Source organism: Cavia porcellus, unplaced genomic scaffold (genome assembly GCF_034190915.1).
Source record: "Cavia porcellus strain 051 isolate PalLab524CR breed Dunkin Hartley unplaced genomic scaffold, mCavPor4.1 scaffold_21, whole genome shotgun sequence".
In the NCBI taxonomy this organism is placed as follows: domain Eukaryota; kingdom Metazoa; phylum Chordata; class Mammalia; order Rodentia; family Caviidae; genus Cavia; species Cavia porcellus.
In genome coordinates, this window is record NW_026947504.1 from 64,968,035 (window position 1) to 65,256,392 (window position 288,358).

General features: G+C 39.4%; 4 protein-coding genes, 2 long non-coding RNA genes and 1 other non-coding gene across 9 annotated transcripts; 3 read left to right on the plus strand and 4 right to left on the minus strand.

The window, feature by feature from the left end:
* Positions 1–9,093: 9,093 nt before the first annotated feature.
* On the minus strand, positions 9,094–14,549 carry LOC106025127 (uncharacterized). The gene is made up of 4 exons (XR_001198693.3): positions 14,406–14,549; positions 13,351–13,500; positions 11,797–11,953; positions 9,094–10,500 (listed from the first exon to the last, which is right to left on the minus strand). It is a non-coding gene; the product is annotated as an uncharacterized LOC106025127 (long non-coding RNA).
* Positions 14,550–42,388: 27,839 nt separating this feature from the next.
* Positions 42,389–64,378, minus strand: Spryd7 (SPRY domain containing 7). The gene is made up of 5 exons (XM_063232809.1): positions 64,198–64,378; positions 59,537–59,653; positions 55,443–55,609; positions 48,625–48,727; positions 42,389–45,268 (listed from the first exon to the last, which is right to left on the minus strand). Exons 1-5 carry the CDS (start codon positions 64,301–64,303, stop codon positions 45,171–45,173), a joined length of 591 nt encoding a protein of 196 aa, XP_063088879.1. The 5' UTR covers positions 64,304–64,378; the 3' UTR covers positions 42,389–45,170.
* Positions 64,379–64,557: 179 nt separating this feature from the next.
* Positions 64,558–159,007, plus strand: Trim13 (tripartite motif containing 13). Its single transcript, XM_003477489.5, has 4 exons — positions 64,558–64,665; positions 123,474–123,582; positions 152,203–152,297; positions 157,770–159,007. The coding sequence occupies exons 2-4, from the start codon at positions 123,528–123,530 to the stop codon at positions 158,997–158,999; spliced, it is 1,380 nt and encodes a 459-aa protein (XP_003477537.3). The 5' UTR covers positions 64,558–64,665; positions 123,474–123,527; the 3' UTR covers positions 159,000–159,007.
* Positions 136,181–219,940, minus strand: LOC106025137 (uncharacterized). Of its 3 annotated transcripts, XR_010041841.1 has the most exons (8): positions 215,039–219,940; positions 209,412–209,502; positions 202,020–202,079; positions 191,616–191,707; positions 184,929–188,412; positions 173,412–173,627; positions 156,790–156,880; positions 152,292–156,061 (listed from the first exon to the last, which is right to left on the minus strand). It is a non-coding gene; the product is annotated as an uncharacterized LOC106025137 (long non-coding RNA). The 3 variants fall into 3 exon arrangements; XR_010041839.1 differs by lacking the exons at positions 152,292–156,061; positions 156,790–156,880 and adding an exon at positions 136,181–148,287; XR_010041840.1 differs by lacking the exons at positions 152,292–156,061; positions 156,790–156,880 and having other exon boundaries at positions 172,522–173,627.
* On the plus strand, positions 159,017–164,144 carry Kcnrg (potassium channel regulator). The gene is given in 6 exon segments (XM_005008537.4): positions 159,017–160,952; positions 160,954–161,069; positions 161,072–161,224; positions 161,227–161,327; positions 161,330–161,387; positions 161,390–164,144. Coding segments are annotated over 6 exon segments (567 nt in total). The 5' UTR covers positions 159,017–160,866; the 3' UTR covers positions 161,443–164,144.
* Positions 219,941–220,127: 187 nt separating the features above from the next.
* On the plus strand, positions 220,128–232,488 carry LOC134472011 (igE-binding protein-like). The gene is made up of 2 exons (XM_063232810.1): positions 220,128–231,806; positions 231,845–232,488. The coding sequence occupies exon 1, from the start codon at positions 230,169–230,171 to the stop codon at positions 231,402–231,404; it is 1,236 nt and encodes a 411-aa protein (XP_063088880.1). The 5' UTR covers positions 220,128–230,168; the 3' UTR covers positions 231,405–231,806; positions 231,845–232,488.
* LOC111753787 (U6 spliceosomal RNA) lies at positions 222,436–222,543 on the minus strand. The gene has a single exon (XR_002788572.1). It is a non-coding gene; the product is annotated as a U6 spliceosomal RNA (small nuclear RNA).
* Positions 232,489–288,358: the final 55,870 nt, after the last annotated feature.

Here is a 288,358-nt window from a genome sequence, read left to right on the forward strand (position 1 = left end):
AGTTCTCCTGGACATGGCCATCTCACTCTTCCTCAGTGTGTTTCAGGCAGGCTCTGTTACCTAGGGAGTGGCCCTAAGAACAGATCAGAGGACACACACACATCCTCTTGGCCAACGTCTGCTCATCCTCACCATGTCACCTCTGGAGGAAGCTGCCCAGGCTTCAGTGAAACGTAAGAGTTCAGCGGGTCAGATCAAAGAGACACCAGATGATAGCGGTTGTAGAGAAAGCAGGTGCTTGTGCTCTTTCATGGAAGAGCCCTGTCCAGTGAAGCACCTCCCAGAGTCCTGGGTTTTCTCTCTAATGGCCTATCTAACTGATAGGCACATGTCTCATGTTACTTTCTCATTGCTGGGACGAAATACCTGACACCCACAAGTTAAAGGAAGAAAAGTTTATTTTAGTTCCCAGTTTGTAGAGGTTTCAGCCAGTAGTCAGCTGATTCCATAGCAGAGGAGAAATAGTCCTTGGCAGGTAGGTAAAGCAGCAAGCAGTGAGGCTTTATTCTTTATTCTCTTTATTCTTGTAGTTCATCCAGACTACTAGCCTATTGGTTGGCACTGACCACAATCAGCGTGGGGCTTCCCACTGTCCATGCTCAGAAGCATACTAAGCCACGCAGTGGACTCATGCTGTTATCACACACCCTTAACCAAGTATCACACACCCCTGAGCCAACCACCTCCCCAAATCCCCATCTATGAGTGCATGAAGCTTTAGATATAAGCCATGACATCACAGTAGGCACAGTGCCTAGGATCTGTGCTATTTTTAGCAGCCCATGAAAATGTTCTAATTTTATTCAGAGCCATAAAGAGAAAATAAATATAAGAATAATGAGTACATATAAACAAATTCAGCTTGGATTATATTGACCATTATACCTGAAGTGAGTTTGTGAACAATATAGGAATCCAAGCAGCCAAATTGATAAATTTAGAATTTTATTAGCTGAGTTCAGCAACCACCCATGGACCCCTGTTTCAGAGTCCAAACGAGCGGCACTGACCTGGAAAGTTACAGAGCTTTTAAAACAGAAAACTACAAGAAGACATCCTGTTGGAAACAATTTAGCTAGACTCTTACATTAATTTTTGGCTGACACCTGTATCCTACTTCTTTTATTGAGCAGGTTAATTTGTCTCATGGGATTTGTACCCTGAGCAATCTTTCACTCTTCTGGATCAAATACAGGCACAAGGTGGCATTAGTTATGCCAAGCATCAACAATATCAATGTATAGTAAAATATAATTTTTAATTTTTGCAGCCCTGCCATCGTCCTGGGTTGCCCCCTCCCTTTTTCCACAGGGGCCAGTTTCATGCTGACCCAGTGGCACACTGGGGAAGGGAACATTAGGACACAATCAGGGATTTTCATGTTATTTTTCCTTGCAAGCCATTGTTCAACATTGAATCCCATGAGCTCCACCAGCTATCAGGAGGCTGAAAATACAGCTGTATTTGGAGTTTCCAGAGCCCACTGTAGTAACCATTATAACATGGGGAGAGAGCACTGTGAGGAAAACTCGCTCTCCAGCTCAGTGACCTTTCCAGGTTCTTCCGTGGATCTGCTGGACTGAGATCCAAGGCGACGAGAAGTCTGGGTAAGCTGGAGCAAGGCGGCTGTGTTCTCTGCTGTACCTGCAGCACTTCGTATAGAGTCAGACATACAGGTGGATGAGAAAGGTCTTGGCTCATTCTCTTCCTTGGTGCTGCCTACAGAAGTGGCAGTCATTCCAACTCAGCACCATGGCAGCCCTCAGACCCTTGTGAAGCCCAAGATCACCAAAAAGAGGAAGTTCATCTGGCACCAGTCAGACTGATATCTCAAAATTAAGCACAACTGGCAACAGCCCAGAGGCATCAACAACAGGATACAGAGAAAGTTCAAGGGCCGGCTCTTGATGCCCAACACAGGTTATGGGAGCAACAAAAAGACGAAGCACATGCTGCCCAGGGGCTTCTGGATGCTCCCGGTGCACAGTGTTAAGGAGCTGGAGGTGCGGCTGATGTGCAACGTCACACTGTGCAGAGATTGCTCACAATGTCTACTCCAAAAACCTCAAGGCCAGTGTGGAAAGGGCGGCTCAGCTAGCCATCCGAGTCGCCACCCCCGATGCCACGCTGTGCAGCAAAGAGAATCAGATGACTTGTGTGAATGTTTATTTGTGCTTAAACAAAACCATAAAAACTATGAAGAAGAAGAAGAAGGAGGAGGAGGAGGAGGAGGAGGAGGAGGAGGAGGAGGAGGAGGAGGAGGAGGAGGAGAAAGAGAAGGAGGAAAAGGAGGAGGAGGATGTTGAGACTTAGGTGGCTGCACAAGAAGGCAATTTGCCCGCCCTCTCAGTGAGCACCCCGGTGCCGGCTAGGATGGGAACCAGTCAGCTGCTCCCGTGAGCCTACCGGTGCAATCAAACATCTCCGCCACCCCCACCCCACCTCACCCCTATCAGCAACTGGAGACAGAGTTCTGAGCATCTCTTGGGAGGATGACCATATGCAATATAGCAAATAAGGGGGATTTCCTTCTATGTTCTATTTGAAGGCAAAGGTTATTCTCACTGTTGTGTTCTGTAATGATTGTTACGCTCCATTCAGTATTCTCCTTCAGTTGGTTTTACAATGGTCTGTTATTGGTTTGATTTCTTTATACCTAATTGACTGGACAACTATTGTGAAGATAACGAGATATACCATAGTACCTATTACACTATCCCAGTATCCTGCTGGGAAGTTCTGTACACAGTTTCACTGCATTGTCTCGACTGGCTTTGTTCTGTCTTGTTCTGTTATATTTTTACTACATTCTAAATAAAATAAAATTTTAAAAAATAAGAAGAAGAGGAAGAGGAAGAAGGAGAAAGAGAAGGAAAGAAGAAGGAGGAGGAGTAGGAGAAGAAGAAGGAGAAAACATTTGGGGTCGGCACATCTTCCTAGCATTAATTAGCACTTAAAAACATTCATTTTTAAACTTCAGCCCCAGTACCCATTTTTCAGAACCTATTTAGTCTGTAATGGCTTGATAATCAGAAGCCTAGATTTCTGCCCTTTCTTTGGGTTCTATGCCTTTTAGCCTATTTTCCTTGGTCCTGTTCTAATTTTCTTATATAATCAGATATAAAGGGTTCTAATATTTGATACCAAAGGATAAGCTATATTATACTGGAAAGTATACTACACTGATAGGTTTTTTTCTTATTTTGCCATACTGACTCATTTTTCACAATTTTTAAATTGTTGGTAAAATATACAATTAAATGAACATAGAACACAAAATTTTCAAATTAATCATTTTTAAGTGTACGTAGTTCAGTGGTATTTGTAACTTTATTTGTTGTCCAATTATCATCATTGTCTATCTCCCGATCTCTTTATGTCATCCAAAACTGAAATTCTACACATTAAGTATTAATTCTCTGTTGCTCTTTCTTCAGCCCCTGACCGCATCCATAAATATTCTGGCATGTGCCTCTGCACGTTACCCCAGCGCTACATAATAAACCACCCCAGACATCGTGGCTTACACTAGCAGCCATTTGTTTTCTCACCATTCTGCAGCCAAACTGGCTGGGCTGAGGCTCTTCTGATGGCCTCCTCAGCAGTGACTCCTGCAGCTGTACCGAGTAAGGCACAAGTGTCTTGCCTGGTGTCACTCCCGTGTTTAGGATGGCAGTGCTGATGCCAGCCGGAGCACTTTCCTACGTCAGTCTCATCATTCCATAGTCTCGCTTGGGCTTCTTAATATGGCAACAAGATTTTAGGCAATAGAAAGTAAAAACCACAAGGCCTCTTGCAGCTGGACTCCAGAATCCGCAGGGCTGGGGCCTTACACGGTAGGAGAACGGCAAGGCAGCTTTCGGGGGCTTCTGTTGGAGGGTACTAACCTCATCCCTGAGGGCAGCGCCCTCATAACCTAATCTCTAAGGCCCCGTCTCTTAGTGACACCATTGCGGGGCTAGAACTTCACCATATATACTTGGGGGAGGAGAGCCCAAGCGTTCAGATCGTAGCAGCCTCTTCTGAGAAATTGTGCATGCAATTGGCTACAATTTATTGAATAACAATGTAAATGGGCAATCACAATGTTTATTCATGTTGCAATTTCTAAAAATTAAGAGAAATGGAGAGAAACTAATTAGGGCTGAATCCCTGACATCCTGTACTATATGTACAATGACTCTAAAAGTGTGTTTGTGAAAAGTAAAGGCAGTTGCAGACTATTTTGACCATTTGTCTATAATTATGACCATAATCTGATGACCACAGAACGCAACAACCAGGAAGTTGCAAGGTTCTAGCCTATTAGCAGAGCTCCCTCCCTGTGCTTTCCCCCCCTTTCTTTTTTCATAATAATGTTTGAACCCAGGTCCTCACATGTACTAGGTAAGTGCTCCACACTATTTTTTTTCACTCCAAGTTCAATGTGAACTCTTTACTATTTTTAAGAGTAGAGAGACTTTATTAAATGTTGAAGTAATAAGTACATAACTAGCCTTATCAACAGCAAAATCTTTTCAGAAAGATATTTAAAACTAGAGGTAGAGGTAACTTACATATTTTTCTTTAATTTTAAGGAGGATAAAACATCAAAACAAACCAGTGTAAGAGATACAGCACTTCAAAACATTACTAAATCAACAATAGTTACCATGATGCCTCTTTGCGGGGGTAACCAGGGATCAAGCTCACCACCTCGAGCTTGCCAGGTAGGCACTTGTGCCACTGAGCTAAATCCCCAGCCCCATAATGCCTCTTGATGTCTTCAAAATAGCTATAGATAAGGGACATAGTAAAAGTCAAACAGAACAGGATAGAACAGAAGCAATAAAAACGAAACACTGAATGCAATAAAAGACTTCAAAACAAGCCACTAGTAAATCCAAAATGGCTACCATAAAATAGCTTGCTGTCTTTGAAATAGCTACTCGTGCCATTGGATTTGATATAATCAAACAAAACAAAAGAAAATAAAACACAACCAAACAAAACAACGGAAATTATGTAGGACTTCCAAAACAAGACCATAGGGAGTCAAAACTGGCTGCAACCCTCAGAAGGAGATCCCCCAGAATCACACTGCTTACCACTATCCTCTGAACCTGTGATCAGACCGCTGGCCCTAGCCCTGCAGGGTTAGTGGAGGCATCCAATCACATTTCCTCTCCATGGCTATCATCACAGCTGTGTTTCTCCAGATAAACTGGCCATTTATGGCAGGGAGGTGAGGTGTGAGGAAGAGGGGTTTGGTACTTCTTGTTTGCCAGCCTACAAACCAGAAGGGGCCAGGGTCTGACTGCTCTGGTCAGGCAGTGGCCCACACATGGCATTGACTCCCAGACTGGGCTTGCTTCCTGGTGTAGTAGAGAGAATTTATAAACAAAGTTGAAAGAGACTGTGAATTACTTTTCTCATTGCTGAGATGAAATACCTGACACCCAAAGATAAAAGGGTAAGTTGTATTTAGCACCTAGTTTGTAGAGGTTTCAGTTGACTTTTACCTGAGTTTAATCCCCAACACAAAAAACAAACAAACAAACAAACAACAACAAAAAACAGACATAATCATCTGGCTCCTAGGCAGCGTGGTTTGGACTGATTGCAGTAATCACCCACCCTCAATCCTAGCACTGAACCATAAATTAACCACAAACTCTAGATTCAACTACCTCTGAAAAAACCCCATCCAAAAGTACATGAGGTTTTGGGGGGGATATGTAGATGCACAGATGAACAGATTGGAGGTCAGAAATCCTCAGAGAAACTAGAAAGCAGAATTTCATAGAAGAATTCAGAGTTAAGAACTCTAACAGTAGAGTGGGCAGACTCACAGCTACAGAGTGATCTTAGCCAAGTTATTTACCCTCTCTGAAGTAGTTACCTCATAGTGTTATTGTAAGAGCTACATGAGATACTGTGTACAAAAATATTATGGCTAAGCCTGGTACATTTCAGCTATCATTAGGAATCATATAGCAGTTACCTTTATATTCCCGAGTTCTTGTCAAAATTAATTAGCATTAATGGACTATCAGACTGAATATGATGTGCCAAGGTGCATAGTGTCTTTTGACCAGTCACGTGTCTTTCTTGGAAAGTCTGTTCCTGTCCTTCCTGTACCTGTGTGGTCCCACTGATGCTGGTTTGCACCCAGCTGAGTCTATTAAGCATGGGCACAGACTAGGGCTTGGCCACTGGAAGGGGATCAGGCCCTGGGACCAGAGAGATCCAATAGACAGAGCCTGACCCCCTTCATCCAGATGCAGCCCATCTGCAGCCCCAGATTTTGTAAATAAGATATTATCAGAGCACCATCACTCCCATACAGTGAAGTGCCAGTCTGCTTTTGTGTCATACAGGTAGGGTCAAGTGGAAGAGTCACAGCAGAGATCGTAGGGCTCCAAAGCTCAGAATATTTACACCTGCTCCTGAGCAGAAAATGTTTGCCTACTCCTGTTGTAGACCAACACCTGGCAACTAGTTTTGGCCATTGCATATTAAAAAGTAAGCAGAGAAAGGAGATTCACAGAGAAGGGTAAGAGAATGGAGCACACAACAGAGCATTTGGGCACAGAAAGCAAGAGGAGAGAGGAAGGTGCCTGACTAAGGCTGGAGGATCCATTTCTGGGGGCCGTTCCCAGGCTCAGAGCGCGGGCGGGTTGGCAGAGGCCTCAGCTGTTTCTGCCACGGACTTCCCTGAGGGATCCCTGAGTGTCAGGAGACAGCTGGCTTCCCCAGAGCACCAAGATGTGCTTGACCCAAGAGGGAGCAAGGCGGAAACTGCGATGTTGTTGATGACCTAATTCTGAAAGCTACACTCTGATATTTCCTTGTCCTGCTGGTGACAGAGGTCACGCCCATTTTGTGTCAGCAGGCCCTGCTCCTGCCTGTGAAGAGGGGAACACCTAGGCGATCCAGCAACTTCCCGTGGCCTGTGAGGCACTTTGCACTTTCCGTGAAGCGTTCAGCAAAACTCTCCTTCCTCTTACGAGAAACAACCCCTCTCTTTTTCCTTGAGGTAACAAGTCAATTTCTGTGGGCTCCCAACAAGTGGACCCTGACTATGAAAGTGATGCGGGGAGAAAATGACACTATTGTTTGCCCCTCACTTGGGGTCAAATGCAGGCACCGCTGAGGTCCTGCCCTGCCAGGGGCCTACTTGAGGCCTCATGTCTCTCCCCAGCACGTGGCCTTTCACACAAGCCACAGCTCATCTGTGACTATCAGGCTCACAGAAGAGTGGACAAGGTCCCCACCCCAGGAGCTTACCGGGAGAGACTTCAAAGAAACACAGCCTACTGGGTGTTTATGCTGAGTAATGAAAGCTAAATACGGATAAGTGTGTGTGCTATTTTATTTTGATTTTCACTTTGTTAGTGGTGTTTACAACATACGATATTTACACTCCTTGTGTGGATTAGCCCATGACAGGATGCACCATAACGCCCTTTTTCAGTCTCCTTCTCCCTCCCTCCGTCCCTTGGTCCGCTTACTATTTGAGAAAGGTCTATATCCCTAGTTCTTTTCTTTTGCTTCTTATTTATATTTATTATCCTTAACAGTTATGGTCTCACGGTGCACTCACAGCCCCTCTGCAAAGATGACATTTGAGTCAAGACCTCAGTGACGAGAGGGAGTGGACAATGAGGACACCACAAAACAACTAAAACAGCTTGGCTTGAAGTTAAAACGCTGGCAGAAGGGGCAGGCTGTAGGATCAGAAGAGTCTTTGCTAGGCAAGGGTTCGACCACTGAGCTACATTCCTAAACCCAAGGAATATCCAGAGAGTTCAGGATGCAGGAGAATCAGGGATGTGCTCCGGAGGCTAAGAAAAAACAGCCATGGCTGTGGAGGGGCCCTGCTCCCTTGTGCCAGGAGAAGAGGGAAGAGGATTAGGGTAGAGAGGAAGCCCGTTAAAAAGATGGGGATGAGAGGATGGAAGAATCTCTGCGCCTGCTTCTGAATTCTCAACAGAGCGGGACCCTTGGAGTGACGGCCACCGGGGCTCAGAAAGCTTAGGAAAAGGATTATTCAGCTCATCTCTAAGGCAGTGCTCCTGAATGTGGATGTGGAAATGGGGACCTGGGGACCTTGTTACAGTGCAGACTCAGCAGTCCTAAGAGGCCTAGGTGTCTGTGTCTGTCACAAGCTTCCAGCCCTACTGGATCAGGTGGCATCTTTTAAATTAGAAGTGTACTCTGCAGGATTTAGGCCAATGGGTTGATAGCTTTGAAGTGTGTGGCCACCCATTTAAAAGTGAGCACTTTCAACCTAGCTGGTGTTTTTGCCTCATTGCTTGGGTACAGGGATAGAGTGGGGAATGGATGGGGTTAACCAGGGACGAAGTGAGACCCTAAGAGTTAGTGAACTTAGGAGGAAATAGTGTTAGTGAGGACCATTTAGCCTAATCTGACTGCTATTGTTTGGATCTCAGGGTCCCCAAAGGTCCAAGTGCTGAAGGCTTAGTCATCAGTGTGGTGCTATTGGATAGAGGCAGGGCCTCGTGGGCAGCCTGTGGTCACTGGGAACACGCCCGAAAGGGGATGGTGGGACCCTGGTCTCTTTCTCTTTCTCTGCCTTGTGTTCCAGCCATGAGGTGAAGAGGTGGCTTCACTACCTGCTCCGAGCAGTGGTGTGCTGTCCTTGCCACAGCACCAAAGCAACAGGACTGCAATCTCCAGAACGATGGGCAGAAATGAACCTTTTCTCCGCGAGCTGATCATCTCAAGTCTTTATGATAGTGGAGAAAGCTGACGAACACTTTGGGTCAGGAGACAAGTGAAATCCTAAAAGATGAGGAAAAATGACAGGGACAGTGCACGGCGAACAAAGTCTTGAGCAAGTCGGAGAATTGCTGGGGTAGAAATCTGAGAGCTGCTAACCTGTGGAAGAGGTGGTCAGGAAGTGTGGCCCTTGAAATTGAGATTTGGAGGGCTGGGGGTTTAGCTCAGTGGCATAAGCGCCTGCCTTACAAGCATGTATGTGGTCATGAGTTCGATTCCTGGTACTGGTAAAAAAAAAAATTGAGATTTGAGCAACTTTTCTGTTGCTGGGACATAATATAACACATACACAGTTTAAAGAAGGAAAGATTTATTTTGGTTCACTGTTTCAGAGATTTCAGTCAAGGGCATCATAGCAGAAGGGTCTGGAGAAAGCTGCCCACCTTATGGTAGGCAGGAAGCAAGCCCCAGAAGAGAGGATGGGGAACAAGACGGGCCCTTCAGAGGACGTCTCAGTGACTCCCTTCCTACAACTGGGACTTGCCTCCTCATGGCCCATTCGGCCAGTTAACTCATCAGTGGATTAGAACCTGCATGATCCATCGTCTCTCTAGGCCTCACCTCTGAGCATTGCTGTGTTGGGGATAAATTGCTCATTACTGAGTCTTTGGGGGACGTTTCATACTTAAACCTCAACAGAGGTGATGACATGATCAAGTCATGCAGAGTAGAGGACTAAAGACTATGTGAGGGAAGGTCAAGGAAGCAGACGCACAAGTATTAAACCCATCACTGCCCAAATAATTAAATAATCATTTAGTGAAAATGAGAAGCAAGATACTCAAGTACTTAAGAAACAGAAGTGACCAGAGCGCGGGCAGATGACATCAGCCAGGAGGTGTGGTAGAGTTTTAGTCTGCTGGCATGAATTCCAAAGGAGCTTTGTACCTGGATGTGGTGGTGCATCCTATAATCCCAGCAGTCAGGAGACTGAGGCAGGAGGATTTCCATGAGTTGGAGGCCAGCCTGACTTGTATAATGAATAGAACCTAAACTATATAGTGAGACCCTGTCTAAGAAAAGGAAGAAAAAGAAGCAGGAGAAGGAGGAGATTAAGAAGGAGGAGGAGAAGGAAGAGAGGAAAAAGAAGAACAAGAAGAGAAGGAGAAAGAGCTTTGTGCAGCATCCACAGGTACTGCGGATGGAGACAGCCTTTCTCCTAGTGCAGTGAAGAGCCAAGAAAACTTTTAGACATCTAACTGCAGGGAATTACACGGCCCAAGTGAAGTCTGAAAAGGTCTTCTGGACTAGGAGACTATTACAGATGTTTAGCTCAGGGACCACTGACGTGTGGACCCGAGACCAGCAGTGACAGTGTGGCTGAGAACTTGTCAGAAATGTGCATTCTCAGGCGACACTCAGATCTACCGAATCGGAACCTCTGAGGTGAAGCCCAGCAATCTGAGATTTAAAAAGCTTTTCCCACCAGTGGAGAGAGCTGATGTGATTCAGATGCCAGCCAAAGCCAGACAAAATGTAGTGGTCACGGGTGGAGCTCATCTGGGCGGGGGCAGGATGAGTTTGGGAGTGGGAGTGGAAGTGGAGGGTAGGAGGAGCCAGGTTTCTGGAGGTAGGAATGGACAGACAGGTGTACCCTGTCTGTGGGATGGGCACAGCAGTGGGTGGGGAAAATCTGGAGGAGGAGCCGTGCTGCAGGGCAAGGTCAAAGGTTCAGTCTGTCCGCGGCACAGAGCAGAGATGTCCCAGAGAAGGCAGCTGGAAAGTAAAGTTGTGGGTGAGAACTACACTCTGCCATAGTTCCTAGCTTGAAATCCAAGATGTGCCCCTGCAGGACAGCTGCATTGGCTACAGTGAGACAAACGGCTCCTGAGCAGCCTGACATACAGTGTAAGAGCTGGACCCGTGCTGCCATCAGACCAAAGAAAGAGGCAGCCAGATCCAGGATAGCGCAGAGCACAGTTTTTTGAGACTCTGACAGGCGTGATTCTGAGTGGTAGCAAAGCCAGTGGATCTCTGTGATCTGGATTAGAAGGAAGGAGTTTATCACAAGGTCAGGACAAAAATGACTTCCAAGCCCGAATGCATCTGGTTTATCTCAAGCTAACATCAAAGATGGCAGGCACATTCTTGATGCTGATAATGGTCTGGATGGTAAAGCTCCACATACCACTCTAATGGTTTTGTCTATTTATAGCTTGTTTGAAAACAATTGGGGGTGGTGGCCAGGGTTACTCAGGGATAATCATGACAGTTATGGCTCAAGGTGGCTGATGTCAGGCCAAGTTGTATCCCTTGACCATCAATGGCTCTCAACAGTCTTTTTAGCATGTTGGTATTTCACGTTTGTAGTTGGACATGTGGTAGAAAAATCATGGAAATTAGATTCCAGAGGATTCAAATTTGGGTTAAATCATTATCTTGCAAGTCGTTTCACCTCCGTAAGCTTGTTTCCTTTCTTTCTATCACATCTCTGGCATGGGGATCATGATATCTATTTTAACTGCCTAAAGAGACCATTCTTAATGTCAAATCAGCCAGCCAAATCAAAATGCATTGATAAATCAATAAAAGGCAGTAGTCTAAACATTCTATCAGTTATTCTAATATTTTAGTATCAAAACTGCTTTTTATTTTGGTAACTGCCCATTTGTCATGATACGATGGTGGTAGAAAAGCCCTCCAAACAAAGTCCCCTTCCTGGTTATGACTTGCAACTCCCTGCATGAGCTCCTTCTTTAACTGGACCTTGTGCATATAAAAATGCAAACACCTGAGTTTGATGCCCAGTCCTGCCCTAGAAAACAGCAACAACAAAACCCAGCAAGTATCCCTTGAAAGATAATCTTTACTTTTTGTTTTGATAGTGCTGGAGGAATTGAACCCAGGACTTGAGCGTGTTAAGCAAGTGCTGTACCACTGAGCCGTATCTCCAGGCCTTGTAGGTAACGCTCTTCACACAAAATCTTACCATTTATTTACCATATGCAACATTCCAGTGTTTAATTTTGCGTCTTTTGTGCATCATGAAGAAATCCTAATAAATAGTCCTACCTCCATTTTGCAGAGAATGCTGGGGTCAGGGATTCATCCACATTCACAGGGCTCCTGAGAGGCAGAGCCAGCCGCTGATGCTTGTTCTGTCTGTGTCTGAGGCTCTGGCCTCTGCTGCTGCAGGAGCTGTGGGTGGGTAAGGTCAGGATTCCAGGCACTGCGTGCAAAAGAGATCTCAACTAGGATGGAGACAAGAAAAAGCTACTAAAATCTGAGCCTGAGAATTGGCTTCTTCTGGCTCTATCAAGGCAAAGACATTGTTCAGCTGAACTTCTGGTATGACTTTATTCCCAACACATTTCCAATGTCTCAGCCTTCCGTAGTATAATATTTACCAAGACATTGCTGGTGCAATCTTCCGACAAAGACATCAGAAAAGGAAAGGGCTCGGGGAGGGCCCTGTGCAGGAAGAATCTGAGCCCTAACCTCACAGTAAATGTATGGTGGGAAGCCAGGGGAGGCTGAGTGGTCCTGGGGTGGGCCTGGGGTGGTCCTGGGGTGGGCCTGGGGTGGTCCTGGGGTGGTTCTAGGGTAGGCCTAGGGTGGTCCTAGGGTGGGCCTGGGGTGGTCCTGGGGTGGGCCTGGGGTGGTCCTAGGGTGGTCCTGGGGTGGTCCTGGGGTGGTCCTGGGGTGGTCCTGGGGTGGTCCTGGGGTGGTCCTAGGGTTGACCTGGGGTGGTCCTGGGGTGGTCCTGGGGTGGGCCTGGGGTGGACCTAGGGTGGTCCTGGGGTGGTCCTGGGGTGGTCCTGGGGTGGTCCTGGGCCTGCAGTGCTGCCGTTGTGCGAATGTACAGTGTTATGCCTGAGTGCTACAGTGTGTGTGTGCACGTGTGGCTATTAGAGTTTCAAGGCTATAGTAATCAATGACACAAGAGGCCAACAGAGCCAGAAAGGAGCTTGTGTTTCTTAGTCTACAACACAGAAGCCAGGGGCTGTGTTCATTGGCTTGGTTTGGTTTCTGCAGCAAAGAGAACCAGACTTCCCACCTCTGAGTGTGTTCCCTGAATCGTTCTAATCTATTTTTTTTTTTTTGTCTTTTTCATTTTTATCGGTACCGGGGATCGAACTCATGACCGTCTGCTTGCAAGGCAGATGCTTATGCCACTGAGCTAAATCCCCAGCCCCTTAATCCTTTTATAAGAATGGATCTCAGCACTCAGAAGGCTGAGGCAAGAGGTTCATGGCAAGTTTGAGACCAGCCTGAACTATAAAGTGAGCTCAAGGCCAGCTTGAACTGCACAGCTCGACCTTATCTCAAAAAAAAAAAAAGTCAAACAAAAGAAAGAAAGAAAGACCTAAAACCTGACATTGAAAACTCCAGAGAGCATGGGCATCTTCCCCAAGAGCTCAGGCTTTTTTTCCTCCCAATTATTGTTTTGTATCAGTACAGGTGTGTGGTGCGTAAAGATCACAATCCTTGCAGAGAGTTGGTACATGTGCACAGCACGTCTTAATTGCTTTTCATCCCTCTTCTTCTCCCCTCCCTGTCTTCTGATTCCCTTCCTATTGAGCATGGTCTTAATTAAGGGGTGATTTCTGAGTATGTGTCTGGTACCAGTTGTCCTGTGAGAGACACCCTGCGGGGGTGCACATGTCCTGTGGACGGCTGGAGTCAGGTCTGCCTTCCCAGAGCCACAGCACAGAGCTTCCTAGGGGTCCTGGAAGTGCTGGGCAGGATGAGGTTGGGGAATGTCACCCAGACAGCCTGCAAATACAAACCCAGAGACACAGAACACCAAATTACCATTGGGCAGTTTTTCCAGCACAAAAGGCTGTCTTCTAGCAGTGTGGGTATCAGTGATGTGTAGTTACCACTGTTGTTTTAATTTTTGTATTTTATATACAATATAATAATTGTCCATTTTATGGAATTCATTGTGGTGTTTTGATACATTATTCAATGCGTGGTGATCAGATCAGGGCAATTAGCATATTCTTCACCCCAATTAGTGCACACATCATCTCAAACCTTGTCATTGATTTATGTTGAGAACATCCCAAATTCTATTTTTTAGGTCTGGGAGTCTAATCCAGTAATCCAGTGGTAGAGCACTTGTCTAGCATGTCTAAGGCTCTGAGTTCAATCTCCAGTAAAGAAAAAAAAGGTGTTTTTTGTTTTTATCCCTTTCGTGTAGCTGTTTCGAACACGGTTGTTTTTGTGTCCTGACTCCTTCAGTAGACAGGCAATAAACACTTAGGACGCCCACCCCGAGCCCGCCTGAGCATCCCTTTGGGGTGGCTGTGAAAATCATAGGGCACTAAAGGGAGGAGAGGGGGAGAGGCTGAACAGGAATTAATCCTTATCCCTTTCATTTCCTCAATAAGAGGGCAGCAAAGCATTAATCACCAGCGCCAAATGCAAACAGTGGTGGAGTTGCGCAGGCCTGCGGTGGCCTCCGGAAGGGTATGGGGGAGAGAAAAGAAAATGTAAAAAGCTGTCTAGCTCTCCCTGCGCTGGGGTCTTTTCCTGATAACTAAGTCAGTCATCTGGCCCCTCTGAGGGGCTGAACACTTGGGGTCCCCTTCAGCCACAAAGGTGTTTGCAAAGTTAGGAAGCAGGCAAATCTGACTCAAAAGCCTACACTGTGTGACCCTGGAGCAGTGACTTACCCTCTCTGAGCCTCAGTTCACTCTTCTGGGCGAGGAGCGGGACTGTCAAAAGTAAGTAGCGGCACGCTGGGCATCGGGAGGCCATCAGCTTGGACCCTGAGCCTTGCCCAGCGAGGGAGGCAGGAAAGTGGAGACTGCAGGAGGCTGGAGGCCGCACCTCGGGCTTCCTGGTGCCCGCGAGGCCGAGTCCGGCTGCAGGCTCCGGAGTCTGCGCGCCCCCTAGTGGCAGAGTTCGGGAACAAGATTGCTTCCAGCACAAAACAGGAAGTTTGGGGGCGACCCAGGCCAGAGCATGGCCTGGAAAGAGGGGTTACCCAGAGCAGGCCGCGGGTTTACTTATTTTTCTGGCGCTTTACAGCAGGACCTGTGTTATTAGCAGCATTCGCAGGCTGTTGGAGGTGAACACCTTTGGCTTAGCTGAAAAGTTACTTGCTTGTTTAGTTTAGTATCATCTGCCAAGCACTTAGCATGGCCCAAGGGCCTGTGGCCAGCCAGTTCCTGCGCTTACACTTCCACGCTTAAACTTCTTGGAAACCAGGAAGGAGAGTTCCTACCTTGTTTTGTCAGATAAGCTCTTTGAAGTACCGTCAGGAAGTTATTTACACAAGCCAGAAAGATTGGTCTTAGCGGAGGATGCATCGAGGATGGTCTTAGCGAACGTCTCCAGTTCTGGAGGGTGCTGCGTTGGTTCCGTTTAAGAGCTGTGAGGTCCAGGTAGTCTGGGCCTCTGTCTGGCTTGCTGGTGGCTGCTTGGGCTCTTGGGGTATTCTCCCCAGGCACAGGAATGACTGCAAGTTTCCTAGGACAGAAGTGACTTTTCAGTTTAATTTACTCTGTAAAAGCTCTCACATCAACCAAGATCACACTGAGGCGGGGGTGGGGCGCTGGACTTTCAATATATGAATGGGGGCTTCCCGGCTCAACCCTTAGTAGGACTTAACCCGGAACCCTGATTGTGACCCTTGCAGTTCCAAATTTTGTATATGTACAGTTGGGTTCTAGCTCCAGAGATTATACTTTAGCTAGCGGAGGGTGTGTCTGGGCATTGTGGGCATTTTAAAAGGCTCCTTAGGTGATTCTAACAAGTCAAGGTTAGAACAGTTTCCGTTACTGTCTTGTGTGCTCCATCGCGGAAGGCTGGCCGTGCTCTTTTTGCTTTTCTAAGCAAGAGAAAAGAGAACCATTTGTCTTTGGTGCCTCAGCCTTGGCTCCATCTGTGTCCCCTTTTCTCGTCTTTTTTGCTGTGTTGGAGACCTAGTCCAGTGCTAGGCAAACACTCTACCTCTGAGTTACGTCCCTAGCCCTTTTTATTTTTTATTTTGTGAGGGGGCTTCCTAAATTATTCAAGCTGCCTCAAATTTGTGACCCTCCTTCCTCAGCTGGAATTGTAGGCATGTACCATCAGGTTTTTACTTAAGCACACATGCTTCCTGTGCACTTGTTCCAATCAAGACCTAGCACGGTGCCTGACATACACCAGGCCTGAATAAATGGAGGAAGAGACGTGCAAAGGGTTTGAATTTAGAATAGAAGAATCCTTCAAAAAGAGATGTCAAGGGAATTTCCTGGTACCCACAAAAGGAGAATGTTACCAAAGAGGGAGACTAAACCTAGTACTTACTATGGGAAATACGTGAAGATTACCAAGTATATTGATAAAATTTGTTTGACTAGAATGATAGCTAAGATTAAAGAAAAAAACAAATGTGATGATGAGGTTATGTGAAAACAGAGACAGACATTTGAGTCCTCACCTGCAAGCCAAGGGTGGCGATGATTGTCAGCAACCGTAAGAACTAGGAAAAAAGCTTGGAACAAAAAACAAAACAAAAAAAATCTGATTTTGCGGTACATACCTGTAATTCCAGCAGTTGGGAAGCCGAGGCAGAAGGATCACTGTAAGTTCAAGAGCAGTTTGAACTACACAATAAGACCCTATCGCAAACCAACAACCAAAAGGAGTTAATTCAACATGACGGTTATCTTGAGTGGGGAAATGCAAAGGTGGAATGGAGGCCAACACAGGGGGAGGGTATTGCCAAGAGGTCAGTTTTTGCGTTAGGTGGTGGGTTCATGAGTGCGTATCTGCACTGTATCCTTACTCCTATATCAGCATAGTTATATTTAATGGAAGAGGCCACTCATGGACCACTGAGAAAGCACACTGTAAGTAGAACCAGGACTAATCCTCCTCTAATCCCATGCACCTGAGGCTCCCTACGCTCCAGTAGGTGGGACTGTTTGGATTTGTTCATGATTCCAGAAACTGGTATTTCTAGCTCACTTTGGTTTTCACAGGGGGCTAGAAATTGGAACCACTTTTTTCTAAAACAAATTCTGTGGCTAACAGTGTGGCTCAGAGATCTAGACCAAGCAGCAAAATTGTGCGCTGTAGATTTCATGTGCCAATTTACTTGTGCTCAATTGATGAAAACAGAGAAATACAGGACAAAAAACTCACTGAGTTCAAATGAAATCATCTCTGTGGGCAGGAAAAAGAAACAAAAAGCCAAAGCCAGATCCCACTGAAAATGAGAGTTTATGCTGCTGGGAACCCCCCAGAGATGTGCAGATAGCAAACAGCATTGGCAGGAAATGCTAGCCAAAAATATGACCCACAATACCAACACAGAGAAAATAAGTGTTAATCAGGGATTACAGTGGGAATTTAAAACAGCAAACAGTAATCACAGCATTCAGAAAGCCGAGGCAGGAGGATAACTGTGAGTTCAAAGCCAGCCTGTACTACCGGGTAAGACCCTGCCTCAAAAACAGCAGCAATGGCAAAAATAAATAAAAACCAAACAAACAAAAACATGACAGCAACATAATAGAGAATAAACAAATCTGATTTTCATTGCCCGTGGTCAGAATGTAATAATTTTTTTTTTTTGGTCAACATTTCTACAATCTCCTTTTGAAATGGAAGGTTGCTTTTCAGTTTTAAAAACAATATATTTCAGGCATCTCAAGTACCTCACATTCCACTGGCTAAAATCGAGACAGAAGTGACCGAACACAAATCTATTTCACTTGACTGGGTTTAAGAGGTTTAAATTCTTCTTTCAAGGCTTTCTAGGGTGTTGTTGAGAAGTGGCACTGACACAGGGCCAAGCATGCCAGAAGGATGTGCATGTCAGAGAGAGGAGGGTGGCCAGTCTGAGGACACTGGGTCGCCAGGACGTGCGTGTGCTGGACTTTCAAGCTCTGGTGACACCTTGGTCTTAGATTCCAGTGCGCGAGGATTTTATTTTTTATGATAAGGGAAATTTATGAGAAAAGATAAGGTATTATAGGTAGGTTTCACATATTTCTTTCCTCTTTTACCCTGTGACTAAAAGGACAAAGATATTACTGAGCAAATGATCTTAAGAAAAATTTGATTTCTTGTCATGCTTAGAAATTTTGCTATAAGGATAGCCATGGTCACTGTTTGCAATAGACATTGCTACCCTGATAATTAAACTCTGAAGTATTTATTGTACTTAGGTAAATTATATATCTTTCCTCATGAGTACAACCTGTTCAGGTTTATACATACCATTGTGTAATTTCTGGAGAACATTTTCCAGTTTGAAAGCATGCTAGATGTACTTTTGTGCAAGTGGATATGAAAATTTTGTTGTTCCCTAGGTGTTGGAATCGAACCCAGAGCATTTACTATGTTCCTGATCCTTTTACTATAATTATTAATATTTTCATTTTGAGACAGGGTCTTGCTAAGTCATTAAGTTGCCCAGGCTGGGCTGGAACTTACAGTCCTCCTGTCTCAACCTCTCCTGTGCTAGGATTACAGGAATGTGCCACCATGCCCAGATGGGTTTTGCTCTTGAAAACACTTGCCAAACAGGGCAGCTAACAGTGTGGGGTTTGTCTTTGTTTGTTTTTGTTTTTACTGAGTTTGATTTTAATCAGTACAAGATCCAAGAATATTGATAAAACAGGAGAAAAAACAAATCAGGCCTTTTTACAAAAGAATTTGAATGGAAAGATCCAAGACTAAAAATGAGAAATTTGTCATACTAATAACATATCATAAAAAGATCATATACAAGTAAGTACAGCTGAGGAATCCAGACTTCCCTACTCCAACCCTTTTGAGGCTTCAATCCAGTAATACCATTCTGTCATGCTTCTAAATGTCTACAATATCTAAATAGGCCCTGCTATTAGTAAAAGCTACCCAATCACAAAGCGAACGCATTGTCATTATGCCAGTTTTTAGTCCAGCCCCTTCCTTGTCTCGCAAGCAGACGTGAAAGCTTCTCCTGCTCTGCACCATGAGCAGCGGGATGGAGAGCTCTGGCGTCTGCTCCATGCCAGCCACGTGGAAGATGCTGCTGTTGGCATGCTCTCCTTGTTGTACAGGTTGTGGGCTCTTGGGGTGGCAGAAGTGGTAGCAGCCGGAAATCGTCAAAGACGAGGTGAGTCATCCACTATCAAGGATGCCTTGGCCTGCAGAGACCTTCGATGGTGGTGAGGTTATCGTGCTGTTCCTAGCCGTGATCTTCTCCTTCCTAGAGGAGGATGCTAGAGTGTTGCTTGATCTGTATATGAGAAAAAAGTATTTTGGGATTTTTAGGCAGCCAAAAACTTGTTCTGAGTCAGTACAGTGGATTGTCAAGGTCTAAGCAGTTTCCAGACCTTCAAGCTTCCTGATTACAGGAGTCTGGTGCCCTTCGAGGAGGAGGAACCACGTCATTGTGCATATGACGAGACCTGAGTTCAGCATTCAGGGGCAGACATGGGAGCAGCTCTTCTCACTACTGTTGCCAGTAACCCACTTACAGCACATTTTCACTCTTACCCTGCTGATCTGAGAGTCTTAGTCCCAAAGAGGAAATCTTTCCTACACAGGGAGAAAACAATGGTTCAATTAAACAGGAAGTTGAGGCTTCTACTTAGTCATTTTGGGGGCTTTGCACTGTTGCACCAAGGCAGAAAAGGGTTACCTATTGGCTGTAATTGTTAATTTTAGTTACCTAAAGGAACGAGAGTTGTGCTATAAATGCAGACAACAAGGACTATGTTTTAAACCCAGAATATTTTCCGTGATACCTTTTAGTATTTTCTTGACTAAGGTTCAAGGTCAATAAAAACAATACAAACAAATGAACAAAAACCTCAATTGACGCCTAGGTCCTTTGCAAATCAAGGTTTGGGTTATTCCACTAAGCAAAGAACCAGCAGAAGTTCGGGCTGAGGGTGGGGGAAATACAGAGTGGGTAATCAAAGGAAGAAATCAGAGATATCAATAATGGCCTCATGACCACATAAAGAATTTAGGGCTGCTTAGCTCTGCAGACTTTCTCTTTGCTTCTTACATGTTTTTATGTATATGCTGACCATGTTCTCCTCCTCCCTTCTTGCCATTTTACATGGCACCTTTCTGTGCCCAGCTTTCTCAGGCATCCAAGATGCCTAGTGCATCTGGTATCATGGTTCACACCTCAAATATGCCCCCAAAGTCTCACATTCAGAGGTGTTGTGGCGAGGAAGGGGGGGTCCCTGGGGAGAGGCTGCAAAGGCACACTGTTCCCTGAGGCTCCTGCTTTCTTCTTCCTGGGCACTGGTGGGAAGAGTTTGCCTCCACCACATCCTCTGCCATGCTGGCTCTGCCTTGGAGCCAGTCAAATGTGTACCAAACCCACCGAAATTCTGAGCCAAAATAAATCTCTCCTCCTTTAAGTTGTGGAAGTTGAGTGTTTTTTTCCAGTGATGGGAAAGTGAGTAATACTAGGCGATTTCTGTGCCATCCAATTAGCCCTGGCTACGTCTGCTTTGCCTAAATCTCAACTCTGGTGGAGTGGGGTCTCTTCTGTGGTATATATATCAAAGCCCTAGGATATGTAGGGAATGGTCCCTATACCTAATAATTCTGTAGTCTGTAGAGGTTGTTTTTGCTGCTAACAAGCCTTTATTTCTCCATTTCCATTATAGCTAATAATTATTTAAATTAAAATTTTCCATATTAAATTTCCTGCCTGTTTTCTGTGTATTGGTTGGATGCTTAGTAATATAGAAATCCTTTTTAAATGAATACGGACCTTCTTATGGACTGAACTGTGTCCTCCTAAAAAAGATACGCTACACCCTACCTCCAGCTCCCCAGAATGTGATCTTGGAAGTAGGATCACTGCAGATGTAACTAGTTAAGAAGCCGTCATATTAGAGAAGGATTGACACCAACATGGTCCAGTATGATCGGTGTCCTTATAATAGGGAAGTTATGTAAAGACAAATGTAAAAAACAACATGGAGGAAAGAGTAGAGTGATGCATTTCAAGCTAAGGAAAACCCAGGGTTGCTGGAAACCTCTAGAAACTAGAAGAACACGGACCCTTCCTGATGGGCTTTGGGGAAGGCATGGTCCTCCCAAAACTTTGGTCTTGGACTTCCAGCCTCCAGAACTGTAAGAAAATGGATTTCTGTTATTTTAAGCTACCCAGTTCTTGGTATTTTGTTATGGCAGCCCTGAGAAATGAACATAGATCCTTCTCTCAGGCCATATACAAAAATTAGTCTAAAATAAAGCACAGGGCTTGTTGTTTAGTGATAGAGCACATGCTTAGCATGCTTGAAAGCCCACATTAAATGCCCACCACTGCCAACAAACAAACAAAAAGCAATGGATCCCAGATTTAAATATACAATCTAAACTTGTAAAATTTCTAGGAAAAATAAGAGAAAATCTCTGTGGAAGCAAAATTTTCTTAGTGAGAACACAAAAAAGAAACTATAAAAGAATGGTTGGTAAGTTGGACCTTGTCAAAATGTAAAACATTTGCCTTTTAAAAAGCACAGCTAAGAAAATTAAAAGGCAAATATTCACATAAATATTCACAATAAATCTATCAGGAAAAGAATATATGTAGAATACATGAAAGTGCTTTTATAAAAAAATAATAAAAAGTTGAACAATCCAATTAAAAATGGGCAAAATATTTGAACACTTTGTCCACACACCAGAAGCATAAAAGGGTGCTCAATATCAGTCACTAGGGAAATGCAAACTAAAATCACACTTAAATACCACCACATGCCATTAGAGTGGCCAAAATTAAAATGACAAATCATGACAAGTACTGGTGAGGAGATGAAGCCTGGTACCATGATAATGGGTAGAATCCTCACACACTTTCAGTAGAAATGTATAGTGGCACAGTCATTTTAGAAAACAGTTTGACAGTGTCTCAGACATTCAAATATACAATCCCTATAAACCAATCATTTCCCCCCTAGGTCTTTAAGAAAAAAATTGCTAGTCCATGTATAAACTCTTGTACAAAAATTTTGGAGCAGTTTTATTTGCAATGGATCCAAACTAATCAGAATTCACCACCAATAAGTGAAAAAAAATTGTATGACCACGTAATGGAATAATACTCAGGGGAAAAAAAGAAACAAATTACCCAAGTGTGGCAGCACCCAGCTAGAATCCCAGCAGGAAGACTGGAAGTTTGAGCCCAGCCTGTGGGAAGGGGGATTGGGAACATGGCTCAGTGAAAATGTCCTGGGCTCAATCCTTAGTCCTGAAAAAAAGAAGGAAGGAAGGAAGGAGAGGGAAGAAAGGAGAAAAGAAAAGAAGAAAAGCAAAAGCAAAAGCAAGCTGGTCGTGGTGGCTGGTGTGGTGCTGTAACGCCAGCATTCAGGAGCATCGGCGGGAATTTAAGAGTCACATAGTGAACTCAAGGTCAGTGTGGAGCACACAGCGAGATCGTGCTTCAAGAATAAAAAGATAAAGGTACAAGAAAGAGAGGATAGATTTACACACCAATATAGAAAACCTTAAAATACTTATGCTCATTGAAAGAAGACAATACATACTGCATTGTTCCATTGGTATAAAATCATAGAAAGTAAAAACTAATTTGTGTAGACAGAAGGCAGATTAGTGGTTGCTGAGGGACAGGCTGCTTAGAAACAGGCAGAAGAAGAGATGGGCCGCAAACAAAGCAGAAGAGCACTTTCTGGCCATTGGAAAGGTTCGGTATACTGCGTGTGCAAATGATTTCACAGCAGTATATGCTATCGAAAGTAGTCAAGGGCCAGGGATTTAGTTCAGCAGCATAAGTGCCTGCCTTCAAAGCACATGCTCATGAGTTTGATCCCCAGTACCGATAAACAAATAGTAATCAAAAGATGAATTTTAAATTTATGCAGTGCAGTGTGCAAAATTATGTATCAATAAAGTTGTTAGAATGGTAGAGAGGAAACAACAATTACTGGCACGCGTCATGGCATGTGCCATCTCACTGCTTCTCGTTTTCTAGAAGGACAATGATGTTTCTCAGTTGGACAAAATGGCCCTCCTGGACTCTGTGATGTGGGAGGACCTTCCCTGTCCATTGTCCTCCACGGTGCAGAGACGCTGAGGAGGACCCCGTGTGCATTTGCCTGGGCACTTCCTGTGCCATCAGGGGTTAGTGGGTCCATGAATTGTACAAACAGACTCCTTTTTGTCAGGCTCGCATTTTTTTTTTTACTGGCATTACAGTGCTTTTTAAATCCTGCTTGACTGCCTTTCATTTTCATTTTGAAGGGAGTTCATTAGGTAGCATTACTAGAATTATTACTAAGTCACGGATATTGAATCAGAATCCAGCTTTTGAGTCTTCTCGTTCATAGTGATACCTTGAACAGCATCAGTTTATATCACTTGCAGTAGACGTCACCTCAGACAGGATGGTACAGACCCTGATGCACCCACAGTGACATCTCACATGGGGCTGTTACTTTCACTGAAACAGGGAACGTAGCTGGGGACCAGCAGGCCCAGTCTCAGGCAGCTCTGCAGATTCTCTTTCCTTATGTGGCATTACTTATAATAAGGGACAGCATGAAAAAAAGATTTTTAAATGAAAATGTAGAAGTTGGGTGAAGAATTTCATATTTATAATCCCAGCTCCTCGGGAGGCTGAGGCAAGAGGATTGCAAGTTTAAGGCTAAGCCTGGGCTACATAACAAGACTCAGTGTTTAAAAAGTTTCTTAAAATATTAAAAAATAATATACAAGATGCTCAAAGATAAAAATAAAGGCACATTTGCTATTAAATCAAATGAGAGATTGTAGAAGAAATTAAACTGATAGAAAAAATAGAGAAGGGGAGATAAAGAAGAGACAGTGTGCACTGACATGTTTTAGAGAAGTTTTACTGTGAAGAGGAACAGAGACATGGGAAGTAGTTGGAAGGAAATGTGGCATCTTACAAGATAAGATGTGCTGGAGCCTTTCCACTGATAGAAGCGTACACCCCATGATCCGGCAGTTCTATTCCTAGGGATAAATCAACAAAAAGACGGCACACGTGCATGAAAAGGCATGAGCGAGGTTGTCCTCCACTGAATTATTTGTAATAGCTCCAACTGGAAACCATCCAGATATCTAGCAGCAGCAGGTGGTTATCTTATTCCATTTTGTGTCGCTGTAACAGAATTTCTGAGATTGTATAATTCATAAGAATAGAAACTTATCTTCACAGTTCTGAACACTGGACAGTTCAAGATCCAGACACTTGCGGGTGTCTCTGCTTCCTTGATGGCACCTGGAATGTTGCATTCCCAGAGGGAGGAAATATGTGCTCACCTGCAGAAGAGACAGGCAGCCCACTCTGGAAACGCCTCCTTTACCCGTGGTGCCATTAGTCCGTTCACAGAGGACTGAGTACCTCCCGCTAGGCCTCACCCCTCACTCATGTTCTGCTGGGGACTAAGTTTCCGGTACATGAATTTGGGGGCAGCAAAAAAAAATGCCTTTAAACCCAGAATCATTGCACTGAACTAGAGCCCCAGCTATTTTATTTTATTTTATTTTTTATTTTGTTCTTTTTATTTTGAGACGGGTCTTACTAAGCCACTAAATTGCCTGGGTTGGGCCCCAACTCCCTCAGCTTCCCAAAACGCTGAAATTACAGGCAAGTGCCACTGTGCCCAGCTGCCAAAAATATTTAAGCCGTAACAGATTAAAGTGTGAGACAATAAAAGTAAATGTACAAATAGAAAGATACATGCAACATTGAAATTACTGGGTGGATTGCAGTTCTATGCATAACGTGAATGGATCACATAAACGTATTAGGCAGAAGATGCCAGACATGAAATGACTGTCTTGGGAGGATACAGAGGTAGAAACTGGAGGTCAAGAGGCTCTCTGGGGTTCTGGTGTTTATTTTTTCAACTTATGGTAGTTAAATAGGTGTAAATACTTTGTGGTCATTTATCAGACTTCTTGAAAGTCATATACAATAAAGTGGACCACCAGACATTTTAATTTTACTATTAGTCAATTAATTAATAAATGCAGGGCCTTTGCACTGAGCTACACTCTAGCCCCTTCAGTGTTTTTGGAGACGGGGTCTCTGAGTTGTCCAGGTGCAGCAAGCATCTTGTTCAGGGCAATGATACACAGTGAGGAAGAATCACCCTTTTCTTCCTTGGAATAGAAAAGATAAACTTTTCCAAGATAAACAGGAGCGTCTCAGTCTAATGAGAGGGACATGTAAAGAGTTCCGGGATTACTTAGGCCCTGGTGAGTAGAGGCTGAACTCCCTCTCACACTGACACTCTCAGAGTCAGCAAATGTGGGCAGTGCATTCAGCTCAGTTTTGAATGCAGGTTCATTAAACACGAGATCTTTCCACGTGCTACACTGGAGATGCACAGCAGTTGAGTGAATCATTGCGTCAAATGTCAGGTATTTTTGTTCCAGCAACAGAGAGTCTGATAAACACAGTAAGTGCCTGTATACTTGCCCTCTGGATTCCACAGTCAATATCATTGTCTGCTTTATCACACGTTTACCCATCTACTTTGGACTATAATATATATATTCCCCTAATCTATGTCCCAAAGCCCTGAGAAATCATTAAAGTTGAATGAAGTCAGAAGGGTGGGTGAGGCTTGGATCTGACAGGACTGGTATCTTTGAGACATCAGAGTCACACTCTCTTCCTGTATGTGCACAAGGAAGAGGTTGTGTGACCACACAAGGACATGGTGGCCGTCAACCAGCCGAGAAAAACTCAACACAGTCCCCCTGCACCGCACCTGACCCGACACTGCTCAGTCTCCAGATCGGGGAGACAGAGGTTTCTGCTGTGTGAGCCACTGAGTCGGTACTGTTTTGCTGTGGCAGACCAAGCAGGCTAGACACTCTTCATCCGCATTCAAAGTCAGTTGCAAAATGGGTAACTTCACCCCTAAACATGTGAGCACGCATATTATTAACCAGAGACCAACATGGCTTTTTCTTGCACTATTAAAGATAAATGGGATCAGGTGTGGAGGCACATGTCTGTAATCCCAGCAGCAGGGTGGCTGAGGCAGGAGGATTGTTGCAAGTTCAATTCCTTCCCCGGGCTACTTACTGAGTTCAAGGCCACCCTGAACTCCATACTGAAAGCCTGACTCAAAAACATATAAATAAATAAATAGACTACGTAATAAATTTTAAATTATGACTTAATTTAACTTTAGAGTTATATTTAAACATATATATTTACTAACATAAAAATTATCTATATGTACATGTATACATTATATAATATACAATATATCTTAAGATACTACATTTAACATATTTTAAAATAATTATGTAATATATATCCACAAGAATGTATATGTACTTGTGTGTGCACATAATCTGAATTACCAATTAAACTCTGAAGAGAGGCATGAGGAACCGGGAAGCAGTAACACTTTCACCCTGTCTTACGTCAATGAGTTTTACGTAATGTTTTAGAGATAGTGGTGTTTACATGTATTATCTTTCATTTGACAATTTACTTTTCCCCTCATACATGTCCCTAAAAGACGAGGATTATAATTAAAGCAAACATAGCATTATCTCTCCTTTTAAACAATGACCCAGTCAGTGTTCACTTTCCGATTGTCTCAGACATCTCAGTGTTTACAGCTTTCACTTTTAGATCAGTGTTCCGCTGAAGTCTTAGTGCATCTTTAAATCCATGTTTCCCTCTTCAGCTCCCTTGTGCTTCTGTTTCTCAGCTTGTGCTGCGTGTGGTGACGGGTCCTGTCCGGTTTCCTGTGGGCCCAAGTTTGCAGGCGGCATCCCTCGTTCCTTTGATGTTGGTTGGCGTGAGCTTCTGCCCTCAGGTTTTCCTATAAATTGGTGGTTAAGCCTCGAAGGTTGACTAGATTCAGGTTCAGTTTTTTTGCAGGTAACTTCATAGGGGAAGCGTGTGTGTATTAGAGACGTGGGAGACGAAGGAGTAAATGTCACCATGAGGAGTGATGGTCACTGGTCTTTCCTCTCCCTGGACAGCATCAAAGTGGAAATGTGATTTTGTGACAGCACAGAGAAGTGGGGCCCGGCCTGGACCGGCCTGCTGCTCAGTCTGATCTTCAGGCCTCTTGGCCAGAGAGTTATGACCCTGAGCACGCTCCTTTATCCTTCCAGTTTTCAAACTCATTTATTCATTCCTTCAATTACTTAATTTGAGGCAGGATTTCGAAGCTTCTGGTCACCCCATTTATCTAAGGCTTTTCACATCTCTGGGCAAGAGCCTAGCCAAATATTCACAGGATGCTGTGTTTTTGTGAAGTTGACAAAAACAAGACATTGTAACTACAAGCAGCCAACAGTTGTGCCTCTTTCACGCCAGCCTCCCCTCTGTCCCGCTCCCCCTGGTGGTGGGTCGTGGTGAAGCAGTCACCAGCAATGCTGAGATCTGGCTAAGGGGAAGTTGCGTTGGGGACCATCTAGTGAAGCTGGGTGTACCTAAGGGGTCAGAGTCATCCCACACATAATTAAACGATCAGCTCTCCGGATACAGTAATGGTTTAAGGTGTTCTCCAGGTGTTCCCTGTGCCCGATTATCTGACATTGTGTCATGAAAAGGAGGATAAGAAGCCACGTGCCTTATGAACAAGTCCGCAGTGCCCAGCACCAGAAGTGAGGAGTACTAGAAGACAGGCAAGGTTTGAAATACAGAGCCAGAAGTTACTCTCTGGAACACTGCTCTGGTCATCGGAGGTGAAAACCATCATGGAGAATTTGCTTTTGCTTACTGGAAGGTCCTGCTCTGTTGGGAATATACCCTGAAGTCTCATGGATCACATGTGAAGAAGCCCAATATATACACGAGATATACCAGTTATTGGCTGTAAAGCTGCAGGAAACTTATCTATTTTATCAGTAATAAAAAAACAAATATCAGTCACGTCAAAGACTGAAGTATACTCTCTTTGTAAAAATGACAATGCACAGATGGTCATCATGGGGGCCAGGGGTGGCATGGTGCAGTGATAGGACACATATGTAGTGTGCACAAGGTCCTTGGTCCCACATTCAGCACTCCCCTCTCCCCCAAAAGGTCACCGTCTTACAAACAAGGTGATTAAAGATTATGAGCTAAAAAATGTGAAAAGAAAATTCCAGAGGTGATGCAGTCATTCATCAATAAAAATGTCATGTGCCGGATGTGGTGGTGCATACCTATAATCCAGCACGGAAGGAAGCTGAGACGGCATACTGCAAGTTCAAGTCTTGCCTGGGCAACTTAGCAAGATCCTGTCTTAGAAAATGAAGGGAGCTGAGGTTATAGCCTCATGGTTTTATCCCTAGAGCTGCAAACACAAATGAACACATGAGAAGTCATGTCATTTTCCTAGATGTCATGTTTGCGGTATTTGTAAACATCTTTAAACTTTGCTATTTGTTTTCCCTTCCCTCCTCCAGCCCCTCTTGATTGAACCCAGGACCTTGTGCGTGCTGGGAAGAGCTCTACCACTGAGTTACACCTCAGTTCTCTTTTCTCCTTCTTAATATTCACATTCACATCCACATCTAATGTGGTAGGTACTTATAGCTTCGTGTTTTCTTAATGAGGGTGCTCCAGGCTGACTAAGCTTAAGCTTTGGAAACCTGAATTTGCTCCAGTTTTCACCCAAAAAGTAAGAGAAAATCACTGCAGGGACAAGTAAAAATGATTTGATAAGAGCACAAGGATTCAAGAAAATGCAGGAAGAACTGTGAGATTTGAGACTCCCACTGGCATTAATATTATTAATGAATATTTATTTACATTTTGTTCCAAAACACATCCTTCTTAAAATCAGTGAAAGTATCTGTGCTCATTTCAGTTTGCCGAGTAGTTGGCTCCTTCTGACTTTGACTCATTACTTCTTATTGCCATTATTCTATTATTTGACACTGCTACATGACAAGCACTCAGCTAAAAATATTACACACAAATCTCAATTCCAGTTCTAGAACTCATGACTTGTGATTATCCAGCGCATCAGTTCCAGGAATACGATATTCCCTCTTGGGTTATGACTAGACACTCTGTTCCTCTCTCATTTCAAGGTTTATCCATGTAGTAGCATGTATCAGTGCTTGTTGTAGTCAGGGGTTGTGAGGAGAACAATTAGAATCAGGACACAGAATTTATAATATTTTTGATGGTCACCCAGAATTAACACAAGAAAGTTCAGGAAATCTATCCACAACACCAAAGACATAGGATATTCAGCCAAGGGCCAGGATCCCACAGCAATGTTGTGCATGAGTCCAGATGAAAATGGAGAGCCCATGACAGTGCCTCCCACGAGTCCACCTGGAGGTCCAGAGCCCACTAGAAGGACTCATGCCAGTCTGTTTTATGGGATCTGTGCTGGGTAGGCGAAAAGGTCAGTGGTGGAAGCCAGAAAGTCTATGCCAGCGGGGTGAAGGAGGTGTGCTGAAGCTGAGAAGTCATGTTCAAAATATGAACCAAGGCTGCCCTGAAAAATACCACAGTCATTCTCAGCAACACGGAGGTCCCGAGCCCCTCCGATAGTAAAAACAGTCGAGTACATGCCAGAAAGCCAGCATGAAGAGTTTCTCCTAGAGATTAAACAGCACAGGTCTTCCCCTCCGGAGCCAGGAAGCAATACTCCATGTAAGGACCAGAGCTCCCCCAAAGTGAACCACACACACTCTCACCAACAAAGTCCCGAGCTCCTCTTATAACAATGGTCCAACTCACACTGGGGAAGCCAGTCAAGGCGAGTTCCTCCAGGAGAACCAATGGCTCAAACAGCAACTCTTAGAGAACCCACAATGCCTCACTGGCCTTCTCCACATCTCCTTTAATGCTGGCAATTTTCTTCAGGTGGAATATCTACGCTCAGCACCAGGCTGATTTAATTCAGCTGGCGTTAAGTTGACCACCAGCTTTTAATTCATCACTGTGCTGCATTTCCTTTCATTGCCAATTAATATCCCCTTGTTTGATGTATCACATTCTGTTCACCCATTCACCAGTTTATGGATCTTTAGGTTGTTCCTGCTTTCTTGGCTGTTATGCACAATGTTGTTATGAACGTTTCTCTGCAAGTTTCTGTGTGAACATGCTCTGTCAGCACTTGGTATGTACCTAGAAGTGAAATTGAAAAGTCAACTTTTGGGGAGCGGCTGCCCTGTTTTTTAAAGCACTGGACCATTTTACATTCCCACTTGTGCATGAGGATTCTGTTTTTCTCATGTTCTCACCAACCTTTGCTTTCCAGCTTTTTTTTGTTGTTAATTATAGTCATCTCAGTAGGTGTGAAGTCATTTGTCATGGTGGTACTGTTTTATATTTCTCTTGTGGCTAACATCTTATCAACAGAACAAAGTAAGTTTTCTAAAAAGTATTAATAATGGTATTTTCTTTAAGTGTAGCATTATCTGTATCCGTCTTCTCTGACATTTTGTGATTCTACATTTCAAATGTATCTCCGTTCTTCTGAAATTGAGAATTTACTCTGAAAATTGTCAAGTATTTTTATTTTCTGTAACACCATTAACTTTTATAAAAAATTTTTATGCTTCAAATTCATCATAGAAATATGGCTTTCCCGTCCCCAGTTATGGGATTTCACTCTTCCCCTGTTAATGACAGACATGGTGCTCCAGATGTTAGAACAGCCGAAAGCAACACATCTGCTTTCAGGCCAACTCGACCTGCCCTTTGAGTGCCCAAGGAGGCTACTTACAGGCGATAGAGGCTATAAAATCCTTCTGAATTCCCTGTAGATGTGCAGAAAACCTGTATCAGGGTTCACTAGAGGAACAGACTTAATTATATATATGTGGTGTATGAATATAAGGATTTGCAAGGTCGGCAAACAGTGCCTGCAGAGTCGGCTGTGGGAGAGTGACAAGAGTGACAAAGGGCCATCAGCCTGCGGGGAGCCTGAGGACCAGTCAGAAGCCAAAGAGCTGGAGCTCACTGCAGAGTTCCAGGCGAGTCCCTGTCAGGGGTTGTAAGTCTGCCTGCCACGCATAACCCTTCGGAGCCTCCCCAGCCTTCTTGCTGGCTGCCCCCAGCCCTACTCACTACGCCCTGGCCCCTGCCAGCCCTGTGCCTCTGTACACGGCCTCTTCCATTTGCAGTGTCCCATTCTTTAGACCAAAACTCCCTGCTTGTCTCTGAAAAAACAGTCCATGTTAAATATGAATTTATTTTATTATTATTATTACAACTTCTGTTATTATTATTTGGTGGTGGTACTGTGATTGAACCTGAGGCCTTCACACTGAGCTACATCCACAGCCCTTTTTCATTTTGAGACAGGGTCTCACTAAGTCACTGAGTTGCGCTGGCTGGACTTGAACTTGTGATCCTTCTGCCTTAGCCTCCCAGAGTTCTGGGATTAGATGCCACAACCTCTAGCTTCTGTTTTTCCTTTATTCCAAGGGAAAAATAAATAGGGACTGGCCCCGCTATTGTGTGCTCCCATTGTGTGATCTTTGCACCACCACTCATGATCTCTTTATGAGACTCTTGCCCCAAGAACTCTGTGAGCCCCTCAGAGCAGAAAGCCCCTTGTCTTATCAAGCTGCAAACCCGGGATCTGCTTACAGGAACACAAAAGAGCACCGGAAGCTGATGGTTAGGAAAGCCAAAATGAATTCACAAAAGTATTCTTTCTAGCAATGGGCAGAATCATATTTATTTTTCTTAACTAGATTGAACTAAATACCAGCAGATTGGCTTGAGGATTTAAGAGACACCCAACATTCACTTATCCCCTCATGTGACCAGATTGGACCCTGGACGTTCAGTCAGGAGGCCACTGCAGGGGTCAGAGGGAGATAAGAGGATGACTCAGCCACTGGAACCAACCAGCAAGGACACAAGAATTTTAGTGACCTTCTGGTGATGCACCTGCAGCTTTGCCATTAGTAAAGATGCCATTTTTCCTCATTCTAGACAACAATGCCTTCTGAGCCATCAGTATAAACACTTTTTCCTAAGATTTACTGCCTCAATAATGTACACAAGGTTGCATACAGCGTGTCTCATAGGTATTACCATCCTGGATGAGGTTTATTTTAGGACTTTGGAAACAACCGGGACCACACTCTCCACTCTTCCCTGAAGACTGTGCTACTTAAGGAACTCACTTCCTGCATTGCCAGGCTCCGTGCCTGTGCTCTCCACAGACAGTAAAGTGATCACTGGTTTCCATCCACCCCGCATGGAACTCTGAGAAAAATAAGCAAGTAAGCAGTGGTACTGGTTGAGGAATCTTTTTTTTTTTTTTTTTTTTTTTTTTTGTCTTTTTCCTTTTTGCGCCTGCCTTGCAAGCTGGCAGTCGTGAGTTCAATCCGATAAAAAAGAGGACTCTTTTCTACTTTGCTTGTGAAAGGCCTGGAGGCATGCATTCCCTTTCATGGACTGCATCCAGAGCACAGGCTGAGAAAACTAGTTAGGAACTCTCTGTCAGAGCTCTTCCCACCTCTGTGCACCATGAAGGTCAGTGTTTGAAGGACAGGGCCACATGCCTCTTTCAACATCTCCTTGCAGTGCCTTTCCTACAGTGGGCACTCGGTAAAGGTCAGTCGGTGATTGTCCTCTAACAGATAGACGGACCTGACAGCCATCAAAGACTGCTGTTATCATTCTTTGTTCTATTTTGTTTTGACTATCCTTTTTCTAATTCAGTAGGTTAACAATCAAATGAGAGAAGAATTCTTCAGGAGAAAACCGAGATTCCACTGAATATGGATTGAACAGCTATCTCCAGAAATATTCTGAAACAATCAAATGAAACTATTTTTAAAGAGTATATAAAATATAAACCTCAAACCTTCAATTAAAACTATAATGTTCTGCTAATACACGAATGATTCGACAAATATTTCATCTCTTCTGGAGTCCTGTTGAGAGACAGTGCAGTTGGCTTTTTAAAACAATGCTTTAACTTTGTATTAGATACTGCCCAAATTTTGGGAAACGGACATCTTGTTTTAGCCACTTTGCCACCCATCATCCTCCCTGTTTTGCTAAAAGCAGCCCTGGGTCTGTGTGGGGAACGGATGAAGACGACTTGAGAACATGAAGGCTTTTTCACGGCAGAGAAGGATGAACACTGTTTGGGTTGTATGTAGATGGTCCCCCAAAGCTTCCTATGCTGCAGAGGGGCTTTTTGAAGAGAGCTGAATCTGTGTGATATGGGAGTAAGGGTGTGTGATAACTAACTGGGTGTGGATGATGGGAGTCCTGCCCTGGGGTGGGTAGCACAGATCGATAGGCTTGCAGCCTGGACAGAATATAAAGGCAGTGAGGGTAGGCGGGCTGCTGCTGCTGCTGACGTTTCCTGCCTCCTGCCTGCCCTACCAGGAATTCCTCTGCCGTGCCACTCTGCCGTGGGGCCAGCCGACTCTGGGCTAAAACCTCTACAAACTGGGAGTTAAAATAAACCTTTAATCTTGGGGCGGGGTATTCTGTCTCGATGATGACAAGAGTATCTAAGAGTTAAAGCATTGTTTTAAAAAGCCAATCGCACTGTCTCTGGATAGGACTTCAGAAGAGATGAAATATTTGTTGAGATTCTACCTGTGGTGCCAGGTACAGGTGGGGGTGCAGAGTTGTTTAGGAAACAGACCTTGTCTCGTGTGGTGAGAAGAGAAAGTGGCAGAGGACACCTCAAAGGGCATGGGCAGTGCCAGGATGTGGGTGAGGGAAGATTTAGCTAAGCCAAGCGGGGGTGAAGGGATGCCATCAAATGGGTGGGGGAGCAAAGGAGACGGCATCTGCTTTGGATGAAGTGTTGTCACACAGGTGAAGGGAAGGGGTGAAGGATTTCTGCCCACAGTAGCAATGGCAGAAATTCGTCTCCAGTATCAAGTAGTAGAATAAGGCTTCGTAAGTCTGTCAAGGGAAAGGAACAGCGGAGGGTGGGGACTGGAAGAGGGAGCCAGGCTGGGGCAGCATTGTAGAAGGAAGTGGGATAGCTTTGGAGCGACGTCCCTACCACAGAGAAAGTCTGAGCTGGTTAAAACGTACTTGAAGAAAATTATAGAACTACTCGAGGAATGAAAGAAGATTCATGATTAAAAGAAGCCTGAAAGGAGATTCTACTCCGGAATAGAATGATTTGGTATCATCAAACATCAAGTCAATCCATATGGACTCTGATTTTAAACATAATTGCAAAGGCCCAAGAGAATTTTTGTTATTTGTGGAATTTGATAAACTATTCTATGGGTTACCTGAAAGAACCAACAAATAAAAATAGCTACCAGAGGAGCATGAGGAGGGTGCCAAGCTCTAGGATGTGAAAACATTCCAGAAAGTGTGGATAATTAAATCAGCTGGCACCGGTGCAGCATTAAGAGGTGAGACCCAAGACAGATCCTAGAAGACATGCCTATGCGTGTTGCAGACCCCTTGAGTCGCATTCTTTTTTTTCCTTTTTGTTGGTACCAGGGATCGAGCTCACAACTGCCTGCTTGCAAGGCAGGCGCTTGTGCTGCTGAGCTAAATCCCCAGCCCCTTGTTCTGCTACTTCTCAGCTGCTGCGTGCACGCAAGTCTCCATGTTCCCAAGGTGGAGACAGTGAGCAGATGGAGAAAACAGGACAAGAGTCGGAATACAGAAACCTGAGGCCGTGTGGAGCCCTCTCTCCTGATGGGAAGGACGAGAGGAGGAGGGGGAGGAGGGGGAGCAGGTGGGGGAGCAGGAGGGGGAGCAGGAGGAGGAGGAGCAGGAGGAGGGGGAGGAGGAGGACCAGGAGGAGGAGGAGCAGGAGGAGGAGGAGCAGGAGGAGGAGCAGGAAGGGGAGCAGGAGGAGGAGGAGGACCAGGAGGAGGAGCAGGAGGAGGAGGAGCAGGAGGAGGAGGAGGAGGAGGGGGAGCAGGAAGAGGAGCAGGAGGAGGAGCAGGAGGAGGAGCAGGAGGAGGAGGAGCAGGAGGAGGAGGACCAGGAGGAGGAGCAGGAGGAGGAGGAGCAGGAGGAGCCAGTGCTCCAAAGGCTGCAGCAGGCGTATTCAGACGCTGGGGAGGTGGGCATCACATGAAACCTGTCCCTGGACAGACTATTCCCGTGAATAATCTATTCACCTGGCGTTCCGGGGCGGACCTTGCTCCAGCCCCACTCTTTACGGATGCTCAGCTTTGGCCGCTCCCCACACTCAGCTGTAAGAATTCGGACAATTTCTGTATCTATGGACTGAAGAGACCATATCCACCTTATAGAGTGTTTTGAATGTAAAATGAGCCAATGCCAAGTGCTTAGAACAATGCCTCGCACATAGTTCATGCTCAATCTATTTTATTTTCTTTTGTGGTCTTTCTGAAATGTAGAAGCAAGTTACAGTATTCACACCTACTACAAGCATGTTTATTCATGCATTGTCCTTTCTAAATTCGTTAAATATTTTTTTCCATTTAGCTAATTCTAATTTCTTTTTTCATCCTTTAAGTGATTTATGTTATTCATTTTAAATATAGATTCAGATTATTTTTAAAAATTTTTTAAATTTTATTTTAAAGAGAAAAAAAAAGAAAATTTCAAAACACAACCATGGGGCAACAATGGTACATATACTACGTATTAGCATCCTAAATCATTCACCTAGAGCACAAGACATCTGCATTCAATTGTCTGAACAGTAGCAACATGAATCTTTCTCTTCAATGAACTCTATCAGTAGTGTAACTATCATATATATATATATATACACACACACACATATGCCATTTATTTCAGCTTCTCACTCTAGTGAGATGAAACATGTTTACAAATGCATGTTTTTATTTCACTTATGACTATGATGTCAAGTTGCATCCATTTACCTATAAAAGTCTCCAGTTTATCCTTCTTTGTGACTGAGTAGTACACTATTGTATAAAATACCACATCTTTTTTATCCATTTCTCAGTCAATGAGCATTTAATTTGTTTCCAAGATCTAGCCATTATAAATTGTGCTGCTGTGAATGGCTGTGGTATGATGTTTTAAACTCTTTTGGGAAGATACCAGAAAGGGAATAGCTGGATTTAATGGGACTTCTAGTTCTAGTGTTTTAAGGAAACTCCACAGTAATTTCCACAGTGATTGTACTAGTCTATACTCCCACTAACAGTAGGAGCCCTTCCAGTGTTTGTTATTGATTTCTTGATAATAACCATTTTTCCTGGGGTAAGGTGGTTGTTTTAATTTGCATCTTTCAAATGACATCTTTCAACATCTTTCAAAATGTTGAACATTTTTTCACATATTTGCTCTTTGTATTTCTTCGCCTGAGAAGTGTGTATTCATCTCAGATGTCCATTTTTGAATTGGGTCTTTAAATTTGAAGAACTGATTTTTTGAGTTCTGTATATATTCCCAATAGTAATGCTTTGTCTGAGGTATAGCTGGCTAACATTTTTCTCCACACTGTGGGTTGTCTCTTCATTCTGTTGGTGGTTTCTCTTACTGTGAAAAAGCTTTTCAATAGAATGAGATCCTACTTGTTGATTTTTTGTGATAGTTCCTGTGCAATTAGGATTTTGTTCATAAACTCTTTGCCTACACCAATATCTTCACTTTTACCTACTTAAATATTTGCTTTTAAGTTGTAAATATACAGCACAATGTTTCTTAGAAAAGCATTCTTTTGTATGTTTACCAACCTAGTTTTCAGAGTCCTTTAGTAATAAACATAATATTTTTAAAACTACCTGTCCCTGCTGAGTGTATGGCGCAAGCCTGTATCCCAGCACTCAGGAGGCTGATGCAGCAAGATTGTCATGAGTTCGAGGCCAGCCTGAACTGTATCTATTTGGACTATACTAATGGACTATTTTTAAAGAGCCATTCAAATAGATTCAAGAACATTTGTATTAGCAGATGAGATCAATTATTTTTCTAAAACATATTTATCAGACCTAAATCAGTAGTCATTTTAAAATCATTAATGTTATGAAGACTGTAGCAATATTCAAGTAATTGAAACAAGAGTTTTAAAAACAATTACAAAGCTATTTTATTTATATACAGCTTCCCTCTGTGGAACTTAAATCTAATACCTCTGTTCCCATTTTTAAAGGGACAGACTTCTGAATCACTGCTTCCTTAAAATGTAATTGTGCAGAAAAAAAATTAAAGAGGACTTCAGAGTAAATGTTTCCTTGCCAATAAAACCAAGATGTGTAAAAGAAATCTCGAGGATTCCAGTCTGCTTTTACCATGAAATACTTTCACTGAGATGCTAGAAAAGATAAATCTACATCAATTTCCTTCACTTCGCTAATGGAGTGTCCCTGCTGCTGAGTCATGGGCATCGCCTTGTGCTTCTTTGAAGACAAAAACTAATCTTAACACTTTTTTGCAAATCTAGCCCACCCTTATCCATGGCACATAGCAGATACTTCAAAGAATTTAGTGAATATGCCATCTTTCCCAAAGAATTGAAAGGAAATTTTACTCTGTAATGTTGACATTTTAAGAGCTCTATGAAATATTTTTATGAAAATTAAGTATTATCTTTCAAGGTCCCTATCAAATTGTCAGAAGCAGCTTTGCAGTTGGTGTGGCCATAGTTTATAGAAAGACACATGCTTCCAAAATGTTGGAAAATTGTTTTTTTGATGGATCTTAACATTTTTCCTGTAATCTGATTCATATTATTGTATTTGTATTAAAGTGAACCCAGTACCTCATGCATGCTAGGTAAGTAACCTACAGCTGAACTCCATCCCCAGCCTTCATGACAAGCCTTTCATGGGAGGAAGAGTCCAGGGCAAATATTCAAGAATGCCAACTACGAATGTATTGTAGTAAACTACTGAAGTATTGAGAATTACAAGAATTTTCAGTGTAAATTCTAGTGTCATTGCAAGAATAGAATACAAGACCAAAAGCCATGTGTTCTCTCATTACCTGTCTTTGGACAACACTCCCTTGTCTGCAAACAACCCAGGGAGGTCAGCAAGTAAACAATTCACTGTTTTACTTGTGCGACAGAAAGCTGTCACACAATCCAAAAAGGTAGTTATTTATCTCATCATTCTTGGCACTGCTGCATATACCAACTACTAAATAAATGTGATCAAATGTGAATGTGTCTAATGGGCTTTTTAGCCTTTGTTCTGGCGCAGTTAGTTGTATAAGGATGTGTTTTGTAGTTCTGCAAAGCTGTGTTTCATGCTATCAATACTGAAAAGAATATATTCCTAAATTTCTAGCTTCTGTCAAAACTCTTTAGAAATTGTTAATGGATTTATCTGATTCCATAGCGACAGAATGAACTGTACACAATGCCTGACAGAGAAAGAATTTGTATTTAGTGAATGTTGAAAGACCTAGATTTTGCTGTCCCATTGGCCAAGACACCTCGAACTTTCCCTATTTGTGAAATGAGGATTTGGGTAAACGGTCTCTAGGGATCTTCTTGCTTCACAATTCAGTTCAAGCTTTGTGGTGCAGCGCTTGCCTATCATGCAGGGGGCCCTGGGGCTATAAACCAAAAATCAAAACAAAACAAAATCTGTCTTCTTAGGTCACCTTTGGGTGGGACAATTAACTCCTTACATAACATGAAAATAACAAAAAATTTGCAGCCAAATATTTCTAAGTTTCAAAGTTTTTTTATTAGTTTCAGGAATCTGGTAAGTCTAAGCTCATTCTACCCATTAAGACCCACCATGGTTTCACAGCTTCAATAAGCCCTTCACAGTCTTAACTTTCAGACTGAAAGGCTACTTCCATAAATGGCCTGTTCTGCTCTTCATCACTTCTGATACTGCTTTCTTTTATTTTTTCATATTAAGTGCAATGAGCAAACTTACCTTATGCAGGTAAGGAATGAAGTTTTATGTTTTGTTTTTTATAATGGTTTATAAGATTCTTGGCTTAATTTCCAAACCCTTCCTTAATAATATTTTGTAGATACTTTTGATGGACTGGTAGCCTAAAAGGTCTTTTTCTGAATGTAGATAGAGCATGAGACTATCATGCTCTTAGCTTTGATTGGTTGCCCCCAGAATATAATCTCAGAATTTCCTGTCCATCGTGTGTAGGTCACTTCTGTCTATTCACAAAACTGTGACGACTTACTTGGAATGGTGTCGCACCTGTAATCCCAGCATTCAAGAGGCTGAGGCAAAAGGATCACCTAAATTGGAGGCCTGTCTGAGCTACATAGTGAGTTCAAGACAAGCCTCAACTACATAGCAAGACCCTGTCTCAAAAGCACAACTAGTTTACCCTGTTCAGCTGCACTGCATTCCTAAGTAAGTATGTCATCCTTCGTGTCTAGGTTTACCATGCCTTTTAATATGACAAGCCCTAGAATAGATCACTGGGGAGCCTACATCTCCCATTTCTTTATTTTCAGTTTAAGGAGTTTTGGACTCAGCACCTACCTGAATGAATTCGAATTCCCAATTTTGGAAGTTACACAAACCATGGCACAGCTACATGATCTATGCACTAGCCTATGCATTCATGGTGATTTTCTTCTGTGTTCTTTGTGCTTTGGCATTTGGGGTCCCATGACCAAAAAGAGAATGCCCCTAGCAGCGTTAGCTAATTCCTAGAAGTAGTAAGTGGCTTTCTTTGCACTTCCTGCAAACCAGTCAACCCAGCCCCTCAGCTCCTGTATTAGGCTCTTATACTTCTGGCCAGTATTCTCCTATTCTGATCACCTTAGTACGATGTACCAGAAAACTACGGCCAGCTCCTGCTTCAGCACTCAGTAACATTATTTAGATTATCCAATCCTAGTCTTCTTAGTCTGCCTTGCCAATAGAAACCACAATAAAAATCTGTGCCTATGCTTTGGCTGGTTCTGCCTTCTGTCCAAACCTGGTGCATCTGTGTGGCCTGCATGATGTGCATTGGATCTGGTTGTTTCCTGCAGTGCTGGGAATCAAACCAAGGGCCTCACGCATGCTATGCAAACAATCTGTCACTGAGTTATACTCCCTAACCTTGCATTGTTTTTCTAGAATAACTAATATTTTACAATCCCTCTTGCGACTGTAATAGACTACTTCCCCCAATGGTGTCATTTCCTGATTTGTGGTCCTCACCATATGTAAGCTTGAATATGTCCCCCAATGTTCGGGTGTTAGTTTTGATCCCCTGTGTGGGGTGATGGGAGGTGGAGCCTAACAAGAAGTTCTGGAGTTACGAGGGTACTGCCCTCATAAGTGGACAAATGCTTTCATTGGGAGTGGATTCACCCCCTCTTGATCTCAGCCCTTCTGCTATGTGATGATGCAGAAATTCCTTGCCAGATGCTAACACTTTAATCTTGAATGTCCCATCTTCCAGACAGGTGAAAAAGATTTCTACTTGTCACAAATTATATAGTCTGCAGTATTTTGTTACAGATGGACTAACATGACATGCCTGAATGATAACACAACCTGTATTTTAAAAACATTCAGTTAGAACTACTCCAGGGGCCAAATGTTTATTACTTTGTAAGGGAAAAATTTCAGCAATGGACTAGGGAGCAAAGTTTTTTTTCCTATCATAAGCTGAAACCTGTTACTCTGCACCCCTCAATAATTGGTGCTATTTCTGCATCCAGGGCAACAGAGAATAAATCTTTTTCCACTAAGCAGTGAACCATGAGATACCTGGACATATTTACAATTGTTTTTGTTGAAATACCTTACGGAAATCTCATGAATCTATGGACCTCTTGGGGCTTTATTTCTATTCCCCTTCCTATGATTAGCATTTCGCAAATTATTCTAGCTTCAGTGGCCAGTGGATTGAGTATTTAACTAACATTTCTAGTTTTCTTAAGGGTCATTCACATTCATAGGTTAATAAGCAGGCAAAAAAAAAAAAATCAGCACTTGCTGCCCAGCCTGGGCAACTTAGTGACTGTTGGAAAAATAAAAAATAAGAAGTTGAAATGTAGCTCAACATCAGCCCCGGGCTCAATCCCCAGTCCTGAAAAAATTTAGTGGCCTAAATTTATAGAGTGCAGCATCTACGAGAAGCGGTCTGCTCCACGGGCCTCACTGGCACTGACTCCCTCCACCCGGAACCTGGGGGCACAGCTGCCTGGTACACCGTTAGCGGTTTGAATCCTTCTCAGTGAATCACTGTGAAACACACTGCGCCCTGTACCTACCTGAGTTGGTATTCTGCAGCCGTTTAGCTTTATAGTTATGGATGTAAATTTCATCACTATCCAGCATATAACCTTTTTTCCAGTTTGTCTATTTGTTAAAATTATTTTTAAAGCAGGCATGGTGGCACATGCCTGTAATTCCATCATTCTGGGAGGTAAAGGCCAGGAAGATCATAAGTTAAAGCCCGGCCTGGGCAACTTAGTGACTTAAGAAGAAACTGTCTGAAAATAAAAAAGTTCATGTAGCTCAACAACAGCCCCGGGCTCAATCCCCAGTCCTGAAAAACACAAAACATAAACAAAACACTACTAGCTTCCTATAATCTTATTCCCAAAATATATTTTGGTATATGTTAGATTTTTTTACTACGCATGAAGCTCCAGATTTTAAAAAATGAATCAGACTATACACAGAGATGTTTAACATCTTGTATTTTTCACTCATCAACATGTTTTAGAGTCATTCTAATTATCAAAGTTCTTTGAGGAAAGGTGATCTTTAAGTTTTTATGATACACAACACATAACAATTTGGTTCTCGAATGATTACATTGTAGTGATTCCTATGTAATTACAGATTACACATTTCAGCCAATAAGGCAACAATTTTGTCTTAAAATTTCTGTATTACTTTGGATGACATTTCTAGCTTCTTATAATTATATCTAACATTATTCTGTATACTATTTACTTTAGTAATTTTGGTCCCAGTTGTTTTAAAAGAGCAAGTTGGAAGGGACTCTTAGATAAATGAAAGGAAAACAGTTAATTGATTTTATTATCTCCTCACTCATTTACCTGAAAAGCCCAGTCAGCTCCCAACAGGACTCCCTGTCAGGCTGCATAACTAATGCAAACAAATGTCAGCAGTGGTTGGCCATATTCCATTCATGAGTACCATGCTTGGGTATATCTGTGTACAAGAAAATTCCAGTCAGATTATAGGTCCTCCATCTCACCACCATATTTAGTGTTTTTGTATTATGTAAGTTATTGATTTAATATCATTTGCTACTTTCAAGATTTCACATTACTAGCTATGTTTCTCATGTTTCTAGACTTACATAAGCAGCAAAGAGAGGTGAACAAAATGTCATGCATTTGTTGTTTTTGATATAGTAAAATTCAAATTATCATTTTATATCTTTTATAAATTAATAGTTTTTAATCCAAGTGGAAAACATTCCAATCTTATCTAATGTCAAAGGCAATAAAGTCAATTTTTCCCTTTCTGTTTTAAATAAAGTCAATATAAACTGATGATTCATATTTTCATTTTACATATTTAACATTCCATATCAACTGCAATGTTTAAAACACTTAAATACAGAAAACAAAACATTAATTTTCAGTTAAGTGTGTAAAGCTACACTAGGGTAGGCAACTAGACTATTACAATATTCAGAATCAGTGGACAGCCTGGGTGTGGTGGCACACACCTATAATCATAAAACTCTGGCTGGGTGATTCAGGAGGATCTAAAATTCAAGCCCAGTCTAGACGACTTAGTGACTTAGTAAGATTTTGTCTCAAAAGAATGAAGGACTAGAGATACAGTTCAGTGCACAGGCCCTGGGTTCTAAGCCCCAGTACTTTGACCCTTAAAAGAAAAAGCTAGAACAGGAAGATGAGAGTCAGTGGACAATGTTTATTCAGTCAGAAATAAATGGAAGTTGTTTGTGTGTCAAAATACAAGAATGTTTCCCATCCTATCTATTTATAGATAAGTACCATTTGATGTGTAAGTTCTAAGCATACCATACTATTTAAATGCTTCAATTTCTCCCACATTGATAAGCTCTTAAAAGTATTTTTTTTTTTTTAAGTTTGGATCTACAGAAAAAATGAAAAGATTCTCACTATGTCCTCTTCCAGTTTCTTGTTATTAACATCCTACACTGGTATACTATACTTGTTACAGTGAGTGAACACAAGCATCGGTACATTACTAACTGAAGTTCACGGTTTGTCCAGGCTTTAGTTTTTACCTAATGAGCTCTTGCTCTAGCTGGATTCCATCCAGGACACCATATCACACTGACCCTTCACACCCCTGTAAGCTCCCTGCCTGGGGTGTGCAGTTTCTCCGACTTTCCTTGTTTTTGATGATTCTGGCAGTTTTGAAGCACACCATCAAGCATTATGTAGGATGTTTCCCCTTATGGAATCTGTATGACGTTTACCTCATGATCAGACTAAAGTTCCAGTTCCAGCACTTTGGGAGGTTGAAGCAGTAGGATAATAAATTTAAGCCAAGCCTACAAAATTTAGTGACATGGTGAGACTGTCTCAAAATTTAAAGTACAAAAGAACTGGGGATGTAGCACACGGTGAAGGTCCTGCGTTTAACACCCAGGACTGCAAAAGAAACAAGTCGGCTTTTAAAAGCATAACTAAACTGGGGATGCAGCTAAGTGGTAAAAGTCCTGCCTAGTATGTATGTGTGTCTCTGGGTTTAAACCCCAGGGGTGGTGGTGAAGTCACAGGTGGGAGGTAAAAGAAGTTAAAAATGAGCGTGCTGTGGCAGAGCAGGCCTGTAATCCTAGCACTTGGGAGGCTGAGGATTGCTGCAAGTTCAAGACCAGCCTGGCTTCAAAGTGGGTTCAAGGGCAGCCTGAATTGCACGGTGAGAGTTTGACTAAAAAAGAAAAAAAATTTAAAAATGAGCAATTCCCTCAAACAAGCAGCATTAGTCTATATTATAAACATGCACTAAACAAAACAAAGAGGTAGATAACATCAAATCACTTTAATATACTTGCTCAAGAAAGTATGTTCTTTATGAATTAAAATTACTATGACATAAAGTCAGGTTTAAAAAATAAGTAACACTTAACTAGTTCAATTCCACATATCTTTACAGATAAAATGTGGTATTTTTTTTACATGTAAAGTAAACCTGTTACTCAAGGATATTTTCAAAACACATTGTCACATTTTATCTACCAAATAATAATTACTGTGCAAGATTTTTCTAGCTTATGACTAAAAATACTTAGAGCCTTAGAAAATTTTTATCAGGCAATCTTTCTGCAAGAATCCTCTCCTGAGCTGTAGTCTCAAACTGCAGTATGCAGCAGGTCTGCCTGAGTGCTCAAGCAGACTCCTGGTGCCAACCCCAGTAGTTCCTGATTTGGGGATCTGGGTTGGGGCGTGAGGCATAGCATGAAAATCACTGCTTCAGGGACAAGGAAACTGCATTTATTCGGTGTATATGATAATCAAGATGTTTTACACACATAACTTATTACTAGCTACAGAATCTTAACAAGTCAATATAATTACTCTTTTGTAAGTGGAGAAACCTGGAGCTTGGAGGCACCGAGGAGCTCAACTGATGGTGCTAGACAGCTGAACGATAATTCAGATCTTCATCCATTTCTAATGCCTGTGTTTTTTCCAGTACAATCTATTGTACTGCTTCTTGTGGATAAAAGGAATGAAACATATGCATTCTGGGATGCTTATTTGAAAAGAGAATGAATATATCTCAACAGGTGATTTGGTCACTTCCGTAGGGGGTTAACTAAGGTCAATGACTCACTGAAAGCTATGTCACAGAGGACTCACTAATACAGTATTTAAACCTGTAAAATAATCAAGGGTGAAATGAATTTACTGCATACTAACAAAACAGGAAGAATGCATTTAATATATAGCACTGAATACTCTTTAATTGCTATTGTTATTCCTTGTAGAAAACACAGATTTAAATAAAAGTTCTTGAAAGAATAGTCTCATTTAAATGTAAAGCATCATAGTATATGCCTGCCAGTGTAAACTACACCATTACTTACTCTGGTACTGAAATTACACAGCATGATGGTCTTCAACAAAATGTTCTAATCATTACTGTTTATCTCTTTCACAAACCAAATCAAAAGCAATGATATGACACAACAAAATAAGCAATTTAAGGGTTGATAAAAATGGTACATTAACATGATAAACAGATCACCAAAAATGAAGTTGCCAACTGTTACAGTGTATATAAAAGAGAACAAAGACACCCAATTACTGGGCTATGCACTTAAAATAATAATGAGTTCTCAACTTCAGAATATGACCAAAAACTACCCAACTCTACATTTCTATTCATACAAATATTTTATATAAGAAAGTCCCTTTTAAATATTTATATACATATTATTATGTAACACTGATAAACCCATAGTTCCATTTATTTAAATAAGAATTAAATAAATTGCTCAAAATGCTGATTTTTATATCACAAAGCATAAGTAATTTAAATCAAAACTTTTAGATGTATAGTGAATACATTGGTTCCTTAGACAACATTAACAAGCACATTTTTAAGAATATATTTTCATCTCTAGATCAGGTAAAGCTTTATTAAATGGTAAACACTTTTTGACAGTGCAGAAATAGAATATTCAAAAACAAACACATTCAAAAGATCTGCTGTTCAAATAGTATTTTTTCAAAACCAGGTGGAGGAGTATGATAAAATTCACTGAACTGGCAATCCAAAATTGCACTGTCGTCAACTAGAGGATAGAAAAAGAAAGAAAGCAAATTAGAAGCAAACATCCTAATCTGAATGAATACATAATTTTAAAGTTAACTGTTTTCAGACTATGGATAAGTGCACGTAAGTATGCGTGGTTCATTGGGTTTCATCCCCAGCATGACAAAACTTTAACAAAATATAATACTGTTTTCTTAAAATCCTAAGATTAATAGGCAAAAAGAATAACTCTATTTGCTGTCTGGGTTATAAAATGTTTTAGGTAAAAATAGCTACCACACAGAACAAAATTTAACAAAACACTGCAAAGATATTAATCAAAACATTATTAATTATTATTCTAAGCTAGGTTCAATGATGCACACCTGTATTCCCAGCTCCAAGAGGCTTGAGACAGAAAGATTCTTTGAATCCAGGAGCTTGAGATTAGTCTAGATAGTGTAGCAAGACTCAGTCTCTTAAGTATAAAAGTAATAATATTATCTCTAGATGGTAGAAATACAAGTGGGTTTTTTGCTATTTGCCTATCTGTATTTCCTCAATTTTATACAATTAAGATATACTTACACAGTATTTTGCAGAATTTACAGATTCTTGGGAAGTTGCAAACATTCTGCAGGGAGTCCACTGTGTGCTTTATACAGCCTGTCCTGGTGGTAACATTTTACACAACATCCACACCAGGAAAGGATATTCATATGCGACTGTGAACTGGACTACAGGCCCAATTCAACTTCTATGTTTTTACCAGCATTTGCTCAAGAAAAATGAACGTGTATGTTTGTCCCAAAACTTACACACTCTGTAGCTCAGGCTAGCCTCAAACTCTCAGTGATCTTTGTGCCTCAGTCTCCCAAGAGGTGGAATTACAGGTGTGTGTCACCATGCCCGGCTTAGTCATCACTTTTTAATAACACTTCATCTATTTTTCTCTTCATAGGTTGAGTTTAAGAATAGACTGAATAAATGAGTGGATTGTTCTAGGATTAGGAATGGGATGGAGGATAAAGGGTAAGGAATTTAGGTTTTGTTTCTATTTTAGTACAGGCTACTAAAGTGTTTGGTGTAACTGTATTGATTTATCAAATTCAATTTATGCAAAAATATAATTCATCACACATAATTTACTATCTATAAATCTACTCCACTAAAAATGATGCTAAATAAAAGAAGCACTTTATTTATTTTTTTCTTTGGTACCAGGGATCGAACTCGTGACCTTATGCTTGCCAGGCAGGCGCTTATGCCACTGTGCTAAACCCCTGGCCCTAAAATAAGCACTTGAGAATAATTTTATTTTGCATGTATATTTATTAGTATGTGTGGAACACTGCATAACTCAACCATTCTACTGATAGTTATTTCATTTCTCAGGCTAAACTATTTAGTATATCAAGCTACATTTTCATTTATGTAAGTAAGCAAAGGAATTCCTTTTAGGCTTACGTACTATGGAACAACACTAACCAAACAATTTAAAACACACTTTTACATGTAAAGACACAAAAGGTAATATAATTGAAAGATAATTTTCTTTCAAATCCATTTTACTTCAAGGATGGAAGAAGAGGAGGAAGAGGAAGAAGGAGGAGGAAAAGTACAATAAAATGTGCAAACATGTCAATCGGGGTAATTTCTGAGCCAGGGGTGGTGGCACACACCTGTAACTGCAGGTACTCCAGAGACTGAAGCAAAAGGATTGCTAGCTCAAGGCCTGCCTGGGCAAGTCGGTGAAGCCCTAACTCCAAAGTTTAAAAAAGGGCTGGGAATATAGTTCAGTAGTAGAATATTGTGAATCTCTGGGTTCAACTCCCAGTAGAGACAAAAAATAATTTTCAAAGTAATTTTAGGAGAAAAGACTAATGAAAACCTTAACAGAAAAAGTAAATCACAGGGTCAGGGCTTTGGCTCAGCAGCGTAAGTGCCTGCTTGGCAAACTCGAAGTCGGGAGTTCAATCCCTGGCACCAAAAAACCCCAGAGGTTAAAAAAAAAAAGGAAATCACCAGCCTTCATTATTATCATACTATTAAACATGTATATTTGTTATTGCGTACTTTTCTGACATCCCAGTCTGTTATTGCTACACTTCTGTCTTTATTGTAAGTTACCATGAAAGTTGTTAGTCTTTACTACGACCCAAATACAAGACCCAAGGTAATTAAGTAAGAAAATATTTTAAACTGACTAAAACCATCAGCAGAAAAATCATACACTTACTGATTTAAACTTGAGGGCATAAAAAGAATGGAGTGATGAAAGTATTGTGACTTTTTTTCCCAAGAGATGCACAGAGCTGGCGTGGTGGCAAACGCCTGTACTGCCGGCTACTTGGGCGGCTGCAGGAGATGGATTACAAATGCGAGCCCAGCCAGGGCAGAAGGGCTAGAGGCAGTGCAGCACCACTGAGTCCTGCCCCACTACCTCAAAAAACAAGAGCAAACGAGAAACAAAAACGGAAGGCACACTGTTCTTTTTAGAGGTAAACAAAAAATATTTATGAACAAAATGACAGAACATCTGGCATTTGCCTTCAAAAATATAAAGAGGGGAGGCAAAGAACAGAAGTGTGGGTAGACGAAATCTAAATAGCACAAGATAATTGTTTCAAGCTGGGCAGTGAGTGTACGGGGTTCATTACAGCATTCTCTTATGTACCTGTTTGAAATTTTCCCGCTTGCTGGAGGGACACACCTTTATCGAAATGATAGCACTTACGGCTATCAAAAGCAAAACAATCAATACAAAACTGTCCTAAATTACAATTTCTCTCGGAAAAAACATTTAGGCAATTTTATAAAGGCAGTCAATGTTGAATCTACATAAAACTCCTATTCCCAGATCCAAAATACTCTGCATTTCTTGGTCATTTAATCCTTTTTAATATTTGGCAAAAAAAGCCTTGTAAAATCAGTAAAAATCTTTACTGAACGTAAGAATACATGATGAATAGGAGAATATAGCTATTGCCTATTTTTAAGCAGTCACTGTTTAGCAAGTTTCTTAACATAGGAAATAAATAGTGGAGCCTTGGTTTAGGAACTTAATTCTTTGCATGATTCTGGTTGCAAACTACATCGAACACAAACCAAATCAAACGTAATAGGTGTGATGTTGACGTTATGGGGAAATTTAATTCAGTTTTCGTCCAGTTTGGTTTGCACTTAGAATCACGGAAAGAAGTTTGTGAACCGAGGTACCACTGTATTAACTTTTAACTCTGCAAAAAGGGAACTGAATATACTGCTGAGTACCTTCCATACACATAAAAAGGTCCTAGTACTAACTTGTCCAGACTTAGGAAAGACTTACACAATTAATATAAATGTCTAAAGCTAACATATATCTAATAGTATATAAGAAATATTTTAGCTTACCATAAACAACTGGGTATACTGTCCCCCGTATGCCTGATGCTGGACAATGCATGCTTTTTCCATTCAAATATACATTTAATTCTACATGGTCATATGTAATTCCCTATGAAGGAAAGAAAAGATAGAAAGGATAAAAATATAAGTGTTCCATAAATACCTAGGCAGCCAGGGATCAAAACCTTTGCATAAGGTTACAGTAGTTTCATTAAAGGTTTACAGTCTGTTAGAATTCCACTAGAACTGAGCTTACAGATGTCAGAAGTGGCCAAGGGTAGCAGTGAACACCTGTGATGTTAGCACTTTGAGACAGTGAGGCAGCAGAATCTCAAGGTTAAGCCTGGCCTCGGCAACCTACCAATCAGTGAGATTCTGTCTTAAAAAACATGAAAAGGGCTGGAGATATAGCTGAGTGTGAAGGCCCCGTGTTCAATCCCTAGTAATACACACATGCACACACGCACAGAGTAGTGATTATATGGAGGAAAAGGATCAGGAACACCCCCAAAGTCCACAATAGAGATTCTATTTTGAATACAAGGTGATATAAATGCTACATACCATGAACAGAGACACTTAAAACTCATTAAGAAAATACTGCTCTCTATATAGGATTTGACCTTAAGGAGGGAAAGCAGGTTTCACTAATAGGGCTTAATGAATACATGTTACTTTTCTCAAATTGTGAGGAAACGTCTTTGGATACTTATTTTCAAAAAACAAATTATACATTTCTGACTCTCTTTACTCTGGCCTCAAACACGTGAAGTATTTTACTAAGGTAAAACTAATATTTACAATAAAATATGACTGGTAACTAGTGTCAAGTTAAAATATAGAAAAACAACTCCAAAAATATCAAATGATGGGGAAAATATTATTTCACATAGCATTGATAGTAAAAAAAAAAATCACAATTAGTAATAACTGTTATTAAAATGCTGGAAAATGTGACAGGCCCTATTATGAACCAAGTAATAGTTTAAACACTTCATATTTACTAATGTAATCCTTACAAGAAAGGTATCCTCAACCCCATTTTACCAATGAGGTAGCCAGAACACAAAGGTTAAGTAATTTACCTAAAGTTTTACAACTAAAAAGTAACAGAGCTGAGGTCTAAACCAATTCATTTTGGCTTCAGAACACCTGTTCTTAATCTGAGACCTGAAATGTTTCAAATTCTAGAAGTTCTTGAGTGTTGACTTGCCACAAGTAGAAAATTCCACATCAGACCTCTAAACACAAGTATACTAAAACATGTTGTATAGATTATTTTGGGGCTATGTGTAAAAGGTATAAATGAAACTTTGTAAGTGAATTTCATGTTTAGGCTTGGGTCCCATCCCTAAAATCGCTCATGTGTATGCAAATATTCCAATATTCAAAACAATCTGATATCAGGAACACTTCTGGTTCCAAGCATTTCACATAAGGAATACCAACAAGACATCTTTCCTTTAAAGAATTAAGGCTAGATAACAGAGATATTCAATACAAAGTCATCAGAGACCAAGAAATCAATCACCTCAAGGATTTCTGAATTGGATAGCAAAAGCTTTTTAGTGGTATAAAAAGATCTCTTAAGTCATCTAATTTGGGGGAGGGGTGCTGAGGATTAAACCCAAGACCTTTACATCCTCAGGCATTGTTTTTTTGGACAAAGTCTTTCTTACGGTTCACATTGAGATGTCACCTCAGTGCCTCATGAGGTAATAGATTAGGCTTCTGGAGGAGACTTGATCCTAGGCACGTGGTCCCAGATTAATCCACTGATGGGTTTATAGTTAGTGTGATATGGTGGGGGGTGAAGCCTGCTGGGAAGAGGTAGGTCACTGGGGGCATGGCCTGGAAGGGCATATAGCCCTCCTCTTCCCTTGATCCCTTCTCTGTTCCTGCCCTCTGTGCCATGAACTACTTCTCCTCTGTCATGCCACCCTGCCTTGGAACCAGTCAACTATGGACTGAAACTTCTACAAATTGTGAGCCCAAATAAACTTCTCCTTTAACTTGTAGGTATCAGGTATCTCATTCCAATAATGAGAAAGTAAGACAGTTTTACAAAGTTGCTAAGTACTAAATTGCACAGGCTGGGCTCAAACTTGCGGTCTTTCTACATCAACCCAGAGTGCCAAGATTACAGGCACGCTCCTCCAGACCAGTCTAAGGGCTTTATAGTTTGAACTCTTATAGTCAGGTCTATAACCAATGATTCTTTCTTATTTTTATTGTTATTTTTTGCAGCACTGGAGATTGAACCCAGGGTTTCTGCACTGAGCTAAATATGCGGCCCTTTTCCATTTTGTTTTGAAATTTTGAGACAGGGTCCCCTAATTCACTAAATTGCAGGGCTTGGCTGAACTCTCATCCTTCCTACGCAGCCTCCTGGAGCACTGGGATCACAGGTGTGTGCCACCACCGTATCGTCTTAACTCCCTCCCTTTCTAGGTAAGAGAGCATAGGTCCAAAAAACCAATGTAGTAACTGCTAAGAAGAATTCTCTAACTTTTAGCAAAACCAGGGTTAGATTAAATAACACACATAATCACATAAGAAAGAAAGAATGTTCCTCTCTCTGTGTGACTACAGGAAATCGAGTAGCTCAGAAAGTCTGTAATCCAGGCCTCCTTCACCACCCAGTGGCAGCACAATCTACTGCAATTATTGTCTCTCAATTTATTTCATTTTCCAAAGTCACTGTCCACACTTTGGGAACATTTGTCCTCAGTCTGAACTAGGAAGATAAAGTTAATACACACTACCTTATGTTTTACCTTTCTTAACTCTGCGTATAGTTCATGTTTTTAGTTCTTTTATCAAAACGAGGGGCCGGGAATTTAGCTTAGGGCCCTAAGCGCTTGTCTGGCAAGTGCAAGGTTGTGAGTTTGATCCCTGGTACCAAAAAGAAAAAAAAAAGAAAAAAAAATTTAGATCAAAATGAGCATACAAACTCAAGCCTAATTTTACAATGCTGACAGACTAAAAACACGCCTATAATCCCTTTTTTATGTGATTATGTGTGTGTGTTTTTAAATGAAAAGAGACCTCTTCATTTAAAAAAACTAATTGCAGTCATCAGTTAACTTTACTACTATTATGTTTAAATACATACTAAAAGACAATCCATATACTATTTGTCTTCCTCAGTGTTTCTTAACTATTAATTTTTGGGCAATCTACCTGGGACCCCTCCTATCCCTCAGAAGCTATTTCTATTCTCCAATAAACCTTTCCTACTCTAGACCTCCTCTGTCCTCTGGAATTCACTTTTGATGTCACGGGACTACAAACTGGCATATCTGATACCTAGCAGGTTGGGAGTTATGTTTCTGACAGATAAGTGGAAGGAAGTGTAAGAATTTGTTTTCATTTCATGGCACCTCAATTTTTTTTTTTTTTTTTGGTACCAGGGACCAAACACAACTTTGCACTTGCCAAGCAGGTGCTTCCGACACTGAGCTAAATCCCCAGTCCTACCCCTAAATATTTTGACTGGATTCTGGGTTTTAGGTAATCAAAATTTTAGGTAATCAAAAATTGTCATCAATTTTGTCAATTGCTTATGCCTTGAGTTTTCTATTAAAATGATGATCCCAATTACTGATAACCTCTTGGTATATTAAATACTTCTATGATTCCTAAAGATGCAAAGCTGAAAGAACATCTTATCACACTGGTAATTTCCAGGCTGCAGTTGTTTAAGACGATAAACTTCTTAAGCTCAAGCATCTGGCTTTCCCTCACTTGTGTTCCAGCTACACGTGAGGACATATGCGCGCCAACCCACTGTGAGCCAGCCAGCCATTGTGCAGTCCAGACAATGTTGTTTTAACAACTAGAGATCAGGCATAATAATTTGTGTACTAAAGCCGGTATGGTGGTACACATCTGTACTCCCAGCACTCAGGAGACTGAGGCAGGAGGATCACTGCAAGTTTGAGAACAGCCTGTTACAAATTGAGCTCAAGGACAGTCTAAATTCATAGCGAGACCCTGTCTCAAAAAACAAAAAAATAATAATTTATGTACTTATATGTCACTTTGGTAACAGAAAATGATTAAAAGATAACAAATTAGATCAAAGTTTCTTTATGTTATTTAACACAGTGGACCCTTGATTTAGGAACTCAATTCATCCCTGAGGGTGCTAAATTCCAAGTGATCATGCAGATGGAACCAATGACAGATATGCAAAACTCCTTTTACCAAGACCCACCAGACTGACCTCATAAAGTGAGCTCAAAGCTTCTAAACTGCAACATGACTTCTATTCAAGGCCCAAAGTTTAGCTCTCTGGAGAAGGCTCCTGACTGTGGTCTCTCCTACACCAACACTTCTTAGTGCGAAGAAGTTAGATCGAAACTTTGCCTGCTCTTCCCCTAATGGCAGGAAAGGGCACCTCTTCAGAGCAGGGACTATTATAGGTGCTGGCTAAGTTAAATAAAAATTAATATACAGTCAGAAAAGGACTGGGTTGGGTGTGGTAGCACAGGCCTATAATCCTAGCACTCTGGAGGCTAGGGCAGGAAGACTGTAGCAAGTTCAAAACTATCCTGAACTGCATGGTGAGACCTTGTCACTATGAAATAGAAACAAACAAACAAACAAACAAACAGAAAAAGGAACTGGGCTCTCAAGGAAGTCAGTGAAAAGCTCAGATATCAGAATCTGGAGCTGCATCTAAAGAAGGGAAGTCACAGTGGCCCTACTATAAACCTCCCTAACCCTAAGGGAGAAGAGAACCTGTAAGTAGCACCCAGTCCATTAAGTCCAGATGTGCATCAGATACCAGGGTAGGTGACAGAACATCTGGAGCCAGGCCTTCCCACAGCATCCCGTCTTAGAAGTCATACATAAGCCAAGGTTAACAATGTCAGTTGTACACCCTTGCTACAGGCCCTGCTTCCCTACTGGAGTAACACTAGCTAAGCAGCTACATTTGTAATCTTACTGGTTGATTATAGTTTGACTCATGTGGCACCAGATTGTGGCTTTGCTGTATAAATTACCCCTGACAAAGGGCCTTGGCAACTCACTTTCAGGACTCCTCCTCCATCTCAGAAACTACTTCTCAATAAACCTTTCCTTCTCTTACCAATCACTCAATCAATCAAGCATTCTTTTTTTTCCTTTTTATTGGTACCAGGGATCAAACTCACGACTGCCTGCTTGCAAGGCAGGTGCTTATGCCACTGAGCTAAATCCCCAGCCCCTACAATCATGCATTCTTAAATCTGTCAGTTTGTGGTTTTAGTCATCTCAATGAATGACAGGAAGGCAAAAACGACACACAGAAATTCAGTATACCAACAAAAGAAAACGTTACTGATTACTCTAGCTCAGTGGCATAAGTGCCTGCTTGGCAAGCTTGAGGTTGTGAGTTTGATCCCCAGTAACAACAAAAACAAAAAGCTGTCCGAATAAGGATGATGGCTCATGTTATGGACATTTAGCAATGATCTGTAAACACAGAACCAACAATTCTGTGGGAAATCTGGGAAAAGCAGATTTTAAAAATGATTTAAACTGTTCCTCACCTATTCTTTAGTCGATTTAGAGAACATTAACTTATAGCCATTAAAAACTGTTCCTTATTTGTTTTAAGTAGTAGAAAAAAGATCAAGCCATAATTAAAAATTTAATTCCCACAAGGCATGGTGGTACCTCCCTGTAATCCCAGCTACTCAGCAGGGGAATCACAAGTTTGAGGCCATCCATGACAAGGTAGACCCAGTCTCAAAATAAATTTTTTAAAAGGGTAGTGATGTAGTTTAGCATTCCCTGGGTTTAAACCCTAGTACCACCAAAAACACAACAAAAAATACCCCCTTAATTCCTGTACCTTTCTTCCAATCTTTTAAAATACCACACATTGCTTTAATAAAAATCTGGATTTGTCTGATCTGGGTTATTTTATTATTAGAAAACTTGGGGATTTAGCTCAGTGGCATAAGCGACTACCTTGCAAGTGTGTGGTCGTGAGTTCGATCCCCGGTACCAAGAAAAAAGACCCCCAAAAAAAAATTTATTAGAAAACTTCACTTTGATATCAGGTGCAAGAACCCAAGGTTTTGTGTATAAGATCATCCTGGCTAAAGGAGACTCCAGGACTCTGTTGTTAATCAGTAGCTAAATGCCTGGACTCTGTGTATAAGCTTTCTGGGTAACGGATGACAAGAGGTATACGGAAAGACAGAAAAGGATTTCTGTGTTTTATCAATTGGTGGCTTTGGTACTGATTTAAATGTATCCCATCGGAAATAAAAATAGAAAAGTCTTCACTAATACATTACTTTCTTTAAAAAACGTTTTCTACAATCAAGCCTTTCAATTTTGAATCCGTTCCTGTGGAACATTCTGAAGTGAAGGAAGTTCAACTAGATTCAGTTTAATAAAGACCAACACTTGGGAAAAAATGGTGCTCTAACAGATATGCGTAATAAATGAAGAAATGTGAAAATTTTCCCTCAGAGATCTCCAGCCACAAAAATATCTAACATTTTATAGTATGAAGTCAGCAGATTTAAAAATCGTGGGCCAAGGTTTTTCTGATGGCAAAGCAGGGAATACTGCTCAGCAGCTTACTTGTCACCAATTCTCCGAGGGCAAGGAAACCGGGGCTCATCTCGACGCCCTGGGCTGTAGCGGCTCTACCTGAGTGGCTGCACCAACTGCACTCTCTGGGAACTGTACCACCCCACGAGATTTAATCGCAGGGCTCTGGAATCCAAATTATAAACTCTGAACCAAAGCACATCTACTTGAAAGCTGCTCAGGTTTCAATTATTTGCAGCAGACATGAACTCCACCAAGAGACTCACCACCACGTCTCCCTCCTGTGGAAGGCTGTTGGCTGGTAACCTATTTTTCTCCTCATTGTTGTGGTACAGGGCTCCATCATTTCTCATCACAAGACTATGCATGTCTCGGCCAAGGGGAATCTGGTTCAGGTTCACCTTCTGAGTCGCAACACCGACACCCCAGATTCCTGAAAATACAATAGTTTACATACCCTCGAATCTTAAGGATGCATATAGAAAGGAGTTACTGTGAAGAGCACAAGTGTGTTTAAAGGAAGTGTCATATCAGTAGATTACTGTTATTTTTTAAACTCTTAGAATTTGTGAAGCGTACTGTTTTCTATAAACGAAGCACAACCTAGAAGATACCAGAGTGGGTTCTGGAGTCGTACTGCTGATGTTTAAATCCTGATTTAGCTGTATTATCCTAGAAGAATCATTTCTCTCAGTGTTCTCATCTGTGAACTGCAGTAGGGTCTAACAGTACTTACCTCAAAGGGTAAGAAACAATATAATATAATCCAGTAAACCATTTGGAATAGTATTTTTTGAATTGGATAAATAAAGCACACAAGTATTCAATAATGTTAGCTATTATCATTATTTTCTTCTCTTTTTTGTACAGGGTCTTGCTATGTAATTCAAGCTGGCCTTGAATTCACAGCAATTCTCCTGCCTCAGACTACTGACTGCTGGGAAAATAGGTGTACCACCATGCTCAACTATTTATTATTATTTTCTGAAAACATTTTTAAAAAATGCTATACAGCTGGTTAGAGTGCTTGCTTGGTATAAGAAAGGCCCTGGTTGGCTCTGTAGCACCGGGTGGAGGAGGGGTGGGGGATTATACTGCACGTTGTATTTATGTGGCCTGGAGTTCTTCAAAGGTGTACCTCAAAGAAGGGGGATACTACTGTGTACAGCTAATATACGCCATGGACAAGATCACTAAGAGAAGAAAATTAATGATACATAAAATCATCTTTAAGTTATTGAGCTAAAAAGCTTGTGGTTTAAGTCAGGCTGGGGATATAGCTTAGGAGTAGAGTGCATGTGTACTCATCTGGTCTCAAGTGTAACCAACGTAACAAAAAAATCAAAACTAATTTTGGTCTAAGCTGACTTTTGAAGTGAACAACTTTTTTCTCAGTTGTTGACAAATTCAGAAAAAATTCTAGACACAGACAAAGGTTTGAAGACCATGTTGCTCGATACATAAATTTTTCTGGATTAACTGAAATTGTCAGAAAGTTACCGGTCTGACTCAGCTGTTCTTCTGGGAAGAATTAAAACATCAAACGACAGTGATACATGTGCACCCATGTTTATCGCTGCGCAATTGTTATAGCCAGCTCTTGGAAACAACCCAAATGCCCATCAACTGAGGAATGGATAAAAAAGATGTGTATTTTTATACAATGGATTAGTACAGCTATAAAGAAGGATAACCTAGAGGTAAATGGATGCAACTTGAAACTATATTCATAAGTGAAATAAGACACACAAGTGTAAACATCATATTATCTCCTTAGTGTAAGAAACTGAATGAGTAAATACAATCCACAATGTACAATGGATACAGTGAAAGGGAAAGAAACTGCTCATAGGGAAATCATACTGTTTGATCAACTATGCATGCGGGCATCTGCTAACCTAAGCAATTATTTTGAAGATAACAATATGTAATATAACAACCATTGTTAAATTCCTATCACCTTATTTTGAAATCCTATTATCACTATAGTTTTGTTATTGTTGTGAAAGAGTTTTGGCCAGACAGGACACTGTAGTCGGTGGAGCCTTAGAGGCGGAACCAAGGAGCTCCTGTCTCCCCCACCCCTAGGAATTTACCTGTGACTCCATCTTCCCGCCCCTAGGAATTTACCTATGGCGCCCACAAAGACCAGTGGGCTACCCGTGCATCCCTAATGCCCCCTTAGGTTCCACCCCAAGCCGAGGCTACTTATATACCCCCCATACCACGTGTCCACCAGAGAGAAAGCCGCACTCCAGAGGTCGGGGGTGGGGGGGGGTGTGGGGGTGGGGGGTGGGGGGTGTGGGGTGCGGGGGTGGGGGGTGCGTGTGTTTTGGTTTTCTCTCTTCGGGTTCTCAGAATAAAGGCTTCTTGTTTTATACTTCTCATCTTTTGGATATAATCTTATCAGTTGTACTTTTGCTTTTGTTGTAGTTTTGTTTGTTTGCTTTTGGATTTTTCTGGTTTTTTCCCTTAACATTAAAAAAAAAAAAAAAGTTACATGTCTGGAATTCACTGTGTTGGCTTCCACAACTATGAGTGATAGGAGATAAAACTATTAATTCCACAGGAAAACATCTGCAGAATGAGCTTATCAACTCCTTCCTCTTAAAAAATTGTGCCCAACTGCCTCAAGATTTCATTATAGGATCAAGGATGCAGATTCCAAAAAAACTGGTATTCTGGTGGTACCACTGGGGATAGAATCCCTTAGGGAAAACCTGCACAGAAACTTTTATTGGCTTTATGGCCCAAAAAACTATTTGCATCTCTTGAGAAACAAATGTGTTATATTTTACATTATAGAGACCAGAGACATTTTGCAGCAATCAGCAAACTTATAATGAGACAAAGGACAGATGCAGTTGCATTTCATTCAATGGAGACAATCAGTATTACAACTAATACAGGGCTGCCAGCACAGTGGCACACACACTTATAATCCCAGCATTTGGGAGGCTGAGGCAGGAAGATTGCACCAAGTTTGGGTTACATAATGAGTTCAAGATCATCCTGAGTTAGAGAGTAAGACCTTGGCTCCAAAATCCCCAAAAATACAAAACAAATACAAGGCTGAGGATGGCTAAGTAATAGCGTGCTTCCCTGGCATGGGTAAGGCTCTGGGTTCAACCCTCAGCACCTGAGCAAAACAAAAACACAAAAAAACTCAACACGGAAAGATATTTTATACTATTCAAGGAGTTGATTAGCTGTAGGACTGTAGAATTCACTACTCCACTCTAGCTTTCTTATTCTGCACCTCGATCACTCATGCAGTATTTCACCAGAGGTTTCTTTATAACAAAGATCCCTCCTCCTCCAAAATTTCTCTGTATATAATACTGCCACAATTTAACCCAATAATCTCAGAAAATTACTATTCAATTCAACAAACACCATACATTTTTAAGAGAAGCATAGATTTTAGGTTTCTGGACTGGGAATACAGCTCAGTGGCACAGCGCCTCCCTGGCAAGCACAAGGTCTTGAGTTTGATTCCCAGAACCAAAGAAAGAAAGAAAGAAAGAAAGATATTAGACTTCTTCCAGATTCTAAATTTAATGACTGCTTCAGAAGACACTGAGTCAGAGCCCCTTAACAGGAATTAAAAGACTAAGCAAGATGGTGTACTGTAATCTCAGTTGCTTAGAAGGCAGAGGCAGAAAGATCACAAGCTTAGGGTTACTCTGTGTAATTTAGTGAGACCTTGTCTCAAGATAAAATATTTAACGAGAAAGTAGGAGTATAGCTCAGTGTTAAAGTGCCCCTGGTAAAATTCCCAATACCCACTCCTCGACATACAAAGATAGTTAAGAAAAACTCAGAATCAAAAGATTAATTTATCCTAAAATAAAACTGCAACTGTCAACATACTTCATACGCTCAAATAAATAAAATGGTGACTCTAGAACTTTAATAATGCTTGGTACCTTACATTTATTCAGCATATCCTGTTTTTAAAACAATTTCATATATAGTTCCTGTGAGGCAGAAAAGGCAGCTCCTAGGCTGGGCATAGTGACACATGTTTGTGATCCCAGCATTTGGGAGGCTGAGGCAGGAGGATCACTGTGAGTTCAAGGCCAGCCTGGGCTATGAACTAAGTTCAAGGCCAGCCTGAACTGCATAGTAAAACCCTGTCTCAAAAAGACAAAAAAAAAAAAAAAAAAAAAGGCAGCTCCTATAACTAAACTTAGGTTAACAAAATTAATTTAACCCAGATCACACAAGACACAGATCTTCTAAGTGACAGTTAGGGACTTTTGTTTTTTTAAACTGCCTTCTGAATCTTTTCTCACATATTTAAAATTACTTAATATTTAGATTAGAACATTTAAGAGTAAAGCACCTTTATACTAACCTGTGGATTGGATTTTGAATTCGAAATAGCTTTTGTTTTGATGTAAAGGTGCACTGGCTAAACAACCTCCTGTCCCACATATTCTTCTTCCATTTTTCACAATGACAACATCTGTTCCTAAAAAAAAAAACAGATACTATGTAAATTTTGTATTTTTATACCTAACAATTAGCATAAATTTATTCACTAATAACTCAGTCTGCAAAAAAAGGGATGATATAAGTGCATTGAAATATAGCAATATTGTTACTTACTTCAAATATTTAATTCACCATTTTCTGAGAAGACATTTACATATAAAATTCAATTGTAGCTTGAGTCTTGTGTCATTAAGCAGTTACAAATACAGTAACAACCCTTATACTGAATATTTAAAACACTTGTAAGGTAGAAATAAAGAGAATAGTTTCTTTGATTTTTTGTCAATAAACAAATACAAGTATTTCAGATATCTCTTGACTTAGAGAAAAACATAAATACTTAAAAGAAGCTTTAGTAAATTGATATAATTTTCAGTTCTATCCAGATCAATTAAAACTATTAATTAAAAGTCAGCTGAATGTCTACTACAAGGCAATGCGTCAATGCAGTTAGGTATGAACTGAAGAGCACATGAATACTGGAAAGAACAGACACCTGTGATGAAACAGTTGATGCTGAAAAACTGCATATTTTAGGGTCTTAAAATGTTTATCCAGATAGCTATGTCACATGACAGGGTTATAAACAAGGTTTTCACATCATTAAATGTACTTCATTCTTCATGAAAAATTTCAATTTCAGCTCAACAATTATAGATGAGAGAAAGAAAACGCTATCTCTTGATACATATGTGACCCCTACTACTCAATTTATTTCTGAATCATGGTTTTGGAAAGCTGTGCATACTCAAGAACATTAGGAGACTTAACATAATTGTAATACGTAAGATACATCCTTTAACAAAAAAGCGTGTGCCTCCTAAGGCCCGTGGCTGACAGTACCACCTCACTAGCAAAAAGTACAAGTGAAACAAACCTGAGTATTAGAATTGAGATGTCTCTGGAGGTGGGGGGGGGGTTTAAATAGAACTAGAAAACAGTAATAAAAAGGTTTAATTCATACTTTAAAAATTACCTGGGACACATACACATGAGAAATGCAAAAAATCTCAGAATCTACCACAATTCTAAACTGGTTGCTTAAGAACTTTTAAGGTACAACTTCGTACTATTGCACGATTATTAAAGTTATTAGCATCTATTTTTTTCCTAACAAAAGTATTAATTTTGAGAGAGAACCTCAAAAATAATTTGCATCTGGCTACCCCACGTCTCTACTCGGCACCTTCCTGCCAACAAAAACTCTGCAGTATTTGGCATCCAATCTAGTAAATAGCAATGCAGAAATGAGAGGATAAATAAGCTGTACAAGCACTTTGTAGTGGACATGAAGCATCTGCTCTCCCTTCCCTTCTGGAGACGCACAGTTCCAAGAAAGCTGACTCAGTGTCTGGCTTCAGGGGTACAGCATTTGACCTAGATTAAGTCAGTACATTCATATCTCTTGGCCACAGTGATTGAACCAAGAATGGTTACATGACCTTACAAATAACAATCAGAAAAAGTGTCAGGACTTTGGCAAAAAACCAAAACAAATAAACAAAAAACCCTGGCATAAATATGGTCTCACGCTTGCTGGACTTGAATGAGGAAGCCTATAGTCCAAGGAGTTGCCAGCTAGCTTGCAGGAATAAACAGCCAAAGACAGAGGAAATAAATGGAAAGAGCCTGAATTCTTAGCAATACCAAATCTTTCCTGAAGCCAGTGCTGCCTTTTTAATTTTCAGTTACATGAACCAACAAATTCTTTCATTGTTTAAACTATTCTGAGTTGCAGTTTTCACTAATTGCAAATGAAAGCACCCTTAGTAAAACACATTTCCAAAGACTATGCAAGTAAATGGTATTTTTTTTCTCTTAACTGGCCTTGGTCTATAGTCTTCCACATATACACTAACACTAACACCTAACAACTAGTTTCTGTAACAGATAACATTATCTTGGACTTTCGGAAGCCTCTCAAAACAATATAGTTGTTCTGTGATTTGGAATCACAGAAACAACTGTGAGCACTGTATTCATTCTCTTATTCCAGCATCTTATCTCCAAAGCATACTGTGGGGGTCCTGAGATGTTGTACACAGAAAGACAAATATATTCAGAGGGCATCCTGCAGTACTTGTGAACCACTAGGGAATCACTTTAAACTTACTCCTTTCCTCTTTACCAAGGTCAAAGATGTATTTGGGTCTATGTAATGTGTATAGTTTTATTAATCATCACAAGTCAAAGTATTTCTGGAAAGTCAAGGCAAAGTACAGCCAGAACACCACAGAAACACATCCACAGAGTAAATTTTAAGATGCATTAGAAAGCCAGTAACACATGCACGTAACCAACCCCAGCAATTCGTAGGTTGAGTCTAGCCTGTGCCACATAGTGAGACCCACCCTGTTTAAAAACAACAAAAAGAAATACAATTTCCAAATGAATAACTTCCCTTCAAAGTAGCTACCCTGGAAGGCATGCATTTCTAAAAAGGCAATTTATATAATGTGCCATTAAGATTTTTACAAAAACTATGCCATAGAGAATTCAAAATGGTTTTAAGTAACACATCATCAAAATAAGTGACTATTCTAAAAGAGGTATAATTTTGATATAAATTATATATAGATTATTTTCTTTACCAAAAAAACCAAAACAACAAAAAAAATCCATGAGCTTGTGGTCTCTGATACTCAGGAAGCTGAGGCAGAAGGGTCACTTGTGCCAAGGAGTTCAAGTTCCTGGGAAGCACATGGAGATTCTGTTTAAAAAATCGTATTTCTTAGTTTACTTATATAACCTTTCACATACCCAAACATTCCTATTGGTTAAATCTGTTTCTCACATACTCAATCTAAAATCAACTCAGGCAAAGTTGTACGTGCCTGTAATCCCAGCAGTGAAGGCTCAGGCAGAAGATTGAAAGTTTGAGTCCCACCTGGACAACTGAGACCTTGTCTCAAAACTACTAAAAAAGGCTGAAGGTATAGCTCACTAGTAGAGTGCTCCTAGGTTCAGTCTCCAGTACCAGAAAAAAAAAGTCACCTCAACTCATGGTGGAAACTCTTCTTATTCAGCAGCACTGTTTTCTTTCATTTTACACAACAAGTTTCTCTGTGATTGAAGAATTTGAAGTTAATGGTAGACAGGTTAAGGAAACTTCGGTAAGGGGAGAAAATGTGGGATATTACTCTACAGCATCCACGGAGTAGCTGCACAGTGCTGGGTGAGTCTGGAGAAAGGCAGACAGTGGAATGAGTACAAATCACCAATTCTTTCTAATGAAGACAGAGGCCAGAGAAAAAGAATGCTTTACAGAGCAGACTACACGGATTGAGAGTCTAGCAGCAAAGACAGAAGAAGACCAAAGGCTGCTCAAAAGCTCCAGGGGACTTAGGAGGCTGCCTTTACCTCACCGCCCTGCACTTAAGACAATGCCTGCCACCAGACTATCCCTTAAATCATAGTTCAATACGTAAGTGGAAATGTTTTCTCAAGGAAAGTACAGGATTTGAAACATCAATTGCCTATAAATGATGATAGATAAGAAATAATTTAAAGATATGTACTAATTTATGCATGTATTGAGATTCTCTACTATATTTAGGGGATCTAAAAATTAAAGGTACCATAAATATCCACATACAAGATGGGAAATAATAATAAACATTTAGTCTATGCTACAGACATACGGAAATGGACAGTTTCCAGAATTATCAAAATATGGGTAAAAGTTTTCCTGTAAAATATTAAGATATTCCTGTATTTCAAGGCACTGTATTTTAAACAATGAGCAATACAAGAAAAAAATCAAAAGTACATAAGTATATTTAGAATAAATCCATCCACTAAAAACACTACTGCTAAATAATTATATTGGGAAAGCTCTCCTTACAGAAACATACTCCAGAAGCATGGAACTACACAAAAAAGTCTTAAAAGGTAAATAATAGGTAATAAGTAAGGGATGAAGAAGGGAGGGATGAAGAAGGTTAGATATGAAGTTATATGGCAATGTGGAACTGGCAGGAAAAAACACTGAGGCGAAGCAGCAAAGTGCTGTTTTATCTTGCAACAGCCCGATCTGTTGGGAAGAGGCCAGTGAGATGAAATTACTGCGCTTCCAACAATGACTAAGGAGGAGCCCAGCAATGGGAGGTTTTCGTCGAAATGGCACGTTCCGACTTGAACTGCGACTTCAGGCTTTTCTGTACTTTCTTCTCTTTTGACGTAGCTGATAAGGGGGGAATTACTTCCAATAAAACAGGCTCCAACCTATACAAGATGGGGCCAAAGAGAAACAGTCGACTGTCAGGACATTAGAACCGAAAGCATTCTGAAACGCAGGGACATCAGACAGAGCTGGAGGGCGCCTAGCCCGTGGAGGCAGCTCGCAGGAGGCGGAGGGCACCGCACGCCCTCCTGACGCCAGCCCACCGGGCCAGGGAGGAGCGGTCGGCAGCTGCGGAGGTCCGGGCAGAGTCGCCCAGGGAGACTCGGCGCGAGCACACCGCGCGGCTCCGTCGACCCCGCTGCGCCCGGCCGTTGAGTGTGAGGAAGCCAGGGCCTTACCCATGTGCTGCGTGTCCAGCTGCACGGCCGGCATCTCCTTCAGCGGAATGTGGCCAGTCCCGCTGTCCCTGCAGCACCGTAGGCAGCAAAACACCGACGCAGCCATTGCGCAAAGACCACCGCGCCGCAGCCCCTACGCCGCGGCGACACCGCCCCCCGCCGCTCCGCTCCGCCCCGCCCCGCCCCGCCTAGCCTCGGCCCCCGTTGTCCGAGCGCCCGCTGCGGCGAGTAGAGCTCGGAACAGTGACACCCCCGGCAGGGAGGCGCAGCGCAGGCTGAGGTTCGGTGCGGCCGGAAGTAGCGAGGGCCGGTGGGCGGGGCCTTGGTGGGCGGGGCGGGTGATGGGCGGGACTAGTGCCGTGACAGTGAAAGGGGCGTGGCGGACTGGCGTGCAATAGACACTGTGCGCCTGCGCATCGGGTCATTTTCTGCCGGGGCGGCCTCTAGCCGGTCCCCTCACGTTGACAGGTGAGTGATGCCCTTCTAGGATCTTCGGGGTTCTCCGATGCTGTGGGCGTTTTGTTTTGTTTTGAGACTGGTGTGTTGTGGGGGGTGCCTCGCTAAATTGGGCAGGCCGTGCTCCAGCTCCTGGGAAACAGCGCTTACGCTGTTTTCGCCTCAGCTCCTGGAATAGCTGGTACTACTGGCGCGCATCACCGCGACTGGCTGGATGCTGTGTTTTAAAAATTGCTTTTCTACTTCTTTATTTTTTGAGTAGACTGACAGAAGCAGATCGGCCTGTGTGTGTGTGGGGGGGGGGGGGCTGACAAAAATGCTCCCTGAGGTTTTCCTTCCTGGCCTAGAGCTGAAAGAGCCGAGCCTGCACTGAGGCTCCGCACGCCTCCTCGTGGCTGGATCTGAGGCTCCTACTGGCGCCACGAGAGCGTGGGTTGGTGGCTGCGCTACGTGCTTGCACCCGGGCTCTGCGTGGGCCCGGTAACATTTTCTTTGCGGACAGCGCTGTCCTGGTCCGCGGGAGCTGGTCCGGGGAGGGAATCTCTGGGTAGGGCGGCTCTGGATGGCCTCTTCCAAGCTCTCTCCGGTGCAGAGGGCTCCCGGGAAGCCAAAGGAACCCCGGAGGCAGTGGGAAAGCTGCCAGGTCCTCTCAGGTAAACCCTCGGTTCCTAGGGTCTGCTCCTGCAGGCCCCCGTAACCCTCACTTGGCATCTCCTAGACCGTCCTCCGGTGGCAGATTTTGCGTCCATAGCGCTTGGCGTCTGGATGGCCTCTAAAATTAACCTGACTCAGACCTCTGTTCCTAGATCATCGTTAAGGCTTCTTTGGAGTTCAAGTCCCGAGAAACCAGTTCTAACGTCCCACTTATTAAGTAATGGATTCGCATACGTAACTTTTTAGTCACCTGAGTACAAATATCCTTTGTGGAGGAATTTTTATCCATAGAATGAGGAAGAGTTTTCTGTCCAAATGATATTTTAACTACAGTTAGTTTTGTTAATAATCCAAATTTTGTGCTTTGAGGTTTAGTGACTGAAGAATTAATAGTCAGGATGACTATTAAACTGGTTGAGGGTCACCTCTACCCTGGATGCCTACGAAGTACTTTGTTGGTAATCATTTTACACATGAAATTTTCTTTCATTGAAAATTTTGACTTATTTTGGAAATTTAGCTAGTATTTGGGTTGTCCCCAACCCTCTCTCACCCTCCTAGTTATTCCGTACATCATAAAATGTTGAAGAGAAAATTTTTCTCCTGCCTATGAATTCTGTCTATGAATTCCAGTACATGAATTCTTGCAAGATTTAAAGGTTGATATTGTTCCCATTTTATAGATGATGAAAATATGCTTACAAAGATTAAATAAATTATACAACATTAAATAAGGATGAAATATATAAGGTAGGGCTCAAATTCATTCTGACTTTTTAAATTTTTATTTTTTGAGACAGAATTTCACTATGCAGTTCAGGTTGGCTTTGAACTCACAGTGATCCTTCTGCCTCAGCCTCCCAGAGCTAGGGTCACAGGTGTGCACCACCATGCCCAGCATCATTCTCTTAAGCCTGTATTTGCTCAGGTAGATAGTGTTGCCTCTCAAATTCTGAAGTTCTAACTTGTAATTAATGCAGTAATCTTCTGAAATTGTCTCTCATTTCAAAATGCAGATATGCACTTTTTTTAATGTTTCATTAATCTTCACATAGGATAAATTTACCAGGGTTAATTGTAATCACTTAACCTCTGAGTGTTCTGAATTAATTCTCAGCAATAAACAAATAAAACATAAGTTTCAAGACATAAGACAATAAATGAAACATAAGTTGTAAAATTTTTGTTCTGGGACATCAAAGTGGTACGTGAATTAGATGTGTAATAAACATTTAGGGCATTCAAGTCAGTCCCATCTTCAGTGACAGCCAGTTGATTGACTGTGAATTGGCTACTAATGAAGAAGACAGAAGTGCCCTAGTGTTTCCTGGATGGAAAAGTAATTTGCTGGGGCACTGCCCAGTGCGCTTTGCCTCCACTGTTGAAATTCAAGTGCACTCAGCAGAATGAAACAAGCAAAGTGGTTAGATATTGCAACGGACTTCCCTGTGCTGGAAAATGAATGCCATCCCTCAGCTTGCAGGCATTTTGCTTCTCCTATCTGGGATTCTATTACCCTCTTTATTACTTTCAAAAGAGTTACCCTTTCTTTCTTGAAAAGCACAGTGTTAAAGATACCTTGACAGTCTTTCACAGCTATTACTAAGTAACAACACAAGTAACAAAAAGTTTCTCAATAGTTAGTTAAAAGGTCATTTATCTAAGTCAAAAAAAGTAACAAAGAATGACTACTGGGGGGAAAAAGTCTGACTGCTTCAGTAACAAGTGCCAGGAACTGTAAAACTGATAAGACAATAATATAAAGCACATGTTTCAGAGCTGATTTGAACATCATGCTCAGCAGTTTCATAATTCTTTTTAATAGCAAGGAGACACTTATTAATAAATTTCACACTCTACTGCATCATTCAAAATGGTTTATTTCTTAAAAACTCATTGATCGCTTTCTAAGACGAATACTTTTTCTTGGAGTAATTCTAAACCATGTTTTTGCTCCTTGAAAAATCATAAACATTACAAACACCTGATACATCTGAAAACTGACATGTTCCTAGAAATTTCATCTATTCATTATTAGAATCGGTAACTGACTTTTATGTTGTGGTTATTATTTCCAGCACTGATTTAAGTGCTTTTTGAAATGAATTTAATCCTTGGAACAACACTGCAAAGGAAAAAATTGTCTTTCACCTTACAGATGAGGAAATTGAGGTAAAAAAAGATAAAACATATACCCATGGCCACATATAATGAGAAATAAAGCTTGAGTTCAAACTCAGGCAGTCTTGCTTTTTGGTCTGTGTTCTTAAATATTAATTATAAATACAAATGTATATAAATATATGCTTTGTAAATATATATATAATATTTAAAATATGTATATATTTTTGCTATACTGAATATTGAACCCAGGAATTGGGGCATGCTAGGCATGTGTGCTACCACTAAATAATATCCCCAGCCCCTAGGGTGCTACATTTAAGAATAAAGACCTAATTTTTATTTGTTTCCTTCTATTCTTTTACCTTAGATGTTGACATTTAAATTTACCAGGGTTAATTGTAATCACTTAACCCCTGAGTATTCTGAATTAATAAGTATATAAACTAGATATACTCAACAATAAAAAATAAATAAAAATAACTAGAATTTGTTTTGTGCTAGGTTGCTATTAGTTGGCTTGGAGTTCTGCACTGTTATTGGCACCTTTGAATGTTTTTCAGAAGTGTCTTTTGTGGTATTATCTGAGCAAAGGAAGAGATATTTAGTACTTTGTTAAACCATCAGTTTTTAGGCACAACACTTAAGGCTTGTGGCTTGCCTACAGTTCTAGCTACTTTCTCATTGGGGAGGCACAATATCCACCATCCAAAACTGACAAAAGGTTTATTTTGGCTCACAGTTTGTAGAGGTTTCAGCCCATAGTCAGCTAGCTGCAAGGCCATGTGGCACGGCAGAAGAAAATTGCTCATGGCAAGGTGGGCCGGAATCAGAGAGCAATTGAGGAGGGAGGGAGGGAGACAGACCTGATAGGCCATCACCGGGATGATCCAACCATCTCCTAAAAGCCCCACCTGTGAGCACTTGAGGCTTTAGGAGATATCTAGATATAGACCACAAAACCAACAAAAGGGTGATGAGAAGGGTTTTGTACAAAGTTTGTATGGCCCAAAATAAGACTATAACCTGGTATTTTGAGAGGAAGTTTGGAAAAACACTAAGCTATATTAAATAGCTCAAGTAAGTTTTCCAAATCATCTGAGACATTCAAGTGGTTCTGTATTTTTGGACTACAGTAGAACCAGGGGGTGAGAAGTCACCATATACAGATTATAAAATTTAAAAGCATTTGACATTTGCAGAAGAGATCGTCAGGGAAAAAAAAAACCTGATATATGTGTTATATTTTCAGGAAAACAAAATTTCATTTATGTTATTGAAGTTGTGAAAAAGATCTTAAAATGTTTCCAGTAACCAGGAAGGGCACATGAGTTATAAGTTAAAATGTATCCAACATTACTAATTTGAATTATGTATAAGGTCATTTAGTGTCACAATTTTATTTTGGGAAATATAAAAATTTTTTCAAAAGATTATACCTATAGTTCTAATTACTTGAAACCTATTTTCTCAATAGTTTTGTATATCAATAACCCAAATTCAGAGATTATCAGAAACTTCATGTTGAGAACAAACTATCATACTCTACCTATGTACATGTATCTATGGCTGCAACTATGGTACTGGATAGGGTTCGTGTGGTTCTGAGGAACTAGTAAGCCACTGTAATTTGCAGATTCTGTAACCTGAATTACAGGGACAGTGAGACTACCTAAAATTCTTGGTGAAAGTTTATAAAATTGTAAACTGGGGCTGGGAATGTAGCTCAGTATTAGAGAATGTTCTTAGAGTAGACACACTGTTTGATCACTTGCACTATAAAATCAAACCAAAACTCTAACGTACTTGAAAACTGCTTTAAAAATCCACTGTGAATTAATAGCAGTGAGAAGATGTTCCAGAGTATGTTCTGGCTGAGAGAACTTAATGAAGGAGAATGAACCTACAAAGAATTGAACAGGATTAAACTTTTTAAGTATTTTATCTTTTCCAGATGTTTAGCCAATACTTTAAGAATGATTTTGTATTTCTTTCCAAAAAGGGAAACTTCCTATTTGTATGTATGAAATCTAATATCTAATGCAGATATCAGTCTATATGACACATTTGCTATATTCTACAAAAATGATATGAAGCCTTGGAAAGAAAGAAAAAGTTAACATACTTGATTTTGCCTAATTTTTTAGAATAAAAAGTCCATTTTATATGTTCTGAATTCATTGGTGCCTGTTACATAGCAAGCACTTAATAAATATTCATTGCAGGATCAAATGAATGATGCTTCCAAAGTTAAGTAAGTACATTCTAAATATACTTCATATTGTTGTCTAAATATGAAATGTTCTCAGAAGACTCAGTTACCATGTATTGGCTCGATCCTCAGTGCAGCAGTGTTCAGAGGTGAAGCCTGTAGAGGTGACTGGATCATAAGTGGATTAATCCATCAATCCATTTACAGCTGATTGGGAGGTGGGGCCAGTTGGAGAAATAAGTCACTTGGAGGAGTGCCTTTAAAGGGTATGTCGTTACTTTCCTGTCACTTGGATAAAAAGCCTCACACCTGCAATGTAAAGAAGGTTTTTTTTGGTTCATGGTTTCCAAAGAATTTAGTCCATGTTATGTTCACTACAAGGTGGAAATGGCATGGCTGAAGAGTATGGGGGGGGGGGGGAATCTGCTCACCTCCTGCCAAGCAGGAAGCAGAAAGAACAGAACACACCATTTCAGGTCACACTCCCAGTGAGCCACTTCGACCCAGGCCCCGCCTCCTAACAACACATTCAGTTATTGAACTCATCAATGGATTAATCACCTGATGAGTGTAGTGCCCCCGTGATCCATCACATCCAAACAGACTTTTGGGGGACATCTTATTTCTAAACCAGATCCTTTCCAGTGTGATATTTCTGTCTAGTGTATAGAGCTAAAAACAAGGGACTTTGACTGAAACCTCTGAAACCATGAGCCAAAATAAATTTTTCATCCTTCAGTTGTATTTCTCAGATATGTGGACACAGTGACAAAATATCAACCAAAATATTAGCCATATTAATATTAATTAAAATCTAAAAAGTAACGTATAAACTGAAATCTTAGACAAAAGTATCCACATTAAATGCACCAAGATAAGTTTCTATATAAAGGAATCTAAAGTACATATTACTTAAGTGTAAAAGGTTATTAAGATATAATTCACACACTGTAGAATTTAATTTTCAGTATATTGACAAAATTGTGTAACAATTGGCATCACCCCCAAAAGAAACTGCTCATTAATGGCTACTTGTTCCTTTCTAGCCCAGCCACTGGCAACCACTAATTTACTTTCTGACTTTCTAGGTTACCTGTTCTGGACATTTCAGACTGTGTGGTCTTCTAAAACTAGGGCTGTAGCTCAGTAGTCAAGTGCTTCCTAGTGTACATGAGGCCCTGGAATGAGCCCTCGCACCAAACACAAGCAATAAAAGCACATAAATACATGGCTTCCTTGACACAGCATGACTTTTTTAGGGTTCATTCATGTGATAGCATGTATTAGTATTTCCTTTTTTGTCTGTCACTGAGCTATAATTGCCTAGTATAGTACATTTCCTTTTGGGGTCAAATAATATTGTACAGTATAGAAATACCGTATTTTGCTTATGTGTGTGTTAGTTGATGGACATTCAAACTGTTCGTACTCTTCAGGAACTATGAGCAGTGCTACTTGAGCATTCATTGTATAAGTTGTTGGGCAGTGTATGTTTTAAATTCTCTTGGCTGTGTATCTAGGAATGAAATTGCTGGACCATGACAACTTTGTTTAAATGTTTGATTAACTACTTATTTTTCTGAATAGTTGTACCATCTTATAATACCACAATGTATGAGAGTTCCAATTTCTCTACATACTTGCCAATAATTGTTATTATCTGAATTTTTAATTTTAGCCATTGTGTTATGTATGAAGTAGTGTCTCAATGTTTTGATTTGCATTTCCCTATTGATCAATAATGCCAAACAGCTTTCATATGCTTTTTTGGCTATTTGTATATTTTTTGAATAATATCTGTTAATATTTTTTAGCCATTTGAAATTGAGTTACTCATCTTTTTGTACTGGAGTTATAGCGTTTGATATAGATAGAAGTCTTTCATCAGATACGTAATTTGCAAAAATTTTTCTCTCATCCTTTGAGTTGTCTTTCATTTTTTATGACATCCTTTAAGCACAAGAATTTATTTTTTAAAATGAAATAATATTCTTCTCTTTCATGTGCTTTTGTTGTTTGTGATGGTTTTAGTTGCTGCAAAGAATAATCATCTTTGGTTTAATCCTTGTGAATAGGTTAGATTGATTAAGTTTGACTACGTTAGCTTGGTCCACTTAACTGCAGTCGAGAGGACTGGGTGTGTGTCGGGGGGTCATGGAGATGTGACCTTGGGTACTGCGTCTGGCCCCTGGCCCCTTCCTCTCTTGCACTGCCCCTCCTCCTGCCCTGCTTCATGGCTTCTGCCATGAAATAAATAGCTCCGCTCCACTCTGCCCTTCTGCCATCATGTTTCTTCCTTGGAACCAGCAGACCATGGACTGAATCTTCTTAAAACTTGAGCCAAATTAAATTTCTTCCTTTAAGTTGTGAATGGCAATTACTGTATCTAGCAATGGGAAGGCTGACTAATACATCACGTTACTTGGAAATCAATATCAAGACTTTGCAAATACCTGCAGGGATATGGGCTGGAAAGCCTCCTGGGAGTTTTTAAACTAACTTGTAAAAGTGAGTAGCAGAAGCACCAGGTGACTCTGCGACTTGCCCATCTTTAGCTTCCTCACATCCTCTCTACTCTTCAATTTCCAGGTTTCTTCATCCTGTTTTTGGTCTTTACTTTATTGGGAAAATTTCTTTGACCCGCTAGTTCTCAGCCTCATTAGACATAACTAATAGTAACATCTCCCTAACTCTCCTGAAATGCTATTCAAAGATGTCTACACAGACAATTTCAAAGAAATCAGTAGAATCTCATTATAAAATAGGGTAGAATGCATTCATAGTGCTTAGTGCTTAACATACAGTATCCTAGAAATCACATCTTTTGATAACTGTCAGAGAATAGAGAATGGGATACGGACTGGGAACAGAAACTAGGACAAAAGGCTAAAGGAAAGCGTGTGGTAGACTTTTCAGGGTAGTGTTCTGTAGGTGTGAAAAAATGTCTAGGCATGGTAGACGTGCCTTTAGTTCCGCTATTCAGAATCTGAGGTAGGACAATCACAGTTTTGAGGCCAGAGTGCACAACTTTATGAAACTGTGCCCTGAAATTAAAAATAATTAGGGGTAAGAATGTTGCTCAGTGCTCGCTGAGTTCAATCCCCAATACTATACTTTAAAAAATGAAAGAATTTTAGAAAAACTCAAATAAACAATGTTTATAATATTCATATGACACTAAATATATATACAGATATATGATAAATAATCACAATAATATAAAATTTTTTATGTTTTATTTTTTGGTCTCTTTGAGACAGGGTCTTGCTACGCAGTTTCAGGCTGGCCTTGAGCTCACTTTGTAAGCCAGGCTGGTCTTGTACTCACCATGATCCTCCTGATTCAGTCTCCTAGGTGCTGGGATTATGGGTGTGCACCACTCTAGAGGACACTGGTGATTTTGTTTTGTTTTGTTTTGCAGTACTAGGGTCTTTACACTGAGGTGCATCCCCAGTCTTTTTTTATTTTTTATTTTGACACACGGTCTTCCTTAGTTGTTAAGGTGACCAGAATAGGCTTGAATTTGTGACCCTCCTGCCTCTGCCCCCTAAGGTACTAAATTATAGGCATGTGCCAACGTGCCCAAATATATTGAAAAGATGTTATATAATTTAATATTTTGACTTCAATATTTAATTGTTATTGAATCAAAAAAATTTTATAATAGTACTGAATAGTGAACAAAGCCTTTTAAAATAATTTTTTTGGCAAACTTGGAAAAGTAATTTAAGTGTCAAAAGTCTTAATTATCATTCCAGTTTGTGACACGATCTATCATCTATTATTCACAGATTTTGAATTTTAAGACAGAGGTTAAAAATACTATCATTCCTACCTGTGAGGAGGAATAATGATCCCTAAAATCTCCATGTCTTAAAGCCAGAATCTATGAATATGTCACCTTACATGATCAAATCTGGTAATGTAACTCATTTTATTTTATTATCTTATGAAAGACAATTAGCATTTTTGAGTGATTTCTAACATGATTTGAGGAGGAAAAGCTTATTGGCTTATTAGTTTTAAAATTTTAATTTGCCTAAGCCTGGCAGTTGGTGGAGCACGTGCCTGCCACATGCAGGTCCTGGGCACAATCCTTAACAACACACACACACACACACCTCAGTACTAGAAAAATTACAGAAAGTGACTAAACATGACCAGCTAGACCCATGTAGTCTTAGTTGTTAGAAAGAAGAGAGGGATATTAGCACTATTCCCTCCGTGTTGGTCGGTGAGAACATCTAGGAGAGAAGAAAGAGGTTGTACATTTGTCTTTACTTTAACTTGAGACCATCTGAAATTTAAGAGCAACAAATAATCATTCTCCTGGATCTAATTAACAGAGTTATTGAGATAATGTTCATGGGAATTCTGTTTACCTCCAACATAATTCCACCAATAAGTTCTCCCCAGCTACGTTAAGCAGTAGTTGAAACACATTAAACTCTAACACTTGTATTATCTTTTTCTCTTTAAAATTAAAATACTCCTAAAAACTTAGGAGGAGACCTGGGTATGTTGGTGCATACCTGATATCCCAGCTTTCTGGAAGGCTGAGGTAGAAGGATCTCAAATTTAAGGCCAGCCTTGGTGCTTAGCTAGACCTCATATAAAAATAACAAGGGGTGAGATGTAGCTCAGTGGTAGAGTGTACAGAGGTTCAAGCTCCAATACCAAACAACAAAATAAAACAAAACAAACCCAAAACAACAACAAACTCATGAAGGGATCGGGCATGGTAGAATACTTACTCAGCATGCACAAGGCTTTGTGTTCAGTTGCAGCGACACCACATACAATTATCGGGAAATTTTTGAAGTGATAGGAATGTTCTGTACTTGATAGGGATTTGGGATACACAGGTGTAGGCATGTATTACAAGTTAGGAATTTGCAGCTGAGCGTGGTAGTACGTACCTCTCAAGGTGCCAGGAGTTAGAGTTATGAGGACTTATGGTTTCTGTGACAGTGATACCTTAGTCAAGCCAATAAAGTAGCTTGTGATTAAGAATTGACTACATTAACTACAGAAGATCAGCACCCTAGAATAAACTGTGTTCAGATCCCTTCCTCTTTCAAAGTGAATTTGAGGACAACTCTTGAAACTGGATTAACATAACTCAATCTTTACATCTCTGTTCTATTAGTTTGAATACCTATGAGAGATTGAAATATATTTCTCTGATAGGGCTTCCGAAAAGTTCATTGCATACGACCTACTCCAGAGTCACTGTATATTTTCTGCATTTTTCTTTTGTTGTTAAGAAAAACAGTAGGATAAAATAAATAAACAGATAAATGTGTGTATTCACAGGTATATCACTCTGTCCAAAAGCTAAATACATATTTGTATGTTTAGATATGTGTGTATATGCACATACAAAGCTATTGAAAAATACATTTACAACTGAAATTCTTGAAACCACTAGTTTGTTCCAGAAATTCCATTCTAATACATGGTGGTGTACACCTATAATCCCAGCACTTGGGAGGCTAAGGTAGGAGGACCAACATGAGTTCGAGGCCAACCTGGACTGTATAGGGAGTTCAAGGCCAGTCTGAAATACATAGCAAGACCACGTCGCAAAAGACAAAACCTCTAGGAATTCTGTTCTGAAAAATAGTGACTTAACATTTAATACATAATTTCTAGATGATCACAAAAGGCATAAAGAACTCCTATTTCTTTTACAAATTAGTCAGGCCAAACTTATGAAAACCATGAGTTTTGTGTATTCAGCACCATTTGAATGTATTTATCTAGCATCCTAACCACTCTCACTGGTGTGGACCAGCAACAAAATGCTGATTAGCATATCTAACGTGAAAGGCACTGAGCAATCCTAAGTTTCATGTGAAACAAAGTAGAGGGTTAACCAACCAACAGACACAATAACAAAGACACAATATCAAAGACAAAGAAAACTGTCCTTACCTTGCTAGAATCTACTACTTGTTATTCTAGTCAACTGATACTTTAATAATTCATGTTATATAAAGGAGTACTAATAAAATAGCGCATTAGATACTTTAATAATTCATAAAAAGTTTTATATGAAGGAGTTTTAATAAAATAATACATTAGAGTTTTATAATTGTATGGAGGATATTCTGTTTACCATAAATATTACTCATTACACAAATATATTCATTATTACATAATCATATTTGTACCTATTGCAAAGATACTCATATTACATTATTACACATTCAATTGTTACATATATACTATTTACTTCTATATAATAGATAAAGCATTGTATTTTAACCATTCTTCAGGATTCATTTTTATGTTAAGGCTATATCACAAAATACTATCTAAACTTCTCCATAAGATGTATGAAATTCTTTTTTTAAAATCCATTTTATTCAAACATAAAAAGAAAGAAAAAAACTACAATAAAATTTCAAAAGCACATCAGTCAGAGGGTAGTAATGGTGTACACATTGTGCATGGTCATCCCCAAGTCATTTACTCAGAGCATAAGACACCTGCCTTCAATTACACGAATAATACCAGTACAAATATTTCTCTTCAGTGAACTTAGAGAAATCAGTAGGATAACTATCTTAACTATTTTTATATACACATGCATGCACATATACATGTTTGTTCTTTTAGCTTGTCACATTAATGAAACTATGTTTGCACATGTGTCTTATTTCACTAATGAGTATGTTCTCAAGGTGCATCCGTTTACCTATAAAATGTCCAGTTTATCCTTTATGGCTGAGTAGTGCTCCATTGTATAAAAATACCACATCTTTTTTATCGATCCCTCAGTTGATGGGCATTTAGGTTGTTTTTAAGATCTGGCTATTATAAACCGCGCTGCTATAAACGTGGGTGCACATATATCACTGTGGTATGATGTTTTTAATTCTTTTGGGTTGAATGGGACCTCCAACCCTAGTTTTTTGAGGAGCCTGTACAGTGTTTTCCACAGTGGGTGCACCAGGGTGCCTTTCCATCAACAGTAGAGTTCCTTTTCCCCTACAACCCCACCACATTTGTTTTGGTTGATTTCTTGATACTAGCTATTCTTTCTGGGATGAGGTGGAATCTCAGTATTGTTTTAATTTGCATCCCTCAAATGACCAGTGATGTTGGACATTGTTTTCACGTATTTATTTGCTGTTTGAATTTATTCATCTGAGAAGTGTGTGTTCATCTCAGATGCCCCTTTTTGGATTAGGTCTTTAAATCTGGGAGGACTGACTTTTTTGAGTTCTTCGTATATTCTCAATAGTAATCCTTTGTCTGAAGAACAGCTGCAAACATTTTCTCCCACATTGTGGGTTGTGTCTTCACTCTGTTGGTGATTTCTCTTGCTGTGCAAAAGCTTTTAAGTAGGGAGACATATATTTGTTGATTCTTTGTAATGTTCCTGTGCAACCTGGGTTTTGTTCATAAAAATCTTTGCCTACATCAGTGTCTTCAAGAGTTTTACCTACTCTGTCTTTCAGCATATTTAAAGTTTCTGTTTTAATATTAAAATCTTTGATCCATTCTGATTTTAGCTTTGTACATGGTGAAAGATATGGGTCCAGTTTTAATCTTCAGCATTTGTAGAGCCAGTTTTTCCAGCACCATTTATTATAGAGGCTGTCTTCCAGTGAATACATTTTTGGCACCTTTGTCAAAGATAAGGTTCTTAGCATGTCTGGAATTGTTTATGCATCTTCCAATCTGTTCCATTGATCATTGAGTCTGTTTTTTAACCACTACCACATTGTTTTTATCACAGTAGCTTTATAGTATAATTTCAAGTCAGGAATTGTGATGCCCCCTGTCTTATCTTTGTTGCCTAGGATTGCCTTTGCTATTCTAGGTCTCTTCTGGTTCCACATGAATTTTAGGATTGTTTTCTCTAATTCTGTGAGATATGCTATTGGGATTTTGATTGGGATTGCACTGAATCTGTATAGCAGTTTTGGAAGTACGGCCATTTTCACTATATTGGTTTTTCCTACCCAAGAGCATGAGTTATCTCTTCATTTTCTAATATCCTCTTCAATCTCTTTTTTCAGAGTACTGTAGTTTTCAATGCTGAGGTCTTTTGTATCCTTTGTTAGATTGAGCCCTAGGTATTTCTTTCTTTCTTTTTTTTGGGGGGGGGGTGCTATTGTAAAAGGTGTTGTTTCCCTGATTTCTCTCTCAGTGAGTTTATTATTTGTGTACAGAAATGCTATTGATTTTTGAATGCTGACTTTGTAACCACCTACGTTACTGAATTTGCTTATTAAATCTAGAAGTCTTTTGGTGGAGTTTTTGGGGTCTTCTAAATAGAGTATCATGTCATCTGCAAATAATGATGAACTTCTTCCTTTCCTATCTTTATTCCTTTTCTTTCTTCTTGCCTAGTTACCTCTGCTAAAGTTTCCAGGACTATGGTGAATAAGAGTGGAGACAATGGGCATATTTGTCTTGTTGCTGACTTTAGAGTGAAAGCTTTCAATTTTTGTCCATTTAGTATGATGTTGGCTATTGGCTTGTCATAGATGGCCTTTATCAGATTGAGATAAAGATCATCTATTCCAATTTTCTGTAGGGTTTTTATTCTAAGTGGGTGCTAGACCTTTGTCAAAAGCTTTTTTTTTTTCACATCTATTGAGATGAGCATATGATTTTTATCCTTGGCTCTATTAATATGGTATATTACATTTATGGATTTATGTATATTGAAACATCTCTGCAGATCACCTCTTATTAAAAAGTTTCTGCATGTCAAAAGAAATCTCCAGCATAGTGAAAAGAAAACCCACAAACTGGGAAAAAATCTTAGTGACAGACAAGGACTTCTGTCTAAAACATACAAAGAATTTTAAAAAATCAGACCCCCAAAATTCAAAGATCCAATCCAAAAATGGGCATCTGGCGCTGGGGGTTTAGCTCAGTGGCATAAGCACCTGCCTTGCAAGTGTGTGGTTGTGAGCTCGATCCCTGGTACCAATAAAAAAGAGAAAAAAAAAAAAGAAAAAAAAATGGTTTAGGGCTGGGGATTTAGTTCAGCGGCATAAGCACCTGCCTTGCAAGCAGGCAGTCGTGAGTTCGATCCCTAGTACCAATAAAAAAAATAAAATCAGACAAAAATGGGCATCTGATATGAATACACAATTCTCAGATGAATACACAATTCTCAGATGAAGAAATACAAATAGCAAATAAATACGTGAAAAAAATGTTCATCATCATTACTCATTAGAAACATCCCTGCATCCCTGGGATGAATCTCACTTGATCATAGTATACAATGATTTTGATGATTTGCTGCAGTCTGTTTGCCAGTATCTTATTGGGGATTTTTGCATCAATGTTCATTAGGGAAATTGGCATGGAATTGTGTTTCTTAGTTGAGTACTTCTCTGGTTTTCAAATCAGAGTAATGCTTGCTTCCAGGAATAAATTTGGGAGTATTGCTTCCCTTTCAATTTCATTAAAGAGTTTGAGAAGCAGTGGTGTGAGGTCTTCACTAAATTTCTTATAGAATTCAGGGTGAATCCATCAGGGCCTGGGCTTTTCTTTGTTGATAGGTTTTTAATTACATCTTCAATTTCATTTATTGATATTGAGTTATTTAGGATTTTTATATCTTCTTGATTCTGCTTTGGTAGTTCATGTGTATCTATGAATCTGTCCATTTTTCTGTATTTTCCAACATATTAGAATACAAATTTTCAAATTAGCTATAGATGATCTTCTGGATTTCTTTAGGGTCTGTTGTGATTTCACCCTTTTCATTCCTAATTGCGTAGATTTGAGTCTTTTCTTTCCTGTTTTTTATAAGGTTGGCTAAGGGTTTGTCAGTTTTATTTAATCTTTCAAAGAGCCAACTCTTAGATTCACTAATTCTTTGTATTGTTTTTTTAGTCTCCAGTGTGTTAATTTCTTCACTGATATTTATAATTTCCTCCCTTGTACAAGCTTTTGGTTTATCTTGCTCTTTTTTTCTAGAAGTTAGTTTTTTTTTTTTTTTTTGTCTTTTTCATTTTTATCGGTACCAGGGATCGAACTCACGACTGCCTGCTTGCAAGGCAGGCGCTTATGCCGCTGAGCGAAATCCCCAGCCCCTCTAGAAGTTAGTTTAAGGTTCCACATTAAGTTGTTTCTATGTGCTTGGTCTGCTTTCCTGACATGAGGATTTACTGCTATAAATTTGCCTCTTAAGATTGCTTTCATTGTGTCCCAAAAGTTCTGGTATGTTGTAACATTGTTATCATTCAACTGTAAAAACTGTCTAATTTCTTCTTTAATTTCATCTGTGACCCATTGGTTGTTCAGTATGGTGCTGTTTAATTTCCAAGCTTTTACGAAGTTCTTGTGGTTTCCTGTGGCATGGATTTCCAATTTCACTGCACTGTGGTCTGATAGTATGCATGAGATAATTACAGTTCCTTTGCATTTACTTAAGCATGTTCTATGAGCCAGAATATGGTCTATTTTGGAGAATGTCCCATGCGCAGCCGAGAAGAATGTGTATTCTCATGCTGTGGAATGGAACACACTAGACATCTACTAAGTCCATTTGCTCAAAACTGGGGTTTAGTTCTAATTTCATTATTGATTTTTTACCTAGTTGATCTGTCTTTTTGTGACAATGGAGTATTGAGGTCTCTCAGTACAGTTGTATTAGGGCTTATTTGATTTTTATGTCCATTAGTAATTGTTTTACTAATTGCCCTGGCGCTGGCATTTGTTGCATATATATTTATGATTGCTATTTCTTCCTCTTGAATTGTTCCCTTTATGAGGATGTAATGAGCTTCTTTATTTCTCTTAATCAGTCTTGGCTTGGAATTCACTTTATCTGCAAACAGAATAGCTATTCTTGTTTTTTTCTAGGTTCTTGTCACATGGAGTATTGTCTTCCATCCTTTGACTTTTAGTCTGTGAATTTCTTTTTGAAGTAAATGTATTTCTTATATACAGCATATTTTGGATCGTGCTTCTTGATCCATTCTGCTAGTCTGTGTCTTTTTGACTGAATTGAGACCACTAACATTAATAATTAAAAGTGATATATATTGACTTATCCTTTTCATGTTATTTTCCCCACCCTTTTTTCCTTTCCTCTAATTGCTTACCTCTCCTGGTGGATTTCTTTTGTTGGGGTTCATGGAGCTCTAGTCTTTATTATCTCTTTTTAGAATGCCCTTCAGAACATTTTGAAGTACTGGCTTGGTGGTCATAAATTTCCTCAGATGTTCTTTGTCGTGGAAGTATCTTACTTCTCCATCAATTTTGAAAAATAGTTTTGTGGGATACATCAATCTGGGTTGAAAGTTATTTTCCTTTAGAACTCGGAGCACTTTACTCCAAGTTCTCCTTGATTAGAATTTGTGCTGAGAAGTCAGCTGTGATTCTGATGGGCTTTCCTTTATAGGTGATTTGTTTCTTTTCCTTAACAGCTTTTGATTTGATTTGATTCTTTTCTCTAACAGCTTTTAAAATTTAAGATTCTATTCTTGTGTTAAATTTCTGGAATCTTGACTATGATATGCCTGGATGTAGATTTTTTTTTGATCATTGCTACCTGAAGTTCCATGTGCCTTACTTATTTGTATGTCAAATTCTTTTTGTCTACCAAGAAAGTTTTCTGTCACAATGTCTGTGAACATGTTTTTAATGTTATTTGTGGTACCTCCTGCTTGTTCATTGACTCCACTTAATCTTAAATTATTCTTTGTCTCATCTAGCAGCTGCTGGGTTGATTTCTTATGGTCCCTTGCTAGTTTTGAGAAATCTTTCTTTTTGTGGTCACTAACTGCAAGCCTATCTTTAATATCTGAGATCCTGTCCTCACGCTGGCCTAATCTGCTTCAAGTACTTTCAGTGGAGTTTTTATTCTCCTGGATATCTGCTAGAATCTGCTTTATGGACTCCATTTGTTTCCTATGCTGTGTTTCCATAATTTGCTTAAGCTCATCTATTTTTTGTCTGTGTCTGCTCTAACATTGCTAATCATGGTGTGTATTTTGGTACACACCATGTACCTTTATAGGGTATTTGAGAGAATAGTTATTTGAGTTAGTTATTGAGTTATTTGAGAGATTATTTCTGATTTCATTTTTTCCAAAGCCTTATTCAATTGCTTTGTTGTTACCACTTTGGGGATACCTGATGGGGGGCTTTCAGATTGTTCCCCTTCATTGCCCCCTGAGTTTGCCTTTAGTGAACTGCATGCCTGGAGTTGCATCTTGTTTAAGTGTCTTCTCATTTATTTATTTATTTTTTAGTTTAATTCCTAGGGTGATGTTTTTAAGTTTCTTATGGTGGGTTGCTTTATTGGTGGTATTTAGGACACTTAGGTGATAATTACTTCTCTGAGGGATCTTCCTGGCGTAGCTGGTTTTTGGGTTTTGAGTCAGCTGGAAGATTTTACCTCTTCAGTTTGTTGGAGATGAGTCGTTGCTCATTTGGTCTAGTCCCTCGTTCTTTGGCATTGTGCCACAGTATTTTCTGTGACCCTTAGTTAATCTCATTGAGTATCAAGACCAACAGCTGTGGGCTAGGGATTTAGCTCAGAGGCATAAGCGCCTGCCTTGCAAGTGTGTGGTCGTGAGTTCGATCCCCAGTACTGATAAAAGAGAAAAAGACCAAAAAAAAAAAAAAAAAAAAAGACTAGCAGCTGTTTAGAACAATTATGTCAATTGTGGCTTATAAAAAAAATCAGCTAACTTTTAATTTGCAACTTTTAATCATATGAACTAGATTTGTGATTATATAACAAACCAGAAAATTGTATGCAACATGTCAGTGCATAATATGCCAATTTTGGCCTCAGGGGTTAAAATTTAAAGTGGATTAAGAAGAAAATGGAGAAGTGAGAAAAGAGAAAGAGATTACAAGTAAGGTTGGAGGACAGAGATTGTAGAACAGAACAACGCCACATCCACAAAGAGGTTAGGAACCACTGTCGCCTTTATTTAAAAAAAAAAAAAACACAGTGAAAGTGAAATAAAAAACAAACTGAATAAAACAAAAGGAAACAAATAAGAAAAACAAATAAAAACATTGGGGCCAGGGATTTAGCTCAGGGGCATAAGGTCATGGAGTTTGATCCCTGGTACAAAAAAACAAAGCAAAACAAAACGAAACTTAAAAACAGAGTCCACTGCCAGGATTCTCTCCGGGTTCATGAGTAGACAGTCTTGGAGACAGAGCCCTGAATCGTGCCACTGTAACCCCACAAGCCAGCCATTGCTTTATGGTGGGGTAGTAGATAACCTCAGCAGGCCTGCCTGAGACCAGACTCATTGGGCTCGCTGCAATCCAAGCACTTTCCCCAGGTCTGTGCCCAGCTGGGAGCTGCTGAGGGGAGCCGGCAGAAGCTCTGGTTCCTGCCTTTATCCTGCCCAGCTGCAGAATGGCTCCCTGCCATCGCTTTCCCCCACAGGAGGACCCAGTCCTCCACACTCACCGCCAGCCAGTGCAGTCCTTCACACCCAGTGATCCCCTCCACTGCCACGTCTCTCTGCAGGGGCCTCTGGGGTCCCCAGCCCCCACTGTCACTGTGACCTTGTGTCCCCAGGTTCCAACAGCTCCTCTCAGTGAGTCTGGCTCCGAGCAAGGGTGCAGCCAGCTACTGCCTTCTTCGTTGAAGTTTTTTATTTTTACTCTCTGTGGGCTTCAGTTCACACTAAAGATTCTTCCTGGGTCCCGGGGACCGCTCCCTTCCTCCTTGTCTTCCTCATGGTGCTTCATCCCAGCATCTGGATGGTGATTCTCAGGCTGTTTTCTCTGCTTACTGCTCTGCCATCTTTCCCTTGGTCCAGTGTATGAAATTCTGGCCCATGTGCAGAAATTCAATATGGTTTAATTGATCACCAGCTATAGACATAAGTTTATCAACCCTCTTTCTTTCCCCACCTCTGCTTTCATGAATTAGGAGAGATCAGAGACACATAAGTGAGATACATAACCATGGACTGGAGGTGCAGCTCAGTAGCAGAACCCTGCTCTCACCGGTTGAGGCCCTGGACTCAAAATCTTGGATCGGCTTTTGCTACTACATCTCAGCTGACCCTGTTCTTCAGAGACTTCTCTGTATTTGCTTCACAGAAAAATGTTCGCTAAATTTACTTCGCAAATGTTGATGTGCTTTGTCTAAAATTGCTGCTGGTACATTATTAACATTTTGGTCATTCATAAAACATTTTGTTTCTGTGATTGTCAATTAAGTAAATTAGGGAGGTGAGTATGATTTTATGGTATCGTTGATGGAGAGTTTTGATTTGGTGACACATTGAACATTTACTGAGATATAATGGTATAACCCTGGACAAGGCTTTCCGGCGAAGCTGTAAGCACTTGGTTTGGGCTCCGCCTGTCCAGGGTGGTCTCGGGAAGTCGGTGGTGTTAGGTGCCCTCAGCCTCCTCATCTTTCCTGCTTCCACTGCGCCTATATGATGTGTGAGAGTGTGTTTTCACTTTTTAACCTTTTGCACTTTTGCACTGCCTTCATTTCCAAAGACACATAAACTTCTTAAATTTGAATTCAGATGTTCACAGTGGTGCAGACCCCAGCTCCCTAATCCTCTCTGTGCCCCTGACCTGTTCTGTCTCCACTCTCATCAAGTTTTTTCTTCCTTCCTGTTCTTGCTCCTCGTCTCCCTCCTTCCCTTCCTTCCTTCTTCCCTTCCTTCTCCTTTGCACAGCTTTTCTGAGCTCTCACTGTGTAAGACACATTTTAGAGGAGCTTTACCTCCTTGGAAATTACATCCATGTTCTGACGTGAAGATGGGTGTTCCTGTAGGTATGATTCCGAGAAATTTGCCCAAAGTAATGACTGAATTTAATTGTATTTGTCTACTTCTTTTATTTTTGACTGTCACCTCTTTTGAAAAGAATCTGAGAAAACAGCTTCTTCTTCCAAGTACTTTTTCTCCTGGCTGGTATAATGGATAGGCCATCAGCAGAATTTTCCCTGAAGTGAAAAAAAAAAAATGCCAGAGGAGACAAAGTTAAGGTCATATGGAGTTGTGATGGGTGTTCAGAACCTGAAAAACATTGAGAAGAGGATCAGAAAAGAAGTTTTGTATTTTAGAAATTGAGGGGAGCCTTCAGAAACACATGACCAGATTAAAAACAACAACAACAAAAATGTGAAAATAATCCAGCAAGATCTAAAGACGTGCTAGCATCTTGTTACCAAAAATTTCAGACTATCCAGGAATCATGGTTCATGTGTGTAATCTCAGCAGTTGGGAGGCTGAGACAGGGATCACAAGTTCAAGGCCAGCCTGAATTACAGTCTAACCTCTCAGAAAAAAAGTCTTGGAAATATATATTTGGGTCCTGGAGACTGAAGCCAGGGCTTTTTTGCTGAGCTGCATCCCTAGTCCTTTTTACTTTTTATTTGCAGACAGTGTGTTGCTGAATTACTCAGACTGGCCTCAAACCTGTTGCCTTCCTGCCTTCCTGCCCAGAGGCCTGAACTCCTGCGTGTTGGTTTTAGTATTTTAAGTGTACTTGCTAATTGAATGTTAACATGAATCGATATCCTCCTGTCTGCGTTTTTAACTTTTTCTGTTCCCTGTGAAACTTCCAACCTTTCTCTGCAGCCCTGCAGCTTGCAGCTTCCGCTCTGCAGAGAGGGCTGCAGCTGGACTCGCCCAGGGGCCCGCGTCTCCAGGGAGCACCATTTACTGCATTTACTGGCTGGTTGGGTCGCACCTGTTTCTGTGTAGAGAGAAAAGCTCCAGTGAGTCACACCATTCCTTTCCTAACAAAAGGACGTTGCAGTACGTTGTTTGATTTGGACTCTCGCTTACAACTTGTGATTGCAAAGTACTATAATGGGGTCACGAGGTGCAGCACCAGTGATTCACCTCTTAAATGGCGTCGTAAGGTTGTGACTTGGGTGTGGCCCTTCTGACTGCGTGGTTCTTTAAGGCTGAGAGGCTTTTCATCTTGTACCGAAGTCCTAACCATGTTGTGCCCAGCTCAGCAAGGCGCTGAGCAAACTTGCAATGCGAGGACGGGAAGTTCCGCGGAACTGGGAGAGCAAATGGTGCCCTGCCGAGGCGAGGGTACACCGTGTGGCCGGCAGAGGGCAGGCGTGCGCCAGTGGCCGAGCTGTGTCCCTCACCCCGGCGTTGGCGACCTTGACTGACCGGAAACCGACTTTTAAACCTGCACAGACGCCTTAGGGCAGCGTCAGTTGATCAGAACATTTACACATTACATTTACTCAAAGGACACAAGAATGCTACAGATAAACAGTTGCCTGCTCAGTCTTTGGGAAATGTTAATAATTTTTAAGTTGGACGTTCTCTTTACACTTCTTTGGTAAACTAGTTTCATGTAATCCAACTTCCACATTTCTTGAAAGAGGAAACCAAAATTTACGAAGCTGGTCCTAATTTAGAAGCAGAAAAAGTATGCTGCTTTCAAAATTGGACTGCAGGCACATGTTAAAAACTGGGAGAGTTGGAATAAAGCTTTCTCTCTCTCCCCATCCCCAGCTGATAAAAACCACTAGCTGCTGTGCCACTGGGAGTAAACACACACACACATGGAAGACAAAAATAATAATTATAACAATAAAAACTTTTAAAATACATTGGGCTAGAGATGTAGCCCAGTGGTAGAGCCTTTGCTCACTATGTGTGAGGCCTTATAGTAAGATTTTATCACAGTATAACAACAAAACCAGAAAAAAAAAGAGCAAAGAAAAATGTAGGTATCAAATGTATGTGTAATGTGTTAAATAAAATAATATATAGACACCTAATGTATTGGCTTGTGTCTAGATGTCCCCGCCAAGCTTCATGCAGTCAGAGGGGCTGGACCTAAGGTGTGTGATTCAGCATGGATTCACGCTGCAATGCTAGGATTGGGGGTGCTAGGGTGAAGGGGTGAGTGCTGCCCCCCTAAGGGCCGCCTGGTAAGATACACCGGCCCAGAGAGGCTGGTCACTGTTGCTTCTTTGCTTGCTATCTTCTGCCTATCACTGACTGCTTTTCCTGTCTGCTATGCCAGCTGACTTGAAACCAGCTGATTATGGAATAAACGTTCTAAAAACTGCAAGCCAAAGCAAGGCTTTCCTCTCTTCACTTGTGAGTGTTGAATATTTTGTCTCAGCCTTCAGAAAAGCAACTGAGACACCTATGTGTATTTTTTCAGGCCTTTTAGAGAGGCAGTGCAGCCTACTGGTTTACTATATGGCCATGACTCATCCAGACCATCTGGGTTGAATTCTGGTTCATTATTAATTCTGTTGTTTTGAGGAAATTAAATTCTTTGTGCCTTTATATCCTCATCTATATATGAGGGTAATTGTCAGGTTTTTTTTAATTATTTAAAGGATTAAATGAGAATCTTTGTAAAGCTCTTAGTACAACATTTGGTACCTAAAAAGGTTACTATATTAACAGTTTGTAAATATAAAAACTGTAAACTTTTGGGAGGACATTATTTTAATAATGAATGCAGAGAGCATTCCAAAGGTAGTTATAAAGGTTGGAGTAGACTTCTTTTCCCACATACTAGGGAGGGAACCCAGAGCCTCCCACATGCCAGGCAGGCACTCTGCTAGCGGAGTCTCCCTTGGTCCTTTTTAGTCTTTGAGACAGGGCCTCACCATCATGCTGAATGGAGGTAAGCTTTTAAACAAATAGTACAGTTATAGCACATAATGCTTACATTCCTTGTGTGGAGTTGGCACATGTACATAACACATTTAATTCATATTCTCATCCCCTTCCCCTCTGCTATCTTTGATCCCCTCCCCATTAAAGATTTCTCTCCCTACTTTCTAGTGTCTTATTTTGCTCTTTATTTATACTTTGGATTTCTTATATGAGAAACCATCTGATATTTAAGCCTGTGTTTCTGATTTCTGAGGCATTATGGTCACAAGGTACAACCATTGTCCCACAGAGGACTTGTTTATGTTTTTATCAGACAGTAGTACTCCACTGTGTATAGGCACCATATTTTCTTTATTCCCTCATCCATAGATGGTTATACAGTCTGCTTCCAAGATTTAGCTATTATGAGTTTTGCTGTCATAAACATGGGTGTACACTTATCACTGTAATATGGTATCTTTAACCTTTGAAAGGGTACCTAGGAGGGGAATAGCTGGGTTGTATGCAATTTCTTTACTCTTTGAGGACTCTCCATACTGATGTCTACAGTGGTTGTACTTGCTGTTCCCACCAACAGGGTAGAAGGGTCTCTCTCCCTGCACAACTTATCAGCATTTATTGTTTGATTTCTTGATGATGGTCCTCCTTTCTGGGGTTAAATGGAATCTCAGTGTTGCTTCAATTTGAATTTCTATGGTGGCCAGGGATGTTAAGCATTTCTTCATGTATTTACCGGCCATTTGTATGACTTCTGTGAGGTATCCATTTCACTCCACCAATTTTTTATTGATTATGTTATTTCAGGGATCTAATTTTTTTGTATTTTAGATATTAGCCTCTGTCTAAGTAATCATTGGCAAAATTTTTTTCCCATTTTATCAGTTTTCTTTTCTCTCTGTTGGTTATTGTTTTTTGAGTTGTTCTTTTTTTCCCCACTATGCAGAAACTTTTAATTTGATGTGATTCCATTTGTTCATTCTCAGTACTGTTTCCTATACAATTGGAGTTCTGACCAAGAAGTCCTCCCCTATGCCTGTTTTATCTTTAAGATAAAAGCAGAAGAGCTTTACCTATTTTATCTTGCAGCAGGTTTTTTTTTAAACATTTAGTTCTTTGATCCATTTTGATTTTAGTTTAATTAATACACAGCAAAACATATGGATTTAGATTCAGCCTTCTGCATATTTCCCAACGCTATTTATTAAAGAGGCTGTCTTTCCAATATTTTTATGCTCTTTGTCAATGATAAACTAGTTGAATGTGCTTGGAGTTGTTTCTACACGCTCTATTCTGTTCCGTCGATCCTCGTGTCTGTTTTTATGTTAGTATCATGCTGTTTTAATCACCATAGCTTTGTGGTATATCTTCAGATCTGGCATTGTGATCCCTTCTGCTTTGCCTTTGTTACCCAGGATTGTTGTTGCTATTCTGGGTGTCTTCTGGTTTCATATGAATTTTTAGGTTATTTTTCTCTAGATCTGTGAGACATGTTATTGGCATTTTGATTGGGGTTGTGTTAAATATGTCAGTTTTGGAAGTATAACCACTTTGATTACATTGATTTCCTTTTTGAGAGTGATGTAATTTTGGTTCAGTTAATTCCTAAGCACTTTATTTTTCCTGGATCTGTTGTAAATGGTACTGTTTCTTAATTTCTTTCCCAGTGACTTCATTATTAGTGTGTAGAAATGCTGTGGATTTTATTTTGTTTCATGTGTTTATTTTGTATCACTATAATTTTGTAATATAACTTCAAGTCCAGGATTGTGACAGCTGCTGCTTTGCTCCTGTTGGTCAGGGTTGCTTTCGCCATTCTGAGTCTCTTCTGGTTCCATACAAATTTTAGGGTTGTTTTGTCCTGTTCTGTGAAGAATACTTTCATGTTTTCATTGAAATTGCATTAAATCTGTGCATCAGTTTTAGAAGTATTTCCATTTTGAGTATGTTGGTACTGCCTATCCAGGAACAGGAATATATTTCTATTTTCTAATGTTCCCTTAAGATTCACTTTTCCAGAGCACATCTGTTTTCATTGAAGAGCTCTTTCACTGCCTTAAGTTAGTTCCTAAATGATTTTTCCTAATGTATTTTTCATGTGTATATGTGTGTGTATGTGTGTGGTACTGGGGGTCAAACCCAGGGCCTTGTGTATGCTAGCCAAGCATGCTACCACTAATTTTTTTTGATGCTACTGTGAATGTTATTTTTTTCCTAGTTTCTTTCTCAGTGAGTTTATTACTGATATCTGATATATAGGAACATTATTGGAGTTGACCGTGATGGTACATACCTGTAATCCTAGCACTTGGAAGGCTGAGGCAGGAGGATCACTGTGGATTTGAGTTCAGTCTAGTTACATGGTGAGTTTAAGGCCAATCTGAACTGCATAGCTAAACCTTGTCCTAACAAACAGTAAGCAGACAGACAAACAAACCAAACTAAGCCAAAAATGAAAACAGCCCCCCCCAAAGAAACGATACTGATTTTTCTGTGTTGATTTTGTGTTCTGCTGCATTACTGAATTGGTCATTAATTCTAAGGGTCTTTTTGTGGAAATTTTTGGGTCCTCTCTATAGAGGATCAAATCACCTGCAAAGAATAATTTAACTTCATTTTTATACATATTCCTTTTTTGTCTAATTACTTGTGCTAATGATTTGAATACTGTGTTGAACAGGAGTGGTGACACTGGATCTCCTTGTCATTCCTGACTTTAGAGGGAAAGCTTTCAGGCTTTCTCCTCATTTAATATGTTGGTGTTAAGTTTGTCATAAATGGTTTTGATCAGACTGAGATAAGGTCCTTGGGTCCTGTTTTCCTCAGGTTTTTTTTTTTTAAATCATGAATGGATGTTGAATTTTGTTAAAAAGCTTTTTCTGCATTGGTTGGGATGTTCTTTTTTCCATGGCTACTGTTTATGTACTATATTACATTTATTGATTTGCATATGTTGAACCATCCTTGCATCTCTGGGATGAAGTATACTTGGTCAATGTATGATCTTTTTAATGATTCATTTTATTCTGTTTCCCAATATCTCGTAGAGGAGTTTTGCATCTGGATTCTTGAAAGAGATTTGTCTATGGTGATTGGCCTGCTGTTTTCTTTTTGGTTGAATCTTTCTCTGGTTTTGGAATTGGGATAATTGTAGCTTCCAGGAATGACTTTGAGGGTACTACTTCCCGTTCAATTTCATTGAAGAGCATGAGGAGTATTGATGTTTGATCTTCCCTTGTTGTAGCATGTAGGGAATCCATCTGGACTGAGCTTTTCTTAGTTGGTAGGTTCCCCCCCCCCCCGCTTCAATTTCATTGCCTGTTATTGGATTATTCATTGCCTGTATCTTGGTTTAGTTTTGGTAATTTGTAATTATCTAGTTATCTATTCAATCTTCTGAATTCTCTAATTTAGTGGTTTGCAAAGTAGTCCTTCCTAATCTTTTTTATATCAATAGTGTCCATTGTGATTTTTCATTTGTAACTGCATTGATTTGGGTCCTGTCTCTGCCTGTCTGACTGTCTCTCTGGTTAGATAAGCTAAGGGCTTGTCTATTTTGTTTATTCTTTTAAAGAACCAAACTTCAATTCATTGATTTTTTTTTTCTTTTTTGTCTCAATTTCATTGATTTTTGCTCCGATCCTTGTAATTCCTTCCTTGTACCAGCTTTGAATTTGGATTGTTCTTGTTTTTCTAGGATGGTGTCATGGATTATGTCAGTGGCCCCAAAACCTCATGCAATTATGGAGGAGACCAGATCTAGTATTGTGACTGGTTCATTGTCTAGCACTTGGATTGGTGGTGTGTTTCACCCATCCAGGATTGGAGCCAGGATATGACATTCTGGCAGGAAGAAAGTGTGTCTGTCTCTGTTTACGCCTTGCTGTTTGCAGTAGCCCTGAATGGCTGCCCCACCAACTCTGCCTTGGAGCCAACTGAGTATGGACTGAAACCTCCAAGTTCTGTAAGAAATAAGCCTTTCCTTCCCTAACTTTGGGCATCAGGCACTTTGTCTCAAGGAGTAAAAAGTAACTAAGACAGATGGTGAGGTGTATCATTAGGTTATTTATTTGGGCTTACTCTGTTTTCATGATGTGGGTTGTCCAGGTTACTTTTGTCTCATTGTTGAGACAAAACACCCAAAATTAAGGAAGGAAGATTTGTTTAACTGGTTGTTTATGGAGGTTTGAGTGCATAATCAGCTGGCTCCAAGGCAGGGTGCCATGACACTGGGGCAACACTTGGAGGCAGCAGCCAGCAAAAGCAGCCAGAGCAAAGGAACCAAGAGCGAAGACAGGGGGAAAGCCAGCCTCTTTCCCTCCCTGCTGCAGGCCACCTGCGGCCCCACAGGGCTGGTGTGGCACACACACAGTCTCTGTGCCTCCCCTTGTGGGCAGGATGAGGATATTCACAAAGTAAGAATTCTGGCTTCCTACTGAGTCCCTTAGTTAAACTTCTCAAATTGATACAAGGTATCAACCATAATGTGGACATTCACAGATGTAAACTTTACTCTTAGAACTGTTTTAATTATGTCCTGTAAGTTCTAGTATGTTTTACTGACACTACTATTTAATTCTTTTGTAATCATTTCTTTATTTTAAGGTATATTACATAGTTTCTGTGCATTTGTATACTTTCTGTGTTTTCTTTTGTCATTGATTTCTAGTTTCATTGTGCTATGATCTGATAAATTGCATGGTATATTATTAATTCCTTTACATTTACTTAAGCTTGATTTATTGGCTCATATGTGTTCTATTTTGGAGAAAGTGTATTCTGTTGTTGGATGGCACACTCTATAGATATCTATTAAGTCCATGTTTTCAACGATTTTATTCAAGCCATGTATTTCTTTGTTGTGTTTTTGTCTAGTTATCTGGCTATTTGTCATAGTGGGATTTTGAAGTCCTTCCATATAATGATGTTAATCTGGTCTACTATATCCAGTAGTGATTGTTTTATGAAATCGGGTGTGCCATTGTTTGGTACATATATATTTATAATCATTATCTCTTACCATTGGATTATTCTTTTTTATGTTATGTAAAACAAAATTTTACAACAATATAGTGCAAGAATAACTATAGTTAATAAATTGCACATTGTTATCTTTAGTTACTCAGAGTACAAGATATGGGCATAAAAAATTCTCCAAATAATATTAGCACAAACTTTCTTTTTAATGAATAAGCTAGTAGTACAACTATCTCATATTTTTTCCTTTTCCTTTCTCTTTCCCTTTCTCCCATCTTAGTTCCTTTTTTCTTTTAAAAAATTTCTTCCCATTTCACAGAATCTATTAAACATTTTGTATCTTATTTACTCTTTCAGTTTCTTAGACCAGGGAGAAAATATGATGTTTACACATGTGAGTCTGATTTATTTCACTTACAAGTGTGGTCTCAAGATGCCTCACTTTACCTATAAAAATCTCAAGTTGATCCTTCTTTATTACTAAGTAGTACTCTATTGTAGAAAAAGATCACATCTTTTTATCCATTCCTTGGTTGATGGGCATTTGGGTGGTTTCCAAGATTCAGCTATTACAAATTTTACTGATGTAGACATGGGTATACATATATCATTGAGGTATGATGTTCTAATTCTTCCAAGAAGATACCCGGAAGGGAATAGCCGGGTCAAATGGGACCTCAATCTTAGTTTTTTGAAGAAGCTTCCTACTGATTTCCGCAGTGGTTACATGGGTCTGCATTCCCACCAGCAATGGAAAAGTGTTACTTTTTTCCCTTCAGCCCCTCCAGCATTTGTTATTGGTTGATTTCTTGATAATAACCATTCTTTCTGGAGTGGGATGGAATCTCTGTTTTACTTTACATCTCTTGAATGACCAATGATGTTGACCATTTTTAAATATATTTCTTTGCCATTTGTATTTCTTCATCTGAGAAGTGTGTATTCATATCAGATGTTCATTTTTGTATTGGGTCTTTAAATTCGAGGCATCTGATTTTTTTCAACACTTTGTATGTTCTAGATATAAGTCCTTTGTCTGAGGACAGTTGGTTAAAATTTTTTCCCATTCTGTGGGTTGTCTTTTCACTCTGTTGGTGATTTATTTTGATGTGCAAAAGCTTTTTAATAATCTGAGATCCCCATTGTTGATGTTTTGAAATATTTCTTGTGTGCTGGCTTTTGTTGGGTTATTTTAACCATATATAGTGACCTTCTTTGTCTCTTTTGATGAGTTTTGGCCTGAAGTCTACCTTGTCTGAATATAGGATAGCTGTACCAGCATGTCTGTCTTTATTTGGGGAATTAAACACTTTTTACTAACACACATTTGTCATGCACAGTGCTGACACTCATCAGAGGTTATCTGTACTCGTACATAGTATATCTTAACTCTTCTTTGCGCCTTTCTCTTCCCTTCCTTCAACTCTTCTTCTGTCTCCATTTGTAGAAGCTGTAGTTCTGTATTTCCTTCTATTATTCATTTTTAAAACTTCTTTGCCCTTCTCTCTTCCCCTCCCTTGTCCCTTTCCCATGTAAACATGCCTTTCCAACTTCCTAATATCTGTCCTACATTTTGCTCCTTATTTACACTTTGAGTTTCTTATACAGGAGAAAAAATGTGTCATTTTTTTTTCACATAAAATTATGGCCAACTGGTGCATTCACTTATCAATAAATGATTCAAGTTTATTCTTTATGGCAGGGTCGTACTCAATCTTATGTAAATGCCACTTTGTGTTATTCATTCATCAGTTGGTGAACATGTGGGCTGTTTTCAAGATACAGCTATTATACACTGTGCTGTATAAACATGTCTATGCATATATTACTGTGATATGGTGTTTTTAGTTCTTTCAAGATGTTTCGAATTGAAATAGGTCAAAGAGAACCTCTATTTTAGCTTTCTTAGGAATGTCCATACCAATTTCCATAATGGTTTTACTAATTTATACTCCACCAACAATGAAGAAGGGATCCTTTTTCCCAACAGCCTTTCCAGCATCTGTTATTAGTTGATTTCTTGATGACAGCTATTCTTTCTGGAATGAGATGGACTCTCAGTGTCGTTTTAATTAGTAATTCTTCAGTGTCCAGTGATGCTGAACATTTTTTCACTTGTTTATGCTCTTCCCTTCCTTCAACTCTTCTTCCCCTCTCCACTTGTAGAAGCTGTATGTAGGCATCTGAGATGAAGTGTCTCTTCTTCTTAGATGCCTATTTTTGGACTGAGTCTTTGAATTTGGGGAGGGTCTCATTTTTTTGGGTTCTTTATATATTTTAGCTGTTAGACCTTCATCTGAGGAGTATCTGCTAATTTTTTTCCCCATTCTTTGGATTGTCTTCTCACTCTGCTGTTGGTTTCTTTTGCTGTATGAAAGCTTTTTAATTTGATATAATTATAGTTGTTCTTTGTAATATTTCCTGTGCAGTTAGGGTTTTGTTCATAAAGTTTTGGCCTATACCTATGTCTTCCAGAGTTTTACCTATTCTATATTACAGTAGATTAAGTATTTCTGTTTTTATATCTTAGATCCATTTAGATTTTAGTTTAGTGTGTGGTAACTGATATAGCAAGCCAGTTTTCCAACACCATTTATTAAAGAGACTATTTTTCAGGAAGGATCAAAAATAAGGTACTGACGGTGACTGCAGTTGTTTCTGCATCTTAGATTCTGTTCTATTGCTTGTTGGGTCTGTTCGTTTTTTTTTTCCAGTATCATGCTGGTTTTTTGTTTGTTGTATTGTTTGCTTGCTTTTGTTTTTAATCACAGACGCTTTGCAGTATATCTTCAAATTGGGGGTTATGATGCCCTTGCCCTGCCCTGGTTGCCCAGAATTACTTTTGGTATTCTGGGTCTTTTCTAGTTCCAGATGAATTTTAGGATTGTTTTGTCTTGTTCTGTGAGATATGCTATTAGTATTTTGTTGGCATTGCATTAAATCTGTATAATAGTTTTGGAAGTATGGCCATTTTCACTATATTGGTTCTTCCTATCCAAGAACCGGGATATCTTTCCATTTTCTGATCTCTTCTTTGATTTCTTTTTTCAAAGTACTGAAGGTTTTTTTTGTTTTGTTTTTGTCTTTTTCCTTTTTATTGGTACCGGGGATCGAACTCACGACTGCCTGCTTCCAAGGCAGGCGCTTCTGCCGCTGAGCTAAACCTCCAGCCCCCAGTACTGAAGTTTTTAATGTAAAGGTCTTATTCTTACTTTTGATTGTTTCCTAAGTAGTTCATTTTTCTCAATGCTAATGTGAGAGGTGTTGTTTCCCTAAGTTCTCTCTCAGTGAATTTATTATTCTTACACAGGAATGCTATTGATTTTTGAGTGTTGGTTTTTTATTCCCCTATGCTGCCATGTTTGGTTATTAATTCTAGGAGTTGTTTGGTAGAGTTTTTGGGTCTTCTCTGTAGAGTATCATGTCACATGCAAACAATATTTTAAGTTCTTTCTTTCCTATCCTTATTACTTCTATTTCTCTCTCTTATCTAATGGTTGTGCCTAATGTTTCCAGAAGTATGTGGACAGGAGTGATGATAGTGGGCATCCTTGTCTTGTTCCTGATATTAAAGTAAAAGTTTTCAGTTTTTGTTTACTTGGTATGATGTTGGCTTTTGGTTTATCGTAGATGGCTTTTATTGAGATAAAGGCCTTCTATTCCAATTCTTTATAGAATTTATCAGGAAAGTGTGTAAGTCTTTATCAAATGCTTTTTCTGCATCTACTGAGATGATCATGTGGTTTTTGTTTTTGCTTCTGTTAGTGGAGGATATTACATGCATTGATTTGTATATGTTGAAACATTCCTGCATCCCTAGGTTGAATCCCATCATGATGTACATACTCTTTTTTTATGGTTTGCTGCATTTGTTTGCCAGTTTCTTATTGAGGACTGAACATTTATATTTATTAAGGAGATTGGCCTGTAGCTCTCATTTTTGGTTAGGCCCTTCTCTGGTTTTCGTATCAGGGTAACGTTTGCTTTCAGGAATGATTTTGGGAGTGTTATTTCCCTTTCAATTTCATTAGAGTTTAAAGAGTATTGGCATTAGATTTTCTCTAAGTTCTTGTAGAATTCAACAGTGAATTCATTGGGATCTGGGCTTTTCTTGGTTGTTAGATTTTTTTTTTTACTTCAATTTCATTAACTGATACTGGGTTTTGTAGAATTTTTATATCTTCCCGATTCAGCTTTGGTAATTCATATGTGTCTAGGAATTTGTCTATTCTGAATTTTGAGAACCTGAGGACAGGTTCTCAAAGTAGGTACTAATGATCTGGATTTCCGAAGGATCATTTGTGATTTCACGTTTTCATTTCTAATTACATGGATTTGAGTCTTTTCGTTCCTTCTTTTAATAAGTTTGGCTTAAGGTGTGTCCATTTCATTTCATCTTTCAGGGAACCAACTCTTCAATTCATTGATTCTATGCATCATTTTCTTAGTTTCAATTGTATGTGTTTCTGCTCTGATCTTTATAATTTCTTTCCTTGTAGTTTTCTTGGGTTTAACTTGCCCTTCTTTTTCTAGAAGCTTGAGGTTCAACATTAGGTTATTTGAGCTTGCTCTGTTTTGCTGATGTGGAAATTCACTGATATTAATTTCCCTCATTAGGGCCATTTTTATTGTGTCTCTTAAGTTCTGGTGTGTCATATTGGCATTATTATTTAATTGTAGTAACTGTCTAATTTCTTCTTTAATTTCATCATGACCCAGTAGTTGTTTGGGATGGTATTATTTAATTTTACATGTTTATCTAGTTTTTCTGGTTTCTTTTGTCATTTATTTCCAATTTCATCACACTATGATCTGGTAATATGGCTGGAATAATTTCAATTCCTTTGCATTTACTTACCCCTGGGACCAAAAAGCAGTCAATGTTGAAAATTTTGGTGCTTTTTAAATAAACAATAATTATTAAAATTTCAATATTTTATTTTTAAAGTTTTTCCTATTAAGTACTCATTGTTTAACATAATAAAATTAATAATTCACCATAGAAATATTCTAAAGAATAAATATGGGTAAGCATACAACACATGACAACTGCATGTTCATGCACAAATGTTGCTTACATTGACAACAAGTATGTTTTGTTTTCTGTCCTTTTTAATAGGGCATAATTTTCCTATTGTCATAGTAGATTTTTGTGATTCTGTGCCTGCCTGTTCACCTGTCAGCTCGCCAGTGTGTGCCACAATTTTTTTTTTGCATATTTCCTTGAGCAGAAACATTTTTTTTTCTCTGCTGTAAATGATCTCTTGGGTTCCAGTCCCAATCCTGTAAGAAAATTTTCTGTGATATTTTGCATTTATTTTCTTTTAAACTATCAAGCTATTTATGCCACACATGTTTAGGTCTGAGTAAAATATTACCATTGGCCAACTCTTTGGATTTCTAGTGACATCTGCATAATTCATTAGCACCATATATTTTTTGTCTTTGGTTTTATTGTAAAAGGTTTCCATCTCAGACCAGTTTTATTGAGATTTTAGTACAGTTAGAAAAAAGGAACTGAGTCACTCCCTTCTCCTCCCTTCAACCGTAAATGTCACATCACAATAATGATTATCCATGCTTCCTTGATTGTAAGAGTAGGAAGTTTTGTGAGTCACCTGCCTTTTCTCCGTTCAGCCATAAACACAACATCACCCTAATGATTATTCAGGGTTAGGGTTAGGCCTGGTTGCTGAGTTCCAGGATAAATTGTTAAAATGAAAGTATAACGTGTTTTTCCATCTACCAGAGCATATATTTATATACCATATTTTGAAGGCTTTTTGGCATATACTTCCTAAACCTACAGGGCATGTGAAATGCCACAAGATTTTCATCAATAGTAATGTATTCAGATGGTGTGTAAATTGCTTGACATTTTGAAATAAAACTCAAACAATGAGCAGATAGAATCCAAAAAATCAGTTCTTTTTGTTTCTTGGCTGGTGATTTTGTCATCATACCTTAGGCAATTCTGAAAATCCAAATGTCCTCAGTGTCACTGATATTCTACAAACCTCAAGCCCACACTCATAAGTTTTTTATGTTCTTGAGTCATTTACATTCCTGAAGTTTCCATGAGAAACCCCTATGCTGTCAGTTCAGCTAGTGAGAAGTCATAATAAACAGATTTTTTAGTAGGCTATGGGTGTATACAAAATGTTTTACTTGTATTTCATCATTTGTATGTTTTCCAACATCTTGTAGCATTTTGTCTGTTACAATTTCCAACACTGAATGGCCGTGCTGACATTCTGTCTATTAGGTTTCCTTCCAAGATCCTCATGATATTTTTGAACTTGGTTCTGATATTGGATCAGTCCATTAGTTTTGTGACCATTTCATTCCATTTCAACAGTAAATGTGCACTAACGTTGCTGTTTTTCATCATCTGAATTCTTCATCATCTGAATCAGGAAGGTCTTCATTCCCAGTGTCTATATATCAGCTGATACTTGTTGTATTTCACTGTCATAGGAACTTTGGCTCACATAGCCAACATCAAAGTTAACATCGTTATCCCTACAGGAGTTACATGATGATTCACTTTTTTCTTCTTGTTTTTTGTTTTTTACTTTTTATTTTTTTAATTGGTACCAGGGATCGAACTCACGAATGCCTGCTTGCAAGGCAGGCGCTTATGCCGCTGAGCTAAATCCCCAGCCTCCTTTTCTTGTTTTTTTGAGATAGGGTCTAGCTATATAGTGCAGGCTGGCCTTGAACTCAATTATGTAGCCCCAGACTGACCTAGAAGTTATGGCAATCCTCCAGCCTCAGCCTCCCAAATGCTGAGATTACAGGTGTGTGCCACCATACAGGGCTATGATTCACTTTTGACTGCTTCCTAAACTTCCAAATCTGTGCTACTTCTACCAGAAAAATTTTTAAAATCTTTTTAAAAATTCCTAAATGCACACCCGTTGCTGCTTTAGAGTTCCTGTGTACACCTTGCCGTTCATCTGCCAAATGGATGAATGCACAGATGGGTTCCAGCACATTCCATCGCGGCACAGCACATGTTTACGTAACAGTGAATGGTGCAGGTATATTTTACCATCCTTAATGCTCAGGGATACACAATAAATATTACATGGAGTACTGTGTATAAAAATTCCAGTTTGACACTTTTGCACATGTACACATACCATATTGTTCATTGTACCAAGTGGGTAAACACAAAGATTGCTTCCTGCATCCTTCAGGCACAGCTCCTGAAATGCACAGCTGGCTGCTATAACACTAAAGTAGACATTTTCATTAGGAAAGTGTAGTATGTGTTTATGTAACCCAGTGTTATGCTCTGCATGTTCTGTGAGTTAGTATGTGGTCTATTTTGGAAAAAGTCCCAAATGCTGCTGAGAAGAATGCTGTTGTTGTTGAGTAAAACACTCTAGGTATCCACTAAGTCCATTTGTTCAAAGGTTTGGTTTGGCTGTGATGTTTCTCTGTTGATTTTTGTTATCTAGTTGATCTATTTGTGTCAGTGGAATATTGAGGTCCCCATTATAATTGTATTAGTGCTTACCTGATTTTTCACATCCATTAGTGTTTGTTTTATATATATTGTGTGTGCCAGTATTTGGTACAGATATATTTACAGTTGTTACCTCTTCCTCTTGGGTTGTTCCTTTAACAGGTATGTAGTGATCTTTATCATTTCTGATCAGTCTTGACTTTAAATCCTCTTTCTTTACAGTAGCTACCTCTGCTCTTTGCTGGGTTCTTATTACATGAAATATTGTTTTCTATTCTTTGACTTTCAGTCTATGAGTTACTTTTTATATGTATTTCTTGTATGTCACATATTGTTGGTCCTGTTTCTCAATCTGTTCTGTCAATCTTTCTTTTGATGGGTGAATGAGATCATTCACATTGATAGTTATAACTAAAAAGTGTCAACTTGTTCTTGTCAATATATTATTTGGCTGTTGTTGATCCCCTTTCTTTCCTTCCTATTTAATTACTTGACTTGCCTGGTGGATTCATTCTATTGGGATTTTTGGAATTGTTGTTTTCATTGTGTGTGTGTGTGTATATGCATTTATTTTAAGGATAGTAAAATCCAACAAAACAAGACAATGCAAAAAAAATTGGTACAGAACTTCAGAGCAAGATACTGGGAAAACAATAATAGCGACCATAGTATATCTTGTTATCTTCACAATAGTTGTCCATTCCATCAGGCATAGCAAAATCAAACTAAAAACAAAACACTGTAAAACCAATCAAAACAGAATATTGAATAAAGCAAAACAATCAGAACAAAGCAAAAAAATGAAAACAATGTTGGCCTTCAAAGACAAGATAGAAGGAGATCCCCCATATTTGCTATATTGCATTCTAACATCCTCCCAAGAGATGCTCAGATCACTGGCCCCAAGCCTGCATGATCAACCAAACAATGCAAGCATTTAGTTGCTTTATGTGGCTTAGCTGCTATCAACTCAGGCTGTCCTCCCAACCATCCCTTTGCTAACGGGGTGGGGGGTGAGGGGATGGGAGTGGGAGCCGGAGGGGTGTTTTAGGGTGTGTGATTCTCACCTGGCAGCGGGTAGGCTCAGGAGAGGTGCTGACTTTTCTTTCACAGCTTACCAGAAAGTCTTGACTAGGTGATTTCTTGGATGGTCCTCCAAGTCCCAGCATGGTGAATTCTTGGGAGACACTGACTTTTTTCTCTTCGTTGTGTTTTTCTAGGATATCTTTTGGAGCTTTTTGGAGTGCTGGTTTGGTGATCATGTTTCCTCAGGGTTTGTTTGGTTTTTTTAATCATAGAAGTACCTCATTTCTCCATCAACTTTCAAATATAATTTTGTTACTACATCTGTCTGATTAAGAGATTGTTTTCTTTTAGGGCTTGAAATACTCCATGCTCTCCTTGACTTAAGGGTTTGGGTTGAGAAGTCTGCTGTGTTTCTGATGGATTTTCCTTTATACATGATTTTTTTTTTTTCTCTAACAGCATTTAATACTCTTTTCTTGTGTTGAATTTCTGGAATCTTGACTATTTTATGTCTTGGTGTAATTTTTCTGATAATGGTTAATTTGAAGTTCTATATGACTCACTTATCAGTATATCGAATTTCTTCTCTATCCTAGGGAAGTTTTCTGCTGTTACTTTTGTAAATTTTTTAAATGTCCTTTGTGTTGCTTTCTGATTTCATTTTTATTATTTCAGTTCATCTTATGTTATTCTTCTTAGCATCATCTAGCAGCTGTTGGATTAATTTTCCCGTGATCTCTTGTTATTTTTAAGTCTTTCATTTGATCACAGCTAATCACAGCTCTGTCTTCTAGTTTTGATATTCTTTCTTCACATTGGTTGATTCCTCTGCATATACTTTAACAAAAATTTTATTTTATTTTTTTATTAAAAAAATTTTAAAAAGAAGGAGATTGAGATAAAAGAGGACATAACAACATAGGTCAGAATAGAATAATGTTTCACCACAAGATAACTCGACATAACAGTAGTTGCCATAGTGTCTCTTTCCTTGAAATATTTGAGTGTAACTTCCTATACTGTAACATCAAACATAACATGACAGTGTAAAACCATTCAAGAGATGAAAGTATTACAGGGTATTTAGAACCAACTAACAGAAAACGAGGAACGGTTTCTATATTATCTCCTTGTCTATAAAAAATTTTGTTTATACTATCACATCTAATAAAATCCAGTAAGATACAACATGATAAAACCGATGGAGACAGAAGAACAAAAGCTTGATGGGACTTCAAAACAAGATGATATTAAATCAGCACTAGCTATTATATTGTCTTGTTTTCTTCAAAATAACTGTTCATACCATCACAGACAATAAAATCAAACAAACCAGAATAAAACCATTCCAATTAATGAATGAAAACATTATAAGGCTTCAAAGCAATATAATGGGGAATCATGATTACCACATACTTTTATATATTCTTACTGTTCCTTACACTAGGGAAACTATTCGGTATTTATATATGTGACTTTGATTTATTTCGCTTATGAGTATGGTATCAAGCTGCGCCCATTTATAAATACATACCTCAATGTGGTCATTCTTTATAGCTGAGTAGTACTCCATTGTATAAAAATACAACAACTTTTTTATCCATTCCTCAGTTGATGGACACTTAGGTTGTTTCCAAGATCTGGCGATTACAAATTATGCTGCTATAAACATGGGTGCACATATATCACTGTGGTATGATGCTTTCAGTTCTTCTGGGAATATGCCAAGAAGTGGAATAGCTGGAACAAATGGGACTTCCAATCCTAGCTTTTTGAGAAATCTCCAGACTGACCTCCACAATGGTTGCACCAGTCTACACTCCCACCAATAGTGCAAGAGAGTTCTTTTTTCCCCACAGCCTCTCCAGCATTTGTTGTTAGTAGTTTTCTTGATCCTGGCCATTCTTTCAGGAGTGAGAGGGAATCTCAGTGTGGTTTTAATTTGCATTTCTCGAATAACTAATGATGATGAACATTTTTTCATGTATTTATTTGCCATTTGTATTTCTTCATCTGAGAATTGTGTATTCATCTCAGATGCCCATTTTTGGATTGGCTCTTTGAATTTTGGGGGTCTGATTTTTTTTAATTCTTTATATGTTTTTGACAGAAGTCCTTGTTGGAGGTACAGTTCACTAAGATTTTTTTCCCTGTTTGTGGGTTTTCTTCTCACTATGCTGGAGATTTCTTTTGATGTGCAGAAACTTTTTTTTTTTTTTTTTTTAGTTTTTCCTTTTTATCGGTACCGGGGATCGAACTCATGACTGCCTGCTTACAAGGCAGGCACTTATGCTGCTGAGCTAAACCCCCAGCCCTGATGTGCAGAAACTTCTTAATAAGAGGTGATCCCAGTTATTGATTCTGGGAAGTATTTCCCATGCGGTTTGGTTCCTGTTCATGAATTCTCTGCCTACCCCAGTGTCTTCAAGGTTCTTACCCAATTTGACTTCCAATAGATTTAGTGTTTCTGTTTTAATATTCAGATCTTTTATCCATTTACATTTTAGTTTAGTACATGGTGATTGGCATGGATCTAGTTTTAGTTTTCGGCATATGGGGAGCCAGTTTTTCCAACACCATTTATTAAAGAGACTGTGGTTCTTCCAGTGCACCTGTTTGGCTCCTTTATCAAAGATAAGGTGGTTGAGTGTGTTTGTAGTTGTGGTTGTATCTTCTAATCTATTCCATTGATCTTTGGCTCTGTTTTGATTCCAGTACCATGTTGATTTTACTACAGTTGCTTTGTAGTATAACTTCAAGTCAGAGATTGTGATGCCTTGCCTTTGCTGCTTAGAACTGTCTTTGCTATTCTAGGTCTCTTCTGGTTCCAAATGAATTTGAGGAGTGATTTCTCTAGATCTATGAGGTATTCAACAGAAATTTTAATCTCCCCAGTATCTGTTTGAATGTGTTTTATGAGTTGTTTAGCTTATAACACTCTGGCTGTGTCTTGCTGGGCTGCCTAAAGGTCCATGACCATGGACATCTCCCATGATTGTCCTTCATCCAGTCACTGTGGTAGTTTATAACAGCTTTAATATGAAACCAGTCCATGGGTGCTCTGAGTGCTTGGTCTGGGTGACCAAGTAAAATAGTGTCTGACCTAGCCTGCTCTCCAGGGCACACAGCAGTCACTTGGACTGGCGTCACTCACCAGCTGTGGTGGTCCATTCTTCCTTTCCACTAGTTTGTTTCTCCCTGGAGTCCTCTGGAGTTACCACTTTCACAGCGCCTCTGTAGATTCAGTCTTCTTTCTTACGTCATGAGCCAGGAACCAGGGAGAGAGTACTAACTGCCCGTCCTTTTTCTGCATTGTGATTTCTTTTCAATCCGTAGGCTCCAGTTTTCCCTTCAGGTTCTTCCTGGGTCCTCGGAATCTACCTCCTCTTCCCTGCCCCCAAGTTATTTTCCACTGTCTCTATTTCAAATCTTAAAGAGGCTGATTACCACTGTGCCATCTTCCTGGAAACCCCCAGTCAAATCGAGAACATCCACACTGAGACTTATCACTGATAGTTATTGGCATATGTGTCTTTGGCTTATTTTCCTGTTGGTGAGTCCATATTTTTCCTTCCTACTTAACTGCTCACGTTACTGGTGAATTCATTCTATTGGACATTTTGTTCATTGTCTCTTTTTAGGATATACTTCAGAATTACTTGAGGTGCTAGTTTGGGTGGTCACAAACATTTTTAGGGTGCTGTTTATCTTATTTCTCTATCAATTTTATCTTATTTCTCTATCTTATAATCTTATTTCTCTATCAATTTTAGAAGATAGTTTTGAAGGATTTATCAGCTGAGGTTAGAAATTTTTTTTTTTCCCAAGGCCTGAAACACTTCAGTACAAGCTCTCTGTCTTGGTTACTTTTCTCTCATTGCTAGGACAAAATGCCCGACACCCAAAATGAAGGAAGGAAAGGTTTATTTCGCTTACTGTTTTGAGAGGTTTCAGTCCACAGTAAGCTGGCTCCAAGGTGGGGTGGCATGATACTGGGGCAGCACCTCAAAGCAGCAGCAAACAGAAGCGGCCAGAGCAAAAGTGGTGGGGGGTGAGCTGCTTTGTATACAGCCCACCCCCACTTCCAGGGTAGGTGCCCACACACAGAGTTTCCATTCCTTCCTCTTGCACACCATGAGGATATTCACAAAGTAAGAACCCAGGCTTCCTGCTGAGTTTCTTGGTTAAATGTCTAAGCTTCTCAGGTTGACACAGTGTATCAATTATAATACTCTCTTTACCTTTAAGGATTGTGTTGAGAAGTCCGTTATAATTTTAATGAGTTTAACTTTATGATTCATTATTTTTTCCTAACCACTTTTAAAATTCTGTTCTTGTGTTGGATTTCCAAGAATTTCTCTATAATGTATCGTGGAGAAGTTTGTTTTCTGATCATGGCTGTTATGGTTCTATGTGCCTTGATTATCTGTATGTTAAATTATATTTAGAATGTTTCTGCTATTATTTAATAAACAGGATTTTTATGGTATTTGTATTCTCTTCTGATTTTTTCATTAATTCCAATTAATTGTAAATTAATTCGTGTTGTCTAGGAACTGTTGGATCTACTTTTCATGTTTTCATTGTTCTTAAGGCTTCTCTCATTAATTGGTCACTGACAACGACCCTGTCGTGTAGTCCTGACACTCTGTTCTCATATGGGTCACTTCTACGTATACTTTTGATAGAATTTTTAATCTCTTGAATTCAATACAAAACCTTTTGATGGACTCTAATTCTTTTTCTATGATGGTTATCATATTTTTCATTATTTTTTTTAGCTCTTCTAGATTTTTTATTAGTTTCCTGTTTAGACTTGATCATTTTTTGTGTGCATTTGGTTTTTCAGCTCAATATCTTATTACTCATACCTTCTTGGAGCTTGCAAGATGTCTTGGTGTGATGCTTATCCCCCCTGATATCATCTCAGATAATTTGCATGTGTGGCTTTTGCTTTCCTCCGCTTCAGAGCCCCATAACTCAGCTTCGGGGGAGTTGGATGTTTTAGGAGACATTATGTGGGTTGTCTTCTTGTCTTTTTTTCCTCTTATGTTGAGGCTTGGGGGCTCATTGTAGTGAAAAAGCTTTGTTTTTACTATGAAAACTTCTTCAGTTGATGCTTATTTTCAGTGATGTTCTCTGGGCTTTTGCTTCTGTCCTAGGATCCAGCCATCTCCGTTGGGATAGGAGGTTGCAGTCCAGCACCCAGTTCACTAGAAATGTGCCACACTATTGTTATTGTGAATATGTTCACAGAATTGTGCCAAGGCAGTTGTTATGGGTTATATCTAGCTGCCCCACCAAAGTGTCATGTGCTCACAGTGGGACTTTCAAGAGGTGATTCGATCACGGACATGAAATACTAAATTATGAGTGTGTGATAACCAGATTAGATCACTGATTATTTTAACATAGTTCTGGGTGTGGAAAGTTGGAAGGCCGCCCTGGGTGTGGATGGCACCAGTCAACAGGCTTATTGCTTGAATAGCATAAAAAAGGCAAAGGAAGGCTTGCTTCCTCCTGGCTGCACAACATCAAATGGTTCTCCTCTATCATGCCTTTCTATCATGCTTCCCTGCTTTGGAACCAATCAACTGTGGACTGAAACCTCTACAAACTATGAGCTAAAATAAACCTTTCCTCCTTCAAATTGTGGTGTTGGATGTAGTTCTACCTGATTCTGGTCACAAACTGATTTGGTCATGAAGTGAATCAGATTTTTCCATAAGGTTCAGTATGACCCAACATGAAATTTGTGAACTGAAGCAAAATTTTGCCAAATGCTTCCATTTGTGAACCAAATTGTTCCTAAGCAGAAGTGTTTGTGAACTGAGGTATTACTATATTTTGTTCCAGCAATGAGAATATAACTAACACAGATTTTTGTACCAGAAAAGTAGGGTCATTACTGTGATGCCTCCTGGCTGTGTGGTTCAGAAGCCCTTGGAACTGGTTGTGGGAGGAGTTTGGAAAGGTTTGGAGATGCTGGTTGGAGAAGCGGCCCTGGCATGCTGTGAGCAAAGCTTAATGGGAGATTCTGGTCAAAGCTTATAAAACTAGAATGGTGATAGAAATACTGATGACAAAGACCAGGCTCAGAAGGTTTCTGTTAGGAAGTAACACTGTTGGCAGTTGGACTCCAGATCACTTGCATAATGCTTTGGTAGAAAATTTGTCTAAATTTTTCCCACATCCAGAGATTTTTCCGTAGTCTGACATTAAGTGCTGCACACTAATTAATCTGGCAGAAGAAATTGCAAGCCAGTAAACTATTGAGGTGATGGCATGGCTACTGTTGGGGGCTTTTAGCCAGATCTGTATTGTGTACCAAGAGCAAATGGCCCAGCAGAATGACTGAAAACATTTTGAGTTTGGCTCAAAGAAAGCTCCAATAATATTATGGCATACAAAGATGGAACAGAGGACTTGGTTGCTGAAATGATTAGCAATAAAAGCTGTGTACTTTGGAGCAGGGCAATAAAAAAGATGGCTTGAGGAGCCAGGGATTTAGTTCTGTGGCATAAGCACCTACCTGGCAAGCGCAAGGTCGTGAGTTTGATCCCTAGTGCCAAAAAAATTTATATATATATATATATATATATATATATATATAAGGTATATATATATATACATATACATATATGTATATATATGTATATATATATGGCTTGAGGGTATCACAATAACCAGTTGGTCTCTGCCCTTTGCTCTCACAAAATTACAACAGTGAAAGATTTTACTTGGAGAAGAAAACCCCAGGGCACCACATTCCAAAATGACATTCACTTAGGGAATTTTTACCTGGTAGTACTCCAGCAATCCAGACTCTCAACCCCTATACAACCAAAAAAGAAGGAACTACTTCTGACTACTGCTCCAGCTAGTGGGTAATCCACATAGTGCTTGTTTTAGGTGCGTGCAACATACAGGATTTGTGGGGTCAGGAAGTCTTCCATCCAGATTTCAGAAGAAGGCCTGGGAGGTTGAGGAAGTGTGGCCCTGAGAGGGAAGGATGTGAAGCTGTGAATATGAAGCTAAAAATGCAGTGTAGACCCCAGATGGTTGCAGAAGCCAGCAATGTGGATTGTCTGAGGAAAATAGCAAGGAGTGAGCAAAACCAACCCAAGAGAAAAGCCATAAAGGCTACAATCACTGGCAGTGCTATAGGGATGGAGCCATCCAGCCTCTTTGGAGTTCACATCTTGCTCCAGATTGCCCCAGGTATTGGACATGCAATTACAGGATTCAATGTTTGCACTGCTAGATTTTGATCTTGCTTCAGTCCTGTTCTTTTCTGTCTCTCTACTTGTACCTTTTGGAGTATTTTGTTCCACTATATGTTAGAAGTGTTTAACTTTATTTTCATTTTTATAGGAGCCTCCAAATAATAGTTTACCTTAAATCACAGAGGAGACTTTGGACTTGAACTTTTCAGCAATGCTGAAACTGTTAGGACTTTGGCAACTCTTAGAGATGGACTAAATGCACTTTGTGTAAAGGAATATTCATGAGTCTTTTGGGGGCCAGAGGCAGGATGTTATGGCCTATATCTAGATGTCCTTCCCAAAGCCTCATGTGCTCATAGGCAAGGCTTTGGGGAATTGGCTGGATCATGGGCATGTAATAATGAATTGTGAATGTGATAACTGGATTATGTTAATTAACAGCACATGAGGAAACACTGGGAGGCTGAGACTGTGGGAAAGACTAGATTTAATTCCATCCATGTAGGGAGGCTGGAATTGGAGTAATACCAGTGAATATCTGGAGAGGAAGCTAAGTATACATAAAGTTTTAGTGCCAAGGAATTGGGGTAGAATGTTTGAAATCACATCTGCAAGGATGATCAGCACAGTATGCATGTAAAGCTGGGTCTTACAGCATCAGGGAGACTGCAGGTCTAGTCTTAAATTTCTTTATGGTCATTAATTCTTGTTTACTGAGGGCAGCCTGGATTCCTTTTGTTTGTAGAGGGCACCATGTTTATTGGAAAGGTTTTTGTCAGGGCTGGCCTGACAGATTACCACTGATTAGTTTAACATAGTTCTGGGTGTGGGTAATGTGTTTATTAAAGAAGGAAGATTTATCCTGGGTGTGTATGGCACCAACCAATATGCTTATAGCCTGGATAGAATAAAAAGGGAAAGACGTTGTGCTGCCTTCTGCCTGCCAAACCATGGACTGCTTTTCTTCTTCTATACTCTTCTGCCATGCCAGCCATGGAGCCAGATGATTATGGACTGAAACCTCTACAAACTGTAAGCTAAAATAATTCTTTCATCTTTTAACCTATGAATATTTGATATTTTTGTCCCAGCAACAAGAAAGTAACTAAAATACTTGAAACTTCTAAATCTTAAATGAGGATCATAATCTTATATTGTTGTAAAGATAAATAAGATAGCACATGATAAAACCTGCCATAGTTTGATTAACATTAACACCAATCTTATTGCATCAGCCAAAATTTTAACCCTCATGTGTTGGTTCTGAGTATGTATTTTGAATCAGCAATGAGAAAGTAAGACAGCAATCAAGATACTGAAATTCCAGGAGAACCAATTAATAGCAACAGCTATGCCATGTTGGCTATAGTAATAAAACCAGCATCAATTGTATCATCAAATAGAAACTGGGTACTCACCTACTGGAAGTCAATACCTGTACCCATGTACCACATTTAAAATGTACCACCTTTACCCAAAGAGGAGACCTGTAATTATGTGAACACTAAACTAAACAAGTATTGACCTACTGTTGACCCATAATAAGTAGAAAAACTTTTCCTCTCCTAAGACTAGAACCGTATTCACCAGCAATAGAAAAATGTTAAGTAGCTATCTGGAAATCCATTGAGGTTAGTAGTTATACTAGTAAAGGTAGTGAGGTGGGAATCTGGAGAACAAAAAAATAAAAACAAATCTTGATGAATTAATTAGTTATATATGAGAAGGAGGAGAGAAAAGTGAGATGGGGGTCCTACTGAGGAGTGAAAAGAAATTAGTAGTGGAGCACAGTCAGAGGAAGGACAAGCAAGAAAGAAAAAAGATTAACAGAGCAAAATATAGGATATAAAAGTTAAGAAGGAAGTGGAAAACAGTTGAAAGGTGAAAAAAGGAAAAAAAGCAAACTAAAAGAGGGAAAAAGAACCCAAAACAAATCTAATGGAAAAAGATAAAAATTTAAAAAAAATTTTTAAAAGATCAAGTCAAGGAAAAAAATCCCCCCCCCCATCAAACTAACCACCACCTGCTTGCAAGGCAGGTGCTTAGCCGCTGAGCTAAACCTCCAGCCCCCTATTCCTTTGTTTTTGAGTGAGTAGTTTCTTTACAATATCTGCAGACTTGACATTCATCTAGTCATGATTTTCCCCATCCAGCTTTGGGGTGTGTGGTTTTTGAAGTGCCTTCTCGGCACCAAAAGCCCTCCTGTCCTTTTACCCTACATTGAGGCTTCTAAGAAGTTCAAGCCAACCATGAGAAATGTGACCAGACTTCTGGTCTCTGCTGAATGTAGGCCGTGGAGAGGGGATTCTAGTGGACTGTTGGGCTTAATATCAATAGTCACAGGGTGTGCTTCAGTCTTCTGTCCCTAGACTTTGTCCTCACCCAGGCTGAGGTTGTTTGGTTAGTCCTCACTTATGCTGCCCCCTGTGAAAGGGAAGCAAAATGTAGACCTTACTGGGAGTTAATGGATGTTCTCACCCTGTGTGGAGAGGCTGATCCAGATGTCAGATTCCAGCACAGGCCTGCAGCTCATATGCTTGTTCAAGACGGGGGAAGGGGATTGTAGTTCCTAGAAACAGCCTTTTAATATCTTTTTTGAGGGAAATCATTTGCTTAATAAATAATAGAAAAAATGTGTCATTAATCAATCTGACCAACATACTGAGAGCCAAAAAAAAAAAAGCTTGTTACTTGGATTTGAGGGCAAATGCTCTGATTCTGGGGTACCCAATAGACCGGGCTTGACCACCTATCCCGTAATGCCAGGAGAGGAGCATTGGTGAAGGGCAGGAGTGGAGCTTTAATCAGCATGATCATTCTGAGAAACACATGTAAAGGATTTCAAGATCTGTCTTGAGGGGGCTGATAGAAGCTTTGGGGGTTTCATAGAAAAGGAGAATAGGGGCTAGGGATTTAGTTCAGCGGCATAAGTGCCTGCCTTATAAAGCAGGCAGCCGTGAGTTCGATCCCTGGTAACGATAAAAAGGAAAAAGACAAGAAAGAAAAGGAGAATAAAGGCAAGGATTAGGGGTGTACATTGGTAGGCTATATAGCTATTAAAGTAAATAATCCTGGTCAAGTCTGGGCTGGTCAATCAGTATCTCAAGACTAGTTGTGTGAGGAAGGTGACATGAGCCATCATCACTTGAAGAGGAAGTTTGGTTCCCATCGTGAATGATACCTCTTGCTCTGAAGGTGTCATCAGTTCTCATCATGTTATTGTTATCCTGTGGGAGTTGACTTCATCATGGGGAGGTCAGCAAGCTTTCCCCATGACCCGAGGTGATTAAAAGTTTAGCACAATGGCTGGAGACTTCTAGGCACAGCTCAGGAGATCTGGAACTAAATGTTGTAAAAGCTAGAAATTAGACATCCTTGCAAATTCTGAAAGCCATTGGAGTTATTCTTATCTTGGTGTTCTCAGTGTTGAAGGGAAATTAAATTTAGGGCTAGTAAACCTTGTAACACAGACATTCCAATTAACATGCATAATTGCAGAGGCGAGCAGGGATCTGACCCAAAGTTTTAAGGTCATACAGGTGACCAAAAACATGGATGCAGAAAGGCCACACTTTATCCTGCTTGTAGTAGCCCATTCAGTACCTGCATGTCTCGCCTCCAAGTCTCTGTTAGTCCAAAATTATGATTCCAGACAAGGCTCTGATTTCTACAATCCATAAAATTACTTTCTTTTTTTTTTAATTTTTTTTTGTTTTTTTTCCTTTTTATCGGTACCAGGGATTGAACTCACGACTGTCTGCTTGTAAGGCAGGCGCTTATGCCGCTGAGCTAAATCCCCAGCCCCATAAAATTACTTTCTAAACCTTAAAAAATGATAGTCCCAAAGTCTCAAAAAATCAAATACTTAAAGCATTTCTAATGTATGCTCCCCACCATCCCTCCCTTCTTGCTTCCAAACCACTATAGCGCTCTTCAAGGCTATCTCTTGACAGCACCTACTTGCTTCCCCTGGCTGTCTCCCACTTGAAGGCATCCTTTGCTGGATTGTATCTGGCTGTTTGTGGGGTCTGAAGGGTGCAGCTGTCAGGAAAGAGGAGAAAGGATAATAAACTTGTGCAAGTAAGCTATGGGCAAGGGAAGACCTCCAGCCCAGAAGAGACCCACTCAGGGCCCATTGGAGGACCTGAGCAGAGGAGAAAAACCCAGCTTTGAGGCTCTCTCAGGAAAAGTTGAGGCAGCTCTGAAAAGTGTGGAAGAGGCAGCACTTTAATGGACATTAAAGAGCCTACTTGGGGAATGGCGCAGCAAAAAATAATCCCTTAAAGAAATGCTATTGTTGTTCTCCGGGAGAACATGGTGGATAGACAACAGCAACTACCGGAGGCTCTCTGAAAGGCTCGGCTCAGGGGCCAGGAATGATGCGGACTAAGGAGACACGAACTTGTAGAGATATGCTCTGCTGACTCTGGAACGAACTGGGCTGAGAGAAACCAACTTAGAATACAGCCCTGGCGCTAAAATAGAAACAGAAAAGACTCGGTGTAGAGGCTCGACCCCGCGCCATTGGAAACCGTGATTTGGGTTTCCCGCCGCCCGGCGGCTGGCTGCCTCCGCAAGCGGCTCGGCAAGGAGAGACACGCAGAAGCTCTGGGAACGGGAGTCTGCGAACCGAGTCGAAAACAGGACGGACAAGGAGGCATACACGAAAACTGACTGGTGGTGAGGTGAGAGAAACTGACCCCCTACCACAGTTTGACTCCAGCTGAGGGCTTTCTGGGCTCAGGCAGTCCTGTAAGAGCAGGGCGCGGTGGCGACTCCAGCCACACATTCCCCTCTCGGACGGGATTGGTGAAAAGTGCCTGGCCTGCGTGACGCTGCTGGCGGACTCCCTAGGCTGGCCTAACCCAGATCCCAGAGCCTGACGGTGGCCCGGAGGGGCGACTGACTCCCGCGTAGGCTGCCTAGTCCGTAACTCCCTGGTGTGCAGTGGTGGGCGGGAACACCTAGCCAGCGCAATTTGATCAGGCTGTGGCTGACAGGCAGGGAAGCCGGGCCTCCTATGTAAGCTTGCATTTTATAAGGAACAGAAAATATGGGAAAGGGAAGCAACAAGAAAGGCTCCTCGGCCCCCAATTCTGAGAAACAGGCAATAGTGGACACCGCACCAATATACATTAAGCGCCATATAGAGAGCCTCATAGACCAATTCAGGAATGAAGTTATCAACGACCTGAAGCTAGAAGTATGCAGAATAGTTAGAGAAATGCTAAGCACCACCCAGGAAAAAACAGATGGTGGAATGGAAGAACAGAAAAAGAGGGGAGAATTGCTTGATGGAGAAAACAGAGAAAGCATTGAGTATGTGAAGCAGGTTCAAAGGGACTATCAAGGAATTAAGAAGTCTATCCAAGACTGGCATAACAGCTTGAAAGAAACTAAGGACAGACTATCTGAACTGGAGGGCAGACTTGTAATATGGGAGAATGAAATGAAAAACTTCTTAAAAATAACAAAGAAACAAACAGCAATAATACAAAGACAAGAAGATGATAAGAGGAGCCATAACTTAAGGATTAAGAACATAAAAGAAGAAGTAGGGACACAAACAAGTGAACTACAAAAGCTACTCACAGAAATAATCCAGGAGAATTTCCCTAATTTAGCAAAAGGTAAAGATACTCAGATGTATGAGGCATACAGGACCCCAGCTACCTACAACCCAAACAGAGCAACACCCAGGCATATAATAATAAAAATTCTAGAAATTCAATACAAGAACAGAATATTAAAAGCTGTAAGAGACAAGAAACAGACTACTTACAAGGGAACACCCATCAGAATTACAGCAGATTTCTCTTCACAAACCATCAAATCACAAAGAGCATGGGGGGAAATAATTCAAGCTTTGAAAGATAATAATCTCCAGCCAAGATTGAGATATCCTGCACAACTGTCCCTGGAAATTGATGGAAAAACGAGGTGCTTCCAGGATAAAGAGGAACTGGGGGAATTTGCAACCACCAATTCAACCCTACAGAAAGTATTGCAGGATATTCTAAAAAAAGAAAAATACAAAGAACCCAGAAATAGTGGCGGGGAGGCTGCAACGAATGGAGCAGAGAACAAAATGAAGAAGACAAACTGACAGCTACTGACAGAAAAAGAGCTCAACAGAAATGAGACAGAGAAGATTGGATGATAGGAACAGCTATTTTGGAGAAAATGACATCTTAATAGGTAATACTGATTTAGTGCCATCTTGTTTTGAAGTCTCATCTAGCTTTTGTCCTTCTGTCTCCAATGGTCTAAATAGGTTGTATCTTATGGAATTTTATTATGTACGATAGTATAAGCAAAAACCTTTTAAAGACAAGGAGATTATACAGAAACCATTGTTCATTTTCTGTTAGTCGATTCTAAATACTCTATAATGCTGTCATTCTCTTAAATGGTTTTACATTGTTTTGATATACTTAATGCTACAGTATACGAAGTTGTACTCAAGGACTTCAAGGAAAGAGTCAATATGGTAACTACTTTTGGGTCGGAAATATCTGGTGGTGAAACACTATTCTACTTAAATGGTTATGTTTTGATCTGCCCTGTTTCGCTGTTATGCCCTCTTTTTTCTCAATCTCCACTCCATTATTTACTTTTTTATTTTTATCCGTTTAATTAAAGGGAAAAAATAGCAGGATATAATATAGTAACCCACTTTGATTTTCTGTTATCTCGATTTGAAGCCCTGTATTACTCTCACCATCTTGTTTTGACTGATGTTCCCCTATTCTGTTTTGCTGGATAGTATCAGGTTCGAAAGTTTAGGCATCAGCTGAGAAGATAATGAGATTCATTATAACGCCCATTCTTGTTGACTTTTATCTACTTTTGAAGACCTACAATGTCTCCAATGTTTTGGTTTTGTCGGTTTTATTCTTTACTGTTTTGTTCAATTGTATTACAACTAATGATATAGGCAATTCTATTAGAAATAGTGGGAGGCATTATGGTAACCATTGTTGATCACCTTGTATTATGTTTTTATATTATCTATTATGTCCACCCTTTTGACTTGACCGATTCTGTTCTGTTATGTCACATTTGGTTTTACTCTCTTCCAAAAAAGCAATAAGAACCGTGGGAGCAATGAAACCCAAAATGTGTAATAGTCATTGTACAAAAGAGAGGAAAAGAAAGTGCTCTAAACTATATAACTGCATGTATATTTAAGTGTATAAGATAGAAAATGATATCACAGAGTTTTATTGGATCATTGAACAGAACTGTTTGCAGTATCATTGTTGGAACGTCCACTCTACAAGCTTTAATTTTGTGACTTGAACAATTATTTCTAAGATGGCAATATGTAATCCATTAAAAAAAGAAAAGAAATGCTATTGTTGAGTCAGGGATTTAGCTCAGCGGCTCAAGCACCTGCCTGTAAGCATGAGGTTGTGAGTTCCATCCCCGGTACCTCCCCCCCTAAAAAAAGAAAGAAAGAAAATGCTACTGTCAAGGCATAAGCAGAGGAGTGTAAGGCGGTCGTATGGAAGGAAAACAAGACCTGAAAAGAGGCATTCGCTGTAAAAGGACAGGATAGAGAAGGCGTTGTTGACAAGGAAACAACTCAGGATTCTTTGGAAAAAAGGAGAATAAAGTGATGCTGAAGATTAATGATCCTTAAACAGGACAAGATATAACTGTTAGCCAGATGTAGTGGCACACACCTGTAATCCCAGTGCTCAGGAGGCTGAGGCAGGACAGTCCTGGGAGTTCAGGTCAGCCAGGGTACACAGTAAAAATTTTAAAAATTCCCTAGCCAGTGGGAAGAGAAGACCGTAAAAAGCTTTGAGAATAGCCTAGAGATCTTTTTAAACGAAAGATTCTAATTCACTAGGGCCACAATCCTGCCTGAGCTCTGCATTTCTAACAGCCTCCGTGGGGAGGTTGCTGGTTCTTAGACTCTGCTTTCTGAAGCAAGAAGTCTTCCAGATCTGAGAACGGAGAAAGCTAAACAGTAGAAGCTGCCAACCAGAGACTCAATCATGGGTCAAATTCTTTCGAAATCCTTCTAGTTCTAGTTCAAATTTAAGGTTGCCTTTGCAGGTTTCCAAAAGTTAAAGGATATGAGGAGGTTAGTGTGTGGGGCCAGGAAAAAGATCTCAGATGTAGGGACTTTCTTCAGCCTCCTTGGGCGTGGAGAAAAATGGCTGATTTTCAACTGAAATAGGGGGCCCAACTGAATTCAGGGAGAAAAATGCTAGAAAGAAGGTCTCTGAAGGACTCTAAGGAGCTGCTACATTCCCTAAGGCAGCTTTTCATAGGCTACCTGGGGGCAATCACTGGGAGGTTTTGAAAAAAGATAGAGGGTACCCCTGTCAAGCTCTTGCCAAACCAGCTGACCTACTGAGAGGTGCTGCTAACTGTAATAGAGGCCGAATGTTATCTGTATCAAGTTTAAAACAGTTTTAGGGGGAAATAAGGACAGGCCAACGCAGCCAGGAAAGGCTGGGTGTTGGCTTTGCAGAAAGCTGAGTTACACTTACAAATAGCATTGCCAGGTGTCCTGTATCGAACTGGACAAGGTGGTATTTTAGCTTCTGGAGTATTCAAAAGCAGTCAAGGCCTGTTTTTAAAAAATCATTATTTTTAAGATGTAACTTATCTTATGTTTTGATTGACTTCTAATCAGCAGAGGTTTGTAATTTCAGCTTTTAGTTAATTCTGCTAAGGACTGAATGGACAAACGTGACCTAAAAGAACCTTATAGGTCTTTTGAAATGTAAAGGATCCTTTTGTTTATCTGTTTGCAAGTAAAATGTTCCAAAACCACTGTTAAGTATTCCATTAAATAGAGTAAAAGTGTACCCACTAGAGGGGAGAATACACCCTTTGAAAAAGTTACTTGACTCAGCCCTGGTCTCTGTGGGGTGATTTGTAATCCTGTTTACCAGTGAAACAGGGAAAACACATTTCTCTTCGGGGCTATAATGAAAGCTAATGTTTATTAAAGATGTACAGTGTGCCTTGTGTGAGCCCTTTACATCCTCTCCCTCCTCTCTCACAGTCGTCATGGAAGAGAAAACAAGCTGAGAATCAGTATTCAGGTCCCAAACCTGGAAGTTATCTTCAATTCTGCTGCAGGAACTTAGAAACTAAATTTGCTAAAACAAAAAATCCACTAACTCTCCACTTAGACCTATAAATACCCACCCGATGGGTAACTGAAAACAGGATAAGAAGTGTGGCATTTCTATGTTTGTATCTGTTTTCTTTTTTACTTTAAACTTTGATTCAGATTCCTGCTAAACTCTACATGTAGACTTCTTAATTACGTAAAAAATGTCTGTATAAAAACTGGTAATGAAAAGTGTGTTAGCCCTAAATCTATTTAACTTTTCTCATTTCCCTTCAAGACTAAAGTCCTGGGGCTGGGGATTTAGCTCGTGGCATAAGCGCGTGCTTTGCAAGCGCATGATCGTGAGTTTGATCCCTGGTACCGATTTAAAAAAAAAAAAAAAGAAAGAAAGACTAAAGTCCTAAGGTAAGAGTAAGATATTTTCAAGATTCTGGCTTTGCAGGCCAGTCACCCATGATGGGACTGCCCCCTAAGCAAGAAGGATTGCTTATGACAGAATCAAGGCTGCCTCCCTAAGCTGGAGTATCTCAGGACAACTGAATTGCCTGACCGAGCAACGACAACTTTCTGTGAATGAGGAAGACCTGGCAAACCAGAGCTGAGATAACGATCAACCAGGCCAGTCAAGACTGCTGACTGTGCATACTTTGTTCATTTGCTCTGTGACCCCAAAACTTGTCAGAACCCTAAGAGAGGATTTGGGGAGCTAGTGCCCCGGTTTCCCAGTGTGGCCACAGTGAGTAATAAAATCCTTTCTTGCACGGCCACTACTCATATCTCTGGAGGTGACAGATGGCAGAACCTGGTCCACTGGAGACTTCCAGACTCAGGCTTCTTGCCCAGGACTCCAGTAATAATTTTTTTTCTCTTAGAACTCCTTTTCCAACTTACTAACAAAATCTGCCAGCTATAGCTACAAATATATTTTTTAAAAAATTATCACTTTTCACTGTGGATCAGTTTCTCATTATTTTTCTTGGTTGGACATTTTATTGCCCTTCAAACGGCCTCCCTCATGCCTGTTACCCTCCGCAGAATCATCCCTTCTCTTCACAGTGACGAATGACCTCTTCAAACACTAAGTCAGGTTACATATTCTCCAATAGCTTCCCTTCACAGATAAAATAAAACCCAAAGTCATTTCCAGGACTTCCCTGTAGAGTCAGGCTTCTGATTGATAAGTGCAAATTCTTCATCCTTTCATTCAGCAGATGTTTATTGAGGGTCTTCTATGTGCCAAGCATTCTTTTGGATGTTAATACATTGCACTTGTGCAAAGCTCATTGTTGCAGTCAGGGATTGCAAGGAAAACGATTACAAATGGGACACATAATTTATAGTATTATTTTATAAAAGTCACCCAAAGAGTTAAATACAACAAGTGCAGAAAAATCTGTGCACACACTAAAGACCCCAAAAAGAGCAGGGGATTTAGCTCAACAGCAAAAGTGCCTGCCTGGCAAGCACAGGTTCATGAGTTTGATCCCCGGTACCAAAAAAAAGGACCCTAGAAAATCCAGCTGAGGGCTGAGATCCCACAGCAACATTCTGCATGAATCCAGCTGAAGACGTAGAGCCCATGACAATGTCTCATGCAATGTCTCATCACAGATCTGTGCTGTGAAGGACCAAAGGTCAGTGGTAGAAGCTAGAAAGTCTGTGCCAGAGGGATGAAGGATTTACACCAGTAGGTTGAGGGTTCTGCAGTGCATCCAGGAAGTGACACTCAAAGTAAGGACCAGGGCTTCCCTGAAAAGTACGATATCCATCTGCTGACAATCAGAACAACCACGTTCATATTGGGAAGCCAGTGTGACAAGCTTCTCCAAGGGACTGAACAGCACACCATCTTCCTCTCTGGAGCTAGGAAGCGATGCTCAAAGTAAGGACCAGAGCTCCCCCAAAGTGAACACTCAGTGACAAGATCTCCAGCTCCTCGGACAATATCAGGTTCTGAGAAGCTCAGCAATCTCCTCCGTTAGAACCAAGTTACAAGAGGACCAACACCACCCCAGAGACCAACAACAATAAGGAGAACCCGCAATGCTAAACTTTTCCTTACCAGTTCTCCATTTAATGTTGACAGCAATCCTCAGCTGGGCCATGTATGTTCAGCACCACACTGAGTCAGTTCAGCTGGATTTTACAAGTTGACTACCGCTTATCAATCCAACCACACTCATATTCTAGCAGAAAAAGACAATAATCAAATACATAGTGTTTTAGGTAAAATAAGCAATATGGAGGAATATGAACCAGGAGAAGAGATTAAGGAATGTCAAAATGGCAGTGAAGAGCCGTTATTTATTGCAGCAGGGCCTTCCTGAGAAAGTGACATTTGAGCAGAAGCTTAAGAAGGAATGAGCCGAGTGGATTCCAGAGGAAGTACATTTCAGGAAGAGGAAAGAGCAATTGCAGAAGTTCTAAAGAAGAAGCATGTATGGCATGTTTGAGGAATAGTAAGAAAACCAAACTGGACAGAGAGAAGGCAAGTAAGCCTAAGTCAGAGAGGTCTTGGGCATGGATGGAGGAGAGGGCAGACCAGGCTCACAGATATCACACAAACCCACGCACACTCCCAGGGACTTGGACTTGAGCTGTTGGGAATCTGGGAGAGAGGAAATTGTGTAGAAGAGCAGGGAGACTGCAGGGAGACTGATTCAGCATCAAGTTAGGAGCAGCAGGAGGGGTGTGGGCCTGAGTGGTGACCATGCAAGGACAGCAAGGGGCTCACATGTTGCTGAACCAATAGTGAGTGGATGAACTTGAACCCACTCAGCTGGCAGGTGATGGAGCCAAGGTTCTCAGGCAGTGGGGCAACTTCAGGCCTTTGCTAATAACCACAAATACGATGAGAGAAGAGCTAGAGAGAGGAGTTAGTGCAACCCCCTTGGAGCTTCCTGTTGTTAAGAGGATGGAAAATATTTCGTATTGGAAGCTTTATTGGAAAAGGCAGAAGACAGACAAATAATTTTCTGAATACAAAACATATGGAACAGGGCTAGGGAAGTATCTCAGTGGTAGAGTGCTTGCCTAGCATGCACAATTCCCTGGGTTCCATCCATCCCCAGTACTGAAAAAATACAAAAGCAGAAACAAAAACATCTGGAAGATCAAAAAAGCCCAAATCCAGCACAGTGGAGAGGGCTGAGACTAGGGTTACTGATCAATGATCTCTTAAACCTGTGTGTGACTTGTTTTCAAGAAAATGAACTAAGGAGGTGCTTTTCGAATTAAAATACTAAGTGAAAAAAGCTGCAAAGGCTGTAACTAAGGTACCTTTTTTGGAAGAACAACTAATTTAGAAGATTCTCGCTATGCAAATGTAAAGCAGAGATGCTCAGCCGTCCATTTTTCTGGCTTGCATTTCAATCTTTAGCTTCCTTGGGGATGACTTGGATGATTATTTGCTCCTCAGTGTTATTTTCCATTTGCTAATCTGTTGGATCCATTTGAGTCAAACTGTTCCTTTCCAGGCTTGGTTGCTTCTTTTGGAAGTGTTCCTTCCTTCAACGAGGTTACAGAAACAAGAGCTGAATTATACACACAGTTGTAGCAAGTAGATTTCTATTTTTGAGTTTATCTGAATATTCAGAGGACTGCTTTGGTGTTGAAATTAACCACCTTTCTTGGGAATTCCTATTTCTCAGCCTAATCAGAAATCGGTGTGTGGCCTGTGCACATCCCGTGAGGAGGCAGGGAGGCCTCGTTAAGAGCAGGAATTAGGGGCTCACAGAGGGAAAGTTGAATCCATATCTGTTTCTCAGTTGGTCAAGTCCTTAACATTTCCCTCACTGGCAAAATTCACACCCCCAAAACTGCCTTGTGAGGTGGCTGTGAGATTGATTAAAATGATGTATGAGGTGTCAGAATGATTTGCTTGGTGAATGAAAATAACTATGTTAATTGCCAGCAAACTACTTCCTTTGTGGTAGTGTGTTTTTCTAGCTCTGTTGTTTCACCTCTAGAGTGGCTATATAATTTATCGTTGTCCAAACTGGGAGTGAATGTGTAAGAATGAAAGATGCCAAACCAGAGATAGTGTGGGCCCAGAGGATTAGGTCAGGCTCAGCCCAGGTGAACCTGGACATACAGCACCTAAAGACTAAGCTTGGTGACACCTTCGAGAGACAGCTGGCTGCCACCATGTTGCCACTTTGCTGGAGGGACAAGAGGAGGCAGATGGAATGAGCAAAGCAGACTTTGTCTTTGTTATGCATGGTTTGCTACTGCATAGTTAGTAAGTATGCTACTTGAGAACAATCTCATCTTTGAACAATATTAACAATGAAAGAAGTCTTCTTCTCTTCCACCTTAAAGTTCAAGAAGGGGATTGCCCCTTCTGAGCTAAGATTTTCCCAAGAAGCATAGATTTCATGTGCCAGACAACACAAAACCTGGAAGCCAGGGTGGGGTGACAAGGCCTTGTGTTACAGTCCAGGCTGTAAAGACTCATGCTAACCATGTTACTCATTACCTGGCAGCACGGTGATACTCAGACCTGCAGGAATTTAGGTATAATTGGCATTACTGTAAAATACCTCTTTCTAGATCCTCAGTGCAGAACTTCTGGATTCTCTGGAGTTCTCATATTTAAATTAGTATCCAGGATATTTTCTATGACCTTGAAAGGTTTGGAAACATCACTCTTACTTTGAAAAAGTCCATTTGGGCTTTGATTTAATTGTTCAATTGATGTTAGGAAGTTTCTTTTGTCATCTCATGCTTGTGAAATGACCAGAGGAGGCTCTGATGGAGCTATAGTCATGTGAGAGATTCTCTGGATCGGGGGACAGGGTTTTGGGGTTCCTTGGGAATTGTTTTTTTTAGAGCAGGCTTTCAAGGAGTTGAGCCTTATTTTTTTTATTTTATGTCGCTGTACATTATTGCTTTGTCTTTTGTTTCCCCACCATGCTTCTGGGGAAACTATTCATACTCCCAAGCTCTGTCTCTCCTTCCTTAATCCTCATCCTTACCTGAGTGACCATAATGGTTTAGGTCTAAAATGACCTCTGCAAGTCTCATGTGGTCAGAAGTGGGACTTCCAGGAAGGTGATAGATCATGGGGGGATGATCTGCTCATCAGTGTATTAACCCATTGATAAATTCATAGCTGAACGTGCTGTTAGCAGTGGGGCCTGGTCAGAGGGGTGGGTCACTGGGGATGCGACCTGAAAGGGTGCTCTTGTCCTGGCTCCTCCATTCTTTTTCTTAGCTCTCTAGGGTTAAGCAGCTTTCCTCCGCCAGGACTTTGGGCCAGGCCATTTTTCCTTGGAGCCAGCCCGATAGGCAGAGTCCTTTAAAACTGTGAACCAAATAAGCTTCTCCCGCTTTATGTTGTAGGTGACTAATACAGTGACCACGGGCAGGTTACTGAGCTAGTCTCAGTTTTCTCACTGTGACTTCTAAAATGAAACAATACAAGAATAGTCTTCAGCTATAATAGTAGATACTTGAATAAAAAAAAAATAGTAGATACTTGAGCTTAACCTTTCCCTTCCCTTACTTCTGACCCAAATACAGAAATAAACTTTCTCTTCCAAAAAATCATTAGGAGCCTAATTGAAAGACTATATTTTTTTCAGGGCTCAATTTACTTTTGGATTCTTTGTGTTTATTTATTTATTTATTTATTTTTGTCTTTTTCATTTTTATCGGTACCGGGGATCGAACGCACGACCGCTTGCTTGCAAGGCAGGTGCTTATACCGCTGAGCTAAATCCCCAGCCCCTTTTGTGTTTAATTTTTAAAAATTGACAAAAATATACATATTCATGAGGTACTATGTGACGTTTTGATACATGTAGTATAATGCTAAAATCAGAGGCAGGTATGGAGGTGCAAGCCTGTAATCCTAGCACTCAGGAGGCTGAGACAGGAGGATCGCCATGAGTTCAGGGCCAGCCTGGGCTACACAATTAATCCAAGGTCAGCCTGAACTTCATAGCAAGACCCTGTCTCAAAAGTTAAAGCAAATCAAATCAAATCAAACCAGAGTAAGCATATCTGTCTCCTGAAATACTTACAATTTTTTTGTGGTAAAAACATTCAGTATTTTCTGTCTCAAGATTTTTGAAATATATAGTACATTATCATTATCTATGGTTATCCTATGCTATAATAGGATTTAATTTACTCTTGTCAGCGTTTAAGACTACTCTCAAGTCAGGCAAGCTGGCACATGCCTGTATTCTTAGCATTGTGGGAGGATGAGGCAAGACAATCATAATTTGAGCCCAGCCTAGTCCATTTAGCAAGAATTTGTCTCAAAATAAAAAAATAAAAAAGGGCCGAGGTGGTGGTTACTGTTGAGTGTCAAGTTGGCTGGCTGTGGGCCCTGCAGGAGGCAGCCAGGCACCCACTAACCGCGTGTTTGGGTGGGTCGTGGAGGGCTGGCCTTGGATTTCTCTCAGGTCCCTCACTGCTTCTTCCCTAGCACTGTCCTCCTGCCTTCCTCCTGCCACCAGAAGCTAAGCAGCTCTGCTCTGACATGCCCTGCCGCGATGTTTCTGCTTTGGAGTCAGTCGGCCATGGACCGAATCCACGTGAGTCGTGAGCCACTTCAATCTCCCCTTTTAGTTGTGGGTGGCCGGTATTGTGACCCGGCAATGGGAAATGACTGACACAGCAGGGAATATCGCCTGGTGTAGAGGCTCCGGGTTGAATTCCCAGTACTGGGGGTGGGGGAGCACACGCAGCTCTTCAGATCTTGCAATTCTTCCTCTTTTCGTATGTCTATGCCACTTTTTCCTGTTTCCCTCCCTGGTTACCCGAATATCTCCTTTAACATGCCCAGTAGTAGAGGAGCTGTTTGCTAGTGACATATAATTAACGTCTGTGATATACTCACTGTGCAGAAGTAGATTAATCATTTGTGCCCTAAATAGGGACTTGTATGAATGGCCATTCCAGGACTTAACTGCCTTTTTTCCTTTATGTATATCTAAGATTAGTTACTGGAATTATGCAGTCTAAGAGGTAAAAATCTTTTTAATTGGTTCATATTTAATTAACCACTGTTAATAAGCCCCTTTTCACAGAGTTAGCTGGGTCAGACAATGAACAGGGACACATACCAGAGCTAAGTACTGTGGGAGGAGATAATCCCTAAGCGAGTTTTCCTGAATTGTGGTCCTGAGAAGTCAAATGGCCATAAATACCTACAAAAAGGAATGGGGCGGAGGGCAAAAGAGGAAAGGAGAAGAGAAATAACAGGTTGGGCTGAGATCTTGCTTGGGATAGACTGTGAACCCGCGTCCAGGTCGCAGGAGATGGGGAGGGACGCTGTGCCGTAGGAGTAAAAGCACGCGCTTCTCAGCTGGTGTGTCTCGCAGCTGGGCGTCGCTCTGGGAAGAGTGTAAGTTAAAGCCTCACTCTCACTGCTTCTGCAGTCCAGTTTTTGTGGGGGCTGGACAAGTAAATTTATTTCTCAAAACGGGGGGGGGGGGGGCTGGTCTGGGATGTTTTGTGCCTCCGCGGACCAGGTCCTGGTAGAGAGGAAAAAAGTGCCATCCCATTTTGAGTGCCCATTCTGCCTAGAAAGTCCCATCTCCTCCCAGAAGTCACAGAACACCTGAGACTATTGTCCCTAAGACAGCAAACTGATGTAGGGGGAGATAAAACAGGCACCTTAACTGAGACACATGGTGACAGGCAACTCCTGCGTGGGCAAGGCAGGAAAGTTGCACTGTAAGTGCGGAGTCAAATGTCCCCGTGGGAGTTTGGGGTACACAGCAGGGAGTAGGTGCCGTATGGGGTTTGGGGTACGCAGCGGGAGTAGGTGCCGTATGGGGTTTGGGGTACACAGCAGGGAGTAGGTGCCGTATGGGGTTTGGGGTACACAGCAGGGAGTAGGTGCCGTATGGGGTTTGGGGTCCACAGCAGGGAGTAGGTGCCGTATGGGGTTTGGAGTCCACAGCAGGGAGTAGGTGCCGTATGGGGTTTGGGGTACACAGCAGGGAGTAGGTGCCCTATGGGGTTTGGGGTCCACAGCAGGGAGTAGGTACCGTATGGGGTGTGGGGTACACAGCGGGAGTAGGTGCCGTATGGGGTTTGGGGTACACAGCGGGAGTAGGTGCCGTATGGGGTTTGGGGTACACAGCAGGGAGTAGGTGCCGTATGGGGTTTGGGGTACACAGCGGGAGTAGGTGCCGTATGGGGTTTGGGGTACACAGCAGGGAGTAGGTGCCGTATGGGCTTTGGGGTACACAGCGGGAGTAGGTGCCGTATGGGGTTTGGGGTACACAGCAGGGAGTAGGTGCCGTATGGGGCTTGGGGTACACAGCGGGAGTAGGTGCCGTATGGGGTTTGGGGTACACAGCAGGGAGTAGGTGCCACATGGGGTTTGGGGTACACAGCAGGGAGTAGGTGCCGTATGGGGTTTGGGGTACACAGCAGGGAGTAGGTGCCGTATGGGGTTTGGGGTACACAGCGGGAGTAGGTGCCGTATGGGGTTTGGGGTACACAGCAGGGAGTAGGTGCCGTATGGGGTTTGGGGTACACAGCGGGAGTGGGTGCCGTATGGGGTTTGGGGTACACAGCAGGGAGTAGGTGCCGTATGGGGTTTGGGGTACACAGCGGGAGTAGGTGCCGTATGGGGTTTGGGGTACACAGCGGGAGTAGGTGCCGTATGGGGTTTGGGGTACACAGCAGGGAGTAGGTGCCGTATGGGGTTTGGGGTACACAGCGGGAGTAGGTGCCGTATGGGGTTTGGGGTACACAGCAGGGAGTATGTGCCGTATGGGGCTTGGGGTACACAGCGGGAGTAGGTGCCGTATGGTGTTTGGGGTACACAGCAGGGAGTAGGTGCCGTATGGGGTTTGGGGTACACAGCGGGAGTAGGTGCCGTATGGGATTTGGGGTACACAGCAGGAAGTAGGTGCCGTATGGGGTTTGGGGTACACAGCAGGGAGTAGGTGCCGTATGGGGTTTGGGGTACACAGCGGGAGTAGGTGCCACATGGGGTTTGGGGTACACAGCAGGGAGTAGGTGCCACATGGGGTTTGGGGTACACAGCAGGGAGTAGGTGCTGTATGGGTTTTGGGGTACACAGCGGTAGTAGGTGCCATATGGGGTTGGGGTACACAGCGGGAGTAGGTGCCGTATGGGGTTTGGGGTACACAGCAGGGAGTAGGTGCCGTATGGGGTTTGGGGTACACAGCAGGGAGTAGGTGCCGTATGGGGTTTGGGGTACACAGCGGGAGTAGGTGCCGTATGGGGTTTGGGGTACACAGCAGGGAGTAGGTGCCGTATGGGGTTTGGGGTACACAGCAGGGAGTAGGTGCCGTATGGGGTTTGGGGTACACAGCAGGGAGTAGGTGCCGTATGGGGTTTGGGGTACACAGCGGGAGTAGGTGCCGTATGGGGTTTGGGGTACACAGCGGGAGTAGGTGCCGTATGGGGTTTGGGGTACACAGCAGGGAGTAGGTGCCGTATGGGGTTTGGGGTACACAGCGGGAGTAGGTGCCGTATGGGGTTTGGGGTACACAGCAGGGAGTAGGTGCCGTATGGGGTTTGGGGTCCACAGCAGGGAGTAGGTGCCGTATGGGGTTTGGAGTCCACAGCAGGGAGTAGGTGCCGTATGGGGTTTGGGGTACACAGCAGGGAGTAGGTGCCCTATGGGGTTTGGGGTCCACAGCAGGGAGTAGGTACCGTATGGGGTGTGGGGTACACAGCGGGAGTAGGTGCCGTATGGGGTTTGGGGTACACAGCGGGAGTAGGTGCCGTATGGGGTTTGGGGTACACAGCAGGGAGTAGGTGCCGTATGGGGTTTGGGGTACACAGCGGGAGTAGGTGCCGTATGGGGTTTGGGGTACACAGCAGGGAGTAGGTGCCGTATGGGCTTTGGGGTACACAGCGGGAGTAGGTGCCGTATGGGGTTTGGGGTACACAGCAGGGAGTAGGTGCCGTATGGGGCTTGGGGTACACAGCGGGAGTAGGTGCCGTATGGGGTTTGGGGTACACAGCAGGGAGTAGGTGCCACATGGGGTTTGGGGTACACAGCAGGGAGTAGGTGCCGTATGGGGTTTGGGGTACACAGCAGGGAGTAGGTGCCGTATGGGGTTTGGGGTACACAGCGGGAGTAGGTGCCGTATGGGGTTTGGGGTACACAGCAGGGAGTAGGTGCCGTATGGGGTTTGGGGTACACAGCGGGAGTGGGTGCCGTATGGGGTTTGGGGTACACAGCAGGGAGTAGGTGCCGTATGGGGTTTGGGGTACACAGCGGGAGTAGGTGCCGTATGGGGTTTGGGGTACACAGCGGGAGTAGGTGCCGTATGGGGTTTGGGGTACACAGCAGGGAGTAGGTGCCGTATGGGGTTTGGGGTACACAGCGGGAGTAGGTGCCGTATGGGGTTTGGGGTACACAGCAGGGAGTATGTGCCGTATGGGGCTTGGGGTACACAGCGGGAGTAGGTGCCGTATGGTGTTTGGGGTACACAGCAGGGAGTAGGTGCCGTATGGGGTTTGGGGTACACAGCGGGAGTAGGTGCCGTATGGGATTTGGGGTACACAGCAGGAAGTAGGTGCCGTATGGGGTTTGGGGTACACAGCAGGGAGTAGGTGCCGTATGGGGTTTGGGGTACACAGCGGGAGTAGGTGCCACATGGGGTTTGGGGTACACAGCAGGGAGTAGGTGCCACATGGGGTTTGGGGTACACAGCAGGGAGTAGGTGCTGTATGGGTTTTGGGGTACACAGCGGTAGTAGGTGCCATATGGGGTTGGGGTACACAGCGGGAGTAGGTGCCGTATGGGGTTTGGGGTACACAGCAGGGAGTAGGTGCCGTATGGGGTTTGGGGTACACAGCAGGGAGTAGGTGCCGTATGGGGTTTGGGGTACACAGCGGGAGTAGGTGCCGTATGGGGTTTGGGGTACACAGCAGGGAGTAGGTGCCGTATGGGGTTTGGGGTACACAGCAGGGAGTAGGTGCCGTATGGGGTTTGGGGTACACAGCAGGGAGTAGGTGCCGTATGGGGTTTGGGGTACACAGCGGGAGTAGGTGCCGTATGGGGTTTGGGGTACACAGCGGGAGTAGGTGCCGTATGGGGTTTGGGGTACACAGCAGGGAGTAGGTGCCGTATGGGGTTTGGGGTACACAGCGGGAGTAGGTGCCGTATGGGGTTTGGGGTACACAGCAGGGAGTAGGTGCCGTATGGGGTTTGGGGTACACAGCGGGAGTAGGTGCCGTATGGGGTTTGGGGTACACTGCAGGGAGTAGGTGCCGTATGGGGTTTGGGGTACACAGCGGGAGTAGGTGCCGTATGGGGTTTGGGGTACACAGCAGGGAGTAGGTGCCGTATGGGGCTTGGGGTACACAGCGGGAGTAGGTGCCGTATGGGGTTTGGGGTACACAGCGGGAGTAGGTGCCGTATGGGGTTTGGGGTACACAGCAGGGAGTAGGTGCCGTATGGGGTTTGGGGTACACAGCGGGAGTAGGTGCCGTATGGGGTTTGGGGTACACAGCAGGGAGTAGGTGCCGTATGGGCTTTGGGGTACACAGCGGGAGTAGGTGCCGTATGGGGTTTGGGGTACACAGCAGGGAGTAGGTGCCGTATGGGGCTTGGGGTACACAGCGGGAGTAGGTGCCGTATGGGGTTTGGGGTACACAGCAGGGAGTAGGTGCCACATGGGGTTTGGGGTACACAGCAGGGAGTAGGTGCCGTATGGGGTTTGGGGTACACAGCAGGGAGTAGGTGCCGTATGGGGTTTGGGGTACACAGCGGGAGTAGGTGCCGTATGGGGTTTGGGGTACACAGCAGGGAGTAGGTGCCGTATGGGGTTTGGGGTACACAGCGGGAGTGGGTGCCGTATGGGGTTTGGGGTACACAGCAGGGAGTAGGTGCCGTATGGGGTTTGGGGTACACAGCGGGAGTAGGTGCCGTATGGTGTTTGGGGTACACAGCGGGAGTAGGTGCCGTATGGGGTTTGGGGTACACAGCAGGGAGTAGGTGCCGTATGGGGTTTGGGGTACACAGCGGGAGTAGGTGCCGTATGGGGTTTGGGGTACACAGCAGGGAGTATGTGCCGTATGGGGCTTGGGGTACACAGCGGGAGTAGGTGCCGTATGGGGTTTGGGGTACACAGCAGGGAGTAGGTGCCGTATGGGGTTTGGGGTACACAGCGGGAGTAGGTGCCGTATGGGATTTGGGGTACACAGCAGGAAGTAGGTGCCGTATGGGGTTTGGGGTACACAGCAGGGAGTAGGTGCCGTATGGGGTTTGGGGTACACAGCGGGAGTAGGTGCCACATGGGGTTTGGGGTACACAGCAGGGAGTAGGTGCCACATGGGGTTTGGGGTACACAGCAGGGAGTAGGTGCTGTATGGGTTTTGGGGTACACAGCGGTAGTAGGTGCCATATGGGGTTGGGGTACACAGCGGGAGTAGGTGCCGTATGGGGTTTGGGGTACACAGCAGGGAGTAGGTGCTGTATGGGGTTTGGGGTACACAGCAGGGAGTAGGTGCCGTATGGGGTTTGGGGTACACAGCGGGAGTAGGTGCCGTATGGGGTTTGGGGTACACAGCAGGGAGTAGGTGCCGTATGGGGTTTGGGGTACACAGCAGGGAGTAGGTGCCGTATGGGGTTTGGGGTACACAGCAGGGAGTAGGTGCCGTATGGGGTTTGGGGTACACAGCGGGAGTAGGTGCCGTATGGGGTTTGGGGTACACAGCGGGAGTAGGTGCCGTATGGGGTTTGGGGTACACAGCAGGGAGTAGGTGCCGTATGGGGTTTGGGGTACACAGCGGGAGTAGGTGCCGTATGGGGTTTGGGGTACACAGCAGGGAGTAGGTGCCGTATGGGGTTTGGGGTACACAGCGGGAGTAGGTGCCGTATGGGGTTTGGGGTACACTGCAGGGAGTAGGTGCCGTATGGGGTTTGGGGTACACAGCGGGAGTAGGTGCCGTATGGGGTTTGGGGTACACAGCAGGGAGTAGGTGCCGTATGGGGCTTGGGGTACACAGCGGGAGTAGGTGCCGTATGGGGTTTGGGGTACACAGCAGGGAGTAGGTGCCGTATGGGGTTTGGGGTACACAGCAGGGAGTAGGTGCCACATGGGGTTTGGGGTACACAGCAGGGAGTAGGTGCCGTATGGGGTTTGGGGTACACAGCAGGGAGTAGGTGCCGTATGGGGTTTGGGGTACACAGCGGGAGTAGGTGCCGTATGGGGTTTGGGGTACACAGCAGAGAGTAGGTGCCGTATGGGGTTTGGGGTACACAGCGGGAGTAGGTGCCGTATGGGGTTTGGGGTACACAGCAGGGAGTAGGTGCCGTATGGGGTTTGGGGTACACAGCGGGAGTAGGTGCCGTATGGGGTTTGGGGTACACAGCGGGAGTAGGTGCCGTATGGGGTTTGGGGTACACAGCAGGGAGTAGGTGCCGTATGGGGTTTGGGGTACACAGCGGGAGTAGGTGCCGTATGGGGTTTGGGGTACACAGCAGGGAGTATGTGCCGTATGGGGCTTGGGGTACACAGCGGGAGTAGGTGCCGTATGGGGTTTGGGGTACACAGCAGGGAGTAGGTGCCGTATGGGGTTTGGGGTACACAGCGGGAGTAGGTGCCGTATGGGATTTGGGGTACACAGCAGGGAGTAGGTGCCGTATGGGGTTTGGGGTACACAGCAGGGAGTAGGTGCCGTATGGGGTTTGGGGTACACAGCAGGGAGTAGGTGCCGTATGGGGTTTGGGGTACACAGCGGTAGTAGGTGCCATATGGGGTTGGGGTACACAGCGGGAGTAGGTGCTGTATGGGGTTTGGGGTACACAGCAGGGAGTAGGTGCCGTATGGGGTTTGGGGTACACAGCGGGAGTAGGTGCCACATGGGGTTTGGGGTACACAGCAGGGAGTAGGTGCCACATGGGGTTTGGGGTACACAGCAGGGAGTAGGTGCCACATGGGGTTTGGGGTACACAGCGGTAGTAGGTGCCATATGGGGTTGGGGTACACAGCGGGAGTAGGTGCCACATGGGGTTTGGGGTACACAGCAGGGAGTAGGTGCCACATGGGGTTTGGGGTACACAGCAGGGAGTAGGTGCCGTATGGGGTTTGGGGTACACAGCGGGAGTAGGTGCCACATGGGGTTTGGGGTACACAGCAGGGAGTAGGTGCCGTATGGGGTTTGGGGTACACAGCAGGGAGTAGGTGCCGTATGGGGTTTGGGGTACACAGCAGGGAGTAGGTGCCGTATGGGGTTTGGGGTACACAGCGGGAATAGGTGCCGTATGGGGTTTGGGGTACACAGCAGGAAGTAGGTGCCGTATGGGGTTTGGGGTACACAGCGGGAGTAGGTGCCGTATGGGGTTTGGGGTACACAGCAGGGAGTAGGTGCCGTATGGAGTTTGGGGTACACAGCGGGAGTAGGTGCCGTATGGGGTTTGGGGTACACAGCAGGGAGTAGGTGCCGTATGGGGTTTGGGGTACACAGGAGGGAGTAGGTGCCGTATGGGGTTTGGGGTACACAGCGGTAGTAGGTGCCGTATGGGGTTGGGGTACACAGCGGGAGTAGGTGCCGTATGGGGTTTGGGGTACGCAGCAGGGAGTAGGTGCCGTATGGGGTTTGGGGTACACAGCAGGGAGTAGGTGCTGTATGGGGTTTGGGGTACACAGCAGGGAGTAGGTGCCGTATGGGGTTTGGGGTACACAGCGGGAGTAGGTGCCGTATGGGGTTTGGGGTACACAGCAGGGAGTAGGTGCCTTATGGGTTTTGGGGTACACAGCAGGGAGTAGGTTCCGTATGGGGTTTGGGGTACACAGCGGGAGTAGGTGCCATATGGGGTTTGGGGTACACAGCGGGAGTAGGTGCCGTATGGGGTTTGGGGTACACAGCGGGAGTAGGTGCCGTATGGGGTTTGGGGTACACAAGCAGTCTGCACAGCTGTGGGTTGAGTGTATGGATACATGAAAACCTCCATTGTGCAGGGCTGCGTGTGCAAGTACACAAGAAAATTCCTTTGTGGGTGTGGATGAGGGTTGAATGTATGAGTCTGCTATCAGCGTGTGTGTGAAACCTCCTTTAGAGCAGGTGAGGGGAAACTTAGTCACAAGGGCCAGCCAAAAATGGGAAATAAACACTCTGTGCCTGGGGAGACAGACAGGGAGACGGAGTTCTTCCTGGGATATCAGCTCAGATAGTCCACCGGGACAAGTGTGGAAGCTTAGTGGTCCTAAAGGGCTTAGTACCCCTGGAGGGCTGGAAAGGTAGCTCTTGTGCCCTGGGGGGAAACATACAAAAATCATGAGGTTCACTGTAGAAAAAGTGGTTGAGAAACTTAAGACTACACAAGGAGTTAATAAGATCCCATTGTTATAAAGCTTAGGTGATTGAGAAGCTCACTTTTGGCTTCCAATTTGATTTGTTATTTTTGTTTCATTGATATGCTTGAAACATTTCTTGTGCATTGTAAATTCTTAGACTAAAATTACAGGATTAATTTTCTCTTCTGCTGGTTTAATAAAAATAAGGGTGTTAAGGCTCCTTGGAGCCAATTCAGTTGTAACGTCGTGAGACCAGAGAGGTGAAAACAAAGGATGGGAGAGCATTTAAAGTTCAAATGGCAGCTGCCAGGACTCTTACAGAAAGATTGTAATAAGACACAGCGTATTTTATATGAGGTGTTTGCCTTCCCCATGGTGGCTGTGGTGGTGGAAGGGAGCTATTGGGGCAAAACTAGAACAGACTCAGATGTGTTCAGGAAAGCTTGTGAAGGATGCAGGTGAGCAGAAGATGCCTATGTTTGATTAAGTTGAGCTTTTGCTCTTCTGGTCTGATTGGGCACAGGCTGTTCTTCTGAAAGCTCTTCATTGCTTTAGGGGCTGTGTGTCTGGCTCTGGGATCATCAGTCCCCCTCCCCAGGTCCCGGCTCTCCTCTCTGGGCTAACTGTTGCTTTCAGACAAAGGCCATAGCTCTCATTTCCGAGGCTGATACTGGACATTAGCTTTTTTGCATGACTAGCAGGGATGCCGAAACTGGTCAGTGACAGAAAACAGGGCAGAGCTGCTTCCTTGGGCAGGCTGCACATGTGGCCTAACCTGGTTTTCTTTTCTTCATCTTTCAAGAGAGATCTCACTCGATCTTAAGACCAAATAAGTCTTATATGAATATGGGTAATTTAATGTCTAGTCTCAACATCACCTTTGTGTTAAAAGATTTTTAAAAGTTGAGTTTAAAAAGTAAAAACAGAAAACTTCAATGCTCTGTTGTTACCCTTCTGACTTTCATTTGTTATAAGTCTATAATGTTAATGACAAAAAAAAAGGTATTCAGTAGCTTAAAATGTTAAAGGAAATACTATGACTTACACTTAAAGGGAGAGTTAACAGATAACTCTGGCGCTGGGTGATTCTACTGGCTAGTGTATTTATAGCTATAAGCCCATAACTATAAAAAGAGTATTATAATCAACATGGCATTCAAGAGTGCACTCTGATTAAATTTAACTGTATTTATGTATTCTGTACACTATCTTGTCTATTCATCTGTCTGTTGTTCTGTTTTAATAGCTGGTTAAGGTGTATGTAGCTGCTTTATTAAAGATTTTTTAGCTCATGTCAGTTTTATTTTTCCTTTTATTTTTGCCTTTATAAACTTCTGGGTCTTAAGAGAATGAACTGGAATAAGGCTCATTACAGAAAGAAGTTTAATAGGCTTAGAGGGCCCTTACAAATACAAGTCTTAAAGTTTGCTAATACAAATGTTGTATGTGACTTAGACTTATGCATATGTTTCTTTGTGTGTTAGCTTTCACGTATATATTATCCTACAAGAACTCCCCCTTAAGTTTATTTATAGATAAATAGACACTTATTTGTGGGTTATATAATTTAATGGTGGGCCAATTTAAATCAGTTTGTAAAAGTAAAGATGCTTTTAAAGTTGGTGACATGTTTCTTTCTTTTTTTTTTTTTTTTTTTTTTTTTTGTCTTTTTTCCTTTTTATCGCTTGAAAGGCAGGCACTTATGCTGCTGAGCTAAATCTCCAGCCCCCTGGTGACATGTTTCTTTTCAGATTGTTAGATAATCAAAAATTTTTAATTGCTTTTATAAATATAATGCCTATTATTGTCTGTATATATATTATTGTCTATATATATTAACTTAAAAATTATATATATAGTTAACTGTTAAAATGACTGTTATGATTGATTCTCATGAGTTATCTAAAAGGATTATTGAGATAACTATATGTTAATATGTTTATTGTAATATATTTACAGTAGCTATAATCAAAAGGTTAGATTCTCCTGGCCCAGACCCCTGTGACCTGGTGCTGATAAGGAATTGAAAAGAGGTCAAACTCCAGCTGGCCTGGGAAGTCCCCTATCAAGTACTTCTGACCACTGAGATGGCCGTAAGGACTGCTGAAAAAGGGTGGACTCACTATACTCAGGTGAATGGACCCATAGGGGTCACCTGAAAAACCGTTAAGGCTGATTCTAAAACGGGAGCTGGTCCCCTGTCTGGAAGCTAATTTGGCTGTGATATGAACAACTACAGGTGGGGTTAGGGAGTAGACAAATTAAAAAGAAACTCTGGGTCACTCTGTTAGGCTGATAAGGAATAGAACTAAAATTGCAGCCTCTCTAAATTTGAAATGTGATTCCTACCAGTTCTCTGTCTTGTTTAAGTGTAAAATGTTACAGAACAGCTCTCATAGGTGAAAAACTTTCTTTCTTTGCCCAGAACCCTATTCTGGTTACCACACCCCTCCTTGTGTAGCCAGAGTGATGTCTGGTGACCACCAATGTCAGGGTTGGACAGCAGCGGACAGCTGAGACCTCTAATTTGGATACTCCCAAAAGATAGCCCATGTATATCCAAAGGCTCCCTCCAACTTACTGAAAGACCTAGAGTGTACCCTTATATTCCTAACTATCAACAACCCAGCCATTCTAGACCAAGGGCCAGATAAAGTGGCACCTTGAGTGTGTGAGTTAGGAGCAAAGTTGCAGGATGAGACCCTCTAGACAGGCTTGTCCTTATGGTTGAATCGAGCTCATCTCGACCAAAGGCTATCCCAGCTAACTCCCTAACACCCAGAACGACGATCCTAAAAAGGTAAATGTAGTAAACATAAAGGACCTGAGACCAAGATAGGACCGAAGAAGACGAACGCCTAGGTCAAAGTGGGTGAGGTTTTCAGCGTAGGCTCTTAATAAAAATGGCTGGTATGCACGCACCATGGCAAGACCACAAACACAGGTGGTTCCCTTCCCTGTAGACGGGACCCTGCAGAATGCTTTGCGTGGTGGCCTTATATCAGAAGAGGGATGTCTGGAAAAATGAGGCTTATAAGAGTCTGTGCTGCAGGAAATGAACATAGAGGAGGCCCTTCCCTTCTCTGTAGGGAATCTGAGTTATTCTTCTTGCCTTCCTAGGTGGGAAGAATTATTTACTGAACCCATGGGAGACTTGGCTACCTACACCCATGTCTTAAATGTCATTGGTGGGTCATGCAAAACCACTTGATGGTTGGGCTGATGTCTGGTGCTACTGTGGGAAAAAGAACCTCCATAGTTTATTACCCCTAAATTTCAACAGATCGTATCCCTTAGTCCAGCTGCCCATTCCATTCACCCTGACGTTCCATCAGCTCCCGGAATAAGAGAGTTCTTGAACTCAGATCTTTCCCAGGATCCTCTAACACCCACTGCCATGTATGTATTGATTCAGTCTGGGTACCCAGAGGGGTCTCCGGTGAATTGAAGGCACAAACTCAGATAACTGTTGGATTTGAGTCAGTACTCTTGTGACCCATTATTAATAAAAATGTAGTTTAGATAAACTGTATCTATTACAATCAGCAGTAGTTTATTAACAATACAAGAGATGCAATTTGAGCCAGGTGTGGTGACTCACACCTGTAATCCCAGCACTCGGGAGGCTGAGGATTGCTGCAAGTTCAAGACCAGCCTGTGCTACAAAGTAAGCTCAAGGCCAGCCTGAACTATATAGTGAGACCCTGTCTCAAAAAGACCAAAAAGAAAAAAAAAAAAATTGTGGCCTATCAATGATATAATCTCTTGATATTAAAGGAAGGTGTCAACTTATTGTCTAGGATTAAGGAAGTCAACTAACAGTAGATAGATTTGAAAACTCGAGATAAATACAATAATGGGACTAAGATCCTATAATAAGGAGAGAGAATGATTTTAATGGATTAAAAATTTTTTAATTGGTCCATGTTTAATTAACCACTCTGTTGAGCCCTTATTCACAGGGTGAGCTGGGTCAAGTAGTAAACAATGGCCCACAGGCTGTAAAAAGACTCACGCCAGAGATAAGGTACTGGGGCAAGAGATAATTACCAAACAGGTTCTTCTGAATTAAAAGCACGTAGCTCCTCATCTCTGTTGTGTCTGTCTGGGCACCACTCTTGCAAGAGTATAGACTAAAGCAGTGATGGTGCCCAGACTGTACCCCAAACCCTCTTACTTATCACAGAGCAACCAATGCTGCAAACGAACCTGAATGCTGGGGTTGTAGTTGAGAAAACACAACTCATGCATTAACATCTTTTGTGTTAAAAGAAAAACAACATGTACACAGTAGGTTCACTGCCACTGGATTAAAGCTTCACTTTCACTGCCTCTGGAGTCCAGTTTGTTTTTAGCGGGGCGATCTGGACAGTAAATTCATTTCTCACATGCAGCCATTAGGAAGTATCACTTGGAAGACTATGCGAAGATACCAAATGATTATTTTAACATCGTAAACAGATAAGTTACAGTACAAAATGCTGTATCTTAAAAGCCAAGCTGAAACCAGGCAGATAGTATGTCCACGGTAATAGCAACTGTCAGGGATAATTTACACAGAAAAGTCACAATATGGATAAAAATGTGGGCACACATTTTTACAGTCAATCTCTAGGATTACAGGTAGAGCCGCTTAGCTAATATTGGTCCAGTAGAAAGTAAGTCATGTAGTGAGACTGCACAGAAGGAACTTACCTGGATGACCGATTCCTAGCTGGACTTTCTGGACCAGACGGTGCTGATTATAGTATGATTCTAAGTTACCGTTTATCCCTTGGGGAGGTCTGTGGTCTGGCCATTGCATCTTCGAGGCCTGGTCTTCAGATGGGCCTTCAGTGACAGTTCTGATGTCTGTTCTTCCTGCTGACTGCTGTGACTGTCCAGTCCCTCCCTGACTTGTATATTAATTTCTATCTAATTTAGCTGCCTGTAACTTGATTATCCATGAAAATTCTTTTCTGATGCTTACAGTGATTTTGATATGGCTTGTATCTGTCTCCTTAAAGCCTCATGTGGTCATAGGTGGGGCTCTTAAGTGGTGGCTGGATATAGGGTGTGTGATGCCGCGGTGCAGGGAGACTTCTGCCTGTCCTGCTTTGCCATGGACTGTTTCTGTTCTGCAGTGCTCCTCTCCCATGCCACCCTCCCTTAAAGCCAGCCGTCTCTGGAATGGAGCCTCTACAAACAGCTGAAATAAACCTTTACGCCTTTAACCTTGGATATTGGGTATTTTGTCTCCATGATTAGAAAAGTAACCAAGACAGCTTTGTATTTCTTCTTTTTCTTTTCTTTTCTTTTTAGTACTGGAGATAGAACCCAGGGCATTTGCACTGAACCACATCCCCAGATTTTTACTTTTGAGACAAGCTCTCACTAAGTTGCTAAATTGTCCAGGCTGGGTTTGAACTTGTGATTCTCCCAAAGTTGCGGGATTCCAGGTGTGTGCCACCATGCCTCCTTTATGGACTGTTTTTCATGTACATGTTCTATTTTTAAAAATATATCTTGGTGTTTGTCTTGTTATTCATTTGGAAGCATTTGTAATATGGCTATACATATGTGATGACATATATTTGTTCCAATTGAGTTATATTTTTTTGTACATTTACCTTTTTTGGTACATAATACAACAGTAATACATGCCCGGTTTAAAAACATAAAAATAATATAAAAATTAATACTGAATATATACTGAAAATTTCCCATATTTTATTATTTCAAGTTGAAAATTTGGTATATATTCCTACATGTTTTTCTTATGCATATTCTACCAATTTTATTTCTTTTCAAAACTGGAAACACATACATAGTATATTTGACTTGGTACATGACTGTGTCTTACACATACCTCAAATTTAATACATGCAGTTTTCTTTTTAATAGTTGTATACTATACAATTTATATTTTTGTTTTTGTGGTATTGGTCATGAAATCTAGGGCATTCATTCACATTGGGCTATTCCCCAGCCCTTTCTAAAAAAATTTTTGAGACAGGGTCTTGCTAAGACACCAAGATGTGATCCTTCTAATCTTCCCAACTGCTGAAATTATAGGTGTGCACCACCACACCTGGCTATATTTTGGTTTATTTATTTATTGGTACCAAGAATCAAACTCAAGACCTTGTACTTGCTCAGCAGGCATTGTGCCACTGAGCTATATCCTCAGCCTCTGTATCGTGGTTTTTAACATAAAAAGTTTTACATTTCATAATTCAGTCCTGTGTGTGAGTGTGAGTGTGTGTGTGTGTGAGTGTGTGTGTGAGTGTGTGTGTGAGTGTGAGTGTGTGTGAGAGTGTGTGTGTGAGTGTGTGTGTGTGAGTGTGAGTGTGTGTGTGAGTGTGTGAGTGTGAGTGTGTGAGTGTGAGTGTGTGTGAGTGTGTGTGAGTGTGTGTGAGTGTGTGAGTGTGTGTGTGTGAGTGTGTGTGTGTGTGAGTGTGAATGTGTGTGTGAGTGTGTGAGTGTGTGTGAGTGTGTGAGTGTGTGTGTGAGTGTGTGAGTGTGTGTGAGTGTGTGAGTGTGTGTGTGAGTGTGTGTGTGTGAGTGTGTGTGTGTGTGTGAGTGTGTGTGTGTGTGTGTGTGTGTGTGTGTGTGTGTGTGTTGGGGATTAGACACGGGCCCATGTGTCTAGATGTACCTCCAAAGCCTTGTGTACTTTTAGATGGTGGTGTTTGTTTTTGATTTGTTTGTTTGGTTTTTGGGGAGGTAGCTGAATCTAGACTGTGTGATTAATAGGTAACGCACTGGTGGGTTTAAAGGTGTAGGGATTAAGGGTGGTTGAGAGCTGAATCAGTCTACCGTTAGATTTTCACCGCCCTAATCCCAGTAGTTTGGATAGGATAAAAGGGGCAGAAAGGGATTTGTTTCCCCTTTTTTGCTCATTGCTTATGCTGTCTCCTGCTGCCATGAACTATTGCCCCTCTGCTATGTGCTACCCTGCCGGGGAGCCAGCTGATTATTATCTATATCGAAGGCTTTGTTTTTTGTACTGGGGATCCAGGCAGGTGCTTATGCCACTGAGCTAAATCCCCTGTTCCAGCTGATTATAGACTGACACCTGGATAAGCTATGAGCTCAGCAAAACTTTCCTTCCTTAACTTTGTCTCAGCAACAAGAAAAATAACTAAGACAGGCCTGTAAGTGCTAAACATGGTCTGCCGCCGACCGAGGTACATGCCCAGCCCCAGTCTTTTATTTTATTTTATTTAGTACCAGAATTGAACTCATGACCTCACGCTTGTCAGACAGACACTGTACTGCTGAGCCTTGTCCCTGCCTCCCCCAGTCTTTTTAGAAACTTCATGTTGGTTAATGTTTATGCTTAGAAAGAAGGTTTTTAATTTTTTATGACAGTTCTCTGATGGACTAATTCAGGAAGTTACCCTTCCTTTGAAGAAGTGTGCTATGCTGTGAAAAATGAAGACACTTACACATCTTTCTAAACTGTAGGAGGAATCTGGCCATATAAGAGGAATGATAAAGTTTGCTGTATAAACAAAGAGTGGAGAGATACCTTGTCTTAATAAAATGTAACAGTGTTTACTTCGAGTGAATTAAAATTCCAAGTATATTACCACTCTAGGCCCTCTCAATAGCTAATATTTGCAAGTTTGAAATATATCAGTTATCTTTCAAAAAGAGCACGTTTACTTCCTTAAAACATTCATGAGATAACTGAGCTAGCTGCTGAGAGTGCAAGGATAAATATACACACACCCAGCTCTTCTGGAATTTAGTCAAGTGGCGAGTCAGATGATATTCAAATAATTGCATAAAGGAAATATAACACATTGCTGCATGCACAGTTAAAGCAGAGTATAGGGCAGCATCAGATGATTAACAGGAATCTCTTTGTAGTCTGAAACATCTGGAAATTCAACTTGAGACAGATGTGCTACCACTGGGAGATAAGGAGCGCAGGTGGCTGGTGAGGGGGACTCAGGTGGCAGGAGCCTTACAGCGGCAAGGACAAGCTTAGGCAACACAAGGGTCGCCAATGCTTTCAGACAGAGAGGCTGTGGGAGGGGAGAGAAAGCATGTCTCTCCTGAAATACTCAAATTCAGAGAGTTTTGTCATTTAAAAATGGTGTAACCATAACCACAAGGAATCAGGTTGTGATCCCTGCTCTCCAGGGAATATAAAAGTCATTAAATGACACTGAATCCCTGGGAGTCCTAACACTGAGAGCTGGGCTGTGGCACAAGCACCTCAGTGGTAGGGCTTACGCTTTGCACACCTGAGGTCCTGGGTGCAGTCCCTGCATGGCAAAACAAACCAACCAGCAAAACCTGAGATTTGATTTCCCGAGTTTAAAGGGGAAACTAAGTTCACATTCCTAGGTTGGAAGAGAAGCCAGGAGTGACTTGGAGTTGGCCACAAAAGTCAGACTTTTTAAGAAGGTGGTGTTAGTGCTCGGCATACCACTAAGAAACCCGAAAGCAAATGAGAACTGAAAAAATATCTGTTGGATTTTGCAACACAGAGGTCAATGACCGTCACAAAATGCCAAAAATGTGCTGCTATTGTATAATCAGTTTCATGAAATTTAGCATTATCTATGCCTTTGGCTCAGTTGGGAAGAATGTGGGCTGATTTAGAGCTATCCCAAACTTTTGGAGCTCTAGCTGCATTCTAGCAACACTTTGCATGGTGTTATAAACAAGACCAGTATAAGATAAACACACTTTGATGAGGCAATTATTACAAAACTCTGTGATATCAGAGAGGCTCGACCTAGCTCATGTTAAAAAATATATGGCATATATTTTTTGTGAAGTGCCGTATAGATTTCTGATAAATCTAGGTCCTCAGAACCAAAATTGTATATGTCCTACTGACTTTAAGATAGAGCATACCTGATGTACAGGAATCAGCTACTGAAACCTGCAGAAGCTGTACCCACAGTGCCACCTTATTTGCTGAACAAATAGTCAAAAAATGTCTCATATAACAGATACAAGTGGCTTTCCCCAGCAAAATATGATTCTGTCATCATAAAATAATTTTTCAAGATAAAAATTATTGTAAATCCAAATATTGATTTCAGTTATCCAAATATTGTAATCCTCTTTTTAGTTTTCCTCACAATCCAAAAGGTTATATTTGTAATCCCATTGAGATGTTACTGGAATCCCAATAAGTTAATTCCAATCTACCACCACCAATCCAACCCACGGCAAGAGTAAAGACACCAAGATATATTCTAAGTTCAGGGCAGCCAAGGGGCCCTAAATCCAATCCTCACAAGGACAGGTGGACAAAGGCCTTGATCCTAGGCCTCTCCCAGCATTTATTATCTTGTGTAGAAGCGGGGTGGCTCAGGGATGAGGGACAGTGGGGGAGGCGAGAATTGCAGGAGTAACTTGAGCTGGCTGGCCAGGTGCAAGACTGGCATCTCTGTAAGTCGCAGAGATAAAGATATGCAGAAGGATCAATCTACATAACCCAATTAAGGTAGCGGTGGGATTGTTTTGGGGGGCTATACTTCCATTTCTGACATGCAAACTCTTGTGCCCCCGGGGAGTCATGGCCTCCTATCTTGAGGCTGTGCCCGCTGACATTCCCGGAGCTGTTTGCTCTAACATCTCCAGTGCTCAGGCCTGTGCATGGAGAACACCATGCTAGGAAACAGGACTGTCTGTCGGCTATAGAGATTGCATAATAGCACCTCAGATAGCCTTATTTGCAATGCTCAGAGCCAATTGAAGAGAGAAGGAAATACCCTGCCAGCTTTTTACATATCAGTATAGGGAAATGAGTCTCCAAATAATCAAAGTCACAGTAATTGTTTTGGATTCAAAGGGAGTCACTGCAGTTGTCTCCCACAATAAATGAACTATATAGTGATTAGCCAACCTAACAAAAAAATTGAAAATGAACAACCTATGCAGATCAAGTTCTCAAACAACTGCAAATGTACCTGAATTAATCATTTGGTAAAGGCCCTTATAAAGTTATTCTTCATAAAAAATACATATTATGGAATTAAAAGCATTTACTTGATATAAAACAATAATCAAAAATAATACCAAACCAATAGTACATTTAGAAATACAGTAATGTCTCTTTCTTTGAACTAGCTGAGCATAGCTTCATATACAATAGTATCAAACATACAAAATAGTATAAAACCATTCAAGAGAATGAAAGTGTTACAGTGTTACAATAAAAGTGTTAGAACCAAATAACAGAAAAGCAACAATGGCTACTATATTATCTCAATGTCCATAAAAATTTTGTTTATATTATCACACATAATAAAACCCAGTAAGATACAACATGATAGAACCAATGGAAACAGAAGAACAAAAGCATGGTAGGACTTCCAAGGAAGATGATATTAAATCAGAACTGGCTATTATAATGTCATGTTTTCTTCAAAATAGCTGTTCATACCATCACAGATAATAAAATCAAACAAACCAGAATAAAACCATTTCAACTAATGAAAGAAAACATTATACGGCTTCAAAGCAATGTAATGGGGATTCATGATTACCATAAACTCTTATGTACTCTTACCATTTCTTACACTATGGAGACTATATGGTATTTATACATGTGAGTTTGATTCATTTCACTTATGAATATGGTCTCAAGCTGTGTCCGTTTATTTATAAATATCTCAATGTGATCATTCTTTATAGCTGAGTAGTACTCCATTGTATAGAAATACAACAACTTTTTTATCCATTCCTCAGTTGATGGACACTTAGTTTGTTTCCAAGATCTGGCTATTACAAACTGTGCTGCTATAAACATGGGTGCACATATATCACTGTGGTATGATGTTTTCAGTTCTTCTGGGAATATGCTTAGAAGTAGAATACCTGGAACAAATGGGATTTCCAATCTCAGCTTTTTGAGAAATCTCCAGACTGACCTCCACAATGGTTGCACCAGTCTATACTCCCACCAACAGTGCAGGAGAGTTCCTTTTTCCCCACAGCCTCTCCAGCATTTGTTGTTGGCAGTTTTCTTGATCCTGGCCATTCTTTCAGGAGTGAGGTAGAATCTCAGTGTGATTTTAATTTGCATTTCTCTAACAAATAATGATGATGAACATTTTTTCATGTATTTATTTGCCATTTGTATATCTTCATCTGAGAAGTATGTATTCATCTCAGATGCCCATTTTTGGATTGGGTCTTTGAATTTTGGGGGTCTGATTTTTTAAAATTCTTTATATGTTTTAGACAGAAGTCCTTTGTCTGAAGAACAGTTCACTAAGTTTTTTTTCCAGTTTGTGGGTTTTCTTTTTACTATGCTGGACATTTCTTTTGACATGCAGAAACTTTTTAATAAGATGTGATCCCAGCTATTGATTCTGGGAAGTATTTCCCGTGAGGTTTGATTCCTGTTCATGAATTCTCTACCTACCCTTATGTCTTCAAGATTTTTACCTAATTTGTCTTCCAACAGATTTAGTGTTTCTGTTTTAATATTCAGGTCTTTGATCCATTTACATTTTAGTTTAGTACATGGTGATAGACATGGGTCTAGTTTTAGTTTTTGACATATGGAGAGCCAGTTTTTCTATTTATTAAAGAGACTGTCGTTCTTCCAGTGAACCTGCTTGGCTCCTTTATCAAAGATAAGGTGGTTGAGTGTGTTTGTAGTTGTGGTTGTATCTTCTAATCTATTTTGTTGATCTTCAGATCTGTTTTTAATTCAGTCCCATGTTGATTTTATTACAGTTGCTTTGTAGTTTAACTTCAAGTCAGGGTTTATGATGCCTCCTGCCTGGCCTTTTGCTGCTTAGAATTTCTTTTGCTATTCTAGGTCTCTTCTGGTTCCAGATGAATTTTAGGAGTGATTTTTCTAGATCTATGCGGTATATTAATGGTATTTTCATTGGGATTTCATTGACTCTGTATAACAGTTTTGGGAGAATGGCCATTTTCACAATATTTATTCTTCCTATCCATGAACAAGGGATGTCTTTCCATTTTCTGAGATTATCTTCAATTTCTTTTTCAGACCATTATAATTTTCCTTGTATAATCTTTTATGAGATTAATTCCTAAGTATTTCATTTTTTTGGATGCTAGTGTGAAGGGTGTGGCTTCTCTTATTTCTCTGTCAGTGATTTTGTTGTTAGTGTATAGAAATGCTATTGATTTTTGAGTATTGATTTTGTATCCAGCTACATTGCTGAATTTATTTATTATATCTGGGAGTCTTTCAATGGAGTTTTGGGGGTCTTCTATGTAGAATATCATGTCATCTGCAAATAATGATAACTTAACTTCCTCTTTTCCTATCTTTAACCCTTTTATTTCTCTCTCTTGTCTAATTGCTCTGGCTAGTATTTCCAGTACAATCTTGAATATGAGCAGTGATAAGGGATATCCTTGTCTTGTGCCTGATTTTAAAGTAAAGGCCTTTAGTTTTTGGCCATTTAATATGATGCTGGCTGTTAGTCATAGATGGCCTTATCATATTGAGGTAAAGACCATCTCTTCCAATTTTCTGAAGGTTTCTTAGCATGAATGAGTGTTGGACCTTATCAAAAGCTTTTTTTGCATCTATAGAAATGATCATGTGATTCTTATTTTTGGCTCTATTGATATGGTGGATTACATGTATTGATATATGTATGTTGAACGATCCCTGCATTCCTGGGATGAATCCCACTTGGTCTTGGTGTATAATCTTCTTGATGATTTGCTCCATCCTGTTTGCCAATATTTTATTGAGGATTTTTGAATCTGTGTTCATTAGGGAGATTGGTCTATAGTTCTCTTTTTTAGTTGGGTCTTTCTCAGGTTTTAGTACTAGAGTAATATTTGCTTCCAGGAATGACTTAGGAAGAATTGCTTCCCTTTCAATTTCATTGAAGAGTTAGAGGAGTGTTGGCATTAATTCTTTGTATTTCTTGTAGAATTCTTCAGTGAATCTGTCTGGGCCTGGGCTCGTCTTTGTAGGTAAAGACTTAATTGCATTTTCAATTTCATCAATAGAAATTGGGTTAGACCCAGAATTGGTACTTCATATGCTTCTAGGAATCTGTTCATTTCATCTGTGTTATCGAATCTATGAGAGTAGAGGTTTTTGAAATAGGTTTTGATGATCTTCTGTATTTCCACAGAGTCTGTAGTGATTTCCCCTTTTTCAATCCTTATTGCATGAATTTGAGCTTTTTCTTCCCTTTTTTAAATAAGGTTGGCTAGGGGCTTATCAATTTTATTCATTCTTTCCAAGAACCAACTCTTTGATTCATTAATTCTTTGGATTGTTTTCTTAGTCTCTATTGCATTAATTTTTGCTCTGATTTTTATAATTTCCTCCCTTCTTTTGTCTTTGGGTTTGACTTGTGTTTCTTTTTCCAGATGTTTAAAGTGTAGCATCAAGTTGTTTATTTGTATTCATTCTGTTTTCCTGATGTGGGAACTCAGTGCAATGAATTTTCCTCTGAGGACCACTTTCATTGCATCCCACAGATTCTGGTAAGTTGTATTTGTATTTTTGTTTGATTGTAGGTATTGTTTAATTTCTTCTTTAATTTGCCCTGTAACCCACTGATTGCTCAAGAGTGTATTATTCAATTTCCATGTGGTTGTGGGGTTTTTGCAGGTTATCATTAATTTCTAGTTTCATGGCAATATGATCTGATAACATACATGGGATAATTTCAACTCTTTTGCATTTACTTAAATATGGTCTATGGGCTAGTATATAATCTATTTTAGAGAATGTCCCATGTACTGCTGAGAAGAATGTATATTCTGATGTTGGATGGAACACTCTGTATATGTCTATCATGTCCATTTCTTCACAGGTGTGATTCAGTTCTGCTATTTCTTTGCTGATTTTCTGCCTGGTTGATCTGTCCCTTAGTGTCAATGGTGTGTTAAGGTCTCCTGTTATAATTATGTTATTGCTTATTTGATGTTTCGTTTCTATTAATACTTGCTTTGTATAATTTGATGCTCTGGAATTTGGTGCATATATATTTAAGATTGCTATCTCTTCCTCTTGAAGTTTTGCCCTAAGTAGTAGGTGGTAACCTTCTTTATCTCTTAGGATCATTCTTGGTTTGCAGTTCACATTGTCTGTAAACAAATAGCTATCCCGCTTTTTTTTGGGGGGGGGTTCCTGTTGCATGAAGTATTCTTTTCCATCCTTTGACTTTCAATTTGTGAGTTTCTTTTTGGGTTAAATGGGTTTCTTGTAGACAGGATATGGTTGTTTCTTGATCCATTCTGCCAGTCTGTTTCTTTTAATTCGTGCATTGAGACCATTTACATTAATGGTTATAACTGTTATATGTTGGTTTATTGTTGATATGTTATCTTTCTGCTGTTGCATCTTTATCTTTCCATTCTGTTTAATTGTCTGCCTTAGTGGCTTTTCCCAATGTGTATTTTCCTATGTGTATCAAATATTCCTATGTGAATATTTGAGTATTCTTTGCAGGGTTGGTTTGGTGATCATGAAGTTCTTCAGCTGTTCTTTGTCATGGAAGTATCTTATTTCTCCATTGATTTTGAAGGACAGTTTTGTGGGGTACATCAGTCTAGTCTGGAAATCATTTTCCTTTAGGATCTGAAATAATTCACTCCATGCTCTTCTTTTTTTTTTTTTTGGTCTTTTTGAGACAGGGTCTCACTGTGCAGTTCAGGCTGGCCTTGAGCTCACTGTGTAGCCCAGGCTGGTCTCAAACTTGCAGAATCGTCTCCTATGCCCTCACTCCTTCCTCAGCCTCCGGAGTGCTGGGATTACAGGCATGAGCTACCACACCTGGCTCCATGCTCTTCTTGACTTTATTGTTTGTGCTGAGAAGTCTGCTGTGATTCTGATAGGCTTTCCTTTATAGGTGATCTGTCTTTTCTCTCTGACAGCTTTTAATATTCTGTTCTTATGTTGGATTTCTGGGATGGTGATTGTTACATGTCTCGGTGTAGTTTTATTTTGGTTTTGGCTATTTGGAGTTTTATACACTTCACTAATTCTAATGTCAGTTTCCATTCTCATGTTTGGGAAATTCTTAGCTATTACTTTTGTAAATAGCCTCTTGATATCATTTGTGTTGTCCCCTTCTTTTTCATTTATCCCTATCAATCTTATGTTGTTTTTTCTTCGCATCGTGTTGCAACTGTTGAATTGTTATTTTCTGATTCCTTGTTATTTTTAAAAGATCTTTCCTTTCCTGTTCACTAGCTGCAATCTTGTTTTTGAGGTCTGAAATTCTATCTTCACTTTTGTTGAGGCAGTTTTGACAGTGTTCAATGGAATGTTTGATTTGCTGTATATCTTTTTGAATTTGCTTCATGTCTTCTTTTTGTTTCTCATATTGTTCATCCAGGGATTCTATCTTTTTGTTTTGTCCTTCCAATTTTTTAACTGTGTCTTCTTTAGATGTGTTCAGCATCTCTTTCATTACTTTTATCATTTCTTCTTTTACCTGGGAGATTATTTCTAATTTGAATTCCTTTACAGCTTCCTGGAGTTGCTTCCGTATTTCTGTTGCTATTATGTCAGGCATTTCATGTTTATGGCATATATGTTTTTCTGTGTATGGCTCCTAGGCTTTCTTGGGATGGGATGGAAGTTTGTGCATTTTTTCTTTCATTTTTTTTCCATTTTCCTATATTTCCGTGTTTCAAGTGATGTTCCAAAGCTTCCCCTGGGCATGTTGGAAATCGTCTCCTATGCCCTCAGCTCCTGGGACTGAATGGAGGTTGCTGAGTGTGATCCAGTCAGGTCCACAGGCCTTCCCGTGCCACCTCCAGTGTTCCAGAAAGCTGGGCGGGCTCCTAACCACTGTGGATGATGGTCCAAAGTTCTCCCTGGGCAAGCAAGGATGTGCTGGAACTTACTTCTTCTGCCCTGATTGAAGAAGGTCACTGGGTGTGGTCTAGTTGGGCATAAAACCTCCCAAGCCTAGTCTTGTGTGGCTGGAATCTGGGCAGGTCCTTGACCACTGGGAGCGATGATCTTAAATTCCCCTGGGCTGGCGCTGATGTGCTGGACTCACCTTCAGCAGCCCAGTTCTCCTGATTGAAAGCAATATAGTGTTTTTTAAAGCTCTAGTGAGATACTAAAGTGTAGCTAAGCAACACATTAACATTTATACAACACAATTACAGTAAAAGTTTATACAAATGACTGATATGTAAGTACATGTAATTTCTGTAGGGCTTTAAGAAAATATTTGTCATGATTAATTCTACATTATATTTTTCTGAGGAATTTAATAGATATTTTATATCAAATGGTTCCAAAAGATTATAACATGTTATACTTTCATTTAATTACATCTTAAGAAATCTGTACTTTTCAATAAATCTGAGAAGTAGTAAAAGAACTTTCTTCTCCCTTAAGTCTTGGATGATCTCAATTTAATCTTCCAAAGATTCTGCTTTCATGTTTCTAGTGCTACATGCACAATTATTCATCAGTGGCTTCCCGTTTCTCACAGTAAGATTCTGTTTAATCTCAGTCTTTCTTTCTTTCTTTCTTTCTTTCTTTCTTTCTTTCTTTCTTTCTTTCTTTCTTTCTTTCTTTCTTTCCTTTCTTCTCTCTAGCACTGACAAGTTTATATTAAAAAGTAACAGTGACACATGAGGGAGAACCTGGCCCTGCAGAGCAAGCTTGGACGGAGAAAGCAAGTTAAAAGTACACCGTAGAGTGCCCAGGCGGGCTACCTGAGGAAAGCCTCAGTGGCCTAGGTTTGGGAAATGCCTTGACTGGCACTTTTGGTTTCTAACACAATCCTAAGGATTATATAATTTTTAAAATTATACGCATACATTAACATTGCCTTAATTGCCTGAATTTATTCTTAAAATGTTTTGCATCTACTGAAACAACTAAAGGCCAAGTTTACTGTTGCTTACATGTTTTTCAGTTTCTTACAAAGCTAACTGATCTTACCATACTAACATATATATGGGGAAAAAAATCAATATAAAAATAAAACAAAATATATGGAATCTGGAATTTTCTTCAAACTAGAGAAGCAATCCATTTACCATCATCAAGGCTTATTTTTCTCTTTTTTGTGATGAACGGATTTTTGCCTTTCGATGGAATGTTTCTGTGGGTTTTTTTTTGGTATCGAGGATGGAACTCACAACCTCACGCTTGCCTGGCAGCCGCTTATGCCGTTGAGCCAAATCCCCGGCCGTGGATGGAATGTTTTGAATATTCATTTCTCTTAAAACATATAGCTTTAAAAAAAGTAAAATCGGGGCTGGGGATTTAGCTCAGCGGCATAAGCGTCTGCCTTGCAAGCAGGCAGTCATGAGTTCGATCCCTGGTAACGACAAAAAAATAATAATAATAAAAAATAAGTAAAATCCAAGGCAACAAAATAAGCATGTTTTTCTTTTTCCATGTTAACCATTTATTAAGCACTGTCAGACACAATGGTGGTTGCTTTATGTCTACCTAGTTGTAATCAAATGTATCACAATTTTCATTTTACAGAAAAAACACTGAGGTTTAGGATAATCTGAAAATAATCTGAATACTCTGAAATTATCTGAAAAACTAGTAAGTGGCAATAATAGTTTGGCTAGTGAACTAACTGTAAAGCCTGTGTTCTTTCTACTGCCCTGTGCATGTGTGGTGCTTGGTTAGTGCGTCCCCTCAGTGGGGAACGCTGGGCCTTGCATTTCCTGACCGACAGCTTTAGGGAAGGGCAGAATAATACAGCGTCTCAGCATGTCTAGGAGCCTCCCCGGGGCTCCTCCCCTACACACGGTCACCCCGCAGTTAATTACTAAATTCATTTCCCTCTGACAGTTTTCATTTCAGTGTACACTAACTTGGAACATCTTTATCACTTATGTTTTGGTAGGTAGGGAAGGGAGCTAAGAAGTTTTGAACTTTGTGAAGTCCCAGGATAAAAACGATATCATGGAATAAATCAGTCCAACAATGAAAGTACATATACTGTATTCCCTTTCTACCCTGTAAAAATGTACATGTTGCACAAACGCATAAAACTGTATATTTACAGTCTTACTGCTGTACTGATGGGTGAATTTCAAGTGTCAGCTGTTTAGTTCTTTAAAGAAAGATCAATAGAAGGAAATTCCAGCGTGACAAGCGTTTTGATGGTTGCCGCTCTCACGGGATCCAGTTACACTGTGCTCTTCCCGGAAGGACGCGCCGGGCCTGCAGGTTTCACCCGGCGGTTACTCTGCAGGCTCAGCACTCACAGCAAGCAGTTCCCTGGGGAAAGCTATTCTTTTTCCCCTTCCCATTTTCTTCTTCTTAAAGAGTTTTAATATATCGTGCTGTTTAGTAACTTTAGTCTAGAGATTGCTATGCAGATTTAATGGGTGTTTTACGTTTAGTTGAGCAGAAGTATATTAGTATCCACTATCGACCTGCTCTAACCACGTATCTATGTGTTATATAATTATATTAAGGATAATAATGTGCACTCCTGTATCATTTCACTGTAAGTGTTTGAAATGTTTCCGTGAGCTAATTTATTTTTAATAATACTATCTTAGTGAGGGCCTGGGCGCCGTTTTCATTGGCACTGACTGCGTCATGTATGTATGTGTAATCCGATTTTAGCCTCAGCCGTTTTTCATGTTAAAGTCATTTCACCCGTTTCCTCATTTACAGTGTAAGAATCGGAATTCCCGTTCCAGTGTCCTTGAGTCTAACAGAAATTATAGGAACTGTTTTCCTGTACGTGCTGCAGGAGAGAGCAGGACTGCAGCCAGTATTCTAAGTGTACCTTGCTGCGCAAGGGAGGCGAACAGGAAGTGGAGGGCGTTTTTACAAATCATTGTTAATCAAGGGCCTAAGAACTAAGCACAGTAGGTTTTGAACATCTTTTCGCCAAAGCCTCTGGCTATTTCCCCCCCAAACCCACTCTTTAGTGGGACTGAAAGCGACCCTGGGGCCTACTCTGTGGTTCTGTACCGGCCTCAGTTTCTTCATTCACCTTTGATCCTTCAGTGGCCAGGTCCCCATACACAGTGGACACCAGGAGAGTCCGGTCAGAACCAAATTTAAAGTTCCTTCTCCACTCCAAAGACAAAAACCATTGTGCTTTCTCCTACAAGCGTTAAACGAGAATTGGGTCGAAGGTATTCTGCCTAAAAATCGAAAGGACACTGACATAAAGCTGGAGAAAGGGGGACCGCAGTTGACCTCCTGGTAGTTGCGCCTGGCCGGAGCCCAGGCTGGACCGACGGGCGGACGGCAGTGCCAGGCTTTCGCTCCTGAGGTGCAAATGAATGGTGTGAAGGGTTGGCCTTTTTTTTTGTTCCTTAAAATGCAACGAACAAAAAAAAAAGTACAACAATCCAAACCCAGCCATCTCCGGGCGCGTCGCCCAGCGAGGAGACGTCCGTCCCGGCGGCCCGGGCGCGCAGCGCTGCGGGAAGGAAGGTGCGCGCCGGCCCGGCCCGCCCCGCCCCGCCCGGCGGCCGCGTCGGGTGCAGGCTGCGCGGGGAGCGCGCGGGCGTCCGGGCGGGCGGCGCGGGGGCGGGGCCGGCGGCGCGGGGCGGGGCCGGCGCCCGACTCCATCTTGCGGCGGTGGCGAGCGCGTGCCGCGCGTCTCGGCGGCTGGAGGCTGCAGCGCGGGCCGCCCCGCGTGCTGGAGGTCGGAGACCACCCCGCGCCCGGCCCCTCTCGGGACAGGGAGGTGGCAGCGGGGGTGGGTCCGGTGCGCGGGGACCTGCGGGGCTGGGGCTGCCGGAAGGCGCGGGGAGGAGCGGCGCGGGGTGGACGCCCGGCCCGGCCGGCGGGCTGCAGGTGCCGCGGGAGGGCGCCCTGGCCGGGCGGCTCAGCACAAAGCGCCCCGGCCGCTCCCCGCGGGCTGCCTAGCCCGCCACTGCTTCTGGCGGGCTCTCTTTGTCAGTCGATTGAAAAAATTGAGGATCAAGAGTGCAGATCCTCGGTAGATAAGCGCGTAACACTCTCTTCTCTTTTTCCTGCAGCATCCACAAGTTTGCTAGTACGTAAAAAACAACCCAATTGCCTTGTCCTGGGAAGTAGCAATCCTGCCAAATACACCTGCTTGCCGGGGACAGAGGTAAACAATTTTTTCTTTGTGATATCCTCATATTTTAAGACAACCCAATTTTGTTAGGCCCAGAGCCTTTCGGAATTGCACTGTGTGTAAAATATATATTTCCCCTCTCTTTCTTTCGTTGGTGGTCTTTGTTCCTATCGTATTGTCAGAACTCAGAAAAAACAATTTATACTTGGCAGTCTTTTATGTGGTAGTTATTGGAAATTATTGTATCTAGATATTTACCTTGGAAAGGAAAAGAGGCTTTTACAGTATTTTTTTTTTTCCCTCTCGTGCCTGGTGAATTGTCAGGCTGCTGGGGCTTGTATAACAGGGTTACATTTTAGTGATTGTACAGATCTTTATATATATTTGGCGTTTTAAAAGCAGAATCTCATTGATATAGACACTCCTGCCAGTAGAACTTAGAGCTATTAACTGCTTGTATTTCTCTATTGCACAACCAAAAGATACATTATTATTTTTAAAAATTTGTTTGGTACAGGGATTGAATCCAGGGCCTTTCACATGCTAGGCAAGTGCTCTACCATTGACTTGAACCCCCCACCCCCAGAAGATAGCATTTCTTCAGTCTCCTGTCCTTCCCTAAAAAATACTTTTTGTGGAGGAGGAGGTACAATCTGACTTTTTAAACCTCCCTGCTAAGACTTTCCTTAATGTTAAACTGTTCTTTTCCTCGTGTACATTTCTGATAGGTTATCTGGCTGGCCTCCTTGCCCTTGGTTTTGTTTAGATATGATATACTTTGTAACATTTGCATTGGCTTTCCTCGAAATTACTGTTCAAATCTAAGTCTGTTTTAAGACCCTTTCTTGGTTAATACCTTCAACCTTGTATACCTAAAATGAGTATTTATAGTTTTACGTGTAATTGAAAACCTTACACTTACATAGTTTAGCAATTTACAAAATTCTCAAACAGTATGAGGAAGTTAGTATTAAAAAAACTCCTTATTGCATGAAGGGTAAATGGTGCTTGAATCCAGGTGCATATTCAGAAGTAGGTTTTGTGTTCTTTCTCCTTCCCTGGAGTGTGTCTTACTGCCTAATTTGTTAAAAAATAACAGTAATCATAATCATTTGGAAGAGCTGTGATTAAACTTCATTTTATGAATGAGGATACTTGATTTGTTTTTTAGATGCTGGAGACTGAGGCCAGGACCTTGAGCATAGGAAATAAAATGCTCTCCCACTCCTGCCCTTTAGAATACTGATTTGTACAGGGCTGAGGTGCAAGAATTGGAGAACTCAGGTTCTGTACTAACGATGTACAATTCAGAGGCCAGTATTTTTAAAGTTAGGTGTTGAGCTAGATGAATTCAAGTACAGCATTTTATTTTATTTCATTCCTTCCCTTTTTATCACCATCTTTTCTCAAGATATATATGTAGGTAATGCACAGATGCAGGCTAATACTAACTGCCTTAAACTGTTTTATATTTTAAACTCAGTTAGTATGGTATCGAGGGTCTTGCTCCTTGTTTTTTCCTAAGCGTCATAAAAGTATGTTGTAAGATGAAGATCTGGGGTGCTCATAATGACTGATTTTTTTTTTTCTTTTTTTGGCCTTTTTCCTTTTTATCAGGTACCGGGGATCGAACTCACGACTGCCTGCTTGCAAGGCAGGCGCTTATGCAGCTGAGCTAAACCTCCAGCCCGTTTTTTCTTTTTTAAAATCAAACATTGGCTGGGGATTTAGCTCAGTGGTTTAAGTGCCTGGCAAGTGTGAGGTGGTGAGTTCGATCTCAGGTGCCAAAAAAAAAAAAACATTGTTCTAAGTTACTAGGCTTTTGGCTTAGAGTTTAGCATAATTTAAGACAGTATGTCTATAAAATAAGTATTTGCTGTTACCTAAAACTTAGGTACTTTTGAAAGTCTTAAATTTGAGGATGTGTTAAGGGAAAGAAGTTTGATTTAAATCTCTGTAAAGGGTTGTGGATGTGGCACGGTGGTTGAGTGCTTGCCCGAGCATTGCTTAAGGCCCTGGGGGGAAATCCTAAGCCACAACACCCTTTTCTTTTTCTTTGCTAATATGAATTGAAAATTTCTGGGGTAATACTCTCAAAAACTATATAGTCAACAACTAGTGGAATATGCAGAGTGATGAGAATCCTTTTTTAGTTTTTTAATAGGTGTTGTTATGGTTTGTATCTGGATGTCCCCTCCCACAACCCTCATGTGGTCATAGGTGGGGTTTTTGGAGGTGGCTGGATATGGGGGTGTGAATGTGGGTTAAGGATGTGATACTGGGATGACGGGTGGGTGGTACTAAACTAGTCCACTGATTGGAATTAGCAGGGTTCTGAGTGAGGCCGAATGGGTTTACCGAAGACAGAAGCCCCACTCTAGGTGAGGGTGGCACCCCCAGAAGTTTGTAGTAGCTGGGATGAGGAAAGGGAAGGCAGGCTTGCTGCTTGCCGGTGCGGCTTGCTGCTCTGCTGGCTCCTACGGGTATGCCCTGGACCGTTACTTCTGAGATGCCCTTTGCCTTGGAACCAGCCAGCCGGCTGTGGACTCAGACCTCTGAAACTGAACTTAAGTAAATCTTGCCTCCTTTGACTTGTGGATGTCAGGTATTTTGTTTCAGGAACAAGAAAAGTAACCAATACAGATGGTCTGTAGGATATTAACTTTTCTTTAAGGGTGAATGAATAACGGGGCAGTGTAGCACATAGCTGTAATCCTACCATTGCTGTGACTGAACTGCTCAGGAGGCTGAGGCAAGGGGATTGCAAGTTCAAGGTCAGCCTGGATTACATATAAAGACCTTGACTCAAAAAAACCCACAAACACCTTTTATAGTACATTTCTTTTTAGTCGGTTGGTTTATTGCTTTTGTTTTTGGTATCAGGGATCAACTCACAACTTTTGTGCTTGCCAGGCAGGCGCTTATACTGCTGAGCTAAATTTCTGGCTCAGTTGTTTAAAAATAAAATTGTGCCAGGTGTGATGGCACACACCTGTAATCCACCACTTTGGAGATGGTGGCAGGAGGATCACCACAAATTAAAGTAGGCTGGGCTACATAGTGAGATCATTTATGACTTGTTTCCTGTGTATTACTGGTTTTTTGCATTTTTCATGTCTTGGTGGTTATATTTATAGGAGTTGTTCAATATTTCAGTATAGAATTAATAATTTTTTTGTAGTCTTTCTGGCTGGATAGCTTGGTAGTTGGTTTAAAAATTTCTGGTAATGGGAGAAACGTGGTAGGAACATGAGGCTGATTTCAGAGATGCTAGAAACCTGATACATGTTCAGCTGTAAAACAGCTGAGAAACTCTTACTCGGAATATTAGTGTGCTTCACAATTTGTACGTTTTGGGTATTTAGAAATATTCAAAGGAAGAAGTTACTCTTGGAGGAACGTTTGACTGTCATACAGGTAACTTGACATTAATTTGCGATTTTAACAAACAGTAGTTGTGTTTGTTTACATGTAAGTGGGAGATAGCTAAAAGTAAGAACTGGAGAGGATATATGTTTCACATTAGAAATCTGTTAATGAAGTAAACTGTTGATTTCTTCAGATTGTAGGTTTTAGCCATATTTTAAGAAACTACTGTGATGAATGTTCTTTACTTACGAGACTGAAGATCTTTTTTTTTTTTTTTTTTTCACATATTTTCCTTTAAAACTTGATATGGCAAAACCTGCCTGGTTTCTTGGGTCAGGCTGCTGTCTCAGTTTTCTCTAAAAGAGTTAATGATGGAAGTGTAATATAATTTTGTCCTAGGGAAAGTTTGAGTATAAGGAGACAGAAAGCTAAGGAAGAAAAAAAAAGTATGTCTTTTAAAGTGAATGAAAATAAGCATCTTAAATTATAAACCAAAATTTGTAAGCAGTATCACTAAAAATGGAACAGGTGATCTATTGTAATTTTGAAGCATTTTAAAAAAGAGACTTCAAGTAGTGTTTTTCCTCTGAGGTTCATTTTAAGAGCTGTAACTTGATTATGACTTTGGGATGATTATTACTTCTAACTTGTTTTGTGTGGGACATTTTCCCTTTTGCTTTTGGTCGTATTTGGTTGCCTAAATTTCTTTTTGTCCCTGTTAAGGGTATCCTCCATGTTCTTCAAAGATTTTCTTTGCCTTGGATGGGCCTTTTACTTAAGCATGATTTATAAATAAGCATTATGACTTGAAAAATTACTAGTTCATTATATTATACAAATCTCTAAATATTGAGCTACCTCATTAAATGGCCTTCACATTCAGTAATATTACCACCTATCTCAGTCTTTAATTAAAGTGGAACGCTGTCAAGCTTACAGTGGCAGATATTTTCCAAAATTCTAATTTTCATATAAAACCCAACGTTTTTCATTATTTTTTCAAAAAATACTGTCATTTTTTCCCTCTTGGAGTAACACAACTCATTTTGTTCATTTTCAAAAAAATGACTGTCAGTTAACCTAAATCTGAATAGATCCAGTTTGTCTTTTGTGCCTCCAAGTAAAAATGATTCCATAAAAAAGGCAGCTGGTTTACCTTGCAGCTCAGTAGCGTGAGTGCTTTGCTCCAGATACCATCTGCTGGTAGGCAGAAGTGCTTTTGTGAGTACTTCTTGTCAGACAAAATACTAAAAAGATACGTAGACAAGCGTCAAGACTTTAACAGAATGAGCAGTGTCTGCTGCTTTATCAAGGATATTTGAAAATAAAAGTGAAACCTCTCACCCCATGCGTTGTGGTGCACAGTGAGGAGCACAGTGGCTGCTGGCACAGTTCGCTGCTGCTGACCGCTTTGCCCGATTCCTGTGCCGCCTCCAACAGTATCTGCCCACCAGCGCTTCTGCAGTGTGAATGCAGACGTGAGCAGGCTACAAAACGACTGTGATTTTGTGGATTCCCTAAAGGCAGACAATCAGGTTTCTAACCATTACATTTTGAGAACTGATGCTACAAGATGGCTTTGTTATTCCGATAGTTTAATAAAACACAACCAAAAAATTCATTTAACTTTCTAGGCAAGAGTAAATTGGAATTCTCACGCTTTTAAAAATGATTTTAATAGTTGTGATCTTTAAGATAGAAAAAACATGCCAAATCCTGGTAAGTTTACATGAGAATACATGCCTAGCTTTATATTTCTGTCTCTTTTAAATAGCATACCATTTTACATTTGTGGGCCCACAGTAAAGAACTCATTCTATTACAAACACTGAGTAGCTTTGTTTCTGACAGCTAGTAGTCAGCTCTCTGTTTTGAAACAATCAGTTGGGTCCTGCTGGTTCAACTTGCACTTGTCCTAGTTTTAACTCTGTCTTAGCCAAAGCCTGCTATTGGGAAGTTCGCACGGTGGCCCTCTGCTCCTGCTCATTAATCCTGCTGTGCTGTGCATTCCCTTCCCACAGCCCTCACGTCCTTTGTTTGGCTGGTATTTCACATCATTTAAGGTGAAGTTCGCTGCTTATTACTATACAGTGCTACTAGAGGGGATCCTGGAATAAAATGTGTTTTCTCTGTTAGGATGTGATGGAGCTGCTCGAAGAAGACCTCACGTGTCCAATTTGCTGCAGTCTGTTTGATGATCCTCGAGTTTTGCCTTGCTCACACAACTTCTGCAAAAAATGCTTAGAAGGTCTCCTAGAAGGGAATGTGCGCAATTCTTTATGGAGACCAGCTCCATTCAAGTGCCCAACATGTCGGAAAGAAACTTCAGCTACTGGAGTTAATAGCCTGCAGGTTAATTACTCCCTGAAGGGTATTGTGGAGAAGTACAACAAAATCAAGATCTCTCCCAAAATGCCAGTGTGTAAAGGACACTTGGGGCAGCCTCTCAACATTTTCTGCCTAACTGATATGCAGCTGATTTGTGGGATCTGTGCTACTCGTGGTGACCACACCAAGCATGTCTTCTGTTCTATTGAAGATGCCTATGTTCAGGAGAGGGATGCCTTTGAGTCCCTCTTCCAGAGTTTTGAGACCTGGCGTCGGGGAGATGCTCTTTCTCGCTTGGATACTTTGGAAACTAGCAAGAGGAAATCCCTACAGCTACTGACTAAAGATTCTGATAAAGTCAAGGAGTTTTTTGAGAAATTACAACACACATTAGATCAAAAGAAAAATGAAATCCTGTCTGACTTTGAGACCATGAAACTTGCAGTTATGCAGGCCTATGACCCAGAGATCAATAAGCTCAATACAATCTTACAGGAGCAACGAATGGCCTTTAATATTGCTGAGGCTTTCAAAGATGTGTCAGAACCCATCATATTTCTACAACAGATGCAGGAGTTCAGGGAGAAAATCAAAGTAATCAAGGAGACTCCTTTACCTCCCTCTAATTTGCCCACAAGCCCTTTTATGAAGAACTTTGATACCAGTCAGTGGGAGGATATTAAATTAATAGATGTGGACAAACTTGCTTTGCCTCAGGACACTGGTACACTGATTAGCAAGATACCCTGGAGCTTCTATCTGTTGCTTGTGGTCATCCTTTTGCTTGGCCTCCTCACTTTCTTTGGTCCTGCCATGTTCCTGGAATGGTCTCTATTTGATGAATTGGCAACTTGGAAAGACCATTTTTCAAACTTTACTTCTTGTCTGACTAAAGCAGCTGATTTTATGGAACAGTCGGTTTTTTACTGGGAACAAATGATAGATGGGTTTCTCATTTTCAGTGCAAGAGTCAAGAGTTTTACTTTGGTGGTGCTGAACAATGTGGCAGAATTTGTGTGCAAATATAAACTATTATAAAATCTCAACCATGTAGTGTTCTGCTTTTTGATAGACATTGTTAGAGATCAGAGTAGTGGTTCAGAATTTGGAAAACAGTCCAGATAGGTATTTTTCTCCAAAAATATTCCCTTCAAAAATAATGTTTGATACTCAATACACATTGTTTATATTCAGTAGCATAAAAATACAGTATCACAGACATGAACTTTTTCCTTTCTAAAGAGTGCTTTTAAATTAAATACCCCCTATTCCATATTGGCTATGTTTAGATAAAAATTGGAGGTGGGGAGAGAGAGGAGGTTAGCATGCCTGTGGCTTCAGCCACTGGGGAGGCTAAGGATCTCTAGAGCTCGGGAGCTCAGGACCAACGTGGGTAAGCCTGTCACAGAACATACCAGACAGAACGGGAGGTGAGAGAATACCTGATTTAAATTGATGAAGGCCTTCAAGCATGCAGTGAAGTCTTGTAAAGCAATTTTCTCAGACAGTGAACATTCTTTTAAAAAAGACAATAGATTGGATTTCGAAGGTTTTCTAGAGGTTGACTCCTTTCTCACCGAAAAGTAAATTTTTCTTTTTTTTTCCCCTTGGTCTTTTTCTTTTTTATTGGTCCCAGGGATCGAACTCACGACCACACACTTGCAAGGCAGGCGCGCTTATGACGCTGAGCTAAATCGCCAGCCTCTGAAAAGTAAATTTTATGTAGACAGAAATCTCACATTTTTTCTGGTCCGTTTACATTTTTAGGAGGGTAGTGGTTTAAGCCTACCCTTTGCTCCTTTGTTTAATTTTCACTAAAGGTGATAAATTGCTTAAGTGTTGAGTGGCTATGTGAAGAGAGAATTTTTTTAAAAGAGATCCAACACCTGTGAGCAGGAAATGGGAAAGGTACCTTTACTGTAGCTAAGCATGATTCTGTTCTAAAGTGTCAGCAACCTTACAACCAAACCAGTCCACTTACAAAATTCCAGGTGTAGTAAGGTTAATTTGACAGTGGGTCATGAAACAGTCTTATCTATTAATAAAGTACTAACCAGTGAACACTAATTACTGTCCTGTCTGCTCACAGATTTAAGATGCCTACGGTATAAAAATATTTAATTTTCTAAACTTGCTTAGAATTAAGATGAAAAAGCAGTCTTAGGAATTGCTTTATTTCTGTCATGGAAATGAATTCCTTTTGAAAGCCCATTAAGTGGAGTAGAATTTCACAGAATAGAATGTCTAATTTAGTTGAGTAGAAAAGGTAAGCAGGAGGAGGTGGGGAACGGTAAATACAAAGTACAGGAGAAATAATTTCCTTCTAGCTATGAGAAGTGAAGAGGAAACTGGTAGGTAAGATACAGGCTGCCTCATTCCTAACAGATTACTTGTGGCTAGTCACCAGAGTTGTTAAGGGAACGAAATCCAGACAGTTTCTCTGTAAATCTTAGGTCTGCAATGAAGGTTCATAGTAAATAAGTCTGAGGAGGGGAAATGCTTTTCTCCCAGTAATTTTTTTTCCAATACAAGATTTACACCTGGACCAGGACACCGTGGAGATTTCATTTTTGGCAGTGCTGAGCATTGACACAGGCGCTCACACATGGCAAGCAAGAGTCCTACCATCGTGCCGCACCCCAGCCCAAGCAGATGGTAAAGTCTTCAGAAAACTGGCAGTTTCCTAGTTAAACTAGTTTCGTATGTTGGTTTCTGGTTTTGTATCTTAAAGTTCCCAGGCTACTCCAGCTTGCAAACAGCTATGGATATACTGTCTGTCTTGCAGTGGTTGCCCTGCAGCCAGTTCTTCAGGTTTCATTATTCTCTGCTCTCCATATCTTAGGCATATAAACCTGCAACATTCACGGTAATTGGTCTGTAGCTTCTAGTTTAAAACTAGGGAAGAATGAGTTGTCAGGAACTGGACACTGTGAACGAGGGAGGGAAGATCAGCACAGCAAAGCTTTCTACCATAAATCAGCTTCCCCCCTCAGCTGGCACATACGGTAGGTGGCAGAGATCAGGAGTTCAGGGTGGTTGGTGGTCAGATTTTTGTGGTCAGACATGGTGTTTTATTTAGTTTCATCTTAGGTTTTTTGTGAACTCACCAACTTTATTACCCTCTGATTCTCAGGTTAGTTTAGGCTTCCGAGAAGCTCTTTTCTATGAACTCGGCACTTCGGTTGAACTCCTAAACCAGCACCTGCCGAGGCGGAGACCTGCTGTCTTGGAGGTGCATTTCCTAAGCTGAAACACTCAAGGTTTTGTAGAATGTTTGGCTTTTGCAGAAAAACAGCTGAGATGCTAAGTGGAAGGATCACAGTGTTTGTAGAGCAACCTGCAGTGCGGACCTGGAGGAGTAACTCCCTCCTGGGGTGACCCTCCTGCTGCCTCCACGAAGACCTTGCCATGACCTTGTTCTCCACCGTTGGCTGACAGCACTGCTGAGAACCCAACTGGAATCAGGGGTTTAGTACTTTGAACAATGTTTTTACTATTCCAGTTTCTGCTGTTTTGCCTCATAACTAAAAGTTCCTCGTGCTGAAAACTTTTTTGGAAAAAGTGTTTATTCACATTAATGTTTTAGGGTAACGTGAAGCTGGATTAGAATGACTAAGTATTTCCTAAACCTGGACGTTTTTCGGAACGGGAACAGTAGGAATTACGTGGGACAATGGGCATAAACCAAGGCTGCCTAGCGGAAACGAACTGTGGTTGCCCAGGTAGTAGTAATTCGATGGATTTTATTCTGTTTCTAATGATTTCATTTAGAAATAAATTTTTTTCAGAGATTATTGCTTTTTTTATAGGAATAGCTCTGTTTCTCCTGATTTCCTTATGCACACCAGTGCGTACAATTTGAACTTTGATTTTTCTTCAGTGGAGAAAAGTATTTTTAAACATCCTTAGAGGCACGTGTTATTACTAGGCAAATGTAGTGTCCCGTTACATTCTTAGCTTTTAACTCAGAACGTCAGGCAGGCGGTCAGTAAGTAAGATAGCTGTCCCTGAGTCTGTAGCTCACTTTCTCCCCGAGGGCCTTGGCTGGATCCCAGCGGATTTCCAGCCTGCAGACCTGAGCGCCTCCCCCACCCCCATGAAAATGTCTTAAGGCTGGTCTACCATTAACTTACCAGCTGTGAAAAAAAGCCTGCATGTGTTTGATACTCATTTACAATAAAACAAAAAATCGCTAAATGAGCAGTGACCTTCACAAAGGATGCCAGTGTCTACCTTTCTTGTAATATACCTCACGTAGTCACGTTTACCACATAAGAGAACACTGGGCAGTATGACCGGACACATAGTTTACACTTACTGAAGTATCCTTTTACAGAGGTTGAAGTGGAAATTTTCCCATTTTGGGAAATGGGAGCCAAATTAATAGGCTGATTGTGAAGAAAAATCTAAGACCTGATTGTTTCCCCAAACTAGTTTTTTTGTTTTATTTTTATGTTGTTGTTGTTACCCCATATCAAACTCATGCCCTTGTACCTGCCAGGCAAGCGCTTGTGCCACTAAGCCAAATCCTGGGCCCTTCCCAAACTGTTCTAACTCTGCACTACTTACATTCATTAATAGGATACTTAAAGAAAAACAACGCAATTATTTGGTTTTTAAAATTTGGTGAAGAATCAGGCATAATGCTGTACAAGAGTAATCTCAACATTTAGGCAAGTTCAAGGTCAGCCTTGGCTAGACTGTCTTAAAAGACAAAAAGGTAAAACAGTAGTGACCTCTTTTGAGATCCCTTTTCAAAGAGTTAGAACCCCAAAAGAAAGTAGTGTCACTGATTTTAAAGAGAAAAATTGTATGTTAAAAAAATACCTTAGAACTTAGAAATGTAATTCCTTGTGTTTAAAACAAACACACAAACAAACAAACAAACAAACAAAAACCTTAGAACTAAGCGCTCTTTAAAAATTGCACTTGGAAGGGGCAAGGATTTAGCTCTGCAGCACAAGCTCCTGCCTGGCAAGCATGTGAGGTCATGAGTTCAATCCTTGGTACAAAAAAAAAATTGCTTTTGGAGACAGTAATGTGTGTGTGTGTGTGTGTGTGTGTGTGTGTGTGTGTGTGTGTGTGTTTTCAAACCTAGGCCTGCTAGGAAAGCAGTCTACCACTGAACTACATCTGTTGCTCTAATAGTAATTTTTTCCCTAATAGTAATTTTGAAAAGCAGCATTAGAAACTGAAATTGGACTATTATTGGGTGTACACAATGTCAAATGCTTATGTTATAGAAAGATTGTTAAATTGTGAGAAAGGCATATTTGTACTTTCACAACAGATAATTCCAAAACCAGAAGCTGTTTTTATTTTTGCAGCACCATATGGTATTCTTTTCAGTTGTTCTAAGAGCAGATTTTTTTTCATTCTGTGTCTATAATTTTTTATATTGTGCTAGTTTCAATCTGAATAAAGTGACATTATGGGGATCTAGGGTGATTAGATGAAAATTTTGGCTTTAAAAGGCCCATTGTTGAGTGTGGAACAGCCTAATTAGCAAACATTTTTGAGTTTTGCTCATGCCCTGGTCTGAATCTATTCATGTTTCTTCAAGTGGAGTAAGCCTGAAGGGGTCCTCATCCTGTGTTATCATCTAAATAGTTCACTATGCCAACCTGACTTATACCTTGGAAGTTGCTTATTTATTATCATTTAAGTTCACAGTGCAAGAAATACGGGCCTGGATCTTTCAGGTGGCCACTTACGCTATAGCATGTTAGCAAGCAAGGTCACAGTTACATGCTTTAGAGTCTGTTTGGTAGTCTTTGTTGCCCCTCCCTTTTAAAACTGGATCAAAAGGAAAAAGACAGTTGCCTTTAAAATTTTTAAAATAAAGGGCTGATGATACAGCTCAGTGGTAGAAGGCCTGCCTGCGACGCGCCAGGACCAAGTTCAGTCTCCAGCGTGCCTGTTTCATTTAGTCCATTCTTTTTGGTGCCTTGGAATCTTCTTGTTCAGTTCAGCTTCACAGGGGAATCGATGTACTTTCTTCTAAGGACATTCTACTTTGTTACTGCTATGTACTATTTGTATATTCTTTTGTGATACTCTATAATACTCTGACAAGTGTATCTAGGCTATATAATCAAGATCTGGGTCTTGGGAATAAATAAAATGATTTATTAATGTTAAAAATTTATTATACCAAACATAATAAAACTTTTTGGCAATATGCTTTGTAGTTTGATGATTCTTAGATGTTATTACTGAACTGTTCTCTTTATCAAGATGGGTTTCTAAATGTGTGCCTCATGACTGCTCCATTGTAGGGATAATCTTAAAAAGGAAATGTTCCAAGCAGCTTTTTGCCCTTTAAACTAATTTAAATGAGCCTTTTCCCACATTTCATAAATAGTGGGAGGATACAGATAACATCCTTGAAGGCAGATAAGGAAGAAGTTAATATATGCAGTATATTATGCATGTATGCAGTTATGTTGACAGTAAACCCAACATACAGTCAGTCTAAAAAAGTTCAGGAATATTTTCCCTGAATTATATGCATTAATTCTGTGGAGTTGCCAAGGGAATGAAAGTCTTTGGTTTTGTTTTTTGCTATTTCCACTCCAGAGGCTTTTTAGCCCCAAGTTTTGCTCTTTGACAATGTTGAATAAAATCACACTAAAATCTTTTTGACGTATTTGCAAAATTTCACTTGCAAAGTGGGTTTGGCAGAAATAAGTCCCCAAAAAATTTATAATGTTAGTGCAAACAACTGGTTAAAATCAGATATATGGGGACTATTGTAAATGTACAAAGTATATTCATTAATGTAATTGATTAAATCAATTAATTTGATCAATTAAATTGATTAATAGTAAATAAAAAATTGAAATACTGCCTTGATGTACTTTAAAACTTTGTTGTAGTATTTTTCTTTTTAATCTATGAATAATATGGATTTGAAAAAATAAAAAATTAAAATATTGGAAACAGTTGTTACAATACACAAAAAATTAGGACAACTTAGTTCGATCAAATTATTTGCTCTGAAACATAATTTCTCATTGTATCAATGTTGATTACATTCCTAAATGTGAAATTGAAATGACTGGAAATTGTATGAAGTCTTCAATTTTCAGTATTCTAAGTTATTGATTTGGATTTGTAAATGAAGTCTCAAACAATTTGCTTGAAAATAGTGTCTTTGGTGCAGGTTAGAAGTAAATTTATGCATAGTTTGTGTTATTAAAGTGATGCTTCATAATTAATCTTTTTATGTGTGTCCCCAGATGTTTTTTTTTCGTATGTATGTATGTATGTATGTATGTATTTATTTATTTTTTGCAGTACTGGGGATTGAATTTAGGACCTCGCGCTTGCCAGGCAGGCGCTTATGCCACTGAGCTAAATCCCTGGCCCCTCCAGATGTTTCTATAAAACCTGATAATCAAAAATTGGTCAGTGGTACAGATGTCACTGGCTCACTGATTGATACTTTGTTAACAGAAAGTTTTCATCTTGTCAGTACTAAAACAGTATCCTCTGAAGACAAAAGTGAATGCTACAGCTTTTCACAGATAAAAAGCCCTGGAGCCCTGGCCATGAATAAAAGAAGAAAATCAGAGACTGCCATCAAGCCAGAGGAACCTAAGCAAAAGAAATGCAGTCAGTTCCCTCTTAAAGGGAAAATGCCATTTTCTTGTTTGAAAATCCTGTACTTAGAGCCTATATGTTAGTAAAATCTGTACTCTGCTCAACTTTTTGTCCTGATCTCCTATTATGCCATTTCTGGGCAACTAGGTCCTAACAGTGCCTAAGCCACATCGAATTGCCTGCTGCTCTCAGAAAACACTATATACTTAGTGCTTTGGCATATGTTCCTTCAACATTCAGTGCCTGTTTTTCTTTTTTTCATGACCACACTGCTTTCAAAAATGGACTCTAGAGTCAGATTGCTTATTTTTAATTCCTGCTCATTTATTAGTTATGTGATTTAGACAAGTCACTTAACCTCTTTGGGCTTCAACATATTCACCTACTAATTAGGAATGGTAAAGATCTCTTTCATAAGGTGTATAGGGATTAAAGGACGTACGTGGTCAGTACACTGCCTGGCACGTGGTGGACACTCAGGACCGCTGGTGACGAGGAGGATGCAAACAGACGAGCACTAACAGCATCTCTGTGCGGCTTCCTTTTCTTCCTTTCTTGGGCACAATAACTTTTCCTGTGGTGCTGGGGACTGAAGCCAGGGCCTCGCCATGCCCACACATACTGTATACCCATACCCTCGGAACCCTATGCTCCCTCAAAACCACAATTTTCTTGAATGTAAGCACCAAAAGGTTTTAATACTACTATGTGTAAAGTACTGTGCTAAACACTTGGTGACAGCAATAATAATTTTTTTGATCTAGTCAGTACCCACATTTGGTGAAAAGCTTTTGAATAGCCTCTGCCAACATCTAAAATACATATTCTTTGACTTAGTAGTTTCTCTTCTAGGTGTTAAATATGTGTCATTTTAAATACTAGGAAAAACACCTAGAAAAGTAATCACTAAGTCAAAGAGCATTTAGTGCTTTGCAGAGTAAAAAGTTGAATGAAAGCACTTGATATCATTTAAAAGTAAATAATTTATTTCAAAAAATTGGATGTTAATTCTTCAGAATTATAAAAAGATTAAGACAAAAATCCTTATTGTGGAGTAGCTTATATTCAAATAAAAGATGCATTATCATAATAGCAAAAAATTAAAAATAAACTCAGTTCCACATGAAATGAGTAACTTAGGCTTCAGATAATTATTATGCAGTCCATCAAAGGAGGCAGAGTTTATAAGCTACTAAGGAAGGATAGTCAAAATATGTTAGTAGTGGGGTAAAAAGCCCAGTAAAAAGTACAAAACTGCATCAAGTGGAAAAATGAAGGTACAGTTTCTATTTATGGAAAAATATACAAACATTGAAAAATCAGTGCAGAACATTCAGCAGTGATGGGAGCTGGCTGTGGAGAGGGAATTGGGTGAGTGAGGCTTAGATGTGGGAGGACCATTTCCTTTTCCTGAAACAACGTGGATGTACACCTGTTTTTTAAAAAGCCACAGCTGAAAGACTGCCTGTGGCGGGAAGGAGGGCGGCTAGTACGGCCCAGTGTGACCTACCGCCTGTCACAGCCACGCAGATCTTACTCCCCCACCCCTCCTGTGAAATACTTCCACTTAATGATTAAGTTGAAATTTCTAGTGGTTACTTAAAGACTTTCGTGTTCTAGGTTGGCAAAAATAGATTTAAAATTGAAATGCTGTAAGAAAACATTTGTTTTGTTTTTAGCAGCTTAATCTTTTCTTTCTGCTGCAAAGCCAAATTGGTGGTTTTAATTTTGGGGATGCGGTATTTGGTCCAGTTCCCTTGATGACATTATGCCCTAGATTACAGTATTTCTACTCTGATAAATATTTGCCATGTATGTGATTTAACTAGTTGAATAAATTGGCAAAGTTTTTTTATTTTATTTTATTTATCAGTGTCAGGGATCGAACTCACGACTGCCTGCTTTCAAGGCAGGTGCTTATGTCGCTGAACTAAACCCCCAGCCCCATAAATTGGCAAAGTTTAACATATAACACTTTTATTCTGTAGAGTGCTTTGCTGATAAGACCACTAAAAACTGCTAGGTGGCTAAAATATAATGAATCAAACAATGGTGTACATTCAATCTGGCAAGAAACAATATAGGAATTGTTTAAACTGATATTAATGCATTCTTAGTCATTCACATTTACAGGAAACAATTTTGAGATTAGAAATAAAATGTTCTTTTTAATGAGCTAATAGAAATATATAACCTATAGAAACATAATACATAACATTCATTCATTAAATTTTTATGGAGATTCAGTAGGTGCCAATGCTAACTATTCTCAACATTGTAGATCCTTATTGCACAGAACAAAAGAGTTCTTGCCCCTCCAAGGCTTAGCATAAATATGATTCAAAACACTGACAATGAGTTTAAATTAAAACAAGCTTTTCAAATGTTTTCCCCAAAGTCATAAGTTCACATGTAGAGGATTTGAGGAGATATTTTCATAATTTTAAATATATTTTCATTAGGGAGAGCATATAGTACTTTCAAAGAGGGTAGACTTTCTTCTTTCAATAAATATTTTAGAAGTTACCTCATCTGTCTCTTGTGTTCGCTTCTAACTAGAGCAGAACACTGTACCTGGGATGTTTAGGCATGCAAACAAATTGAGTCTTGTTTTGGAAAGGAAAACAGGCAAATGTAGTTGAAGGAAATAGGAATAGATAAGATGCACCACAGGCAAAACCAAAAAAGCTTCTTCCCTGTTTTAGGGGAAAGAAGGAGAGAAGGGGAGGGACGAGGAGGAGAGGGCAAGGGAAGAGAGAAACTTTTGTATGGGCATTAATTTGTTCTCTTTGTTTGCTTGTTTGGTGCTGGGGACCAAACCTAGGACTTCCTGTATGCTAGGCAAACACTCTACCATCGAGCCATATCCCTAGTCCTACCAATTAACCCTAACTTCTTGATCAAATGAATTTGTCTATTTTATTTTAAGGTGTAAGAAATAATGACAGAAGCTTGTCTTGGCCAACTATACTGAAAATCTTGTTCTAATAAATCATAGTGGTATATTAAGGTTTGTCTGTCCTGACGACTGTATTGGGGCCTCCTCTATTTTCCCACTTCTGAGATGTTTGTTTCAGATTCTTTACATCACCAACAATGGCAAGGCAACAAAAACCTTAACTTTGGATTCCCCCTCCCCACTTTTTTTTGTTTAATTGAGAAAGAGTTTGCAATGTAGTTTAAGCTGATTTTGAACTCACTATGTAGCTACCCCAGGCTGGCCTCAAACTCAAGGCAATCTTCTTGCCTCAGCCTCCCAAGTGCTTGGATTATAGGGGTATGCCACAACACCCAGTTTTGGGATTGTTGAACCTCAATAACTTACAAGGGATTGGAAGTTCTTCCTAGATTTTCTGAAAAGGAGATCTAATGCTGAATTTTACTCTTGAGTTTAATATTTAAGCCATAATTACAAACAGTTCTTAGGTAATGGTAAAGTTGGAACAAATTTAGGCTATGTTTAAAATACACCTGAAATCAGAGGCTTGAAGTAGGATATAATGGTTGAGGAAAACAGCTTGAGAAATACATGGTTTAGGGCAGTGATAGTGAACATTTCAGAGCTTTCAATGATAAGAACAGCTGGCTGTGGCATACGTGCCATAGGCCACCGCTGCTTTAGGAAACATATAAGCTCTTTCTGACTTGCCTTGCATCCCATTTACACCTAATAAACCTCAGCTTTATGTTATAAGCCTTTATGCTAATTCTCTAAAATAATAGAAATAGTCACATCACTAGAGATATATGTCACCAGAGCTGTGCTAAAGTAATAAAGATCTGCTAAAAACATCTTAACCTTCCTATGTATACAGGAAGTTGCCTGGAGCAGCAAATTTAGCAACTCAGAAGCTACTAAGGAAATTTTGCAGAGGACAGTTATGAAATTTTATTAACTCCCTGGAGCCAAATAATCCGCAGAAGAGAGTGACATGGCATTAAATTTGGGGTTTTTAAACAACAACAACAATAATAAAAACCTCAAGAAATACAGAGAAGAGATGAAAATATATTACTAAAGATACTTGGATTTGGGGAATATTAGCTAGTAAAAAGGCATAACTACCCACCAACTTTGTTACAGAATTATATTTCAAGAAGTACTACGCCTACCATTGAAACTATTAAAGATAAACAATTGTGTACAAATTTTTAAGATACTCATCATCTAAAATATTTTAGTACTTATCTAAACTGATACAGAACACAAAAAATCTTTTTGAAGTTGTTTTGTGTTGTTCTGTGGTGTCCGTTTTTTTGTGTTTTGTTTTTTCAAACACAGACTTGTGATATAGTTCAGGTTGCCCTTGGATTCACTGTGAAGCCCAGATTGGCCTTGAACTCACAGTGATCCTTGTGCCTCAGCCTCCAAAGTGCCGGGATTACAGATATGTACCACCATGCCCAGCTTTTGTTTTTGAGACAGGGTCTTACTGGCCTCTAATTTGTAATCTGGTCTAAGTCTCCCAAGTGCTGGAATTACAGGCCACCATACCTGGCTCACAAAAATGTTTTAATGGACAAAAAGGTAAAATCTTAGATGGATAAAAATAGTATTAGGCATTAAAAAAAGTACTAGGTATAGCACAGAATAAAGAACTATACATGGAGCAAAATAAACGGGCCTTAGTTACTAAAATTGAAATGTACTCTGACTTGTCTAATGGTGCAGGGCCTTCAGGTGGGCAGTTTTCTACACCTTCAGATTTCATACCAATACCTCTAACTCAGAGATCATGATGACAAATAGCTTTTTACCACATTATCTCGGTAAAACATATCAAATACAAACTCTTTGTACTTTGTTGCTTTTTATAATTTCTCAGCTCTCTGGAAAAAGCATGACCATCACTGGGTTCCCAAGTGGGCTTCACTTACCTTTTTGTAATGTGGCTTAGCAAGAGAGCACTTGCCAAGCATGAGCAAGATTCTGTCAGTTCCCAGAACAATGACAACAAGAACAGGATTCCAGAGAAGCGTAGTTGCAATGTTTCAGCTTTTATGAGTTCTTTTAAGATGAAAATTAGGGTAGTGTTTTACAGAGGATCCCCCACAGTTCTTGGTACCTAATGGTTCATGAACTAAACTGAATGTTCAGGAAGCTATAGTCTTGGTGAACATGTGCTTGGAAAAACAGGAATTATATTAGATTCAAAGATGGATGAGAATATATTTATATATAGTCTGGAAGAGCTGACTCAAGTGATAGACCACAGAAAAAAATCCTATGGTGCTTTCTATTAGAAATTTACTTGGATAATTCCATACCAAAATGAGATGAAAATATATAGATTGTATTCAGGAATCCTAACTCATTGAAAGTTACACAAAATTATACATTTAAGCACAGTAAGATAGTCCAGCCATGACTTAAATATACATAATTTGTTAATAAAAATAAATAAAAAATAAAATAATGCTACAAATATGCTTAGTAATTTAAAACATTAAGAGAGGGACTACAAGTTCAGAATGAGTGTCTCAGGGCTATAATTGATATTAAAACTTCCCTTACCTCCATGATTTAGGAGTTATGAAAATATAGAAGTCAGCAGACCAGGCATGCAAGTCAGATATAACTAGGACAACAAAAAAAAGAAGAGGAGAAGAGAAGGGAGAGGGAGGAGGGGGAGAGGGGGAGAGGGGGGAGGGGGGAGAGGGGACAGGAGGGGAGAGGAGGGGAGAGAGGAGAGGAGGGGACAGGGGGAGAGAGGACAGGAGGGGAGAGGAGGGGAGAGGGGAGAGGAGGGGAGAGAGGAGAGGAGGGGAGAGGAGGGGAGAGGGGAAAGGAAGGGAGAGGAGGGGAGAGGAGGGGAGAGGGGAGAGAAAAGAAAAAAGATTTCTAGTTCTGGGCAACCCAACTTGAGGTTCACCAAACTTGTATGGATCAATTGGTTAAATGATTAACATAAAATGCCCAAACATCTTCATGCATCCCGAGGACATATTACTACAGTATTTTCTTTCTTTGTCTGATTTTTGTTTTTGTTTTTGAGACAGGGTTTCACTATGCAGTTTAGGCTGGTCTTGATCTCACTGTTGTAGCCCAGGCTAGCCTCAAACTTACAGTGATTCTCCTGCCTCAGCCTCCTGAGGGCTGGAATTACCAGCATGTGCCACCATGCCTGGCAACATTTTTGCTTTCTTTAAAAATCATTAAAATCAAAGATGTAGAGTAATTATGGGGGCTATTTTTCATGGTAAGTAAGAACTGGGTAAATAGAGCAAGGTATTTTGGCTTTATAAATGGGAATTCTACCTAACAGAAAACAAAGGTATTGACTTTCAATTCATTTTTAAAATGTGTTGCTCTGATCACTTTTTGAACTCCTCCAATTTAAGCAGTGCTGAATTTCTACTTGGTTTTTTGGCTACTAGTTTTCTTCAGAAGCAAACTTGATTTATGGTGAGAAAAAGTTTCAGGCCTTAGACTGAAACTTAACTTCCTCCTAACTGTGTTTCTTCATCAAAACTAAGTATTCAAATAAGGAATATCAATTATCTAAACCTATTTTTGGCCATCTTCTGGAGTTTCTTGTTAAACCTCTAAAAATGCTACAGTTGCACTCTTGGACAACTTGTCTTCCTGTTTTCAAATTTCTGTTTGTTATTTCAGCTCTTAGCCAGATCTCTGTGCTATACTGTTTCTTGAAATTGGAGACTAGCACATTACCGCCAACTCAATTACTTGCCTTTTTATTTGAGAAATTAAAGTCATGTCCATTTTACAAAGCTTTAACTGACAGGATTATTTGACTTTAAGTTCTCAATTTCATTCCCTTAGTCTAATACTAGGAACAATCTTTGTTTTATTAAAAAGAGAAGATAAGGTTCACGAGTATTAACACATTTTAGTCACTGACCCTCATAACTGACACAGGTGTAGGGATTTTCTTACAGGCACAAACTTTTGATGATGCTTTTCTATGGAAAACAGGGAGAGTTTTAATTCAACTTTGGGAAAATTTATTTATAATTACATACCTAATAAAATGGTTTATACAAATATGTGTTCTTATATTTTTAAAGAAAAAGATCTACTGTTCTAACACACAGCTCCAGTTAGCTTACCTCCCCATACTGGCTTTAGGTGAGTAACTGCCATGTACACCTCTTCGGCTAGATTTTTGCACAGAATTTCAGCTCTGATTACCCAGCGCATTTCAGACTGCATACCTGAATATCAGCTTAAATGCTGCATTATAAAAATGAGCTGCCATGTCTTTCCACGGTTTATCTTCATTATCTTTTTTCTTTCAGTGATATCACCATTGTTGTTCAGGACAGAAAATGTGTAATCTTTATCCCTCTTTATCCAAATCATCATGATGTTTCACAGTTTTTTCCACCTCTAAATACATGTTACTCTTTCACCCCGTCCTTTTACCACTATTCTGTTGAGGTTTCCTTCACCTACTAGGGCAGCCACATGCCCGGCCTTCTCGTTCCTGGACTTCATTCCTTAGAATATTTCTATGTATAACACTGCCACACTTAATCTCTGAACAGTCAACTTCCATACCCATTGTGACAGGCTATGATGTCTTCCTATTTGGTTAGTCCTCTACTGATTTTCTAGGCAAAGGTCCATAACTTAGTTCTAACCTAGTTATCTAATTTCATGTTACCTTTACCTCCGTTCTTAGGGCCCAGATCCCCGGTTACTTTTAGGGGAACACTGCATTCTATTTTGACTCAAATTCTTACAATGAGGAAAGTATACTACTTGACAACTCAATGCATCTTAGTCTATAGGCAGGCAGGCTACAAATTATAAATGATGACAGGTTTATTGGCAACAGGAACTATTGTCCAATTCCCCTGTGAGTCCCCAAAGGTACTTACAGTTTTGTGCTCAGATCATCTCATGTGGTACTTCCTGCCCTTTGCTAAGTGAGCTGCTGTAAGGCATTGTGCTCTATTCAATGTCAGTTCTGATTCCACTCATTCCTTTCTCCAGATGGTCTAAATATCTGGTTTAATCAGTCTTCACCTTTTAATTTTTAAATTTTTTTTGGTTGGTAATTGTGGTGGGGGCAGCCATGGTGTCACAATTCATACCTGGAAAACAGGTCATAAAGCAAATCAAGATAGAAGGAAAACTTTACCACAGGAACCATTATTTAATTGCTGGCTGAATTTCTGACTCTTGGCTAAATGATTAACAAAATGTATCAACCATCTGCCAACCAAAACCAATAGCAACAACAAACTTCAAAAAATACAGTTAAGGGATGGGGTTACATGGTGTGATAAAAAGCTTAGAAGTAAAACCTTGGCCTAGAATGCCCAATGTTAGATCTGGGTTCAGTTCTCAACACTGTACATGTATATACACATGTATGTAATTTATGTAAAAGCTCATACAAATGAATTATCTATCATAAATAAAATTCATTTGTATTTATGTAAAAGCTCATACAAATGAATTATCTCATAAATAAAATTCATTTGCATGAGCTTTTACATTAATTACATACATGTGTATATACATGTGCACACCTATAATGCCAGCTACTTGGGAACCAATCCAGAAGGATTCCAGCTTCAAGCCCAGCCTGGACAACTCAGCAATGCCAGTCTTAAAAATAAGAGAAGGGCTGAGGACACATAGAGGATGACTGAAATACATCATCAATGTTTAAATCTACAAAGCTAATACAGAAAAAGATGCGTTGCCATTAATTCTCAAAACACTCCACTGCAATTTGACTTACCTCATTTTTCTTGTTACTTTCCTGTTTACATTATTTTTATTAGTACAAGTCTGCAGCACAGGACAATCATTATTTAGAGTCAGTACAAGTACATAGCACGTCTTAATTGTTTTTACATACACACCTATCTCTTGGTCTTCTTCCCAAATCAACTTGCAAAAGATTTGTCTGGGTTTCCTGTTACCTGGTTCTTGGCACTTTGTAAAGCAGTCCTGGAAGTCTTTCACATCTTTACATGGTGTGATAAAAAGTATGGTGAATGCCACTGCACACTGCCATTTAACAGAAGGGCGAGCTTGTAAAAACATCGCGGGGGTCTTCGTTCATGTTATCAACTGCACGTGACATGCTTTTACTTTTGGCTTTTCCCCAGAGTAAAAACGGCCACGAAGTGCAAACGTTTTGAATTGTTTCTGGACGCGGAGGCAACTAGAGCAAAGCAACCAGACACGGAGGAAAGGGGCCGGCGAACTGCTTCAGATAGGGCAAGAATCAAGAATTCTCAAAGGGAGAAGGATTCAGAGGAGGATCAATGGCAGTGCGCCTTTACAGCAATAAAGTTTAAAAACTTAAGAATTCACCGTATTTTTTTATTACACCCCATAGCTGAAGTACACAGGACTTGAGTTCAATTCCTACCTACTGCAAAAGCAGTATTAAATGTATTATTTGTACCCGCACCTATGCTTTCCGGGCTTTCATTTTAAAAGTGACAATTTAAGGTACCTAGTATTTGAGGCTTGACTTTTTTTTTTTTTTTTGAGGCAGGGTCTACCATGTATTCCAGGCTGACCTTGAACTCAGCGTGTAGCTCAAGCTGACATCAAATGGTGATTTTTCATGCCTCAGCTTCCCAAATGCTGGCATTATAGGGTGTGCCACTAGACATGGCTGTGGTGTGAATATTAACAAGTATTACCAAATGAGAGGAACTCTAGTAGTGATGTATTAAAAAGTGAACTCCTACATAACAAGGTAATCTGGGTATTTTTATATTTATCCAGGTAGCATTCAGCCTTTTTAGAATATATTATTTTAATATAAAGGCACTACTATTGATCTTAAGAATCAGTGGTCATTTATCAAGCACCTGCTATGTTTTAAGACACTATGCAAGACTTGCAGAGTATGTAATGAAGAATAAGACAACCTTTTCCTGTAAGGCAGGATGTCTTTATTAATGGTTCTAAGTCAGGCATCAAAGCACAAAAGGGAGAAACGGCATAGTTTGCTGTGGAGGAAAAGTAAACTGGGAAAATTTAATGGAGGGGGTAGATAGCATAAAAAAGATTTAGATAAAGATGAGGGAAAGCACGTTTTAGGAGTAACAGGTGAAAGTCTGGATAAACATCAGTGAGGTTTAGAAAAGAATTATGTCTCTTTGACTTAACAACTATTATAGTACTGCTTCAGTGATTTCTGTTGTTAACAATAACAAAAACAAAATAAAAATGAACACCATGAGTAAATTTTACTTTATGTTTTTGGTGCTGGGGATCAAACTCACAACTTCACATTTGCCAAGCAGGGACTTACGCCACTGAGCTAAACCCTCAGCCCTCACCCTGAGTAAATTTTGACTATATATAGCACAATGCTTCCTTCTCAAGATTTCTCACCTAATTTACTAAGAGCACAGACTTGCTAACCACTTAGCTTATTTAAAACTAGGTTCCCTTCCACTCATTTTTTTCTTCCAATTTTTTAAATTGTTGTCTTTTTTGAGACAGTTTCATTATGGAGTTCAGGTTGGCCTTGAGCTCACTTTGTAATCCAGCTCGTCTCCTGCAATGATTACCTCCAGCCTCAGTCTCCTGAATACTGGGATTATAGGCATGTGCCACCAGGCCCAGCTCCAATTATTTCAAAGAAGCTATTCTTTTTCTTTAAAGCATCACATTTTTTCTTAGGAAGAACAGCATGAAATCCGAATACTCTTTCTTTGATTAGAAACAAGGGCACATTATGCAAAATAAGAACAATCTTGAACATACTTTTTTATCTGTGCTCTAATACTCTCTTCCTTCCATTTTATCTACTTCTTCCTAAATGAGCACGCCTTAATTCATGTTTTATGTACATGAAAGTCAGTCTTTCATCTGTTAACAATCCCTTAAGTCCAGCTCATCTTCTGTTTCATCTAAGAAGTCTTCTCTGAATGAATCTTAAGTCCACATTTCCTTTGAGCTTCTACCATACTTCTAGGCAGCAGAGTATAATTTATATTCCATTATTCTCTAGTTGTTTTTCATATTTTAGTATACATATATATATACACTTTTTTTTTTTTTTTGTCTTTTTTGAGATGGGGGTCTTGCTATGCAGTTCAGGCTGGCCTTGAGCTCACTTTGTAGCCCAGGCTGGTCTTGAACTTGCAACGATCCTCCCACCTCAGCCTTCCAGGTGCTGGGATTACAAGGGTGAGCCAACACGCCCGGCTATCATATTTTAGTATATTTTTTACCTAGACTACAAGTTTTTTCCTGGCAGGGACTATCTTTTATAGACTATAGTGAAGTACTGGACATAAAATATACCTTTAATAATGTAGGTTATTTCATTTGAAAAATACATATAGAAAACTGATAAAAAATTTAAAATTTTAAATACTTTAATATAGTAACTTTAATGAAGCAAAATAGTCTCACACATTTTGAGACCTCAAAATATCATATTGTTACAGGAAGCTGAGCTAGTTAGAAATTATAGGCAGTCAGACAGGGCTAGGCCTTTGAGAAACCAGCACAGAGGACCAAAGGTCGTGTGACCTTGGAGAAGACACACACCTCTTGCTGTGGGCCAGATCTCAAAACAGAAGGCAAAACAAATGCAACCACACCCTAAGTATAAACATTAGGGAATAAGTATGAATCACCTTGAGAAGCCAGGAGTCACCATCCCAACCCCGTAGAGGAAGAGTCACTGATCAGTTTAGAAAGCTCACTTACTAGGTGACTCGCTTCCCCACTTGTCCCTAATTTGGTCAACTTTACTTTAACGATTACTGATTGGTTGACCCTCGTTCTGTCCCACCTCATGCCCATCTGCCTTGGGAGTTCCATTTTCCCTTTAGACCCACCTCATCTCATGGTTTTACTCTATAAACGACCCTAAAAAATGCAGAATCTTGGCAACCTGCTCGCTCGCGACCCCGTCTGTCCCTTAGGCAGAAGCTTTCTTTCTCTCAATAAGTATATTCTGCTCTTAACCTCTGTTGTTCCTAAAATTCATTCTTAGACTTTGGAGACCTTGAACTCATAGCAGACATATAATACATAACAGACAGTCAGGAGTTTCATTCCCCCATATCAATATTACATTAAAAGATACATATATGCAAACCTATCCTATTGTATAGTCCATACATAAAATGGTTATGATAAAAAGATTCAGACACTTTTATTTTGGGGTGCAGGGTATCACTATGTAGGCCAGGTTGGCCTTGAACTCCACGTGGCCCAAATTGGCCTCAATCTCATGATCCTCCGTGGTGACCTCCCTCCCAAATACTACAATTACAGGTGTTGACCACCACTCCTGGTTCAGAATAACCCAATCCCCTCTGATTCAATTTTTAGCAATAGGTGAAAATTTTAAGTACATGTCCTTCTTGCAACCAATAGATTACAACTGAAGAGGTTTGTAATCTGAATTCACTGCACATCCTTCAAGTGAATAGCTAATTTTGAATACAACATATTTTTGTTCAGTTTGTAATCAGGTCAAAGTTTGCTTTTAAAGGAGACTGGAATTTTTTTTTTTTTTCTCTTTTCCAGTACCAGGGATGAAACTCACAACCTCATGCTTGCCAGGCAGGCACTTACGCTGCTGAGCTAAATCCCCAGCCCAGGAGACTGGAATTCTTAAGTTAAATCCTTAGTTAACCTAAATTAGGTATTTGTATTCCACTTAGTTATTTTATGAAAAAGATGAGGGCTGGGATTCTAGCTCAGTGTTACAGCACTTGTCTGGTGTGTAAGGCCCAAGTTTGATCCTTCAATGCACTGAAAAGACAAAAAAACTAAAAAGAAAAGGGAGAGTGGGAGGGCAAGAAGGATGGACAGAAGGGGAAGGAGAAGCAAAGGGAAATGGAAGGGGAAGAAGAGACAAGCAAAGGAAAAATTCACAGAAGAAAATGTAATCATATACTTCTGCTGTTAAAGGATTTAAAACACATTCCGTACAATTCTTAAAACTTCTGTAACTATAGCATATTACATAATACTTGATAAACTTCTTACTCATAAAAATTTAATAATCAGTATACTGTTTAGGAAACTATACTAAACATTACTATTTTTTTAAAGACAGTCAAAGCTTGAATATTGACTGTAAACATCTGTTAAATCATTCAGTACACATTTCACCATTAATTCAATTGAATATTTTGTCTGAAAAAACTTTAAAAAGCTTATTTTTTCACTTACGGTGCTACCAAGTTCCAGTGGGTACAGTTTTCCATTTTGTTATGGAAACATGGTCATACAATCAGGTCTGAATAACAAAGGGTCAGAAAAACAAATGCACCAATACCCAGAAAGTTGAGGCAGAAGGATATCCACAAGTTTTAAACCAGCCTACACTATATTTTTTTTTTAAAGTTAACCTCAGCTACACAGTGAGACCTTGCCTCAAAAACAAATGCAAGACTGTTATCTATATTGCATATGTTAAATTTAAAATTTCCAGAATTCTATGTGATACTAAATTTTGGACATATACCTAAATGATTATTTAACTTTGCTTCTTTGCTTTTGTAATATGTCAGTGTACTAAATACTTGCAAAATGGATGTGTCTGAATTTCTTCTACTGCTATAGAAATTGGTTAACACAACAGAGCCATGTTTGACCTCTCACTGGAAAATTTCAAGTTTTGCTTTGTTTTTGAGACAGGGTCTCCCTATGCAATTCAGGCAGGTCTAGAACTCACTCTGTAGCCAGGGTGGCCTTGAATTTATAGCAATCCCTTTGCTTCAGGCTCCCAAGTGCTGGGATTGCAGGCATGTATGTGCTTGTTAGGGCCTTTTTACATTGACAACAGAGCAAATCTTCAAGTATTTAAACATGATCACAAATTCTCTGGGATAGAAACAGTTTAAGCTTCTGTTTATACTGTCATTCCCCTGAAAACTACTAAGCTACCTAAGTATTTCTAATTTTTTTAATACTGTAGTACAGCCTTTTATCTTATTTTCATGTCTTTGTAAACCAGTGGAAAGGTAAGAGACTAGTAACAGTAAAAATTTAAATTATCATAATTTTACATAAAAAGACTATAATATGACAGGACATAAAGGCAAGAAGAAATCTTAGCCATTCTTGTCTCCCTTGACAGGTCTTCAGATTGTTTCTTTCACTTCAGATAAATTCTATTGAAACATTATCTACCTAAGGTTAATTGTTGGTACTACTGTGTCACATATTGCATTTAGTATCCTAGTATCGAAGTCTTATTCTAATATCTTAGACTTTTCAATTGTCTAAAAATGAGGATATTATCCAGCAGCAAGCTGTTAGTTTTATAAAACTGCTTAAATATGAGTAGCAACAGACATTTTAGGAAAATTATAAATGAATACAAGATTAAAGAGGCCAGCCAGGTGTAGTGGCACACACCTATGCCAGCATTCAGGGGTCTAAGGCTGGAAGATTGCAGTGAGTTTGAGGCCAGCCTGCGCTACATAGTGAGTTTAAGGCTAACTGCCTAAAACTACACAGCAAGACCCTGTCTTAAAAAACAAAAAAAAAAATCATCTAGAGTGCATAATGTAAAATCAGTTCATGGAGTTACAATATGCAGGTTACAGATAAAGTTAATTTGGAAATACACTTGGATTCTCAAATAAACAAGAGTCCAGAAACCAGATGCTTTCCCAGTGCAGGGCAAAGCAGCTGAACTGTTGTGAATTTAGGCAGCCAGGATTCAGATACATGTTGCTATGGCAGGCAGGCAGAATTGAGTTGGACACAAACGCAGTGGTGGGCAAAAGGAGTCAAATGTAGAAGCATTCTATCCCTGGGCTACATTCCCAGCTCTTTATTTATTTAGCTAGACAAGGGACAGAACCTAGGGCATTCATACTGAGCTGCATCTGCAGCAATCTAGCCTTATTTCAAAATTTTGAGACAGGTTCTGTTTAAGTCATTAAATTGTCCAGGCTGGGCTTAAATTTGGGATATGCCTACTTTAGCCTCTCAAATCTCTGGGGTTAGAGATGCTCCACCATGCTGGATTTGAACTTGATGAGGCATAAATGTAAGAGAAATTATAAACTGTGCTGTTTAGATTCTTAAATAAAAGCTAACGAATTCATCAGCCTAAACAAGCTTGACTCTTGGATTCTGGAACTATCTTGAACATCAAAAATACAAAACAAAACAAAACAAAAAACCCCAAAACCATAGAGTTAATCAGGAATAAGGCAATAGGAAAAAAATACTCATCAAATAGTAACTTCACAGCACGTTTGAGTTTTCTACTACTGTGCTACATCCTGTTAAAATATGTATTTTTTAAACTCTGAATCTAAAGATGGTAGAAAAGCTAACTAGAATCCCTAACTTCACAAGTGCTTATAGTGTCTCAGAGATATCATCTAGGAATTCATTTGTTTGATAGAGAATTTAAAATTTACAAAAATTTTCCACTTGTTTTTGCACTACTGAGGACTGAATTCAGAGCTCACTGAGCCACATCCCTAGACTTATTTTCCTGAAACAGGGCTTTGCTAACTTGTCCCGGTATTCTCAAACTTGTGATCCTCCTGTCCCAGAAGTGCTGGGCTTACAGGCATGTGTCATCACACTCTGTTGGTTAGTTTCTTGCTTTTGTTATTTGTTGGTGGTGGGGGGCTAATAAGCTTTGTGAAATTTATTCAACTAGCATGCCACTTAATGAAAAGTAAAGACCTGCTACAAACCTATTTTGCATATAAAACATTGCTTAGTAAGTACCATTTTGTGTTCAACTTTCCTCTGATCCTTCAATAAAATTGTGATGGTGGTGATCTGTAAATCTAGCCTATTCACCCTGGAGAATTCCACTAAAAAGATATAATTTCTGGCTACCTTGCCAATAAGTTGCTTTCAATTGAGCTACTACATTAATATGTTCTATTAAAGGAAGCTAACATTACATTACTGAATAGTGTATGATGTTAACTCTATTTACTACATCATCAAATAAGCTAAAATAGTCTAGGCTCAAGTCTATTAGGCTTACATACCAGTAGAGAAATAATGTAGCACATAATCACAATATGATGTAATATAAACAACAGTAAAACCATTTTGAGTGTGACAGTAGTTATTTTCTATGTTTGTGTATGGAGGATTGATTTTTTTGAGGTAAATATAGTGAAGGAAATTCCAAAGACTGAATAGGAACTTGCTATACAACTTGGAATCACTCTAAAGGCAAAATGAAACTAATGATTACTCATTCCAGAAGCCCAGGTAACACAAAATACCAAGTATTGTACTGTGTGTTTCTTATCAATTTACCATTTAGATCATTGTTATTTGCAGTCTTTTTACTGTAAAGGTCCTCCTTCCCTTTTCTAGTACTAGGGATTGGACCTAGGGAACTCCGTATTGCATAACAAGACCTGTTTGAAACCGTTTTGTGAAGTAGCTCAGCATGGCCTTAAATCTACAATTCTCCTGCTTTAGCCTCACAAGCAGCTGGGATAACAGGGGTGTACTATACCAGCTTCAGAGACTCCAGTGAGCTTCTAAACAGGGAGTGTATTCAGTGAGATGAAATTGGTAGTTGGCATTTTTATTTTTGGTACCAGGAATTGAACTCATGACCTTGTGCTTACAGGCAGGCATTTATGCTGCTAAGCTATATCCCCAGCTAGAAATGGTACTTTAATATCTTAAATAAAACAACCAACCATCATCTGTAAATTACATACACTCACTCTGGGCAGGTGGAAAAAAGATAGTTTTCTTAGGGGTTTGTTTGCTATGGTTCTGAATTCATGTATCTTGTATGTATTCATGGACAACAAATACATAAGAAAGAACATGGTTACATACATATTTTACCTCTTAACATATCAAAATTTTTTTCTAAGTGCATGCTTCCTTGGCAGTGGGACTCTAGTACTATCACAGAATACTGAAAACTTTATGATTTTAGTATGTCTACATATAACAAATTAAGACATTCAAAAACAATAGGCTATAAAATTTTCAGTCTGTTATTCTCTAATATTTTTCCCCTTGCTTAAAACTAGTCCAGGGTCCTCTTGACTTCTACTGCAATGGGAGGAGAGATTAGTGTGCAAAGACCTGGGTTATTATGGTTGTGAGAATCAAACAAGATGACCTAAGACTCAAAAGCACTTTGGAAATCAGAAGCACTTATCTTCAGCACGTTAGCTTATTATTTGAGACAGTTTTGTAGTCAATGAATTGCTCACATTGGGTTTGAACTCATGATTCTCCTGCTTCAGGCTCCCAAAACACTGTGTTTACAGGCATCCACAAACACTCCTGGCACTTAGCTGAATATTTTCATAGCTATTTCCATTGTCTTAAAACAGAAGCTGTAAATTTAACTCCCAGTATCATGAAATCTGCAATCAAACTACTTGAGTTTGAGTCTTGACTCTCCCACTTAAGTGGTTTTATGACACCAGCATGATTCAACTTTCTTACATTTAGCAGATAATCATGACCTCTCATTGGGCGGTTGTGTAGATTAAATGAGTTAATGTGAAAGTTTCCAGTGAAGGAATATGCTAGCAATTATCACTTCTACCATTAACAGTAGCATTTAAAGCTTGAGTGATTTTCAAACACACTTTGGAAAAATCTACCACCTTACTGGATATTCTTATTTGATCTCAATCATTTTTCATTAAAGAAACACTCAAAGTTTATTTGCCTGTTTCTGCAAGGGGCAAACAAACAGCAATGCTGATATTCATTAAAGTATTTACAATTGTCAAGAATTTCACGTATTATTTGGAAAAGTAGCAGAGTAGTCTTAAAAAGTACTTTAACTATAAAAAGTAAGGATCTAGCATGTCATAAAATTACCTTCTCAACTGAGATATAGTACTACTTTTCTATAATGAAACATGCCAGGAAAACTAGACCCAAAGCCACTTTCAGTTTGGTGGACTTCACTTAGTGAACACTAAGTCTAGAACACTTCACTTAGAAGTCTAGAACACTTCACTTAGTATAACTGGCTACCTATTATGTGCTTTAAGAAGTAAGGAAAGATCCAACTGACACTAACTTCCCCTCTTATTTTACTAGAACTTCTAAGTATGGGAACTATAAACCCAAACTATGGATCATCTTAATGTTCATCTTATAAGCATCAATGAACGTCTTCAGTTTGCTCCAAATTGAAAATGTATGGTGCAAGTTCACCTTTATTCTCCTTTGAGACCTAGTCCTGTAATGGATTTCCACATTTCCTTTAAGACAAATTTCTAAAAACTTTCAGAAATATTTAACAACTAAGTCCCTATCCCTAGTATTTTCATTATTTTATACACTTCAGGCAAATGATATGCTTCTGGTAAGATACTAAACATCTTTAGAGTTCCTTCCTTATATACTCTACATTCTGATGAAACTATGCTCATTTCTAAGAAAAACTGGAATGTTCAGCCAAAAGTGACTTTTAAGGACTAGGTGTGGTGGGAGACTGCTGAGTGCTTTGTACACTGGTTTTTCTATTTCATCAATTTTAAGCACAGTCCACAGCTAGTACAAAGCCCTTGTTTTAGTTTTTGTCTCACTGAAACTTAATCCCCCAGTTTTGCTCTGCAGTGCAATAATTGAATCTCACATTTATTTTCAAGTAAGCTTCTTAGTACTTCAGTGTAAGTATTTTAATGACATCTAAATTCATTTTCCCATTCTTTCAGTAATGTGTTGGTTCAGATCTGTACTATATGTGTGGCCTGGCAAAGTGCCACACACCAAGACTTACAGTTAACAATGGTTTGGGAAAATGTTTATTAACAAATATTGACAGTTTAACTGGAATGCATGAAAATTTACATGCTAGTTTTGAAATTTATTGAATCCTGACCTATAGAACCCAAATTATAATACATCTATATAGAAATCAAGACAACCTGGCATTGCTGAAAATAAGGAATAGTACTCTGAGGAAATTTAATACAGGAAACATTTTCTTCCTGAGAATATTAATATACAATTTTCCAGAAAAAAAACAAGTTATCAATTTTTATTTTTTAAAAGTTATCGATTTTTAAAGCTCCAGGCTTTTTTTTTTTAAAATTTAGACAGGATCTTGGGATGTAGTTCAGGCTGACTTTGAAGTCCTAGTTGAATCTCTCACTTCAGCCTCCGGAGTGCTGGGACTAGAGGTGTGCACTGCCACCCTAGTAAGGTTCCTTCAAATTCTGAATGCACCTAACGTTAGAATCACTAATTTTAAAATTGTATGACAGTGTGACTATAATGAAACTTTTAAGTTTACTTTTGGGTCTTTTTCCTAAAGAATGCAATATTCACTAAAATACACGGGTAAAAGCATAATCTATTTGAAACCTGCATCATAGATTTGTGGTGACAAACATTCCTCCCTTTCAAATAGTCAAATTTTAGACTTTTAAGGTTTTTTTTGGTCCTGGGATCGAACTCACATTATGCTTGCTTGCCAGTTGAGTAAGTTTTGTTAATCCAGCTGTTCTTCAAGTTCTCAAGTTTTTGTTAAACTATAAACTGTTGGGGTGTGAGAAAAATAGGTTAAAACACAAAATTTGCTTACAATCAATGTTGGTAGTCTGACAAAAAGTATTCACTGTACTAGGTCAAAAATTTAGTCTACCACTGTCATCCTTACATTTTAAGACTATGTGTTTAGGATGAAGTATCTGTTGTCATTAACAGTGAGAAATGTTTTGAATACCAAACATGAATTCCACAATTTCAGAAATTTCATTGATAAATTTGATTATTGAAGTACAAAAGAAGAAACAAACTCGTAATTTAATGAACTGTTTCTCAGATTTGAACAAGTTATGAGTTTACTATTTCATGAGTTACTGATTATATTTTCCTGATCACTTCCTTCAAGATGCTGGAAAGGCACTTTTGGGGGTGATACATGGGTATGACAAAGGAAAAAGGATAAACAATGTTTCAACATTTTTAAAGTATGAGAAAAATTAAACTTTATTTTTACACATTAGATATAACAAGGTTTCTTAAATAAAACTTAAAAAATTCTGAGCCAGAAGCACTTTATGTTTCCTTTCTGATAGATGCTCTTTCTTATCACTAGAACAATAAATTAAGAAAAAAGGCTGAGGATGTAGAAAACTTGCCTAATACTTTTGAGGCCAGGGTTCAACCCCTAGCACTGAAAAAACAAAACAAAACAAAAAACCCCACTAAACATGCAATTAGATATGAATATAAGGCTAAGAATCATAGTTGTCTTTGGTCACAATTATTATTTTTTAAACTGATTTTTTACTTTTACAAGGTTTGTATGTATATTAATTTTTATGCTAAGGAAACATTGAGAATTTTAATACTGTTAATTAGGCCTGAAAGTTTCATTGAATATCAAATACTTCTATTTCTTTACTGAGACTATTAGTACAGTTTCCAAACTAAAATACTTACCTTCTGAGGTTTTAGGAGGTGGATGAGTATGGAAACAGTGAAATCTCTCTCAACCAAGTACCCAAGTAATTAAGATCCCTTTCATCCCAGTAAGGTTTATCTCTTATTCAAGTAAAGTTTTTATAGTGAATATTCTTAACACTTGATAACCTTTAGTCACTTCAATTTTTTGGTGATGCTGAGGTACTCTACCATGGAGCTACATCTTCAGTCCAATCACAGGCAAAGTTTAGTTCATTAAATATTCACTTATATATTTTAGTCAGTAGTACAACATTCTACTGAGTTATCAACCTTTTATTACTAGAGGCTTAAAATGCTTCCAATTTCTTATTATAAACTTTATAATAAATTCATGGATTACTGCTTGTTTAGGAAGGTATTTGTTAAAATGAAATCATAAAACATACTATAGCTGGTTCGCGTGTAACTATATAAAAAACACAACTAGATCACTTGTCAGACTATATTAATATTTGATCTTTGGAATTTGACATTTAGTTTTTTTGAGTGACATTCTGAAGTTCTGGATGTCTTAGTCCACTTGCTTATTTCATTACGTCTTTTGTTTTTAAATTTTTATCCATATTGCTAATAACCAGAAAGGTTAATATATATAAATAAAAGAGGCTCAATTAATGGACCAGTGTATACGCCTCAAGTGAGTTGAGAGAGAAAAACATTAAGAACAAGATATGCCAGGTATGGCAAAAGATTGCTCTAATTCCAGCTATTCAGGAAGCTGAAGCAGAACTGGAAGCCTGAGGCCAGCCTGAGCACCTTGGTGAGATCCTGTTTAAAAATTAAAAAAGAAGGCTGGGGATGTAGCTAAATTCTCCTTGGTCAATCTTCAGTAGTGGGTGTGTATGAGGGACAGAAACACTTGCCACATGAGAGATTTTGCTTCATTTTTAAAAGGGTATTGAAACTAGTTAAGGGAGAACTAAAGTGGTGATACACGATAAAGAAATATAGGAAGGAAAATGAAAAGATTAAATCTAGTCCATCTGAAGAAAACTGAACAACTCAGAAAAGGCTAAAGCAAAACCACAAATAATCCAGCTAAGAAGCGAGTTTCACCATGTAGGAAAAAAACTGTCTTAAAAGATTAAATTAGTGGTATATATAGGAGATGAAATTAAGACTGAAACAGAGACAACTCCTCGGTCAACATGCTCTAAAAAGAAGAAATGAGGAAGTACTTAGTTATAGCAAAAAGGAAAAATGACTGTGGTAAACTAGGATTGTTGGCGCCTGCTGCAATCCCAGCACTTGGGAGGCTGAAGCAGTAGGACTACAGAATTTGAGGCCAGCTTGGGCTATATAGTAAGTTCAAAGTCAGCCTTAAACATTTTGTGAGATCCTGTCTCAAAACAACATAACAGAACAGAAGATTATGGCAGATGAGAGATAAACAAATTACAGGGTGTCTCTTGGAACTGTTAACTCTGACTCCAGCTATGTTGATCAAGTGGAAAACAATTTCAGATCACCAGAGTAAATTCATAAAAGCCTGACCATTACATACTATTAACCACCTATTCAGATATTTCCTTTGGACTCTAAATGGTCTCAGATGGAGGTTCTAATTTTGAACCATATTCATAAAAACACTATCTTATTTGTGAAGATTAAATAGACTGAGGCATATACAACTGTTAATGTTATTCCTAAGAAGTACAAAGAGTTGGGGCATGGTGATGCATACCTGCAATCCCACCACTGAGGGAGGGTAAGGCAGGAGGATCACAAGTTCCAATCTAATCTAGGCAACTTACCAATTTATACTGTCTCAGAAAGCAGGTGGGGTTGCCTGTGGATGCAGTTCATTACAAAGGCCCTGGATTTAATCCTCAGCCAGTATCTTGCTTCACACCACCACACCCATACCACACACACAAAATCAGCAAGTAACATCATTTTGCACTGATATTTAAAAAAAAAAGCCTAAACATTTTGCCAAACTGTTTTTCACTGCATATAGCCTTTAAAAAAAAGAAACAGGGCTGAGGGAGAAGCGTGGTGGGAGAATGCTTGGTAAGCATTATAAGGCCCCCATACACACCCACTACTGAAGGTTTGACCAAGGAGAATTTAGCTACATCCCCAGCCTTCTTTTTAAATTTTCAAACAGGGTTAGCCTTGCAAAAAAGGAAAGAAAAAAATTAGAAATTGCTGAACTTTATTTCAGAGACACGATAAAGATGTACGCTCTTAAGTTTTTGGTGCAAGTCAATTCTGCATTGAAGGAGTTCGTGCTATTAGTAATAAAACACGAGCCACAAGAAATCCACTAATAGAGAAAATAAAACTTTTTAGTAGATGGGACTGTACTGGATGATGGACTCTTCTTTCCCCAAATATGTAAATGATATACCTAAATGCTTATTACAGCCAAGTCTATCTAAAAATTTTAGAACATTAATTTTTCTCCTTTTTAATATTATTTAATGAGAACACTTAAAACTTTTTCCATGAAGGGAAAGTAATATCCACCTGCAAAAGGAAAAAAAAAAATACAATTTGATTTACAATGTCAATTTCTAAATAAACAATAATATTAATTTAAGAGCTTATATTTTATAAGAGTATAAACTTGATTATGGCTAAACTATCAATAATAATACTTAGGCTTAAAAAACACTTATAACTACAATAAAGAATATATAACTGGAGAAAATTTTTAATGTTAAATATAGAATTGAGTCTTGTAAGTTTTGAAATCTTTATGGTCTTGACAAATTTGTAGTTGTACATAAGGATGCAAGTTGAATTGGTAAACTATTAGAACATTCTTCTATCTCTTGGATACTCGCCTGCAGTCCCCTTAGCTCCAAACTCAAGTAACAGGCTAAAAAATATTAGAAAAATCTGGCATCAATTTAAAAAGAAACCTGAATGTAAAGGATTAGGATTTTTTCACCTAAGAAGACCGGAAAAATGAAGACTTAACATATACTCACTTATATTTCTTCTTTGCAAATAGCTCAATTAAGATTAACATTTTAAAAACCTGCATACTATTAGAATAGTTTTTTCTTTTGGACTGGAGATTGAACACAGGGTCTTTTGCATGCTAAATACATGCTCTACCACTGAGCTACAAGTCCAGTTCTTGCTTGCTCTTCCAATATTTTGATTTTTCTTCAATTCACTGTCAGGAGTAAGAAGGTGGAAGTTTTCATGTAGTATAACACCACATAGTCCCTCAAATGTGGGATATGTTGATACAGATTCTCTTGCTAAATGTAAAATGCAGGATTTTTTTCTTTTGAAAGGACATTAAACACCATTTTCTACAATCTGACTTTAGATACATTTAGAACACACAGAGAAAAGTAACTTCTGGATTATTTTGGAAAATACTGGACAGTATATTGGACAAACTGCAATTCATTCAATAAATATTTCTAAGTTTCTATTTTAGGGCTTGGAATAATTTTAGTAGAATCAAAAATTATAGTATTTTGTTAGTCCTATAATGGTTATGAAATAAATAGGTTAAGAGTTTAATGACTGACTGCTAAAAGCACTAAGGCAGTATTATCTCCATTTAAATGATGGCATTTAATCCCAGATACCATACGTAAAATATATTCTTCCTTATTTGGGGAGAAAAAAAAGTTTTTTTTCCTGCAAGAAAAGCCATATATTGTTCTTAAACGAAAGTTTTGTCTTATACCTTCAATAAAAACTAAAATAGTTTAAGATTTCAAAAATACAATTATTGGAAATAATTCATTAAGGACTGTTTTTATTTTGTTCATTTTCTCTTCAGTTACAGTTGAAAAGGGTAAGATGCTGCTTGTAGAAAAAAATAACACCAGATCTATGGCATGTTACACACAATTGTTAGATTTATCGTATCATCTTAATAACTTAAAAAACTACAAATAAGAAAGAGAAAGTAGAGTATTTTTTTGAATTTAAACTAAAAATATCTTATTATTACTTACATCTATAAAATTAACATTAAATCACAAATTGGTATTACCCTAAAGTATCATTAAAAAAAAATAAAGCAAAACTTTTTGACTTGTAAAACAAAAACCTTCAGCTAAGGATTGAAACAAGTGACAATAATAGACTATTAAACAATTAAAACAATTTAAAACAAGTGACAATAATAGACTACTATGATGTTAGAAGAATTAAGACCCTGTTCTGTGAACCGTGCAAAATAATTTGACTGTGCTTCCTCTGTTACCCAATCAACAGGTCAATCATCTATCTGTATGGCTTTTCCTACTTTTAAGGTTATGATTAAGTGCACTGAAATTTTTTTTATCATTAAGTGCATTTTGAGATGAAGATTAGGAATTTAACTCCCAAGATTTAGATTTCCCTTTCATCAGTTATAATGAAATATTTAGAAATATTACTAAAAATTACCTTTTAAATTCTGTTCAAAAATGCATAATACGTTTTATACTTTATCTATAAACAAGCAAATACCTAAAGTAATTACCAGAGAAAATTATTTGTTCCATTTTAAAATTCTAAGTATTTGCTTTGAATGCCCAAAATAAATTCTTCTCATACTTTCTAAGCTCTTTTAAGAAACCTTTTGTAATTCCACATAAAGGTTCTGGGGATTGAATCTAGGGCCTTGCACAAGCTAGGTCTACAAACCAGGAACACTCTTAGTCCTTTACAAACTCCTAATGGCACACCACACAATTATTAAATTGCAGTTACAGTGGACTCTGTATTTGTGGATTCTGTGTCTATGAACTCAACTATGGATCAATATATTTAAGGAAAAACCTAATTAAGTACTGATAATACACATTTGTATAACATTTGCATTAGTTATATAAGTAATCTAGAGATGATTTAGAATTAACAGGAGGATGTTCACAGGTTAAAAGCAAATATCACAGCATTTTATGTAAGAGACTCTAGCATTGGCAGATTTTGGTATCTATGGGATACTTGGAACCATCCTTCATGGATACCAAGAAATAACTGTCTACTATTTAAATAGACATAATAAATATAGAAAGTTATAACTAACATTTTAAAATAATGGATATTATATTATCAATGATACTGAAAATATATCACTTAAATTCAAAAAAATTACTAACATTAATATGCTTTAAGATACAGTTGTAGATTATTGCCAACCTTACTTCAGCAGCACAGTTAATACTGGAGATAATTTTAGAATCTTAACACCAATATTTACGTGCTGCTAAGGCACTGCTGACATTGCTATCATATGAGCTATAAGTAAAAGAAATATATTTTCTTCAGAAGATCAGATCCTTGTATTTTTGAGGCAGCACAATATGGCCTGCACCTTTTCAAAATCCACAAACCATTATGTGCTGCTACTTTACTCCAAGGTTTTTTGTTGTTTTTTTTTTTAAACACACATTAGTACCTGAAGAATAAAAAAAAAATTAGGAAAAAAGTACATTTTAAAAATCCATGTTTAAAAGATTTTACAGTGATATATGCCCATTACTATCTGTAGAAGCTTTTAAATAGAATTTATTTCTGCATCAAAACCTAAAGAATGCCTACCATCTGTTCAACATAGTGCTCTAAGTTAGGAAATACGAATTAATAGGAAAAGGAAAGCACATTTTTCTTGTGCCAACTTAATAAGGCAATACAAGTAAATCTTTAAATTTTTTGAAGGTATGTTTTCCTTTTATAAGTAAAAATTGATTCATAAAAATTATTTTTACCTTATTAAGAGCAGAATTTTGCTATTAACAAACTGCATTTTGTTCCTTGTTGTATATCTTTTAAAAGACATCTTCATCAGGACAGGTAAAGACTTCATATCAAGGGAAAAACATGAAATGACATACAAGAGTACAGTTTCAATAAATGTAGGCTGGCAAAATAAAAACATACTTTTAAATAAAGACTAGAAGCCACGTGAAATATTTTAATACAAAATATAATAAAAGTATACAAAGCTCCAAACCCATTCCCCCGAAATTTTATAAAAATCTATATATTAGCACTGAGCATTTATCCCCATTAGAATGGTTACTCTGAGTTGTGCATTACTTGGTGAGTAGTTACACATCCAGATTACGAAGCCTTGGAATGACATTCTCTCACTGTCATGCCTGTCCACCTCACTCTATTCAGTAAGAAAGAGAGTACACTCCTAGTTTCCTCTTCAGTGTAGGAATGTGTTCCTACAGTGTTCCTCTCTCCAAAAGATATCAGAAAACCATCACAACTCTACTCAAGGCTCAAGAACCTTTTTGCCTCAACTTTCTTATTAAGATGGCTTTTCAAAATCCACATTATTTCTATTACAGTATAAAAAAGTGACATTCATAACCAAAGCAGTGACATAAATTCCACATTAATATGTTGTACTTTCCTCATTATTAAAAAGTACATATAGCTATCCTTGCATTTGAGCAATCAGTGATTCATATACTACTCTATTATTGTCAAGTTTCTGTATGTACTTATGGAACAAAGGTTAGGGATCTTCCTGCCTCAGCTTCCCAAGTATCTGAGATTATTAACATGTGCTTCTATCTCCAGCCAGCACTTTTTAATATGTAACCTAGATAAATCTATTGCAATGTAATACATATTTGTGTTTTTCAATTACATTCAACAATTTTAAGGTTTCTCAAAAAAAATGTTTTAATAGTAGAATGTTTTGGTAACTTCAGAGATTTCTCCCTATTTAAATTTTACTTCAATTTCGACTAAGATAGTTAAAATAACTTTTTGAAAACCTGAAAACCATAAACTATTAGAAACAATGCATTCCTACTCCACAAAAATACAGAAGTTCTTGATTTAAATGTATTAACAAAGCAAAAGGTTCAGTCAAACAAGAAGGTACATCTTTCTTGTATTCAACAGCAGTAGTAATCTCTTCCCAGTATGATAAGATCTGATTTTTTTACCCTTCCATTTACCTTCTAGGCATTACAGTCATCAAAAGTGGTTACATTCTATGCCTCAACAAGGGGTTATTTTACTGACTTTCTCTTGAGACTACAAGTTTAAACTGTCTCCTCTGTCACAAAGGATATTTAGATGCTAATACATGATGTGAAGATTTTTCCAGCTAGTTTGTTTGACATATCATTTTGAATACTTAATCTTACTAAATCTAGCATCAACACAATTACAAACACTGATTACTTTCTTCTTATATGCTTCAAAATTTTCCCATGAATTTCTAAGAAACTAGATATGTATAACCACTAAGACAGAGAATGATTATCTTTGCTTAAAAGTGGAATGACAAGCACAGTGGTGCATGCTTGCAATTCCATCTAATTGGGAGAAGATTCCCCCAAGCTTTGAGGCTAGCATGGAATTTAGCAAGACCTGTGTCAAAATAAAAAGGGCTGGGGATGTATCTTTGGGTAGAATGCCCATGAGTTGAATTACCCAGTATTGCAAAACAAAAAAAAAAAAAAAAAAGAAAAAAGGAGGGGAGGTGGGGGATGGAATAATGCACAAGTGATGTAATATATCTGAAAGAAAATTTTAAGTAATGTATTTCATTTATATCTTTAGGGAAAGGTCTAAGCTAAGAGGTATAACTAAAACAATTTCACTGATATGGTAATTTTTTCATTATCCTATTACAAAGTCCCAAGTTTTAGTAAATGTACAGATAAACTTTACAGGATCATATTAAAATTTGCTCTTGCTTCTTGGATATAAATGGTTACAAATGAAAAGGCTACATGCTGGGCACAGTGTGCATACCTGTAACTCTAGCACTGGGGGTGGCTCAGGCAGGAACATTTCAAGTTCTAGCCTCACCTAGGCAATTTAGTGAGACCCTGTCTCAAAATAAAAAATGATTAAAAAAAAGATAACCATTCAAATAAAAAACTGAAACAAAATAAAAAGAGCCTACATTAACTAGAGAAGATTCTTTTAATTCAGTGTTGTGTGTGAATAAGCATGCAATAAAATAATGTTCAGACACAATCTGAAAACTTTTGTAATTTAAAAAAATGTACATTTGGAGTTTAACTGAATGCAAAGTTTTCTAGTTCTTTTCTCCCCTAATCTGTATATACATCTACGCAATCTTTAATTCTTTACTAAAGCTACTTTTGGAAGTTAAAATACACAGAATTCCCTTTGTTTTTATCCCTATCTTTAAGGAAAATTTAAGTCTATCATCAGAATTTAATCAAGACAATTTATTTTAGAAAGTTCATACATATAAACTCCAAATGTTATTATTTTGTTAAGTTCCCTTATATACAACATTAAACTATGCAGAAGACAAACATTTATGTATTTTATTTGATGACTTTTTACTTTCCAGGCATGACTAAATTATGAATATACAAGTTAGTCAAGAAGTGTCATTTGATAAGAACATATTATTTACCATCACATTTTTATCATAGCTATTTTCTTTTATTCCCTTTTGTGTCCTAACTATAAAAAGTACCCATTGTCATTCTCTCTTCACATTCAACTTTTGTTGTATGCTAATCATTTCTTGTATAAAATTAGCTACCAAAAGAACTGATTCGTTTTTGAGATTTCAATTTAACTATTTCTTTGCCACTCTGCATTTTATACTTCTAATTACATTGGGTTTTCAGGTGGACTTTCTATGCTTAGTCATACAAACTTCCTAAAATTCACATATTCACCTTATATATCTGATTTTCTAATCAGAGCCTATACTTTTTGCCATAGTATCAAGGACTATATAATCAGAATCTATACTAATATTATCTCTCTCCAATGGAAACACTATCATTCCATTTAAAAGTTCTCTTTTAAAGAATCATGAAAACCAAATGCAACATATATGGCACATGTCTGTAATTCTAGTTACTCAGGAGGAATACAAATTTGAGACCAGGCTGGGAAACTTATGTGAGACTGTCTAGGAAAGAGAAATAAATCCAAATGCAATATGCACTTCTCTAAAATAATCTAAAATTCAACAGGTACTGGGTGTTACTACACTAAGAGATTATTATGTGAATGTGTTGTAAATATGGTGGTTATATATTAAGAGTATTTACATTAGAGAAGCATAATGAAATAGTAGTAAATGGATAGCAAGACTGACCAAGCATGACACTCCTCTAGTTACCAGGTAAAGTGGGAAGTAAAACAAATCTCTTTTGAGTGCACCAATTAGTTTTTCCTAGTGCATGCTTCTTCAAGGCAGCCTAAAGAATAGAGATGCTTATAACAAATTATTTTCCAATTCTTTTCTCCCCTAATCTGTATATATGCATACCCAATCTTTGATACTTCACTAATGCTACCTCTGGAGGTTAAAATATTTACTAATTCCCTTTGTATATATTCTTACTTTTAAGGACAATTTAAATCTATCATTTCAGGTACATTTTCATTTCAAACTTTCTAGTTAATGCTTGATTTCCACTTCCTACAAACTTATGAATATAGACAAATGTTCTTAGTACCAAGTACGATGCTGAGTAAATAACTGATTTCACTTTCATACCTATCTTTTCATTCAAAATGTTCTAACTACATGGTAATATTTTCCTGAACTATCTCATGCCATTTCTTCATTCTTGTATCCTGGTTCAATGGAAATACCATAGTACCCTACCCTTTAAAAATCTGTTTTCAAGTTTGATTGCTGGGAAAAAAAAAATACAGAAAGAATCCTAAAGACTGATGTAGAGTAAAAAGCAGGAGCTACTAAAGAAACAAAATCAGAAAACAAAACCATCTTATTTCTTGCCCTTTTATCTTCATATAATAGTCATAGCTTCAAATTTGGTGGTTTATATTCTAGACGATGGGTTCTTAAGTATGTCTACTGGCTTTTTCATTCTTATGCTCTCCCAAGAAAAAAGAGTCTTTGAAGAAAAGACCAAAAAAAGTAAATTAAATGTCTTAAGAAGTAAACTTGAATACAAATTTGAATAGATGGCAGTCTTTAAATACCTTGACTTTCTTTCTACAACTGAAAAAAACTAAAATTTTAAAAAAAAGGTAAAACATAAAATACACATGATTCTCCTTTGTAAATGGTTTAAAACTCTTAATTTTGTTTCTTCTAACATTTTTTGTTTAGGCATATTTACTTTTTATTTTATAAGTTCTCTGATATCAGTTCATTTAGTTTATGTAAGACATTACCGTATTTAACAAAAACATTTAGAAACTCTAAGGCATGTTGCCTAACTTATAAAACCATCCTGACTGCATCAGAATTACTGGTGAATTTCTGAATTTCTAGTTTATTATCAATCTAATAAGCATCAGTAACACAGAACAGGTAAACTGAGACCAAACGACCTAAGATGAATCTTGCTCTGTCCCTTAGGAATCTCTTCTCTGGATAAGTTACTTCAGTACATAGACTTCTGGTTCTTCTTCTGTAATATGGGACAAATTTATGCCTATTTCATAGCTCTGTCATTTACATTATGTAATATTAAACTTGTGTGAGCACATCTAGCGTGGACAGAGATAGTCATTAAATAGCTGCTAAATCTAAATTTATAGCAGGATTTGACATTTCAGACAGATGACAAAAGAGAAAGATTGTGCAGTCTGGTTTCATTAAAAAGTAAATTATTAAAAAAAACCCAGAAGTACATGATTCATAAGAAAGGCAGTATACTCTGTACCTTGGCCAAATGGAGTATATTGAGTTCTATAAACAATATTTTAAGATAAACAGTATAAAATGTAGGTGACTCAGCGTGGGATATCCATGTTCATGGTCTATAATTGATTCTGTCAAAACCAGTGGAAGACCCTTGGTATGTTTTGCCTAGAGAAAAGACATAACACTATTTTTAGAAGAAAGGTCTAGGGTCAAAGAATGAAGTTCTATCTAAGCTGAAACCTGCTCTCTTATGAGATTTTTATTTTCTGCTAGTTATCATCTGCATAAATACAATTTGTAACAATAAGAAAAAGTTTACTGCAGTTCTAACTCTAATATTCTATGGCTAAAATAAAGATCATTTTGAAATGACTTTTAGAATTGTGTTAATACACTTTTCATTTCTGTGACAAAATACCTGACATAGTCCCTGATCACTTAGCTCTGTTGTAGCACACTGCATGATGGTAGGAATGTGTGGCACAAGAGGTCTTTCAATTCATGACAGCCGGGAACCAAAAAAGGAGACAAGAAAGACCTGGCTAATAATACCCCTTTTAAGGACTTGTCCTCACTGACCTAACTTCCTTCTATTAGGCCCCACCTCATAAATTTTCCATCTTCAAAATAAATAAATAAAATAAATAAATTTTCCATCTTCAATAGTGACACAGGTTGACAATCAAGGCTTGAACACATGGGCCTTTGCAAAAAACAGTTAAGCCATAGCAACTTCAAGTTGTCTTGTTTAGGATTTAGAGAGCAAACTGACAATTTTGTGCATAAATTTGATTATAAAGTACCAAATTCTAAGGGCATAAAGAACTACTATGTATGGCTAAACCTGGATATAAACAGTTGCATTATTAAATTAAAACACACTGGGTATGGTGGGTCATACCAGCAATCCTAGTACTCAAGGGCTATAAAGCAGGATGGCTCTAAGCCTGAGGCCACTTTGAGTTCAAAGTCAGAATGAACCATACAGTAAGACTGCCTCAAACCAATTTTTACAAATTCAGGTTAAACTGATATTGTTTCTCTAAATATTTTTGACTGAGACTATGAAATCTGATCAGAGATAAGGAACTTGAAAGTGATGGCCTTCTTTGTAGTTCATACAATGAAATATTTAAAAATTTAATTTTCATGAGTTACAAATAATTTTTGCTATGAGAAAATGTAATTACATAAGGTAAAGAAAAAAATTGGGGGACAGGCAGCACTGAGCTATATCATTTTTTAATTTTTAAAAATTGTGACACAGGGTTTTGCCAAGTTGCCCAAGCTAGGCTTGAACTTGTAATCATTCTGCCTTAGCCTCCCACAATGCTGGGATTACAGACATACACCAACACATTCAGCTAAAAAATTTTAGTAACAAAAATAATCATAAATTTGTTTTTTGGTTTTAATAGGATGACTGAAACTGATAATTTTGGTCAAACAATTGTGGAAACTAACAAATGAACATATATTTCAATTTTGTATTCAATTTACTTCTCTTTTTACATGGAAATAAATTTAAACACACAAGTTTCAGACTAATAGGAGCTACAATTATATCTAATGCTCTGGGAATGTTATCTTAGAGCTTCAAATTCCTACTTACCAGAATTCCTTATATTTGTATATTTAAGTTACTGTTTAAATCAAATATGTGGGATATAATTTTGAATTTTCTTAGGTAAACATCGAATATAACTTCATAAATAAATTATTATTTTCCTTTGACTCTTTACAAACTGAGAAGTTTTCCAGGATGGGGAAACACAAGCCTATAATTTTGGCACTAAAATTAATTTTATTGTTGCAATTTTTTTGAGAACATAAACCTATGAAAACTCAGCTTTAACTCAATTATTCTGTTAAGCACACATGGCAACTCTATGAAGGCTCTGAAGACAGTGAGTACCTGATATTTGACTAAACATTGTGTAATTCTTAGAAAATAGTGGTTATTTGAATAATGACCAAGAAACAATTATAGTACTTTGTGAACTTTTCCTGTGTTCATAAATTATAGGCTGAGTATGGTAGCATGTGCCTGTAATCCCAGCACTCTGGGAGGCTAAGACAGGAAAATTTCAAATTCAAGCCCAGCTTGAACAACTTAGTGATACCTTGTCTTAAAATAAAAAAAATACAAAAAGGGCTGGGAGATAGCTCCATGCACAGGTTCTGGGTTTAATCTCTAGTACCACCAAAAAAATAAATTTTAAAATTATAAAACAATCTGTAACTTTCAGGGTGTAGATTTGATACATCTACTAAATAATAGTAATTCATCTTACTTCTTTACCACCAGTACCACAAAAAATTTATTTAAAATATCTATAATTTTCTTGTGAGGTAGACAGTGGTTTACATAGGACTCTGTTTCTATCATGAATAAATTAAAAATCAGATTTTCAGTTGTCTAGTGCATATGATTTTTATCAAAAGCAAAACATATTATCACTTGCTATATCATCAATAACTGTCCCACTGATTGAAATAGTCTTTTTCCAGTGCTTTGGGTTCATCCTATATTTATACTATTTTTTATTCAACAACAGACAACATTTTCTGGATTGGCATCCTTATAGGCCAATGCTATTTTATCACCAATTTGATAATATTTTTAAAAATCTCTTGATAACTTGTCCTACATGGGAAACACTGTCATTTCTCTTTATAGCTTGAGATAGGCAAATTGATGTCTCTTAAATTAGGAAGTAATTTATCTAGATTAAAGTTGTTTGCAGGACTACAGACACAGACAGCACTAAATAGTGAATTTTCTGTTTTATGTTTATCTTTTTGTTTGCCTGTTTGTAAAGTCAGTTTCTTAAGATCTTTGCTACTTTACATAAAAAGATAATATAATGCCCTTAACTGCTGACAATTCTCTATAAAGATGTTTTAAAGATCTAAATAACAGTTACTTAAACTCACATAACAAATACATAATTTAAGTATATGTATTTAAAAACAGAATGCGAAACTCAAACAGTTCAAAAAAGTGGAAACCACGCAGAGGCAAACAACAGTAATCCAAACTACTTGGGAGGCTGAGGTCAGCCTGGGCAGTTTAGGGAGACCCTCCCTCAAAACAGAAAAGGATCGGGAATACAGCTCAGTATGAAGGTCCTGGGTTCAAAGTTCAGTACAGCAAAGGGGAAAGTAAAAAGAAAGCTATGACTATTTCTCAGCCTCTTGTCAGCAACAAAAGGGTTAGATGTTTAAACTGAAAGGCAAACTTAATATGGAAAAATGAACCCAAATCATTGCCATTATTTAATTTTTAAAAATTATTTAATTTTGACAGCACTAAACATAACACACATTCCATAAAATAATAGTTCAAAAAAATCCCTGTTAGAAGAACTATTTAGTGTTAAACACTAAAAGTAAGAAAGGAGGACATACCAAAATCACATAGCATCACTGACTACTGTAACCATGTAACTTTTTCTGGATATTATTTAATTGGAAATATTATCACCTAAAATTTACAGGAAGAGAATGCCACATAAACTACCTACATAGAAAATACCACAGAAGCAGTCCAACTATAAAATATGGCAAATGATCTATGTTTGAAAGATGCTGGAAAACAGCCAAGAAAGATGATTTGCTTTGAAATTTATAAAGGACATAAAATAAGCTAAAGTATATAATGTTATCAGTACTTATAAATCAGGAGGTAAATGATATATATTTCTTTTTGAAAAGTGGATCAACTGCCAATTTACAGGAGAAATATAATACCAATATAAAAGATTTCTTTTCCTAAGAGTTAAGTTGAAGAAAAGCTGAGCTGGCTTCCAAGGGACCAATTAAGGAACCCAACCCCGGATTACGTAGGATTCTTTAGGGCTTTGCAAATGTTTCCATTCTAACTTTCCAGAGAAAAAAATATGAAAGAAAAAAATTAGAAAAATAATTGACCTGTGGCATTTGGCTACTACTTTGCAAACTGGCTCATTATTAACAGTTCTCAGCATTTAACTGATCCCTCACCCCCTCCAAACCTTACAATTTATTGAGTTTGATGGCCGATCTACACTCATAACATCAACCCTTTAATATACATATGATCTGAAACACGAAAGCAAGTATGTGTTAAAGGAAAGCATCTGAAGCACTAGCTTTCATTTAAACAAGCCCATGCTTCAACACCTTTAAGAACAGAAACAGCTACACTTGAGTTTAGTTTTCTTTAGAGATGGAGAATTAGCTCAGGGAACAGAAAGAAATTAATCATTTTAGTAACTTAAGAGTCTCAAATACTTTTAGGGAAATAAGTATACTGTGCATTTAACATGTCCCTAATCCACGAGTTCTTCCACAGATACAATTTCAACTAACTTGTTAGAATTATCATATCAGAATTACAAGCTTCTCTAAAGTTAAGTGAATCAGGAGCAAATGATTCTTATTCTAATAAAGAGGTATGCATGTATGCAGTATATTCTCACAAAGTTGTGGTTCAGATTTTGTGACCTCTGTCATTTGTAGATTTTTTCCTTAGAACCTAACTAATAATTGTCCGTGGAAACACTGAACATTTTCACAGAAACACAAACATCATTTGCAATTGCTTTTTTGGTGGGAGGTTTGCAAGTAGCCAACACCAGTGCATTATTTAGCTTTCCTTGCTGCTGACTGGCAGCTGCCCTATAACCCATCTCTGGCACATGCACCAGCATTCCCCACATGTTTTGGTCATCTTAAAGCCATAAGACCCCTAACATGCTGCCAAAATGCCCTGCACCTTTTAAGGCTTTATTCATACAGTATTTTAATAAATTAAATTACACACATATTTAGGATTTAAACTATAAAATCAGGCATATATACGGCATTTTCCTAACCATATATGAAGTTTGTGGTTTTTAACAATTTGTGGGGGCTCTAGGATCCTCAAATTTTGGGGGTCCACTGTATATATAAAAGGAAAGGGAATGCTTTCCTGTTTTAATAGTTAACTATGAAGTGGCTCTCAAAGAAGACGCAAGTGTTATCTAGTGAAATGTAAAAAAATTATTTCAAGTAGAAAGGATACTATCTATTTATTTGGAGACAAGGTCTTGCTATGTAGTTCAGGCTGGCCTCATATTTGCAGAGATTCTCCTGCTTCAGGTTCCAGAGTGCTGGGATTACAGGTGTGAGCCACCACACCTGACAGCACTCTCAATTTATAAAATTTTAAGATAAATAAGCCTAAGTATTGTTAATTAAAAAGACCACTACTTATCTGCAAATGTCTCTGAAGGAAAAAGATTCAAAATTGTGATTCTTAAACTTAAGAGATAATAGGACCTAGCTATAAAATACTTCCCTAAATAGAAAACTTATCCAAGGCTGTATTAGTTTGCTCTAAATTTAAATTAACATTAAACCTCAGTGTGTAGGGGAATAAGAGATTGAAAAGCTGATGTCTAGAATAGAAAAAATAATCAGAAATGAACTGAAAAATGATACCAATGGTAACTTTTTATAACAATGGCAGTGGGAATTGATAGTTAATACTTACAAAATAAGAACTGCTAGGCTAAGAGGCTGTTTTATTACGGTCTTCACTTTATCATGAAACCTAGGGAAAAGATAAAAGTGAAGACTTTAAGCATTTGATCACTGAAGTTAGAATACTTTCGATTTGAGATCAACAATCATTTATTTCTGATGCTTACATATCACAGAATTATAGAATACAGCCAGCAGCAGCATTTACATTATTTATAATGCAGTTAGTTTTTAGATTTTTCTATTGCCTTCTGAAACAGAAGTAAAATATAAGTAAGTGTAAACAAAACTCATACTTCAATGTTTAACTTGGAGTATGCTGAACTTCTGGAGGATATCACAGAACTGCAGATATCTTAAATTATTTCAAGATTATATTCCAAGATTGATGTCTCTCACTCTTTATTAAATGCATACATTCACAATTATGGATATAGTTCCTAGTGTGCTTACTCTGATCCCATTCCACTCACTGAAAATGCAACCACACCACAGACTTATACATTTTATATAAATATTACATGACTGTATATTATGTTCCTACAGTTTTTGTTTTTGCTGAAGACAGGTATCCGGTGATATATACAACTCTCATTTTAAATGCTATATAGTTTATTGCAAGGCTATGTTACCATTTACCATTCTCCTGTTGCTTAATATTTACATTGCTTCAATATTTTGCTACTAAAAATAAACAAGATGTGTTTAAAACATGTCTGAGCTCATCAATACCATTTCGAATCTATTGTATCTTCAGCTTTATTAGGATATTTCCAAATGTGCCAACAAACAGAATATGAAAAGTTCCCCTTTTTCATTTGAAAATACGAAAAATTCAAATGAAAATATTTTTTTAGAAAAACAACTGTCATCTAGATGAAAATTTGTACATGATCAATTCTTTCTGCTTTCACCAATTATGTCTAACACAGGCATACTTAATGTTTCAAACACATGGACTAGTAAAATTTGGCCCAAGGCACCTGCACAAAAAATAAAGCTTTGGTAACAGATTTTTCTTCATAGAATTGAGGTTACACTGATAACTTAATTATAACTCTTGTTACAAAAATTCCCAATTCAAAAGACAAAAAAAAATTTTTTTTAATTTTAAAAAATAAAAATCAAGAGATATGAATAGTTTACTGGGATGGAACAAAATTTCACTATTTCATTTTATCCAATGCTTCTAATATGTAGTGTCCTGAAAAAAAAAAAAAGAAAAAGAAAAAGAAAAAATCTGGTACAGGCAGTAAAAAACCCACAAATTCCAAAGCCCCACCTCCAGAGGTTCTGAAATAGCCAGTGTCTGGAAAAATGTTTTATTTTAGGTTATTGTGGTACAGGTGGTCCACAGACATTAAGTGGGAATTAATGGAGGAAAAGATGTTTTCAAAGTAGATAACAGTAATTAGTGTTACCTGTTAAAGTATGCCAAAGTATTTTTTAAAAAAAGGAATTCGAATATGCTTGACTTCACAATGCCAAAATAAGTTATAGTCTCATTTATTATTTCATATGAATAAGGTCACATTATAAATGACAAATGCTTTTTTAGGTAGTAATACCAGAGAAATAATATTCTATTTTGCAGTTTATTGTGTTTGGTAAGAATGAGAGTGATCAGGAATGATTTGTGATAAAAATAGGGAGAAACTATAGTTGTCTTTTAAAAATAAAGAAACTCAAAATAAAAAAGAACAACATAAAAGATAATAAGTAGGGAAACAGATCTTTCTCAAAGGGAAAGGGGGTCAAGAGATGGTGAGGAGGGAAAGAAAATGGAAAAAGAAATTCGAATGTACTTTGTATATGCACCAAACCCACATGAGGAGTGTATACATTGTGTATTACAAACATGTATAAAACACCAAAAATAAAGTAAAGGGATCAAGAGATGGGATGGGTGGGGAAGGGAGGAAAGGACATAAAAAAGGAATTAAGAGATTTTCATGTACAAGTTTCTGCCAAGTAAACATTATATAATACACACATGTACTAATAAAATAACATTTTTAAAATGCTCTTAGCAATAAATAATCAATAACAAAAATATAATTGCTACTGAAGCTGGGTGTGTAACTTCAGAACTCTGGGAGGCAGAGGCAGAAGGGCTGAAAGTCTGTCTATCCTGGGCAACTTGGTGACTGTTTAAACATAAAAATATAGTTTTTAGAGTAGGGAATGCAGCTCAGTGTAAAGGTCTTGAGTTCAACCATCAGTACTGGGTGGGGTAGGGAGGTGTATTACTGCAAATGTCAGATTTTAAACTGGGATATTAGGCTTATCCATTAAAACAAAAATGTTATTTGTAGTTTGCCACCAACAGTTTTATAAACAAAACTGGAACTTTAAGTGTAAAATCCACTTTCCTGTAACTATAATCTATAGAAATTTATATAAAGAGAAAAATGTGAATACTTAGGTTATGTTTGTACAAATTCATATTGTACAAATTAAGAACTCTTGTCTATTATTCAAAAGTACAAAGTCCTATTTCTAAAAGAGTTAGAATAATCTGAAGTGATATTATTTTAATAAGAAATAGCAGCTATACCACTATAATAGAGAAAATAGTTTAATAGGGAGGAAAAATTAGGACAAGGTTTTAGCTGTGGCCTACCTTGTTTCTTGTTATTTATAGCAGGGAGTAGTATAGGATTTTTTAAATGATAGCAAAATCAATAGCCTTGTTTAAACGAGGTCAAAAAAGTAAATGTAGGATTAGAATATGGCCCAAAAGTAGGGAGAAAAAGTAAACTATTTCAGTATGGCAACAGTAACCTTTACTTTTCTTTCCCAAGAAAACTCTCTTTTTTTTTTCATTTTCTGTTTCTCTCTCTCTCTCTTTCTTTCTGTACCAGGGATCGAACTCATGACCCCCAGCTTGCCAGGCAGGCGTTTGTGCCACTGAGGTAAATCCCCAGCTCTGTGTTTTCATTTTTTGAGACAGGGTCTCCCTGTGCAGTTCAGAGCGGCTTTCAACTCACTATCATGCCTAGAATAGCCTCAAAGTAGGATCAGCAGCTATTTAGTTAATAACTTTTTTTTCCAGCCTATCAGCTTAAAAGTGAAAACCATGAAACATACCATACATAATTCCAGAAGATAATTTTCCATTCTAATAATTTTTTCATAAATAAAAATTAAATGAACTAAAACTATATAGTAAAAAATAATAGCCTAAGGACTATAAGCACCTGCTGTTTTCTTTATGCTAGAGCAAGAAGAAAACACTTTTCTCTCAACAAAAGTGTCCTCCAAACTGTATGAATACACTGAAAGCTGGGGCTTTTACACCTGGTCTGTAAAGATGGTGGGGTACTGTATATTGATGCTATCTAAAGAACAGCTGATAAGCAGTAGTTATCCCCTAGCTTCCGTTCCCAACTGTAAGGGACAAGAAAAAGGTTTGGGGTGGTAATATTTATTTATTAACTTTCACTGCTGCTTCTGCTTCTTAAGTAGCAAGTTAAGAAACTATCTGTAATTAATACAGAGGAAAAAAAAAGGGTTCTGCTCAAGCTATCAACCAAGTCTGCTTATATCACCGTATGATAAAATTGTGATTTTTGTTTAAAAAGTGGGTAAACACAGTAAAGACAAAATTAGTGTTTTGGTTCAAAAGACAATCTGCAATGTAGGCATAAAGTAAAAAAAAATCAATGGCACACAATAATCATCAGCTCCTAAGATTAAACTGCTCAATTATCAAGTCACTGAAGAGTTTTAACCAGTTATAAGGCTGAACGCATAAAGAGGGTATCATTTCTAGCTATTCTCCAGGAAATAAAGTGCTCAAATTCCAATAAAGAAATGAAGTTAATATTTTGCTTACAAAATGCCCCTGGCTTCCTCCCAGGTCCCACATATTTAATCACCACCATATGTCTGACTTCAGACACTATTAGCAAAGAATAAAGAGTTTAACCCATAAAGATTTAACAAAAATCTCAACTATCAAAAAAACTTCAATATGCAATTTACCTACTTAAAATGTAGCTACTTTACAGAGCTTAGTAACATAGACTCAACCAGTGATTAAGACAAATGGAAATACTGATTCTGTTGAATTACTAGCTATAAATACATAATGCTAAAGACCTATAACTTTAGGGACTGGGGATTTAGCTCAGTGGCACAGAGCTTGCCTGGCAAGTGTGAGGTCCTGAGTTCAATTCCTGATACCCTCCCCACCCTGCACCCAAAAAAAGACCTCTAATTTTAAATGTAAATCATGTTTAAATTTATTTATTTTTAATTCTTTTGTTTCCTTTTGAGAGAGGGTCTTGCAATGTAGTTCAGGCTGGCCTGGAACTCAGGATGATCCTCTTGAAGACAAATACCACCGTGCTTCCATGTTTAAATTTAAATGGAAACCAGTTTGGGAATTTAACTCAGAGGCATAAGCACTTGCCTTGTAAGCTCAAGGTTATGAGTTTGATCCCCAGTACCAAAAAAATAAAAAATAAATGGAAACTATCAGCATTTAAGCAATTTTTGATTCAGAAAAAGTCAGAAAAATGTGAAAGTATTTTGACACATTAACTCATACATAGATTACAACTGGCAATTTAAAATAGTAATACCTAGTAACAAAGTCTAGTTTTTAAAAAAATAATGAAATTGTAGCAATATTTTAAATTCAGATCATATTTTATAAAACAAAACTACAGCCTTTTATTTTTATCAAAATTGAAAAAAAATTTTTTTTGTTTAGCAATTCAGTGAGGGATCAATGTTAAAAATCCATTACATTTGAAGGCCACAAGATAACAAGATAACTTTGTATATATTTAGTATGAAAGCTATATGATGGAAAAGACTATTACTGAAGAATTTTTTAAAAGCAGACATTCAAAAATATAATGAATTAATCCATTTCAGAAATCACACTTAAAACATACTGCATGTTTGTCTTCCAAGAAATTCTAATCATGAAAATAGGAAAGTAAAACCAACCCAGGTATATATTAATGGAATATCAAGTCTGGTTTGTAGTGCTAGGAAGAGAAACTGTACTTCAAAATGATAATTAAAACTTAAACTCTCACAGTAATTAAATGTTGGCTTTTGAAGAACACTGATCAGAAAACACTAGTTCTGATACATCAGGTCTCTCCCTTTCTTTTCTTTTTTGCTGTTGTTTTGAGGCAGGCTCACTATATAGTGCAGGTTACCCTTGAACTGACCTACATAGCCCTGGTTGCCCACCAACTCACTATGATCATCCTGCCTCAGCCTCTCAAATTCTGGGATTACAGTTGTGCACCACCATCCCAGCCACACTAGGTCTTATTTGAAGAAAAACAATAGAACTAGATTAAGGCTATTATTTAAGAAAAAGAAAAACCAAAATACACACATGCACAAAGTTGCTTCAAATAAATGTTTAAAAGAATTTTTATTGAGTTAATTGTATGTTATTAAAAAAAATCCTGTTACATTCTAAAACCTCTATCAAAGCAAACTGCTATACTTTATAAAACTGCTTAATTACATTGCCCTTTTAATCCAGTATTATATATGTCAGACAGACTAATGAAGAAAATTTAAGTTTCTTTGTTGAGAGACAGATTAAACACCCTAAAGACAACTATTTTAATAAAACAAAAACAGACAATACTTTAGGGCCAATCAAAGGGTTAATTAGATATAATCAGGTTTGCAAATTTGAAAGCCAAAATCTTTACAAAAATGGATCTTAAGAGTTGATTAAAAGAAACCCAATCAAACATAACAGTAAAAACCTTTAACAATTGACAATAACACACAGTATTAAGTAGGTTAAAGTTTCTCACATTGTGAGAAATGATAAATACAAGAAAACTGTTAATAACTATTGATGCTTTTAAATATTACTAAGCAAAATTTTTAGAAGTTTACAAGCAACATAACTACAGAGAGGACAACTGTATGTTAAATACTTGTTTTCAAACAGTAAGTTTTGAAACTTTCAAACATCATACATTGTAAGTTAGGAAGAACTCTGTGATTGTATATTTTTATTTAAAATATAAATTCATTATGTTTTTCTTCCTTCATTTAACTTACTAAGGCCATGTGAAAGACACCTGGATTGAAAGTGATAAACTGAACCCAGATACTCATTTTTAAATTTTCATCTTCATACTAATTTGGAAACTAATTAACTTGGGGGGGGTATGTGTGTTTATTTTCATTGTATTCAAAATAAACTGCTTTATAACACTCCAAAATGAAAGTTTTAAAGATATTCTATACTGTGTATTTATCTTAAACAATCTCCTTACAGAGTGACAATAAAATAATAGCAGAACTTCTATAATATATTAGATTTCTATTAAATTTTAACATTTAGCCTCAACTGCCGACAGAGTCACATTCCTGGATCATCTATCTAATAAACTGTTTAAAGCTAAAAGAAGTTCTATGACCATGACAATTATACTTCAATTTTAAGACTAAATTAAAATTTTTCTTATAAAAACAAACCTTTAGGATTTCCCAAATCTTAGTATTTTTAGTTGAATATTTTACAAAAAAATTGTTATGTTTTGGCAACTCACGAAGAAATATCTTCTAAAAATATTACCATTAATAGTTTACTGTTAAAGAATTAACCAACTATACTTAGTAATACTGTTCAGCATTAATCTTCATTGTATCAGGTCACTATTTAGAAAATAAAAATTATACTAGCTAAATACCTAATGAAAATTTCAACTGGAGGTATTAAAAAAAAAAAAAAAAAAAAAAAGCCAGAAAAACGATACTGAGGTGAAGTATTTTGGAGGTTAAGATAATAAAAGTTGTTGGTTGTTCAGATATTCTACAAGTTTATTATTAAAGAGTTAGTAACTTTTGATATGAACAAGTTGAATGTTTTTAATCAGAGAGAATCTATGAGTAAGAAGCTAGTTTCTGCTTAAGAAAGCAGGTTTTTCAGTTTCAACCAAATTGGCACTTTTGGTTAGGACAGAACTTGGAATGCTATGTGTCTTCTTCAAATTGTCTCAATCTCTGCTAACTTGTAGACTCTATGTACTTCCCAAACTAATAGCCAAAAACCAAATTCCATTTGATTTAAATTCATTTTATAAAATGAAGTCTGCTACATACTTATTTTACATAGCACATTGTAATAACATTCTTAAAGAAAAAAAATCATTACGCAGTTATATACTCTTGGGAAAAAATCTGTTAGCGTTGGATCTAATGCAATTTGTGATCATCAATTATATTTAAAAAATCTGGAGTTTTAATAAGCATGACAACTCAGTTTTGACCAATTCACAGGACTTTTAAATTAATTTTTAATTACTGATTTTAGTTCACCTAAAAGTTTCAGCATCAGAAATTATCAAGACCACTTTTGCTGCAAAGATATAAAGTGATATGCTTTTAAAATTCATTAGTATACCTTAATCTCCTAATCATGTTCCAATGCATGCGAGTATTCAATCAAAGAACTTTGGTTGTTTTCCAGAACTGGCTCACTTAAAGGTCAAAACCTGCAATAAAAATGTCATGTATTAGAACATGAAGACAATCAACAGATTTCTGTCTCCTGCCGCTCTTCAGTTGATCTCTGAACACAGAGGTAGTCTTCAAAATGCCCCCAATCCTGCCAATACTCTAAGAAGCCCTACCAGTGAAAATAATGTTTCAAGAAATAACTTAATTAGGAACACCTGTGATACGCTTTGTCATCCGAAGCCTCTTCAAACAAATCAGAATGTGTTTCTGCTTTCATTACTCTTTAGGACATTTGTTTTCAAAGCAGCATGGATGTGTGTATGTAGGTAGCTGTCAGAGAACTAGCAGAAGGAACTTTAAAAAAAAAAACGAATCAGAAATAGTCTGTGCTTTTAAAACTCAAAATCCACAGAGATTAAAAAAATTATGCAAGTCATAGGGACAAAATTTAACTAATTTTCCCTCAAATTATAAAATGAATTAATGCTAATAGAAATTACATTATTTTCAACTTCAGTCTTTAACCAAGCCTAAATGAATATCTGGACATTTCCAAATATTTTAACACATTATAGTTCTAACATCAAAATTTGTAATTTATTTTTCAAATAATTAAAATACTTACAAGTAATACAATAGACAGCCACTATATCAATAGTGTTTTAATGTTTCAAAGTAAAGGTGAGATTTAACTGAGTATATGAGTGTCTTTTTCACACGCTTCACCTTTCTGAATCTTAATGATTTAGTGACCATCAACTATATAAAAATATTAAATTACCAAGGTTTATTTTTTAACCATGGTTTAAATTACACCATAGTGCTCTGAATGAGTTTTTCACTTTAAGAATGACTTACGAAAACAACAAAAAAAATCCCACATCAGAAAAACCTTTATTCCTGAGTCAAATATTTATTTGTGACAAAACTCATACAATCATGTATCTCATAAATACCAATTCAAACAATATAACATTTAAAAATTAAGTTTTCCATATTTTAAGCAGACTGAGAATTAAGGTGTATTAAGTTAAAAAAAACAGCAAAAAACTAAATGTTAAATTTTAACATGGCAGTGTAAGATTTTAAACAGTAGGGAAACAAAAAATGCTACATAATAAGAACAAAAGAGGTCTGGATATAAGTTAGAGAAATATTTAATAAAATGTATTTGTAAAAATGTGACATTAAAAAACCTTTAGATAATAAAATTCTAATTTATCACAGCTTATTAATACTTAGAAACCACTTTAAGCCTTTACAGTGTAAACACTCTTTAGAGAAAATAAGATAGGATTGAACAAAAGGGTGTTAAATTTCTTATAAGTATTAATAAAATAAAAAATATGTATTTAGCATTTCTCTACCAGAAAACAGTATTTGTAGATCTACAGTCATTTACACATAAATCAGGTAACACAGCCACATATATTAGTAACGTGATATTCTAAATATGGTATTATTAGCCTAACAATCACCACTTTAGTGTTCTTACGCTGTCACTTCTGAAAATTGAATGCTTTCTCTCCTTTTCAATAATTATTTTAAATAAAGTATTTTATTACTAATTTTCTTAGGCATTATGAGATTTGGGGCAACAAATTTCAGCAATTATGCTTCAGAGTTCTAATTATGTGCCAAAATTAGTTGTAAAGCACTATGTTTCTAAGTTTGCTCAGTTGGAAAAAAAAGAAGACAAAGCCACTCATATATTCTGACAATTTTCTAAGGCATGTCTTCTAGTAATAGACTAATCTTTCTCCTAGAAGGGGTAAAAAAAAAAAAAAAAAAAAAAGAAAAAAGAAAAAAGAAAAAAAATCAATTTGGGACTGTCATTAAACAAACGCAAAAAAGGCAAACCATTTAAACTTAGTTAATAGTTTAAGAATACAGTTAAGTTTTTCAAAACTGTAAATTTACAATCCAACTGGTGAAAGCTTATGCGTTATAGAAGAAATAGCTATGATAGTCTTTGGGAATTTTTTTTTCTTTCTGTAAACCAAGTCAACTGACTGGTATTTCTTAAAGTATTTTATGACATTCTGAATAGTTATTAGAAACAATAAATAGAAATAAAAAATATACATATGCCTTTATAAAACAAAAAACTGAGAAATGTAGTACACAAAACAAGGAATCCAGAATGTGAAAGTTACTCTGAAATTTTCATTCTTACATGTGGTTTTTGATTAACATTAAAATTGATATTAATCTGATTAGAAAACATACAATGAAGACAAATTAATGGCATTTTAAAAAGTCTAAAATCAGACTTTTACTTGGATTTTTAAAAAAAACAGTATAAAGGCTAATCAAATGAAGACTGATACCTTTTGTTGTTCCTTCTCCCCCAGTATGTAAATCTAGCTTTATAAAAAGGTGAGCTACTGTAACAGTATCATTCCCCATTGTTTTTCTGTAATAATGACTTTCTTAGTCCTTACAACAGCAGAAAATAAGTTAGAACTACTGTATCAATTTCTGTAGAAAAACATAGATAACTGCATATAAACTTTAAAAAATATATATTTCCTTGGGACTAAAACCTACATGTTCACCGTGTTCACAAGTACACCATAATCTCTTTATCTAGCATTACATAATAGAGAAAATATTTCAAAGGTTGTGGATTTTATTTAGGTGATAATGTATTTAGAAGCTTTATTTATTTTAAATGAAGAAATCCATCACTTCTTTCAAACTAGGGCTTATTAAACAAAGTAACCTTTACCCATCACTCTCAAAACAAGAAAAAACCTATAATAAAACAAAAATTCCATACCCCAAAGCATTAAAAAAGTATATGGATATGCTTAACCAGTCCAGTGAAGTTTTCCCCTACCCCTAAATACCCTAAAAGTCAATTTGAATGAAAATTAAAATACAAAAACAAAGACCAACAATAAAAAGCAAACCCCATTATTCCAGGTACTCCATATAAAGGTATTCGAACCAGAAATAAGACATCCTACAATTTCATTAAATCAAATTTCATAGAGGATAAATAGTACCTGTTTCAAAATTTTCATGAAATGACCCAAAATAGAGCTCTGAGAAGAGATAATGAATATGGATTCAATGATCACAATTATTGTTATGAGGGCAACACAAAATAGCAAGATTTACACTCAGCTATACTGCTTGCTTATATATATTTACAGCCCTACAGTTTTAAGTATTTTCTAACAATGTATATTTGACAATATAAAATACACTTTCAAAATTACAATTACTGTTCATAAAAGGTTATGAATTTCTGTGAAATTTTAAAAATTCTTTTTAAAAGCAGCAACAATTCTTAGCTGTTCATTACCTTTTTCTAAAAACCACACCCGCCTCTTATCAAGATGCAAATAAATGGACCGGCAAGCTTGATAATAAACAGAAATATACTGATGTTTGTCTCAAGCAACAATAAACATCAATTGAAAACAATCAAATAAAACATGCATGTACTCCAGTATACAATCTATTTATGTGTCAAAGGAATGCAATCACATATACTATATATACGCACCTGTTCATACGTACCTGTTCTATTAGCTAAATTAAACAAAAATTTCTTGTACATTAAAATTTGAACTCCACTGCAATGACTGAAGTAAGCAAAATTCTAAAAATATATCCAATTTTAAGGAACACGTGGAAAAAATGATTTAGCATTAAAAAAATTAAAGTTTTATTTCATCAAAATAAAAGAAGTCTCTAGTAATCTGCATCCAGCAAATACATGTAGTGTAAAATGAAATTTTTATCTAAAGAAAAAAACTAAATCCTTCACTCAGTTTTTAACCAATAAGGAAACAGCAAATATACAGGTTTTGTAATTTCAGCCAGCAGAAATACAATTTTGGGAAAATAGTCCCTTTAGTTTTACTTTTCATACACATTTCAGAACCACCCGAAAGTCCTTTGTGGAAGTAAAAAAACTACTAAACACTTTTCTTTAACTTCCAGTCTTAACGTTTTGTTCCTATTTCTGTGGTTCTCCGACTAAAAATAAAAATTTTTCGGTTGGTCGTGAAAAATAATCTAGCATTCAACATTCAAACCCCCAGTCCAGCTTTCTTCCAGCCAATCAATGGGTAAAGAAGTCCAGGGTTTAGGGCGCTCCGTTAGAAACAATTTGAAAAACATCACGTTGCGCTCTCCTACTCTCCTCCGGAAAAGATGTTAAGTAAGGGCGGGTCCCCTAGTCTTCATAGAAATATACGAAATCGATCGTTTTATTGCTTTGAGAGAGAAAAAACTTTGTAGGCTGACAGTCCTAAAGAGTGTATCACTGGTGTTCCTAGGCAGCGTTATTCCTCTTTGCGAATTGAACAGCGCTGCAAAAACCATCCCCAAGATATCTGTAACCCAGAGCCGCGCGCCCCACAAGCAAAACATCCCATCAGCGAAGAGTTAATCTAGGGGTGCCTTCAGCACGGAAAAGATATTCAACATGTAATGAACGTTTAATAAGGGATTTTTACAAATGCAGTTATTATCCATTAAGCATTTGCGTTAAAGCCGTCACTAGGCTCACTTTACTCAAGAGTTGTCGACTAATGGTTGATACACGCCAACAGCTAAGAAAAAAATCCCTAACGGGAAAGACAACTCCTTTTTCTCTCCGCCGTCAAGAGAGTTCCCAAGAAAAGGTGGGGATACCAACATTACCATTAAGTTGTCTAAAAAGGCTTTTCTGCAGGAAAACATCGATACAGTCTAACGGGTTTTTTTTTTTTTTTTTTCCTTTGAGACATGCTTCAAGGCTTGCGATCAGCCAAGAAAATAACCAGGAGAAGAAAATTGCGAGCTCGCAGCCCCATCTTTCATCTCACCCTGAACACCCCTCCCCCTCGAGGAAGGCCAGCGCCGGGAAAGCTCAGGACCGAAATCCAGAGCTCGAAGCGAAAGTCCAGCATCTTCCCAGGACCGCTGCACCCAAGGCCTGTCCCCGCCCCACGCAGTCCGCCCGCAGCGCCGGCAGCGGCCGCTCCCATTCCCACCTACAAGGACGCGCCGGACCAGGCGCCCGGGAAGCGCGGCGGGGCTGCCGCACACTTCCCGGCCTGCAGTCAGTGACCACAGGGTGGGAGGCTGGGTGCCGGGGGAGGGCTACGGCTGACCAGGAGCACCGTTACTCCGGGTCCCGAATTTTCCGTCCGCTTAGGTTACTTAGTAAGAGAAGACAGCCATCAGCGGACCGGGAAAACTGCGCGGAAAGGCTGCTCAGTTCGAAATAGGGGAGACGCGTGTTCCTCTCTCTTGTCAGGGCGCCCGGGAGAGCGGGGACCCGCCGCGTCCGGGCGGGCCGGGGGTCCTGCTGACAGATCCGCTGGCAGGCGGCGGAAGGGCTGCCGTCCGCGGCGTCCCGCTCAAAACTGCGGCTCCCATCCCCCCGTCCCCGTTCCTCGCGCTCGCGCCGCAACGTGCCCACTGCCTCCCATTCGTAAACGTCCAAGTTACCCTCTACCCTCTCCAGGGAATTTTCGCGATCGAAGTGGGGGCGGGCCCCGCGCCCACTCCCTCTGCCCTACCACTGCCACCTTCCGAGCCCGCTCTACTACTTCTATAGGCTCTTACCGACTGCGCCAAGCGTGGCGAAGTTCCGCGGGCTGCTCTTTTCTCTAAGTTATTTTTGGTGATTTTTTAGTGATTTTTTTGGCGTGGTCTTAGTGGTGCTATACTCCCGGACAGGTTATCCAGTCTCTCCCGCTAGATTGATGAGATCAGGCATCACTCGAAAATGGCGCCGAAAGCGCTGAAGCTCCTCATTCAAATTCGTTAGAGCCAACCCCGCCGCCCCGAAGCATGCCGGGAACGCGGGCTGCTTCCACCGCTGTCAATACCTCCTATTAACCCCCACCCTCTCGCTAGCCCGATTTTTACGCAGGCGCAAACGCACACGCTAGGCTTTGCACATGCGTAGAATCCTGGTTGTGCGCCTCCGCCTTTTCAGTGCCTGTTCGCTATTTTCTTGCTTGTGTGGTGCGTCTTTGTACAGCGGCGGGCGTAGACTTCATTTGCTGGCCATAAACTCCACAAATACCTATCAGACTACAGGCATTTAATCTACAGTTGAAGGTAAACAAAACTGGGGTCTAGTTTAGGCGAAAAGAACGTTTTACAAAACTCCAAACCACCGGATGTGCCTCTGAAAACATGTGCCTGGACACACAAGTGCGTAAAACAACCCGCCAGTCTGCTTTTGCGGGTCACGAACCCGTAACCGGGAGCTATCACAGCTGGCCGCGGAACTGACGGCTTCAGTGTGTGGTTCAGGCCAACCCTGAACTCACTATGTAGCCCAGGCTGGCTTTGAACTCGCTCAGCCTCACTAGTGCTGGGATTACAGGCGTGTGCAACCACGCCTGACTTAAACTGCAGAATAGTTTAAACTAGGTAGGAATTATAGTGGTGTCCTTGGTTTCACGTGGCAGAGCCCTCATCTGTGATTTCCAGTGCCCGGGCTACCAAACTGCAGTCCCAACCTGCGCAAACACAGGAGGCGTGGTTTCCCCCTTCCCTCCACGTCGCGCGCGCCCTTGCCTAGTTTTCTAAAATACGGAGCCCTTCTCTGTCTAGGCTGCCTGTTATGCGGGCGTTTCCATCGAATTCAATTTCTCTTGCCATTTTTCTAGTCTTTAGTTTCTGCTACAAGTTGGAGATAGGAATAGGTAATCTTTGAATGTCACTTAGGGTGATTTAAAAAGTGGTAAATTAGCTACTGAATCCAGCAGAGACGATTTCCGTTATGCAACGCGCTAAAAAACGTACAGTAGTAACTACCACGTATTGACTGGAGGGCACTGTGCTACATAAACGCCTTGTAGATTGTACGTGTTTATTGCCCATAACTGTCCTGTGAAGTAGGTATTATATTATCTTTTTACAGATGATAACAATTGATGCTTAAAATATGAGACCTGCCCCAAATTCCTAGGGCAAACTTTTGTTAATCTTGAAAAACTGGGCGCTAAGATAGAGCAGTAAGTAATGCATCAGATATTTTCCCCTCTTGTATGGAGCTTGAACCTAGGGCCTTCAGTTCTGAGCTATGACACCCACCCTCAGTTCTCACTGAGATATATCCCTAGGCAAATCACTCTGCCCTTTTAAATTTTGATTCAGGATTTCAAAAAATTCCCCAGGCAGTACTGGAACTTGCAAATTTCACTGGGTCGCTAAATTGCCTAAATTGGAGTCAAATCTCCTGTCTCAGTCTTCTAAGAATTCTGGGCATACAGGCATGTACCACCACACTTGGCTAAATTATCAACATTTTAACATCTTTCTTTAAAGTCTTCTTAATCATGTATTTGCTTGAGACACTTTTTCTTTAAGATTATTTTTGGTTGGCTACCTTTTTTTTCTTAACCCCAAAGAGCATTTTCTAAAGAATTCGACAGTTTAAAATCTGAAATATCACTGTTTCTATCAGTTCCTGCTCTAAAAGAATTTATGATGATCTACAATTGTTTGAGTATAAAAAGGTATACTCCATCATAGTGAGTTCACAATGGATATAGAAGTTTCTCAAGTACTAAGAAATAAGGAAATGGGAAAAGGTTAGCATTACATTAAGGTAAAGTTGGAAAAGCAATGGACATTAGCACTTTGAGATCATCAAAAATAACAGAGCAGAGTGCTATGTGTTTTAAATTTCCATGGCAATTTTGTATAGTTTTAAATGGGTGGACTTGAAGAAAAAGGCCTGGTGTGAATCCACCCTCTGCTAATTTGCTACATGTGTGACCTTAGGTGATACTTCATCAGTTGGGCTTTTTGTTTGAAAAGGAATAATATTAGTAGCTCAGTAGATAGTTTTTAAGCATGCAAATAAGCTGATGTATTAAAGTCCCCTTCCTATTTTTTTTTGTTGTTGTTTTGGGGATGAAACCTAGGGATGCTTTCCCACTGAACTACATCTGAGTCCTTTTTGAAACTGGGTTCTTGCTAAATTGCCTAAACAGGATCTGTTTCAGCCTCCTGAGTATCTGGGGTTGTGCTTACAGACAGGCGCCACCATGTCTTTTTAATCAAGCCTTTCAACAATGTTTAACATATAAGTAAATATTAGCTATTTTTGTGAGCCATTAACACTGGCCCTTTAAAATGTCTTCTTTGTAATGGGTATTTTCAAATTTAAGTCACTGCCAGTAGGATTTAGCATTCTTGTTCAAAGAGCCCCTTAAAATGATAAATCAGGGCTGGGGATTTAGCTCAGCGGCATAAGCACCTGCCTTGCAAGCAGGTGGTCGTGAGTTTGATCCCCGGTACCGATAAAAAGCAAAAAAAAAAAAAAAAAAAAAAAGATAAATCAGCCCGAGAGATGATTTTTGACAAATATGAGGAATGCTTCTTGTCAGGTGAATAAGGATGTTTAGTTATCTTACCACTTCATAAGTATATGATGTGTGGAAATCATTTTATTTTTGTGCTTATTAAAGAGTCTAAAATACATAAAGTAAAAACTGTCCACATTTCTAACACCCAGAGATGATTATTCTTTGTACTTTAGAAATATGCCTGTTGGGAGAATCTGGAAGTGTAGATACATTAGTATGTTGGAGGAATTTATTTGCAAGATTGTGCTAGAACTTTATGAATAGGTAAATAACACATCCTGATATCCTCACTGTAGAATTTTTGATAACAATCTTATAGATAAAGCCTGTCAAGAACACTGTAATGAAGATCTTGATAAATAGTAACACTGAGTATCTATTATGTATCAAGCACTGTGCTAAGCTTGCACATGTAGTTTCCTGTTGAGTCCTTATATAACTAATGAGGTGTGTGCAGTTATTTCTTTTCCACAGTTAATGTGGAAAAGTTTATGTGGAGGTCTCTTAGAAAATTTATCTAATTTTGTTTAAAATATTATTTAACAAAGGAAAAAACCCTTTAGTGACATCTTCATTTGCTCAAGTGAGCGAAAACAAAATCAAGTAATATGGTTTATTTTTGCCTGAGCAAAAATCCAACTGGAAAAAACGAGTTTTCAAAAATGAATAATTAAAAAAAAAAAAGAAGAAGAAGAATTTTATGTTAGACCACAAGGGGGTGCAAATTCCTGAATTACATTTCAAAGAAAAAATAGCAAAAGTGCTTTTGCTTCAGAGGTCAAACTCATGGGTAAAAACTAGCAAGAGTACCTTTCCAGAATTTTAATATGCCACAAAGTGATATGCTTTATGAGAAGAATGCAGTTATTTAGGTACTCAATTAGGGCACACAGTTTTCAGCTTGCTTTCTTCAATATAGTAGTAGAGTTTCCTCCTCGTTTTCCACTCAGTTCATGTCTCGGATATTCCTCTTTGTCATAAAAACTGAAGTCATAATTTAAGATCTGGGCTTTACATTTGGGAACTGGAGTACAATCAACAGCAAATGAATGGTAAAGGTAGATAATGTGGAGAATACAGGTCTTTAATTTCAATGCTTTTCCTCCCTCCTGATGTTTCTAATAAGCAACCTACAATTGATGGAATGTTGACTTCAACATATTAACTTATTTAGAAAGCTGTAGGTATTTTCATATTTCAAGAAAGAATGTAGGCTCTTAAAGAAGAAAAAATTCTGAAAAGTAACTTGAAACCTATACATTTGTGAATGTTTTAAAAGCAATTGGTTAGCAGGGTTTTCAAATTTTATTTTCCTGTTGCTCTTGTTTCTCTTAGGTGGATTTAGCTTTCTTTAAACTTTTAAATTGGAAATAACTTAAATTTGCAAAAGATTTAGAAATAAAAATAGTGCAGAGAACATCCCTTTTGCTTACTCTTGTGTGTGGATGAGTTTTCTTTTATATACGTATAATTTTTTTCCTGAACTATTTTAAGTTAAGCTACACAGATGCTAAACACTTGAGTGTATTTCATGTCAGTTTTATAAATTTACATAGAAACAATACTTTTTCATCCATATTCCAATTTGATGATTGACCTTACAGCATATGTGCCCCCCAACCCCCTTGGATCCGGTCTTGGGACAGGTGAGTCTTTTTAGCTTCTTATACTTTGGGAAATTTCCAGTCTTTGTTTTTTATGACTTTGCCATATTTAAATATGGCTACTCCTCTCATTCTTACTAGAACATTTCTGGATTTGTGTTTGTCTTATGTTTCCTCATGATTAGATTGAGGTTATGCATTCTAAACTGGACTATTATTGTACAGGGATGTTGCTTCTAAGGTCTGGAAGCACATGCTACCCATCTGTCTCTCATTGATGATCTTAATTTAGATCACATGGTCAATATGTAGTCTGAATTTACCACTGTATTTTTTTCTTTTCTTCACAATAAATAAACAATTTGTTGGGAGGCATTAGATGTTATATTTGCTTAAAATTTTCCTTTGGTTAGCATATATTACTGCTAATTTTAATATATGGGTTGCAAAATGAACAAATCTAGTATCCTCTTCCCATTTTAGCATTCTACTGCAAGTGGAACCTTTTTTTTTCTATTTCTTGTCCATGTGAACTTTTTTGGGGGACACATTTGCAGTACATAAGATTACATTCATCATGGGGAGTTTGTACATGTACATGACATATCTTAATTCTTTTTTCATTCTTTCTCCCATCTCCATTTCCTGTTTCCCTCTCCATCCCTCTTCTCTTTATCCATTAGATGGCTTTTCATATATATATATATATATATATATATATATATCCCTGTTTGTAGTATATAATGATCATGTTTCTTTAGGGACTTGGTACATGAGCACAACATATTAACAATTCCCTTTTAAATATTATTTCCTTTCTCTCTCCTCTTCATGCCTTGGCTTCCTTCCTATATGCTAAAGATCTTCAGTATTTCCTATTGTCTTCCTTTTATTTTATTCTTTATTTAGAGTTTGGGTTTTCATATACAAGAAACCATGCAAAAATTAAGCTTGTGTGCCAGACTTATTTCACTTAACATAATCTCAGAGTATACTCATTTTCCTGCAAATGAATCAAGTTTATCCTTTGTGGCAGACTACTCCACTGTGTACAAATACAACACTCTCTTTATCTACTCATCTGTTGATGGCCATATAGGTCACTTACAAGATTCAGCTATTGTAAATTGTACTCCTATAAACATACATATATATGTATCACTATATTTGGAATTTTTTTGCGGGGGTGTACTGGGGATCGAACTTGTGACCTCTCACTTGCCAGGCAGCTGCTTATGCCACTTAGGAAGATAGATTCCTTAAGAAGATAGCTAGAAAGAGAATAGCTGGGTTTAGTGGATTTCTAATTTTAGTTTTTTGAGGAATCTCCACACTGATTTGCATAGTGGTTACCAGTTTACATACCACCAACATTGAAGGACACCCTGCCATAGCCTCACATTTATTATTGGATTTCTTGATAATAGTCATTGTTTCTGAAATGAGATGTTTTAATTTGCATTTCTCGAATGGCCAGTGATGCTGAACATTTTTTCATGTGTCTATTGGCCATTTGTATTTCCAAAAAGATAGGAACTTATCAATTTCTGTGTCTTTCAATTTTTTTCTGTTTATTCTTGTTTGTGCCTTTTATAAATATTTATATGTGTATGCCACTCTATTTTGAACCAATTCAGGTAACTTACATATACCATGGTCTTTTACCTTTACATATTTAACTGAATTTCATTATTTCATTGTTCAAATTGTTTTAGATTTAGTTAGAAGCTATTTTTCCTGGTTTAGTGACATGTACACATCATTTTCAAGAGTATTTTTTTACTTTTGGTAAAATAAGATGTATGTATCTTGTATTTTGCATGTATCTTGTATTTAGCCTTGGAATTACCTTTTTCTAAAAAGCCCTCTTTCCTGTTGGTGGACAATGATATCATAGATCAAGGCTAGATGTGCTCATAGCTACTGTTTTTGCTTATGGGACATTTCAGGACACAGAGCTAAGAAATATATGCATGAATATATGATGCAGAGATATGCATACACAAATATATGTAATCTGTTAGTGATATGGATTTAATTTTAAATTGTTTTACTTACATTTGAGAAAATACAGAAACATTGATAAGTTCTGAATAAAGGAAATGATCACAACTCACACAACTCATACAATTTTTATGTTCCCTTTTTTTAGTCAGTGGTGCATTGTAATTTTGTGGAATTACAGTGACACAATTTTTTAAATCTTTTCCACTTGACATGTCATAAGTATATAAATTACAGTATTTTTGCAATTTTCATTCTAAACTGCTTTATATATCATTTAGCAGATTCTATCATTCTTCTATTCCTGGACATTAAGGTTGTTTCTAATTTTTTGCTGCTGTAACTGACTTAAAAGCAAACATTTTTCATACATATACCTCCTCTTAGTTTTTGACTAATGGATTGGTTGGAAGATTGTCCTAAAGTAGAAATAACGCATCCCTAATGGTTTGTGTGTTTGCATGGGTTTTCATATGTACTGTTACACCAGATTAATCACATATTTCCCAAAGTCCATAACAAAATTGGGTCCAGAGATGAAAAATTTGTAATCTTTTTTTTGCAAGGAGCTGAATATCTCATTAAAGTTACAAATTTTCTAAAAAATTATACTGTGACAAAGATGATTGCTTAACCCAAGTTAGGAATAGGTATCTCAGGAAGTTTTTAGAGGAAGTGACGATTAGAGTTGGTCTTGAAAGCCACTTTGATGGAACCTTAAATGATTGGAGCCAGTTATTCTACTTTAGAAGGGAGAGTAGAAATAGGCTACAGAAAGCATTTTAAACAGAATCAGTAGAGTGTAAGAAAACCTGGCACATTGAAGAAAATCAGGTCATTTGCTGTGATTTTTAGCCCAGTAGCTTGATGTTATGTTATCAGAAGCCTTGGTGTCTTTGGGGGATTGAGAAAGGTCTGCTTGTTCAAGTGGATAGGGGTCACATTATGAAGGCCCTTTCATGCCACCTGTGTATTGATGCAATTGGGATATCTTAAACTAATGAGTAGTATTATTTATTTTTTTAAAAATATGGAACGCTTCACAGATTTGTGTGTTATCCTTCTTATCAGGGCCATGCTAATCTTCTCTGTATCATTCAAATTTTACTATAAGCAAAAACTCAGAATTATCTTTTAGAATAGTTTCTAAAAGAGACTTGGATAATATACACATGTGAATAGTTTTAATGCAGTTTCAGAGACAGATAATAGTACATGGAAGTTCCAAAGAAAACTAAAGGAACAATTAATCATATGTGGTACACAGAATAATGGCCTAATAAAGCTGTCTGTGTCAATCTCTGGAATCTGAGTATGTCACATTACATGGCAAGAGAGAACTCAGTTGCAGATAGACAGTAAAGCCACTAGTCAGATGACCCAAACCTAGATTATCCTGGATTATCTGAGTAAACATGCTGTAATTACAGAGTGTTTTAAGTCTGAAAGAGGGAAGCAAAAGACTCAGTGGCAGTGATGAGATATAAGTCAGTCAGCTATTGCTGACTTTAAAGATGAGGGGACCAAGAGCTAGAAAATAGCTCATGAGTTAGAGGGTTTTGTTATAGTTTGTCTCTAGATGTCCCCTTAAAACCTCATGAAGTTATAGGTGGGGCTTTTTCAGAGGTAGCGTTTTAACACTGGGATTGATTCATGGTGCAATACTAGGAGCAAGGGCACCAGGATTAAGGGTGTGAGTGCTACCTGCCCTAAGTAGCCTGGATAAAATATAAGGCGTAGAGAGAGCTGTAGGTGTCCCTTGTTGCTCTGCTACCTTTTGTCTGCTATAAACTGTTTCTCTTCTGCCATCCCTGTCAGCCATGCCACCCTGCCAGCTAGCTGATTATGGACTGAAACCTCTACAAACTGTGAGATAGATAAACCTTTCTCCTTTTAATTTGTGTTTGGAGCATTTTACAGCCATGTTCTTGACTACAAATCATGGGACTGAACTAAAACTAATTTACAGTTAATAATAATTAAGATTTATTGTGGAAGTATGAACTTTACCCTCTACCAATGAGAATACTTGAAAAGGGATTAAACCCATTTGGTAGATGTTATCTACTTTGTAAAACTGATGTGGAAATTCTGGCCTTGTGTGAAACAGTAAATACAATGCTTTAACACATGGCTTTTTAAAATAATGTGACATTCATAAGAGCTTAATAATGAGGGTTTTAGCCAGGTTTGGAGTCATAAAATTGACTTTAAACATGTCTCTTTATTACTGCCACTCATTATCAAAGTGCCTTCTGAAGTTACTAAGAACTAATTTATTTCCAACTACTTACGATAATTTTTAAAATATGAACAGTTATTTTTAGTTGTGACAACTGAATCCCCTTGCCTCAAACATCCTTTAATAGCTTTAATATTTTCTTAGTGGTTTTATGACTTTAAACACTTTACCATCTTAAAGCGACACCCAGAATGGTATATATTACATAATATAATCTGAAATACACCAATGATCAATAATTGACTTTTTGTCCTACTTGTTAAAATTATTATATTTGAGGAACAACTTTAGATAATTATAATGACATGATAAAAAAGAGCTAAGTTTTTTTTTTTTTTTTTGGTAGCACTGAGGATTAAACCCAGGGCTTTTGCCCTGAGTTATAGCACCAGCCCTTTTTTATTATTTAACTTGAAGACAAGGTCTCTAAATTGCCCACACTAGACTGGAATTTATAACCTCCTGCCTCAAACTCCCAGTGTGTTGAGATCACAAGTGTGCATCATCACAGCCCATTCAAAGTGGAACTATTTTGGACAATTTAGTAAATGAAAATTCAAGAGTTAAAATAAATTTTATGTTGAGTATAAAACTTTAAAAACTATACTTCTCCCTTTCTCAGAGACTTTATGTGACTTGGATTGAAGCTTATCCTGGAAATTGAGGAAGACAGTGACTGAGGAGGCTATCTCTGTTTAGTGAACAGAAGTAAAAGTGAGATGCTCTGGTCTCTAGGATAGCAGTTGTAAACCACTGGGGCACGTGTTGTTTTCTTTTTAAGACAGAAACAATTAATGTATCAATTATTTTTTCTAAACTAAAACTTCAGTGTTAAGGTTTAATTGTAGTGTTGGCATTTTGTGATAAATAAGTAACTTTTGGGTTGCAGTTTGGGTACTCAGTCTCTAAAAGGTTTGCCACTATCGTGCTAGGAGTGACGAATGTGACTAGTTCTCTAAAACAGTTCAGCCTCATGCTAAATTTCTATTACTAATATGTAAAACTTATATCTTATAGAAAAGATCTTTGGAGAAAAAAGGAGGACAAAATATATTCCCTATTGGCTAAGAAATGCTTACATGTTTAAGACAAATTAACGTTTTAAGGCAGCTCTGAAGAAGTAATTTATTTTAAATAGGTGCGCAGTTTATAGCTCTTGTGGGAATACTTTCTTCTTACTTTTTTTCGTCAGAGGACTAGGCCCTATGTTTTTAATTTAGTCCTTTAATTTTTGCTGTTAACGTTTAATTTACTTGATGACCCCACACTGTTAACTTTTGCCCCAGTCAACTTTGGATAATAAATACAAGACTGTATATGTTATTTCGAAGAAACTATTAAAAATATATTTGATATGAAACTGAACATTAAATTTCAGCTTTCCATGTAGAAAAATATCACACATTTAATCAAAGAACGTGTCCCTTATTGGAAGATGTATTTTAATAAGCATAGTTCTTTTTAAAATATCACCAACAGTCTGCCTACTTTTTATGCTTTGATTTTGTAACTTGAACAACTACTTCTAAGATAATAATACGTAATTTATCAACTAGTAATATCTTACCTTTTTTTGGAAATTCTGTATTATTTCTACCTTTTGTTCTGTTTTGCTTTCTTTCTCTAAAAAAATAAAAAAATAAAATATCACTGGCAAAACAACCCAAAGCTGACATGACTTAAGTGGTTACAACAGATTTATTTTGGGGATCTTTTTCAAAACAAAAACAAAGATGATAATTGTAGAGAGGTTACAGAATTGAGGAGGAGATTCTACAGTAGAACCAGAGTTTAATGTTTTTATAAAATGTGAGGAAAGAACAGAGATTAAAAAGAGTGTAAAAGTAAATCAAGATTCTGTAGGAGATTTGGGAGTGTGGGATCAATTGTATAAGTAAAGGAATTAATCTGGAAAAGAAAATAATACCATTTCCTAGGATTAGAAAGGCGGGATGTGAAGGTAGTTGTATGACTAACTGGTAAACGTGGAGCAGGATGTTGGAGTTCATAGCTGATAGTTTTGATTTTCTTTTTATATCATAAAGGAGGCATAAAGGGAATAAGGATGCAGATAACGTGGCATGTTTGAGATGAAGGAAGCTGGTATAAAATGTATGCCCTCGGGCAGTGAAAGGTCTAAAAGGCTTGCCATAGCTAGCCTAGGGAACAGGAGAAAGAATTATACAGGGAGAAAAGCGTTTAGCAGGAAACACTGATATATTGGAGCATTTAGGCTGGATAGAAAAAGATATCAAGCTATGTGAGGGGTTGTTGTTTGAAAGAGAATAGTTTAGGAATGGAGGCTAAAAAAAATGGTAAGAAAGCAGGCTAGGGATTTAGCTCAGCGGCACAAGTGCCTGCTTAGTAAGCAAGCATAATATCTTGAGTTCAATCCCCAGGACCACAAAAAAAAAAAAAAAAAAGTAGGAAGGCAAGTGCTTAGGGAATAATTGAGTGAAACAAATGGTGAAAGAAGTGGTTACAGTGAGAGACAATATATTGAATGCTATGGCCATGAAGTAATTTTCTGGTGGTCAGAACATGTGGCTTTGAATATAGACAGCTAAATGAAGTGACTATAAAAAAGCTGATGGAGTCAGAATTCAGATTTTTGGATGGATTGTCCTTATGAACACTGAAATAAATGCCAAACAGTGATAGCAAAACATTCAGGGAGGCAAAATACTGTAAGAAAGGCCGAAGTTCTCAATGAGTAAGAGAAAGACATGGCAAGTAAGTAATGAGAATGAAAGAAAACCTTTTCACTTTTTATTTTGTACTAGTGATTGAACCTAAGACCTCTGCACCAAGCTACAGCCTCAGCCCATTTTTTAATTTTTAGTTTCTGAGACAGGGTCTTGCTAAGTCAGTTAGTTGCCCAGGCTGGGCTTGAAATTGCAACCCTTCTACCGCAGTGCTAGGGTTACGGATGCGTAGTGCTTAGCCTGGCTTCTAAGATAGTTTAATCATGCCTTTTTACTTTATATGAGCCTGAAGGCAAAGACTACATTTTATTTAATGTCGCAAATACTTTTTGAAATAATAAATAAGCAAATGATAACCTCGTGGTTAGTAAGAATTTCTGAGTATTTTATTTATGCCACTTGATAATAAATCTAAATGAACAAGTTGCAGAAAAAATTAGTCCTATCACCTAGAAATAATCACTATCAAATTCTTGTCATTAAACTTCTGTACCTATTTGTCCTTTATTTATATGTATGTATGTATAGTTCCAGGCAGTAAATACTCAGTTACACTTTTTTTTTTTTTTTTTTGCTTTTTGAGTCAGGGACTCACTGTGTAGTTTGGGCTGGTCTTGAACTCACAATGTAGCACAGACTGGCCTCAAACTAGCAGTGATCCTACTGCCTCAGTCTCCTGAGTGCTGGGATTACAACTATGTGCCATGATGTCCAGTGCATCAGTTACACTTTTAATAGACGAATAAATATTCTGTTATGAAATATTAGGATATACTATAATATAAGCAGTTCCTTATTTGAGACCATATAGATTCCAATGAAATTTTCTCTACTAGCCAGATATCTGCATGATTTTCTTATGATGTTTTAGAAGTAAATTTTCTAGTAAGGTCTTTATGGAATGCCTATTTTCTTATTTTAGGGCTATTTCTAACAGGCTTTTTAATACGCATTTTTTCCACTGAAGATTGAAATCAGAAACTTGGAGACTTCTTCATAAGGACCTTTGATGATAGGTGTTTAAAAAACTTGGAATCAAGTACACTTTTCAGGAGCATAATAAGAGATGATTCATAAGTTGAATCTATAGTGCTCAGTTTACAATGTACATTGAAATTAAAAACCTCTCAGCATAATCTAAAATTGTTGATAATATTTGGTTTTAGTAGAGATTTTTTTACTCAAAATTTAAAATTGTAGTGAAATATTCCTAACATAAAACTTACCATTTTAACAACTTTTTTTTGATAATACCGCTAATTGAACCCAGGGCATCATGCATGCTAGGTAAATGTTCCAGTGCTAAGCCACATCCCCAGCCTTAATGAGATAATATCTTACTGAGTTGTGCAAACTGACCTCACACCTGCAACCCTCCTATCTCAGCTTCCTGGGTAGTTGGGATTACAGGTGTAAGGCACCTCACTCAGCATGTTAACTGTTTTTAAAGGTTCAGTTCAGTGGTATTATATACATTCACAATTTTGTATAACCATCACCACCATCCATTTCCATCCAGTATGGATTTTAATATACCAATAAGGTCACTGCATCTCAAACTTTACAGAAATACAGTTAATAGAAAGAGTGAACAAGTGCCTTAAAGACTGGTCTCAATCTAGAATTTTCTTTAGTTTCATGTTTTATCTTAAATTGAAGTAAATGTTGCATTGTATATTATAATATTTCTGCATTTATATAAATATAATAATTATATGTTTTTCAAAGTCTTAAAGTTCATGTCTGTCAAGAGGCCTCATGTTTATTCAGTGGTTTTTAATCCCTTGGGCACACTCAAGTCCCGCTAACCCCAAGCTGCATTTTTAGAGGCACAGTTCTAAGCTATTTTGTGGTTGAACAACACATTCTTTTTCCATTTGCTTTTACAGTTTAGCCAAGGCTCTTTATAGTACTGTGTGGCAGGGAACAGACTAAATGATGCTTACCCCCTTTTAACATGATAGTGTCATGGAAACTATAAATATTCAGAGTGAATACTCAAAAGTATTCTTTTATATGATCTTACTTCATCATTATCAATGCCATGAGACATTGGTACAAATAAAGGGAGTGATTATGTTCTTGGTAGGACTATAACCTACTTTTCCAAAAAAAATATTGAATTTTGAACTATACATTATGACTACTGAGACATGGAAATCCTCTCAGGTATAATTCTATTCTTTAAGCTTGGTCCCAGTTTCAGGAGATTGGAGACCATATTCAAGAATAGTGTCAAAACTGGAATTAAAATTTGAGTTTCTTAACACCAATTGAGAATCTTTTTAATAACAAAATGAAAAGAGTTACATATAAAAAGAGTATACCCCTTCCTGGTCCTACAGAACCACTTTGCACCATCTTAAGAACCATGAGTCTTTTTCTTTCTCTCCTGACTCCTTCCTTCAGCTCCCCTTTCTTCTTTCTTGCATTCTTTTTTGGGTAACTTATAAGCATCCTAGTTTTCAGAATTAATTGGCTGAGAATATTTAGTGCATTAAAATTTTGTTAAAAAGTTAGAGCTCATTAACTATTCTTACCACAGTAAAAACACCGAAGAGTATTTTAGTATGCCACAAAAAATAACATAGACCATTAGAATTTTCTTGTCTCTCAAGCTTTGCTCACAAGGCTCAGAGCTCAGAACAGTATAATTTTAGATAGAAATAGATGGGAGGCATGAAAAAGGCTGCTGGAAAGTAAGAAAGTCAGAATAAAAATAAGCAAATAAACACTTGTTAAATGAAGCATTCATCAGGATAAGAAGGAATAATATCACAAAATCAGTAGAGTTTCTGGTTTCTAATTCTTAAAGGTTCCTATCTGGTAGTATTCTAAAACACTTTTCAAATTATGTTTATTTTTTTAAAAAATCTTTAAAAAGTCAACTGTCAAAGGTCACAGAGACACTCTTTTTTGTTTTGCTTTTTGTGGGAAGCCGCCTATGATGGCGCCCATTTCCTGCTTCCGGGTTCTTCCCGGCCTGAACAAGCCCGCCAAATTGTCATATCTGCCCAGTTACCCGTGACGCTAGCCTATCAGCTTGTTAGGCGCGCTTCTCTGTGATTGGATACTGCTTCCCCTTATAAGAGGTTGTTCCTGCCCCCAACGGCGGAAGAGGAACCAACGTTGAGGGTGGCGGACCTTGTCAGGTCCGGTTCGCTGTACGTAATAAAGTTTGAGAGCTGATCCTGCTCGAGTTTGGTCTCCTGTCTCCCGCGGCTCCGGTCATCTGGTGGCCCGTACTGGGAAAAAAGGTAAAAGACTCAGCGATGTGCCTCTTCGGCCGGGAGGTGCGATTGCTGTCACCTGCGGTACGACGGAGGACCTGGCCCAATAACAACGGAAGGCCGCGAGCGCCTCTTCTCTTCACCCTGATCAGCTACGTGAGATACAGCGGTTCCCGGGACAGGTGAGTACTGGGTCACCTGGGTTGGGTGGACGCACCTAACAGATTTTGAGCGCCACACGAGTGGACGCCGGTTTTTTTTTTTTTTTCTTTTCTTTTCCCTTTGCATCTGTTTTGCTTTCGCTTCGCTAATACAGTCCGACAGGCTTTTGATAGAGCTCGATTGGAATGCTCAGAGGAGCCCGGAGCCACTGCCGATTGTGGGTCTCCGGAGGACCCTCAGGGCTCTAATTCTGATTCGGATTTGGAAGGCTCAGAAGAGGAGGTCGTCTTTGCTAAGCATGACCCTCCTACACCGTTAAAAGAGGAACTTAGGGCTCGGGAAGACACCACCCTGCCCGAGCTACTCTGCCTTACGGGAAGAGCTTAAGCCCTTCCGCCCTTTGGCAAGTTCGCGACCCATGGTTGCTCCCTTCAGGGCGCCAGGCCCCACTGCACCGCCGTGGCCGGAAGAGGAGTTGCTCCCTGGGCTGCCACCACAACCTATGGCACCGCCCTGGTTAGAGGGAGAGCTACTTCCTGGGTTGCCTTCTGCGCCCCCATCTGGGGAGGGAGGAGGACGTTCCTTCCACGAGAGGGTATGGTCGCGGCTTCCCTTTGAGTGTTCCGGTCTCCATGCATTCCCGGTACAAGTAGGAGGCAGGGGAGGAGGAGGATATTATGAGCCCTTAGAAATTAAACAACTTAAAGCTATCAAGGACGCAGTTTCAGCTTATGGGCCCAATGCGCCATTTACCATGGCGCTTTTAGAGGCATTGGCAGGTCTGCTTTTAACTCCGGGAGATTGGACCCAGCTGGCACGCGCCTGCCTCTCCCCCGGACAATATTTAGATTGGAAGTCCTGGAATGAGGAATTCTGTGTAGAGCAGGCGGCAGCCAACAGGGAAAATAACCAGAGAGAGTGGAACAGGGATATGCTATTAGGGCGAGGAGCCTTTGAGGAAGATCAAACTCAATACCCTCGCCAGGTTTATGAACAAATTAGCCGCTGTGGCCTCCAGGCCTGGAGACGGCTGGCTGGAAAGGGAGAACATACGGGTCACCTTACAAAAATTATACAAGGGCAGGGAGAGCCATTTTCAGACTTTGTGGCCCGCATGCTTGAGGCCGCTAACAGGATTTTTCCAGATGCTGAGGCGGCTCACCCTCTCATAAAACAATTGATTTTTGAACAGTGCACTAAGGAGTGCCGTGATGTCCTAAGAACTAACAAAAATAGGTCCTTAGAAGAGTGGACACGCCTGTGCCGTGAATTGGGTGGCCACGGCCTAACGCCCAAAGGAAGAATATCATTGGCACTCTTTACCATAAATTTTTTAAATCTTAATCACAATAATCATTCCCCTGCCATGGAGCACAATAACCCGTCCCCGGCCGACAAAGGGCTGGTGAGATGGAAAGATGTCCTTACAGGACAATGGATGGGCCCGGATCCAGTGATTAGCTGGACCCGAGGTGCGGTTTGTGTCTTCCCACAGGAACCAGGTCGCGAACCACTGTGGGTCCCGGAAAGATTGACGCGAGCAGTAAACTCCCCACCAGTTCCTGATAAAGCACAGGAGGATAAGCCCGCGGACACAAGTCAACTCGACCCTTCTGGGACCGACGCTCAGCGCCCGAGACCATCTACAAACTAAAATGTCTGGTTTGGAGCTTTTTCTATTCTGTGGGTTCCTATTAATCACCCCTGTTCCCACAAATTTGACCAACACTGTTAAAAATATCCAACTAGGTCCAGTCAGGTTCGATTTATCAACTTTAGGCAGTGTTATAGCCAGTTTGTGGGAACACGTCACCTCCTGGTTCTCCTGGCCCAACCTGACTACTTGGATCCTAATTGCCATGGCTATCCTAGTAGGGCTTGTGGTTATCAAATGCTTGTTAGATCGCCTCATACAAACTCAGCAGCAGGTTAAGATCACAGCCATGGCAGCCATGCAAATGGCAGCAGGTGGCCCATCAGGCCAGCAGGCCGCCGCATATCTCCTTCACATTGCAGAACATCAGCTATAAGAGCTGAGTGGGCAAGCCAATGACGGGTAAGACGGGAAAAGCCCTCCCAGTCAACCTAAGACAGGCTCCACTCAGATATATATGGCCTATAAGGCCAGGGGTCCCTCCCGGAGTCAAATTATTGGCATTGAGATGCGAGACCAAGGGTACTGCAGTGCCATCCGCCCCAAAGGTTGGGGGGAAGGCAGGAATGAATGTCTATATGCATCCAGGTTCGGTTCACAAAAGCCTGGCCCTGCGAAAAAATGAACCACTCACCTTGAGCATGGTCCTGGCGCAAGGATATGCACAAAACAGGGTGATGCACAGCAGGGTATAGACCTCTACATTCTCTCATGCCTCGGCCTACAAGGTAGGCCCACTCCTAGGTGTCTAACAGCAACAAGGTCATAGACACCTTGGAGGGACCCACAGACCATCCTATTTTAATAAATAAAAAAGGGGGAGATGTGGGAAGCCGCCTATGATGGCGCCCATTTCCTGCTTCCGGGTTCTTCCCGGCCTGAACAAGCCCGCCAAATTGTCATATCTGCCCAGTTACCCGTGACGCTAGCCTATCAGCTTGTTAGGCGCGCTTCTCTGTGATTGGATACTGCTTCCCCTTATAAGAGGTTGTTCCTGCCCCCAACGGCGGAAGAGGAACCAACGTTGAGGGTGGCGGACCTTGTCAGGTCCGGTTCGCTGTACGTAATAAAGTTTGAGAGCTGATCCTGCTCGAGTTTGGTCTCCTGTCTCCCGCGGCTCCGGTCAGCTTTTGTTTTCAGAGCCAGTTATTAGGCAAAACAAAGCTTGCTTCTCTATAATAATGTTCGAACAAATGTTTAGTAAAATAAAACAAAATATACAAGTTAGATGTATACTTCACTTGGTTACCAAAGAGTGTTAAAACTTTTTTACTGTATATATTATCGTGGTGGGATTAACACGTTTCTGTTTTCTAGATTCCTTTGTAAAGGAACTTTATAGGTGAGAAAACTGAGGCTTACACAGATTGAGTTATAATGTGTGGCAGCTTAGCTAGTGGTTAACTTGTTACACTCACTTGGTTCTGGGTGTGGAAAGCCCACCTGAGGATTGTTGCCAACAGCATAAAAGGAGAACTGGAGGGGAAGCTGTTATGCTATTGATTCTCCTGAAGAAGTTTGTCACGTTGGTTTTCCTGATATGAACTCAGCTGTTCTCATTGTTGGAAGAGCTCGGGTTGTTACGTCACTGAGGATGGCTGCAATTTTTATCTAAGGAGTTCTGGTTCTTACCTTGAGAGTCTCTTCCTGGCTCTAGCACAGACCCCTCAGCCTGCTGGAATCGATCCTTTATCTAGTTGGCACAGACTTTTTCTAGCTTCCACTACTGATCTAGGGCTTTCCCAGTGCAGATCCTTCATACAGACTTGCATGAGACACTGCCATGGGCTCTAGGTTTTAACCTGGACTCGTGCAGGACACTGTTGTAGGATCTAGGACCTCAGCTGGATTCTTTGGGTCTCTAGTGTGTGGACAGATCTCTTGTGCTCTTCTGCATTTGACTTTTTGGGTGAATATTTTGAAATCTGATAAGTTATATATTCTGTATTATTAAATCTATTCCTTTGCAAACCTTGATTATAGCATAATATATGGAAAATCTGATGTATATTCAGTTATAGGCCAGTTTGTAACCAAAAGCCACCTTTACTCACACACACATACAAAATTTTGTAATGTTCACTGTCTGCAGTTTCTGTTCTTCTCACTCTTATATTTTCATTCAGTGTTTTGTAATTTTTTATGAAAATGAGTATTCGGATATTATATTCATTTTTAATGGGATGGTAAATATATTGCCGGGGTCATTTTGTAAGTCCTTGCAGATCCAAATCCTAAATTTAAAAGATTGCCTTACAGAATATTATTTAGCTATTGTGGTATTCTTCCCTAAATGAGCTGTAGGTTGAGTACTCCTTAACAAACCATAACAGTAAGCCTAAAAAGTCAACTTTTCAAAGTAACCTAACTATATTCCAGAATAAAACCTAGAAATACTGACAGAAACAGAATATCCAGCAACCAACAAAATTCACAGTGCCTCACATCTACTTAAAGATTAGCCAGCACATAAGCCACAAAATGACTCAGAATGAAAAGAATAGTTAGTTGAAAGTAACATTAAACTGACACAGATGTTAGAATTAGCAGATAAGGACATTGAACATTATCATAACACTATTCTGTATGTTTTAAAAGTAGAGATATGGTGACTTTTCCGTTAAAAATCCAAGTTATAATTCTAGGGATTCAAATTATAATATCTGAGATGAAAAATTTACTTAATGGAATTGTTTGCAGATTAGACATGGCAGAAGAAAAAGATTAGTGAACTTGAAGATATAGAAAAAGAAACTTTTACAAATAAAAAGGAGGGTTTTAAAATGAAAGAATCAGTGAGCTATTGTCAAACGTTCGGGGCCTCATATCTATGTAATTGGAGTCACCAAAGGAAGAAGAGACAGAAGTAGAAGAGATATTTGAAAAAAACAATGGTTGAAAATTTTAAATTTGTTGAAAACGATTAACTCATAGATCCAAGAGGTTCAACAAGAAGAAAACTAAACAAAGGCACGTATAAGCAAAGTGCTCAAAACCAGTGATAATGAGACACTATAAAAACAGTCAGAAAATGTACATTTTATAGAGGGATACAAACAAAGTAAGATAGTCTCTTATCAGAAATATTGCAAGGAAGAGTGGAACCTATTTAAAGTACTAAAAGAAAAAAAAATGTTAACCTAAGATACTGTAGGATTCTTAGCAAAATATCATTTAAAAAAACAGACAAAATAAAGATGTTTTCAGGCATATAAAAACTAATACTAACTCCCCATCATCAGACCATACTGCAAAAAAGGTAAATTTTTTTAGGTACAAAGAAATGAAGCCAGATGGAAATTTACAGATCCGCACAAAAGAATACAGAGCACTGGAAATGGTAACTGCATGGGTAAATGTTGTAAGTTTTTTTTTCCTATTTAATTGAAATGATACACAAAAATGATAACACTATATTGTGGGGTTTACAAAGAATGGGCCCTCCCACCCCCATTTTGTAATACTTGGATGGAGCTTAAGTGATTATTTTGGGGTTTACAACATGCATAAGTAAAACATGACAGTAACTGGAAGGAGGGAGGGGTAAAATGAAGGGATAATACTGTAAGGTCCTATCCCACATGTAATGTGCTATAGTTGTACTTAAAGATGCATTTTAGTTGGTTAAAGCTGTGTATACCTAAAACAACTGATTAAATTATGAAATAGTTACAGCAAATAAGTCAACAAAGGAGAGAAAACAGAATCATCAGAAATTACTCAGGCCAACAGAAAGCAGAAAAAGATGGAAATCAGGATAAGGAACAGATGAAATAAACACAAAATAGCAAGATAAACTTTAATCATATCAGTAATCACATTAAATGTAAATAATTTAAATACTATTAAAAAGCAAAGATTATCAAGCTGAACAAAAAACAAGACCCAACTACATGCTTTCAATGTGAAACACACTTTACATACAAAGACACAAAAACACTAAGAGTAAATGATCAAAACAAAAATACCATGCCAGTGATAGCATCAAACAAAAGAAAAAGGCATGACTATTTTAAAATGTATGTCAGAAAAAAGATATTACCAGAGATAAGAATGGTCATTTCAAAATAATAAAGTGGCAAGTTAATGAGGAACATATACTCATCCTAAACATTTCTATCTTAATAGCATTTCAAACTGTGGGAAGAAAATTTGATAGAATTTCAAGGAGAAATTTATAAATCTGTAATTATATTCAGAGATCTTTTTTTTATATAATTTTTTTTTGTCTTTTTCATTTTTTATTGGTACCAGGGATCGAACTCACGACCGCCTGCTTGCAAGGCAGGTGCTTATGCCGCTGAGCTAAACCTCCAGCCCTATATTCAGAGATCTTGATACCACTCTTTCAATAATTTTTAGAATAGGTAGAAACTTAAATACTATAAAATAGTACTCATTTCAATTTTCTAGAACATTCCTCTAGAAAACTAGAACAACAGAACACAAGTATTCTTCAAAGTGTATACCCAAAACATACTGAAACAGACCATGTTCTAAACTAATAATCAGCAAACTATGACCTTAAGGCCTAGCTGGCATGTTTTTAATGTCTTATGACCTAAGAATAGTTTTCAAATTTTTCAAAGATTTCTTAGAAAGAAAATATATGGCAGAGACTGTTTTGTGGTCCACAAAGCTTAAAATATTTATCTTTACAGAAAAAGTTTATCAATCCCTGTTCTAAGCCGTAAAACATGTCTTAAAAATTTTAAACAATTCAGATCATACAGAATGTCTTCTCTGATCAAAATGGAATTAAATTAGAAATCAATAACAAAAGCTATCTGGGAAATCCTCCAATACTTAGAAACAAAATAACATACTTCTAAATCTATTGATTAAAAAAGAAACCCAAGGTGCAATTAGAAATTTTTTTTTAGACAGCATTTTAAACTGAATGAAAATACAGGAGCAAATTAAGTTTTATGGGATTTCACTAAAACAGTACTATGTATGGAGGAAATATGTAAACAAAATGCCTATTCAGTATTAGCAATGACCTCAGCTTTTACCTTAAGAAACCAAGAAGAGCAAGTTAAACACAAATAAGTTTACCCAAAAGAAAAAGGACTTAAAAAAGAAATAACAAAGGTCAAAGTAGAAATCAATAAAATGGAAAATAATTGAGAACATTGATGAAACCAAAACCTAGTTCTTTGAGCAACTGGTAAAACTTAAGAAAAATGAGAGAAAAGACACATGTTACCATTATCAGAATGAGACAGGTCATCATAGATGTTTGAGGAGGCAACAATGATTTATTTTATGGCTCATAAAAGCATAGACATAATAGTCCAGGCTGACAGTTTCACAGAAAGCCTCAGATTCTTCTTCCAGGATGATTGGCTTAACATTTTTGTAAAAAAATCAACAATGTAAATTCACCATATTTAACTAGGAAATATGAACATCTCAACACACACATACACACACAAATACGATAAATCCTATATTTTTGAGTGGAAAAAAAAACAGCCAACTAGAAATAGAAGGGTACTTTCAATCAGACAAAGGACATCAACAAAAAGTCTACACATAAACATTTTACCTAATGGTGAGAAACTGTATGTATTTCCTCTAGGATCAGGTGCAAAATAAAGATGTCAGCTCTCGGCACTTTTATTTAACATCCATCAGAATTTATAACTAGTGCAATGAGGTGAGAAAGTGAAATCTAAGAACTCAGATTGGAAAGGCTAAGCCATCATCCTTAGAAGTTTCCTCTGCCTCTTTATAATCTTCCCACCAAGGAACTACTGCTGTTTTGTCACTGTAAACTAGTATGTGTTTTTAGAATTTTACATATGTAGAGCCAAGTGGTATGTAATTTATTGTCTGAAACTAGTAATGTATCTTGTAAAGAACACACATAGCCATCTTATCATTTCATTTCCTCAGTCTCTAGTTTTAATTTACGTAATATTTTTCACATATCCATCAACAGGCTGGATAGTTTATTAAGAAAGCTTGAGTGCTCCCCCTTCTTGCAGTAATGGCAAATCTTTTAAAGCTTTCAGTGATAACAAACAGCCTGCTGCAGTACGCATATCATAGGTTTGCCACCACATCCCACATAGCTTGATGTTAAACGCTTTTTCCCCTTCAAGAGATTTCTTTCCAATTTCTCAGCTACTCTTGGGGAAAGCACATGTTGTTGGTCCTTTGCATCTGTAATCTTATATTCTTTCCTTCCTATGGGATTGCTACACTTATTACTGCCTATAGTTACTACAATAAATACTTACAGTAGTTCCTACTATAATGTACTTCACATATATACTTTTTATTTATCCAACTGTCCACTTTATCCACGCTCTAAATAGAGTTCATACCATATACTCTTCATATTTCCTAGTTCCCCCCTATTGTGCTATACTCCTTCCTACTAGTCTAAATTAAAGCATTTAATACTTTTCATAATTCTATACAGAAGTGTTGCCATGTGATAAGGAAAACTTGCATGGACTAGAAAATATTTAAACTGAAATACAATCTCCTTTCCTTTAGTGATTCAATCAGGAAGAAAAGAGCAGCTTTGGGAATTGAATCATAGACAAACACTATTCCTAGGAAGAGAGTAGTGATAATATATTCTATCCGCTACCCTTGGATGATAAAAGGAGATAGAACATTCAAGCTTGTTTTGCTCAGTATCCTTTCCCTTTTTGCTCTTCACACACACTAGCTGGGAACCTTTACGTGTACAGTATTTATTTTGTATTATACTAGTAATTACAAAGTTACCTATGAGGCTAGAGAGGCAGCCAAGATAAGGAGCACATCTGACTGTGATCTGCAGTGACTGGTATTTACTGCATATCAAATATTGTCCCAGAATGATTCTCCCACTTAGAAACATCTGAGCACCTAAGACCTTTTAATATAAGCCAAATACCAGCTCTTTTGATTTTAATTTCATCTTTATGCTCTCGTATTATTCCTATCAAAGTATGATGCCTCAGAGATGACCCCCTTATTTTGTTTTTTGCTGTGTCTCTTGTGCCCTGAACACACGTTCTGCATCTGATGGGTAAATGATTCTTTTCTCTCTGGATATCCAAGTCTATCACTATTTTTAAAATGTGACTCTTCTGTTCTAATAATTTATATTTATTCTAGGTCCTATCTTCTCTGATCAAAATTAGAAACTCAAAAGCTACTTAGGAAATCTTCCAATATTTAGAAACAAAATAACATACTTCTAAATAATCTGTTAAAAAAGGAACCTAAGGTGAAATTAGAAAGCATTTCAAACAGAGTGAAAAGAATTAGTAAAGCAAGTCAAATTTTGTGGGATTTCACTAAATCTAGGTTTAAATCATTTCATTTTCCACATCCCCTAACAAAGTATTTATAGTTTGTGCTTCGTTAGCGCAAAAGATTTTCTCATACATCAGCTTTTCACATATATTTATCTCTATTGTATATATATTATGTAATGAATTAAAAGATTATGCAACAAAAGTTAATATATTGTATGTGTTACACTGCTTCATGTGCTGCAGGAAAAGGCACACAATAGGCAGGCTACACTTTGTCTTCTAAGACATATTCTTTGGATTAATGTGGTCTTTCAAGGGAATTCAGATGCAAAAATTCTATTTTTTTGCTATATCATTCACAATAATGTGACTTTGAGGTAAATTTTTCCTTCAGTGTTTAAGGACTAAAAATTCAAGTTTTAGGGGCTGGGGGTTTAGCTCAGCGGCATAAGCACCTGCCTTGCAAGCAGGCACTCGTGAGTTTGATCCCCGGTACTGATAAAAAAGAAAAAGGAAAAAAAGAATTCAAGTTTTATATAAGAAAAAAACTTAAGAAGTTACAGAAACATCTCTATGTTAATATTTTACCAGAAATATTTAAAGTATATAAAAGTTCTAGGCTGATCAACTTGAACCTTTTCGTCATGTTTCTGTAGAAATTTATACGGGAATGTATAGTTTGGGAAATAGGAATAATTAACTATAAGATGATCCTTTGTTTCTTCTTCACAAAAAAGAAACAGATTATCCTAGATTTTTGCAGTACTTAAGTATTCTTTAATTGTTTCATTAAGAAATCAATGTAAATGTTCCTCGCAGGAGTGGTTACAACACTCTGGCTCGCCAAATGGACTGCTTGCCCAAGGCTTTTATTGTACATAAGCACCAGTTTGTGTAGATATATTCAAGGACTTGCTGAAGTGTCAGAATAAGGCTATATAAAAGGGACCACGTGTTCTATAATTTTTAAATACTTAAAGTAAGAGACATTCTCTCTGATCTCTTTCACCATTTACACTGTGTTCTGGCAACAGCAAAGTTGGGAAAACTATACCAAAAGACGCTGTTTCTAGTGATGCCAAAGTAACAGCTGTTCTTCAGTTATTTTCTCTCCACCATGACAGTGTACCATATTTAGTCTATTTCACACATTTTCACCATGTCCTGAAGTACTGCATCAAAAAAACCCCGAAAATTGATTGAGCAGTATATTACTGTTCTTTTCATGTGGCCATAAATACATATAAAATCAGACACAAATATTAATATGAAAATACAGGGGAAGAAAAACATCAAACTATAGATTTGAGTTTCTTACTGACATTTACATAGAATACTTATCTCAGAAGAACTTTATTAAAAATTGACTCATAGAGGTTGGTTTCAGGATTTTTGGTAACCACTTCAGAATCTGTGGTGTGGTGGTACAGAATATTCGTGCAAGTAATGACTACTTTTATTTTGTAGTACTGAAGATTGAATCAGGGTCTCTTAACTGAGTAACATCTCTAGCGTCCCCCTGCCTTTTTTTTAAACTATGAGACAGGGTTTCCATCCTTCTGCCTCAGTTTTCCAGCCTAGGATTAAAAGATATGTGCCACCACACCTGGCTTGTTCTCACTTTTTGACAAACTTAATTTCTTTTTCTTTTTTAATTGGTATCAGGGATTGAACTCACCACCGCACGCTTGCAAGGCAGGCGCTTATGCCGCTGAGCTAAATCCCTAGCCCTGACAAACTTAATTTCTTAGCATCCATTTTAGTTAACTGTGTGACAAAATTGTAGGCAATGTAATGGGAATGATATGCATTACTTTGAACTCTTTCCCCTAAAAAACTCTCGCTTATACTGAAACAAAGATGATCTCCACACTGAGAAACCTCTCAAGGAAATCTTAGATGCTGGGTACTAAAGGCCTATGTACAGAAAGATCTTTTAAACTAGGTATTGAACTACTTGTTTATTCTATCAAGAAACAAATTTGAGCCTTTATTCTTCTTGAGTTGATGTTATAGCAATTAGACTACCTAATGTCAAAATATAAAACATGTACCAGTCTCTCTAATATAAATTCCAGGAGATACCATTTATATTGTAATGTATGTAACTGAATTTCCTAAAGCACAATTGAGAGGCCAAGGGCTATACTCAATGGAATATTTATAAATGTTCCTCTTAGGACTGGTACAACATTGTGGCGTGCCAAAGTGACTCCACCTTACTCATGGGCTTTATGGCAGATGAGCACCATTTAGTGAAGGGGAATCTTTTAGAGTTTTCAGTGATAACAGCTCAATGAGGTATGCATGCCATAGGTTTGTCACCACTGGTGTAGACACTCCCTTTGGTGTCTGTGGTAACAGAAAGGTAAAATGCATTCACCCTTAGGAATCATAAAGGGAAATGTATGCTTAGGATCCAAATTAGATCACTTTCTTGGATCATTTGAACACTGTTGGTTATGATGGTTACATATTCTTCTTATAACCTGGGGTGTTAAGAATCTTTAACAGCTCTAGAAACAAACAAACATTGCTGAATACTAAAAGTATCTTTCTAAATTTATCTGGGAACTTCTTTCTTCTTTTGTAAGATGATAGCTGGATTAAAATCACTAAAAGTCTTATCTAGAACCATAATGTTGAAAGCTACTAGTAGAAGTAAATTTTTTAACATGAATGTTCTTCAGATACTGAATTGATTCTAAAGTTACTTAACAGCAATTTGGAGTTTTAAAAAACTTAACTTATGAGGTCACATTGGTAAATAGGCACAATTGAGGTTTTATGAATTTCCCAACCAGAAACTACTAAACTGAAAAAAATTTTATAGCAGGATTTTTCTAACTTCAAAAATAGTGCTGACATAGCTATCCTTTATGGGGAGGGAAATCAAAGCTAATAAAGAAAGTGTAATATAGATATTATAAACAAAGTCAAAACCTCAACGAGAGACCAGATTATGTAGGTTTTCACTGAATTTGCCAGTGAACCTTAAATTTTACTCTTTCTTATTTTGTACTTAAATCCTCTAATGTAGTAACAATTCATATTACAAGTTTAGGATTGTGGCAAAATTATAAATGATAATATACTCCCTCTTATTTCTTTCCTTCCAAGATCACATTTTCTGGTATGCTAACAGGGGTCTTTGTCCATATGTCTGCCAATGAAGTTTTAATCTCATGGGTTTCAATTTGTTTTTAAACTAAAATCTACCTTATCCAGAATTAATGCTGGCAAAGAACTGGCTTTAATTCACACTATTTTACTGCAGATATGCAGAAATATAGACTTCATTCAGGGACAACACAGTTTTACAAAAGGGAAAGGACATGCTCAAAGTGGAGTTTTTGTATTGAGAAAAAGCCATGCTAAAAAGCATTGAGAAGGAACCACAATAACTTTTTTGTTCTACAAAAGGACATGACAGAAGATCAGACAAACAACAGTACTCTGAGTACTCGTAGACAAATATAGATTCTAAAATATCCTTATATAATTGCATCAACTAGTGAATAATCTAAATATTTGAAATGAAGGGATGGATGCTTTTTGGTATAGCTGTATGTTGGGATGCTATGTAGATATTAAAAACATGTTTGTAAAAATATCAGTAATATGGAAAAGAGATCACATGAATAAAAATAATATATAAAACTATATGCCACTATGTGCCACGTAACGACATTTCAGTCAACTAGTTTCATGCTCTTGGTTTCAAATTGGCAAATATATTGGATTATGCTTTCTTCCAATCCATCACCCCTAATCCTGCAGCTCTGTTAATTCCTGCATTTTTTCTGGGTGCTCAATTGTGTGATGCTTCTTTGGGGACTAGTTAAGACCTAAACTCAGATGGAAAAAAGCACCTGTTTTTCTAACTTTCTCCCAATTAAACTATGATGCATTGGCAAAACTTGAAGTAAGTAGTATTGCAGATATATATGTGATGTGAAAAGAAGGGGGGAAGGGACAGGGATTGTACAGCTAAAATGAAGTCAAAAGAAAAGAGGTCAACAGCATATTCAGAGTTTATGAACACAGACATGGGGAATCAGACAGATGCAGTTGCAAATTCTTTTACTATAGATAAGGAAAGAAACAGCACCATTGAGGAAGAGGACCTAAATTAAAAGGAGTAACACTGAATCAGGAATAAGGGTTGGTTGACAGGAATAAAAGATTTTCATAGGAACATAACAGAAGCAGCATTTTAAAGAAAGACACATAGTGAATTTAAAAGGTGGAAATTTTTAAAGATTGTTTAGTCAAAATCCATGATTTGCAATGGTTTTGCACTGGTACTCTAGAATCTAGATTCTAGTGTCTAGGAAGTTAAAAGTTTCACCGAACATCTCAATCCTAGCACTTCTACTCACATTATATAGGTTTCTTTACTCTGAAAATTTGCCTCATCTTATTTTCTGCTACAATATACTATATCTCTTGTTGGCACAGAACAAATTATAGAGAGCATTAAGGATTAGACTGAAGAGTGTGAACTTTGTTCTATCTTTTTTTTTTTTTTTTTTTTGGTGAGGGGACAGCATACTGGGCACAATAAATGATGATCAATGTCTAAAAAGATCTGTAGAGAATATTTGTATTTCCTAAAAATTATTTAACAAATATTTTTGGCACTGTGGATTGAACCCAAGGCCTCATGCATGCTAGGCAAGCACTCTGATGAGGAGCTGTAGCCCCAGTTTCTTTTTGTTTTGAGACAGTAACTTGCTGACTCTCCCCTGCAGGCCTTACCCTTGCTACCACTTGTCATCACTCCTTCAGGCTCTGGAGTGACTGGGGTTACAGGTGTGCCCAAATTATCTGTCTCGTTTAAATAACATTGAATAATGCAACTATAGCTACTGTTGACTTATTCATTTGTCAGTGTCTTCCACACATTAGGGACCACATGTGTAAACTGGGGAGTGAAACTGTTAGGAGAACATTTTTGGAAGTAGTAAAAGAGATGGTGATAGCTTGAAAAATAAAAGCATTGAGGGGAAATAAGTATAAGTTTACACTCTTCAGGTAAACTTTGAACCTGACCAAAAAATAATATGTGTGTGTTTGTTTTTTGGGAGTACCGGGAATAGAACTCAGCACTTCATGCTTGCCAGGCAGGCACTGTGCTACTGAGCTAAATCCTCCAGCCCCAAAGTAATGCTTTGAAGAGCAGAATTTTCACTCAAGGTTTAAACATTAAAAACAAAACTTAGAATCAAGTTCAGTGGTAGAAAATTTGCCTACCATACCTAAGGCCCTGGGTTTGAACCCTAGCATTGCAAACAGAACAAAACACAACAAGCAGAACTCTGACTCTAAATTTAAATATTGTTCTCCATTTTAAAAGGTAGCCTGAGACATTTTCTGTCTTAATTTTTTTTCAATTTTGAAGTATACTGAAAACTTTAAAAAAATTTTTTACATTTTTTAGAGATGAAGAAGCCTGATCTTTAGAAATGTACCTTAAATTTAGGAAATAATCTGTAATGCAGACTTACAATAAAAACAGACACAAATAAAAAAACAGCAATATTATAAGGAAGTGAAGAAAATAATATTTTATTTGGAGACACTATGAAGCCTCTGAAACTGGTTTTGAATATTGTTATGCATTTGGCAAATTATTGTTTTGTTTGCAAATTTTGCATCCAGTAACAAACATGATGGCAGTCACCTTCCCCACACAAACATGGCCATCTTCTCCAAAATCATACAGCAAATTAAGTTTATAAACAAAGGCACCACTGTACAAGCAAACAGTTTACACTTCATCAGTTTAACTACATGAAAATATGTCAGTAATAAATTGCCTCTAAATAAAGGAAGTTATTTTTTTCTGCATTTCTTTTAAAAATAGGTTAACATATTTTCAAAATTTACCACGTACTACCTTGATAATCAGAAAAAGAAATCTGATTGTTATGGTTTGTGTTTGGATGTCGCCCAAAGCCTCATGCACTCATGGAGGCAGCTTTTCAGAGGCAGCTCAATCCAGAGTTTGTGATTGGCTCATTGTATAGTTCGGGGATTGGAAGTGTGAACGCTACATCCGCCTAGAGTGGTAGCCTACATACAATATAGCAGAGGAACAGAGGCTTGCTTTCCCTCTTTTTTGCTTTTGTTTGCTTTTTTTACCTTTCCCTTTTCCCTATTCCCCTTTCCCCTCAAGCCACTTTCCCTTGGAGCCAGTTGATTATGGACTGAAACATTCACAAACTGTGAGCTAAATAAACTTTTCCCTCTTTAATTTTGGTTGTCAGGTATTTTGTCTCAGCAATGAGGAAAGTAGCCAAGACACCAATATTTGTCATATTTTTGTCCCACTATTTTCATTACATGAATATAAATATATGCATTTATGTGTGTATATATTGTTGAGCAAGAGAAAAACGTAATATTATTTAAACTCAAATAATACAATTTCAAGTAAAGAATTCACTGATGCATATTCTATAACATGTTAAATTACAGAGGTTTAATACAGCTTACTAAATGTTTTGACATAGCAGGTTTTCAGCATTTTAGATGTTGGTGATGGACATGGTTAGAGAAGGGATACTTCCATTAAGTCACTAACTTCCTTTAATCTCTCAGTTAGCAAGTTTAATGCTAATGCATACAAAAAAGTTGTCCCCTTAGTTTGTGTGATACACTTTTGCAAACTATTTTTGTACTTTAAAAAGGATAGTCGGTAAAGTACAAATTTTTGACCCAAAACAAAAGAGAGAAAGTTTGTTCTTACCTTTTATTTTGGTAAACTGTGAGCTTCAGTTAAGATTCTATGATATTGCATCACTAGTAAAAAAAGATTTCTTGTAGAAATACTGGAAATAGTACTTACCCAATATGGTTATTACAAGTTTTAAAGTTATATGTAAAATGCCTAGCCCAGTGTCTGGCTCAAAAACATTCACTAATGGTAACCATTTTAAATATACAACATGACCAAAATTACTTACGTATTACATACCTATATATAGATTGACCTGGAAAAGCATAAAGCGTTGCTCACATAAAAACATTATTCTAGACTTCCAAGATGAATGTGGGAGTGAAGGCAGATCATAAAATCTCTTTGCCCAGATACTTTACAAAATGGGAAAAACAGCAAAAACACCTTTAAAAACATTGTAGGAACAGCTAGGGGGAAAAAATGTCTATAGTCTAAGGCACCAAAGGTCAAAACAATACTGTTATTTCAAAATAAATTTGGAACATCAAGAACTGAAATAATACAGCTAGAAATCAAATTCTTGGGAGGGGGGCATAACTGGCAATCCCAGAACATTCACCTAGTCAATTTATTCTTCTGTTCTCCAAGAGGATTATGTTCCATTTCTTGTCTCCTAAGTCCCCCCACACATCCATCCGCCCACTCTTTACAAGCTTGTTTCACTGTTAAGCAGAAGCTGCTACAAGAGAAATTTATCTTTCCCAATTTGAAATCTATGAATCTCTTCATCTGTTACATACTCTTTTCTTGCCATGGAGTATCAGTTTCCTTGCTCTTATCTAGGGTAAGTCCTTGTGTTTGTGTCCTGGATCTATCTTGTCTTGCATTTTCAAAGATTTGTTCCTGTGATGATACCGTCCATTTCCCATGATAATAATCTGTGACTCCAGACTCTGTATCACCCTCTATTTACAGAATAAGAGTTCCTTTATATCTCAGCTCTTTAGAGACTGCCTGTATGCACAGTCTCTGCTCCCTTTACATTCTCAATTTATTCCAATTAGTATTGTCTGTCTCCACACCACCAAGTAAATCACTCTTAAGGTTAATAAACAACCTTGTCAGATTATTTTTCTCTTCCCAAACAGGATCCCCATGCATACTCCTCAGCCTCCTTTCTCATTCATCAGCATTTATTTCCTTCAAGATCACCTCCTCTAATCTCTTACATTCTTAGGACTCCTAAAACTTGTGTTTTATCCCTGATACTTTGGTTGAGCTCTAGACTCATACTCAGCTGGTAGTCTAGCAACTTCATTTAGATGTCTAATAGACATTAATTTTTTTTTCTTTTTGAGACATGGTTTCACTATGCAGTTCAAGCTGACCTTGAGTTCACTTTGTAGCCTAGGTTGGTCTCCAACTTCCAACAACCCTCCTCCAAAGTTAGCACATTTAAAATAAGTTTATATATATATATGTCTCCATGCATCCGTCCTTCCCAGGGCCTGTATGCTAGGCAAAAGCTCTCTCTATCCCCAACAAATTTCTCCATAATTTTATTCTCCCCAAGTCAGTAAATGACATACTTTTCCACTAGTTGCTAAGTCAAAATCTAGAAATCATCCTTAATTCCTCTTTGTGACAGTTATTAAACAGTTATTCCTCAGCAATGAACTTTCCCATACTTTGTTTTTGTGATGCTGGGACTGGAACTCTGTGTAATCATGTCCAGTGACTTTGCCTGAGACTGAGGCTGAGATTAAGGGCGGTAGACTAATTAATCTTGCAGAAGAAATTTCAAGGAAGCTGAATGTTGAGGCTGTGGCATGGCTGCTGTTAGGGTCTTAGCCAGATCTATGTGGAGACTCAAGAGCAAAAAGCCCAGCAGGATGATTTAAAATGTGAGTCTGGCCAGAAGAGAAGCTCCAGTAGAGCTGTGGTTGGCAAAAAGGAGATCTTGATTGCTGAGAAGCAACAGAATACAAAAGATGGCTTGAGGGCATCACAAGAAGCAGCAGTACTCCACCCTCTGCAGTCTCAAAATTGCAAAATTGAAACATTTTGCTTCAAGAAAAAAGCCACAGAGCACCCCATTCCAGAATGGCAGCAGCATAGAGAATCTGTTCCTCAGACTCTGGTTCAGAGCACCCATTGATCCAGGCACTCAACCCTCATAGCCAAGAGAGAGAGGAAAGCCTGGCTACTGCTCCAGGTAGCAGCAGACCTTTACACCATGGATGTGGTGCTAGTTTTAAGTACATACAAATATAACAGTTATAGAGTTAAGAAGGCTTCCACTCCAATTTCAGAAAACCTGGGGGCCAGTCAGTGTACCTGAGAGGGTAGTATGTGAAGCTGTCAGCATGAAGCCAAAGGTGCAGTGGAGACCCTAGAAGTTTGGAAAAGCCAGGAGTGTGAATCATCTAAGGAAACCTGCAAGGAGGGATCAAAGCTAGGCCAAGAGAGGCCATGGAAGGTATAACCACCAGAAGTGTCAGAGGGATGGTGCCACGCAAACCCTTTGGCACTCACAGATTACCTCAAACAGTACACATGGAACTACAGGAGTTAATATTTGCCCTGTTGGATTTTGGACTTGCTTTGGTCCTAATCCTTTGTATTCCCATTTGTAACTTTTGGAATGAAAGTGTTTATCTTGTGCCACTGAATGCTGGAACTGTTTAACTTTTCATTTGTATAGGTGCTTGCAGCTAAGAGCTTGCCTTACATCTTGGCAGACACTTGGGATTTGGATTTTTCAGCAATTCTGAAACTGTTAGGACTTTGGCAACCCTTGCAGATGGACTAAATGTGTTTTGCATAAGGGGATGTGCATGAGTCTTTGGAGGGCCAGGAGAAGAATGTTGTGGTTTTAATATAATGTTGATAGGCTTAATATTGGTTCTTAAGGATTATTAAATCTATGTTACAATGTTCAAGTTGAGAAATGATATGAATAAGCATATGTGGAAATCTGTTTAAGAAATGTGTCTGGTTGCCAAGTTGACAAGGGGTGGATTGTAATGGTTGATAACTTGAGAACTTTGAAAGTTTAATGAAGGGATTCAGCAGGGGACCAGGGTCCTCACTTTATAAACATCCTCATCTTGTGCAAGAGGGTACAGAAGATGGTGTGAGTGCTACATCTGCTTTGGGTGGGGAGGGTAGCAGCCTGCTCACAATATAAGGGAGGAAAAGAGGTTTGCTCTGTCTTTTTTGCTTTTGTTTGCTTTTGCTCTCTTCTGCAGCCATGAACTGTTTTCCCTTTGCCATGCCACCTTGCTTTGGAATCAGCTGACTATGGACTGAAACTTCCACAAACTTTGAGCTAAATAAACCTACTCTCCTTTAACTTTGGGGGTCTGGTATTTTGTACCAGCAATGGGAGAAAAGTAACTAAGGCACTCTGCAAACTGTATTTGTACTAAACTGCTATGTTTCATCAATAAATAGTAATAGAAAAAAGTGAAGAGGAGGGGGAAAGAACTTTCTCCTTCTTATTGCCCTTGTGCCTCCTCTAAGACAAAAATCCAACTGCCTATTCCTCATCACATTTAGAACAAAATTCAAACTCTTTGCTAGGTCCTATGACTACTTTTATGATCAGCTTATTCATTTCTCTAGTCTCACCTCCCATTTCTTTTATGGTAACTCATTTGGCACTAATCCCTCTGTCTTGCACACACTGTGTGCTTCCCCACCTCAGAGTCTTTGTCTGTACACTTCTCCATATCTGCATTGCCTAGTTCTTCCCTTAGTGTACTGCTTCACTTCATGCAGGTATTGTCTCAAAGGTCAATTTAGAGAAGTCTGTTCTACTCTACCTAAAATGTAGTTTTCTATCCTCCCACTTCCTCCTTTAATTCCTTATATAAGTTTCTTCTTATCACTACATGCCATTGAAACTTTTTCTCCCTATTTTCCATTAAATTGTGAGCTTTATAAAGGCAGAGATACAGTCGTATTTAGCATAGGTACCTGGCCTATATGGTAGGTGAAACTTAAAGAATGAAACTTATAATAATTATAATAAACTTATAATAAATGAAACTTAAAGAAATTAACAAATTGCAGTGAATGCAGAAGGAAAATACACTAAAGTAACTGCAAAGATAACATAAAAGTGAGATGAAGATGACATAATACAGACTGATTCATCTCCCTGAGTAAACAATGCAGCAGATGATTTAGAAAAAGCATCAAAGTTATAACAGTAGAGAAGTATCACAGAATAATGGAATAGGGAGCTGGGGATTTAGCTCAGTGGCATAAGCGCCTGCCTTGCAAGCAGGCAGTCATGAGTTCAATCCCCGGTACTGATAAAAAGGAAAAAGACAAAAAAAAAAAGGAATAAAATGTTTAAAGAAAAATGTACATATAATATTCAATACTGAGCCATATCCTTCGTTAGACTAATGACTATTAAGAATAAATAACTTTTCAGACCAAACAGAAAACAAAATTACTTACAAGGAGGAGGAAATCACACATCCTCTAAGCAATATTCAAAGCCATAAAACAACATAAAAAAAATGCCTATTTTTAAGGCAAAGCCAACATGACCCTAAACTGTGATCTCTAAATACTATTCAAGCAATAAAGGAAAATATGGCATCTGTTAGGAACTAAGATCACATGTGACAAAAAACATTTTCCTAAAAGTTCAGCAATTCCTGTAGCTTATCTCCCTATCAATTCCACCATGAAGTTTTTCTTATATATTCATGTTAATAACTTTGCTACCTCAAGGAGTTAACATTATTTATATTGCTTTTATGCTTAGCATAAAGTCTTGTCCAGATATTAAAAATCTTTGTATTAACTTTAGATTTCTTTTTCCCCTTTGGTACAGGGTCTTCACCAACAATCCTCCTGCCTCAGCCTGCCAAGTGCTAGGATTAGAGGTAACACAGCTGGCATCTGGCACTATTTTTTGTAAAACTAAACTGTATTTTGAGCTTACAGAATGGTGAAGAAAAATAACCTTCGGGGTCCAAATTATTTTATTTAATAAAAATCAACTGTACTTAATTAATACATTAGCAGAGCCTTTTTACTATTAGCTACCAATATCATACTTAAAATTATTTCTTAGTGTTCCAAGTTTTACTATAGTACTTTTAAAAATGCTTACTTTATAAGGTTAACACATTCACTAGGTACCTACTTTGAAACAACTTCCTCAACCCTGCCTTCATTTGCAATGTCTAGAGACAGACTGGCCCACTTCCAATATTCTTTCATGCTATCCTTAGTGTGAAGTCATTCTCTAGATAGGATAATGAGCATTCCAGCATATGGAAAAATAGCATTTGTAAAAGTATATGGCATAGTCTGGTTGAGGTAGCTCCGCTAGGACTGCATTACTTAATTTAAGAGTGTTTACTTAAGTTCCTTTGGGCAGACTCCATGGTAGCTGTGAAGTCACAAAGAAGAACGAACAGTTTGGGACCTGATAACAAAGTCTATTAGCGAACAGCAATGCCGTATTGAGCTGGAGATGTAGCTTAGTGGCAAAGCACTTGCCTACTTTGAGACAAGCTCTTGGTTCAGTCCCCAGTAAAACACACATGCGTGCACACACACAAACGAAATGCTGTCCATTTGGAAAAAAAAAAATCAATAAGCTACTTCAAAAAATCACTAAAGAAAGAATTCATAGTTATTTGTTCACTACCTGGATATACAGCACTTATATAAAAATGTGTATAGCATGAATTTACAGTGATTTTTCACTCATAATTATGTGAAATTACCAAGGGTATCAGATAGCCTTTAGGAAAGTATAAATTATTAAAATGGCCTAAGCACTACTTCTGTGTCTAAGTTATAAAGGAAGCACATTTAGTCTAAGAGAAAAATCAAAAATGTATAAATTAAAATCAGCTTAACAAGAGTTTAAGATACAACTATAAGAAAAGCTTAACCTTGATTAGTCAGGAGTTGTATTTTCATTCCTTAAATAGGTTTTTGTTTTTGTTTTGATTTTTTGAGACAGGATCTTGCAGCATAGTTTAGGCTGGCCTAGAACTCACTGAGTGGCCTACAATGGCCTTGAATTTATGATCCTTGTGCTGGGAACTCCAGAGTGCTGTAATTATAGGGGGTGTGCTGCCATACCCAGTTCCTTAAACAGTTCTTAAGCCTCATTACAAACCAACATTTGCATGCTGGTTTTAAAGAAATTAATAATTGTATACCCTGTAGAAGTGGAAGAGACATCAGTTTTTAACCATAATAATTAAATGCTAAAAAAAACTTTGTAGGAAACAACAAAAACTCTAACAAAATCTCACTGTTTCTTTGGAATTATTAAATCTGATGAGTAAACAAGGCCAAAAAAAGTCAATATCCTGACACCTAAAAATGTAATCCTTTTTTAGACAATCCATTTTAATTATGTATTATTATAAATTAGTTACTGGAATAATGTCTCAGTACATGGCCTTCTAACTTTGAGAAGGATAGACATTATGGCCTTGCGAACGATTCAGTGAGGTGGAAAAGAGAAAAGTTTCAGGACTAAATCATTGCCCCAGAAGTTTAGTCACTGCGTAGGGCCTCCCTAGCTAGAGGGAAAAAAGCTGTGTATAGTGGACAGTCAAAGGCAAAGAAGGTTGGGGAGATTATGAAACAAACTGCATACTCAAATTGGCTCAGGACTAGCTCCGCTGAAACATTTAAATGGTTGAGTTTGTATATGTCATTCTAATATCAGAAAGAGGATATTTACTTGGTTTCTTGGGTTTAAACATGAAATGAACAATAAAAATGTTTACAATCTACCTATCTGAAGTTACCTGTGACTTTAAACATGCTGTACAGTTTTGATACTCTTATTAAAAGAGTTTGATTTCCCTGCCCTAGGATACATATGGTCTTGGTAATTTGTTTCTAAGAAATAAGATTATGGTAAGACATGAGTGCTGCACACTTCTATACCTAAATCATAAAAAGTGATACATCTTCCACTTGGCTCTCAGTTTTGGCATCCTAGGAACACAGCCACACTATTTAGAGGAAGCTCAGGTCACATAGTCACCATATATAGGTGTATGGTATATGGCTAATAGCCCAGTTCAAGTCTCAGCCACCAGTCAGTATTAATCACTGACCAAGTAAGTTGGAAAAGCCTTCAGAAGCCAGCCCCCAGCCTTTAGGCTGCCTCAGCTGACACCAAGTAGATTACAAAGAAATTGTCCCTGCTGAGCTATGTCCACATTGCATATTTATAGGCAAAGTAATAGTACATTTTAAGACACTAAATTTTGGGATAGTTTGTTGTGTATGTGAGTCCCTGCATCCAATAAATCTCTAGAACAGGTTAACTATAACAGGAAGGAGATAAAGACACAAAAGAAAACCTTTTCCTGCCACTCTTGTTTACATAGTAGAATAACCTTTTTAGCAGCTCTAGTACTAACTGTTCAAGATTGTGTTTTTAAAATGTCACAGCAACAGAAAGCATCATGAGAACACAGTCTATCATAAATGTTTTCTTTGAAGGCTTAGAGATAAACGGGAAAGAAGTGTAATTTCCTACATTTCTTCTTTTCCCCTAAGTATCCTTAGTTTTAAAAAGGAGGAAGGTAATAGGAAGATTTAATTGTCCCCTCATTGCCCTTCTAAATTCAAATCTTTGGAAAAGTATGCCCCCCTCCCAAGACTGCAGTTTTTTTCAGTCTTACAAAGGAATGAAGACAGCAAAATGTTTCATTATCAAAGAAACAGATCTACCTACATGCTAATGACACCAGTTTCTAACCACTCATCACTGTCCTTCAAAGGCTCCTCCTGCTTCCTTCACCTGTCTATATTCACCATGCTTCTTCTCAGAGCTCTTAGTTGACACCCTTTCTCGATCCACCTTAGCCTTTCCATGGGTTTAGCTCTCCTAAACTTCAAATTCTACTGTAATAGTTTTGATCTCTGAAATTCCAAAGGGACTAAGCAGAGTTTCACTTCCTTGACAGAATCCCCTTGCTTTCTAGTTCACACTCTTGCCTTAGCCCTAGACAGCCAAATAGTTTTCCCATCCTACCCACTGTTAACAGTAGTCACTTTTTATCCCCACTGTTGCTAGTTGTCCCAACCAATTCTTGGTAGATCACACGTTGTTTTTAACCTCTCATTTTGTCTTCTCATGGTGCACCCACTTACTGGAACTGTAGTTCTTGCCTACAGGCCTAAGCACATTCTCCTTTGTTTGCACAATTGTGGATGTCTTTTCTTTTCAGCTGGCTTAACTTTGGCCATATAGGAAACCACCTTTGGAAAAAAAAAAGTCAGTCTGCTCTGCAAAAGCTGTGCAAAAAGTTCCTCTGGGTGTACACACACTTGCCTTCCTGCATCCAGCCTTGCAATTGCTCCTTAACATTCACACCTCACACCTTAGATTTCCAAATGGATGGCGAGAGAGGATAATTAAAATAAAACTAAAACAAGCAGTGACTTAAAAGTGTGCATTTATACACCGCTAAAAAATGCAGGTTGGAACACAAGTTTTTGTAGCACTTTCTTGGGAAGAAAAATTAAGCGGTAAACATGTAATTTAGAATTCATCAGATTTTTGATGTCACACACCCTCCTGATATATAGTGTAGAAACCTTATCATCCAGTTTTCCTTTACTTTATTCACTGCCACAACATGGCTGTTGCGTTTAGTAAATTCTAAAATTAACAACTTGATATTCTGCGATCTATTAGAAGTGCTCAGTCTTTCCACGAATTAATGCTTCTGCCTTACGAACTACTCCAAAAGGCAGCCTATGGTCACATGTCCCCAAATTCTCCCGTCTACTCTGAAAAAGATCCAATTTTCAAACTGCATTCTAACTATTCTGCTCTTGAAACCTGTTAAGTCTTACACACTAGGTGGTAACAATCAAAGCTGTTCTTTCAAAAGTTAAGTCCTGTAATTACTGCCTCCAAATGGAGCTCTTCGCAATACTGGGCAGCGGGATACGAGGAACTGTTGTTTCTCTACTCTTAAAGCATCTACCTATAAATAGCGCTCACCGCGCTGAGTCACAAAAAACCCTTTTCCCCAAATAGCTCCTAACGGCCGGTGGAGTACCGTCCAGCATAGCCGTGACAGAGTCTGACCACACACTCGCCGGGTGAGCGGAGACCCGCGCCACTGAAAGATTGCTGAATTACCCACCCATCCGGCGCCCCAGGGACGCGGGGCGAGGCCGCTCGATCCCTGCGGGAGCCAAGGCAGAGGGCAACGTGCAGACTGCAGTCTAGACTTAGGACCGAGCGGGCGGCCGCTCAGGGTCCACACCAGTCCGCTTAGGAGTGGCGAGCAGCGGGGGGCTGGCATCGGCCTCCGCCCTGTGTTGGCCGCTAACACAATGGGGCGCGGTGGGAGGGGGCTGCCGCGACGCGCTCCGGCCGAGTCCCGGGGCTCTAAGCTGCTGGGGACGCAGCCAGGGACTAGGGCCGAAGTAAAGAAACCCTTTCAGGCCCTTCCCCCCCCCCCCCCCCCCCGTTAGGAACGGAGGCAGCTGAGGACTCCCGGGCTGGAGAGCAGAAGGGGGGAGGGAACGGAAGTGCCACCCCCCGCAGTCAGGGGAGTGACGTCACCCCGCCATCAGCCTGTAGCGGGGGCGGATGGCCGTCACGTGACCTCAGCCCCCACGCCCCGCCGAATCCCGCGCGCGCGCTCCCTCCCCCCGCTGCGACTCCCACCTCTTACCCGCCCCCTCTCCCCAACTTTCACCCTCCCGCTCTGGCCTCGCTGTCAACAGCGCCAGCTCCGCCCGCTCCCCGCGCCTTGAGTAACCGCCACGGCGACGCTGCGCCTTTCGCGCTCAAGCCCGGGGCTCCTCCGGCTGAGCGTGCCCCCACACCCACACCACCCCCGAACTCGAGCGCTCTGGGTGCGTGGGCATCCGAGCCAGGGGCCAGACGGCGTGCAGCGGCAGCGCTCCTCTGCTCAGTCCTTCCACCACAAGGGGACTGGGCGTTCACGCCGGGTCTGGACTCGGGGAGCGGGGCGTGCGCAGCGGCCTGTGGCCCTGACAAGCCGCCTCCGGGGTCGGCCCGCGCTGGACCCTCGCTGCCGCCCGCGCCTCTGCTCTTCCCCACAGCTCTGCGGCGCACGCCGGTTCTGTCGGGCTTCGCGTCCGGCTGCGCGAAGGCACTCGCCACACGACGAGAGCGGGGCGGGTTGCCTCCGAATCCCCTCAGCTGCCCCCTCTGTGGAGCTCGGGGATGCAGATTAGGTGGCTGACGCTGTTGCGCCGCGTTTTTTCCCCCTCAGTTCCTTTCTGAAAGTGAAGGTCTGTGGAAAGAAAACCTAGTGCTGAAAGGGGCGGTACACACTGACCTGTCAGCGGAGGAGGAAGACCCCGGCTCGGGCGAGCTCTCGAGCCCGCGCAGGGACCGCAGCCCAGGGCTCGCGCGGAGCGGTGCGGCGCAGCGGCAGCTGTGCCTCAGCCAGGTGTCCCCCCGCGGCGGAGCCCGCGCGCGGCGCCCGCCCCCTTCCCGGGCGCTGGGCTCCCCGCCCCATCGCCGGGGACCAGGGAACCCCCCAAGCTTGGTATTTTGTGCAGTTTCAGCAAAGCTCCGAGGAAGTTGGTCCTTTTGTTCCACTATTTATAGATTGCGTCAACATTGCGAAAAGGAGAAGGCGGAGCGGTGGCCCCTCCCCCTCCCGCCGGCTCCTGGGAGAGAAAAGCCCCAGCACACGACCTAAGTACACAGCGCGCCAGCCGAACGACCCCCGCCTCCCGCTCGCCGCTCCCCCCTCCGCCCTTCTCCCGGCCTGAGCCAAAGCGCTGCCAACCCCGTCACGTGCCCGCCCGGGAAAACCAGCTCCCGGGGGCTCCGCGCCGCCCGCCAAGCTCCGTGGCAGTGGCATCGCCCATTCGCGCGCTCCTTCGTGAGCTAGGGCCGCGGGCCAGGTGTCGCCCGCCGCGTGGGCACCCATGCCCTAGCCACGCGGCGAGGATTCCCGGGCCCACGGCTCGTGGGAGTGCTTCGCCGCGTCCCGCGCGCGCTTCCGCTCCCGCCTCCGCCTCCCGCTCCGGGAGCGCCAGTGCCCCGCTAGCGGAGTGCGCGCGCGTTCCGGACTCGCCTGCAGCCGGGGGCCTGGCACTTCCCTGTGCGCCTCCCTCGCGCGGCCGCTCCTAGGCGTCAGGGTGCCAGCTCTCCCTTCACCGCACGGTGGAGGAAGGGCGGAGGGGTGCGGGCTGGTTCTCACCGCTCCCTCGTAGGCGGGCGGAGCGCGGGAAGCGCGGTGAGGGTGTCGGAAGGCTCCTTCTGCAGGTGCAGCGAGGCGGTGTGCGAGCTCACGGCTTCCTTCACGGCCGGTTAGGGATCCAGGAGTTTGCCGACCCGAGCGTCGGCCGCGGGAATACAGGCTTTGAAGGGTTACTGTTTGCGCACAGGCGTCACTAAGGCAAGAACATTCAAACTTTCTCTTAAAACCTAAAGACAAAATGATAGGCCCTGCGGTGCCTTGAAGTGAAACTCGGCTCCCTATCGGCCTAGAGCCGCTGTTCTCCAGTCGTTGTAAACAAGCAGGGCGGTAAACACAAGAGGAAGGCCTTGCAAACTGTGTCAAGTGGGAGTAGGTAGTTTGAGTGTAATTTATCTTCTCAGCTTCGGGCCCTTTCCCTAAGTTAATTATTTAGATAGCAGTGTAAACCCCTCTCCTCAAGATCGAAATAAAGTAATTTAGCTCATCCCATCACTGGTGGTGGAAAACTGAGACTGAGCTGGGAAGAGGGCAGGAAACACGTCGGACCTTTCCGGGCAGCTGGACTATGGTAAACAGCCTGGAAGGGCGATGTTATTTTTAAAGATGTTTAGGGAAACTGTTCCCGCGCACTCACTCTTCTCTAGGCCAAGTGCAAGCCAGGATGCGGGGGTCTTCGGGTGGGCCTCCGCACCCAGACCCCCGCTCCCTGGCTGAGCACTAGGCTCCTGCAAATCTGGGAGTGCTTTCACATGGACCAGTAGGGGCGGCAGTCATTTTGACTCTATTTTAGAACTTGTAGGCTTGGGCTCTTTAGTGAGCGTGTGCTTGAGAGACAGAGTGAAGAGGGGAGACAGATAGATAGACGCTGTTAGAGGATGGCTTCAAACTAGCACTGTCTTGGTTTGCTGTAAAGAAGGGAGATGCAAATCGATCCTGCGCAGGGGTGGCTGGGTTGCCAAAATGCAGAGCTTCTTCGAACTGCAGCAAACCGAAGAGCTTGGTCTCCCACTCCTGAGGGGTCCCCGAGCTGAGGCTTTATCCCTGCGCTTCCTTCCAAATTACTGGAACATCATAGCTGCCCCTCTTCCTCCCTTTCTGCCCTGCTTGGTCTTCTACCATCGAAAGATACAACCTTCCCAAGAAGACAAGTTCGTTTCTGCGCGCCAATTTTGTTGCATCAATATCTAGAAACCCTGTTTCTCTTCAAGAAGAAAAGCCAGGGCCTTTCGGCCCTTCCTTCCCCTGCAAGGGATAGAGATGGCCCAGGCCGCAGCCTCAGTTCGGTTCCCCTACCCCGTCCTAGGGCCAAATCCTGGAAACCTCGCCACTTCAGCAGGACGAGCCATTTTCGCCCCCTTTGCTCTTCCGCGGTCTTCTCCGCTGCAGAGAGGAGGGAGCGAAAGCAAAACGAAAGCACTCGGGGCGCATCAGTCGCCGCAGCTTCTCCGAGCACGGCTGTGGGAGGCCGTGGTCTGGAGTCGGGAAGCGGGGGCGGGGGGCCTGAGCAGTGAGGAAACTGGGTGAGGAGCAGCCCTCTAAGGGCACTCGAGAGTCGCTAGGATTTGCCCGGAGCCATCTAGCCTCTTCCTCTGGGAAAAGTAACCGCGGGTGGTGACAATATACCAACCCCTCAGGCAAAGTTGGGCCTGGGCCTGGGGTTGAAGTTTAAGAGTGATTTGGACCCTGAGGATGGCACTAGGGGTCGAGGAAGGGTGGCGCGGGGGTGAGCCTTGGTCCCCAGCGCGGATCCCCCAGGAGAGAGGTCCCGGGCAGCTGAACACGTTGAGAGCGCGCTGAGGCTACTTGGGATACCAGGCCCACAGACTTGTTGCTCTTCTGAAATTACATTAACACCCCTGTTCTCCGCAACAAGCACAGCTCTGCGCTGTATAAGACGTAAGGAAATTGGTTACATTACGTCCTCGGCGCCCGGCTTCCTCCCTCGGGAGAGGCAATGCGGGGACAAAGGCGGCCTGTGCAGCTTTGGTAGAGGCACGGCCCCGTGGGCGGCCTCTCTGGCCACAGACTTTTTCAGTTAAGGGAAGACATCTTCACAAGATGAAGGTAACAACCCACAACTACCCTTCGGGACTAGTCTACCTATCTAGTGATTTGCTGCCCCCCACCTTTGCCCCCGGCCACCCCTTTCCCAGCGAAACAACTGTGGCACGTTGGCCTGCAAGCTGCTGTCATTCCAGTAGCCAAACGCCCGGAAAGCCCTATCTTACCATGATAATCACTTAACTTTATTCTATGTAACAACATCTTTGTTGTACCAGTAGTTGTGAGTTTAGGTAAGTGTTAAAAAAAAAAGTGTTAATCCTAAATGATTCTAATGTGGAAAGTTTTCTTTTAGAGTAGTTGGGGCTTTTCCTTCACGTGCACCTGATGCAGGGCAAAGTAGATGGCTGTTACATCTCTAGCAGCTTAGAGACTTTTTCTCACTTTAAATAGCCCATCCGTACTTTAAACAGGGAGATGCGGAAATGTGTACTTGTTTGCAGAGTTTGGATTCTGCGTCTTCAGTTACTGATTTCATAACAGAACCCCCAAACAGCTGTAATTTGCAAAGATGAAGAATGGATTTTATAGGGTGAAACTCAGGAAGGCAGTTTCGGTTTCCTGCCTATATTTTGCCAGTAATCAGGCAGTAGTCATTCTCAGACTAGTTTTGTTGTTTTTTTTCCCTTCCTTTTTACCATAATAGCAAATACCAAAAAGACCTAGTGTAAGGATGATGGTCCTCTGTACACACATTTATACATTGATGAGAGGCAAGGTGAAACAGACCCTTAATCTCTTCCTTTTAGAAAAACTCTTCCATTTCTTTTCTAGACTACTCAGCAAAGGCTGTTTTCTTTTTCTTTTCTTTATTCAGCAAACTGTAAAAATGCATACATTCATTATGCGCGTCCTTGGTTTCATATGTGGTCACTCTTCCCACTTTTGGTAAGTGTTTACCTTTGTAGTTTTTTGTTGTTGTTGTTTTGTTCTTTCCTTTGTGAAACAGGTTCCATTGGGGTTATTTTGCTGATCGGGGTATCTGTAATTATGGTCTTTTTTCCTGTACCTTTCTCCTCTTAAAAAGTACAATGTACACCTTTGGGGATCCATGGTTGTTTTTATTCTGCACCTTAGTTTTTTTTTTTTTTAACGTCTAGGTATTCACAAATAATGCTTTGCCTTGGCTAAGTTCAGACTTTAGTGCCTAAAATGTTATTCATTCAGGAATTCCACTGGAGCCGTCAGAAGGTTGAGGCATGCTCACGCCAGTGGAACCCATACCAGAGCCCCTGATTTGAAGTCCAGTTTGGAAACAAATCTGTGCCTTTCACAGTGAAATGGGAACATGCCCAAGCGATGCATCTGGCTTTGGATTTTATGAGGAATATGATCTGGAAAAGGGAACGCCTGTTTCAGCCCCAGCTACACACCCTGCGCGGGTCCCCTGGGCCTCTGTCCTGTGAAAGGCTCTCCTGGCCTCGACCCACAGGGCCTCAGCCGACCTCTGGGCTCCAGGCTTTGGGTTAACCCCATTCCCTTCTGGGATTCGGCTGGGGGTCACTCGCTGCGACAGACATAGCTTTTAGACCACTAGAGAAACTTTGAGGCTGCAGATCAGATGTCCTTAAAGGGGCTGGAAAAGGAAGAGGCTCTTTGCTGTTAATGCCAAGAAACTGGGACACCTCACTCTCCCCGTGAAGCGAAGGCAACCATCCTGGGTGTTTCCGCAACTTTACTAAAGTTTCCAGCTTGGAGGTAGCATGTCACCACCCCCGTCCACCACAGGGTTATTTCACAATGCCCTCAAGCCTGTGTCAGGCGAGGACCCACGCAGCGGTTAGGGTGCGGGGAGAGGTGCGGAAGATGGACTTGCCTGTTTTCCGCCCCAGGCGCAGTAGAAACTTCCAAGGAGTCAAAAAGGCGAGGCTAGTGGAGAGTGGTGCCAGCGTTCTGCCCCACGAACTGGAGGAGCAGGGTAGGGATATGGGGTTCCGGAAAGGACTAGAAAAAGCGGGGAGCAGAGGAAGGTGTGAGACTTGAGTTTTTGCTACAGCCTGGTTCCAAGTAATTCGCCAGCGAGACTGGCCGATGAGCCCAAAGGCAGGGAAGCGTCGCGGTGATCACTGCGTGTCCCGTTCCGGTCCTCCCACCCCACTCTGGACAGGGTTATGTCAGGAGAGCGCGCTGGCATCGCGCTCCAGCGGGCGGCGAAGACACTTCCCCTCCGGCTTTGCCGCAAGCCGGGCTGGGTGTGCGCCGCTTCGGGCAGGGGGCGCCGAGACGCCTGCGTAACCAACCGGGCGACGTGGGTAAAGAATCATCCAAAGTGTCACCCCTTCCACAGCAGCCCTTTGCAACTGTTAAAACAGATAGAAAGAAACTTGAGAGATGAAGGAAGCTCAGTTTAGAGTATACCGGAGTTTCCAGGTTCGTCCTGCCACTGGGAGTCTTGGTAGATCTTACAGAGAGCAGCACCCATTTTCCAGAATAAAACTGAAGGCGCGGTCCTCCACAAGAAGACGGATTTCGTCAGGCCCCAGAACCCTAACTGTCTGCGAGTCGAGGTCTGTCTCACCTAAGGGTCCAAGGGAGCATCATTTTTGAGCGGCTCCCACGGGCGGCGCGCGTCTCCCGGGGCGCTCAGAGCCTTAGAGCAGGAAATGCTTCGACCCGTTTCCAGTCTCTCAGTCAACACATTTGGCTGAATTTCAGAATAACTTTTTTTTGATAGTCCGGAAAACAAAACAAAACAGGACAAATAGAATTACCATCAGACTTCCGTCAGAGAAACATTTCCCCTGGACATAAAGTAAGATTGGTTTTTTCCTTCATTAGTTACAGAACTAAATTATGTTTTACCTGCCTGCTGCAGCTCCTGGCTCTGTGCTCCTGCCTCGCCTTTCCCCCACTTCATCTGGGCGATCTCTCTCGCTCTCACTCTTGGGCTTTTCTCTTCTCTCAGATCTCAGGTTTGGGGACTTGTTTCCATCCCACCCTTTGAAACCTACAAAGCCCACGAGTCTTAGGCAACTTTTTATCAGTGGTCAACGTAAACCTCAGGGTTTGCATAGTCCTCCCAAAGCTGGTTATGCTTTTGGTTCCTTTGATGCACAATGACAAAAAAAGTTTTGCTTTGCATTTTCTTTTTTTCTGAACATCGAGTTCAATGGTGGTGCTTTCCTCTCAGTTATAAAGTCCTTTTCCTCCCAAGAGTTCTAAGGATGTATGTTTACAGGGACCTAAAGAGGAGAACTTCAGTTTGCTAAGTCACACCTTCACTTTTTTGTTTTCCCAGACAAGGATTAACACTAAACGATGTAAACAGCTAAATAGAGCAGACTTTAGTATTATTAAGCATGTATACCTTCATTAACCTTGACTGTTTTGTCACTTTAAAGACGAAAGTAATAAAAATGAAATTTTTGCGAGTAAAATAAAATCATAGAAGCTGTACACTTTAGGTATGGATGCAGAAGATAGTTTCCTTTTTTTTTTTTAAAGAGCTGTAACCGGGGGACAATTATTAACATAGAATGTGTAAACTAGTTTTAACAGGGTGTCCATACATACTAGCTGTTTAATCAGAATTCAGACTCCTATTCTCCATTTTCTTCTTCCTATCCTTAGAAATTCTGGCAGGAGGTGCAGACTTCCCAGTGGCTAAGGAAATTATGCTCAAACTTTGCTTCTGGTTCATGTAAATCTCCACTCACTTAAGAACTCACAAAATTTATCCAGGGAACTTTAATAGCATATTAAAACCTAATGGAAATACCTAGACAAAAAGTATGGTGATTACATACATATAAATCCGGAACACATTAAATTAATTCGAATTTTTCAATGGCTGTAATAGGTAATTATTACTACTTGATTCCATATACTTAGTTGTACAGTAAAAACGAAATTTGTGGGTTGTTCCTCACTCGTAGCATTTCTGCTACAGCAGCATTTGCCCGCAGACTGATCTTTCTCAACCTCTTATCTTTCATAGCTCAAATTTTATCTTGAAACTGTTCACTTATTAATCCTGAGAGACTTGTACTCATTTTTTTTCTTTTAAAAAATAAAATAAAATGGAGAAACTTTGTGGTAGCACCCGCGGGTGGAGATAACCCATTTACCGGCTCCTTCTGCCTTCGTGCGGAGTCTCAGGGAGGGAGAGTTGCTTGGGGCGATTTTGCAAATCCAGGGAGGTTACCTGGCCCAGGCTTATTTTCTTTGGGGCCGATTCGCGGGGAGTAAACAGACGCGTAGAGAGTTTCCTGGCAACTTTGCACTGCTCTTTCAATAGCAGAGAATTCTCAAAGTTTGCCTCAACTTACAGGCTTTCTTACTTCAAACTGTTAAATAATAATGTGTTCCGGCTTCTCCCGAAAGAGGAGGCCCTTTTCGGTGGGTGACCTCGAGAGGAACTCGAAGCAGATTTCACCGACCCAGAGCCAGACTGCCCTGCGGGGAGAGCAGGAGATCGCACCTAATTAGCACCTGGCTCTGGCAGAGGTGAGCGCGCGGCACCGTGCGTTTCCCGCCCCCACGATGTCCAAGTTCAACGCGTCCAGAGAGAGGAGAACTTGGGACATCGACAATTTCTCTGCTCACAAGCGCTCTTTGCAAATCTGTGGGCAGACCGAGGAGAGCGGCCGCGATGGTGGCGTCAGAAGCAGGACTTTCGTGGAGATCTGTTTAGCTTGTTTTCGAAAAATACACCATCCACTAACACCCACGAAAGTTTCTCCTGCTCTGCCCGCCCTGGGCTGCAAACCTGGGCTGTTAGTGTGAACCCTCGGGAGTCCCGCGCGGGTCCCGGCTCACGCGGGGCCAAGAGTGCGGCGAGAGGTCACAGTGAGTTCACAGCCGCACATCCCGACTGAATTAGCAAAGCAAAGCGTCCCAAGTCGTCCGTAGCTGCTCTCTGGGGCGCTAGCCGGCGCCCCCCCCCCCCCGCGCCCCCAAATCCTTACCAGGCACCAGTGGTGCTTGCTGAGCTCGGCTCCAGCTGAGCGCCACGCCTCAGGGGCCTCCGAATCGGTCAGTCGCTGGCCCCAGCGTGGTCCTGTCATAACCGCGAGCAGGACCTGTAGTTCTCCAAATTTCGGCGAGCCCTCAGTCTCCATCCCACCCCGCGACCGCGTAGCCACTTTGAGGATCTCCATCTGGACGTGCGGGGTCGCGGCCCTCCGGACGTCTCACCGGGCAGCGGGGCAGGGAGCCGGCGTGGCCACCTAGCCCCGGCCGGAGGAGCGGCGGCCGCCCAGACCCACGGGCTCCCAGCGGCGGCCCAGCCGAGGTGTCTGGGCGGCTCGCACCGAGTGAGGGGCGCGCTGGGGAAACGGCTTCTTAAGCTTCCTAGTAAGGCAATCTGGCGGGGAAGGGATCAGGGGCGGGAGAGAACTCGCTTTTCTTCGGGATCTTGTAGGTCTCAGCCAGCCAGCAAGAGTTATACAAGTCTGGATCCCTGAAGCATTTTAGCTCGCCGCCGTGGACAGAAGGGAAGCCTTGCCTGACCCATAGTTCGCAGCCAAGGTGGTAGAGTGGCTCGGGCTTTGGGAACCAATACCCTTAGGCCCAAGGTTGACATGTTGGCAGCCTGTCCCTTAGGAAAGCCTCTACCAGCACTTCAAGGGAGCCTCACGCATTACCTAGAACACAGAATTCACAAAGATATTTCCAGGCCCCAGCGGCCTTTGGGCAAGGGTTAACCCAGTTTGTTCTTTGACCAAATAGCATTACCCAAGTTTCCCAAATGTGCAATCAGTGAACCCAAGGCCAACTGCTTTCTTAGAATCCTATAACTACTTTTGGCTGTAGGCATAAATTTGAACTTTTAGACAAAAGGTGGCTTACAAGCCCAGTAAAGGATCCACTCCCTGTTAAACGCATTTAACAAAGTGCTTCGTTCTTCAGGGAGTTGTATGGTCCACCCTCCTGGACTTGCAGAAGAGGTCCTGGACTGTGCTGGGGAGATGGGCTTTGCTGCAGGAAGGGTATGACTTGGAAATGACAGGTCTATCTGTCTTACTTGGGAAGAAGAGTTTCATATGGCCTTCTCATATAGAGAAGCATGAAAACATACGGGCATCAGGTCAGGGGCCTGTGTGTGTAGAGGAATGGAGGGCATTAGACTACCCTTTTCCTAGTGAGAAAGAAGCCCAGGGCATTTTGCTGCTGGACTGAGAAGGCCAGGTAGATAAGCCTATTTAAAGGTGGGATGAGACCAGAATTCCCTAAGCCCAAACTAGAATCAAAAGTCTACTGTATTGCCCTTGCTGAGCTAATTGTATGCATTTTAAATTTCTTTCCCATTTGCTTTCCCCTTACTCTTTGGTCAGTTGTTTTTGAAACTGTTATCAAAAGGAAATAATTCAGTTAACAGATACACTATTTATTGAGACTGTTGTTTGTGATACACAGAAATACAATAATGAACAAGACAGTTTTTTTTCCTCACGGAATTTGCAATCCATTTTTTTAAATAGAAGAAAACAAAAATATCATGAAAAGAAACATACAGGCACATGTGGGATGAAATGAGTGAGGCCATTTACAAGTTTCAATACCTCTGGAAAACAGAGCTCAAGATATCAGCCTGGATGTGATACAGCTGTATTAGGGGTGAGCACTTCATCTTGGGGCCTTCCCCGGGGTGGTCCCAGAAATAAACCCAGCAGGCTGTGGTGCTGCATGGAATTCTATGCTCTTAAGTGTGTGCAGGTCAGAAAGAATCACTTTAAGATAAATACGTTTTCTTGCCAGGACCCACCTTGATTCCTGTTCTACCTGCAAGATTAATACTTCAGACTAAACATACACATGTGTGCACACACACACACACGTGAACACACCTAATAAGTATTTCAAGAGAACCTGTCTAACAGAAAATGCTGCAGTTAAAAATTGGTATTTGAGACTAGATCCTCATAGTGAACAAGACACTGCCCTGCTTTTACAGTTTATTGTGCAGTGACATAGAGAGAAATAAATATCAGGTGCTCAGTGTCACTGGACCATAGAGGGCAGCAGAAAAGACAAGTTTTAAAACTCAGAGAGGGCCAAGCTGTAGGGTGAATAGTTCAGGGAAGGTCCTATGAGGAAATATACACAGACATTGGTAGGAAAGAGATGGCTTTCATAGGTTGCCATAGTCCTTATTTGGGTAACATTCAAAATCCTCTCTAGAAATATTGAAGCCTTCACAATATTTCTGAGACTTAGGACTTCCATAACCTGGCAACTCTGCTAGAGAGACTAAAGCAAGATTTGCAATGAATTAGAGTATAAAAGGTTTTAGGTTAATGTCATTGTTACTAATTATGGAAATATTTGGACATAATACTTTTGATTGGAGTATTAGTATTAGTAAATATATTAGTTTGTAGCCTAAGCACTTCATATATCTATATTTATGTATCTTTTAACCTTTATGATAACTGCATGAAGTAGATAGTTCTGTTTCCATTTTAAAGATTAGGAAATTGAAGCTCAGTGAGATTATACATTTTCACTTGGGAAGTAAGTAGCAAAACTTTCTAACTTCAAAATTATTTTCTCTTCACTTTCTCACAGTCCCTTCCCAGAGGATGTTGATCCTAGACAAGAAAAATTGTAGCTGGGTATGGTAGCATATGCCTATAATCCCAGCCACTTGGGAAGCTAAGGCAGGAGGAGTTTCAAAGTCAGCCTGTCTCATGAAACAAACAAACAAACAAACAAACACATAAGAGGATATAGCTCAGTATTCTTTGGGTTCAATTTTTAGTACTGGGAGAAAAAAAGAGACATTTACATTTGAGACATTTAAATAACTGTGGAAAAATATAAGCAATTGAGAACAAAATAAGCAGAGTACCAGGAATGTTTTATATAAATTGAATTCAGACAATATGATTAATTTCTCTTTACCATTCCTGGCTAGAAAAGTTTTGAAATGACAAGAAGCTTAGTCATTAGTTTTACTTTATTATATGGAGAAACACATGTATGTCTAATCTTCATTTAAGTGGAAATTCTGTTTTGATTTTCTAACTGCTAGTTTCTAGATTACTCTCAGTTGATTGTGATTGAAGGTGGCTGTTATTAGGATATACACCATATAGTTTTGAGATTTGTGTTTGGGGAGGAATTATGATATATTTTAGTTTTATAAATTGGTAATTTTGTGGGGAGGGCTAGGGATTGAACTCAGGGTCTTTGCACTGAAGTATATACCCAGCCTTTCAAAATTTTTTTATTTTGAGACAAGTTTTCACTAAGTCACTAAGTTTGCTGTCATGGTTACTTTTCTCATTGCCAAGACAAAATATTTAACACCCAGAATTAAAGGAGGAAACGTTTATTTAAGCTCACGGTTTGTAGAGGCTTCAGTCTATAATCAGCTGGCTCCAAGGTGGAGAAGCATGGCAGATGGGCACTGCAAAGGAGAAACAGTTCATGGCAGGCAGAAGACAGCAAAAGCAAGTGAAAGAGACAATGGCAGGATTTTTCTGCCACTTTTGCATTCTACCTAGGCTACCTGTCATAGTACAAGTGCCAAACCAGTCAGTGGGCTAATTTAGTAACCACACAGCCTTAATACCAGCATCATACATTTTTGATCCAGCTACCTCTGAAAAAGCTCTACCTATGACTGCACGAGGCTTTGTGGGGACATCTAAACACAGACTGTAACAGTTGCCCACGTTGCTCCCAAACTTGTGATTCTTAGCCTCCCAGAATTCTAGAATTACAGATGTGTGTGCCACCACACCCAGCTAAATTGATAACATTTGTTAGGTAAAAAGGTATAAGTACTTAATTCAATAATTATTTGTTCAGCATGTATTACCTGCCTGAGACTGTTAATACTGAGCATATAACATTGATCAAGACAAACTGATCCTTGATACTGGGTAGAACATATCAGGAAGGAAGAAAAACAAGAGTTGTTCAGCTTCTCCCCTGTACCAAACACTCTTCTAGACTCATTACATCCCTTAGACAATCCTACCATCTGTCTTTGAATACATAGAACATGTGCAAAAGAATGAGACTCAGTAAAATTAAATAGCTTGTTCAAGATCACACAGCTTATTAATGGCTGCGCTCTAATTCAAACTCAGCAACAAAGACCAAGTTCTTTTCACTATGTCACACTATGTCCTTGACTGAAAATACTTAAAGTTGTGAATATTGTTAGTCACATTATCCCTCTTTGGTACTCTGCTAGACAGTTCCTTGGCCTATTTCCTCAACAAAAACAGCTGGATAACTATTCATATCTTATTTATCTCCTAGAGTACTCTTAAAACCCAAAAGCACTGTAAAAAGTTTTAAAAAACATTTTAGTTACTTAGCTTAATTATATAGGAGAAAAGGCATATGAACCCTAGAAGCAAGTTTACTACTTTGTAGGATTAGATTTTGATGAATTGTTATGAATGACTTTTTATTAATGTTAATTTAACATCAAACATCTTTTGAATATAATCAAATTGTTTCGAACCTGTACAATACAGAGATGTGGGCAAGCTCCTCATCCAAACAGGAACTTGAAGTACAGGAGGTGAAAGACATATAAATAGGTAAATTATAAAGATGTATTATAACAGATATTGAAGGTCTCATTAGTTCTAACAACTTTCTGAAGTTCCTCCAGCCAAGATAGAAGCTTTATCTTGTAACAATGTTTCTCCAACATGGAGGATATCTGGGCATCCTATAGATCCAAATTTTCTGGAGATGGGCCTGGACTTACCATTTTAAAGGAGTTCCTCAATTTTGTGAATCCTGCCTAAACCAGCAAGCAGAAAAAAGACCTAGACAACTTGGTTATAGTCAGATGGCCTAAAGAAAAAGAGCCCACAATATTGACAAGGATGTAGTTATGATTTACCAGCAAAGGTTAAGGATTCAAACACATTTAGGGAATTTGTTGTGCTATGGATAGGTAAAATTCATAGAAAGTTTTCAAAATAAATGTCAATGACATAAATTAAAAAAACACTTTGTGTTGGGGTAGAATTTTGGCTAATAGTGTGTGTGTGCTGAGTGAAGAAGAGCACAGGTAAGAGATGCCTTGAAAACCACCAGGTAGCTGGGAGTGGCGGCACATGCCTGTAATCCCAGCACTCAGGACGCTGAGACTGGGGGACTGCAGAGAGTTTGAGGCCAGCCTGGGCTACATAGTGGTTTTAAGGCCGCCAGGACTACAGAGAGACAACACAAACTCAAACAAACAAACAAACAAACAAACAAAAGAAAAGGAAAGGAAAGGAAAGGAAAGGAAAGGAAAGGAAAGGAAACCAGCAGGGCAGCCATAAACTCAGTAGAGAGGGACTTGTAGCCAAAGACTAGACTTGTCTTCCTTGCATTCCAGGCTTAGCACGACATAGCTGTAACATAGCTTTACATGACATACTGTAGCATGTAATGGGTGAATGGATCTATGAATGAAATGCCCTAACTTATGAATCAAGACACAATTGACGTACCAAAATCTTGTAACATTTTCATCAATAAAGACCAAGGTAAATAATCTGTTTAGTGGTACATATTCTTTATGGAATTCTTTTGACCAATTGTGGTCCGACTTGCCTTCTAGGACAGTGAACTTACGCGGCAGTTCACTCACACCCTTGTTTCATTTATGTTTGTTTCCACTTTACAGAATCTGGGGAAGGTGAAGTCAGGAAACCTACTGAAATTTAGGTTGCATTTTTGGGGATAGAGTGGTAGGTAGGATGGAAAGAAAGGAAAGAAACCATTTATTTGGAAAAAACGTGGCTAATTTTTAAAAATAAAAATGATATATTTTTAAAACGACAATTTATTATTAAAATGCAAAAATGTTGGGAAAAACAAAGATGCAAATAAACTTTATTATTCCTACCTTTACTTTTTTTTAATGTTTGTTTGTTTTTGTCTTTTTCGTTTTTATCGGTACCAGGGATCAAACTCACGACTGCCTGCTTGCAAGGCAGGCGCTTATGTCGCTGAGCCAAATCCCCAGCCCCTCTACCTTTACTCTTAAATAATGCTATTTTTGGTTCTGTCATTCCATTCACATCTTATAAACATTTTAATGTTTTAAACTTTTATCATTAAATAATATAGATGAATATTACTTCTGTCATTAAATGTTCTATGACATTAATTTTAAATTTCTGTGTCATAATCGGTAGAAAACTGTACCACTTTTTCTCTGACAAAATTATTGTTAAATGTTTGGATTATTTTCAATTTTTTCTATTATGAATAGTGTTACATTGAGTATCCAATAGTCTTTAAGTAGGTGTTTGTCCTGAGTATTTGTGGCAGGTGTACTTTTAAGGCCTTTGCTTCTGATGGCCAACTTGCTTCTGGAATGACTGCCCTGACGATGTCTTCTGAGGTGAAATGTTGGAATTCTTACTCCTAACACCAGTGCTTCACTTTAGATTTGTGATGATATTCTGGTTGTTTATGAGCAGCATTCATATTTTGACACTGAAAACATCATTCTCCTACTCTTGGGAAAAAAGGAAAGTATTAAAGTTTTGTGTGTGGCTATGTTCCAGAATTTACAATTGAAATGCTCAGTGTTTTACTTTTCTTTAAAAGCAGCAGTGTTGGAGGGAGTCTGATGAGCTGGCTGGGTGGCTGCCTTTCTTAATGCCTGCAGGGCATCCTAAATGTTTTCTCACTGAGCTCAGAGCCTCATCCATGGGTCCAGTTGGACACTGTCCTACACCTCTCCAACCATGACCTCTAACACTTCTGAATGGAGACTGTCAGTTTGCTCTGGGGATTTTTTTCTAGAAGTTAAGTTTATTTTTGTAGAGGCTGAAACTAGTAACTTCACCACATTTGTGATATGAGTCACATTAGAATAAAGATCTAAAAAGGTGGAAAGTGGTTCCTGCCTAAATTGCACAGTGGAAAGGAGTGTGATGTGAATGGTTGTGGATAGAAGTTCTTAATAGCTACAGCATTTCTCCAAGTCCTGCTCAGTCCAAGCATACATGGTTGATTGGCCTGAGGATTTTTTTTTTCACCATCTGACATAAAGTGTGTGTGTGTGTGTGTGTGTGTGTGTGTGTGTGTGTGTGTGTGTATGATTTTTGGAAATTTGAACAAGAATCTTATGCTGAGTTAATCAAGTGTAAGTATAGCCATCTTACCCACTTAAGGAGAGTATCCTGACTTTCTTTTCTTTCCTTGCTCACAAAATTGAAAAACGGACATAATCTTTAACTGATAATTTGGAAATATTGAAATCTACAGGCAAGAGAGGAAAGCCAAATTGGGTGAATTTTTTTCTTTGAGTTTTAGCCACCGAAAAAATCATGTCACTGAACTTGCACATTCAGCTGTTTTTTACTTGATTTTTAACCACAATCATTGACACTGCCAGAGTGAAGACTTCCTGGGAAAGGCTTGGCCCTCAGAAGGTGTAGGGATCTCTGGCCATTCTCATTGTGTTGTTGTCAATGTTAAAATGACTAATGTTTTCATTTTTTTTGAAATATTGATTGGAGAAATGTGAAGTGTGGTGTTACTTGAGCTTAACTATATCCATCTTAATTATGAATGTATAAACATAGACAAAGGATTTGAGGGGTCAATATTAGAAATGTTTATAGGTCTGAGCTTTTTTCCATGGGTTCTTGGAACATTCTGGTGCTCAAGACACAGTGGGAACCTGACAACTCTGAGAATGGGCTTTCCCTTTTGAATGCTGTAGGCTTTGAAACTGTCTTCAAAATAGGGAGGATTCATGAAGTAATGAAAAGCTGTTTCTTTTTTTAAAAGTTCAGGCAGCAGCACAAACATCTGGGAATTTATTTAAATACTCTAGTTCCCTGAATTACCCATTTCCTTAATATATGTTTCACTTACTTTTCCAAGGGGAATAAATTTCCACTTTGTGTTTTTCCCAGTTAGCTGTGTTGGGCTCTTCATTTTAGCATTTGGTTTACTTGGTATTAAAGGACACAGGTTAAATTATGATTTGGGATTGGCAGTGCAGGGGGATGACATCAAATGTGGGGAGCAAAGTGACTTCTTTTTTTTTATTTATTTTTTAAATTTATTTATTTATTTATTTATTTTGGTCTTTTTCCTTTTTATCGGTACCAGGGATCGAACTCACGACTGCCTGCTTGCAAGGCAGGCGCTTATGCCGCTGAGCTAAATCCCCAGCCCTGCAAAGTGACTTCTGTGTGCGGATATAATTTCATTATATTTTAGTCATATTCTTATAAATTGAATAAACAAGTAACTAAAAAAAGGCAGTAGTGACTCTTAAAAATTATTAAGCAACAGTATTTACTCAATACTTGAATTAAGCAAAACTGTCATTCTCTTTCTCCTTTTTAAAATTTAATTCCTCTTTCCAACTACAGAAGTCATGAGACTTCTTTCTTTTTTCTCTCCCTTACCCTACAAAGTCTCAAATAGTGAAAATGCCTATGTGTGTGTCGGAGGAAGATGGTGATAGGACAGTGGTTAGAGCATTCTAGAAGTCAGAATCAGAGAAACTAGCTTAATGTCTTCACTTAGAAGATGGCTTATGTTTATTTAGGGATGTGAAATATAGACTGATGTAAAAATCTGGACATATTTAAATTTTTCAGTATGTGATATCAGAAGAGGAGACATTGCAGCATTTGTAGCTTCCTGGACTGTCAATTTGGCTCTGTTTCTTTCTGTTTTACTTGTTATATTTGTATAAAGATAAATAGATATGGCTATAAATGTGCATGATTGGATTATTTTTAACCAATTAGATTCATCCTCTGTGACTTAACAATTTTATAATTAATTAAAATATGAGATGTTGATTAGCATGAGTACACAAATATAATGTAACCCATTTGATTTATTTAGTAGACATTGTAGAATATTACAGTTACTACTGTGAAGTTCAGTGGGTTGTAAATAACAGTTTCCTAGCTGGGCATGGTGGTGCATGTCTGTAATTCTAGCACTCTGGAAGACTGAAGGAGGAAAATTGCAGGTTTGAGCCCAGCCTGGGCAACTCACAGCTCAGTGACTTCCTGAGATTATGTGCCTCAAAAGTGAAAAAGGGTTAGGGATGTAGCTCAGTGTGAAAGCCCTGAGTTTAATCCCTCATACTTTAAAATAAATAAGTGAATGAATAAATAAATACAATTTAAAAGCAGATAACAATTTATTTGGGTAGATGATCTTGCTTCATAGTCCAGGCTGGCCTGGAACTTACTGAGTGGGTATCACCACACCTGGCTATAAATAGTAATTGTTGCTACACAGCATTGGACATGTAAGTGTAGGGTATGGGCTTAATGCAAATTTAATAATGTGGCTATTGCCTGTTGAAATATAATCCTGCTGTTATTTTGAATGCTGCTCATTTGCCTTTATCACATAAAGCTAGGTTGCAGAATCGGAGGGAGAAGAGGGAAAGGGAATGAAAAAGGAATTAAGATGGTTATGTACATGTACTAGCTATTCACAAGGAATGTAAATATTATGTACTAATAAAAATTTTTTGAAAGTAGGTTGCAGAATGAATTTTTAAAATTCTGGCTGTGGAGTCAGGGATTTAGCTCATCAGCCTAAGCCCCTGCCTGGCAAACATGAGGTCATAAGTTCGACCCTGGTACAAATACATATATAGTGGTTGTATGAACTGGATAGTTTATTTTATTTAAAATTCAACAGTAGTTAATCATGATTTTTACATGTCAGTTATCCCCCCTCCAATGATTTAATATTTACTTGCTAAATAAATGAAGATATATTCTGGATTTTGCTTCCTTCACTTCTAATTTAGGAATATTATGAAGTGAAACTATGACAATTGGCCCCATTATATAGATACTCTCCTTTGTGTGTCTCTCTGGTTCAGGTGAACTTAACAACTTCTATGTGGTTCTGATGAAAAACTGAAGGTGGGCTTATGTCCTCATTTTCTGCAGTGTCATATTGCTTGACATGAATGAATACACAGCACACTCTGGTACTCTGCATCCATCAGTGATTGTTTGCTCAATACCCAACTAGCCCATGATGCCCTGTGGAGAAAAGATAGGCTGTAAGTAGGAGGACGTGTTGCAACAAGTTCATTGTTGAAATCTAGTATTGCATTGTGATACACAGCCAAAATAAGATTTTCATTAGCAAGAGTGAAAAGGCCTAAAATCTTGTTACATCAAACTTACTTGATTAATGGGAGGGATGAAAATTATGGATTTTTTTATTGGTGGGTGTGTGTGTGTGCGTGCACACGCGGGCTAGGCGGTGTAAGAACAGTTTGGGAAGTCTGATCCCATTGAGAACAACACCAAGCTTTGCATCTGACTCTGGGGTCTTTGAGTATCATTTGGGACAGTATCAGACTCTTAATAAAGTATTTATAGCTGCAATAAAAGTGGAACCTTTCCCCCACTATGCCATGTAGTCCATTCCCCTTTTTCACTTGGCTTTTTTTTCCTTTACCTTGGATCACAATTTTGGGTAGGAATAGAAGAAAGCAAATATTGGCAGTTATCCCAGTGATCTGGCTTTTAATTAACTAAGGTTTATCTTTTTTTTGAGAATTGTGCATGTAGGCATTTTGTGGGAAGGACACACTTTTTAATGAATAATTGTACCTCAGCTTCATTTTGGACACAGGAGGGGTTATGAAGAATAATTAGCTATAAAGGTCACAGTCTAAAGTATGATAGACATGCAAACCAAGAACTTTATTTGCATATCAAATAAATGACCAAGTTATGGATGATGTCTCAGGATCTCTACCTATCTTACTCATTAAAATGAAACCAGATGTTTTCATTTAGGCTTTGAATTATGTTACAATTAAAGTAAAAATCAAGTTTAAATATCCGTCTAAATTCAATCTAGTCATTTTTCTGGATAGAACTTTCAGAAATGCAAATGACATTTTGAGAGTAGAATCAGTATTTTGTTGGATTTAAGTTCTCTGTGTGTTATGTGCAAAGTTTATCTAATTTCCATTTTGCAGTACATTGATTAAAGCGCTATTTTTTTTCTTGGGACCAAGAATTGAACTCAGGACCTCACGCTTGCCAGGCAGGTGCTATACCACTGAGCTATATCCCTAGCCCCTAAAGTGCTATTTTTGTCATGGATTCAGTGATTCGCATCCAAAATACAGAAGCATCATACATGGAAAACACTGGGTTGGATGACTAAATAAATCATTGCTCATCTTGGTTCTTATATTAAGTGAAAAACGATTTTTGCTTTTGGAAAAATCATTTGAACTCTGGACCTCAGCTGTGTTGTTCTGCTGCATAAGGCTATTTATTCCATTAAACCTTTTAAGTCTTTATTATAAGAGGCACACCATAAGGAGCTAAATACATATTCTCTATTTATAGAAAGGTATGTAACATTTTAACCTTTAGGGTACACTGTCTTGGATGTAAGAGTGACTGTTGGGCTGAAGATATAACTCAGTGTTAGAAAGCTTGACTAGTGTGGGGGAGGCCCTGAGTTCAATCCTGTCTCCATAGGAGATATTGGAGAGTGAAAGTCTATGGCCAAAGCTTAAGTTCTAATAGCAAAAAAAAATTTCATTAACTTATTGAACATACAATTCATAAAAGCTTATGTGTTTTAAGAATAGTATTTGCTTTTATGTTGTACTAGTAATCTATGTTCATGTCACAAAATTTTTTAAAATTCAGAAAAAAGAAAAATTAACCTTAATTTCACCACTCAGAACTAACCAGTGATATTTTGATATATTTCCATTTCTTTTGTTTTTCTATATCTCCCTTTTATTGTATTCATATGTGATTTAATATTGTTTGCCCTTTTTTGAACTAGTTTTTCAGTTGAGGAAACATGTGTCTTACTTTCCATATCCTTATTTTGAAACATAATTTTTAAAAGCAAATCTTTTTTTCCTGAACTTCAGATTTTGTGGCTCTGGAGATCAATTGCAATTATTGCTATGTGCCTTTTTCTTAGGAAGGAAAGCTTACAAATTGGTGATGTTTTGAAATACAGCCAACACCATTTTCCTGTAACTCTCAACTGTGAATATTCAGTTTATGGGGATGGAATGTAGCAATAACTAGTCACAAATGGGGAGCAGGTACATCCCTAAGCCAGGACACTTGCATTTGATTCCCAGCCTTGTATGAATCAGGGTCTTGAATTACTCTGAGCAAATACTGTAGGTGCTGATAGCATATCCATCTTGTAAATAGCAGTATAACTGAGCAGTCCTCTATAGGCTCCTAATGCTCCATGGCATCTTCATTTATCAGTTAATCATAAAACAACTAGATAAAAGAATGCCCAATTACTGTGTTCAGTTTATGCTTACAGACAGACCTTTGTTCCTCTTCATTTTAGTTTCTCCAGCTACAGAAAAATTTTGGGACCAATATGATCTGATTCAGATTCTGTACTTAGGGTTAGGGTTCATTCATCACAACTGGTTATCACACAGACTATGCTCTAGTTAAGTTTACAGCCATAGGAGTTTGAAAAGTCAGGCTGGGAGCCCACCCTATATCTGGCACTCTTGGATTCTGCATTGCAATACAAACAGTCTTCTCAAAATCTTCAACCTTGGCTGTACAGTCAGAGGTAAGCACTTATCTGGGCAGTAATTGCTGCCTGAACTATCTTTCCATACACGAAGGTTAGATGGAGGACAAAAGCAGAAGCTTAATATTAACAGTTTTCCTCACTGATATTGGTTTTTGAATTTAAGTATGATGCTAATATCTTGTATCATTTATTTTACAGGTGGCAGCAATTTGTTTTTGATAAATGATTCAAGATACCTTTTCAGGGCCGGGGATTTAGCTCAGTGGCGTAAGTGTCTGCCTGGCAAGTGCGAGGTCGTGAGATAAATCCCAGGTACAAACAAACAAACAAACAAACAAACAAAGATCCTTTTCAGTCAGTGGATAAAACCAACTTCTCTGCACAGTAAGATTGTAAATTAAAGACATATTCAGAATGTATACAAAACCTAAAAATATATGGAGGCACATGTACATAACTCTTAAGGCACTCTACCTTGTTTCTCAAGAATAGAACTTGACCTACAGTTGAGAAATATGAACTGAACCATCATGTACCTAAGGGAAAAATAAGCCTTAAAGAAAAAAAGACCTGCAGCAGACTTGCAGTGTTTGAGAAACTATGAAGTTCCTCAACTTATTTCATTTTTAATTTTGTACAAATCTTCTAACTAGATATCTTTTTCTTCTCTCAATTCTGTCATAGTGAAGAGTAAATATTTTATATATATCTGTATGCATTTATTGTTGATTCTTATTTAATAAAATTTGAAAAAAATTTTAAAAAACCATTTCTTTAGTATGTATGGTACATTTTGTTGGGGGGGGGCATGGAAATCCAGGTTGCTCTTAAATACCTTCACATTTTCAGGACTTTCTGTCACCAGGATTTAGATCAAAACTATATGATGTATCAGGCCAAAGAATGGTCACCTTGTGAATAATTATGCTGTATTACTTGATGAAAGATTAGGATAGAGTCAGACTATGTGTGACTTTACTATTTGTATTCAGCATTTATTACTGGAGATTTATATTCTTCATGTCAGCCAGTGTTACCATTTTATTGCAGTCTAATGTTATACTGAAGAGTGCCTTGGACAGCATCTTCTTCAAATGTTGGGCAAGACTGACTTTCACCAAACTTGCAGCTAAATGTAATGTTATCCAATGACAAGGGTACAAATCCAGTGAAGAATATGTCTGAAGGAAATTGTGGAAATCCAAAATGACTAGTAAGACTTTCATTCTCAAGATATGATAGTATAAATTTTAGTGTATTTTTCTCTAGTTTTTCTTTCTCCTCCCTCTTGTCATCCTTAGGCTCTATTTCAAAATCCTCACACGCTGTGTTTAGTCCACTCTTACTAACACCTTTCCAGCTCAGATTTCACTTTTGGTATCTGGTGGACATAAATTAGATGAAGAAAAGAATACACTGAGAAGAATGAAACAGATAAAAAGATTAGAAAAATCAAATTTATGCAGAAATGTTAAAATCATTAGGACTATTCAGTGTGGGAAACAGAGACTTGGCAGGTGGCTTAAGTAAAAGTGTTCAGGTTTATGAAGGATTATGGTACGGAGACTGGTAACCATCTGTTCCCCTAACTGCTAAGAAGAGAACAAAAGGAAATGATCTTTAACTTCAACAAGGGGGAGCAACTTGGAGACAGAGTAGAATTTTCTAATGGCGAGGATTGTTAAACACTGTAACATATTGCTGTGGAATCTTTTGTTGTAGCTCTTGGAAATAAGATAAAAACTGATTTGGAAGGAATAGTTTAGATACTGGGTGGAGTCTTACCTCGGCGCAGGAGAATCAACTAGATGACTTGTGGAAGACTTTTTCTGGTCCTTCAAGTGTACAATAGGCCAATAGGACCACAACCTCACAAGGTAGGGAGAGGTGCCAGGCTAGTGCATACCTCTGACTGTTTCAGTAGAGGCTGAGCCAATCTTGGCACAGGATCTGTTTTCATTGTATGTAATTGTAATTTGGTGCAAGTAATGATGGGGAAGTGTTGTGATGGAGGTGAGCAACTTTATGAACGGGCTAATCCATAAATGGGACCTGTTGTGGTTTAAGTGTCTCCTCAAAGCCTCATGCAGTCATGGCAATGGCTGAGTCTAGCATTTGTGATTGGTTCATTGTCTAGTGCTAGGATTGGCGGTGTGAGTGCTGCACCTGCTCAGGGGTGGGTAGCTGGCATACTATGTAAGACAGGGAAGAGGAATGCTTTCTCTTTTTTGCTCTTTCCCCTCAGCCACACCACCCTCCCTTGGAGCCAGCTGAGTATGGACTGAAACCTCCAAAAAACTGTAAGTCATGGTTTATGTTAGTGGCCCAAGCCTCATGAATTGGTTCGTAGTCTAGCACTTGGATTGGTGGTGTGAGAGTTTCATCCACCCAGGGGTGGAGCCAGGATATGATGTGATGATGGGAAGAAAGTGTCTCTCTCTTGCTGGTTCGCACCTTGCAGTTTGCGACTGCGGCCCAGCCACGCCACCCTGCCTTGAAGTCGACTGAGTATGGACTGAAACCTCCAAGAACTGTAAGAAATAAACCTTTTCTTTCATAACTTTTGGCATCAGGTATTTTGTCTCAGTGATGCGTAAAAAGTAACTAAGACACTAAGTAACTTTTCCTTCCCTAATTTGGGGTATTAGGTATTTAGTCCCAGCAACCAGAGAAAAATAACCAAGACAGGCCATCAGCTGTGGTTTGAGTGTGTCCCTTCAGATTCTTGTGTTGAAAATTTAATCCTCAATGCAGTGGTGTTTGGAGCTGGGACAGAGTAAGAGCTGAATGGATTAATGTTGATATTGTCTGAGTGAGTTATAGTGAGAGTGGACTTCTTATAAAGGCAAGATTGACTATTTTTCTCTCTCTTGTACATAATATCTTGTTCGTTCTATATTCTGCTGTGGAATGATAGCCCAAGCCCCTCACCAGATGCTGGGCTCTCAACCATGGTAATGATTCTAGAACTGTGAAAAATTATTTTATGTATTATACAATACAAATCTCTGGTTTTCTATAATAGTCACAAAAAAGAGACTTTGACACCTTTCTTCAAATAACTCTTGGTGAATAAGGGTAAAGTCTATGAAGTGTCTTTATATTTTTTCATGCAACATTTTTCTCTGAACTTTATAGTTTCTGTGTTTTCATGAAAACTGCTTCTTCTTTTAAGTTTTGAAGAATGCTGTGTGTGTGTGTGTGTGTGTGCACACGTGTGTGTATGCAGTATATATAAAAAGTGGAAAAATTTGCATTTTGTTCTTACTAATAAACTAATGAGAACCATAGGATTTTAGATTTGGATAGAATCTTAAAGAGTTCATTTATTTTAACATAATGGATGAGTTTTCTATCCATAATAATTCCAAAATTGTATTACCATGACAGTATTAAATTTATTATTGCAAATACTGCTATGAGAATTTAAGCATAATTTTATTAACAAAAGCAACCCATGCAGCTTTTTTGTCAAATAATGTGTTAAATTTTGTCAAATAATAAGCAGAAATTTTATGTTTTTAAAAATTTAGTTCATGACTTAAATATAACTTGAGAGACTTCTACAGTTTTTTTTTTTTCAGGGGTTAAGGAGGGTTTTTTTAAGAGAATAAAACCAAATGAGAGAAAACAATATGAGGTCAGTCAAAACAAAAGGATGGACATAGTACACGACTTAAAACCAAAATACAAGGTGATCACAAAAATGGTTACCATAATGTCTCTTGTTATCTTCAATGGAATCGCCTATATATCAGGCATAATAAAATTGAACATAACAGTAGAGAACAAAATCAATAAAAACCAAACATTGGGGACATTATAGGACTTCAAAATAAGGTAACAGTCAAACCAGAAAGGGTATCATAATGAATCTTATTGTCTTCAAAGTAATTATTTATATCCTCAGACTTGATACTATCAAACAAAACAGATTTGATAAAATCAGTCAAAACAAGACAGCAATCAAACAAAACAGATTCAAATGAAACCAGTCAAAACAAGACAGTGAAAGCAATACAGGGCTTCAAATTAAGTTAATAGGAAATAAAAAATGCTTACCATAGTATATCCTGCTATCTTTGGAATAGATGTCTATGCCATCAAATCTAGTACAAGCAGACAAACTGGAACAGAATATAACCAAACTAAACAGAGCGATGAAAACAATATGGGTTTTAAATCATGATACAAGATTAACAATATCCACTGCCTTCCCTTTGCAGACAATTCCTCTACTTTCACTTTTACAGGGTGCATTGTATATTCTGTATCCCACTAACTCCTTTAGTTTTCAGATTAGGGAGGCAATCTGCTGTTTACCTAAGTGATTCTGAACCTTTTTACTCCTGAGCATGATTTCAAGTTGTATCCATTAACCTACAAGAGCCTCAAGGCTTTCTTTTCTTATAGCTGAGTAGTTCTCCATTGTATAAAAGTGTTTCCTTTCCAACCAATCTGCGGCTGATAGGAGAACTACCTCCACTTTTTTCTGGTTCCCTGTCACATAGGGCATTATTTTCTTATCCTTGACTTTCTGTTCATGAACGCTCTTTCAGGCTGATTATATTTCTTATATAGAGCATCTTGATGGACCCTATCTCCTGATCCACTCTGCCTGTGTTTCTTTTTATTAGTGTATCGAGGCCATCCATGTTAGTGATTATGGCCAACCTTCTCTGCCTCATCTCTGCCATGCTATTGTTCTGCCATTGGTTGTCTACTTTCCCCCTTCATTCCATTCTCTACCCCATTCAGAGAGCCTCCTCTGTCACTGTTCCTGAAACCATGGTCTTTTTTCTCTCTCTAGAATGTCCTTCAGTATTTTTTGTAGGGTTGGATTGGTGGTCACGTTCTCCCCCAGTTCCTCTTTGTCATGGAAGCATCTTGTTTCTCCATTAATTTTGAGAGATAGTTTTGCAGGGTATATCAATTTGGGTTGGAGGTTATTTTCTTTCAGGGCTTGTAATACTTTGCTCCAAGCTCTTCTTGATTTGGTGGTTTGTGTCAAGAAGTCTGTCATGATTCTGATTGGGTTTTCCTTTATAGGTGATCTGTTTATTTCCTCTGACAGCTTTTAATATTCTGTTCTTGTGTTGTATTTCTGGGATCTTGATTATTATATGTCTGGGTGTAGGTCTATTTTGGTTATAGTTGGCTGGAGTTCTGTATGCCTTATTTATCTGAATATCATTTCCTTTTCCTATGCTTGGGAAGTTTTCTTTAATTATTTCTATAAATAGTCTTTGTATTTCCTTTGTGTTTACCCCTGCTTCTTCACTCACACTTTTTATTCTTAAGTTACAGATCCTCCTGTCATCATCTAGCCTTTGTGTTGTTACTTCCTGGTTCCTTGCTATTTTTAAGAGATCTTTCCTTTCGTGATCACAAGTTGCAAACTTGTCTTCAAGGTTTGATAGTCTATCTTTAGTTTCTTTCAAACAATTTTGCCAGCTTTCAATGGAGTTTTTAGTTTCCTGGTAGTCTCTTTGAGTCTGTTTCATGTATTCTAAATTTTTTTATATTCTTTATCAAAGATTTCTCTCTTTTTTCTATGCTCCTCTGTTCTTCCATCTGTGTCTTCTTGAAAGGTGCTTAGCGATTCTTTTATTATGCTTCTTATATCTTCCTTCACTTGTATTAGTATTTCTGTTTTAAGTTCTTTTATAGTTTCATGAAGTTGTTTCTTTATGTCAGTTGCTGTTGTTTCAGAAACTGCAGGTGTGCAATTCCCAATCTCTTCTGTGTTTACCTCTCCTGGACAGTACTGTTTGTGTTGGAGGCCAGAGACTGCCTTTTGTTTCTTCCTCTTGTCATGTTCCTGGTTTCTTCCAGATAAGTGGGTAATGGTGTTCCCAGAACTTCCTTGTATTGGTTATAATTATTCTTAAATGTTCTGGGTAGGGATTGATGCTTTCCCCAATCTGCTGGTGACTGCTGGAGTATAAACAGGATGGGCAGGCAGGCCCCTTCCTTCTGAGCTGGTTAACCACTGAGAGTCTTCACCACATTGGTGTATGCCACGCAGGTATGGTTGGCTAGGGATAGCTTTAGGGAAATCTCAGCCTTGGCTATTTGGTTGTGCATAGGGGCAGGACTCAGTCCAAGCAATTTGCACTAGGAGTGGCTGAATGAAGCTGGTTGCAGTTCTAATTTTGGGCTTATCTTGCCCAACTCCAAAATGGCACCCAGCCAATCACCCAGTCCTGCGAGAGGACTGAGTACCCCACACTCACCACGATCAGGTGCAGTCCTCCAGTTCACTGCTCCCCTCCATGACTGTCTTCCCACCAAGGCCTTTGAGCTTTGCCAACCCCCAACTTCACTGTGACTGTGCGTCTCCCAATTCTAGTGCACTTCGCATACAGTGCGACCGGCTTCAGTGAGAGTGTGCCTGGCTGCTGCCTTCTGTTTAAGTTTTTCTCTTCTTTTTTTCACTTTAGTTTCTTCCTGGGTGGAGAGGCTCCATTTTTCCTTCTTATCTTCTCCAGAATGCTATATTCCAGCTTTTGGGCTGTTTCTCTCAGAGAGGCTTTTTACTCTGCTACTTACTGTTCTGCCATCTTCCCAGAATCCCAAGGAGTTTTTCATTGTAATCTAAAACCCCCACATTATTAAATTTAGTGTTCTAATGGTTAAATTTCCATTGAATCATTTTAAGTGTACCATTCAGTAGTGTTAAGTACATTCACCATGTTTTGTTGTGCAACATGTCTCTAGAACTTTTTCATTATGTAGAACTGAAATTCTATGCCCATTAAACACTTATTCTCTTCTGACTCCACCACTCCTAATCCTTGTCAACTACCTTTACACTTTCTGTTTCTACTGACTACTTACATTCTTTATATATATGAAATCTTATAGTATTTGTTTTTTTTGGGTTGACTTATTTTGTTTAGCATATCCTTAAGGTTCATCCATCTTGTAGCATTGCCAGGATTTATTTATTTTATGTATTTGTTTACTTATTTATTTAGGTGTATTGGGGATTGAATCTAGGGGCTTCACACTGAACTATATCACCAGCACTTTTAAAACATTTTTTATTTTGAGATAGGCTTACTAAACTGTTAAATTGTCAAAGTAGGAGGTCACAGGGTTTTCTTTTTTAACAGCTGCATGATATTTAACATATTCTATTTATCTGGCTGCATAATATTTAACATTTTCTGTTTATCAAATGGATTTTTCAGTTGCTTCCATGTGTTGGCTATTGTGAGCAGTGTTGCAATAGGCATAGGAGTGTAGTCTTCAAAATCTGAATTTTAATTTCTTTTGATATTTTTCTAATAATCTGATTGCTGAATCATATAGTACTTCTGTATTTTCTTTGAGGAATGCTGTACAGTCTATAATGGTTTGGCCACATTACAGTCTCTCCAAAAGTGCACAGAAGTTTCAAATTCTCCCTGTCCTTGCCAGTACTTTTTATTTTCTGATCTCTTCGTAATAACCTTCCTCATGAGTGTGAAATAGAATCTCATTGTGGTTTGGATTTGCATCTCTCTGTGGTTTATGACGCTGAGTGTCTTTTTATGCACTTGTTATCCATTTGTCTGTCTTCTTTGGAGAAATGTCTGTTCAAATTCTGTTATGGTGTGTATCTAGATGCCTGCACCCCCAAAAGCCTCATGCTCTCATAGATGGGGATGTGAGTAGTGACTGGGTCATGGGTGTGTGACACTGGATTAGCCCACTGATTGTTTAGCACAGTTCTGGCTGTGGGTGATGGAATGACTAGAGAGGGAAGACCCAACCGGGTGTGGTGGTGACATCCAATATCCTTATGGTCTGGATGTTATAAAAGGGAAAACAGAAGTAAAATGTGCCTCCTGCCTGCCACACTCCTGTTTCTCCTCTGTTATGCCCTTCTGCCAGGTCTCCATAGCCAGCAAACCATGGGCTAAAACCTCTACAAACTGTGAGCTTAAACAAGCCTTTTCTCCTTAGACTTGGGGGTTTTAGGTATTTTGTCTGAGCAACTAGAAAGTAACTAAGACAAATTCTTTGTTCATTTTTGAATTGGATTATTTTTATTGTTGTTGCTTAATTTTACAGATTTCTTCTGCAGTCTGGATATTAGTTCTTTCTTATATATCTGGTTTCCAAATAGTTTCTCCCATTCCATGATTATTTCCTTTGATGCACAGAAATTTTAAATTATTTTCTTAACCTTAAGTGACAGGAAATTTGAATAGTGGCTCATAAAATTCCTTTCTTTCCCCAGGGGGCAACAATGGTACATACATTGTTCATTGTCGTCCCCAAATCATTCACCCAAAGTGAAGACGTCTGCATTCAATTGCATAAAATTTTCTTGGTTACTTAAAACTTGATTATTGTGGTAAAATCACAAAGAATTCGACTAAGTACCAATCATTGATTGTGAAAAAACATATAAACATATGTACACTAAATCAGTGTAAACCTGGGGTTTCTGAACAATTAAAATGAAAGATTATACTGCTTCAGGTTTTAGACTAGAGATTTTTTATTTAACTATTTTAAGTAAGTTTGAGATTGACTGTATTTTAAACTTCTGATATCACTCAAAAATAATACAAAATAATATAGAAAATATTATTAAAGAAAATGAAAGTAACATTTTACTGTGTAGCATCATATCAGCAAATATGGTATATTCTTTCTCTTTTAATCATTTCCTTTAATGTTCCATTCACAAAGATTCATAAAGAAGTAACTGTAGTGAGGACATGCTTTGGCAGCAAGCAGGGGACTTCCGCTCAGTCTCCCACCCCACTGCCTCTAACTTTGAACTACTATGTAAAACTCAGAATTGTTACCTTTTCATTCCTCAGCAGAAGTAAATGGACTATTCATTGTAACTTGATGAACATCCAAGAATTTCCTAAGTTACTCTGATATTCTTGAGACTTTCTAAATTTTCTTTGTTTTTACAAGATATTCGAGTCTGTACACCTGTTTTGTTCTTAGGTACACTAGCAGACTAGTGATGGTTATATTTTATTTCTGGTCTAAAAATTGTAATAAACAGAGAAAGAAGGGTGAGAAACTAGAGAGACCTGGGGCATCTGGCACAGATTAAAAGTCTCTTTGGCTTGACTTACAATAACAGTTTGAAGTTGGGTGTGGTAAACAATTCATACGTGTCCTCTTTCTAATCAAAAAGATTGTGTGTTGCAGAATATTTTTCTCAATTTAAAAATGTCTGCTAGTAGGTTATTTTTAATCCTTAAAACAGCTTTCAAAAGGAACACAGCTAGAATGCTGGCTATGTTTTATAGGTTTGTAGAAGAGTTAGATGCGTGTGCACATGAACACTTGTTCCTATGACTGCCATGTCGTCCAGCGAGCTTGTGTGTTCAGAACTCAAAGTTGGCCTAATAAAAGACACCAGACTACAGTGCCTGCTTTGTTTGTTCTGTTTGACTGAAGCAAATGTCTTGAAGTTTCATTTTCGATTTTTATCGTAAAAACTGTGAAAGCAAGGTGTTTACTTATTGCTGGGATTTGATTAAGTCCTGAAGAGCTGGAGCAGAAATTTTATATGGATTTCAGAAAGCTGCTGTTTTATGATACATAGTACAATGTAAAAAAATGTAAAATAATCCACTAAGAGTAAGCAATGATGTAAAAACTGAAAACATTCCAGGTGAACACAGTACAGGTCTCATGACAGAAAATTTGCTTTTAAGGAATTGCCCTAATCATTTAAAATGAGAAATCAGAGAATGTTCTTTCCTAGCAGGTAAAAGATATGATGGTATCGTGCATTTCTGTCTGATAGTTCAGATTGAGCCAGATATTTTTGTATTTGTATTCAACAGATCCGTGGGAGACTTCCTTGCATGAATTCTGGTATAGCATTCTGTATCGTGGTTTCTATATCTGTCTTTATGATGTATTTCCTATTAATTCTAGTAATAATGGCAGAATAAAGGAGTATCTGTAGAGTGTGCCAGTACTATTGATATACTTTGGCTAACGTAATAATAAATCAGAGAAAGCCACATGTATTTTTGCCTTGAAACCAAGATATGCCTTTCCCACCCATTTCAGACTGAAAATTATCTTATATGAGTAAGAGGATAGTGAGGATGAGTGGGAAATCATTTTTAAAGCAGGAAGGAATGATATATAGAGTTAAAAGCAACTACTAAAAGGCCAGTGTTTCAACACAAATGACAGGCAAGTTATATAAAAGTACTGTGTGTGATATGTTTACTGTTATTAGTTTTTAGCCTTTGTAGGCTTTGGGGACTTTGCTGGCTTGGATTTCTAGTTTAGTAGAGTACATTCAGCTGCATTGTGTACTTGAGTTCTATGGAACCGTTGTGCTATCCCTATTTACCTCATCCTTGTGGGCAAACATCTGCTTTTGTGTCTTAGAACTGCAGCTGGATTTCTGGAATTCTGTGGCTGTCTGGTATTTTCTTCTGCATATTAATATGATTACATTGTATGAAGGATTCTTTTTTTTCCCTTAAAAATAAGTATACCCCCTTAATATTTCGCATTATAAAATTATATAACTTTACTATAAACTAGTCAAGCTTTGGAAAAATAGAAAGATTAACAGTAAGGACAAAAATCCTAAAGAATAACCTCTGGTAAATTGATAGCATACTGGTAATCATCTTTACAGATATCTCTCAATGATTAGATATAAGTAAGTACATATTATAAAAGAATATACTCGTAAATATATATGTACATTCATCTAAATGTGCTAATACTACACAATTCTGTATCTTTTTATACAGATAACTAGAAGTTAAATTATTATTTCGTTGGACACATTATGTGTATTTTATATAGAAAACAATCTATCACTATGTAGGTATAAAACCAATAGTTGTTGAGTGAATGCACAATAATTTAATCAATATCCTATTATTGAACCTTGTTAATTTTTGATTCTTTACTTATAAATCACATTGCAATGAATATCTCTTTACATATTTTTCCATATATAGAGCTCTATTTAAGGGAAAGTGTTAAAAAAACTGAGTCAAGGCGCCTGGCCATAGGTCTGCAGAGGAGGAGCTGGGCAGATCTGGGGTGCCCTCACTGGCCTCTCTGCGTGTCTGGAGGACTCTGGATTTCTGCGCCCAGACTGCTGGAGTTCCCTCAGGCTTCCAGGTGCAGTGAAGGGGAGAGGTGGGTTTGAGGCTTCCACATCAGCCTCCCCATTCCCGGCTTCATTTGGAGACCTGCTGAGCTCCCGATAGGTGGGCTGGCCCACACTACCAGCCTAGCCCAGCCTGTTTAGCTGCCGCGCCTGGCCATAGGTCTACAGAGGAGGAGCTGGGCAGATCTGGGGTGCCCTCACCGGCCTCTCTGCGTGTCTGGAGGACTGTGGATATCTCTGCAACCAGGGAGGGTCCACAGGTTCCTGAAGCACTGCGGCCTGTGGTGAGTACCCTAACCCGGCTGTGATTGAAGAACTGTGGAGCTTCCAAGGGGCAGGTGGGCGCACAGTGTCCCTGAGGCCCAGCTTGTCTGGAACTGCGGAGTTCTGAGCAGGCAGAGGAGGGCCACTGGTTCTGTAGGCCTAATGGCTTGGAGTAGCGCGGCGCCAGAGTCCCAGTAGCTCCAAACATAGAAGGGGATTTTCAACAGATCCTGAGGAAGCTTTCAAATAACACTTGAAACACAGAAATATAGGAAAATGACAAAACGAAAGACCAAATTACAACCTCAAACCTCCAGCCCATCTCAAGAAACCCTAGGAGCGATGTATATAGAAGAAAATATATCCCATCCACCTCATATATCGGACACAATAGCCACTGAAATTGACAAGCAACTCCAGGAAACTTTAAAGAAATTCAAACTCGAAATAATCTCCCAGATAAAAGAAGAAATGATAAAAGAAATGAAAGAGATTCTAAATATATCTAAAGAAAACACAGATAAAAAATTGGAGGAACTAAACAAAAAGATAGAATCCCTAGATGAGCAATATAAGAAACAAACAGAATACATAATGCAGATGCACAGATATATACAGGAAATAAAAAACTCCACTGAAAGTTGTAAAAACCGCCTTAATGAAAGTGAAGATAGAATTTCAGACCTTGAAGACAGGATTGCAGCTAGTGAACAGGAAAGGAAAGATCTTTTAAAAATAAAAAGGAATCAGGAAACAACAATTCAACAACTTCAAGACGATGCAAAGAAAAATAACATAAGAATGATAGGGATTAATGAAAAAGAAGGAGACAACATGAAGGATGTCAGGAGGATATTTAGAGAAGTAATAGCTGA

Bases quoted from the DNA above. Each gene is read 5' to 3' on its own strand.
- LOC134472011 (XM_063232810.1), top strand. From the start codon at position 230,169: ATGGTTGCTCCCTTCAGGGCGCCAGGCCCCACTGCACCGCCGTGGCCG.
- Spryd7 (XM_063232809.1), bottom strand. From the start codon at position 64,303: ATGGCTGCGTCGGTGTTTTGCTGCCTACGGTGCTGCAGGGACAGCGGG. The intron at 59,654-64,197 runs GTAAGGCCCTGG...TTTTTTTTTTAG, and splicing joins GCTGGACACGCAGCACATGG to GAACAGATGTTGTCATTGTG. The intron at 45,269-48,624 runs GTAAGCTAAAAT...TCTATCCTCTAG, and splicing joins AGTATACCCAGTTGTTTATG to TTGACGACAGTGCAATTTTG.
- Trim13 (XM_003477489.5), top strand. From the start codon at position 123,528: ATGCCCTGCCGCGATGTTTCTGCTTTGGAGTCAGTCGGCCATGGACCG. The intron at 123,583-152,202 runs GTGAGTCGTGAG...TTTTTCCTGCAG, and splicing joins CGGCCATGGACCGAATCCAC to CATCCACAAGTTTGCTAGTA. The intron at 152,298-157,769 runs GTAAACAATTTT...TTTCTCTGTTAG, and splicing joins CCTGCTTGCCGGGGACAGAG to GATGTGATGGAGCTGCTCGA.